The following is a 247,607-nucleotide window of genomic DNA, read 5'->3' as shown; positions in this document are numbered from 1 at the left end:
ACTTTCCTTCCATTTTATTTCATTGCTCATGATGGCAACGTCTTTGCATTAGGACAACATTTCACAGCCTTAAAAAGTCTCCTGACTGGCGTTTTTTTGCCCCTTTTCATTTCACGACAATTGTTCTCCCTCCCTATCTTGGTACAAACCTCACCAGGTTTCCCCCTTCTTGCAGTCTTCATCTTCCTGCTGCAGATGCAAGCTTGGGTATTTTGCAAATTCTTCTTTTTGTTCCCCTTAATAAATGCTGAATTTGCACAATTGCACCAGCGAATGCGTAGACGGCCGATAAATTGGATGCAGCCTACCGAAAAAGATGCCCCCACCACCACAATGAGGGCGGAATTCGAGGCGGGTTCCTGGCGCTAGACAGCTTGAGCTTCTCCTTCAAGGAATTAGCGGGCAAATTAACAAGGACTCTATCTGCGGTGAACGGCTGCCATCACAATACTTCGACACATGTCGATGTCAAAGGCAGGCAGCCCACTGGTTCCTTAAGTGAGCCAGTCTCACTCCAGGAGGAGCTCCATGCCTTTGAAGCGGAGGGCAAAACCAGAAGTGATGTGAAAGGCATCTTTGCAATGAATTAAGCTGCAGAAAAATGCAAGCAGCATCCATGGGGAAGGGTGGGGGGCAGCACTGATAATGGATCAGCCTGATAATAATCAGGATCACAGTAGGCATGGATGCAGCCCTGGATTAAACTTTAAGCAATATAAACACGTGCTTAGGGCACCAAGGGAAGGGGGGGGCACCACAGAGTACCTGTACCATAGCTGTAGCCATCTAATTTTAAGGAATTCCAGATTTATAGGAAGGGTCTAGCAGCATATTCTAAGTGGCAGGTTTTTTTTATTATTATTTGTGCTTTTTATACCAAATCAATTTTATTATACCAAATTCTCCAAGCGAGGGAGACTGGAGCAGGCAGGCACCATCACAGCCTGCTTCAGTTGGACCCCCCCCCCCCCACAGGGCTAACTGCCATCTTCACCCTGTGGGGAAGAAGATGCGAGGGAGACTGGAGCAGGCAGGCACCATCGGAGCCTGCTTCAGTTGGAACCCCCCCACCCCCCAGGGCTAACATCTTCACCATGTGGGGAAGAAGTAGCTGTTGGTTTGCCCCTCCATTGGGAGATGAGAGGACGGAGCAGGGCCTTCCCACCAGCCTAAGCAGTCTCCTTAATTTCTTTTTATTTTCTCCCTCTTCCCTCCCCATACACTTTTCCTTGTGTGTCATGTCTTTTTTTTTAGAATGTAAGCCTGAGGGTAGGGACTGTCTTCTTTATTGATACATTGTAAGCCGCTCCGAGAGCCTTTTGGCTGAAGGGCGGGATAAAAATACTCTAAATAAATATAAATAAATAAACCAGCTTTAGGCTCTACGTGTTCCACGACGTCATCTGACATCTGAGATAACTTTCTGACAATCTTTGTCTCAGTATATACCTAGGGTTCAGTATGTTTGACTGTCTTACCAACGTTTTCTGCATGAATTTCAGTGTTTTTTTATAAGTATTATAAATATATACATTCCGTGTGTGTGTGTGTGTGTGTGTGTGTGTGTGTGTGTGTGTGTTTATTTTTGCTTCTTTACTTTTCAGACCCCAAGATGAAATGTGTTCAATTAAGTGGTGCACAAAAGAGAAAACTTCAGCACTTATTGAGTCTTCGGGCTCATCTACACCAAGCAGGATATTCCACTATGAAAGCGGTATGGTATATAAGATGCAGGAGCCACGTTACTGCTTTATAGTGGTATTGAAGTGCACTGACAACTGTTGGGGCCCATGACACGTACCAAATACCACCTTCATACTGCTTTCATAGTATTATATCCTGCTTGGTGTAGATGTGTCATGGGCTCCAACAGTTGTCAGTGCACTTCAGTATCACTAAAAATCAGTAGTGTATCCTGCCCTTCAGTATATCACTTTCATACCGCTTTCATATTGGAATATCCTGCTTTGTGTGGATGAGCTCTTAATGTCTTGCCGGCTGAGCAGTGTATGGGCCAAGGGGGCACCATTATTGGGCTGTGCTTAGGGCATCAGCTGGCCTTAATCCGGCCCTGCATGGATGGGGAATTTAAGCCTTGCCTCCCCTGGCTGTAGACCTGAAGGAAATCCCTCTTCTGGAATTCATATTTGCTTTATTATTGTTTTTGTTATGGTTGTTGTTGTTACTACTACTACTACCACTACTACTGCCCTTTTTCCTCTTGCAAGGCATGGCTTATTATCCTCACAACAACCCTGTGAGGTAGGTTAGGTTGAGAGTTAGTGACCGGCCTAAAGTCGCCTTGTGTGCTTCATGGCCAAGTGGGGTCTAGACCCCTCTGTCTCCCACATCCCAGACCAACAGTACACCACACTGGCTTGGTGGGGGAGGAATACACACACACACACACACAGGTGGTAGTGGAGGGATTTCCCCCACAAACACAGCAGGGGAAGAAAGGGTTAAATTTCCTATCAAAGATCATGATCATTATTAGGGGACTCACTCACTCACACACACACACACACACATCTGTGTGCTGCTCCTATTTGCATTTTAAAAACCTGTGCATTAAATCCGAAGACACATTGGACGTCAAGTCTACTTTGGCCCTGAGAGACATGCATCTCAAGGAAAGTGCTGACAGGAGCACTTAGGGGAGTGCCAGAGCTCAGTGGGAAGAGAGTGCATGGTTTGCATGCAAAAAGTTCCAGGTTCAGTCTCTGGAATCTCCAGGCAGAGCTCAAAACATTCGCCTGTCCAGATCCCTGGAGAGCCGTGGCCAGTCAGACAATATTGCACATTAAGCCTTTGCTAACCTTTGGCCGGCGGGGGATGATGGGAGTTGTCATCCAAACACTCTGGAGGGCCCCAGTTTGGGGGAGACTAGTGTAGATGTGATGTGATGGAGTGGAGGAGGAGGTGGATGCACCTTGTCTCTAGCGCATGCAGGTCAACAATAGCACATGAACACTGGGGGTGTGCGCAGCCTGCCCCTTCATGCACCACAATGATTGAGGTTTGTTTTAGAACTGTTGCTGACACATTGCATGGTGTGATGTTTTGCAAGTGTCTCTTCACCCAAAGAACCACCAGCCTCTTCTTGGCTTTTTGAACAGTTCTTTACCAGCTTGCTGCAGAGTAAATGGATGTGGCAGACCGTAGGCGGAGAAGAGTATTCATCAATGTGTTATGAAGGGAGGACAGTGTTCCTTGGCATGAGAAGGGGTGCAACAAGTACATTCCTTTTTTCATGTCCTTCTATCTGCCTGCAGAGCTGAAGCTAAATCCATCCAACCTCCAACTTGCAACCCCATCCTTTTCAGCTTCTGTTGGAGCAATTTTGATGTTGTTTGTATTTGTTGTTGTTGCTGCTGCCACCGCTGTTGTTGTTGCTGTTGTGTTCCTTGTTTGGCTTTAGTACCAATTATTATTGGATGGTTTAATTTTAGTGTGTAATTTTTAATGTGAGTTGTTTCAATGTTCCTATGCGTATGACTATTTAAATTTTGTTCTGACTTCTAGTTGTTACAGAACTATCTTGAAACTATATATTTGATTGCGTACATTTCCTGATGTTACTGTAAGCCACTTTTGAGCATGGATTTATCATGGAAAAGTGGCATATAAATAAATAAAAATGCTGATAAAAATGATAGTATAGCCATTTCTCTGCACTGATGGGCTCCCCTCTGCTGGAGGTATAGATGTGAAAAACAGGGGGGCGGAATGAGAGGGGGAACAGAAACATTTCAGGGGAAAATATTTTTTCTCAAATTTTCCAAAAAGAACTTGGGGGGGGGGGGAGGAACGGGGAGAAAACTGTTCTCCCCAGTGGATAGTTCCTTTAGAGCTGACTGAAACGCAGAGCAGATTCACCACCCCACTGACATTGGAGCCACCAACTTCCACCAGTTTCCATCTCCCCACTATTTTGTTTTGTTAGGCCTTCACATTTTTAGCTGAAAGTATTCCAACAGAGGCCGGATGGCCACCTCACAGGATGCTGTGAAGCTGCAAGGCCCGTGCATGAGGTGTGTGTGTGGGGGGGGGGGTTTGGACTAGATGACTTGAGGCCCCCTGACTTCTAAAATCCAGTAATTCCCTACCTCTGAAATGTCCGAGGGTACCCAGCCTAATTCTCTCCCCTTCTTTTCTCATCATGCTGAGGGAACGGCATTGATGTCTCTATCTTTGGGTTGTTTCCTCCTGGCTGTCTCCATGGTCCTTGATCATCCTGCCACCAGGGGGAGTTCCAGCCTCCCCTTGGCTTCAGTCGTTGCACACACAACAACTGTCTCCAGATGTTGCCCAGTATTCCCACAGCATTGCTAGAGGGCAGGCCACTAGGCAAACAGGTGCTGCTCAGAGATCCCACCTTCCTTTGCCCAGCTGCGGCTGCTGCAAAGATGTTAATTGTCTCTTCCTGGCCTCACGAAACCGTGATCTCATCAGCTTAAACAGGCAGAAAACAACAAACAGATGGAGTTTCTGAAGGTGCCACTGTGCTTACCAGAGCAGTCACTTTGCTCCAAATTTTAGAATTGCCGGATTTGGAAAGGACGGCAAAGGCTGCTGAATCTCACTTCTCATACCAAGGCAAAAGTCTACCTGGGCGCCCAAAAAATGTTTCTCTCTAATTCAACTATAGAGATGTAGGGAATAGATACATGCAGGCTATAAGCTGCAGCCAGGGACTAATAATTGCACATTCATATCAAATCAAATCACATAATTTTATTACAGTCATAGACCAGTAGATTAAAAAAAAGCTAGAAATACAGTAATTATAAAAGCAATCCAGTTAAAAACGGGAACAAGAGTCAGATATCTGAAACACATTACATCTTGTGCACATTCATATATTTACCACATTACATAGATCAGGGGTAAGGAACCTTAGGCTTGTGGGCCAAATCTAGATCTTCTGGGGTCCCAATATGGCCCTCTGGCATTCCCCAGGTGGCCACTCCTTCCCTTCTCCCTAATCACGGATATTTTCCTGGCTTTTGTGCAGCTCTTTCCCCATTCTAAAAGGTTAAAAGGCCTCTCCTATGTGACTGGTAGTAAGAATTTTAGCCTACAATAGGCTGGTATTAATTTGTTCTTGTATTTTTAGCCCTGCCCCTCATGCCTACAGTCCCGCCTACCACCTGACTGCAACGTACCCCACCCCACACCCGAGAGCTTCTCCCAAATTGAATTCTGCCCTCAAGCTGAAAGAGGTTCCTCATGGCTGGCATATTTGCTGGAATCTAGGGTGACCCTAGGGAAAGGAGGACAGGGCTCCTGTATCTTTAACAGTTGAATAGCAAAGGGAATTTCAGCAGGTGTCATTTGTATGCATGCAGCACCTGGTGAAATCTCCTCTTCATCACCACAGTTAAAGCTGCAGGAGCCCTGTCCTCTTTTGTATCTGGTCACTCTAGTATAGCTCCTGCAGGTTTAACTGTGGTGATGAAGAGGGGATTTCACCAGGTTACAGGAAGCCAGATTCCAGCTGGACATCAGGAAAAACTTCCTGACTGTTAGAGCAGTACGACAATGGAACCAGTTACTTAGGGAGGTTGTGGGCTCTCCCACACTAGAGGCATTCAAGAGGCAGCTGGACAATCATCTGTTGGGGATGCTTTAGGGTGCATTGAGCAGGGGGTTGGACTCGATGGCCTTATAGGCCCCTTCCAACTCTGCTATTCTATGATTCTATGTGGCAATAGGGCTCAACTAGTGAAATAGATCCCCATAATAAATCAAGAGATCAAAGAGTGTCAATTCCAGAGTAAATGCGTTGTGTAGAAGCACCCTAGGAGATAAACACACAGGCGCACACAATAAATCTGAAGGCTTATGTGCCAGTTGTTGTGAGACAAGGAGACTGATGACTGGGGAGGCGAAGATGAAGGGGGTCACAGGACAGACCCTTCTTGCCTTCCTAGGGATGGCTATCTAACCCATCCAGTAAATAGGCCCAATTTTGTCAGTAGCCGTGGAGGCTGGCAGCTCCGATTTCAGGGGGGCTCGAAATCCATTCTGAATTTCAGTCAGAACCAGCCAGAACTCAAGGAGCCAAAATAGGTTCAGCACATTGGAGAGCTCCTTTAGACTGCTGGCTGGTTCGGACCGAATTAAATCACAACCCTACAAAAATCAGAGCCACCAGCCTCCACTGGTCCGTAGTGGAGCCAGGAGCTCACAGGCCTGAATATTTTGATTAGCAGGGATACTGACATCAGCTGCTGCAACCCCTATCAGAACATTTGGCTTCCTCTGAGCTCAGCTGAAATCCTCAGAGTAGCTGGTGCAGGGTGACAATATATTGTCCTGAGCTATCCCTATTGCAGTAGAAAGCATTTTGAAGGGGTAATTGAGATCTTTTGGCTTTACAAAAGACCTGCTCCTGATGGAAATGCAAATTGCTAGAATTTGTGGATGTGGATCAGCCTTGCATTTTTGGACTCTCGTTGGGGGGATAGCTATAGGGACTGTGACGCTGATTGCTTGCACTTCGAAGTGTGGTGTAGTGGCTAAGGTGTTGGACTGGGAGTTGGGAGATCCGGGTTGTAGTCCCCAGTCGGCCATGGAAACCTACTGGGTGTCTTTGGGCCGGTCACATACTCTCAGTCCAACCTACCTCACAGGGTTGTTGTTGTGAGGATAACATGGAGAGGAGGAGGATTATGTACGCCATAATAATAATAATAATAATAATAATAATAATAATAATAATAATAATTTTGTTACCCACCTCTCCCTCTGGATCGAAGCGGGGTACAACACAAATAAAAACACCATAAAATACATACAACTAATCCAAACGTTTAAAACCAGTGCATCATTAAAAGCAGCACACCATTAAAAAAAGGCATCTTAAAATTCAACTGGGTTCCTTGGAGGGAAAAAGGTGGGATATAAATGTAATAAATAAATAAATAAATAAACAAACAAATAAATAAATAAAGTTTACCACTGCACCACCAGTTGTAATATAAATCTAGCTGTATTTCTTTCTGCACCAGTTATTCCATCTCTGCCCTAGCAAGAGGTGGCTGCTCTCTGTCATCTTTAAATCTTTCCCCCTTTTATTTTCTTTCTCCTTGGAGAATTTATTTATTTATTTATTTATTACATTTTTATACCGCCCAATAGCCGAAGCTCTCTGGGCGGTTCACAAAAATTAAAACCACAATAAAACACCCAACAGGTTAAAACACAATTACGAAATACAGTATAAAAAGCACAACCAGGATAAAACCACACAGCAAAGTTGATATAAGATTAAAATACAGAGTTAAAACAGTAAAATTTAAATTTAAGTTAAAATTAAGTGTTAAAATACTGAGTGAATAAAAAGGTTTTCTGCTGGCGACGAAAGCAGTACAGTGTAGGCGCCAGGCGGACCTCTCTGGGGAGCTCGTTCCACAACCGGGGTGCCACAGCGGAGAAAGCCCTCCTCCTAGTAGCCACCTGCCTCACTTCCTTTGGCAGGGGCTCACGCAGAAGGGCCCCTGTAGATGATCTTAATAACAGAGAGACCCTCTGCATTGAAGCAGAAAGACTCTCTCTCTCTCTCTCTCTCTCTCTTTTTGCCACAGCGGGTTCATATTAGAAGCAGGCTCACAGGAAGGCACCCTGGCCCAGCAGATGGAGCAGTGGCCTTTGAGCTGGGTGGCTTTAGTTCAAATCTCGGCTCACCTGTGGACTTGTTGGATGGTCTTGCATGATTCGTGCAAACTTTAGTTCCCCTGCTAAAAAAAGGAAAAGAGGACAGGGAAGGAATTGTGGACTTTGCCCATGAAAGATAACAAATCTGATATCATTTACATCACGGGTGGGAAACATGGTGCTGTCTAGACGTCTTGGGCCACAAATCTTTCATCTCTCTCTCTCTCTCTCTCTCCTATTTATTTCTAGGCCACCTTTAAGGGTGGAACCCTCTCAAGGTGGCCATCAAGCCAGCATGGCCAATGGTCATGGGTTGCAGAAGTTGAAGTCCAAAAATTCTATAGGGTGCTTGGTTACCTACCACTGGTTTCTACAGTCACCTATTCCAGGCTGAAAGGGAGATGGGTTACAGAACACATAGCTTGTAAAGAGTGGTCCATTCTCTTTTTGACTCACTTCAACTAACTGATTCGCCTGTCGAATTGAATCATCAGAGAGACGTCAAGGACTCTTATCCTAGGATAGGGGTAGGCGGACTTCAGTCTTACAGGTTCTTCTTTGTTTTTGTTTTTTACTAGCTAAAGTTCACCAACCAGAACCTAATAATAATAATAATAATAATAATAATAATAATAATAATAATAATAATGCAGCAAAATGGTGGCTCAACAAGGCAGGGCAAAATACAAAATGGTGGTTCTGGAGGCAGAGCCAATTACCAGATTCACTCCATAGGCCATATACTTGGATGGCCTGCATAATCAAGTAGAAATCTACATCTGGGTTGCTACAAATCTGGTGACTGATTCCAGATTTAGTCATACTTAGAGCAGGCCCATTGACATCAATGGGACTAACGTCATCACTCATTCATTCATAACCTGAAATGTATAAATGAATGAATGGATTAAATTCCCATTGACTTCAGTGAGTCTATAAGTATGATTACATCTGGATCTAATCTGGAGATTCTGACACAGAAGACTCAAATTGAGAGACAGTGTGGTGTAGTGGCTAGAGTGTTGAACTAGGAGTTGGGAGATACAGGTTCTAGTCCCCACACAGCCATGGAAGCTCACTGGGTGACTTTGGGCCAGTCACAGAATCTCAGCCCAGCCCACCTATCCCAACACTCAGTCCAACCCCGGGTTGTTGATGTGAGGATAAAATGGAGACAAGGAGGATTATGTACACCACCTTGGGTTCCTTAAGGAGAAAAAAGGCAGGATATAAATGAAATGGTTTTTGAAAAAATAATAGCCAGCAGAGCTGCACAGAGATCTGGTCAAAGGGAACTGATTAATACTCATATTTTACAGGTAAGAAACAACTGCGGCTGAGAGATAAGTGATTTGCACAAACCCACTCATGGCAGAGGAATTATTTTTACACCTGCAATTTTGCTTGCTACTGTGAAGCTACCGGAAGTTGGAAACCCTTGGTGACTTACACCAAATCTTCCAGAGATCTACCACCCCCTGTCCTGGGGTAGTCAATAATGAAAACAAGCCACAATTCTTTTACATTTGTGAGGAATATCCTAGGACATGGCTGCCACGACACAGGCTCTGAACACCAAGCCTGGCCGCGGCTACTCCCTGCTCAAGCCAAGCACCACCGCTTGATACGCCTGAGGCAAGGGATAAAAACCACCTTCCTCCAAATTATGTGGAGAAAGGGGTTAAATGGAGAAGGATTTCAATATATAAAATAAAACACTGTGAGTTATATGTGCTGAGGTGAATTATTGACAGAGTGGGTGTTAAATGAGTAAACTTCAGATGATAAATGCCAAACAGACACATGGGATTTTTGTGGTAGTTAAAAACAAAGTAATTAAAACTTATTTTTAAAAGTTCACAAGTTTTGTTTCAAATAAAACATTTAAAAACTTTTTTGAAACCTTTCGTCCAATCCTTCCACTCATTCACATACGCACTTTCCTTTCTCTCACACAATCACTCTTGAGCTTTCTTTATTATCTGTATTGATTAATATACATCAACTATATGCACACCACACTCCAAAGACACCACTCTCTACACTGAACCTCAAATTTCCCAGAACTTAAGTACTCTAAACACAGAGAGCACTAAAGACTCTAAGAGTACCTAAAAAGTCTTTTACAATACCCTCAGTCATTCCTTTATATATCACTCCTCCCCCTCCCAAGACATTCTAACTCCACCCACTCAGGCCAACATTCTAAACTCACCACAGACTTACAAACTGCAGACATACATTTGGGAACTGACTTGTGGGGTGTAACGCCACAATGGCCTCTCAAAATTCTTTCACTTTTTAAGTATATGTATACCACTGGATCTTTGGCCAAACTGGTAGGGGGTGATGAGAATTGTAGTCTGGAGGATACCATGTTAGGGAAGGCCAACCTAAAGGATTTATTACTAAAGCCCCACCCTTTCAAAAATAATCTGATCACAGTTTTCTATGACTGTCAAACAAACGTATTAGAATTTAAAGTCTTGGGTGGGGGGGGAGATAAATCTATTTTTCCAACAACTGAAATTTGGTTTCAAAGTAAAAAATGCTTTAAGGGAATATCGATCAAGATATGTTATAATCTGATCCCCAACATTGCCTTCCACTATTCTGTTCTCTTTTGTGGCAAGGACTTCACATCATTGGCTCCTGGCAAGACCTGAGTTACAATGTTTCCACTATGGATCAGGTTTTCCCCAAGGTCTTGAATAAGTCATGTTTCCCAGGAAGGCAGGAACCAGAGTAGAATAGGTCAGCTCTATGGAGAGCTCCAAGTGATACAGAAGCATGTCTGTATGTAGCTCCAGCAATCAGCAGATTATGACTGAGCCTTAAGTATGGGATTGGCTTCCTTTAGGCTGGTTAGCTTTGCCTCCATACTGACTAAGGATTTTTCTCTTAAAGAGGATTCATCTGTTTTAGCAGCCTCAGACTACAATGATGCAGGAGTGTCTGTAACATGACAGTATTTTCATGGCTGGAGTCTGAGGACAGCAATGAGACCTCCTGTGGATGCAGAGATGGAAGCCTCATGATGCCTTTCTGTAACCTCTCCCTGAACTATTAACTCAGGAGGTGCCTCTTCTGAGGACAATTGGTTGGGATCCTCTTAGGATGAGGGATTGGGATGCTGGACATGACATCCTCTCTCAAATCTGGCCTGGTGGGTTGGGATGAGATGCTTTCAGGTTGGAATTTCTAAGAACTAAAATGTTCAGCAAAAGTATGTTGCACAGAGTGCAGTTTTCACACCTTGCGAGCAAATATTGAACATACGCAATTACATGCATGCACTAGCAGCTATCTGTGAAATTGCATGTCTGCATTCATAGCTTGTGCTCACATTATCACGCATACACTAGGGGGATCAGATGCAAAAATGGACAGGGCTCATGCACCTTTAATATAGAATAGGGGATTTCATTAGGTGTAGCTTGCATGACAAATTCCTTTGTCTACACTACTATTAAAGATACAGGAGCCCTGCCTTCTTGGATCTGGCCACCCTAACCCATTGTCACACACAGGCAGTTTATAAACTCCCGTTCCAGTGCATCATGTTCACAAATACACATTCTAATCAAAACCACATTCACAGATGGTACTTTTTTTAGTCACTTAATTTTGTATGCGACCCTATTCTGGAGTCTTATGCTGAGTAACAACATTTTTTTAAAAAAAAAATATGCATACTGCAGTCCTAAGCATGTTTGGTTGAAAATAAGTCCCACTGAATCCAATAAACTTACTCTCTGATACATCTACTGAAGATTGCAGACATATTTTGCAATCCTACGCATATTTACTCAGAAGTAAATACCACTGTGTTCAATGGAGCAGACTTCCTAGTATGTGTGTTTAGGATTTCAGCCTACATATATGGAAGGTGATGAGCAAACAGGCCTACAATAAAATAACTCCCTTGAATGTCTCAGTCTCTTAATTAATATTTATTATGTGCAATCAACATGAGTAACTGCCAAGATGAATAATGCTCATATGCAATTGTAAATTGATCTTTAAGGTACACAGGCCTATATTTTTCTTTATGGGCACAAGATAAAAGTGTCTCCACAAACCCACACTTGGAAACTAATTGGCTCACAGCCTACATTCCATGTGCTGGTTTTTTTGTACATGTACAGGGACTTTCCAGCACTCCAAAAGCCCTCTCCAATATTACACACACACACACACACACAGAGAGAGAGAGAGAGAGAGAGCACCCCCTGAAGCATACGAGGCAGCTACTGGAAGAAAAATAAAATCCATTCACATCCCTACAAGATCAGGAATGTGCTTAAGACAGGTGCAAAGACCACGCAGGGCTGGATTAAGAAATGCCAAGGCGCTAATCCATATCAAGATTCAGAGGCCTGATACCATAAAAATAAAGGGGGGGGGGGAATGAATAACATTATAATAGAAAGTGGTTGCTTGTAGTTTCGGCTATTGGGCGGTATAAAAATGTAATAAATAAATAAATAAATAAATAAATAGTTAAACAGTGTTAAATGGCCTTCTCTAAAGATGTGTGTAAAAGCACTAATTAAGTAAATTGATTTGAACTTCTTAAGCTGGCGCTAGACTGCATTTATTGCCTCCAATACTAAATGCTGTGTTGCCACGCTTTCTCTGTCTAAGGCAACTCTGCTGAAAGTTATGCCAAACCTTCAAACATATTTGAACTAAAGGGATTTCAATTATAATGCATCTTAGTTATTGCCAACGTATTTAGAGGACCCTCATAATATGAGGCCCTAAGCCATGGCATCCTTGGCTGGTTCCTAAATTCTACACTGGAGCCATGCACACATTTTTAGACATCACATACACACAGGCGCACCAATGGCTCCAGCGGCACAGACACAGTCCATGCAGGCATGCAAAGGGATACACACTTACAGGCATGCAAAGATGGGCACACTCTTACCGTCCTATCCTATCTCTCTAGACCTATCTATCTACAGAGAAAGAGAGAGAGAGAGAGATTGACACTCAGTGCATCCAATCTGCAGGCATCCTCCCCTGCTGGTGCTCTGGACCCTGCAATCTATCCCCCTGTCATTTTCCCTTGGTGAATCTGTCCGTCTAGGCACCTGAGCATGACAACCATTTCTCCGACCCATTCCCTGGTCCCTGACTTTCTCTCTCTCTCTCTTCATCTGACAGCCCCTTCCTTTCCTCCCGCTTGCCTCCTTACACTAAGGTTGCCATGCCAGCTGGTTGCCATGGTCACACTGGCAGACAGTGAAAAGCACAGCTCCACAGCAGTGATGCGGAGGGAGGGAGGGAGGGAAGGAGGGAAGGAGGGATGCAGCAACCTGCAAAATTGTAGAGAGTCGATTCTGCCCCTCCCGCCTCCAGTTCCACCAGGTGTGGTGCCTAGTGGCAGTGTTGATAGATACCCCTCCTTCAGCCCCATGTAAAATAATTCCCTATGAGGTTCTCTGGTCAACCTAGGTATCAGGGTTGCAGGGTGTGCAGTATATATGGTGTCCATAGAACAAGATGCTTCTCAGTGTCTGTGTGTCCCTCCACCCTGCTCCATCTGACCATCACAGAGAGGCATGAGTGGATTAACAACGAGGAGCATCTGAGCCCAAAGATAGGGTGACCATATGAAAAGGAGGACAGGGCTCCTGTAGCTTTAACAGTTGCATAGAAAAGGGAATTTCAGCAGGAGTCATTTGTATATAAGGAGAACCTGGTGAAATTCCCTCTTCCTCACAACAGTTAAAGTTGCAGGAGGTATACTAGAGTGACCAGATTTAAAAGAGGGCAGGGCTCCTGCAGCTTTAACTGGCGTGATGAAGAGGAAATTTCACCAGGTTCTCCATATACACAAATGACACCTGCTGAAATTCCCTTTTCAATGCAACTGTTAAAGACACAGGAGCTCTGTCCTCCTTTTCATATGGTCACCCTACCAAAGAGCTGCCAAGTCATTTTTGTCCCATACCAGCCTTTGCTTTGCCTAATTGAAGGCCTCTTTATATTGGGATAGCAACCCCTACAGTCATGTCAAGACTTTGCAAGGGAAGAGGCTGAGTAGCAAAGTAGATGTAGTTGGCTCACCTCTGGGGACCTCTTAGCGCCACCTCTGGGGACCTCTTAGCGTCACCCCACCAGCCCAAATGGGCACCAGCCACCACTGGATCTGATTTGTTTCCACATGTGGAAAATTTCTAGGTAGAAAAAGAACATAAGAACTTAAAGAAGAGCTGTGTTGGATCAGACCAAGGGTCCAGCTAGTCCAGCATTCTGTTCACACAGTGGCAAACCAGCCACTCAAAACCACTCTAATGTAGGATGACCATATGAAAAGAAGGATAGGGCTATGGTATCTTTAACGGTTGTATAGGAAAGGAAATTTCAGCAACAGTTAAAGCTGCAGGAGCCCTGCCCTCTTTTGTATCTGATCACGCTAGGCAGGGCTCCTGCAGCTTTAACTGTTGTGAAGAAGAGGGGATTTCACCAGGTGCTGCGTGCATACAAATGACACCTGCAGAAATTCCCTTTTCTATGCAACTGTTAAATACTCAAGAGTTCTGTCCTCCTTTTCATATGGTCACCCTACCCCAATGTGGACTGGGGGTGCTGAAACAAATGGAGTCTAGAAACAAACAAACACAGTTGTTGCACACTCCTAGTAATGCCCTCATTTTCATCCAAGGATTACTTTTCAAGCCTTACTGCCTTCCACTCTTGCAACCTAGGCAAGCCTCTGTAGCACATGTAGGGCGACTATAAGGAAAGGAGGCTCCTTTATCTTTAACAGTTTTGTAGAAAAGGGAGTTTCAGCAGGTGTCATTGTTATGCATGCAGCACCTGGTGAAATCCCCTCTTCGTCACAACAGTTAAAATGGCATGAACCCTGCCTAGCATGATCAGATACAAAAGAGGGCAGGGCTCTTGCAGCTTTAACTATTGTGATGAAGAGGGGATTTCACCAGGTGCTGCATGCATACAAATGACACCTGCTGGAATTCCTTTTCAGTACCACTCTTAAAGATACAGAAGCCCTGTCCTTTTCATATGGTCACCCAAAGCACGTGGCTGTACATGCAGTGTTCATTTCTTTCCCAGTGGCCCAGTCTGCCACTGATTTAAAACACCATGAGAAGGGGTTGTTCTTTCAGAAAAAGCAACTACCCATCACAGTGTGTTTTAGCAGCCCACGACATACGGCAGCACCTGCTATGTGTGAAATGGCAGCTTGTGCACTGCATAGCGCCTTGGAGTTCATGCGCGTACATTTACCCACATGTGGGGTTGAGACGAGATGCATCAACCTGATTCCCTGCAGATATAATGCTGCTACCCTGTACCCAATTACCTGGGAGGAAACCCCACTGAACTCTATGGTGGTAACTTCTAAGCAGGCCTGTGCACTGCCCGGTTGCGGACCTAATTCCACTTACTTGGGCGTAAGCCCCGTGGAACGCGAGGGGCACTTACTCCTGAAGAGACATGTGTAAGATTGCACTGTAAGGCTGCCAGTTTGAAGACACTTACTTGGGAGTAGGCCCCATGAGACACAGTGCGGCTTACTTCTGAGTAAACATGCATAGACTCCTGCTGTTATCTTCCCTGGAGAGGGAGCTGAATGCTAAAAATGGGCAAGGCTGACAAAATGTTAACAAGGCAGCCCCCAAAGGCAAAAAATAGGGAGATCTGATTCATGAGGGGATAGTGACTTACTACTGGGACAATGGTTTACAAGGAACAGGGGTTGTCTTTTATAAACAGGGAGAGCTGTGGAGCAAATAACGGCAACAGATTTCAAGCAATATATAACATTCCATTATATGAGAGTGGGAAACTTTGGTGGGCTGGTGGTGGGCATATTGACCCCACCCTGAACCTACCATGGGCCATGCCCCTTCCCCACCAGCAGAAAGGGCTGTGCCGCTTCCAGAACTGGCCACGTAATGCCCTGTTTTTAAGCAAGATGGCCATTTCTCCAGAGCAAGAGGGCACACAAAGGCAGCCCTCCGGCAGGCTGGGGGAGTGCGATTCTTCTAGGGAAGAAGGCGTGAATTCCCCCCCACACACTCACACACACTGTGTGCCTTGTTTCCTAGCAGAATTGCTGAGAATCTGTTGGCATGGGGGTGGCAGTAGCCACAGCAGGGACAGGGGACCCAGTGGGAGCTCCCCAGGGAGGTTCGCTTGGCGCCTACAGTGTACTCCTTTCGTCGCCAGCTGAAGGCCTTTTTTATTTTCTCAGCATTTTAACACTTAATTTAACTTAAATTTAAACTTTGCTGTTTTAATCCTATAATTTAACCTATATCAATTTTTGCTGTGTGTTTTTAATCCTGGTTGTGCTTTTTATACTGTATTTTGTATTCATGCTTTTAAATTCTTTGTTGTTTTTATGCTTTTCATGGTTTTAATTTTTGTGAACTGCCCAGAGAGCTTCGGCTATTGGGCGGTATAAAAATGTAATAAATAAATAAAATAAATAAACAAATAAACATGGGAGGGCACATGTGGCCCACTGCTGCATTATACCATAGCTAGGGTGACCATACGGAAAGGAGGACAGGGCTCCTGTATCTTTAACAGTTGTATAAGAAAGGGAATTTCAGCAGGTGTCATTTGTATGCATGCAGCACCTGGTGAAATTCCATCTTCATCACAACAGTTAAAACTACAGGAGCCCTATCCTCTTGACCAGATACAAAAGAGGGTAGGGCTCCTGCAGCTTTAACTGTTGTGATGAAAAGGGTGTTTCACCAGGTGCTGCATGCACACAAATGACACCTGCGGAAATTCCCTTTTCTATACAACTGTTAATGATACAGCAGCCCTGTCCTCCTTTCCATATGGTCACCCTAACCAGAGCAAAATATTTTTCCCACAAGTGCAACAGTGCTTTCTATTGCCCATAGTCTCTCTGTAAATGTATAAACAGCTCCTCTCTCATTTCTCTCCCTCCCTTTCTCCTCTCTCTCTTCTTTTCACTCTGGGCCTCTCCTTTTTAGATCGTCCCCAGCCCTGTTTGATGTGCCCGGCCCCTTCCGAGCAGGGTGCCGTGAAACTGCAGAGCTCTGTTCATCTACCACCCTGAGTGTCACAGCCAAATTACCAGCTGCTGCTTTTTAATTACCAGGGAAGAAAGAATAAAGAACGGAGGGGCTTCTTTCTGGGAGCACGAAAACAGGCCCTGTGCCCATCGTAACCCACGGGCTGTCCGTTTGTTGTAGCACAGTGGGGCTAGAACAGCCACTGACGCATCGGCCCAAAAACAGGACAGGAAGGAGCTCAGATTCACATACAATTTGCATACGCTGCTTGGTATGCTTAGATGCCAATTTAGACATATGAAGGTCAAAATAGAAATGCAATATGTCTCACCCTAGCGGGGAAACCAGGTGACCTGTGTGCCTGCTGTCCTGGTGCTGTTGATAGGCAACATTCAGGCCTCTGAGTGCTCTTCCTTCTTAAGGTTCTTTCTCTTTAAACTGGGCTTGGACCAGACAGCCCTTCAAATAAAGGATGCCTTCAAACAGAGGACTGACAGCCCTTCATATATACAGGACTGCCCTCTGTGGAGTAGAGCACAGGGCAACCCGAATACCCAGCAGATCCAAACACCCAGCACAAGCCACTTGGATTGTAGCCCAGTGGTAGAGGCACCTGCTTTGCACGCGGAGGGTCCAAGGTTTGATCCCCGACATCTCCAGGAAGGGCTAAGAAGTTCACACAGCACATAGTTAATCTATGGACTTTGCTATTGCAAGATGTAGTGATGGCCACCAATTTGAATGGCTTTAAAAGGCGGTTGGATAAATACCTGGAGGAGAAAGCTATCAAGGGCTACTAGTCCTGATGGATTGATGCTACCTCCAGCAGCAGAGCCTATATACACCAGTTACTGGAGAACATGGGTCAGAGGGTGCTATTGCACCCATGTTCAGCTTGTGGGTTCCTGGTCGACAGCCGGTTGGCCACTGGGTGAACAGAAGGCTAGACTAGATGGACCCTTGGTCTGATCCAGCAGGGCTCTTCTTATGTTCTTATGTTCTAATCTTGCTTGAAACCCTGGGGAGCTGCAGCCAGTCCGTGTCAACCATATTGGACTAGATGGTCTGAGTCCAGTTTAAGGCATCCAGCTGTGTTCCTGAGCAGTCAGGGAAGGGTGAATGTTTGCTGGTTCTGTGCCATCCAAACGTTTTGTTACCCCATCTGCCAACACAAGTCAGAGAGAAGGCTAGACAGGGTGGCCGCTTAAGGCATCTCCAAAGAAAGAAAGAAAGAAAGAAAGAAAGAAAGAAAGAGGAAACGGATCATACAAGAAGAGGATGAAAGAGGGCTCCAGTTTACACAAACCCTTCAAACAGAGGAATGTGCTTTGTAAAGCAGGACACCAGAATGGGCCAGAGCCTGCAAAGGTGGTCTTTCTCATTTCCATTGGAACCATGAACTTTCCAATCACCACCACCACCGACCCTTTCCAGAGCTCAGGCACAGCTTTTAACTTCCAACGAAGTCCTCCCTCCTTCTTGAGGGAAACAATGGGGTGTAACGGCTTGGCTAGATCTGTCATGCTTTATGCCAATAAACTGTCCTCTCTCTGGAACTCAAGCCATGCGGTGCGCGTCTCAGTTATGAACACGACCAATTCAAGCCGAGTCTCCCGTGGGGGCACGAAGGTAGCCAGCGCATCTAGGCCCAGCAACTTTCATCCTTCAGACTCCGCTCCATTGGCACCTATGCTGTAGCAGCCAACAATGGCAAGTGCTTTCAAACCACATCTGAGGTTCCATGCACATCCTATGGCACCGTCAAAGCAAGACCTTGGGGCAGAGGGTCAGGCCCCCACTTAGAAGAATGAGCAAGAGGGCCCCCAAATGCAGCAGCTTAACACATTTTGAACTAAGTGATGCAGGAGTGTTACCAGCCAGGGCTTATGGGGCCGTGGCCCTGAATTTATTTCCCAGGGCCCGGATCTATTCCACAGAGCCTTGAGTGTCCATTGGTGCCATTTTTATCCCCAGCTTAATTGCCATGCAGGAGGCACTTTTCTAGGGGGATTGCAGAGGGGGGGGGGAATGGGTTAACACTCTCCTTCCAACATGCAACCCCTCCCACCCCAAAAAACCTTTCCCTACATGGCAATTAAGCATAGACAAACTTGCCCCATTGGTTTGGGATGATCTGGCCCAGGGTGCAAACTAATTGCAGATTTTATTTTATTTGAGAGGAATCGGATGAGAAATTAATTGGCTGGATTTGCCTCCTGTGGAATTTAAATGCACTCTAGTAGCTATTTCTAAATTTGCACCTATAGATATAAATTAGCACATGCAGATTTGTCTCCTATGGGCCTGGGGCCCGAATCTTTTAAGTGCCTAGCAATACCCTGAAGTGAAGTAATCCACATTAGCATCTAAAAAGCCCTCACCTGCACCTGGCATGACCAATATGTCCAGAATCTAAAACTGCCCAATTGCACCATTGTGCAGATCAATTCTGGAGTAGAATTAGGATTCCTTCAGGCCAAAGGAAAAACATTTATGATGATGATGACGTTTAGATTGGCCAATTTTATTTGTGTGTGTGTGTGGGGGGGGGAGGGAAACATCTAGGGGCCTCTGAACTGAAACATGCTCTTGATCTAGCAGGGAGCCCCCCCCATCCTTCACATCTGTTCCTAATGCTCCCCCTACGAAAAGTGCTATTGACTGCAAAATCGTGTTTCTGCGTGATACTGCCCCCCACCAATTTTTTTAAAGCCCATCCCTTAAGCCTCCAGAAATTTAATGGCGTGTTTCCTGTTACATCTAACTGCCCACATATCATTTTCAATTACCAGCGAACACTTTCATCAGGCAGCGAAAGAGAATGAAAGATCTGCCTCCACTTTGGATAGTGGCTGGGTGGGGGTGGGGGTGGGGGGCAATGCTGTTGCCACAGTAAGGTCTTGACCTGTTTCAGAGATTATAGCAGAATATGAAGGGAGGGAACAGCACAACATATGGATTGTGTGTGAGTGATAGACAAATCCTTATCTATCCCTTTTCCCACCTCCTCCTCCATAATTAAGACGGCTGTGGCTGTATGATCAGTCCCAGCTTCAGGATTTGGAGGTGCCTTTGTCAAGTCATCCTCAACAGGCCCCTCTTCCTTAGTGATTCTACCTGTTTATTGTTCTCAGTTGCTGCTCCTGCTCCTGTTCCTTATCATGATTGCTACTACCTGCTTCCTTGCAAAGTTATGAGTGAGTAGGCAGTAGCATCAATTGCTCCATCTTCACACCACCACTTTTGTCTGGGCCAGAGCTAGAGGTTGCAGGGCCTTTTTTCAGTGGCCCCCTACTGGGGTCGGGCCTTTGGCAGGTGCCCAACCATGCCGACTTTGGACGCCAGTCCTGTCTGCGATCCATCTGCCTGTGGCAGGACTAGTTTTCTGTTCAGCGTCTTCCAAGGTGCTATATCTTCCACCCCATTCTTCTTTGCCAAATAGCTTCGTCTGTCTTCATTACTCGTTCGTTCTCCCCCACCTCCTCACCGCCTTCACAGGAGGAGCCACCATTCCTGTCGGCTACACAACTCTCTCCTTCTGACGACAGGGTCGCTTGCTGATTACATTGTCCGCCGTACGCTGCTGCGGCAGTGAACAAAAGCTAGCAACCCACCAGCGGCATCCGGAATGACCGGCTTGCCTGAGTTGTAGCGGGGAATGCAAATTGAGATAGCCAGGAACCCCTGGGATGGGAAGGCAGAAGAAGGCGTGTTCTCTCCCTCACAGCCGATTCGGTGGCAACAAGTTTTTGAAGAGGTAATTGTAGTTTGTGCAAGCTAAAGAGAGAAGAAAAGAAAGGACAAGAAGCCTCTACTTCATAAAAATAAATAAATCTTGTTTATATGAAGATATAATAAGCACTTCGGCCTGCAAAATTTGTTCCAGAAAAGGTTATGCTTAGAAGGGGAAGCTCTCACTTTTTTTACATGCGATATGTTGCCGTTGAACTAACCAAGCGATAAAACACCGCATCACACACACACACACACACACACCCCATGATGCTAATGTTAAAAGATGTGGGTGGACTCAGGAAAGAGAGAACAGACCAAGTTGACCAGCAAAATTGGGCTAGGCCCACACATAGGAGAAGTGGTAAACACGTTCCAGATGCTAGCAGTTGAGAAGGGCTCAGATAGCCAGCCGTTCACTACTCCTGCTTCATCTCCTAGACCAGCTGTTTTTCCTGGGGCAGGGAAGAAGGAAGTCCTGATGGAGTCCCTGGCCATCCTCCCTGTGGTTACCTAGCAACCGCTAAGGTTGTGGTTCTCTCCTAGAAGCAGCGCAGTGGCCAACTTGACCCTGATGCTGGCGTGCGGGAGGTGAAGCCACAGTGCGTAGATAGATGGAAGGAAAGGGGTGAAGCAGAAAGGGGTGAAGGTGGCCAGAAGAGGAGGAATTTGCTCCTGGCACTGAGGGTGAATTCTTCCCAAGGCCGAATTTCCAAGCTGGGCTTAGGGTGACCTTGTATGAATCACCCCAAAATGCATCACCAAAAAACCAAAAAACGAGGCCACATATTTGCATAAAATTTGCATCCATTTGTTTATATGTATAACTGCAACTTGAGAAATGTATGATAATTTAAAGAGAAAGACAGTGCATCTCACTGTAGTTCAGAGGATGGCTGTGACCAGCTGACCCATGTACCTGCCTGCCTGCTCAATTTGCTCTCCAGGTGTCAATTGTTGATGGCCAACAGTTTTTACTATAATTCTTTATCTTTAAACTTGAACTAGACAGGACTGCTCTTCAAATCAAACACCCCTTCAAAAGGAGGATGGCCTTTCAAATAGAGGGCTGTCCTCTGTAAAAGAGGATGTATGGCCACCTTAGGAACTTTTCTACATGAGGCATTTGTGATGCACTTGTTATTCCCTACTCACAGGCCCTGTTCAGAAGACACCTTAAACCACAGCTTTAACCATGATGAATTAGGCTTTTTGCCTTATTAACCATGGTTAAAGCTGTGGTTTAAGGTGTTTTCTTAACAGGGCTACAGCTGTTTACAGGTTCTTTAGATGATGTTGTGACCCTCCTGTTTTCAAACAGCACTTTTGGTGAGTTCTTTTAGTACATGCAGTATTCTTTGTGAAAGAGAAAGACAAAGCTTTTCTACTCATGTAGATGTACTATTCCACTACACCACAGTGCCACCTAGAGGTTATGCAGCAGAAATGCAGAAAAGTAGAGCTCGGATCTCAATTCTGCAATGAAACTCAAAGTAGATACAGTGGATTAATAGCCTTGTGTAGAGCCTCTAGGTCAACTGTTGATGCCTGCCCTGGGCTGACCTAAATACTTTTTTCTGGCCCAGCACCAGATGGCTGAATCAAGCCACTCTTTTATTTCCCCGCAATGTTCCTGACTAGCATTGCTCTGGGGCATTGTATGAAATTTAAAAGGGACACTGCTACTGCAGCTAGGTAAGCTTATCAGGGCCTGTGGACAGAAGAGGAAGGCCCATTAGATGACACTTTACCCTGAGCCCCATCAGACGTGATGCTAACCCTATTCCCAAGGCAGGATGCAGGTGTGCCACATAGGGCAGGAATGGGGAACCCGTGGCACTATATATATTGTTGGACTCCAAGTCCCATCAGCCCCAACCAAAAGGGACCATGGTCAGGAATAACGGGAAGTGAAGTCCCATAACACCAGGAGGCCTACAGGTTCCACACCTCTAACCTGCAAGAGTATTTTGAGGAAACTCTCCAAAATTCTGCCATGGATTCTGCATACTTTGGGAGGGTCCTCAAGACCCTCCCAAAGTAAAAAAGATCACAAGGGAATGCAATAAAGGCTTCAAGGCTGCTTCAGACTGCACATTTTGAGGTACAATTAAAATGGCAAGATATCAGTTATTAATTTATTTTATTGCTTCAATATATTTGGGTCAGGGCTGGATCCAGGCCACAATATCTCAGAGCTAGTAGGCTGTAATGGGAACCCTGCTGTACCACCAACTCTGAACTCACTCACACAAGTCATTTGTACCCTCACACAACCAAAGTCAACTATGAGGGCTGGCCCAAGTTGTTTTGCTGCCTGAAGTGAAGGACAAGATGGCGTCTTCTCCCTGGTCTATGCAGAGAAGCAGACTAGACTAGCTGTTGAATCTTACTTCAACACTAGGGTGGCCACTTACACATCACCCAAAAAGAGGAATACAGAGAATACAAATTTGCATAATATTTGCATATGCAAATATATGAGCATAGGTGCAAATTTAGATAGAAATGCAAGACAGCTTAACCTAGTGGGGAACTCTGTGACCAAGTGGCTTGTGTTTCTTCTCAGTCTGCTATCTAATTGTGGTGGGTAACGTCAAAGCCCTGGGCTTCTCTCCCTATGCATGGTCCTTTGACTTTAAACCAGACTTGGGTCTTTTCTACATGCAGCTTTTAACCTGCACCTTTAGCAAGGCTTCTGCTTCCACATTCTTTGCGGGATTAAGATCTGCTCCTTTACACATGTTCCCCTTTCCCAACATTTTTTCTTTCTCTGACTTTCTAAGTATTCTATTTCACAACCACTACATGGTGCTGTGGTATAGCAGAATTGTGCAAATGCATAACGCCATGGGGGGGGGGAAATATGAGACTTTCCTCATTAGGGGTGGAGGGGGACCAATAATGGTTGCAAAACAAAGGAGAGGACCTGGAAGATGACAACATCATATAAAGGACCTGCAAACTACCATAACTGAGGCATCATGAGTACACAATAAAAGCCTTGTGTAGAAAAGCTCTTGGACTAGACAACCTATCAAAGAGAACATGCCTTCAAATAGAGGATTGTTCTCTGCTGGCCCTCCAAAATAGAGGGCTGTCCCCTGAAAAGTAGGCCACCTGTCCACCCGAGCGCAGGGTGTGAAATCAGTGCCCAAAAGGCATAACCTAAACAGAGGTAGCTTGAGAGAGGAAGAGGAGAACTGTGCATGCAGGTTAATTTCAGCTCGATCAAGTTAACTCAAGCTGCACTTTGAAGAAGAAATGGATAGAAATGTCTACTCTCATTCTCTCACTCCCTTTCCAGGCTGAAGCTGATGCTGCTCCTCATTGCCCCCTCCCGGCAAGGAGATGAGCATTTCCCATTATTAGCCTCTGGAGACCTCCTCAACTACTCCCCACTCAGCATTTATGAGCCGGAGGCTTTTACCACCATTTTAACTTTACCTCCCTGAAGCTTCCTTTACACTCAATTAAGCCATCTCTAAACAAACATTCCCAGCCCACCACAAGGTCCCATAGGAGGAAAGACCTCCTTTGAGCTCTGGGCTAGTATCTTTTGGAATGAGACAGTGGAAATCCTCCCATGTTAAAGGCTGCAGAGCCAAAGCGCTTTCAGGGCAATTCAAATCAAGAGCAGGTGATTCTTGTTCATGTAGTACTTTTACCTGGGATGACAGAGAGCAGGGTCAGTGCCAGCAACTGGAATGGCCAGGAAGGTGTCAATGCCCCCACAGGGCTCATGGCTGAAGCCTGCCTTACCCTGCCTCACCTTTTAATAGTTTTCCCCCTTATACCGGCACCAGACAGCTGGGTCTGCCCTCCATTTTAATTTCCCACAATGCCCTGAAATTAGGGTAACCATATGAAAAGGAGGCCAGGGCTCCTGTATCTTTAACAGTTGTATTGAAAAGGGAATTTCAGCAGGTGTCATTTGTATATATGGAGATCCTGGTGAAATTTCCTCTTCATCACACCAGTTAAAGCTGCAGGTGCCCTGCCCTCTTTTAAATCTGGTCACTCTAGGGGCGGATCTACACAGCGTACTGAAGGTGCTTGCGTGCGCCTCCAGTGCACCCCAAAAACGATGGTGTGGTTCCCGCCCTGGAAGAGGCGGAGGAAGAGGCGGAGGAGGAGGAGGCTGGGGAATCCGGCTGCGTCCTTGCCGCCGCCGCCCACCTCCCCGCCGGCCTCCTGCTGCCAGGGAAAGAGCCACCCGACCCGGGTGGCTCTTTCGCCGGCAGCAGGAGGCCGGCGGGGAGGTGGACGGAGGCCGCAGCGGCGGCAAGGACGTGGCCAGATTCCCCAGCCACCTCCTCCTCCGCCTCTTCCTCCGCCTCTCAGGGCAGGATCTACACCATCGTTTTCGGGGCACACTGGAGGCGCACGCAAGCGCCTTCAGTACGCTGTGTAGATCCGCCCTCGTATAGCTCCTGCACTTTAACTGTTGTGATGAAGAGGGAATTTCACCAGGTTCTCCATATATACCAATGACACCTGCTGAAATTCCCTTTTCAATACAACTGTTAAAGATACAGGAGCCCTGCCCTCCTTTTCATAGCGTCACCCTACTGAAATAGTGCTCCTTTAGGGCATGGGTGAGGCTGAATTGAATTTTTGGAGAAACTGACCCTTAGGCAGAGTGATACAGGGCTGGTGTCAAGAGTAGGCATGGTTAGGCACCTGTCAAGGGCCCACATTCCAGCAGGAGCTCATTGATCGCCGTCTGGAGTTGCTCCACTTCTTCACCATGGCAACTTGCTTGTTCACCTGCCTCTCGCTCTGGCTCAGACAACAGTGGTGGTGAGAAGGAGGAGCACAGTAGACACCACTGAGGAAGGGGGTCCATTGAGGGGGTCCTCTCTGCGAGCCCTCAAACACCTGGAGCTGGCACTGGAAGGTGACTCCTTAGGTGGCAGATGTTGGGGTCATCAGATGTTGGGGTCATCAGCAGTAGCAGCTTCACAGATGTTCCCCCTGTTGGAGGACAGAGCTGAGCATGCCATGTAGGGAGGATGTGACCTCGGCAACAGTATTGAAGTCATATTCTACTGGTAGTCGTGGTCCACTCAGCTTCTGGATGAGGAATGTACACCAGATTGGCCAGCTGGACCACACTTGGAAGGTCTTAGCGGATGCTTCCAGACAAGATGGCCCCTGGAGCTACCAATCAATAGACACTGTGCAGCTCTTGCATCTTTTCTTCCTTAACAGATTGTCTGCAGTGAAGACAAAAGATGGAAGAAGCAGGGGGATTACAAATGGGAGGTGAGGTTTGTCTGGAACACCTTTTGGAGTGTGTAATTTCCATGCCACTTTCTTTCACTTTTTATGGGCATTAAAAGTGCCCATTATCCAATCATTGCCATCCTGCATTTCCCTTATAGTTCTTCTGATATATATATATATATATATATATATATATATATATATACTGCAGAAAGTTCAACTATTTGTGTGTATGTATTGTCTCATCTACATCAAGCAAGATATTCCACTATGAAAGTGGTATTTAAAAGGCAGGAGCCACACTACTGCTTTAGAGTGGTACTGAAGTATACTGACAACTGTTGGGGACCATGACACGTACACCACGCAAGATATTCCACTATGAAAGTGTTGTGAAAGCGGTACATGGGATGTGTCAATGGGCCCCAACCATTGTCAGTGCACTTCAATACCACTCTAAAGCAGTAGTGTGGCTCCTGCCTTTTATATACCGCTTTCATAGTGCAATATCCTGCTTGGTGTAGAGGAGCCCTATGTATTAATACATTTATATCCTGCCTTTTTTTCCTATTGCAAAGAACACAAGGTGGCTTAAACGATCCTCCTCCACTCTACTTTATCCTCACGACAACCCTGTGAGGTAACTTTGGCTGAGAGCCAGTAACTGAGACCAAAGCCACCCAGTGAGCTTCATGGCTGAGTGGGAACTGGAACCCGGATCTTTCCAGTCTCAGGCCGACACTCTAACCACTGCACCACAATGACTCTTTTGCAGAAGAACGGTTGAATAGTACAATGGGTAAGTGAACCATCGCAGCAGAGCACACGTGCACTAAAACATTTGCAGTCAGTGCCATTTCATCACCCTGTTTTTTGGGGTTTTTTAATCATTCTTTTAATTTGCACTAAACTGCTTTTCTGGCTAAATTTCTTAAAATATTAAAATAATAACAACAAATCAAAGACTGTTATAGTGCTACAACACTATAATGAAAATTTAAATAATAATAATAATAAAAAAACACTTTCCAGTCACTGCCATTTTAGCAACCTGGTTAATGATGGTGACCAGAAAAGGATTTTTTCCCCTATCATTTTTTTTAAAAAAAAATTAGCACTATTATGTTTCAGTGCTATGACACTCTTTCATTTAAGTGGTACTTCACCCATATTTTAAAATTGTTTAAAAGAACCCGCATAATTACAGCCAAAAAGTGTTTTAGCACTAATTAAAAGTCCGATTAAAAATAAATAAATGAGGTGATGAAATGGTGCCCACCACAAGTGTTATAGCCGATATGTGCTGAACTTCAAATGGCTGGGTGGATTTTGCCCATCTACAGAAGCTGTGGCTCGCCTACGGCGAGGATAGAATGGAACGGGATGAAAATGCAGGGGGCAAGTGCAACATCCCCAGTAGTGTGGAAAGTCAGTTGCTATTCTTCTTGTAGCTTACAGCAGAAGAGTGATGGCTATTAGTGCTAGGAGTCACCAGGAGCGGATCTACACAGCGCCGTGAAGGCGTCCTGAAGGCGCTTGCGTGCGCCTCCAGGGCGCCCCGAAACTCTTTGTGTAGATCCTGCCTACCTGGCCAAAAGAGGAGGAGGAGGAGGAGGAGGCGGCCCCGCATCACTCCTCGCGGGGACGGGGTGAAAAGTTCCCGGGCTCGGCAGTTTCGCTGGGGAGTCCTTGCTGCTGCCGCCGATGTCGCTCACCTCCCCGCCGGCCTCCTGCTGCCGGCGAAAGAGCCACCCAGGTTGGAGAACTCGGCGGAAGAAGCAACCGTCCCGCCTTCTTCCGTCGAGCTCTCCGCCCCGGGTGGCTCTTTCGCCGGCAGCAGGAGGCTGGCAGGGCGGTGGGAGGCGGCGGCGGCAAGGACTCCCCAGTGAAGCCGCTGAGCCCGGGAACTTTTCACCCCATCCCCGCGAGGGGCGATGCGGGGCCACCTCCTCCTCCTCCTCCTCCGCCCCTTCTGACCAGGTAGGCAGGATCTACACAATGAGTTTCGGGGCGCCCTGGAGGCGCACGCAAGCACCTTCAGGACACCTTCACGACTCTGTGTAGATCCCCTCCTGGCTGGAACCAGCCTTAGATTCCAATCCCTGGTTCAAGCTCATGGAACTCATTCCCCAGACAAGTCAATGGGGAGTTCCCTCAGATACTATTTCTGCCAGATTTGGTGGCCTGGGCTTTGCAGGGGTTTGGCTGCTTTCGTGGGACCTGGAGGGGTCGGGGAGAAGAACATGAAGATGACACAGGCAGCACTCTAGGTTTTTAGGCACCTACACTGGCTTTTGGTGGCCCTGGCAGTGTCATTGGATGATGCTTGCCTGCTGCCTTGCCGTTCTTGTTTTATTTATCAGTGTTGTTTTGATTTGTACTATAATGACAGACTGTATTTTGAAGTTTGATTGTAAACTGCCTTAGGAGTCAGTAATGGTGGAGGGAGGGGAGGGAGGAAGGGAGGAAGGTGAGAGAGAATGGAAAAAAAGGGGGGGGTAAAAGGATGAAACCGAGATGAGAGAAAAGAGGATGAGGAAGAAGGAGGAGGAGGAGGAGGTGGAGGTGGAGGTAGATGAGAGAGAATGAAAAGAGGGATGAGAGGATGAGAGGGAATGAAGAGGGAGGAGGAGGAGGGGAAGGAAAATGAGAGGGAATGAAAAGAGACATGAAAGAGGATGGGATAAGAGAGAGGGGGAGGAGGAGGAGGGAGGGAGGAAGAAAGGAAGGTGAGAGAGAATGAAAAGAGAGATGAAAGGATGAGAGGGAATGAGGAGGAGGAAGAGGAAGGAGGGAATGAAGGAAGGGCCTTCCACAATCTGGTGTCTCTCTGCTATGTTGTATTATAACTCCCTTGCTGGCTGGGAATGATTGGAATTGCAGTTCGATACCGCTGGTGGGCACCGGTTTGGGGAAATCTATTCTAAACCTTGTAGGACATACACACATCCTGCCAGTCAGAAATGAGGCTGAAAGATAAAGGACTCTGATGCATGTAAGTATGAATGCTTTCAGTTCACTTCATTTTTTGTGACATCTATTTCCTGCATTTCCTCCAAGGAGCCCAAGTTGGCGCACATGATCCTTCGGCTCGCTATTTCATTCTCACAACAACCCTGTCAAGTATGTTAGGCTGAGAGTCAGTGACTAGCTGATAGCTGCTCAGTGTGTCTAGACCAGCCTTCCTCAACCTGGGGCGCTCCAGATGTGTTGGACTACAACTCCCAGAATGCCCCAGCCAGCTGGCTGGGGCATTCTGGGAGATGCAGTCCAACACATCTGGAGCGCCCCAGGTTGAAGAAGGCTGGTCTAGACTCACACGCTCCCAACATTCCCTCTTGAGGTGGAAGGGGCACATTAGGTTGGACCTGGATTTCAGTCTGGATTTCCAGCCAGACCCATTGACATCAATGGGACTTAAATTAATCCTGACTACGTCTCGTCCATTTTGAGGGGTGCATTCTAAGCAGGAGGACCAATTCTGGAGCCAACCCACCGTTTGAGCAAGGACAGGTGTCTGGAACAGGGGGCACGGCCCTCGTAAACTGGCACAGGGGGAATGTATGAGCATCTGTGCAGAGAATGTGTGCAGACGTGTTTCGATTTGCATAGCGGTGAGTGTAGAATGGAGGGATTCCTGGGGGCAGAATCTGGCACACAGCTTTTGTACAGAATGCATTCCTCTTGGGTCTCCACTGGTCTTTGCCTGCTTGGAGAGAACCTGCGGAAATGACTCGGGCTACTTTTGTCTTGCCCTGCCTTATCTAGGACTTCTGACGGATTCCTCCTCCTCGCTTTCTCCACCTTCTCTGAGGGAGATGAAAGTGTCTTCCCATCATTGTCTCCTCCTCTCCCCATCAAGCTCTGGGGACTCTGGACCAGGCCAAGACCCAGGGCCTCCATGCTTCTGCCTCTCCACTCCAGATGCTGAAGCCTGACCTAGCCCAAGGCAGGGAACCAGGTGGCTGCAGCCAGCTGAGCCATTGCCTGTGGCAAGAAGGCAGGTGTATCACATCCCCTCTCCATGGAGACCGACTAGGTTTGTGCTGACATCCGCACCAGCAGGCACTCGAGGCAAGAGGAGACGTCGGAGGTGCATAGCAGTGAGCGGGAAGAAAGCCAGGCTTGAGTTGTAGTTGGAATCCTGGTCTCTGTGCTCCAGTGATGCAGGGGGGAAAGGCAGGGAAGAGACCCTGTAATGAAACCCATAAAAGGCAACCCCATCACTGGAGGCTGGTGGTTCAGGTTTTGGCGGGGCTAGAACTCCATTCTGGGTTTTAGTCAGAACTAGCCAGAGCTCTAAAGGATCTATGTAAGGTGTTGAACCCTAGCCACAAAATGGGTCCAGCCCCTTTTGATAGTTCATTTAGACTGAAAACCAGAATGGAATCACAGGCCCCCCTTCAAAAAAAATCAGGGTCGCCAGCCTCCACTGAACCCCCTTTTTTAATTCCACAATTTTAGCCAAACCATGCCTTCTAAAAACAGGCACAAAGAGGGGTGGTGCTAAGCGTCTTCCCCTCGAACTCTGGCCACACTACTGCCTGGATTATTCACCTCTGGGGAGTGAAATTGTAGATGGGATTTCTGCAACCTGACGTCTCCCCCTGCCACTCCAGCAGTGTTGCACTACAGCTCCCCTCATCCATTGGCTTTGCTGACTGGGGAGGATGGGAGTGTAGAACAGCACAGTGGGAGGCATCAGGTTGGAAATGACTGTTGTAGATACTTAAGGCCAGGGGTATAGAACTCCAGTCTTGCGGCGGGGGGGGGGGGGGCGGAATCCAGCACTCCAGGGGCTAATCCGGCCCTCCAGGAGTCCCAATCTGGTCCTCTGTTTTTCCCCCCAGCAGACCATGCCCCCTAGCCACAGCCCCACCTCCTTTCCCCCAACCATAAAAGCTTTGGTGGATTGCTGGCATTACCCCATTTTGAAAGATGGAAGCACCTCTGCTAAAGCTCAGCTCCTGACAGTAAGAGCTTTGATGGTAAAATAGGCCAGAATTTTGGCCCTGCCCCCTTTTACCTTTGGCCACGCCCACCACTGGAATTTATCCCCCCCCCCTTTGCCCTGATCCACCCTTTAAACAAAGGAGCAAATATAGTCCTTTGCTCCCCCATTCTATGCCCCCTCTACTCTTCCAATGCATCTCCATCCATTCTTGTTACCTCTCTATGCATGGATTTGGCCCTAGGTGGGCTACATTTGGCCCGTGGGCCTGAGGTTCAACAACCCTGATTTAGAGTTTGATCCTAAAGGTGGTCAAAGACCAGTGAGGTGCTGATAGGTGGGGCATATAAGTCTTTCTCCAATTGCGGAAAGGGAGGCGCCCTGATTCCACCTGCGCAAAACCCGTGGGGATAGATAACTTGCCGAGTACCAATAGTACCGATCCACCAGTACTATGTGTGTGTGTTTTGTGATAGGGGCGGTGGTATTTCAGAGGTAGTTAAAGTTCTCCTTGTTCACTTGACATGCCCCAAAAAGGATCCCTCAACTACACTCACTTTGTGGCTGGGGTAGTTAATTCCCTGCCGTTGACTGCAAGCAGGAGAGCGAGAAAGGCAAATAAATAATGAATAAATAAGAAAACACCCCCACCTCCTTTAGAAGTCAGAACCAGTCAGAATTCTAAAGGAGCTAGAATTCTGACTGGTTCTGACTGAAACCTGGAGCGGATTCACCGCCCCCACTGAAATCAGAGCCACCAGCCTCCACTGACCCCCACTCTACTCCGGCCTTGGCAAGCAAATGGGATATAAAAAGGAGAAATAATTCCACCACGGAATTCTGCCCCTCCGCTTGCACACACTATAAGATTGCCCTTTGAGATCGTCTCAGAACAAAGATTCTCAAGCCTCATCTACACCAAGCAGGATATTGCACTATGAAAGCGGTATATAAAAGGCAGGGGCCACACCAAGCAGGATATAGTGGTATGAGTGCTATATGGTATGTGTCAATGGGACCCAACAGTTGGCAGTGCATTTCAGTACCGCTATAAAGCAGTCGTGTGGCTCCTGCCTTTTATATACCGCTTTCATACCGCTTTCATAGTGCAATATCCTGCTTGGTGTGGATTCAGCCTCAGTCTAGCTGACTTCCAATGTAGAACAAACATGAAACACCACAGGATGCCTGTATTAAGTCCTCCCCCACTTCCTCAAGTGGTGAGAAGTAAATAGCGGAGGCCCACAGACACCTACAGCAGGCATCACAGCTGTTAATCTTCCTTCCGATTCCTCAAAAGCAACCAGGCGGATCCCCATAGCCTCCAGGCTGCTTCCAGTCCAGCTAAACTCACAGCTCTCTCAGCTTCTGCACCCAAATTCAGATAGCGGCCGCCTCCACCCCTCTCTCTCTCTGTCTCTTCTGTCTCCTTTCTCAAGATCAGAGTCACAACCAGCTTTGGGTTTTCAGACATGGAACGTAAGAACATAAGAAGCACCATGCTGGATCAGACCAAGGGTCCATCTAGTCCAGCTGTTGATCAGGGACCCACAAGCAAGGCATGGTGCAACAGCACCCTCCCACCCATGTTCCCCAGCAACTGGTGTACATAGGCTTACTGCTTCTGCTACAGGAGGTAGTACATAGCCATCAGGGCTAGTAGCCATTGATAGCCTTCGCCTCCAGGATTTTATCCAACCCCCTTTTAAAGCCATCCAAATTGGTGGCCAACACCACATCTTGCGGTAGCGAATTCCATAGTTCAACTATGCACTGTGGAGTTCAGCCATTCCTTCTCTATCCCAAGAAACGTGCCCATTGCTAGGTGTAACACCTACCAGCAATAGCTGCCAGTTACCACTGACTAATTCACTCCGACTGCAAATCTCCCTTTTGAGACTGGGCCTATCTAAACGGCAGACCTTACAGCTGTAACATCTGGCCAGATGTTTGGACTTTTTTATTTGTTTGTTTCTTCTCCCCTCCCCCCCCCCCTGCTTTTTGCCCCTTCCTAGCCTGACAAAGAGTTCTGGAGAACTCAAAAGCCTGCACACTTTAGGGGGATTTGGGGGTGGGCCTAATAAAGGTATTGCCCAACTGTAAATTTTGGTGTGTGTGTGTGTGTTTTGGTGTGTGTGTCTATCTTCATCCCCTCCCCTTCAGCCACTACTGTAAGCAGAAATAGAGCCATGCAGGGAGGAAGAACAAACCAATAGGTGCGGACCGGTTTATTATTGATGAGGTTGTTTCCAAACTCTGCCAGGGGTCAGGCTGTGGGGCCCAATGGGGCCCTCCAACGTTCACCAAAAGGCCTCGCCCTTTGCCCTAGCCAGGCCCTCTGTCCCCCAATCCCTAATTGCTTGGAAGCTTCCCAGTTTTTGTGCAGTTCCCCACCCCCCATTCTCAACAGTTGAAATGTTTTTCCTAACGTTTAGTAAGAGCTTTAAGGTAAAATGTGCTGGTATTTGGGGAAGGGTGGTGATTGTCTCCCCGCCTTGTTTGCCTTTGGCTTTGCCCATCTCTGCAATGCAGCCCCCCCCCCCCCGAGAGCTTCTTCAAAATGGAACCCGGCCGTCAGATTGAGAGGGACTCTGCAGCTCAGCTTTAAACAAATGCTGCACGCAAATAAAACAAAGAAGCTCAGCCATGAAATCCCCTCGGTTCGCAGAGTCAACCATGCGCCTTGGTTCAGAGGCACGCCTGGGCCTAGTGGGAAACCGTGGCGAAGAACTGCCTGCCCACTGGGAAAGGTCTCCAATGCAGCGTCTGGGTCAGCGGCGATGTCTGGTCTTGGTACAGTTGAATTACTTTGACCTTCAAACTGCCTCAGGGCTTCTGCTGTTCTTCTGCTTGGTCTATCGAAAGAGAAAGAAAGAAAGAAAGAAAGAAAGAAAGAAAGAAAGAAAGAAAGAAAGAAAGAAAGAAAGAAAGAGAGACACAGACAGCAGCAGTTCTAAAACTTCTTCCTTCTTCCTGTGGGCCAGTTGAAAATTTGCTGGGGGCCTCGCTGGGCTACTGAATACATTTTTCTCTTTCCTTCAGTGCCAGCAACACGGCGAAAACCAGCGCTGTATGATGTCACTTGCGGGCTGCGGGCCAGGTCACTTGAACTGATCATTTGGGGTGGGAGGGAAATTTTATTTACTTTGTGTCATTTTGTTTCGTTTCTATGCCACCCAATAGCTAAGGCTCTCTGGGCTGTTCACAACAAATCACAAAAAAAAGTACAACACTGCAACATTATAAACGTCATAAAGTAACATTATAATAAAACGTGGTCTAAAAACAAAACAGAACCATTAAGGTGCAAAATTTGAAGTGGTTAAAAAGTGAAAAACAATTCCAGTACACAACTATTATGAAAACCACAGGTGCTAAGCCAGATCGTTGGTGGCCTGTTTCTTCATCAGAAAAGAAAAGGAAAAAAAAATCAAGCATGCACTGGCTAGGGTAGTCATGTGTCCTCTTTTGCAGAGGACAGTCCTTCCTTTGACGCCATCCTCCGCTTGAAGGAATGCCCTGCCCAAGTCCATTTGAAAGGAATGAGCCATAAGAGCTGCTGATGCCCATCAAACTGAACAGGCAGGTACACTGTTCACAGCCTTCCTCACAAATGGTGAGAGATGTACTGTAGCGCTATTTAAATTGTAAGCATAATTTCTACATTTGCACCTATCCCTATAAATTATTCTGCAAACTACAGCCCTTTTTTGTCCTCTTTTCTGGGGGTGGATCCATTTCCTCTCCTTCAGCACCCTACGCACAGGGCCAAGTTCAGATATTCTGGACTGTTCCACAACCTTTGTGTAGACCAACTGAATGGAGCTCATGAGGACCACCCGTGGTCAGCAGCAGACTCTCAGCTTGAGAACCTCTCAGCTCGAATTTCCTGAGGGTGGGGGAAAGGATGGGAGGAAGCTTGTGACTATGGGCTCCTCTACACCATGCAGCATATTGCACTATGAAAGTGGTGTATAAAAGGCAGGAGCCACACCAAACAGGATGTAGCGGTATGAAAGCGGTATATGGTATATGTCAATGGGCCCCAACAGTTGTCAGTGCACTTCAATACCACTATAAAGCAATGATGTAGCTCCTGCTTTTTATAAAACACTTTCATAGTGGAATATCCTGCATGGTGTAGATGAGGCCTAATACTCCATCCTAACCAAAAGGTATTAGCAGAGCAGTGGGAAATAAGAGAGGTGTGGGTAATGGGAAGAGTGGTGGGCTGGGATTGTGTGGCAGTGAATCCTTAAAAATTAGAGGGCGGGAGTGCAGTGAATCCTTAAAAATTCACTGCAAGGGGTGCAGTGAATCCTTAAAAATTAGAGGGCAGGAGGCAGTGGAGGCTGGTGGCTCTGATGTCAGTGGGGCAGTGAATCTGCTCTGGAACCAGTCAGAACTCTAAAGAAGCTCTCCAAGCTGTGTAAGCAGGCAGGAGGAGCCATTCTATCCCCACCCTGGGAGACGTCTCCATTGTAAGCATGTGGGGGACAGGTTGTAAATACACGTGCAGAGGTGCTGCATTAGTATTATTATTATCATTATTATTATTATTATTATTATTATTATTATTATTATTATTATCATCATCATCATCATCCTGCCTTTTGTTCAATGCTGGGCCTCAAGGCGGCATTACAAGATTTAAAACATATACTTTTAAAACCTATAAATAGAGATATACAAAAGTTAAACCTATGTTAAACACATTTCAATATTAAAACATTTACAATTTTAAAATGACAGTTTTAAGTTGTTGGCACAGATGGAGGTCCTGATCATTCACCAAAGGCCTGCCAGAACTAAAAGATCTTTGCCTGCCTCCTCAAGCACATCAGGGAGGGAGCCAGTCTAGCTTCCCTGGGAAGAGTTCCAGAGCACTGGAGCAGCCACCGAGAAGGCCCTCTTCTGCGTTCCCACCAGGCGTACCTGTGATAGTGGTGGGACTGAGCAAAGGGCTTCCCCTGAAGATATAAAGCACAGGCAGGCTCATATGGAAGAATACAATCTTTCAGAAAACCTGGACCCGAGCCGTATAGGGCTTCATAGGTCATAACCAGCATTTTGAATTGTGCCCAGAAACAGACTGGAAGCCAGTGCAGCTGTTTTAACAGGGGAATCGTATGCTCCCTGTAACTAGCCCCGTCAACACTCTGGCTGCAGCTCTTTGAACCAGCTGAAGTTTCCAAACACTCTTCAAAGGCAGCCCCACGTAGAGCATGTTACAGTAATCCAATCGGGATGTAACTAAGGCATGTGTTACAATGGCCAGGTTAGACATCTCCAGGAACGGGCGCAGCTGGCGCACTAGCTTTAACTGTGCAAATGCACTCCTGGTCACCACTGGCCAATCCAGAAGTACACCCAAGCTGCGAACCTGTGTCTTTAGGGGGAGTGTAACCCCATCCAGCACAAGCTGTATCCCTATTCCCTAATCTGCCTTTCGACTGACCAGGAGCACCTCTGTCTTGTCTGGATTAAGTTTCAATTTGTTTGCCCTCATCCAATCCATTACTGCCAACAGACCGGTTTAGCATAGAAGCATCCATGTTATTCCTGTATTGCAGGAGTCTGGCCTGCTCTTAAAACAGATTTTGGTTGTGATCCTCAATGGGGTTTACTTATATTGGGTTGGATCAAGAATCTGCCTTCTGGACCTTCCGTGAAAGAAAAGGCTCTTCTCGCCAAGGGTCCCTCCAACCAAATACAGCTTGTTCCATCCAGCACAATCTCCTGACTCTATGTGTAGAATTTTCGAGGAGCTGGAGAAGCTGCCGTGGGAAGGAGGGGTTGGGGGAATCCACTTCCAACAGTGCAGTTGATCCAGTTTAAATCTGGATCCAACCTGATGAATGCAGTGGTGCTGGCTTCCTTACTTACAAGTAAACATGCATCGGGTTGTCCCTTTTCCTTGGAACAGATGTGAAGGATATGGAATTGAGACTAGAAGTGAGAACTGAGCTCCAGCAGTGCTAATGTTTCTAGGAGATCAATCCAATAGTCCTGGGACAAGTGTCCCAGGGACCATAGGATGGCTTGAAAATCTCTTCTGAGGTCAGAGACAGTGCTCTAAGCTTAGAAGGGGGAGTTGGAGATCTAACCCCTGACTCCACACAGTGCAGAGAGAACAATGCTGGCTGCCTTTCCGACGTTGGAACATCAACCTCAGAGAGAGGCAAAAGGGGGTGTTCTATTGGGCAGGGAGGGGAGGAGCCTGCAGAGGCCAGGATACAATTTATCCTGAGCTTCCTCTAGCCTCCTTCCCTCCCCTTCCAAAACGCCATTGCTGGATAGGCTGAAAAGCCCTTCTAGCAAAAATAAAGGAAATCAGGGTGAGGGGAGAGGGTAAAGATCAGCTCCACTGCTCCTCCAGCCCTGCCCGGCTTCAGCCCAGCAGGGCAAAGGAATCACGGAAGCCTCTGAATTCGGGGGCTTCTGAACAGCGAGGGCACAATCCATAGGACTGTGGCCTTAGCTAGACCTAAGATTTACCCCGGGATCGCTCCGGGGTCGTCCCTGCCTGCTCCCGGGATCCCCTGTGTGTCATTTACATGAACAGGGATGACCCCAGGATGATCCCGGGATAAACCTTAGGTCTAGCTAAGGCCTGTGTCTCAAAAGAAGTTCTGGGGCTCAAACCTGGCTACAACTCATGCCCTTTACCGGGAAGATTTCCCCCCTGATCCCAAACCTATGCAGATGGTTTGGGGCTGCTCAGTGGACTGAAAAGCAACTTTCATGTGACATCCCCAAGACCTTCCAGTCTGGTATTTATTGCCACGCATGTCCCAGACCGGGGCTAAAGCCAATGGGTTTCCAGGCTTTATCCTGACGGATTCTGCGTACCCAAATTTGGCTCTCTGGCCTGTATCTCTTTTTCACACCCAGAGATGCTTTGGCAGAGGCCTCTTCCTGAGCCTCCCCTTCTCCAACCCCTCCTTCCTTCACTCCCCCTCCCTCCCTGGCTGCACTGTGCCGCCACCTGGAGCCTGCGGAGTTGCTATAGCAACTGGGAATCCACAGCGCTGGTGGAGTCACCATGGCAATGAGGGATCCACAGTGCTGCGGAGTTTCCATGGTGACTGGGTTTCAAGGGAGCCAACTGGGACCAGGGGAAGGGGGGGGGAGGTTTGAGAATTGAGCATCGGGCAAAGGTATTTTTATCATCCCAGGATTCCCATCACCTGTGCAAATCACAGGCCAATCAAGGCTTCTCCAAGCCAGACGGGCAGAACTTGCAGGGATGCACCCAGCCCACCTCAAGGGAACCGTAAGTCAAAGGCTCCATATGTGGAAATATCCTCCAAAAGGAGATGTAATGTTGTCCAGAGGACAGGTGTGGACTGTTCACTTGCTAAGAAAGGCACGGACCTCTCCTTCTGCTCAATGCATAGGCCCAGAAGGGCTCCATATACAGAAACCGGGGTCAGATTCACAATGCAGCATGGTAAGGCAACATCATTTTAAAAAGAGCTAAGTGTCTAGGCTTGATGATGCAGAGCAAAGCTTGGAAACACGCAGCCCATTCCTCATCCAGACACTGAAGCTCCAAGTCAGAGCCTTCACTGTCCTGTACAGTTTTCTGCTCCTCTCTCATGGCTGTGATATCCTGTCCCCGTGTCTCAGTTCCCCATGTCTGCCCAATATCCATGCCGTTCCCTTTATACGTGGCACTATGGTGCTATGCCAGAGGGAGGACAGGACCTTGTCAGTTTCTCCAAGGCAGATTTCCTTCACCATCAAGTACTCTTCTCTGCTCCCTGATGAAACTGGCAAGGTTCGGAGAGCCCCAGGGTCTCTGGCCTCAGTCCCCTTGCTGGCTCTGGGAAGCTCAGAGGAAGACTCAGACAGCGAGGAGGCATCATCAGGTGAGCCATCATCAGCTACTCCAGGACCTTCCAGACAGGGCTGCCCCAAGGTTTTTTGCTGCCTGAGGCAAAGGCTGAGACAGGGGGGCCCTCCCATTCCATGTACAAAAGCTGACTGGTCTAGCCAATAAATCTGTCTTCAATACTAATGATGGGTCAAAATTCTCCACTGAACTTGAAGACAACAGGCTAACATACAGAGTGTAAAGTAGGCTACATGGCACACAGTTCTCTCCTTGATCACCTTGCTGCTGCCTCCTAGCATCTGCCACCTGAGGCAGCTGCCTCACCCTGCCTAATGGTAGGGCTGGCCCTGCTGCCAGGTAAGAGGATGTGACTTTGCCAGACTTGGAGGACACCCCCCTTGATGTAATCCTCACCAACCCCACAACTTGAGAGCCAGTGGCTGCAAAATTAAGCAATGCCCCTTTAAGGAACACAAAGCAATCCTCAGAGGGTGTGGGGTTAGCATCAAGTCCAGACCAGCCATACTTAACAAGTCCTCAGGGGGCCTCTTGCACGTTGCTGAGACAACAGCGCTCCTTGGGTGAGTTCCAGACATCACCCTTGCAGTGAACTACCCCAAATGCTGCCTAATCCCACATAGCCTGACGTGACTCTGCTGTATCAGATGTGATGCTGCCCTTCCAGTAAGGGTCATGGGTTTGAATCGACCTCCACTGGGAGCCTTGAGCCAAGCTAGGTCAGGACAGCAAGCCATTTCTCTGAAGCAGATTCCTTTCATTCTACCCTAGCATGGGAATGCCTGATCAATTCCACCGATGCCCATTTTCTTCCCTACCCCACTCCCCACCCCACCCCCGAGGCTGGATACTTTTTTGTCAGTTTCTGGGACTGCTTCACCACCTGCCACCTTTCTCTGCTTCTACAGCTGCTTCTGCTCAGAAAAGGGGAGGGATATTTGTGTTGGTTTGCTTGCTTGCTTTTCCTTCACTACTTTAATTTCTATGAAAAGAAGAAACTGGCAAGGCATTGGTGCAACTGATGATGCTTTCCCTTGACCGTGTCAGTTTCACTGGAGAGCCATGGATGGTGGGGATGGTGAAGGAAATGGCAGTGGGATGGGTTTTCAAACCATTTTCCTGGGAAACCCGGGATTCTTTGGAAGCTCATCAGGTGTTCTTCAGTAAACACCCATTCCTGACCTGGCCATGGTCATGCATGAGGCTGCCTTTGAAAAGTGTACAGAATCTTCTGCTGGTCCAGAATGTTTCCGCCAGTCTGTTGACCACAGCTAGTTAGAGGGTCCTCATGATTCCCTTGTTACAACAGTTTCACTGACTACCAGTCTGTTTCCAGGCACTATTCAAAATGTGAGCTATACGGCTCGGGACCAAGCTAACTGGAAGACTACTAGTAGGTGGCTACTAGGAGGAGGGCTTTCTCCGCTGTGGCACCCCGGTTGTGGAATGAGCTCCCCAGAGAGGTCCGCCTGGCACCTACACTGTACTGTTTTCATCGCCAGCAGAAAACCTTTTTATTCTCTCAGTATTTTAATACTTAATTTTAACTTAAATTTAAATTTTACTCTTCTAACTCTGTATTTTAATCTTATATCAATTTTACTGCGTGGTTTTATCCTGGTTGTGCTTTTTATACTGTATTTTGTAAGCCTATGCGGCAGAGTCTTGCTATTTACTGTTTTACTCTGTACAGCACCATGTACATTGATGGTGCTATATAAATAAATAATAATAATAATAATAATAATAATAATAATAATAACAACCTGTTGGTTGTTTTATGATGGTTTTAATTTTTGTGAACTGCCCAGAGAGCTTCGGATATTGGGCAGTATAGAAATGTAATAAATAAATAAATAAGACCACCTTCTTCCATTACACACTGGCCCAGGCTTTAAGATCGGAGGCACATTTGATGGTGATACGAGACAGAGAGACAGAGAGAGAGACTCCTAGGTGGTGGCTCCTAGGCTCTGGAACTCCCTGCTGAGAGAGGCTAGGTTGGCTCCCTACTTCTGGCAGGCAAAGACGTTTTTATCCAGGCAGGCCTTTGGCATGCAAACTCATCTGCTACTGAAGAGGGTTTTTTTAATTGGTTGGGTGCTGTCTCTTTCTTTTATCATTGGGTTTTAAGGGAACAATCCTATGGTCCCTAGAACTATCTGACAGTCTGGTGGGGCCGTAGGATAGTCCAGATTTCTGGATCCAAGGTCAGGGTCAGCACTCTGACTTCAGATCCAGGAATCCAAGTTCCTCACCCCACCCCCACCCCCCAGCCGGCACAGAGAGAACTGCACCAGCTGCCTTTCCAAGGTCGCAAAGGCAACCTTAGAGAGGAGGAAAAGAGGGTGTGCCAGTGGGTAGGGAAGGGGAGAAACTGGGAAAGCCAGTTTACGATGTAGCCCCAGCTCTCTCCATCCTCTTGCCTCCAAGTTCAGAGATGTATGGCCATCCCAATAGGATAGCACCCAATGGTATTTTGATGGATCTATTCTAAATGTTGCATTCTAATTAAGATTTTGTTTTTAATTTGTATTTTATTATTGTTAGCTGCCTTGAGTATCATTTTTGGCAGAAAGGCTGGCGATAAATTAAACAAACAAATAAATAGGAGAACTTGTCCACTCTTACCAATTCTCTCTGAAAATGCACAGTGAATGACCTTAACGTTCAGATAGGTTCATGTGGGAGTAAGCAAATCTTTAGAAATGTTGTTCCAAGCTATATATGACTTCAAAAACAGGCACGAGAGCATTGTATTGTGTTTGGAAATAGATCAGCATTTCCTCCTATATGATGGGAAAGTGGGGCGGGGGGATTTCTGTTTGTAAAGTAGTGGTTAAAAAAAAAGAGAGCCCAGAATCCTTTGCAACATGGAGTCATATTCTTTTTATTCCCCAATGCATTTTAAGAACTGATTTTAGTGCTTTTAGTACTTCTATTCTTCTGCTGTTTTAATTTGGTTTTATGACATTGTATTGACTTTATTCTTTGATGCTGGTTTCACCTTGGTTTTCTTCTGTGCCAGTTTTGTTTTTGTTTTTAATGTTTGCAAGCTATGTTTTGAATGTATTGTATGTCACTTTAGTTATCGGGCGATTAAAAGTACAGGAAATAAATAAATAAATTCTGTGGGAGGCATGCTGGAGGGTTTTTGGTAGACAATTTTATGTAGGAAAGTTCCCCATAAATTGGAAATTACTTAAAGCCACTGTGACATACCATTGCATGTCTGCTAGCAGTACTGTCAAATACTATGCACCATTGCATGTCAGCTATAAAGTACTGCAAGCTATCAACTGCCAAATATCAAAGACTGAAATCAAACTTCACTGATTGTCAAGGGCAGATATTTGAAATTCAGACCTTCTCTGGGTGCCCCAGCCTTCAAAAATAAGGTGGAAGGTGATGGGTGAAGGTGCTGTCCTGAAGGTGATGCCCCAAATTTGGAATGCCTTTTGCAGAGAGGCTTGCTTGGTGCTTACTCTGATAACATTTCAGCGACAGATGAAGTCTCTTTCTCTCTCTCTCTCTTGCTCTTTGCTGCCTCTCTCTTTCTCACACTCACTGGACTTGTACCAACGTTTAACCCTTGTTTCATTTGATTTCTTGCTTCTTTTTTCAGCTGCTCAGTTTCTACTATTGCTGTTGTGCTGCATTTTTTAAATATGTTATTCTCTTTGTATAACTAATACAAAGTGATTTGAGTGATTTGCTCATCTAATCCTATGCAAGTTGAGTCTGAATAAAGGTCCTAGAACTCCCTGCATGCCACAGCTTTTACGAAGTTTTACAACGCATGTAATTGTGTCTGCATGACAGTAATAGAAAACACACATGGGCACTTATTGTGGCCGAAACTGTATGAGAGAAGATATTTCTACAAGCCTAATTGTACATCAACAACCACAAGTTAAAATCCAGCTGGTAGAACACACACAAAAACAATGCTCCTAATTTGTTCATTAATTGTATACAATATTGTATTCATGGCTTTATTTTGGCAGCTAGCATTTAAAAATAAAAGTCTGTCTTTGTGCCATGTGTTGACAGTGCCCTGACAAAAATAATTGACAAAATGCATTGGGCTAGTCATATGTTTTAGTAACTTGTTTTATTCCTGAGCATCAATTGAATGCTTCACTTCTCATCTTTTCTTTTTCTTTTTTGATGCTGGTGGCAGGAGGTGGAGGGAGCACACAGCTAAGGTGATTGGCAGCAGGTTCATTCTGGACTGATAAAGCCCAATGCAAATGATTAATGGATGAAATCCACAGCCGGAAGGTGTGATGAAGGCCACTTATTTTCATGGCTTTTAAAAAGGGATCGGACAAAACACGTCGAGCTTTTAGATTCATTGTCAATTACCGGCCGTAGAAGTTAAATACAAGCTCTGTGTACAAGGTTCAAGGTACTTTTGAATGCCAGCTGCTGCTGGGACAAACTTCAGGGACTGGATCATCACCTCCATGCTCTCCTAGCTCCTGGAAACAGAAACTTGATCAAGCACAGCTTTCCCCAACCGGGAGGCTGATGGCTCTGATGTTATGGGGTGGTGCATCTGTTCTGGGTTTCAGGCAGAACTCTAAAGGGACAATCCGAGACACTGAACCTGTTTTGGAGATAGGGTTCAGCACCTTGGATAGCTCCGTTAGAGTTATGACTGGCCCTCGCTGGAATTCACAGCCTCACTGACAGCGGAGCCACCAGCCTCTGGTTTTTGGACCACAATTCTCAGCATCTCTGACTATCGGCCATGTTGGCTGGGGCAGATGAGAGTTTATAATTTATTTATTTATTTATTTATTTATTACATTTTTATACCGCCCAATAGCCGAAGCTCTCTGGGCGGTTCACAAAAATTAAAACCATAATAAAACAACCAACAGGTTAAAAGCACAAATACAAAATACAGTATAAAAAGCACAACCAGGATGATGAGTTGAAGTCCAAAACATCAGGAGGGCACTAGATTGGGGGAGGCTGGTCTAGCCCTAGATCCAATCCAGCAGGGCTATTCATATTAAGTTAGAATTGCGTAGTTTGTCCTTCCAGATGGCTAGCAGTGTTGCCAAACCGCCAGAATTGTACTGCTCCAACCTGCAAAACAGTATCCTGACATGGAGCCAGTACTGGGATCAAAAAGTCGGTCAGGTCTAGAACACAACATGAAAGATTCTGCTTTCATTCTCTGGACTATCCCCCCCAGAGAGTTTCTGGCTCAGCCGCTAATCCAATAAGTAACATTTGACCTGTTTCTGCCTTTCGTGATTCCAGAAGCCTCCTGGTCCCTTACGTGGGGCAGACTTTTCATGGAGACTGTCTCTGAAAAGTGTTTAGAAACAGATGGTTTAGACTATAACTCCCATCACCACCACCATTGTCCATGCTGGCTGGGGCAGATGGGACTTGGGGTCCAAAATAAAGGTAGTAGCAGGTTGGGGAAGACTGTTATAGAATATGGTCATTGGGCTATTGGCTGGGGCTAGCTGCTTTGAGCATCACTCTAATAGCAAACCCAGGTGGTGCGTGCCAACAGGACTGGAGCCAAACTGGAGCTGCTAAGAAAGAAGAGGGGAGTATCAGCATGTCTGGTGGAATCCAGAATTGAAGCATAATCTGGGCAAGACAGAGGTGCTGCTGCTCTGGAAATAAATGGACTTGGGAACAGAGATACAACCTGTTTTGAGTGGGATAGGACTCCCTTTGGAGAATCAGGCTCACCATCTGGGGGTGCTCCTGGGTTCAACCTTACTCCTCAATGTCCAGATATATTTTTTAAAAAAAAATCACACAGAGGAGGGCCAGGATCTCTTCTCGATCAACCCAGAGTGCAGGACACGGAATAATGGGCTCAAGTTACAGGAAGCCAGATTCCAGCTGGACATCGGGGCTGGATCTACACTACTGCTTTAAAGCGCTTTATAACAATTATAAAGCACTTTAACTGCTTTAAAGCACTATAAAACTGTTATAAAGTGCTTTAAAGCAATAGTGCCCAGGAAAAACTTCCTGACTTTAGAGCAGTACAGCAATGGAACCAATTGGAGGGAACCAATGGAACCAATGGAGAGGTCATGGGCTCTCCCATACTAGAGACATTCAAGAGGCAGCTGGACAACCATATGTATGTCAGGTATGCTTTAAGGGGTTGGAATTGATGGTCTTATAGGCCCCTTCCAACTCTACTATTCTATTATTCTATGAACTAAAAATGCATTTTCACCCCATAGGCTAAAGCATGAAAGTGCATTTTAGAAGGATTTGCACATTTTTGCCAATGCGAATTTGCGTAAATTCAGGAAATTGGGAAAAACCTAGCTCTGTGAATAAGTGAACGCCAGAACAAAAGGCATTTGACAATCTGAGAAAACACAGACGGAATGGGTTTTACAAAATCTGTATATCCCTAACAGGACCACCATTTGCAGGTAGGGAAGCCTTCTTACCCAGCCACTTCCCCTCCCCATCCCCCCACCCCATAGAGTAGAAAAATGCGGGAGATCCATTGGTACCAATGGAGTTTTTCTCTCTTCTTTGTTTTGTTTAGTCCCTGTGGTGGTGGTGGAAAATTGGAGGGGGGGGGGTGCCTAGGTAGGAAAGTTTAAATGTTCCCTAGTTGCACATGGTGGTCCTTATCTAGTTTAGGGCCCTGTGCACTTACGCTATGCTGCACAAAATGGGGAGGATCAGCTGCCTGTTACATATTTAATGTAGTGTTTAGTTTAGCCCTTAGTGGCTTAAGTCACCCCACCTATATCACATAAATCTTTTCTATAAATCCTTTCTATAAATCCTTTCTATAAATCTTTATAGAAACAAACCCTGATAAAGATTTACACCCCACTTTCTGGTATGACCTAAGCCACCAAGGGCTTAAACTGCAAGCAGTCTTCCACCCACCCATCTAAAACAGCCCGGTGAGGTCTGAGCATGCTCAATAGACATGGAATGATGATGTCAGCTGGAAAAGAACACCGGGGAAAGGAGGACAGAATGGCTCTCTTGCACTTCTTTGAACAAAGTGAGCAGAAGGTAGATCTGGATCTACTGATAGATCTCTGGGTGATTTGCAGTAGATCAACAAGGATTTCTGGCTCCCAGGTGTTTAACCATAGCAGCAACAAAATGACCTTCCCACTATACGTTTTTATTCTCTCAGGATTTTTAACACTTAATTTTAACTTAAAATTAAATTTTACTGTTCTAACGCTGTATTTTAATCTTATATCAATTTCTGCTGCGTGGTTTTATCCTGGTTGTGCTTTTTATACTGTATTTTGTATTTGTGTTTTTAACCTGTTGGTTGTTTTATTATGGTTTTAATTTTTGTGAACTGCCCAGAGAGCTTCGGATATTGCGTGATATAAAAATGTAATAAATAAATAAATAAATAAGACCACCTTCTTCCATTACACGCTGGCCCAGGCTTTAAGACCGGAGGCAAATTTGATGGTGATACGAGACAGAGAGACAGAGAGAGAGACTCCTAGGTGGTGGCTCCTAGGCTCTGGAACTCCCTGCTGAGAGAGGCTAGGTTGGCTCCCTACTTCTGGCAGGCAAAGACGTTTTTATCCAGGCAGGCCTTTGGCATGCAAACTCATCTGCTACTAAAGAGGGTTTTTTTAATTGGTTGGGTGCTGTCTCTTTCTTTTATCATTGGGTTTTAAGGGAACAATCCTATGGTCCCTAGAACTATCTGACAGTAATGAATGTAATAAATAAATAAATAAATAAATAAATAAATAAATAAAATATAAATTATGCTGCTAAAATAAAAAAGAAGACGAAGACGAAGACGAAGACGAAGACGAAGACGAAGACGAAGACGAAGACGAAGAAGAAGAAGAAGAAGAAGAAGAAGAAGAAGAAGAAGAAGAAGAAGAAGAAGGTGGTGGTGAAACCAGGAGTGGATTTCCATGTGGAAGGACCCTAAAACTGGTATTCTAGTTCTGGTATTCTAAGTCAGGGGTGGGCAGAAGGTAGATAGCCAGATGTTTTGGACTAACTGCCAGAAGCCCTGCCAGCATTGGGCAATGCTCAAGAATGCTGGGAGTCATGGTCCAAAATATCAGGAGATGTACCTTCTACCCAATCCTTGCTCTAAACCAGTGGTTCCCAAACTTTTTCAGGTCACCGCCCCCTTGGTTCCACAAACTCATGCCCAGTGCCCCCTTCCCTACACTATAAAAATCGTTATTCAGAATAGTGGTTTTCAATGACCCATTAAGGAAGATAATAACAATAAAATTCAAAACAGTAACAATTAATTGAATATTTATTCAAAATCCAATTACATTTTTTTAGTTTATTCAATTAAACTTGAACCAGTGATATCTTTTCAAAGTTTAATAGTCATTTAGCAAGAATATTAGATATCACATTCAGTAACTAGGGTAGAATACCTCACTATTCTTTAAATTCTAAATGTGATGGATGGGCTTTATGAAGTGATATCAGTTTCCCAATGTCTGGTTTAAAGTCACTTAACATGAGTCTTAAATCACCACGTTTAGTAATCTGGAGTCATTTCTTTGCTTGGAGAGAAGTAGGCAGACCACACTAAAACCACATTCCACCAAATATGATGTTGGAAATGCAGCCAGGAGCTTCTGAACCACTCTCCATAGTGCAGGATAGTGGGGCACACCAAGCAGGGTATGTCTCTTCATTAGTGTTTTTGTGCTTTTGAAACATTTCAATTCACTGTTAAAAGGACTCTTCTGAAATGATATTAATACATGTGTAGATTCTTCCCCTATATGGCTTGGAACCAAGCTACCTTCTCCCATAAAAATGTCCCTGGGTTTTAAGACCTTCTGGAGAGGCGCTTCTCAGAAAAGACCACCTCTTAGCACCCCACACCCCTGGCCTCTTAACGCCCCCCTGCAATCCCACCGCCCCCAAGGGGGCAGTACCGCCCACTTTGGGAACCACTGCTCTAAACTAATTCCAAGGCTCTGAATCCCCCAATTCTAAGTGTATGCCCTTTGCACGGGGCTCTGATTTGTGGATCTTGGTGCTCTAGTAAAAAATAAACTAATCACAAAGTAGATTCCGCAAGCCTTAACTTGCCCATATAATCTAGCCCGTACAATGTAGCATATAATATCCAAAAGGAAGACCTCACTGACTGACCAGAACTTTGAACAGCACTTCTGTTTGTGAGGATGTGTATCACTCCATTTTGTTGCAAGTCTCATTTGTATTCTACCAATCCTACAACATTTGCTTGGCTCCTTAATTATTTCTGGGCTCAGTTGCAAAGTGCTGGTGCTGAGCTTTAAAGCCCAATACTCTAAAGTGCTGGTTTCTCCCATATGAACCTACCTACGTATAAGACCGACCGCATGGGTTCAAGCTTCTCAGTCATTCTGCATGCCCATCCCACCTGAAGCTTAGTGGGTGACCTTATTGAACGGGGTCTTCTCAGTGGTGGTGCTAACCTTGCGAAACCCCATCTCTAAAGATGTGCACCCTGCTTCCTCTCTGGTATCTTTTAGCTTGCCGCCCTGACAAGATTTCAGACTGGTGCAACATCTCTCCTGAATTTAAAAATACTAATGATTCAGGGCTAGTTCCAGGTTTTGAGGGCCCTGGAACAAGACACCCACAGTAGGGTGACCATATTTTGGAAACCAAAAAGTAGGACAAAATGGCCGCCCTCAGGAGGCGTGGCCACCCCAACATGCCCACCCCCAAGGCGGTGCCAACTCAACATGTCCGGCCCCCAAGGGGGCGTGGCCTCGGTCACATTTATTTATTTATTACATTTTTATACTGCCCAACAGCCGAAGCTCTCTGGGCGGTTCACAGAAAGTAAATGATAGCAACCAATGAGTAGCAAAGGCACACAACTACTATAATAATATACTAAATACTAAAAAAGGAACTTACACTTATATAAAACCATTTCTTTATTTTTTATAACATAATAAACAACCACAACAGTCATAGTACTAGGGTGACCATATTTGGGAAACCAAAAAAGAGGACACCTAGTGGGGGGGGGGAAGCAGCTTTCTGCATCCTGCAGAAAGTACGTTATTCCCCCGCCACCTTAAAGAACCCGATTGGAGTGGAGGAGGGGAAAGGATTTCATTCTGCACCACCACCATCCATTCCAGTTGGGACCTTTTCTATAATGTCCACGAATGACCCACTTTCCCCTTTAAGACCTCAATTGGAGCTTGGGGTGGGGGAACGATGTGCCTCAAGAAAGCATGTCATTCCCTCCTGCCATGCTAATGGCAGCCTTAAAGGGGAAGGTGTGTCATTCCAGGACGTTATTGAAAATTATAGAAAATCCCCCCTGACACCACAGAAAGAACAAAAACCAGGACAAATCCGGGGAAATCCTGACAGTTGGTCACCCTAACCCACAGTGAGGACTCCCTCCCTCAGTGAAACTACCTTCTTAACAGCAGTGTTGCCAGCTGCCTCTCCTTCTCCTCCTCCTCCTCCTCCTCCTCCTCCTCCTCCTCCTCCTCCTCCTCCTCCTCCTCAATGCTATCACCTGCTTGCTTGGAGGACAAGAAGCAACAAGGAAGCAGGAAATAACATCTGGGGGGGGGATCTACACTACTGCTTTAAAGTGCAGTTTTGACAACTGTTGGGGCCCAGGACACACTGCATATACAGGTTTCAAAACGTTTTCAAAAGTGTTTTAAAGCGCTTTAAAAGCAGTAGTATAGATCCCCCCCTACTGTTACTTTAAAAAACACCTGCTATACTTTGGGGGGCACATTCAACATCACATCTCGTTCAGCCCTGACTCCAGTTGCTTCCACGGTTCTACCTTTGGCATTGGTGAGGTACTGCTTAGCTGGAAATAGAGGCAAAACAGAAGCTCCACACCTCCCTCCATATAGCAATATATTATCCAGCAATGCCCTTCCGCTTGGCCAAGCCCCTTCTGTAATGTTCACTCACACATACCCTCTGTTTAGCAAAGGTCCTTTGCAATGTTAAGTTAAAAATTCCTCTTTGGGCTTCCTGTCCATTTTATTATTCCTGTTGATGGTGACTTTGGAGGGGGTTTAATCAATCATCATGGCCTTTCAATTGCCCCTTGAGCAGCCTCTCTGACATTGCAGCCCTGTACATATCTGCTCAGAAGTAAGCCCCATTAAGTTCAATGGGACTTACTCCCATAGGATTGTAGCATTAGGCCCTTTCTACACCTATGGATGTAAAGGGAGGGAGAGGGGGAGATCCCGGACTTACCTGCTTCTGGGAACGTCACCCTCCATTCACATGAGCCGTGCAACATCACGGGCATTGCACCCGTTGCAGCTGCCTTTTTTTAAAAAAAAAGGGGGGGAGAGAAAGAGCTCAGTGAAAATTAAGGTTAAAAAAAAGGCCCACCCCTTTCCCCACCCCAACCCCGAGGATCCTGGACTCCCCCCCCCCCGGCTCCTTCCCTCTGTTGATCCCCGCTACTCATGGGGAAGAGGGAACAAGCCGGAATGGGCGCCCACACTGCCCGCGGTCCTCGGGATTGTCCCAGGACCACAGGTAAAACCGGGATAACTGAGTTATCCCGGGGAAATGGAGGGATCATCCCTCCCCCCCCCTTGCTCCTGGGATATTCTGTGAGTCATTTGGACGCACAGGGATGATCCCTTGAAAAACCGGCCTTAATTGCCCCAGTGTCCATTTCCCTTCATAAGTTTTAATTAGTAGTTTCTTTGCAATTGTTGTTGCTGTTTTGTTAGTATTGCAGCAAAATAGCACCTTCTCCATGAATGAGTGCCTTCCTTTCATGAACCTTCCCCACCTCTCTAGACATACCTCCACTGCTGTGTGTAACTGGACCCTTACATCACCACCGGTACTGTATACCAGGGATGGGCTAAAGGTAGATTGGATCTAGCGTTAAGATCTGTAAGTGATCTGCAGTAGATCTGCCAGGGTTTCTGACTCCCACCTGTTCAAACAATCAAAGCAATCACATTCCCTGCCATAAATTATAATGCTGAAATGAAATCTTGGGGTAACCAGGAGTCCAGTGTGTGTGTGTGCATGTGCAAGGGATGTGAGCTCCATTCAGTTCTGGAACTCAAAAGGAATCCCTAGGCTCAGCATCCTTTTAACTCAAAGCATATCTCCTTTGCACCAGGCTCCGGTTGGTGGATCTCGGGGTGCTTTGGAGGGGAAAATAAAATAGATCATGAGGTCTGCCCATCCCTGCTCTGTACTCAAAAGGCAACAGAAAGGTGAGGCACCGGAGGGAGATACAGGGAGAGGATTCTCCATAGCAACCAAGCTCTCCACAGTAATGGTGCATTGCCGCTGCCTGGCTACAATGTACATATTATAGTGGCGGAAAGCATCACTGAGCAGCAGCGATATTTGCATCCTGGAAGTAGAAGCGACAACACGAGGCAAGGATGGATGCAGGAAGCAGACAATGAAGATAGACCAGCAGATCAGATGATAACCATGGGGTTAGAGTGACCACTTCAGAATGGCCAATAAAAGAGGACGGCGATTTGCATCAAATTTACACCCGCTAATTCCTATGTAGAGATGGAAATATAGAAATAATTACTGGAATTTAAGAAAAATACAATCCATCTCATGGTTGTGTGGAAGACTGGTTGCCTGTTCAGTACTGCTGTTCAGGTATGAACTGTTGATGGTAAACACTTATTTATCTTTAAAATGGAATTGGACTGGCCAGCCCTTCAAATAGAGGGCAGTCCTCTGGCAGTCCTTCAAATGGAGGACTGTCCTCTGTAAAAGGACAGCACCATGTACATTGATGGTGCTATATAAATAAATAATAATAATAATAATAATAATAATAAGAGGACACATGGCCACCCTACATTTCTATGTGCATCGCATGAAATGCAAAAATGTCCCATGTTTTAATTTATTTTTTGTCCTACCCAGCAAACCTTGATGACTTCCATGGTCTGTTTACAGGTTCTCCTTCTGCGGAAGCTTATATATCCCCGGTGTGAGAGACCGCAATTTGCACACACAGAGACACGTGCACCACATGCACACACTGGCTTAGTCAGGATGATAGTGTGGATACAGCGTAATAATCATCAAGTTCTCCCTTCATGCACACCAGTATCTGTTTTCACAAGTGATGCGTACATACTGTAGGTACATAGGAATCTGCTTTATATTGAGTCAGACCATTGGTCCCTCTGACCCAGTATCGTTGACACTGACTGGCAGCAATGGCTCTCCAGGGTTTCAGGGAAGAATTCTTTCAGCCTTATGTGGAGATGCCAGGGGTTGAACCTGGGACCTTCTGTATGCCAGGGACATGCTCTACCACTGAGCTACATTGACACAGTTACTGTGACATGAGCCGTTCCTACACCTGCTTTCCCCCCCAGGATCATCCTGGGATCATTCCTGTGCATCAAATGACACACGGGGGATCCCGGGGGCAGGCAGAGACGATCCCTCCATTTTCCTGGGATAATCCTTAAGTGTAGAAAGGGCCACCGACGTGAATCCACCTTCCTTTGCATCTCTCAGGCCTCGTTCAGAAGACACCTTAAGCTGCAGGTGAATAAGGCAAAAAGCCTTATTCACTGTGGTTAAAGCCATGGTTTAACATGTCTTTTGAACAGGGCCTCACTCAGCTGAATCCAAGGCCAGATCTACACCAAGCAGGATATAGCACTATGAAAGTGGTATGAAAGTCTGTTTACAGGAAGGCAGGAGCCACACTACTGCTTTATAGCAGTATTGAAGTGCACTGACAGCTGTTGGGACCCATGACACAGACCATATACTGCTTTCATAGTGTTATATCCTGCTTGGTATAGATGTGTGCTGGGCCCCAACACTTGTCAGTGCACTTCACTACCACTATAAACCAGTCGTGTAGATCCTGCCCAAAGCTGCATCCTTGTGCCGTCATCAATTTGAGCAAATTCAAGCACAAAACAAGAGCAGGGTGCATGGATGTCAAAGGCACTTTTGTTATAACGCGTGAAATTTGGTTAGCAGCTGTCCCGCCAAGTTCTTTGGAAATACAGGCCATGTCCCTAAACTGTCAGCGGCGCCTGCCCGTCTCTGCTCCGTTTTGGCCTGTCTTCTTTCCTCCTGCCTGCTGCTCGTGGTACCAGCTGCGGTTCCTCTCTACTCCCCAGTCCCCTGCCGCCTTTCGATGTCTTGAGGTGTCAGTTTGATAGGATTGTCCCTAATCGCTTTAATGTTACCCTCAGGGATCCACCAGGCCCAGAAACAGAAGACACTCTGGGAAAGACAAGGAAGTTGGGAAGGAGATTGACAAGTGAGTGGAGATGGGTGTTTGTAGCGTGGGGTGGGGGTGGGGGGGGTCAATCACAAACATCCCCCTATGGAGACACATTTCTCCCATGCGTTCCTTCTGAAGACATACAGCATTCACAGGATTTATCCCTTACAAACTGTGGGCCTTTGAAACATTACTTTCATTCCCAGCATGGGAGTCAGAATTAGTATTCTCTCTCCCCTCATCTCGTCCTAAGAGATCTTAATAATTAGGGACAACCCAAGAGATCTTAATAATTAGGGGCAGCGCAATTAGACATGTGAAGCCTTGGGGAAAATGCTAGGAGGAAAACAGAAAGTTTTTTGGAGGGGAGGGGGAGTTCTCTCCCCCCCCCAGAACTATTCAAAAAATAACAAAACCTGGAAAAAAACAGTTTTTAAAAAATCTGGATTCCTCTCCCCCCCGCCCCCCAGGACTTCACATTTCTAACCATGATGTAGAAAGGGGGAACCAAAATGTTCAGGTGGCTGTTCCTAAGATGAAAGGTTAGGTTGACCATATGAAAAGGAGGACAGGGCTGCTGTATCTTTAACAGTTGCATAGAAAATGGAATTTCAGCAGGTGTCGTTGTATATATGGAGAACCTGGTGAAATTTCCTCTCCATCACAACAGTTAAAGCAGCAGGACCTATATTAGAGTGACCATTTTAAAAAGAGGGCAGGGCACCTGCAGCTTTAACTGTTGTGATGAAGAGGAAATTTCACCAGGTTTCCCATATATACAAATGACACCTGCTGAAATTGTTTTTTCAATACAACTGTTAAAGATACAGGAGCCCTGTCCTCCTTTTCATATGGTCACCCTATATAACATTTGGTGCTTTTTCAAATGGGGATGGGGAACCTATGTGGATTGCAACTCCCAGCAGCCCCAAGCAGCATGGCCAATGGTCAGGGGACATGGGAGTTGGAGTCCAATACTGGGACGGCTGTAGGTCCCCCGCCCCTGGTTTGAAAATCAGGTGAACAAGGGGGGATATATGACAGAAGTGTATAAAATGATGCATGGTGTGGAGAAAGAGAAGTTATTTTCCTCCTTGTCTGCTAATACTTAGAACCCAGAGTCATCTGATGAAGCTGGACGGTGAGAGATTTGGGACAGAGAAAAGGAAGTACAGAGGGCAGAGTTAAACTAGGGTGACCATATGAAAAGGAGGACAGGGCAGCCTGTATCTTTAATAGTTGTATTGAAAAGGAAATTTCAGCAGGTGCCATTTGTATATACGGGGAACCTGGTGAAATTTCCTCTTCATCACAACAGTTAAAGTTGTAGTTGCCCTGCCTTCTTTTAAATCTGGTCACTGTAGTATAGCTCATGCACCTTTAACTGTTGTGGTGAAGAGGGAATTTCACCAGGTTCCCCATATATACAAATGACACCTGCTGAAATTTCCTTTTCAATACAACTGTTAAAGATACAGCAGCCCTGTCCTCCTTTTCATATGGTCACCCTAGTTAAACTATTGGCTTTGATTCCTTAAAATGCAGTGATGGCTACTGACTTAGACTAGTCAGATTCATGCTTGATAAAGGTGCAATCCTATGCATGTTTAGATGGGGGTAAAAAGCCCTACAATTCCCTGCATTCACCAGCTAGGGAATGACAGGATATTTTCCTCCTACATAGGCTTGCATCCTATCGATGGCTACTAGCTCTATATTCTGGCTATATACTACCTCCAGTGTCAGAGGCAGCATGCCTATGTAAGCCAGTTGCTGGGGAACATGGCTGGGACGGCGTTGTTGCACTCAAGTCCTACTTGTGGGCTTCCCACAGGCATCTAGGTGGCCTTTGGTTCAATCCAGTTTGACTCTTCTTACGTTCTTATGACTGGGCAGCTCTTATAACAGTCTTTTAAAGTAGCTATGACCACCCTAAATTAAAGAGAAATCACTGGATTCCCAGCTGCTACTCTTAACTTAGGGATGGGGGTGCCCACCTCAAATCACTCAGGGCCACTCTGACATTTCTATTCACACCACTCCATTAACAGTAAAAATATGTGGGGTTAGTTATATACTTTTAACTCAGTGTTTTCTTCTTAGCCCATTCTCCGCCAGCCTCCTCCTCCTCCTCCTCCTCCTCCTCCTCCTCCTCCTCCTCCTTCTTCTTCTTCTTCTCCTTCTTCTTCTTCTTCTCCTTCTTCTTCTTGCTGTACGCCCCCCCTCTCTCCAGAACCACAGATCTGCACCCCCATCTTTTAATTGGGCTGCATATAGAAACATATCTCCCTCCAGTGGGTGTGATTTTTTTTCTGTTGCAGAGCAACAGTGGCTGCTGTGTTCAGTACTGCTCAATTGCATTTTTAAGCCAATCGTAGAGCTCAGGAAGGTATAGAAGAGCGGTTCCACATGCATTTATCCTCACCACAACCCTGTGAGTTCGGTTAAGGTGAGAGGGAGCGAGTGACTGCCCCAAAGTTAGCTAGTGAGCTTCACAGCTGAGTGGGGATTTGAACCAAGGTGGCCCCAGACCTGGTCCCCAGACCTGTCCCCTAGCCCACCCCCCTGCTCACTGCTTATTTTTATTTATTTATTTAAGGGAGGGTTAAGTGAAAGACATTTGAAGAGAAACTGATTAAACATGCACACACACACAGGGAGAGAGAGAGAGAGAGAGAGAGAGAGAGAGAGAGAGAGAGAGAGAGAGAGAGAGAGAAAATGGCACCAATGGGCACATAAAGCCAAAATGGGTAGAGATAGAGATGTGGAAGGGATGCCCAATGCACCACTGCACACATCAAAACTGATGCCTCTTTAAAAAGATGTTAGAACAGCATCAGGACCGGCTCTACTGTTAGGCACTGTGAAGCAGCTGTCTCAGGCAGCAGAGGCTGGGGGTGGGGAAGTGTTGGAGGACAGAGCCGTCTGGGTCAGATGGACTTGCATGGGTCTCATTAAGCAAGCCTGTTGCCCTCAGGAGGATAGGGATTCTATGTGGTTACCAGGGCCGTGGCTCAATGGTAGAGCACCTGCTTTGCATGCAGAAGGTCCCCGGTTCAATCCCAGGTATCTCCAGGTAGGGCTGGAAAAACTTCTGCCTGAAACCCTGAAGAGCCATTGTTGCCAGTCAGTGTCAATAATACAGGACTAGATGGACCAAGGGTCTGACTCAGTATAAGGCAGCTTCCTATGTTCCCACCAGTGCTGAAATGAGATTCAAATGCCAGTCCCGTCAGCTTCTCTACATGGCAGAATGGTGGAGGACCATCTTGCCTTTCACCTCTGGAAAGTGCTACCAGAGCACCTGAGTAGTGCTACCCTGGAGCCATTCAGGTGTGTGGGATTGCAATTCCACGCATTCCTGACCACTGGCCACACACTGGATGGGGCTGATGGGAGCTGAAGACCACAACATCTGTAGGGCAACAGGTTGGGGAAGGTTGTGCTAAGACAATCTAGATTTATGGAGGTTATGCTACTGTTTGTTTTTTCCAGAAAAAGAAATAGTCAGGTTTTCTGTGGTCCGAAGAGAGGGAAGAACCACAAGGAAATAAAACAGAAGAACAATTATTTGGTGGTGATGAAGCTTTTATCCTGAAATTGCTCTGCCTTAAATATGGAATTTTATGGACTGGGTTGGGAGGTGGTCTAGACATTGCCATCTTCCATTTGTAACCTTCCTGTGTTTTTCAACTGTTTCTTCCATCTTTGAGGTTAGTTGTTTTTGTCTTTCCGCAGAACAGGGAAAGATGGAATAGTTTTACATCGCCTAGAATGGACGCCGCCACCCCCACCCCCCAAATACCACACGTTAGTGCTATATTCTTGATGTATGGAAGGGTGGACAAAGCAATCAATCCATGTAATTAGAACAAGAATGCTAAACCTGCTTCTCCCTCTTAAATCTCATTTGTATGAACTGATGTGTATCAATAAACCCATCAATGTAAGCCGACCAGAGAGCTTCGGCTATGGGGCGGTATATAAATGTAATAAATAAATAAATAAATAAATAAATAAGTTTCAGGTGCAAACCTTGTTATGCTTCCCCCCCTCCCTAACCTCACTGCATGGCAAAGGTGTGAATTTGAACTCAGATCACATCACTAGATTAACAAAAGATGCTAGCAGCACAATGATACAATGCATGTCAGAATTTACTTCCATTGGATTGGATCCAGGCTTAGTTATGCTTAGAGTAGACTTTCCTCTACACCAAGGCATTTGAGGGCACATGACAGATCTCTCCCCCCCACCCCCCCACCCCACCCCGCTTTTTTTTTTTTAGAGTTCATTGCTTTTATCAGGTCCTGGTATTTTCTAGTTAATTTTTTAAAAATTGCTTCAAATGATTTTACTTTTTGGAATGTTAAAAGATTTTATTTTATGTTCAATCATGTTGTATTTCAGGGGCTTCATTTTTGTGAACCACCTGAAGAGCTTTGGCTATTCATCGATATAGAAATGTAATGAACGAATGAAGTCCAATACATCTAGAGGGCACCAGGTTGGGGACAGCTGATTTCAAATATGCTTTGGAGCAAGTAAACCACATTATTTAGTGATCTCTATTTCTTTTGGTTTGTTTGTGGTGTTTATATTCTGCCTTTCCTGCAAGGAGCCCAAGGCAACGTACTTGGTACTCTTCCTCCTCCCTCTTCATTTTATCCTTACAACACCCCTGTGAGGTAGTTAGGCTGAGAATCAGGGACTGGTCCAAATTCACCCCAATGGTTGCAGGGCCGAGTGGGGACTAGAACCTGGATCTCTTGAGTCCCAATCCAACATTCTAACCGTTACACCACATCGGCTCTTTAGGACGAGGCCTGAAGCAAATCCCTACATCCCCTTTGAGTCTAAACAAGCACTTAATACAACAGCATAATGTGCGTGTGCTCACGCATGACGCATGTTCACGCCGCTCCGCTAGAGCGGTGATGGTCGTTCTCTTTGTGGTCCCTCTCTGCTTTGGGTGACAGGGAGGTGTCCCATCCACCTTCCCTGGCACGGAGAATTAACTTGCCTTTCGAGAGACGCCGGGGCTGCTGCGGAGTTACTGTCAACACAACCAGCACAAGTGGAAGAAGCGGGCCCCACCCTACAGCGCCACGCTCAAGGTCAGGCAACGAGCCACATGCCAATGAAGCAAATCGGAGCGGAAGGGTCTCCCTGTCTGTACGCCAGCTCCAGGAGCCGGAACAGAAAACAGCTCCGCTGCACACGACAGTCTGCCAAACCCCAGCAGTCCAAACGGGGACGATTTCCCTCTTAGTTTTCACGAAGGCGGTAAAGCAATGTTTGGCACTTCAGGCTGAGGGGGGAGGGGGCATACTTTTAATTTATTTTTTGTCCTACCCAACAAACCTTGATGACTTCCATGGTCTGTTTACAGGTTCTCCTTGTGCGGAAGCTTATATATCCCCTGTGTGAGAGAACGCAATTTGCACACACAGAGACATACAGTAGCTGCTAGGAACACATTTAAAGCCATGTCTGTTTTGGCCCTTGCATATCAGTAAGTCCAACCGTACTCAGTGGGTCGAATCAAGATTTAGTCGCGCTTTAGTCACCCTTCTCCACACATCTGCTCTCCAGTTAATTTGAACCACAATCCCCACAATCCCTGACCATTAGCCATGTTGGCTGGGGTTTACAGGAGTTGTAGTTCAAAACATCTGGGGTCCGGGAAAGAGTGGAGAAGACTGACTGAAATCAATGGGACTCGTAAGTCATGACTAACTTATGGCGCAATCCTATATGATCCACCCTGGGTACTCATAAGCCTTGGTAATTGGAATCTTACAAGTATCCCATGCAGAGCAGCAGGCACATCAGGTCACCAGCTCTGCATTTAAGCTAGATGGGCGATTTTGCCCATCTAGCAGAGGTTTTGGGGACTGGAAGGGAAGGAGGCTGGAAGAGCCATAAGATTCCTCATATGGATGATGTTCCAGTCTCCTCCCCTCCCCTGCCCTTGGTGCAGGGGAGGGGAGGGGAATTTCTGGGCTCCCAGCTCAGAGCCCTGTTTCTGATCTCATTGCCCATAGGGTGACCATATGAAAAGGATGACAGGGCTCCTGTATCTTTAACAGTTGTATTGAAAAGGGAATTTCAGCAGGTGTCCTTTGTATATATGGGAAACCTGGTGAAATTTCCTCTTCATCACACCAGTTAAAGCCACAGGTGTGCTGCCCTCTTTTAAATCTGGTCACTCTAGTATAGCTCCTGCACTTTAACTGCTCTCCATATATACAAATGACACCTGCTGCAATTCCCTTTTCTATGCAACTGTTAAAGATACAGGAGCCCTGTCCTCCTTTTCATATGGTCACCCTACATAAACCGAACAATCCTATGCCCCACCGTAGACCCTACTGTTTTCATTGTGTTGGATCCAGACTTAATCATGCTTAGAGTAAACCCATGTAAATCAATGGGGCAAGTAAATTATGACTAGAGTGTACCCAATCAAATGGGACTTACTCCTGAGTAGCCATGCATAGGATCTAGCCTCTTTTTTTAATCTGGTGGTGTGATCTGAGTTCAAATTTGCACTTGGGCCATTTCTACATCAGCCTTTTCCCCTGGGATCGTCCCGGGATCATCCCTGTACATCCAAACGACACACAGGATCATGGGAGCAGGCAGGGACGATCCCTCCATTTTCCTGGGATAATCTTTAGGTGTAGAAAGGGCCTTACACTAAAGTAAAAAAAAAATCTAGGATCATCTACATGCTATGCATTTAGCATAATGAATAGTTTATAACCAAACTTACAGTCAGAATAATCACATAATGTGACATTGTTTTATCCGTGCCTCCAGTTCTTTCCCTTTCTCTTTTGTTTCCATTTTGTAGAATTTCAGAATATATGCTACTCTTGGAACAAGAACCACACCTCTTATACTCTGTATAAAGTTCTATACATGCTAATAATAATAATAATAATATGATGATGATGATGATAGAAAGAGCCATTCATTTAGTATTCCTTCCCTAGATTTGTCTTCTAGATCCTCCCATCATTTTTGTAGCTTCCTCTAAATCCTTTTTAGTTGCCAGCTACAAATGTGTTAAGTCTGTCTCTTTACTTCCAAGGACATTTCTGCTTTCCTGCATTCCTGCCCGTGAGGGTCCAAATGATAAGTGCACATATATGATTTGAACAAATTATTCTCACCAACACCAACACCAAAAAAAAAAAAAAAAAAAAAACAGAAAGAAAAGGCAGTGACTGCAGTGGCAAAAACATGTGAATGTCCCCATCAGCTTAGAGCCACACTATGCTCCCCATCAAAGCAGAATAAAACTCATTTGGAAACATGGGCATGTATTACAAACTGAAAAATTAGTGTTGCAAGTTTATGGGAGGGGACCTGTGTCCTGCAATTTCCACCTGTTTCACACAAAGTTGCATCATCAGTCACCCACTTTTCCCAGCAACAACACTGATAGCGGTCTTGAATCTACCAAATATAAAGAGTGCTGGCCAGGGCAGGCCCTACCATGAGGCAGAGTGAGGCAGTCGCCTCAGACAGCAAATGCTGGGTGACATAAAAGGGCAGCAAATTGTTAGTTAGTTACCTTGTTGTTGCTGTATTTCTACTGGAGGGAGAGGGTTGCTTAGGGCATTTTCTGCCACATATACCAAAATAATTCAGCTAATTTGGGGGGTACTATGCACCTTGACTTGGAAGGGGCACCATTTGCTGTTCTGCATCAGGTTGCAAAATGCCTTCTGCTGGCCCTGGTGCTAGCAAGTATGTGGCATTAGATAGGATGACCATATGGAAAGGAGGACAGGGCTCCTGTATCTTTAACAGTTGTACAGAAAAGGGAATTTCAGCAGGTGTCATTTGCATGCATGCAGCACCTGGTGAAATTCCCTCTTCATCACAACAGTTGAAGCTGCAGGAGGGCAGGGCTCCTGCAGCTTCAACTGTTGTGATGAAGAGGGAATTTCACCAGTTTCCCCATATGTACAAATGACACCTGCTGAAATTCCCTTTTCTGTACAACTGTTAAAGATACAGGAGCCCTGTCCTCCTTTCCATATGGTCACCCTATATAAGAATTGGAATCAGCAGAGTACAAATATTCATCATACCCTCTAACAGCCAACACAGGTGGTGAGTGTCAACAGAAACCAACTCAAAACGTGGCCACTGTGAAACAAGAGTAAAGTATCAACATGCCTCGGGGAGCCCTGAGATTTGCAGAAGCACCAGGAATAATAATAAAATAATCTTTCTTTAAAAAAAAAAAAACTTAAAGGGGCAACCATCCCAAAACAGCCCGAGGACTGACCTAGAATATTGTGTGTCAGTTGGGAAAAAAAATACTGGCAGAAGAGAATGGAATTCCTCGCTCCAAGGGGATACTGGCTCAAACCCTGAACAGGAGTGGTCCCATTAGGCAAGAGGGACTGCACTGTCTTGCTGGCCCCACTTACAACATTGTGACGGCCAACATCTGTTTGGAAAGTTACTAGCGCCCAGAAGGGATGTCAACGCGCCAAATTCGGCCTTGCAGAATAGCACTGTGCTGCTCCTTCCCAAGGCTTGGAAAGCATGCTCCTCTTGATCCATCCCCAAATTCCATTGATCCAAAGCATTGCACTGTTGATTCATGTTCCGTTAATAGTCTCCTGGAACCTGTCAAGTTGTACCAAAAAGCTGACCCTTCGCAAGTTGTTTCATGTTGTAAATTCAACTCATTACTTTGCCAGCACAAAACAGTTTATATATAAAGAACTGAAAATACCAAGTTACCCTTCCCCTATACACATATTGACTCATCCTCCTAACCCCCAGGACTCTGGAAAGCAGAACCCAGGCACAGTCCCAAAGCACACAAGAGATACACTGTCGGTCTTTCACCCCTTGATCAGTTGTGATATCAGACAAGCATAGCTGGGATCTATAAGCAGGAAATTTGACTACAGCCATCTGGTGGTTCCTGACACTAGAAACCATGAAAAGACGACGGATGCAAACTGTGAAGTTTACCCTAGTACACTTCAGGCCAAGCCTACACGTAATGCAATCAAATTAATCTACATCACTCTTCCACAACTTGATACCCCCTCAAATGTGTAGGACTACAACTCCCATCATCCACATCCAGCATGGGAGTTGTAATCTGACACATCTGGTGGGTTTTTTTTTTTTGCCAAGTTGGCGAAGGTTGGCCTACATCTCTTTCCTAAGGCATGAAAGCAGCCACAGTCCACAACAGAGATGGACACGTATTGTGTACACTTCAGGCGGGGAGGGTTGTGTACATTCCGAGTACATTTTGTATTGTGTACATTCCAAAACATATGGAGGGCACAAAGTGGGGAAAGGCTGACTTAGAGTACCACTGTTGAGGAAGAGGGGTTTAACCTGTTTCTTAGGCACGATTGTGATTGAACCCACAGCCTCATAAGATGCTATAGCCCTTCTAGAAGGGATAAACCAGGGTGGGGAACTTCCCCTCAGTCCAAAGGTCAATTCAGTTTTGGAAAAGCTCTCAAGGTCCACATTTTAGTAGTGGGGGTGGGGCCAATGGCAAAGGGGGCTGGGCTGAAATGCCCCCAAAATTCTAGCTTATTTTAGCTTAAAACTCTTAACTATCAAGAAATAAGCTTTAGAAGAAGCATTTAGAATGGATGAGGGGGAACCATGCAAAAGGTGGGGGGGACACTTAAGGTTTGGTGGTCAGGGAAAAGGGGGCATGGCCAAGAAAGGGGAGGGGCCATCCAGGGAATCCCACAGGGCCAAATTTGGCCCACGGGCCAGAGGTTCCCCATCCCTGGGATAAAATAAAGAAATACCTGTTGGGGCTGAGGCTGATTTTGATTGGGAAAATGGGTCAGGGGTAAAGGGGCTAAACCCCTCCCTTAGCATCACTGCCCTGAGCTGAATTGGGTTCCCTGTCTGCTGCAGCTGCTTTTAAGCTTTATTTGAAAAGACATTGGGAGATCCGGTGATGGATCTTGAGTGCCACGCCTCGTTTGGCCCTTACAATGTAAGCATCAGGTGGATGGGGTCAAGCCCTGACCTGCTGCTGGAAGCTGTCTGCTATCTCCTATCCACAGTCCAATATTAGCAACCACCACTATGAGCAGCAGAGAAATTTAAGGTGATGGGATGTGGAGGTGTAGTGAATTCTTTTTCAGCTAAGGGTGTGCATAACCGAAAAACAAAACCTGTCTCCATGGAAGATTCTGCCATCTTCCCTGCTAGTTCATGCTAATCTAAATCCTCACTGGGCATGAATATATGGAAAGAAAAATGGACACATGCACCTGTTGCCATTGGACCCAAGGAGATTCCCACCTGTTCCCCCTTAGGAACTCACACCTCAGACCCCTGCAAAACCCATTGGAGAAGATGGGTGCCCTTCAAATGCAATGTGGATTGGACATGGGAAGGGTTTAACACCCTACTTTTTCAAGCTGATACACTTGATTTTACAGATCCATTTACCTTCACTACTCAGCCACCCATCCAAAACCAACAAAGCCATTGATCACCTTCAGAGAGCCCAAGAGAAAGCCGTGGCTGGTCAGCTATTGAATAAAAGGGTTCTTAATCCTAGATCCAGTAGAGCATGAGTGGGCAGGTGTGGCCCTCCAGATGTTGTTGGATTCCAACTCCTTAGCCAACATCTGGAGGGCTTCATATCTCTCACCACTACAGTAGAGTTAATCAACACATAACCTTCTGGCCAATAGCTCATTCAGGTTTTCTTGGGATTTTTTGGTGACAGGGACTAGAAAATCAGGAGTATTCAGGTTGTGGAGGATGAATTCTCCATCCATTCCCTGCAGTTCCGTCTGGGAATTTCAGCTGGTTCAAAACAGAGCAGGGAGACTGTTATCATGCTAGTAATTCTCCAGCTACATTGGTTGCCAGTCCATGTCTGGGCCTGATTCAAAGTGCTGGTATTATCATTCAAAGCCTAAACGGCTTCAGGCCAGGATGTCTGAAGGATCACCTCCTCCCATACATACCTGCCCAGATCCTCAGAACATCCTCAGAGGTCCTTCTTCTTAAGTCCCTGCCAAAGAAAGTGAAGCAGGTGGCTACCAGGAAAAGGGCCTTTTCTGCTGTAGCACCCCAGCTGTGGAATGAGTTTCCTATAGAGGTTTGCCTGGCGCCGACATTGTGCTCTTTCCAGTGCCACATGAAGACCTTTTTATTTTCCCAGCATTTTAGCGTTCTAGTCTTTCAGCTTTGCTGTTTTAAATCTGTTGCTGTATTTCTGCATTGCTGCTTGGTTGTGTGTGTTTTTCTGATTCTATTTTTATACTATAGCTTTAAACTTCTATACTGTATACTGTTTTTATGATGTACTTTTATGATGTGGTTTTAGTTTTTCTGAACTGCCCAGAGAGCTTCGGCTATTGGGTGGTATAGAAATGTAATAAATAAATACACAAACAAATGAATAAATAAATCCATGATTGCAGATTGCTGTACTGCAGAGCTCTTCTGTGTATGTACTGAATCACCTCTTCTATATGACCTGAATGGATACGGATAGATTGATGCATCTTAAACACACACACACATAAGCGATGCTTGTATATATCAATGCACTTCACCCACAAAAGTGCAAGCATGGTCACACATTGGCACACATGTTTAAGCGCACCGGAGCACAGAAATATGCATCACCCATGTGACTGTATTTCTCTCACTTTAAACCTAAAGGGAGGCTTGGAAGGTGGCAACAAGGGAGAGGGCCTTCTCGGTGGTGGCCCTCCCCCGATGAGGCCCACGGGGGACCAACATTGCTAACTTTTTGGCTCTGGGTCAAGACTTCTCTCTTTTCCCAGGCATTTGGCAGCATGGGATGAATTTCAATCGACCCTTATTTGTTTTATGGTTTGGCTGACTGCTCAAAGTTGCTTTTAGATGTATGCAGTCTTACTGTCTGTAGTGCGGGGTTTTTTATGTTTTAAAATTTTGCATATACTTTTTCATATGTTTGATCTTTGTAAACCACCCAGAGAGCTTTGGCTATGGGGCGATATAAAAATATGATAAGTAATAATAATAAATTAAAATAACAATACGTAAGATGCATGCAACCACAGGGGCTGATATATGCTTATGCATCCATTTACTCATGCATCTGCATACACACAGACACACACATATACGCTCAAGCACATACATCTGCAATACTAGGTGCTTGTGCATGTGTGCACTAACACACACACACCTTCATTTAGCTGCTGCACTACAAAGATCTTAACCATTGGCTTGTTTATTCTATCTGCTTCTGCTCTTGAGGACTACACTCAAGGCCCATTTCCCCAGAAAGCCCTTTGTTGAATTGCAGAGAAGCCATGGCCAACATGTGGCCTTCCAGATGTGGTGGGACTGCTACTCCATAGGCCTTCATCAGCAACATCTGGAGCACCACAAATTGCCTACCCCTGCCTTCACTGGAGCCTCTTATTTATTTACTATATTATATTAAACACTTGTTTATGTTTATCATCATAGCCATACTGGGAGCTTTTGTGTAAAGTGAAAACAAAGCAACCTTTCTAGGCTAAGTTTAGCATCTTACTTAAGTATATGGTAGTGTAAGGTTTATTACCTGATATCTACTAGGCCAATTTTGCTCGTTTTTGTTTTAAACTAAAGCTTGAACAGTGCAGACGTGCAGAAAATTTTGAATGTTTGAAGACGTTCAAAGCTCGAGCTTTAATTGCAATTAATTTCCTCCGCACCAAGCAGGCAGGGCAGCCACTCCACCAGTGTGATGATGGACAGCCCTGCATGGCCAGTCAGTATGGTGTGAAGGCGGGCCCCAGGCGCAGCCACGGAGTTAGGTTGTCACCACCAACAGGGAGGGGGACGGAAGTGGCTAATCGTGGTGCACGAAGGAAGGGGCGTGGCCGCACCACATGCAAATTTCAGAGGGAGGATTCACTATGCTTGAGCCACATTTGAATTATTCATGAGCCCCTCTGTTGTGAGGAGACTGAGGGGCAAAAAAGCGGGAAAGGAGGAGGACTACTAGCGCCCATGGCAACGGGGGCTTAACTAGGGTGACCATATGAAAAGGAGGACAGGGCTCCTATATCTTTAACAGCTGCATAGAAAACTGAATTTCAGCAGGTGTCATTTGTATGCCTGCAGCACCTGGTGAAATTCCCTTTTTATCACAACAGTCAAGCTGCAGGAGCCCTGCCCTCTTGACCAGATATAAAAGAGGAGCCCTGTCCTCCTTTTCATAAGGTCACCATAGCTTTACGGTAGTTCTTGTATTATACATTCTTCCCCAAGCTGGCACCGTCCAGATGTTTTGGATTTCAACTCCCATCAGCCTTGGCCAGGTGGCCAAAGAGCCACCTGGCTCTTTGGCCAAAGAAACTAAAGTTTTAATCATATCTCGAAAATTAGAAAGGCTTATAAATTTCAAATGCCCGAAGCTCGAGCTGAGAATGTATCAATGAGAGAAACTTCATTGCCAGACATAGGCATTCTTAAATCAGTCCTGATCCTCTCACCTCTGTATCCAAATTCACTGAATTCCAGGATGTTTAAGCTGCACATCTTTCTTCAATATTTAGGTCCTTTTCAGTGCATTCTAGTGTTTCTGGGGAATTCTGCACTCCAGCTGACCTGCCCCCACTGGAGAACTCCCCTTCAAAGGATGAGCTAGATAGGGTGACCCTATGAAAAGGAGGACAGGGCTCCTGTATCTTTAACAGTTGCATAGAAAAGGGAATTTCAGCAGGTGTCATTTGTATGCATGCAGCACCTGGTGAAATTACCTCTCCATCACAGCAGTTAAAGCTGCAGGAGCTATACTAGAGTGACCGGATTTAAAAGAAGGCAGGGCCCTTGCAGCTTTAACTGTTGTGATGAAGAGGAAATCTCACCAGGTTCCCCATATATACAAATGACACCTGCTGAAATTTCCTTTTCAATACAACTGTTAAAGATACAGGAGCCCTGTCCTCCTTTTCATATGGTCATCATAGCTTTACGTTAGTTCTTGTATTATACATTCTTCCCCAAGCTGGCACCCTCCAGATGTTTTGGATTTCAACTCCCATCAGCCTTGGCCAGGTGGCCAAAGAGCTCTAGTCCAAAACATCTGGAGGGCCCCAGAGTTGGGAAGGCTAAAGATGAACAAGAAGTGGTCAGTTCAGCTAGGGTGACCATATGAAAAGGAGGGCAGGGCTCCTGTATCTTTAACAGTTGCATAGAAAAGGGAATTTCAGCAGGTGTCATTTGCTTATATGGAGAAACTGTTGAATTTCCCTCTTCTTCACAACAGTTAAAGGTGCAGGTGCCCCGCCCTCTTTTAAATCTGGTCACAGTACAGCTGCAGTATAGCTCCTGCAGCTTTAACTGTTGTGATGAAGAGGAAATTTCACCAAGTGAGATATGCATACAAATGACACCTGCTGAAATTCCCTTTCTATGCAACTATTAAAGACACAGGAGCCCTGTCCTCCTTTTCATATGGTCACCCTAGGGTGACCATATGAAAAGGAGGACAGGGCTCCTGTATCTTTAACAGTTGCATAGAAAAGAGAATTTCAGCAGGTGTCATTTGTATATATGGAGAACCTGGGGAAATTCCCTCTTCATCACAACAGTTAAAGGTGCAAGAGCTACTAGAGTGACTGGATTTAAAAGAGGGCAGGGCACCTGCAGCTTTAACTGGTGTGATGAAGAGGAAATTTCACCAGGTTCTCCATATATACGAATGACACCTGCTGAAATTTCCTTTTCAATACAACTGTTAAAGATACAAGAGCCCTGTCCTCCTTTTCATATGGTCACCCTAGCTGCTCTTTGATCTGAGTCCCTGGAACACAAGCCACAATCAGCTGTTTTAGGCTGGAACAAGCGTGTGTGTGGGTGCGTAGGCATGCCTGCAGGTGTGTGTGTATGCAAGAACAAAAGGGGGAGTGGAGTTGAATAGCAGCCATTTTGATACGGAGGGCATGGCACTCACAGGTTTTTTACTTGAGGGAACCGGAATTGGAATCTATGGATGACTGGGAAGCTGGTGCCGCCCCTATTTTCTTCTCCGTGCTTCCAAACAACTCCCTCAACTTGGTATATTTCTTGGTGGGCGAGATGTATCCCATATGTTAAGATCTCCGAAAGAGAAATAATGGCATATTGCACATTAAGACTTCCATCCGAAGCAAATTATTTTTGAAATAAATGGCAGACCATTTACTTTAGACCCACAACACAGAAGAGGAAATTAATTCTGATTTTGAAAAATATATTAATTCCTGGTTAGAATTGCCTTTCTTTTCTTTACTATTAGGTACCCTGTATATAAATAATAGATTAAATTGGTTCTCTCTTCTGCATGTCAGATGATTCCCCCTTTCCCCTCGGTGGATTGTCACTGGTCTGTTGGCATCTTGAAGAAGGTGTCAGGAGCTGCACAATGTTGGCTCAAGAGCTGCAGCTGAAATGAAGAAGAGCTACAGAGATGAACAAGCTGAAGTGTGTTCAGAGGAGGGCAACCAGGATGATCAGGGGTCTGGAAACAAAGCCCTATGAGGCGAGACTGAAAGAACTGGGCATGTTTAGCCCAGAGAAGAGAAGATTGAGGGGAGACATGATAACACTCTTCAAGTACTTGAAAGGTTTTCACACAGAGGAGGGCCAGGATCTCTTCTCACTCCTCCCAGAGTGCAGGACACGGAATAACGGGCTCAAGTTACAGGAAGCCAGAATTCGGCTGGACATCAGGAAAAATGTCCTGACTGTTAGAGCAGTACGACAGTGGAACTAATTGCCTAGGGAGGTTGTGGGCTCTCCCATGCTAGAGGCATTCAAGAGGCAGCTGGTCAGCCATCTGTCAAGGATGCTTTAGGGTGGATTCCTGCATTGAGCAGGGGGTTGGACTCGATGGCCTTATAGGCCCCTTCCAACTCTGCTGTTCTATGATTCTATGATATATAAATGCACTTGTGTATGTGAAAAGTGCCTTTCCTTCAAGGAGTCCAGCAAAGGGGGATGGTGAGCTCCCTGTTAGGGGAGGCGCTTGCCCTCACCCCCACTAGAACCGCCCCTCTAGCACTGCCCCATATTTTAGAATGCGTAAGCTCCTTCGGTGCGGTAGCCTATCTTCTTATACTTGAGGAGCCTGTGGCTTTCCAGGTGTTGTTGGACTTCCATCATCCCTGACCAATGGCCCTGCTGATTGGGGCTGATGGGAATTGTAGTCCAACAACATCTGGAGGGCCACGAGTTCCCCACCCCTAGCTTATACTTTGTAAAGCACTATGCACATTGATGGCGCATACATATATATATATATATATATATATATATATATATATATATATGAAATAATAATAATATATACTGGGCTCCAAAATAAATAAATAAATAAGATGTCCAGTCCTTGGAATTCCATGGAACAAAGCAGATTCATCAGCAGAGGCCATACTCCACTCCACCTGTGTTCCTCTAAATGTTGCTGGACTACAGCTCCCATCATCCCTGGCCATTGGCCATGCTGGCTGGGACTGGTTGGAATTGTAGTCCAACAACTTCTGGAGGGGGACAGGTTCTCCCTACCACTTCCTTAGTGCAACACCATGAATGCTTTTCTCTTATGCACACACACACACACACACGCACACGCACGCAAGCACCCTGGCCTGATCCTGTAATACTGTGTAAGGTACGGACATGTGTGTGTGTCTTTTGGAAATGATGTGTTTTCCACTAAATAGGCATCTGCCTAGTGGACGTTATTCTTGCACCTTTGCGCACTCCTTGAAGCCTCTTGCGCATGTGAGAATCCACACCCGGCGAGAGCTGTACCCTCAAGGCTGCTCACACAATCCCCCCTCCCCTGCCCCAAAAGAACCACCCTAGGGAGGGTTGGAAACATCTTTATGGATTTTATTAAAATAGGAAACTCAGACCAGACCCCAAAATGCCAAGGGAATCAACAGGCCTTTTTTTCTTTTTTCTTTTTTTTTGCGGCCGGAAGTGCAGTCCCCACCAAATCCCACATCCCCACCCCCAGATTATTACAAATTAAAAAATACCTCCACGCCCCTGTGTCTCTTGGGGGGCACACCGGCCATGCCTGCCATCCCATAGTAATAATACTAGTCATAAAAAATTCCCCCGAACCCTGTGCGCCTGGCATCCCCACGTGCTCCAAAGGGGGGGGGGAACCCTGGCACCACCATGACCTTCCGTCTCTTTAATTTAATTTATTTATTTTGTATATCCTGTTTGGATGAAAATAGAATTTTGACGGAAAGCAGCTCAAAATAAGATTCCCCCCCTCCTCCTCCTCTCCCATTTCGCTTGGGTTTCTTTTTCTTCCTAAAGTTTATTCCCATGACGTCAAAAGGAAAACAAATCCGGGTGATCCTTCCTTTCTTCTTTTGTTGTTTTCTCTCTTCCTTTTCTTTCTTTCTTTCTTTCTTTTTAAAGTAATACAGCAGGTAGTTGGATACAGAAACAGCCCCATCTGTATAAAAAAAAGTCTCCAATGTAAAGGGAGAACGGTAGAAAAATAAGTAAAGAAAAAAGAGGGGAGAAAAGAAAAGAAAGGGGGGGGAAGGTCAGGCAGAGGGTGAGAGTAGTACCTTGTTCTGCAAAAGAAAAAAGAAGAGAACGTAAAAGGCTAAATTGGTGAGAACCAAAGGTGTCCGCTGGGAACTTGGCATCCAAGATCTGCCACGGTGGTGGAAAGATCTGTGTGTGTGTGTTTTTTGTGTGTGTGGGGAGGGTCAAGGAGCTGTTCCTCAACATTCTCCCCACCACATGTACGAATTCACTGCCACCCTCCCACCACGCAAGTATTTCCCGTCGCCTGGGTCTCTCGGCCGTCATATCTGTGTCTCTTGGACGTTCTCTTTCGAGCTGCTCTTGAACAAGAGAGGTTCGTGGATGGAATTGAGCATGGGGTTCTTGGAGCCACAGGTGAGCGGTCCGCCGCCGCTGTTGTTGTTGTAGTGGGCCTTGAAAGCAGCGTAGTGGTTGAGGTGGTCGTGTTCGATGGCGGGGAGCGCCAGGTGGCTGTCGCCGGGAGCCCCGGCCGCCGCGGGCAGCTCGTCTTCGACGTTGATGATCTCAATGGTACGCGTGGGGCCGTGGTGCTTGTGAAGTTGGTGTTGCTTGCGGAGCTTGTAGAAGACGATGAGCATGACGGCGGCCATGAAGGTGATGGCCACGAAGCAGCCGATGATGATCTTCGTGGTCTTCATGACGTCGTCCAGGTCCTTCATGCCACTCTCCGCTACGTCAGTGATTGGGATGGTGAATGGCTTCTCGGTGCTACGGGTGCTGCGCGGGGTCAAGGACGTGGTGGAATAAGTCATGCCCCAGCCCTGTGATGGGGTTGGCCCGGGCTCCTTCTTTGTGGGAATGGATTCCTCTTGACTTGAGTCCATGGTCTCCACAGTCACTGTCGTAAAGTAGGTGTATCCTGTGGTGGCTGGGTCCACAGCGGAGACATTGAGGGTAGCCGAAGCGGTGGTGTTGCCAGCTGAATTGGTCACCATGCAGGTGTACTGTCCTGTGTCTTGGACTGTCACATTGGTGAAATTGAGTGTGCCGTCATGGAGGACTGAGATGCGCACCCGGTAGGAACCATGTGTCATCAGTGTCCCATTGGGTGTCAGCCAGTTGACCGATGTCATGGAGGTCCCTGTCCGACATTTCAGCTCAGCCGCCATCCCCTCAGTCACATTAAGGTCAGTGGGGGGCTCCACTATAACTGGGGCATAGCAGGTGAAATGGCTTTGATCCAGTTCTCCAATATACCGGCCTTTGAGGTTCGGTGGGGCATGGCACCGGGCGCAGCAGGTTGTGTTATTGGGCACTGTCTCCTTGAGCCACCAGCTGAGCCACAACACGTCGCAATTGCAGTGCCAAGGGTTGTGGTTGAGGTGGACACGCTCCAGGCGGTGCAAGGGAGTAAAGAGATCGTGCGGCAAGGACATCAAGTTGTTGTGGGAGAGATTGAGCTCCTCCAAGGACTTGAGGTCGTCGAAGGCATTGCGTTCGATGGTGGCCACCTGGGCATGCATCAACCACAATTTGCGAAGGCTGGTCAGCCCTTGGAAGGAGCCCGGCCGGATCATGTCCAAGCGATTCCCAGATAGCTCCAGTTCCTCCAGCCGCACTAGGGCCGTCAAGTTTGGGATGTCCTTCAGGTTGCACATGCCCAGGTTCAGGTAGCGCAGGTTGACCAAGCCTTCGAAAGCCGCCTCCGAGATGTACTCTAGCTTCTTGAGCTCTCCGAGGTCCAATCGGCGCAAGGAAGGGACTCGGTTGAAGGCATAGGAAGGGATGCTCTCGATGGGGTTGTTCCTCAGCCACAGCTCCCGCAACTTGGAGAGGTACTCAAAGGCCTGCGTGGGGACAGTGGTCAGCCGGTTGTCAAAGAGCTCCAGAGTGTTGAGGTTAGGCAAGCCATTGAAGGCGCCGACCTCAATCTTACGGATGAGGTTCTTGCTGAGCTGCAGAATCTCGAGATGACGAAGGTGCTTGAAAGTGTCCGTCTTTATGACCTGGATGGTGTTCTCCTGCAAGTTGAGGTACCGCGTGTTGATCGAAATGCTCTCAGGCACTTCCACCAGCTCCCGGCGCGTACAGATGACCCGGCTGGCTTGGTTGCTGCAGGAACAAGCCGCCGGGCAGGAGGTGGGAGAGGCTCCGCCCCAAACCAGGGATGGCAGCCAGAGGAAGAAGAGGACGAGATGCTTCCACACCATTCTAGAGACTCCAGGTGCCAGCAGAGGCTTCCGAGTGCATCGGCGGGTGGCCATGTCCAATGTTCATGCTTCAGTGAATGGCAGGGTGGGTGCTCAGGTCTTTAGAAGCTGGGAACGAGAGACAGAGAAAAGGAGAAATAAGCCGGGACCTGAGACTAGATCTCTGGAGCATGATTACAGGTCAGAAGAACCACAACACCAGGGTCAGCCCAGGAAATGGATCTGCAGTCGAGTCAAGACAGCCCAAGGAAATTACTTCTTTGCCCAACATGGGTTGAAGCACCTTCGTCATTTAGAGTAGACCCACTGGAATCAATGGAGATTAAGTTAGAGCAATTTGGGGGGGGGGAGAGGCTGGTGGGGAAGGTATACCCCTCCCCATACTCATATGTGGTCATCCCCAATTTAGTTCTTTTTTTAATGTTCAATTGCTCATTTGTCTCTTATAACAACTCTTTGACTGCGCAGAAGCTAGGAAACCACTAAATGATTGGTAGTAGGGGGAAAGGGGGGAGCATGAGGAAGGGGGCGTGGCTACCTAGGGAGCCCTGGAAGAGATGGATTGGGGCTCTTAGTAGACCAGTTTTGGCCCCAAGGCCTGAGGTTCTGCAGTCCCTGCATGGAAGCTCCGCATGGAGTTTAGCATCCTGTGTGACGGTGGTACAGACCAGTGGAGGCTGGTGGCTCCGATGTCAGTGGGGTGGTGAATCCACTCCGGATTTCATTCAGAACCAGTCAGAACTCTAAAGGAGCTATCCAAGGTGCTTAGATTAGAGTTCTAACTGAAACCTGGGGAGGATTTACTGCCCCACTGACATTGGAGTCACCAGGCTCCCCTGGTACAGGATGTCTCAGGAGATGGTGGTCTGTCCTTCATTAGAATAGCTAATCAGAGGTCAGATGACTGCCTATCAGGGCTGCTGTAGCAGCAGATTTCCTGCATTGGCAGGGGGGTTGACTAGATAACCTTTGAGGACCCTTCCATGCTATGGCCCTATGATTTCAATAAATTAGTAAGTGAAGCAAAAGCATTAAGGTACACATGTACAGCATCTGGTTTAATGTGCCACCATTCATCCGTTGTTCATAACAATCCATTGAGGCACGCCATTATAATTTCCATTTTATATACGGAGAATTGAGGTTGAGAGGTGCTGACTGGCCCACAAACATAGAATCATAGAATAGTAGAGTTGGAAGGGTCCTAAAAGGCCATTGAGTCCAACCCCCTGCTCAATGCAGGAATCCATCCTACAGCATACTTGACAGAATAGAAGGCTGTGAGAGATGCGAGGTTTGAATCAGCTGCTCACATCCCACACTCTGTTCCCACTGTATTCTCATGCAGGCACTCAAATACTCACACTTACGCACACATGAACAAGTACCAAGTAACGTGACTGATCTCGGGTCCTGGGCTCCAATGCTGCAAAAGCTTACTGGCTGAGAGTATAGATGGCAACCAATATATGTTATTTAGCCCATCGATCATTGGGTTGGCACCTAATCTGTTGACCTTTAGAAGCCAAGTTAAAAAAAACAAACCATCATTTCCCCCAGGCTTTTAGAAGACTTTAACATAGTGGACTGTTTAATCTACTGATGGCTTTGAATGTTTATATTTTAACGTTGAGCATTTTGGTGCATTTTCTTGGGTAGGAGCCAGACTGTGTTAGCTGCACTTAGATCCCATGAACGTCAAAGTCACGCAGTTGCCCTGGGATTGCAAAGCAGAAGGGAAGCACACTCTGGACTCATCTACACCAAGCAGGCTATTCCACTAGGAAAGCGGGAGGAAAGTGGTATGTAAAAGGCAGGAGCCACACTACTGCTTTATAGCAGTATTGAAGTGCACTGACAACTGTTGGGGCCCATTGACACATACCATATACCACTTTCATAGTGTTATATCCTGCTTGGTGTAGATGTGTCATGGGCCCCAACAATTGTCAGTACACTTCAGTACCACTATAAAGCAGTAGTGTGGCTCCTGCCTTTTATATACCGCTTTCATAGTGCAATATCCTGCTTGGTGTAGATGAGCCCTCTGTTACAGCCAAGGACCATGTATCAAGGGCCATGGGGAAGTTGCATCCCTTGGCTCTGAGGAAGGTCATCACAGCAAGGGGAAGAACAGCTTAGCATCATCCATCAACCAGAGAAGGAACAGCTGCACCACATACAGGAAATGATGAGCTTTTAAATGTGCATATATAATTTCTTCACAACTTTATCAAAATCGGAGAACAAAATATAAGTGACAGTAATTCAGTTTAAAAACCCGTGCCTCTTTTGTTCAGACCAATTGTGTGTGCACTTTAGACATTTTCTTAACTCAGTTCCTCAGTGCTGTTCTACCGAACTACCTTATCTGTCACAGTTGCCCATAGAAAACACTTTGCCAAGCCCAATGGAGTGTCCAGATTATAGTCCCAGAACTGGGTGTCAAATACGTGAGCCACGGTTTGATCTGACTTGTGACTCCAGTGTTTGTTTGGCTTGAAAAACTTGGTGATATTCCAAGCCTACGCCACAGGTGAACAACTTGTAGTCATCTGGACATTTTGAACTACGGCTCCCATCATCCCTCACCACTGGCTTTACTGACTAGGTCTGATGGGAGTTAAAAACACAAGAACATGAGAAGAGCCATGCTGGATCAGACCAAGGTTCTGTGTAGTCCAGCACTGGGCCTGTTCAGACAACACGCCAAGCCATGGTTAAGCCACTAATCCTTTTGCAGCAAAGGTTAGTAGCCATGTTTAAACCATGGTTATGTAGCCACCATGGTTAGGAATGGTTCACATGACATGCTAAGCCATAATGTTTAGCTCAAAATGCTTAACCACCATGGCTTGGCGTGTTGTCTGAACAGGGTCATTCTGTTCGTATAGTGGCCCAGCCAGCTGTTGACCAAGAAACCACAAGCAGTCCATAAGTGCAACAGTACCTCTCACCCATGTCCCCCAGCAACTGGTGTACATAGGCTTCTTGCCTCTGATACTTGTACATAGGCTTCTTGCCTCTGATACTTGTAGGCCAAAACATTCAGATGGCCACAAATTGCTCACCCCTTCTTCACTCCTACTTTAAGTCTTTGAGATTCAGAGACCTCTGTATGTTACAGACGTCTGAATTCAAAAGAAGCAGCTTTCAAATAACTTCAAGTGCATGCAAAGTTCTTAAAGTCAATTCAGGTGCAATCCTATGCATGTTTAAACAGAAAAAAAGTCCTACAACTCCTAGCATCCCCCTGGCCAGCCATGTAGGGCTTTTTTTTCTGTTTAAACATGCATAGGATTGTGCCCTTAGAACAGCCTTCCTCAACCTGAGGCGCTCCAGATGTGTTGGACTGCATCTCCCAGAATGCCCCAGCCAGCTGGCTGGGGCATTCTGGGAGTTGTAGTCCAACACATCTGGAGCGCCCCAGGTTGAGGAAGGCTGCCTGAGAACATTCAAACAAAATCTTTTTCATAAGACTCCACCTAAAGCAATTATTAGCTAACTAAAATGGTGATAAACTGAAATTAAAATCTAAAACACTGAAATATCCGAGTCAAGTTATAATGGGGAAAATTAGAACTAGGAAGGGGGATGGCAGTGTTCAAAAGAAGGGGAATAAACAGGTGATTTCGCACATATTGGAGAAAACCAGTTAAAGCACCAAAAACCAATGTAGTGACTCCAGGCTGTTAACAAATTCGGCATGCTATCAATGCCACACCAACTCCGGGCTTTGGAGAGGCCTTGGAAAAGACACCTTCAATTAAATAACACCTCGAATTAATAGAAAAGAAAAATGACCACAAAATTGAATTAGATATCGACCAATGGTCTTTAGGAGCAATTTGAAAATGGGGAGCTAAAAGTAATGTTGAAGAAAGGCAGTGGAATGTAATGCAATGCAAAGAGTTAAAGTATGTATGAACTTTTGGAGTCTTGCAAGAGAGCAGGGCCGGTCCTTCCAAGAGACGGAGTGAATCCCCAGCCTCAGGCGGCAGATCCTGAAGGGTGGCAGATCCCATGTTCACACATTGATGCACACACATTCTTCCCACACAGATCTCAGTGCACAAAGATGGGGAGGTTTAACCTTTCCTCCATGCCTGTTGAGATCTAAGGATCCCTGGATCCTCTCCCATCTCCCAATGATCTCCATTGAAATCACTGTCTCTCCACCACTACTAGTAGCAGGGAAACAGTAATCTCAGAAACAGGGTTGCTGGAGATTGGGAGAGAACCCCAGCAAGATCCCCGCAGAAATTCCCCCCCCCCACACACAGAGACTAGCTGATCAGCTGGGCTGTGGGGAAAAGGAGGAGGGGGGTCTGCCAGCTTCACGAGCCACACCAGGAGCAGCCGAGGGGCGCATGCAGCCCGCAGGTTGTGCACTGCTGATTTAAAATGTGTGCCTTGAATAATAGCTCTCTGAGTCAAGAAACTGTATTATACTGAGTCAGACCAAGTCAGATCATCTAGCTTAGTATTGTATATGCTATGAGGGGAGAACCTGTCCCCCCCATACACATACACACCATTGGCCATACTGGCTAGGGATTATGGGAGTTGGAGTCCAATGACGTCAAGAGGGTCAAGGTTCCCAGGGCCTACACTGCCTGGCAGCGGCACTCCAAGATTTCACACAGGGATCTCACCGAGCACTACCTGGAGACGTCAGAAATCAAACTTGGGAATATTTATTTATTTATTACATTTATATCCCACTTTTTCTTCCTCCAAGGAACCCAAGGCAGCGTACATAATCCTCCTCCTCTCCATGTTATCCTCACAACAACAACCCTGTGAGGTGGGTTGGGCTGAGAGTCTGTGACTGGCCCAGAATCACCCAGTGGGATTCCATGGCCAAGTGGGGACTAGAACCTGGATCTCTCGATTCCCAGTCCGACACCTTAGCCACTACACCACACTGGCTCTCCAGTGTGCATGCAAAGTTTGCATGCAAAGTACTCACAATTACAATGGGTTGCTATCGATGCACCGGATGTTGCTTGGAAGGCACATTAAAACTGGCTGGATCGCAGGAGGAATGTGGGGAAGAGAGCGGGGTGAAAACAAGGTCACACTGCCAGCGCCAATAAGGCTGCGATCCGGCAGAAGGGCTTGCTCTGCTCAAGCAGTTACATTCCCGGACACTGCTGGGCATGGGAGAGAAGGAAGGAGAGGGAGAGGGCAAAGTTGAAACATTCAAGAGCAGAGAATGCGTCTTTTGTTAATGAGACCTAGGGCAAGGACAGGAAGCCAAGGCCGGGTCAGGATCGGCCGAAAAGTGAGTGGGATCTTTGGATGAATAAACGAGGAGGGAGGGAGAGAGGGAGGAGGGAGGGGTTGGCAGGCAACTATGTTCCTTGGGACAGGCCACTGCTAAGAATGGTGACCGGAATGCTGTTGGCCGCATACTGTAAAGGACAACGGAAGACCAGAGAGGGATCACACAGGGCTTGCTAGTGTAATGAGCCAAAAACAGAGCTGAGAACCAGTGTGGTGTAGTGGTTAGAATGTTGCTCTAGGATTCAGGAGATCCGGGTTGTGATCCTCACTCAGCCATGTAGCTCCCTGGCTGACTTTGAGCCAGTCACTGACACTCAGCCTGACCTACCTCACAGGGCTGTTGTGAGGATAAAATGGAAAGGAGGCGGACCAGGGAAGACCCCTTGCATTCCTTGCAAGAGGGAAAAAAAGGCGGGTTGTAAAATAAATAAGTAAATAAATACATTAAAAAACATTTAACTCGCTCCCCAAATTTCAACTCAAATCTGGAATATTCACAGATGTTCTCTGGTTATTCCTTTTTCTGTATTTGTCAGCCAATCGATGCTTGGCTGCAGTCTTTGATAGCTGACACAGAAACATTTGATTTCAAGTCCAGGTATCTGGCCGCCAATGTTTAGCAGGAGTTTGTTGCTGACCTGCAATGGCTCCGAGTATTTCTCAGGATTTGAGAGCTGGCATGCAATGGCATTCAGCAGCTGGAAACTTCAAAACGATGCAGAGATGCCAGGAAGTCTAAGGCTGCTGTCCTGTCTACTTTTACCTGGGAGTAAGCCCTATTGAATTGAATGGGATTTACCTCTATGTGTGGTAAGGGCACAATCCCATGCATGTTTAGAGAGAAAAAAGTCTTGCAAATCCCAGCATTCCCTTGCCAGCCATGCTGGCTGGGGAATGCTAGGAATTGTAGGACTTCTTTCTCTCTAAACATGCATGGGATCACCTCTTTACATTTGAGATAGCATCGCATATTCAGATTCTGAACTCTAATTTAACATATCTTTTGGAAAAATTGTCTAACTGGCCAAAGATTTTTTTTTCTTTTCCTTTTTCCTTGTAAATGATTTACAAGAAGGTAAATGATTTACCTTGAACTTTTGCTGTTGTCCTGGATAAAACGCAATTCAACCCTGTAATTCATCCTTGATTACCATTTGCCTCAATAGGAGTCTACCTAACAACTCTTTTGATGAAGTCCGGCTCCGTGCCGATTGAATATCATGTCCTTTTATCTTTACGGAAGCACTAGGCGTATGGTTGTTATATTATCAATGTAGTGCCATCGAGGTGCATCGATGTACAATGGTACAAGAGCACAGGACCCTGCCCCAATGAACCTACAGTGCAATTTGTCTACTCAAGTAAGTGGTTCAGATTCCTTCAGATTCTGCGCAGACCAGCTTTTTCTGAGTCATGAAGAATCTGCAAACTTGCAGTTTGTTTGTTACTTTGGGGGGAAGATTTGCACGAATTCACACTTGAGCTGAGGCACATTAGCACAAATGCCAATACAGACTTGCATAAGTGGAATGAAATTTTTGTCCATTTCCTAAAAAAAAGTCCAATTCCATCAATGAGCGGATGATGGAATAGAAGACAGATGACAATCTGCAAAACACAGACGGAATGGATTTAACAAAATATATGCATCCCTAATGAGACTGAAGCCTTGGAATCTAAAATTTAACACAGGGAGGACAAAAGGGGAAAGAGATGGAGGAAGACCTTGTGCCTCCAGATGTTTGGACTATAACTCTCATAATCCGTGGTCATTATGAGAGCTATAGTCCAAACATCTAGAGGGCACCAGGTTGCCTAATCCTAAACCGAGATGATGATGATGATGATGATGATGATGATGACACATTTGCTAACTAAAGTTTTAATCATATCTTGAAAATTAGAAAGGCTTGTAAATTTCAAATGCCCGAAGCTCGAGCTGAGAATGTATCAATGAGAGAAGCTTCACTGCCAGACATAGGCATTCTTAAATCAGTCCTGATCCGCTCACCTCTGTATCCAAATTCACTGAATTCCAGGATGTTTAAGCTGCACATCTTTCTTCAATATTTAGGTCCTTTTCAGTGCATTCTAGTGTTTCTGGGGAATTCTGCACTCCAGCTGACCTGCCCCCACTGGAGAACTCCCCTTCAAAGGATGAGCTAGATTGAGTGACCCTATGAAAAGGAGGACAGGGCTCCTGTATCTTTAACAGTTGCATAGAAAAGGGAATTTCAGCAGGTGTCATTTGTATGCATGCAGCACCTGGTGAAATTTCCTCTCCATCACAATAGTTAAAGATGTAGGAGTCCTGCCCTCTTAAACAGATACAAAAGAGGTTGTGGGTTCTCCCACACTGGAGGCCTTCAAGAGGCAGCTAGACAGCCATCTGTCAGGTATGCATTAGGGTGGATTCCTGCATTGAGCTGGGGGTTGGACTCAACGGCCTTATAGGCCCCTTCCAACTCTACTATTCTATGATTCTATGATCCTGCAGCTTTAATTGTTGTGGTGAAGGGGAATTTTACCAGGTTCTCTCTCTCTCTCATGCATAGGATTGTGTAGACCTCCTGCAGCTATAATTGTTGTGATGAAGAGGGAATTTTACCTGGTTCTTCATATATACAAATGACACCTGCTGAAATTTCATTTTCTTTGCAACTGTTAAAGATACAGGAGTCCTGTCCTCTTTTTCATATGGTCATCCTATGAGCTAGAGTCTGCCTGGGCCGAGGGACCCAGAGGCAGATCAAGGGAATCCTGGGCCTACGGGGGAGACGTCCATAATACCTTCTGCTTAAGACATACTTAGCCTTCTCCTCACCCTTGGACTTAGAGGTAGACACCAAGCAGCCACCTAGCCTCAGGAAGTGCAGGCACCTAAGGGTGCAAGCTCAACTAGCTACCAGATTCAGGAGTGTCCCTGTGAGGGATAAGGATTCCTCAGGAGTACAGGCATTCTCATGAGAAAGGCTCTACTCATGAGTAGACCATTCCTCAGGTGACCCTGATTAGGGTGACCATATGAAAAGGAGGACAGGGCTCCTGTATCTTTAACAGTTGTATTGAAAAGGGAATTTCAGCAGGTGTCATTTGTATATATGGGGAACCTGGTGAAATTTCCTCTTCATCACAGCAGTTAAAGCTGCAGGTGCCCTGCCCTCTTTTAAATCTGGTCACTCTAGCATAGCTCCTGCAGCTTTAACTGTTGTGATGAAGAGGGAATTTCACCAGGTTCTCCATATATACAAATGACACCTGCTGAAATTCCCTTTTCTGTACAACTGTTAAAGATACAGGAGCCCTGTCCTCCTTTCCATATGGTCACCCTAACCCTGATGGTTTGGATCTGTGGTCTGGGTGACGCTCTGAAGCTTCGGGTTAAAAAAGCCTTCAGTTCCAGGCACACAGGGATTATTATTTGTTTATTTATTTATTTATTTATTTATTTATTTATTTATTTATATAGCACCATCAATGTACATGGTGCTGTACAGAGTAAAACAGTAAATAGCAAGACCCTGCCGCATAGGCTTACATTCTAATAAAACCATAATAAAACAATAAGGAGGGGAAGAGAAAGCAAACATGGCTAAACGTCAGTGCCCCAGTTCCCAGATTTCTCTTGCCCCTGTCAACATTGCTCTTCCATGGACCTCCTTGTCTTTGGACTTTGGACTGCCCGTTGTCCTTGCATTTGGACCTGGCCATAGTGGAATCTCTGGAGCTCTGTCCCAGTCCCACTGTAGCCACCTGGGCATATCGTAATCAAGACCCAAGACATGCCAGACTGAGAGGTATTGTCATTCGATTGGACTTGGATCCTGCCACAATTTCAGGTCTCAAGGCAGATGCATAAGTTCACATTAGGGAGGCCTGAGGAATTTGATCTTTGTACATTCTAAAATGAAATGATCTGGGAATCATCTAACAGAAGTCCTACTTAGATTAGAATAGACCCATTGAAATGAATCTTGTCTTAAGTTAGTCATGACGAACTCTAAGTAGGACTTTAGCTGCATTCTACCCCTGATCCTCACTTCCCAGAGTAATGTGTACATTGGAAGGTAACAAACATTTCCACACTTCTCTGAATGCTGCAAGACAGTTCTCAGATCAAAGATGTATCATAACCCTTTTTTAAAATAATAATAATAATATGTATACGTATTTTTAAAGAGAAAGTGATGTTTAGAACAGGGGTGTGGAACAGTTTTGGGATGGGGCGGACAAATGACTCTCCAAGGACCTTGGCAGGCCAGATGACGTCAGAAGGCCTGGCTGCCACTGCCGGGAGCATGGCACACATCCCTGGCATCATTTGGTCCCCAGCAAAAGCACCAGCTGGAACTTGGGCTGGGGACTGGCTTTGCTGTGCATGGGCTTAGGAAAAGTTCATGTGCCATGAAGCCACTGTGACTGAGGTGGCTGGAGCAGCGCCTTCGCCACAACTTCAGTCAGGGATGCGTTGCTTGCACCACGTCCTCACTGACAGAGGAAGGCCCAGTCCCTGGCTTGGCACAACACAAGTTGTCCTCATGGGCGTGGCGCTGGATGGAGCAATTTCTCCCAGTACCAGCGGAGTCCCCCCTGCCTGCATCCCCGCTGTTTGTAATTGTAGATAATAGCTGGGAGGACCCTGCACCTTGCTGATCAACCACTATCTTCAGTGTTGTGGCAAGGTAACTTAATGGTCTTACACACACACACACACACACACACACACACACACACACAGGGGCAAGACGTTTTGCTGCTTCAGGAAAAGAACAAGATGGTGCCCCTTCCCATTTTGTGTATAAAAGTCTTCCTTCAAGACTGAACATCTTTCTTCAACACTGACGCAAGGGACAGCATCCTCCACCACACCTGAGTTAGTTAGAGGGTACAGGGAAGGCCACATGACACACAGTTTTCTCCTTCATAACCTTGCTGCTGCCTCCCAGCATTTGCCACCTGAGGCAACTGCCTCACATTGCCTAATGGTAGGGCCGTCCCTTCCCCCCTTGCTTTAGATGTCCGTGTGTACTACTTCAGTTTTGAAGCACACGATTAACATTTTTCTTCTCTAGGCTGTCGTTGCATGCTTCTGTGTTCCTGATATGTTAGAGCAAAGAACAACAACAAAACTCTCTGCCAATGCTGAATCATCATCATCATCATCATCTGAGCATGTGTGGTCCAGCATTTTTAAACTGACTTCAGGTGTAGCACCATCAGGAATAAAATTGAGTTTGCTTCTTCTGACCTGAAATGCAAGCTCAGCAAATAGAAGGTTATCAGTTCTACCCTATGCATGCCTACTCAGAAGCAAGTCCTATTTGGGTTCAATGGGACCTACTCAAAAGTAATTTTGTATAAGACTGCAGCCTAAATTACACAATACCATACTTGGGTTGGGTGGAGAGGTGCTTTAGCAGAAACTGAACACATCTTTAAAAAGAAAAGAAAAAGGGTGGGTGTGTTCTCACAACACTGAGGGATAGAAACTTGAGATGATGATGATGATGATGATGATGATGATGATGATGATGATGATGATGAATGAGAAGTTCTGATCAATCATCCAAGGCTTCCTCAATCTGGTGTCCCCCAGTTGTGTTGGACTACAACTCCCAACATTCCTGTCTATTAGCCATGCTGGCTGGGGTGATGGGAGTTGTAGTAGTCCCACACCTCTGGAGGGCACCAGGTTGAGAAAGGCTGGGATTATCCCGTATGTACATATTTCACACTTTGCAGTCATGAAACACTTTCCAACCCCTGGATAGAGAGCCAGCAGATTCATGAAAATCCTTGCATGGGACACAATCCAAAACAATGTCCATCCGTTTCCCTAGGTCATCTTTGGCAGCTGGAACAATGGAAGCATACAGCCTGGCCTGGGGAAGGAGAGGGGAACTGATGGTAGATTATTTCCTCCTTCGGCACTGATGGGATTAAAATGGTCAAAATAGGATTAAAAAATAAATAAATATGTGGTGTGTCCAGGTACTTAACAGGGATGAGCCAGGCAACAGGGATTAGGGATTAATGGGGGACAGTGTGTGTGTGTGTGTGTGTGTGTGTGTGTGTGTGTGTGTGTGTGTGTAAAAAGCAATATAGCAGCATTCTCCAACCTTCAGATCTGTTGGTCTACAACTCCCATAAGCCTGAGCCAACATGGCCAATGTCCAGGGGTGACAGAAACTGTAGTCCAACAATATCTGAAGAGCCTCAGGTTGTGGAAGACTGCAACAGAATGTCCTCATGTCAGGGCCGGCCCTACCATGAGGCAGAGTGAATCAGTCACCTTTTGCAGCAAATGCTGAGTGCCTTAAAAGGGCAGCATGTTGTTAATTGTCTACCTTGCTGCTATTGTGTTTCCACTGGAAGGGGAGAGGTGCATATGGCATTTTCTGCCACACATCAAAATAATTCAGCTAACTTTGGGGGTACTATTGCGGCCCACAAAATATCTAGGGCTGTCCCTGCCTCACATACCACAGTATGAGTCCTTGCACTGTGTCTCTAAATAGCCATGCAAGTAGCATGCTTGACTGCTAGTTGAACACTCTCATCCCCCACTGCCCACCCCACCCGCCATTGCCATGCCAAGCCATTAGCCGAGCCGCAGCCTGGAACTGATCCCACCAAGGCCTGGGCTGTCCGAGGGCAATGAAGCCAAGCATGAAGGTGGCAGAAGAGGCCAGGCTCTGGATCACATGGCTCTGAGCCTGTCTTCCCTGATCTGAAAGTGTTGGGCTGCAACTTCCGTCGTCCCTGGCCATAGTCCGTGCTGGCTGAGGCTGATGGGGGTGGTAGTCCAACACATCTGAAAAGTGCCAAGTTGGGGAAGGCTACTCTGAGGGCAAGCAGTGTGGTGGGGGTAGAATGGAAGGGGAATGATGACACGGGAATTTGGAGGAAATTGATCGAAGAAGACAAGTGATGGCAGGGCACTGAAGGCGGGAGGCTTAAAAGCAGAAGGGTGGAGGGGGCAACGGGCCAATGTGGGTGAGTAATGAAAGAAAGGGTTGGATGAGGAAATGGCATAAATCATTAGATATCTAGCTATCACCCACCTATATGTCTTCCTTAACTGATGGCTAGTCTGCTGTGATATCATGAAGTTCCCAGCAACTGAGGAAGGACGGGTCAGTCACGGAATGTTGAGAATCACTGAAGATCTTGGGAGAGACATGAAAGGCAATTCTTTCCTGTCCAAAAAAAAGGGGGGCACATGCTTAAGGATGGGAGGATCTGTGAGTTGCAGGGGAGGAAAGGGAGGAAGCGAGAATTGGGGGGGACGGGTATTGGCACAATGGGACGTGGTGCAGAGCCGTGAAAAGAGCCGGTTTTCAAGGTGCCAACTCTCCAGCCAGCCCGTTCTTGGGCTGCAAGTATCTAGTCTGCGGTTTTATTTATGTGTTCATTTTTATTTATTGCTCTGCATACCACAAGGGCTCAGGGAAGGTTAATGGCATTGATCATAAAGAGACAATGCCCCCGTCTAGAATCTAAATCAGGCACTAGGCAGTTAGAATTGTGTGGGGAGAGAGGGAAAATATGGGGAGGAAATGGAAAATGGCTAGTTTTTTAAAAAATCCCTTGACAACCCTTTTGTACTTTGCTTCTCCCAGGGGAGAGATATTACTCTTTGCTCGTACAAATCCTCCTCCTACAGTGGTTCCCTTCCTTAACAAGGGGCAAGAGGGATTTCATCATTAATCACCAATCAGCTTGAAAGTATTATATTTAGAATAACAATGAGAGTGATTGTAAAAATAAGAAGAATAATGTGCTTCTGCTTCACAATCCTCACAACCACCATCTAAGGTAGGGCAGCTGTCCCCCATTTTGCAGCTAGACTATTAATATTCCCATTTCACAGAGAAGGGACTGAGGCTGAAGACTGAGATAGTACCCAATAAGGCATCACCATCCCTTTCCCTAGTTATGATATCAACCTTTCTGAGCCCGGAAGCCTGACAGTTTGATTCTAGGGGCTCGTCTACACCAAGCAGAATATTTCACTATGAAAACAGTATATAAAAGGCAGGAGCCACACTACTGCTTTCTAGCGGTACTGAAGTGCACTGCACGATCTATACTACTGCTTTATAGTGGTACTGAAGTGCACTGATAACTGTGGGGGCCCATGACACATCTACACCAAACAGGATGTAACACTATGAAAGTGGCATGAAAGCGGTCTATGGTATGTGTCAATGGGCCCCAACAGTTGTCAGTGCATTTCAATAGTGCTATAAAGCAGTAGTGTGGCTCCTGCCTTTTACATACCACTTTCATAGCAGAATATCCTGCTTGGTGTAGATGAGCCCTACATTTTTATAGCCCTCTTCAGACATTTCCTAAATGTGTTCAATGAATGCATGGAGGGTGGGTGCAGGGCCACGCCCACTGACCCCAATGTCAATGTCACCACTGGCTCCGCCCACTAATCTCCAGGGGTTAGATCCAGATGCAGTCTTACTTAGATTTGTGGGAGGGGGGGTTTCACCCTTCTTCTATCCTGTTTTGCAATGATCTTTGGTTTTAAGCAAAGACAGATTGAACTGAACTGAACCTGGAATGGGACCCATTGAAATCAGTGGGAGTTAAGTTAGCCTTGATTTCAGTGGGTTTACTCGGTGTAGGACTAATGCTGGATCCAACCCCTGTATGTTCATCAGAGGTTTTGAAGTGGGGAACCAACACATGTACAGCTGATTTCAAAGCCAAAAGAGAGCATACATTCTTTTGGCTAAAACTGTACAATAATAATAATAATAATAATAATAATAATAATAATAATAATAATAATAATAATCCCAACCCATAATTGTCCTAGAGGATATTCTCAGAATATACTTCAGCCGCTGCAGTGCGTGAAATGGCAGGCTGCACACTGCACAGCCCCTTTGTGTGTATGTGTGTGCATTTATATGCCTTAGAGACACATCTCTAATGCATATAAATGCACTGGAGATTTATGTTCTAGAAAACAGGGGCAAGGAGTGGAATCCTAAAGCGGGGCGCAGCAGGTGATGCTGGCTCCGGGCCCGCCCGCACACACACATGCTCACACACATCACAGCGGTCAGGGAAAGAGTGGTTTACCTGGGGATCTCTGGGGGAGGGAGGGCAGAGACTACAGGCAGTGGGGAAATCGGCAGTGGGGAAATTTAGCAGTGGGAGGGCCAGGGCACTTTTTGTGCATGCAGTAAAGGCAGCAAGTTCGGTACCCCTGTCCTAGGGTGACCATATGAAAAGGAGGACAGGGCTCCTGTATCTTTAACAGTTGCATAGAAAAAGGAATTTCAGCAGGTGTCATTTGTATATATGGAGAATCTGGTGAAATCCTCTCTTCATCACCACAGTTAAAGCTGCAGGAGCTATACTAGAGTGACCGGATTTAAAAGAGGGCAGGGCACCTGCAGCTTTAACTGTTGTGATGAAGAGGGAATTTCACCAGGTTCTCCATATATACAAATGATACTTGCTGAAATTTCCTTTTCAATACAACTGTTAAAGATACAGGAGCCCTGTCCTCCTTTTCATATGGTCACCCTACCCTGTCCTAAAGGATGAAAACAGCCAGGGCAACTCAAACAAATAAGGCACCCCTACCCCCACCCCAAAAAGGCAACAACAGGAGCAGTGATTAACCAGGGACAATCGTCAGATCACGAGGGAGTAAACAGGAACAGCTGGAGCGTATGCAATGCAAGATAAAATAAATTAAAAGATCAATCCGAAAGTGGCTATCTAACACCAATCAATTGAGTGGCGCACTGGGCAAGTTAAACAAGCAGAGCCTAGCAGCAACAGCTTTAGAGTACCGGAGATCATACTATCGCTCAGTTAAAGCTCAGGAAAGAGAAGCTCGCTTGGTGCCTAAAGGTGAAAGGAGGAGATGCCCAATGGATTATTTCTGGGGAGGGCATTTCACGGTTGAGGGGCAGCAGCACTTGTTAACGCAACACCCAGAAATGGGTTGGTTTAGTCCAGTAGGGGAGGACTCTTAATTCAGGAAAGAGCAAGGAGGAACATTGAAGGAATCCGATTGGGGTGGGTGTGTCTCAATGAACTTTCATCAGCTTGGCCCCTGGGGCTTCAGTTCATCTTTACTAGCCGGCCCGACTCAGCTTGCAGTGAGTCAGACCAGCTATCGGATTTTGTGTGTTTTTTATTTTTATTTGTGCAAATTCCACAAACCATTGGCAGTAATGAACACAAATTGTGTGTGTGATTGTCGCAAGAGGACCAACACAAACGGAATATATGCAAAACGTCTCCGGAAGTTGGGGGAAACCTGCAGCAAATGCAAGCTGAGCAAGTCACACCATGGAACTCCAGCAAGCCCCAAAGGGCTGGATGTCTCAGTGAGGAGGAAGGCAGCCAGCTTGTTTGACAGGGAAGCTGAAGAATAATTATTATAGGCTCTTATCATCTCATCTAAGGCCTGTGACCTTCACGCTGCAATTTATAAGTTGCCATTTGCCACTGTTGTGCTGTTTCTTTGGGACTGAACTGATCTGCAGAGGTGAGCCAGAGGAACAAGGGCGTGCCCATCTACAAAGCAGGATTTGGACTTACATACTGTATTTCTCTTTGGACGAAGAGGGGCTCATGTTTGCATGGTTCTTGTGTTATCAGTCTACTTATGTCAGTTTTCTTCGTATGTTTAGACTACAGCTCCCATCAGCCCCTGCCAGTACGGCCGATCATCAGGGTTGATGGTAGTTGTCATCCAAAACATCTGGAGGGCCCCAGCTTGGAGACAGGCTGCTCTAAAAGATTCCGGCCAATTGCTCCAGTGTTTTATATCTAACTATGGTTCTAACTAAAGAAAGCAGGCCTGTTCAGATGACATGCTAAGCCATGGTTAGGCCACTAACCCCTTTGCAGTAAATGGTTAGTGAGCGTGTTTAAACCATGGTTATGTAGCCACCATAGTTAGGAATGGTTCGCACTACACACAAAGTCATGGTTCCCATGACGCGCTAAGCCATAATGTTTAGGTCAAAACGTTTAACTACCATGGCTTAGTGTGTCATCTGAACAGGGTTTGTGTTGAAATCAGATCTGTGCAAGTTTTATTCCAGCTCAACTCCACAGGACCCACACAGGCAGAGGTTGCACCAGCATGAGCAGAAACCGTGTTATTAGCTTGACAGATGGTGAGTCTTGTAGCTGTACCTGAGTTTCCCACCTCCAAACCCACTATCACTTAAGGCACAGGCAGCACCTTTTCCCCTTACAACAAGGGTGCGGAAGCTCAGGTCTGGAGGCCAAATCCTGCCTGTGTAGGGTCCCAATCCAGCCCATTCGGTGGCTTCATCCCACCCTCCCCATTCTAAATGGCTGAAATGCCCCTCCTGGGCCTTAGTTATTGGCAGTCAGATGTTAGAACTAAATATGCTGGCCATTTTGGCCCCATCCTCTATGGCCCCTTCCACCAATAGAGAGCTCCTCTGAAATTGTACTTGTGTACAAAGCCCTAAACAACTTGGGACCAGGATACCTGGGAGAGCGCCTTCTCCCCTACCAACCTGCCCAGTCATTGAGGTCATCCGAGGGTCTGCTCCTGGTGGTCCCACATAGATCCATCCTCCGATTGGAATCCACCAGGGGAAGAGCCTTCAACGTGGTGGCGCCCCTCCTGTGGAATTCCCTGCCTCTGGAGGTCAGGCAGGCTCCAACCTTGTACTCCTTTCGGCGCCTCCTGAAAACGTCTTTATTCCAAGAAGCCTTTCTCTAACATGCAGCCTTGGATTACTGTTATTGCGTCTTTTAAATTTGGTTTTAACTGTTTTATTCTGTTTTTATTTTCACTTTACCTTGTACACCGCTCCGAATTTTTTCAATGGGGAGCAGTATATAAATATTCTAAATAAATAAATAAATAAATAGAATCTGGCCCTCGGGCCGAAAGAGGTTCAACGCCCGTTCCAGGAGACATTCGTTATGAGTTGATGTATTTTGTCTCAGAATGTAACAGTTACATCTCTCATGGGTTTACAGCCTGCGCCATGCAGGCGTGTGTGCTTTTAATTGCGCGCTAATGGAAATGCAAGCGCCTGGCCACTTGAGACAACTGCACCCCTCGGAGGACTTTCCATCCCAAGCATGCCGCAGCGTGAGATCTTGTACAACGTTTATGGAATTATTTCCCTGAACCCACCAGGGGAGTGAGAGAGCTCTTCCTAAGACACAACCAAAATAATCCTTTCTGTACATTTTTTTTTAAAAGATAATAAAATAAAATAAAGCACGCTGGCTTCTTCTTCCTTTATCCTCGATGGTGATACGCACTGAATATCCTCCTCTTTTACACGGCTTGATGGTTGTTATCGTGCCGGCCCTCCCTGAGTGAGCCTTTCTTCCAGCGAAACCTGCCCGGTTCTTTCAATCTTTCTTCGCCGATTTTCACTCCCTAATCTTATTGTTCACCCTAAATTAATTCCCTTGCATTTCGTTTCTCCCCTCTCCAAGCTGCACTGGGGGTGGGGGGGGGGAGGCTCTCAGACTTTGTCCGTCATCCTTTGACAGGGGAGTGGAGGAAGGCCTGAGCCTCTCCGAATAACACAAGCGTAGGATCCGCCTGACATGAGCTTTATACCGGGAGCGAGGGTTGCCTGTTGGAACTTAGGAAAATGGCATGCTGCTTTACACTATGTTAGATGATTTGTCCAGACAGTGCACTGTTGTCTACTCCATTCATCTCAATCTGGTGCCCTCCAGATGCATTGGACTACAACCCCAATCATCCCCAGCCTGGCTGGGGATGATTGGGGTTGTAGTCCAACGCATCTGGAGGGCACCAGAGTGAGGAAGGTTGCTCCACTCTGAGAGGCAATCACTTTCCAGGATCACATCCCACCTGGTCATGGAACTAGACCTAGAGTGAGCAGCCTGAATCCCCATGGAGAACATGTGAACTTCAGCCTAGTTTCACGCAGCCCTCAGGTGACTTAATATACCAGAGGCACTGAACCAAGGTCTAGAGATTCAGCATAACCTGACTCACTAGACCAGGGCACTGAACCCCATGGGCTGAATTTCATTTTCAGAGAACTCTCAGGGGGGAGTTGGGTGGGACCCATCTCAAAGGGGGTGGGACCCAAATACCCCCAAATACCAGCCTATTATAGCTGTAAAGTTAGCCCTTCCGCCCCAGCTGTGACAATCCCCCCCTTCAAAAGCCCACCAAACACACTGCAACCAAGCTACTTAAAAGCTTCCCTTGCCACTCTTATCTCGGCAATTGGAGATAAGAGATTTTCAGTGGGGAAAGCCTATAATCTCCAATTGGAGATAAGAGCTTTTCCTTCCCTGCAGAGAGAGGGGTGTTGCTTCAGGGAGAAGCTGCTGGCTGGATAGGGACCTTTTGAAACTGTATCTGGCCTTAGTCGGAACCAGACAAACATGTAAAAGAGCTATCCAAGGTGCTCAACCCATTGCGAGGATAGGCTTCAGCACCTTGGATAGCTCCTACAGACGAAAACCAGGAATGGACTCTTAGCCCCAATGGAATCGGAGCTTAAGGCGCAGTGCTTTGCACTGAGGGTTCCCCATCCCTGTTATAGGTTATTTTGATCTCATATTTCCTCCCAAGAGCTCAAGGCGGCATATAAGCAAGGAATGGGCAACGCTTGGCCCTCCAGATGTCCACCAAAGGAAGAAGGAAAAGCCTGAAAATGATGCTGCAATTCAAAACAACTGATTCAAAGAACACACTTACATTATGACTCCAATTGGATTAAATCTGGATCCAACCCAATATGCCCCATGGGTTTTGGTGCCGCTGTTTGTTTGTTTTGAGAAAGGGGAAGTCCTAATTCCGGGATTCAAAGGTGTGTTTGGCATCACGTGTAGCTTGACCCTAACAGTACATCTTGAAGTTGAATCCCATCAGGTAGGGATTTACCCTGTGTACCAATACCTAGTTCTGGCAAAAGCGTAAGCAGCCAGACTAGTAAAGAAGCTCCTTGATCAGCAATAGGCTAGAGCAGGTCATGTGGTAAGGCCTGACCCATATAAATACTTCCAGGTCATGCATATTCTCTGATTTGAGCAGCACTGGTTCCATGCTCGAGAGATGCCCGCCTTCTGCGCCAGTGTCCCCAGCAGGCTCGCTCTACTGTGGCTCACCATTTAAATTCCCCACAATGCCCCAGAGTGATGCCACATCAGGTCCATCGTGGGAAATTTGGCAACGAATAGCATGGGGGGTGGGAATGAAAGAGGGGTGGGGGCAGATAGGTGTTGGTGGTTTGCCCTGGTGGACGATGTGCATGTGTGAATGTCACCAGGTCTGAGTTTCATCTGCAACAGGCCTCAGCCTTGATCCCTCAGAAAAATGGCAACTGAGGCCTTTAACAAGCGTGACCAATGAGAATCCAGAGCCATTCTTAGCCCACTCTGTGTAGAGAAAATCTCATTAAAGGCCTTTTCTCTGTTATGGAGAACTGCTTAAAGGCCTTGGTCCAAGCTCAGACTGAGCCCAGTGGAATCGATGAGACCTAATGGATCACTAAACATATGAGCTGCCCCATCGGCAAGCAGCCCATATTCTGGGCAAACGCTGCATACAGACAGCAGTGAAGGCCAGATTACTTGCCATTATCACCACCAGATTTACACACTCACAGGGAGGCACCCATGAACATGACAGCAGAAGTGCATCAGTGCTAGGGATGCATGTGTGTGACATTAGCCAATGTCAGCAGCACAGTGCAGAGAGAATATCGCCTGGCAATACCTGATCCCTCTACAACAGTTTTTAATACACTGGAGCATTTCAGTTCTTCGAGCTAACATGCTATTAGCTAACTTTAGCACATTTGTTTTCATCGACAAATTAAAAGCTGGAGCCCTGAGTTGCTGGAAAACTTTTTGCCTCTTGACTCATTCGCTGAAAAAGAGTTCCCTCACCCACTGCTGCTTTTAAGAAAATCAAATAATGAATCAAAACATTTGTTGGAACCTACACACACACACACATCCCAGGTTAAAAGTTTACCACTGATCGAGAGCAGGCAGGGGCAGACCTCACCTGTTGGAAACACAATTGTCAGGCTATGAGCTGGAGATTCCTCTCTTTAGCTTGAAATAAGACGCAGAACTGAAAGACTAGGTGACAGGAGGCCTTCCCATCCCACTACCCTGCCATTTCTAGATTCCCTTCTCCATCTGTCTCCATCACCTGCTGCATGGTACATCTTTGTGTATAATGGCAATTTGCTAAGACACAATAAAGCATTGATTATGGTAACCATATGAAAAGGAGGACAGGGCTCCTGTATCATTAACAGTTGCATAGAAAAGGGAATTTCAGTATGTGTCATTTGTATATATGGAGAACCTGGTGAAATTCCCTCTTCATTACAAAAGTTAAAGTGCAGGAGCTATACTAGAGTGACCAGATTTAAAAGAGGGAAGGGCACCTGCAGCTTTAACTGTTGTGATGAAGGGGAAATTTTACCAGGTTCCCCATATATACAAATGACACCTACTGAAATTCCCTTTTCAATACAACTGTTGAAGATACAGGAGCCCTGTCCTCCTTTTCATATGGTCACCCTACCATTGATTGATTGATTGATTGATTGCCTGCATGGCACACCTTGAATTCTGTTCATTCCAGCCGGAGGTGGAAGGGCAAACAACAGGATCAAGAGGAAAACGGGTCGGGGTACGAATGCCTCATCTCAATGCTCAGCTGCAGATCTAAAGGTAAAGGAGGAATCTCCAGGTTGCTACCACCACCACCCATCCTTAGACGTCTTTAAGGAAGGTGTTGCTATGAGCCAAGGTCAGCCCTACTATAAGGCAGAGTAATGTCACCATCTTAGGTTGCAGGTGCTGAGAAGTGGGGCGGTAGGGTGGCCACTCCTGCACTCTTCCTCCTGAGTCTCCTACATGTCTGCTGTCCTCAGGTGTGGTGGAGGATACCATCCAGTTGCGAGTGTTCAAGTAAGATTCAACTGCCAATCTGATTGGATTCTTTCTATGGAATGGGGGTGGGTGTGAGTGACATCTTCTCCTTCATCTCAGTCCACAAAGTGTCCTGGGCTGGCCCTGCTACAGATCTCACCTCTGAAAAGCTGATAGGGATCTGCCCCATCATTGGAAGGTCCCTGCATTGCTACCTACATGTGTTTCGGGAGCAAGTTCCATCCTTGTTTTAAAAGGCCTTATGTCATTGTTAAACATTGTCCTGTTTTTCAGGTCTCCCAAAGTAGTGCCTGCAGTTAAAGCTACCACACGATTGGCGGACATGGCACAAAAATGGAGACATCACCTAAAAGGTCCTGCTCCCGGCTTACGAAAGAAGACGCAAACCACACGAGGGGAGTGGAGGGATGAGGAATACCATCCATTTGCCACCTGCTGCATTACTATGGGTTAGGCAACCCCTTTGGGGCCATGGGCACATTTGGCAAATTCAGGAACTGTCATGGGTACCACCAGCAAATGTCTGCCATAGTAGGTGTGGCAAAGTAACCTGCCCAAAAGACAGAGGTGGGGTCTGACCCCACTTGTGAGAGCCAGTGTGGTGTAGTGGCTAGAGAGTTGGACTGGGAGTCGGGAGATCTGGGTTCTAGTCCCCACTTGGTCATGGAAGCTGACTGGGTGATTTGGGGCCAGTCACAGGCTCTCAACCCAACCTACCTCACAGGGTTGCTGTTGTTGTGAGGATAAAATGGAGAGGAGGAGGAGGAATATGTATACCGCCTTGGGTTCCTTGGAGGTAAAAGGCAGGATATCCGCTTTCTCCGCTGTGGCACCCCGGTTGTGGAATGAGCTCCCCAGAGAGGTCCGCCTGGCGCCTACACTGTACTCCTTTCGTTGCCAGCTGAAGACCTTTTTATTCACTCAGTATTTTAACACTTCATTTTAACTTAAATTATACTGTTTTAACTCTGTATTTTAACCTTATATCAATTTTGCTGCATGTTTTTATCCTGGTTGTGCTTTTTATATTGTATTTTGTATTTGTGTTTTTTAACTTGTTGGTTGTTTTATGATGGTTTTAATTTTTGTGAACCGCCCAGAGAGCTTCAGCTATTGAGCGGTATAAAAATGTAATAAATAAATAAATAAATAAATAAATAAAATATAAATATAATAAATAAATAACAACTACTTTTTCAGCACTAAGAGTTCACAGCGATCCCAGTCGCCGATAAGAAAAGGTATTAATTTATTTATTTGTTTTAAGTTGAAGAGGTAGGGCATCCTGGCTACGCTGACCATATGGAAAGGAGGACAGGGCTCTTGTATCTTTAACAGTTGCATAGAAAGGGGAATTTCAGCAGGTGTCATTTGTATGCATGCAGCACCTGGTGAAATTCCCTCTTCATCACAACAGTTAAAGCTGCAGGAGTCCTGCCCTCTTACATATCTGGTCACTCTAGTATAGCTCCTGCAGCTTTAACTGCTGTGATGAAGAGGGAATTTCACCAGGTGCTGCATGCCTACAAATGACACCTGCTGAAATTCCATTTTTTATGCAACTGTTAAAGGTACAGGAGCCCTGTCCTCCTTTCCATATGGCCACCCTAATCTTGGCGGGTGTCAAGAAAGGTGTCCATAAATGTACTGGAGCCAGCAGCTGCCAAGTTGCTTACTCCTCATTACCATTATGACGTCAAGAATGCCCTTGCCTTATGACAGTCTTCCCCAACCTGGTGCCGTCTAGGTGTGTTGCACTACAATTCAGTTCATACCCCACCCCACCCCGCAACCAGCGCAGCCACCAAGCATAATAGGACTTGAGGTTAGCACGTCTGGAGGGCACCAGGTTGGGGGAAGGCTGAGGTATATAAAATGCCAGGACAACCAGGCTGCTCTTGTTTGGAGTCGTCAAAGTGGTTTAATTATCGAGCCAGGCTGGCTGGGGCTCACTGGGAGTTGTAGGACTTTTTTTTCTTCTCCTGTCTAAACATGCATAGGATTTGCACTCTTAGTTGTATTGCAAATGATCTTATGGTGGTAACCTTATCCTTCTATTTTAATTTCTCATTGCGAGCTGCTTTGGGCAACACTGTCTGGAAAAGGGGCTGCTGCATTTCATTAGGGCTTTCGGGTAATTTTTTTTTTTTAAAAAAAAATCTTCATGAATTAATCATATGAGTTTCAGTCAATTAAATCTGCATACATTTGCATTCCAAATTGGGTGGGGAGCATACTTTGTAGTGAACGCATGCACACACGTGCTGCATCGTCTTAGGAGAGGCATCTCTTATAATAAGGTGGCCCTCCAGATGTTGTCAGACAACAGTTCCCATCATCCCTGATGACTAACCATACCAATTTGGGCTGATAGGAGTTGCAATCCAAGAACATGTGGAGGGCCACACATTCCCCAACCCTTTCCTTTAAGAACCTACTGCCCCTTCTTTCTCACCACCCCCTGGGCCAGAGTGAGAGGCAGGTGAACAAGCAGGTTGCCATGGCGAAGAGGAGGAGCAAGTCCGGGGTGGGGCTCTTCTCATCGGACCATTCCTGCATTGTGGGCCAGTGGCAAGTGCCCGACCATGCCTAACCCTGATACCTGCTCTGGCTCATCTTCACTGGATGACTCAGCCCCGCTTTTCTCTCACCCATAGGGGTGAATGCCTCTTCTAAGGCAGCATGCTCCATCTGCAGTTCTCATAGGTATAGAAAAGTCATGTTACGAATTTAAAAAGCTGCCACCCAATTAATCAGGACCACCTTTCAGTCCATCAAAATGTTTTTAATGAATGTATCTAGCTCGGCGGACCAACCGTGCCATCTGATGCATCTGTACTCAACAGTAAATCCCAATGGGTTCAATGGGGCTAAATCCCAAGTAATTGGCTACAGGATCTCGACCTAAATGTTGCAGCCCTAAATTATAGTATGTCTGTATGTATGTTTATTTATTTATTAAAACTTTTGTATGCCGCCCTATATCAGTGTGCCAGGGTGGTGTAGTGGCTAAAGTGTCAGACTGGGAGTTGGGAGATCTGGGTTCTAGTCCCCACTCGGCCATGGAAGCTCACTGGGTGACATTGGGCCGGTCACAGACTCTTAGCCCAACCCACCTCACAGGGTTGTTGTTGTGAGGATAAAAATGAAGAGGAGGAGGAGGATTATGTATGCCGCCTTGGGTTCCTTGGAGGAAAAAAGGTGGGATGTAAACGCAATAATAAATAAATAAATAAATAAATCTCACTGGGATCTCAGGATGGCGTACAGATAAAATCAGAACAATGTAAAACAATAATATACACAACTAGAAATGTATTAAATCGTTAACAAATTCAAACCAGTGCAATTTTTAAAAAAAGCCATAGCAACAATTAAAAACAATTAAAACTATGAGCCACCCTGGAGAATTTAGCCCTGAAAGGCCTTGGTAAATGTGTACCTATATGTATATGCCCATACATGAGAGGTTCTCCAATGTCCTCACCTAAGTAGCCACCAGAAATCAGTCCAAGATCTTTTTCATTTGTTGGCGGATGGTGGTAGCAATTCATTTAAATGAATGCATTTGATATCTCTATAGTTTAAGCACATAATCCATCAGGAAGGCCTCCCTCTGGTGCTCTTATGCAGCTCCCATTCATTTCAAAGGGACTCACGGGCAAAGACGGACCATCCCACTGGACTGCACTCAATATCTTTCGCTTTCAGTGATCGGAGCCCTGGAACAGGCTGTCTTCAGCATCCCAAACAGAGTGTTCAACCCCTGTCAAGCGATTAAGTGGTTCGAGGCAAACCTATTCCAAAGGACATTCCTGGCATTATACAAGGCCGGATTCCCAGAGAAACCCTCCTCGTACATTTACTTAATGCCCCAGTAAAGAATTAATATTTTAAAACGGCATGAAAAATTCATCTCCCAGGTTTGTTTTTCTTTTTTAATTATTATCATCAGCGAGAGTCGTGCACAGCACACTGCAAGTAGGTCCACCGGAACTTGCTTTCGGGTGAAGAAAACGCATCTAAATGTTGCTGCCTGGGCAGCTTCAGAAACCAGGTAGAATGTACTGGTCATGTGTGGCCATGGGATAAAAAGATCCCACCAAAAGTGCACAGAAGAACGGCATACACAGACACGCACCAGTAGGGTGATCATATGACTGGATTTGCCCGGGTTTTTGATGACAAATCCGGGAGGGGGAGGGGAAATCCGGATTTTCCCCAAAGAGCAGCTCTAATGGGAATTAACAAAAATGTGCATAACTCCGTCAATTTTTAAGATAAAGACATGAAACTTGGCATGATGGTAGCTCTTAGGAAGGGCTTTAGTCATACCAAATTTGAAACAGATCTGTTCATCCGTTGATTTTTTAAGGGATTTTTTAAAAATTGAGGTTTTAAAATTATTATTTTTAAAATTGTCATTTTTAAAGATAAAGAGATGAAACTTGGCATCATGATAGCTTTTAGGTAGAGCTTTAGCCATACTGAATTTGAAACAGATATGTTCATCCATTGATTTTTAGGAATTTTTTTAAATGTGAGGATTTTTTAAAAAAGTTTTAAAAATGTTATTTTTAAAGATAAAGAGATGAATCTTGGCTCTTAACAAGGACTTTAGGTATGCCTAGTTTGAAACAGATCTGTCCATCCATTGAGTTTTAGGATTTTTTAAAAAAAGTTTGAGGTTTTAAAATTATTTTTTAAAAATAATTTTAACATGGCGACCATGTTGTCCTCCTTTTTGGTTTCCAAAATATGGTCACCCTATGCACCAGTGCCAGCTCCAAGTTTGCAAGGGCACTTGGGCAAGACACCCTCAATGGCCCCTGTCCCTTAGGAGTCTACCTTCTTGCTGCCATTATCACCAGGTCCTATTGGTCTTCCACCTCATCGCTTTTACAGTTGGCTTGCTTGACAGGCAAAGAGTCAATCTGCCAATAGAGTAATTTGCAAGTGGCATCTACTACTACTCCTTCTCACCACCACCATTGTCTAAGAGGCAGGTTTCAATGCGAGGTGCACTGGGCCTTGGTCCCGAAGCCTGAATCTGAGTCAAAGCAGGCTGATAGGGCCCACCTCAACTCAAATCCAGTTCAGGACCAGATTGGGCCACCTTGGCCCGAAGCAGTCAAAGTGCTTTGGGTCGATTCGGGCTAATGGCCGGCCACTCCACGCTGCCCGCCTGCAGGACTTACCTGAAGCCTCCGTTCATGCCAGCAAGCCACCCATCCACCAGGAGAGCAGTTCTGGCCTGCTGTAGATCTACTGTTGTAATCTACAGCGGGCAGAAATGGCCAGAGCGGCTCTCCTGGAGGACGGATGGCTTGCTGTGCATGTGGAGGCTTGAGTTAAGCCCCAGGGGTGGGAGGGGGGAGCAGCTCACAAGGTTCAGGGGGTGAGTGGGAGGGGAGTCCCCTAAACTCCTGGCTAAGCTCGTGCCAGCTTTCCCGGGCACCCACACCAGCCACCCCTGCTTTGGATTCGGAACTGAATCTGAAGTGGGCCAGGGCAGTTCTGAGGCACCCCAAGTCAACTCAGGGCCAAGTTGGGAGCTCCAAATCGGCCTCCAAGGTGAATCAGGGGGTAGGGCTGTGCACAGCCCTAGTTTCAGTGCTGAAAAGGGGGAGCAACTCCAGGAGGCTCTTGTCCGTGGTCCCTGCTGGGGTATGAGCCCTTGACGGGAGCCCAGCCATACCTATCCTTGATGCTGGCCCACACACACACACAGAGCCATAGAAGATCCTTATTAGATCCCATTTTGTAACATGCAGAAAAGATGAGCTCTCCAGCTAATTTGTCCGAATCGGGTTTTTGTTTCAAGTTTTCTAACGCTACTAGCCCAGTGCAGTTAGAGAGAACATGCAAATCTGCATTACACAGAGTCAGGCCACTGGTCCATCAAGCCCAGTGCTATCTACTTCTACTGGCAGCTGCCCTCCAGAGTCTCAAGCAGAGGCTTCCCCCAGCCCTGCCCCAGAGATCCTTTAAGTGGGTTTGGAACGTACATGGATGGTGCCAACGTTCCCACTGTTTCCGACGTCCAAGCCCGAGTGCCGTTGCTTATTTGCTGAAGCAGCAGCATCCGCAAGCAAGAGGGAGGTATCAGTAGGCTCCAGGGAAGACCCAGCAGAACTGCTATGGGGAGACTGATAGTGGGGAACCCACCACCACCACCAATGAGGCCTAAACACGTTCAGTGGCTGCAAAATACTGACTGACTGGAGAATAGGAACATTCCACAGTGGAACATTTTGTTGCAGTTCCCCTTTGTGATAAACTATTGTTATTATTTATTCCACTGGTCTCCCATTTTTTTCTCCAAGGAACTTGAATTGGCATGCAGGGTTCTCTTCCACCCCAATTTTATCTTCACGACAACCCTGAGAGGTAGGTACGGCAGAGAGATCAGTTGCCCAGAGAGCCTCATAGCTGAGTGAGGAGTCGGGTCTCTCTAGTCCAGGAGTGGGCAACTTGTGGCTCTCCAGATGTTGTTGGACTACAACTCCTATCCTCCCTCAGCATGAGCTATGCTGATGGGACTTGCAGTCCACCAAAATCTGGAGGGTCCCAAGTTGACCAACACTAGTAGTCCAACACTTTAACCACTACACTACTCTACACTCTGGATGCTAGGGAACAAAACGAGGAGCGCCTGTATGCAAAATATGTGCTTTACCACTGAGCCGTGGCACTCCACCAGAGAGCTTTAAAAAAATCCCCAACACATCCAAGCAACTTCCCGCAGCATAGAGACATGCGTCTTCCGTATCTGCCTCCTGTATTTTTCCCTCAGGGTTTTCAATTCTTTTGGAATGACAAGAGTATGAAAAATGAGACTTCCACTAAATGGGGGCCCATTTCATTCATTTAGGGAGCATCTGCAGAGATGAAGAATGAAAATCACTGGGCGGAAACAGAGCACCAGTAAAGGTCGGATGGATGTCAACCTCTCACCTGCCCTGTGAGCTGCATGCAGCCAACCAGCCAAGTTATGGTGGCCCACTAGGGCTTGATAAGCATCCTGGCCTTGCTACCTGCCTGTGACTGCAAAAAGGAAGGAGGGTGGGGCGGGCAGAGGAGCCAAAGATCTAGCAGAACACAATACCTAGCTGTGGAGCTGCATTTTGGCTGGCTAGGTCTAGGGTGGCTACTTCTAGGTTGCCCCTAAAGAGAAATGCAACACCAAAAGGGGGAACAAAGGAGGGCACAGATTTGCATAACATTTGCACATATTAATTTATATTTACAGATGTAAATTTAGAAATAATAATGCTTGAAGTAGAAATACACCAGATCTCACCCTAGTGAGTAAGATGGTGACCAGGTGACCCATGTGTGGTCTGCCGTCTTGGTGTCGAGTGTTGATGGGAAATGTCAAGGTACTGGCCTGCTCTCCCTTCTTATAGGGCTCATCTAAACCAAGCAGGTTAGTCCACTACGAAAGAGGTTTATAAAAGGCAGGAGCCACACCAAGTAGCATGTAGCAGTATGAAAGCGGTATATAGTATGTCTCAATCGGCCCCAACAGTTGTCAGTGCGCTTCAATACTGCTATAAAGTAGTAGTGTGGCTTCTGCCTTTTATATACCGCTTTCATTGTGGAATATCCTGCTTGGTGTAGATGAGGCCATGGTTCTTAATCTTTAAACCACATTTGGGCCAGGCAACCCTTCTGATAGAGCAGAGTAGGCAATTTGTGGCCCTCTAGATGTTTGGGCCTACAACTCCCATCATGCCTCACTGCTGGCTATGCTGGCTAGGGGTAATGGGAGTTGTAGGCCAAAATTTATAGAATTGCTTATCCTTGAAATAGATGATGTCTTCAAATGGAGGAATATCCTCTGGGAAGTAGGACACATGGCCACCCTAGCTATGCCACAAATTGCGCAAGTCACATTTATTAAAACAGATTCAAAGGAGGGCAACTAAGATGGTCAGTGGTACAAAGAAAGGATGGAGGGGGAGAATATAGAAAATGGAGGGCGATGTGACAGCACTCTTGAAATACCTGAAGGGTATCACATAGGGTGTCCATATGAAAAGGAGGACAAGGCTCCTGTATCTTTAGCAGTTGCACAGAAAAGGGAATTTCAGCAGGTGTCATTTGTATGTGTGCAGCACCTGGTAAAATTCCCTCTTCATCACAACAGTTAAAGCTCTAGAGTGACCAGATATAGAAGAGGCCGGGCAGGGCTCCTGCAGCTTTAATTGTTACAATGAACAGGGAATTTCCCCAGGTGCTGCAAGCATACAAATGACACCTGCTGAAATACCCTTTTCTATACAACTGTTAAAGATACAGGAGCCCTGTCCTCCTTTCCATATGGTCACCCAACACACAGAAGCAGACAAAGACTTGTTCTCTGCTCCCTGAGAGGGCAGAATAAGATCTAATGGACAGAAGCTATGGGAGAATAGGTTTTGGTTGACTATTAGGAGAAACATCTTGATGGTAAGAACAGTTCGACAATGGAACAAAGGCTCCAGAGGGATGGGTGGGCTCTCCCTCAATGAAGGTCTTTGAGCAAAAGCTAAGCAGCCAAATGTTGAGAATAGGGATATACCAATTGTGTAAAAACAGTTCCGTCTGTGTTTTGCAGATTGTCAAGGCCTTTCTTTCTGCCATTCACGGACCTATAGAATCAGATTTAGTTTCTAGATTTGCACAAGTTAAAATGCGTTAAAATGCGCAAATTCCCCCAAAACACACTTTTTCATGCTTTAGCTTATATGGGAAATGTGCATTTTGGGGTGTGTATGTTTTAAATTTTGAATATTTTTTCCATGATGAAATCTGTGCAAAATTCCCAAAGATTAAAAAAATGGCCCGCAAGTCTATTCATCAAAATCTGAACTCATTCAGTCCCATTGAGGATTTCTATGATATCCCTAGTTGGAAATGCTATAGTTTTGGATTTTCCACATCAAGCAGGGGAGATGGAATTGGTGGCCTTCACACTCCCTTCCAACCCTCTGACTGAAGGATGTTGGGAGTTGTAGTCCAATACATCCAGAGATCACTGGGTTGGGGAAGAAGGCTGCTTAGGTACAACGTGAAGGAGCTCCAGTCATGTTCCTTAGATCCCAAGGAGACATTCATCCTCTCTGTCCCACCCCTGCTGGGCTTTTGGGGATACTCTCCTGTGCCTAGCTATGGGATTCCTGGCATGTTTTTGCAAGATCTGGAGTGTTTCAGAGATCTGGGATGGGGGAGGACATTGACAAGTTGAGAAGCACTCGGCAGAGCGCCACAAAATATGAGATTCGGAGAGACAAATCCTGCGAGGGAAAGGCTAAGGCAAGTGGATATGTAGCGAAAAGAAGATTAAGTGCGGATATCCTGACAGTTTTCAAATATTTAAAAGCATCTCAGATGGGAAAAGAGAATTAATCACGCTATCCACCAAGAAAAGGACAAGACGAAACGTCTTGGAACTAGAGGGAGGAGGATTTGTGCTGGTGACAAAGCTGGCCAATCGAGCAAGTGAGCTCAGGAGATGGCAGAACCGGTTTCCTCGAAGGCCTTCTAGAGGGGTATTTAGCAAGCTTCTGTAGGGAACCTTGTAAATCAGGCTCCCCATATGGCTCCGCCCCTTTCCTGGGCCCCACCCCCTTTGCCAAAACCGCCAATCATGTGGTGGCTTTCCAGCCTTTGTGCTTTTCCTAGGGTGACCCTATGAAAAGGAGGACAGGGCTCCTGTACCTTCAACAGTTGTATTGAAAAGGGAATTTCAGCAATACACCTGCAGTTCAATACCGCAGTAATATAACCTATTTCCCAAAACCCTTTACCTTGTTCCCTCACATATAGGGGAAAGGTTGTGTTGCTTTTACCCTTTCCTCAGGCTTTTCAAGAGGTGGCGCTTGGCTTGAGAAGGCTGTGCTAGGCAAGGCCTTCTGTGTGAGGTTGGTGCCGTCGCAACCCCGTATATTATTTCAGTTGTGAAGCACACCAATGACATTTCTATTCTTGGTGCACATGCACCACCATTCCATGCTTCTACATTCCTCATATGTTGGAGCAAAAACAACAACAACAACAACAACAGTATGGCCAACAACAATAGACCCTGTATTCCAACACTAACTATAAATATAAGTAATAAAATGCTCTGAGCATCTGGAGGTTCACATTTTAAACTCACTTAAAACAATGCACCATCATGCCTACAGAAATAAGATGGCGTTTTCTTCTGCTGCCCTGATGATAAACACATTACCTCAGGAATAAGCAGTGTTTTATCGCAGAAAGGGAGAATACCTTTTAAAAATAAAAGCAATAAGATGACCGTCTGTAACCATGTATGTGCCCAGTTGTCTGCTCCTTTAAAAAAAACAAGAGACAAAAAGGATGCTGTGGTGACTAGGCCCTAATGTACACCAAGCAGGCTATTGCACTATGAAAGCAGTATATAAAATGCAGGAGCCACACCAAGCAGGATATAGCGGTATGAAAGCAGTATATGGTATGTGTCAATGGGTCCCAACAGTTGTCAGTGCACTTCAATACCACTGTAAAGCAGTAGTGTAGATCCTGCAGTGCAATTCAATGCCACTACAAAGCAGTAGTGTGGCTCCTGCCTTTTATATACCGCTTTCATACTGCTTTCATAGTGCAATATCCTGCTTGGTGTAGATTAGGCCTAGTTTGAGCCCTAGAGGCCGCTAGCATTATCTTGCTGGTCAAGGTGTTGATGTCTTGGTGATCCTTTTTTTTTTGGGGGGGGGGGTGTCCTGGACATTGTCCCCAATGCAGGGTGACCATATGAAAAGGAGGACAGGGCTCCTGTATCTTTAACAGTTGCATAGAAAAGGAAATTTCAGCAGGTGTCATTTGTATATAGGGAGAACCTGATGAAATTCCCTCTTCATCGCAACAGTTAAAAGTGCAGGAGCTATATTAGAGTGACCAGATTTAAAAGAGGGCAGGGCACCTGCAGCTTTAACTGTTGTGATAAAGTGGAAATTTCACCAGGTTCTCCGTATATACAAATGACACCTGCTGAAATTTCCTTTTCAATACAACTGTTAAAGGTACAGGAGCCCTGTCCTCCTTTTCATATGATCGCCCTACCCAAGGTCCACGTCTACCTCCACTAGTGTGGATCCAAAGTGCATCCTTCCAGGCTCCAAAGTGAATTCATCCTGCGTAGAGATCCTTTGCAAGCTTGCACAAAGGTGAGGCATCGGAAACATTTGTTTGACTTCCCCAGAAAAGTGAAATTGACTACACCAGAAACCGCTTGCTGTCTGGTGTAGTTCATTCCAACTACCCTATTTGGAAGGCACTGTAATTTGGAAATTTACTTTTGGTTGGTTCTAAAAAAAAAACGGAATTCCTTAACAGTAGATCTGGGAGGGGGGATCTACACTACTGCTTTAAAGCGCTTTATTTATTTATTATTTATTTTATTACATTTATATACCGCCCCCCAGCCGAAGCTCTCTGGGCAGTTTACAACAATTTAAAATAGTAGACATTAAAAGTATACAAAAAATTTAAAAAACATAAAAACAGTATAAAAACAACAACAGTATTCATTTAAAACAACAATTCTGGGGTCCATTAAAACAAACTTAACGTTATTAAACGTTAAGCGCTTTATAACAGTTTTGACAACTGTTGGGGCCCAGGACACACTGCATATACAGTTTTCAAAACGTTTTCAAAGTGCTTTTAAAGCGCTTTAAAAGCAGTAGTGTAGATCCCCCCCCCCTCTCTCTTTCATGGAACAGCATGGCTCTCTTTGTTTTTCATGTCTGTTCTGTTATGGCTCTATCCACCCTTAATTAGGGTGACCATATGAAAAGAAGGACAGGGCTCCTGTAGCTTTAACAGTTGTAGAGAAAAGGGATTTTCAGCAGGTGTCATTTGTATGCAGACAGCATCTGGTGAAATTCCCTTTTCATAGCAATAGTTAAAGGTGCACGTGCCCTCCTCTCTTTTGTAGAGAGAGGGGCTTTAACTCTTATGATAAAGACAAAATTTCACCAGCTGCTACATGCATTCAAATGACACTTGCTGAAATTCCCTTTTCTATACAACTTTAAAGATACAGGAGCCCTGTCCTCCTTTTCATATGGTCACCCTACCTTAATACATTTTGAATTAACAGTGGGGAGAGCACTCCTTTTGCTCCATAAAAATAACAATGGCCAGTGATCAAGCTGCCAAGGCAGGAAGCTGCCATGTGTGGAGAGAATCTAACTTAACTTACCCTTCACACTGTAATCTGATGTCATGGCGCAAAGCAACTCGCCCTGGCTTTGGATAGTGCTCCGTGGCCTGAACTACTGCAGTCCTAATTTAGCACTAAAGAGGGCAGGAGACTGCAGTGTTGATGTCCATGAAGAAATAATATGTTGTCAAAAACGTTTACACACCCTGAGGTTTAAATGTGGCTGGGAGGATTTCAGACTTGACAACTGCAAACATAACAGACGTGCAAGCTGGAATCGTCTCCCTCCTCTCTCCCAGCAACCCGTACATTCTTGCCAGAGATCTCGCTTGCCGGGTTAAAGTACCTCACTAATCTTATGTGGCCTGAATAATGTCTTTGCTTCTTCGGATTTCTCCCACTGGGGAATGAGATGAGAAGGAAGAAGGGAGTGGGTACAAGAGAACAAGAAGAAATAAGGAGGGGTGGGGAGGAAATTGAAGACATTAAGGAGCTGGTACAAACGTAGCAGCTAAAAGTGATCTGAGAAGACCCTGGTTCAAATCCTACTCAAGGGCTCATTTACACCAAGCAGGATATTCCACTATGAAAGTGGTATATAAAAGGCAGGAGCCACACTACTGCTTTATAGCGGTATTGAAGTGCACTGCAGGATCTACACTACTGCTTTCTAGTGGAATTGAAATGTACTGACAACTGTTAGGGCCCAGGACACATCTACACCAAGCAGGATATAACACTATGAAAGTGATATATGGTATGTGTCCATGGACCCCAACAGTTCAGTGCACTTCAATACTGCTATAAAGCAGTAGTGTTGCTCCTGCCTTTCATATACCGCTTTCATAATGGAATATCCTGCTTGGTGTAGATGAGCCCCCAGACAGCAACTCACTGGCTACAATTTCACAAAGAGTTATGTGTTCCATTGATCGTGGCCTGAGATGGTGTTAGAGAAGCCACCAGACTACAAGACTACAACTCCCTACAAGTCTTGTACAAGACTACAAGACCACAACTCCCATCAGCCTCTGTCAATATGGCCAATGGCTGGGGATAATGGGAGTTGCAGTACAAAACATGTGAATAACGCTAGGTTAAGGAACGCTGATTGGTAGTATCGGAATTATACTATTAGGCTACCTTGCAGGACTGTTGTAAAGACTACCCAGATAATATTATAAAGTGCTTTGAGCACATAAGAAAATTGTTACAAAAGAGGGATTGAGATAGAAGGAAGCAGCTAGGAGCAGAAATATCAGAATGGGGAGAAATGATGGAAATGTAGTTAAAAATCATGCAGCAATAGAGGTTCTAGGAAAAGGAAAGGGGGAGATTAAAATGGCAGAGAAATAATCAGTGGGGTGGAAGGAAGAATAAACATGGGGGGATGAAATGTTTAAAATGTGCAGAAAAGGCATAGAACGGAAGATGTTTTTTTTAAATAAAAAAATAACAAGGCTACAAATATATACAAATATATAAAATCTAGATTAAATAATTATACAATGTCTTTTGGGGCTGACGGATAAGGAGATCCTGTAAAGGAAGGAATAGAAATGTGGAAAGAAGGTTCGAGTCTGGCCTTGATTGCTAAACAACATAATTCCAGTGAAATACGCCGAATTCTTCTCAATGCACAAGAATGCTGGCAAATGTGAAGGCCTGGTGGGAAGCGTGCCAGCCAATGGACATGGGGCAGGCACACCAGGGAAGGCGTTCCGGCCGATACTGCATGGACAGAACCAGATACTTGCAGAGTGTGGGAATGACTGGGGAGGGAGAGGAATAGGGGAGGACAAAGAGACATCTATGGGCCCGTTTCCACAGGCTCTCTTGATTTGTGGCTGAGGATACAGGGCTGACACAGAGAGCCTGGATGGAGCTAATGGCGACTTCTTTTCACTGGCCTGGCCTAGACTCATCTGCATTAAAACAGACATCAGCTCAGGCAAAACCAATAGAGTGGTGCGTTCCTAAGTCTACAAGAGCTTTAATCACACACACACATACACACTTCCCCAACCTGGCGCTCTCCAGATGTGTTGGATGACAAACGCCATGCTGGGTGCGGGGAGTTGTCACCCAACACATCAGGGAGTGTGCCAGACTGGGAGAGCTTGCTCTGTGCTGTATGAGGCCCAATTCACTCTTCGCCAGCTGCGCTTTCTGGATCCCTTTCCCATCTGATATTCAACATCCCATGGATCCTGGAAGCAACTGAACAGGCTCAGTCACCCTTGGGGGCGTTTCAGGGGGACGGGATGCCATCTTTGAGGCATTTTCTTGGAAATTAAAATTTTGCATTGTATACCTCTGAGTCCACCTCATTATGTGGGATTCCCCCCTGCCAAGGGTGACCATATAGAAAGGAGGACAAAGCTCCTGTATCTTTAACAGTTGAATAGCAAAGGGAATGTCAGCAGGTGTCATTTGTATGCATGCAGCACCTGGTGAAATCCCCTCTTCATCACAGCAGTTAAAGCTGCAAGAGCCCTCTTTAGCTAGAGTGACCAGATACAAAAGAGGGCAGGGCTCCTGAAGCTTTAACTTGCCCCCTCCATGACAGTTAAGCAGAAAGAAAAAACTTCCCATTGGCCCCAAGAGACACTCAGGGGCTTTGTGGAACCAATCTGAGGCCCAGGAAAATATATTCGGGGCCAGGGCCTGGACAACAGTTCCCTCTGCAAAATGCAGGGCCAGCCCAACCATTAGGCAGAGTGAGGCAGTTGCCTCCAACGGCAGGCACTTTGAGGAAGCGACAAGATGTGGAAGGAAAGCACTACATGCCACACAGCCTGCCTTGAACCTCCTAAATTAACCTGTGCTGCCTTCAGGTGCTGTGCAGGCCACTGTCCTGTCAAACAAAAGGAGGTAAGCATCCAAGCCAGGGGGGGATCTACGCTACTGCTTTTGAAGCACTTTAAAGCACTTTGAAAACGTTTTGAAAACTGTATATGCAGTGTGTCCTGGGCCCCAACAGTTGTCAAAACTGTTATAAAGTGCTTTAAAGCACTTTAAAGCAGTAGTGTAGATCTCCCCCCTCCCCCCCCCCCCCCGGTCCGAAAAAAGGAGAGACGGGTTCTCAGGATGCAAAATATTTATTTTCACAAAGCCCGATGCATTTCGGCCTGTAATTTATTCTAAGGCTTTCCTCGGGGGGTTGTTAGAGGGTTGTGTCTGCAGAATTTCCTCTAGCAAAATAATTGTCTCTTGTGGCAATCGATGGCGACTGACACAACCAGTGTGGAAGAAATGTTCAACTGCCACTCCTGTTAGCTTTTGTACATGGGAAGGGATACGTCTTGTTCTTTGCCTCAGGAAGCAAAATGTCCTGGGCAGGCCCTGGCAAAATGGAAGGGTCACAATTTGATGAAGAGCCCCATAGAGAGCTATAGCTCTCCCAGTAGTTCATTTGCCAAGCACAACTACGCCCGCGCTCTAGTCACAGCCTTTTCATCTGCTCCGCTGAAGGACCTCACTCCAAGCTCCTTCCTGCTGTAGTTGGCTCTTTGTTCCTCAACTGGGAAAAACTTAACAAGGCTTTATTATTTTCATTTATCCTATACCAATACCAGACTCATTCTCCGAGTGTGGATCTTTAAGTCAGGGTGACCATATGGAAAGGTGGACAGGGCTCCTATATCTTTAACAGTTGCAGAGAAACGGGAATTTCAGCAGGTTTCATTGGTATGCGTGCGGCACCTGGCGAAATTCCCTCTTCATCGCAACAGTTAAAGCTGCAGAGCTCTACCCTCTTTTGTATCTGGCCAAGAGGGCAGGGCTCTTGCAGCATTAACTGTTGTGATAAAGAGGGAATTTCACCAGGTGCTGCACGTATAACAATGACACCTGCTGAAATTCCCTTTTCTCTGCAACTGTTAAAGATACAGGAGCCCTGTCCTCCTTTCCATATGGTTGCCCTACTTAAGTAGCCAAAATGGTACTATTCAAGCACAAGAGGGAGGTTATGGCAGGCATGGAGAAAGCAACAAAGTTTTCAGAAGTACCAAAAAAATCCACACAAACAAATGAAAAGTACCAAATGGGACTGAGCGTGCTCAGTGGCTATGCAACTCTGAGTTTATTTTGGGGGTTGGGAAAGCAATATAAAATGGGGCGGGAATGGAATGAAACATCCTGGAAAAGGGCATGGTTGGAAACCTGAAGATGAGTGCTGTACGCTGCAACATTTTGTTGCAGATTCCATTGGTTGACTGGAATAAATATTCAGGACTGAAGTTCTACACAGATGGTTGAGTTGGAGGGACTTCCCATGGAAGTCAGCAAGACTTATGCCTCAGTAAACATGGAGCTAGTCTATGTCAGCAATAATAGGTAAATTATTATTATTATTATTATTATTATTATTATTATTATTATTATTATTTATTTATATAGCACCATCAATGTACATGGTGCTGTACAGAGTAAAACAGTAAATAGCAAGACTTTGCCGCATAGGCTTACAATCTAATAAAATCACTGGGCTACACCATTCAGTCAATTCATGAACTAAATCAGAAGGGGGCAATACTCCTGCATGTAGCCCACCTGTCCCATGAGAGTTTGGCACCAAATCAGCAACAATTCCAGTGGCAACAATTGCAGTGTGGCTAGGGTGACCATATGGAAACGAGGACAGGGCTCCTGTATCTTTAACAGTTGTATTGAATGGGGAATTTCAGCAGGTGTCATTTGTATGCATGCAGCACCTGGTGAAAACCCCTCTTCATCACAACAATTAAAGCTGCAGGAGCCTTGCCCTCTTTTGTATCTGGCCAAGAGGGCAGGTCTCCTGCAGCTTTAACTGTTGTGATGAAGAGGGAATTTCCTCAGGTGCTGCATGCATACAAATGACACCTGCTGAAATCCCCTTTTCAATACAACTGTTAAAGATACAGGAGCCCTGTCCTCCTTTTCATATGGTCACCTAACATGTGAGAGAGATGAGACGCCACTTCTGAGATGAACTTTATTTTCTCATATGCACATTAATGTAGATTTAATGGACCCATCAATTAATCAACTAAAACTCAGTTGAGCAACTAAGGATACCATCCTATGCATGTTTAGACTGGGGCGGGGGGAGTCTTAGAATTGTTAAGGACATAAGGGTGCAATCCTATGCAAGTCGAGAGAGAAAGAAGTCCTACAGTTCCCAGCATGACTCAACTAGCCCTGCAGGGAAATGTAGGGCCTTTTTCCTAACTAAACATGCATAGGATTGTGCTCTAAGATTTCTTCAATCAGGAAACCGCCATAGATTTAAAAAATAATCAATGGAACACAAAGAGCATAATCCATCCAGAATTGAGCACTCCACCCCGCCTAGCCTGATCATAACCATGGACTTGAAACATCTCCTCCAGCACAGGAAAAATGCAATACTTTCCACATTTTCATTTGTGCAGTGTGGTGTAGCACAATGTATCCAGTCATTACCTGTAATAGGAGAACTGCATGAACCTGTCATACATAGGCAGCGAATTTCCTACAGGTCCCTCTCACCCAAAAATAAAAAAACAACCCTCTGAACTCTCCCACCATGTGATGGCTAGTCACATAGAATAATTCCATTTAGCTATTGCCTGGAAATCTGGGCCTAATACACATTTCTTGAAAGAGAGCGCGCCTTTTCTTCAGTGGCCCCATACTTCTGGAACGAGCTATCATCAGGGGTCTGCCAGGCACCAACATTACAAGCTTTTAGGAAGGCCCTGAAAATTTACTTGCTGAGTTGGCCTTCCCCTGGTTATGTTTTATTGTACTGGGTTGTGATTGCAGTTGTATGTTGTAGGTTTTTGTCATGCTGTTTTTTGTTGTTTTGGTGGGTGGGTGGGTGGGTGAGTATGTTTGCTCTGTTTATTACTGCATCAATTGTTCAGTCTATGAATTTTATTCTTGTATGCCACCTCGGGAAGGCTCCTGTACTGAAAGGTGGCCAAGAAATATTTGGAAGGAAGGAATCAACTACAACATAATTTATTTATTTTCCCCACAAATGTCTTAACAGTACAATCCTATAAATGCCTATTCAGACGTCTCATTAAGTTCAAGGGCGCTTACTCCTAGTATAGGATTTCAGCCTACAAAAAGATGGCAATGATGTCACAGCGTGACATCTGAGCAGCTATGTGTGAACTATGACCTTATCTCCAAGAAACTATGAGGCCTGTAAATATTATATCCTCCGCTGATGTCCATGTAACTCTGCAAGTGTAGCCTCTGATCGATGCAGGCCTGGTGGTAACACAGTTTGTGCCACGGAACCACGATAGGATTCTGAGCCAGAGGTTGCCTTATGTTTGGTCATCCGAAGGAACTAATGTGGAAAGTATTGCATTTTTCCTGTATCTTTAACAGTTGTATTGAATGGGGAATTTCAGCAGGTGTCATTTGTATGCATGCAGCACCTGGTGAAAACCCCTCTTCATCACAACAATTAAAGCTGCAGGAGCCTTGCCCTCTTTTGTATCTGGCCAAGAGGGCAGGTCTCCTGCAGCTTTAACTGTTGTGATGAAGAGGGGACTAGAGTGGGTGGATACACAAGCAGCAGCTGAAGAGGCATGCACAGTCTTCCAAGATCAATTACAGAGTTGCGTAAAGCTATGAGACGAAACCCAGAAGGACAGAGGTGCACCTGACTTTAATTTTTGTGATGGTTAAAACATCGTTGAAATCTAATAAAATAGTCACAATTGTGGGGCGGTGTGTGTGTGTCATTTTTTAAACTATGATTCCATACACCCCTGAGCCCCCATTCGCACAGTCATCTCCTTAGCCTTGAAAATTCAACCCACCACCCTGTAAATTTCAATTTCAGGTGGGGTGGGGAGACACTATAATAGATCCAGTGGCATGCTCCTCCCTGGGGCCATGTCTACTCGCTAGCCTTGCTCAGTTGCCCTGAATTGACTCAGTACCACTAATAACTGGATAAACCCAATTCTCTGAAAAAAATATGGAATGAAGTATCTATTCAAATTTGATCTGGAATTGACTCAGAGAAACCTCATCTCGGTAATTCAAGACTGATGAATGTGCTACAAATTCCAATACAGTCTCAGGCAGATTAATATACAACGTTGGTGCCAGCCTGACAAAGTGAACACCGAACTAAGTCTTCCTCAATTCAATCTGGATTTATGACCCAGGTTTATCAAGGATCTGTGTGATTTAGTTTCCCTGTCCCAGTAACCCATGTGAACATTCTTGATGCAATTTAAACATGATTGATTCTACTTAGTACTAAGTCCTATTCAGAGTAAACACTGATAATAAGAGATGCCTTTGGATTGTCACCATCTGTATTTTAATTCCAAACTGGCAGAACGGTCATGGTTAAGAAGACGAAATACTTAGGAACATAGGAAGCCATCTCATACCAGATGTGGTTGGACTACAACTCCCATTATCCTTCACCATTAACTATGCTGGCTAGGTCTGATAGGAATTGCAGTCCAACAACATCTGGATGGCCACAAGTCACCCACCCTACCCAACCTACTGCCCTTCAGATGTGCTGGACTTCAACTCCGAATGCTGGCTGGGGCTGATGGGTGTTGTAGTCAGTACATCTGGAGGACAACAGCTTGGGGGAGGCTGGTCTACCCAGGCAACAGCTCTTCAGGGTTTAAGAGAAGTTCTGTCCCAACCCTGCCTGAACAAGTCAACGATTCAACCTGGGCCTTTCTATATACAAAGCAGGAGTTCTACCTCTGAGCTACAGTTCTTTGTCACTACTTTATCTGAGTAAAAATAGACAATTCCAGGCAGGTTTCCCCAACCTGGTTCCCTCCTGATGTTTTGGACTTCACCTCCCATCAGCCCCAACCATCATGGCCAGTGCTTAAGGAATGCTGGGCGTTGCCCACCTGGGAGGACTCCAGATGGGGAAAGTGGATTAAGGGACTGAAACAAACTTGAATCCCCAGGTCGTAGCAAGGGGGGAAATGTCTACTTTTTGTATGTTAAGGAACAGTTTCCTGTAGCAGAACAAATGAAGGTGCTGGGGTTTGCCACCACCATGGCATCAACGTTGGCTGAGAACCAAGAGGCATGCTGAGCAAGTGACACTTGCAGAAAATAAGCAGCATGTGAACCAGACTCACCAAATGGCTTTAAACCTCTTAAAACAGGGGCAAACAACTCCAGACGTTTTGGGGCTCATCATAGCGGAATATCCTGCTTGGTGTAGATGAGTTCTGGGTCTACAATTCCCATCAGTCCTCACCATTGGCTATGCTGGCTATGGCTGATGGCAGCTGAAGGCCAGAACATCTGGTGGGCCACCCCTGCCAGAAAGTGACAGATGCCCCGTGCAGCTCAGGATCTGTTCATCCTCTTTGTGAGTACAGGGCAGGTTTGTAAAATCCATTCCGTCCACATTTCATGAATTGTCAGGAGTTTTTCATATATATTTTTGCTAATTTCCCAAATTTGCGCCAATTTGCACTTGCAAAGAAAAATGTGCAAATCCCCTCCAAAATGCAAACTTCCCCCAAAAATGTATCAATCCACCCAAAATGCAATTTTTCATGCTTTAGCCTATAGGGGAAATGTTGCATTTTTGAAAAGTTTTTTTTTAAATTTTATGTATGTTTATATCACTAAATTTGCATAACATTCCAGAAAGTTTTCTTTAAAAAAATGGCCCATGTGAATAACGAAAAGATGATCTGTTGTGGAATCTGCAGGTCGGATTCATAGAAATCTGAGCTCATTTGATTTCATTGTATTTCTAGATATAGCCATCCCTTTTAAACTTTATTTCATTACATTCAAAAAAATCTCACCTTTTGGCCAAGCCGGGGCAGGAAGGGCAACTTGAGGCCTTCCACATGTTGCTGGACTACAAATCCCATCACCCTAGCTAGCCTAGCCAATGGCAGGGGTAGTTGCAGCCCAATAATACATGCTCAGAGGAGTTCACGGTAGGTATGTGGTCACCCCTTCCCATTTTATTCTCACATGAACCCTGTGAGAGGAATGTTCACCAGGTGGGCCACTTTTGCATTGCCAAAAAGAGGGCCAAAGAGGAGATAGATTTGCATAAAATGTACACAGTGTAATTTATGTATATAAATGCAAAAATTGAATAATAATTTCAATAGAAATGCAGTACTTGTCACCACAGTGACAGGTGACCTGTGTGCTTGCATGGTCAGTACACTGTCCAGGTGTTGTTAACCGTTGATGGGCAACTTCAAGGCCCCTGGCTGCTCACCCTACTTGGACAGGACAGCTTTTCCAATACAGGATGCTTCCAAAGAGAGGACAGATCTCTGTTAGACCTTCAAATACAGGACAGTTACTTGACAGAACTTCAAACAGAGGACTGCTCTCTGTAAAAGCAGAAGCACGGCCATCCTAAGGATTGCCCAATCAGGGCTTCATGGTTTGAGTGGGAAGTTTTGAGCCTAAGTCTCCCTGGCCTTATTCGAACCCTCTAACCACTACACTGCCTCTGTGAAGCTGCCTCGGTTCCTTTTTTAATGCAATGGAGGGGGGCAGGAATGTCACAGAGAACCATAATGGTTCCTAGCGCCATATACCCAAGGGCAGCGTAGCCAGGGGATGATGGAAGTTGTAGTCCAACTCATTGGGAGGTCAACAGGTTGGGGAAGGCGGTCTCAGTCACATGTAATTAATGGGGGGGAAAGAACAACATCAAAAGGGTTAATGAGTGAAATATATAGAATACTGTTGGAGAAAGGGTCGATGGATAGTTCAGGTAAAATGGTTTGGGAGACAGATTTGAATGTACAAATAGGACAACAGAGCTGGGAGGGACTATGGAAACAAAGAGCGTTGAGAAATATGTCAGTAAGAATAAAAGAGAATTACTTTAAAATTATATGGAGGTGGTACCTAACCCCGGTTAGATTAAATAAGATAAATAATCAGCACTCAGCAAATTGTTGGAGAGGATGTGGGGGGAAAGGAACGTATTCACATATGTGGTGGGAATGCAAATATGTACAAAAATTGTGAAAGATGGTGTTTTTGGAGATTGAAGAAATTGTGGGAATGAAGATAGAACGAACACCAAAAGTTGCATTACTGTCACTATGTGAAGATTTAAAATGTAAAAAAGAAATTAAGGAATTGATAACGAATTTGCTGACTGCAGCAAGATTGATTGTAGCTAAGAACTGGAAGATTCAAGGGGATTATTGTATTGAAGAATGGTATAAAGAAGTATGGGATATAGCTATTAATGATAAATTGACTTGTAATATTAAATTCAGAAGAGGTATAGCTAAAACAAATGATTTTGAAGGAATCTGGAAACAGTTCCTAATATTTGTGTTTTCTAAGGGAAGTGGGAAACCACCAGCAGAAGAAAGTATGAGATTTTGGAATCAGGAATGAGATCCCAAGGTGGGGGGTGCACTTATATGTTAACTTTGATTATGTTATATAGATATGATATTGATGTTCTTCAACATTTATGTAGTATGTTGTTTCTTTAATTGTAATGGTGTATGTTTAAGTATTGTAGAAAATAATAAAAAAATATTTTTAAAAAAACATGTAATTAATGGACCTTCCACTTCATCTTTTTCAACTATGTGCCAAATGATCAGGGCTGCCATCAGCATCAGACATCCTTGGGGGATTGCCAGGGCCCCACCCTCATACAGTGATGCCTAACCTGAGCATCCCCTAAAAAATATTCTGTCCCACCACTCAGCACCCACAACGCTCTCCACTTCCTACCTCTTCAAATAAAATTATTTTTTTAAAAATAGAATCATAGAATAGCAGAGTTGGAAGGGGCCTACAAGGCCATCGAGTCCAACCCCCTGCTCAATGCAGGAATCCACCCTAAAGCATCCCCGACAGATGCTTGTCCAGCTGCCTCTTGAAGGCCTCTAGTGTGGGAGAGCCCACAACCTCCCTAGGTAACTGATTCCATTGTCGCACTGCTCTAACAGTCAGGATGTTTTTCCTGATGTCCAGCTGGAATCTGGCTTCCTTTAACTTGAGCCCGTTATTCCGTGTCCTGCACTCTGGTAGGATCGAGAAGAGATCCTGGCCCTCCTCTGTGTGACAACCTTTTAAGTATTTGAAGAGTGCTATCATGTCTCCCCTCAATCTTCTCTTCTGCAGGCTAAACACGCCCAGTTCTTTCAGTCTCTCTTCATAGGGCTAAATATCTTTGAAAACGTTACCGTAGTTTCCCTCTCTTTTCCCATTTTCTAGCCTTGTTCTTTGTCTTCCCTCTACCCCCTTTCCCTTGCTGCTTCCCCATCCCTACTAGCCTTTAGCCTCATTATTTCTTAGGGCTGTGGACATCTCCTCCCCCCTTGCCTTGGAGGCTGTTTCGAAGGCTCCAAAACGGCCCAGATTTAACTCAGGCCACCTCAGGACTTGCCCACCTTGCTTCAGCACCGAAGCCGAAACAAGATTCGGGGGCCCTGAAGCAGTTTGGCCTTTGTGGGGTTCCTGGGTGCTGGCTGTGTGGCAGGCAACCCAGAAGAGCCAGGGGCAAGGTGACCAGGAGTCCATTGGACTCCAGAAGAAGAAGAATTTATTATGGTCACAAGACCAGCAAAACAGAACAGCACTGTAAACACAATGATATTCCCAGGGCCAGCCAAGTCAGATGGGGCTATAAATATACTAATATGTATAAAAATAATTAATTAAAAGTACAACTAAATAAGCAATTAATTAAATTGTACATGTCCCACTCATAATAGTATAGGATTTAAGATGGTATCATCACATTCAGATGGTATCATCCCACGCCAGCAAGCAATTGCAGCAGCACAGAATCTAGCCACCTTGGAGGTTAGCTGAGAATTCTGGTTGGCCATTAGATAATTTATATAAAACACATCAAATCTCCCAAGTATTCCTTGTAAAACAGGAGTGATAAAAAAAATATGCCTTCCCAAACCACTACCAACACCACTGGGACTTACCTTCACATGTGTCCTCTTCCGTGAGAGCTGAATCACGATTTAAGGGTAAGGTCTTGGGGTTCTCTTTTTTAATAGCTCTATGGCCAAAAACTAAAGGAAATGGCCCTTTATGGCTGCCATAGTTTGCACCCATAGAGCATTTTTTTTTAAAAAAGCCCCTGCAATCTTATCTTTAAATCGTGGCTTAGCTCTCAGGCATGTATGTGAAGTTACGTCCCAACGCTGGCAGTGGGAGGTGACCGGGGAAGGCGGGAGGTGACAGGAGAGCGTGGGGAGAGCGAGAAATGAGTCTGGTAAGTCCAATAGACTCAACCGGACTCATGGCTGGTCTTGTGCCAGCTTTCCCAGGCAGGTGGGTGGGTGAGTGGCCCAGTAATGCCCTGAATCAGCTCAAGATACCTCAAGGCTTCAGTACCAATCTGCTTTGGTCTCGGAGTGCTTTGGGCTGACCCAGTACCACCTCAGATTCGGGCCCAGGCAGGCCGAATCGGTCCAGCTCAACTTGGATTCAGGCTAACACAGCACTGCTATTTCTCCCCCTCCATCTTAACTCAGTTTTGACTAGCCAGCCACCCCCAGCCACCAAAGGGCCATTATGTGACTAGCCACATTGTTTGTGAGAGCCATTTTGTGACAGTGCCCACAGCAGTTCTCAAATTCCCAAATGGCCAAAAATGATGGGGACCCCTGCTCTGAGTCACAACCAGGGTCTGGCTCTAGCTACTGCAAACTCATGCTTCAATATCGCACAATGCCCTCAATGTAGAGGCGCTCTACAACTTCCACCCCATACCTGATGCTGCTTAGGGCACTGATACCCACTGCTACCTGCCACTGCCAAGCAACCCCTCCAGGGCACATTGACACAGGGTTCTTGATCGCTGGCATGGACATCTAGTACCAACTCCACAATGACTCCTTGACGAACCTGAGTACATGGACTTGGCAAAGGAGAGTTACAAAGAAACTCTTGCTTTGGACTATTTTTTTTTAACCACCCACCAAATCACAGAACCAATACAGAGCCCCTGTTCTTTAAACAGATCTGCTGAGCTGCATCTCTCAAACTGCTTCTAGGTACATCGGGGATAGGTCTGAAGATCATCCATTCTGGAACTACGGATTCTCACCAAGGAGGGGCAATCAGGTGGGTGGCCAATTTCTGAACCATCCCTCTCTTAAAGCAACGTTTTTTAGCCTTCCCCAACCTGAGGCCCTCCAGGCAAGTTGGTTTACAACCCCCATCGTTCCCAGCCAGAGCCAATGCACATGTGGAGGTCAAGGGTGGGGACAACAGGTCCACGATGCCACCCCACTACAAATGGTCATTGTACACCATGAGCTCCATTCAGGAGGCCTGCAGAAAGGTTGAGAAGAAGTCAAGAATATCTGTACTTGGCCTGGCACTTGATTTACTTCTCCCACCCCACACCCCACCCCACCCCACCCCAGGATGGAGAGTGAGACCATTTTGACCAGGGCCAGATTATCAAACAAACACAGCCCTGGCCTAGGGGCAGTGATTGTTTTAATACGGTGCTGGTTTTGATGATGATGCCAACAGTGAAGGAGGGGGAGTTATTTAAAAATGAGTAATGTATGTGCTTTTCTTTGTAGAACAAAAAAAGCCTATTAAGTGGTCCATTGAGACACCCAGCAATTTTCAAATGGTCCGTGGGGAGAGAAAAAAACCTTTGCAAACTGCAATTGTGCACCATTTCAGACTGTGTGAAAAGGGCCAATGTACTTTCCTTTTTATGTGTGTGGGAACGGCTAGCATGCAGGTTCCTTACAGTGCAATCCTATACATGTCTACTCAGAAATAGACTGTTCTCAATGGGGATTACTCCCAGGTAAGTGTGCGCAGGATTGCAGCCTCAATTATATATTTTTTAAAATGTAAAGATGTACAGAATTATTATATTTGTCACTTGAATATCAAAGATCAATTCTTGACAAATTTGCATATCGATCATCTTCTTCCTCTGCATCTTGTATAGCTTCAGAGTTTTGTCACTGAAACTAGATCCCACATTCTCTTAAATCAATCTTGTAGAACAGTTTCCAAATAACGATACTCATGCCAAGAAGAAGAATAGGCATCATTACATAAACCATATATTTTAAAGCCATTTTATCTCTTGGCTCTACTGGTTTTCCAGTCAACCTGTGGATGAAGGCATAGCAATGGATACAGCGTCTACTAAATGCCAATTCATGTAGACATATTTGACATTGTGTTGTCACTATGGCAGTGTGGGTTTCCTGGAGGCATCATTTAAAAAGGGTAGTGCGTGTGATTCCACCTGTAACTTCTGGACAGCTCATCGGTTGCTGGACATTGTGCAGCATCCTGAAATGGCTGCTGTCACGAACCCCAAGGCTAGACTACAGCGGCAAAACCTAGTTCTTAGATTCTTATCATAACCCAATATAAAAAATAAAACACACCCTGTCAGTGGTTTCCCTTGACAAATCATAGAAAACTGGAATCAGTCTTCCCCATCCTGGAGCTCTACAGATGCGTTGGCTACAATTGCCACAATTCCCAGGCAGAATGGCCAATGCTGGGGATTATGGGATATCTAGGGCTCATCTACACCAAGCAGCATAATCCACTATGAAAGCAGTATATAAAAGGCAGGAGCCAGACTACTGCTTTTTTGGCCATTGCTAGACCACGGGTTAGCCCGGGCTGAAACCGGGGCTCGCCCCTGTGCGTCCAGTTGATGCACAGGGGATCCCGGGGTCAGCCCGGGCTAATGCCTCCCTTGGCCCAGGATAACCAGCACTGGTTGTGGCCCGGTATTTCCACAGCCCCGGGCTGAGCCTGGGACTGCGGAAGGTCTAGCTTTTCCCAGCTACGCGGCTTATTTGCGAATAGCTGGGAGAAGCCGCACGCTGGGCACAACGCTCCATAGGAGTGCTGTGCCCATCAGGTTGGGGGGGGGGAATCGCGGGGGGGAGATGGGGGCCGGGGGGAAAGAGCAGACCCGGCGGGAAAGATGGGGGGGAAGAGCGGAGCCAGGGTGGGAAGATCGCGGACGGGGGGGGCGGAGGGGGCATCGGACATGGCGGGTGGGTGATAGGGCGGGCATTGTGGGTAGGTGGCGATCGGGTGGGGGGGCATCAGACATGGTGGACAGGGGAGAAGGAGAACGGGGCTAGGGCGGGAAGATTGCGGATGGGGGGAAGGAGAACGGGGCCAGGGTGGGGAGATCGCGGACGGGAGGGGGGAGGAGAATTTTTTTAAAAAATAAAAACCCACTTACCTTTCCTGGCTCCTGCGCTGCTGCTGCCACTTTAAAACTAAAACAAAATGGTGGCCATGATGGCTCTCCTCCAGAGCTCGTCGCGGCTCGCGTGTGAATAAGGGCAAGATCTCCCCTCCTCTCCCCTGGATTTTCCACCAGGTCTAGCAAGGCTCATAGTGGGTCTGAAGTGCACTGCAAGATCTACACTACTGCCTTATAGTGGTACTGAAGTGCACTGACAACTGTTTGGGCCCATGACACATCTACACCAAGCAGGATATAACAGTATGAAAGTGGTATGAAAGCGGTATATGGTATATAAGTCAAAGGGCCCCAACAGTTGTCAGCGCACTTCAATACCATTATAAAGCTGTAGTGTGGCTCCTGCCTTTTATATACCGCTTTCATGCCACTTTCACAGTGGAATATCCTGCTTGGTGTAGATGAGCCCCTAGTTCAATTCATTTGGAGGATGCCAGGCCATGGAGGCTGGTGGCTCTGATGTCAGTGGGGTGGTGAATCCTCTCTGGGTTTCAGTCAGAACCCTAAAGGAGCTCCACAAGGCCTTTGCACTTTGGATTGCTCCTTTACCAGGTTGGGAAGACTGATGATAGACAGACAGACAGATACACACACACACACAAATGCCTCAGCGCCATTTTATGACTCTTCTTTTATTTACACACCACATTTTGGATCCTCGGTTGCCGAAATGGGAGGACGTAACCCTCTAAGCAGCTTTTATGGACCTCGGTTTTTTTCAGATTTTATGGCAGGTTTATAGATAGATGGATAGATAGATAGATCTTTATATTTATATACACCTGCGCTTGTTTGTCATTTTGCACGGCATTCTATTCTTTTAACTGTTCAGATTCTATTTTACCCTTTTCATGGTTTGCAATTGTCCCAGAGAAATGTGGTTATTGGGTGGATTAAAATATTATTTGTAAATAAATAAATAAGCTGCAAGCCTATCCCTGAGCAGCAGTAAGGAGCAAATTCAAATCAGGATACAAGGATCCTGTACCTTTAGGTCAGGATACAGGGATCGCACCTGTACCTTTAAGAAGTCCACAGCCACAAAAAGCCCCTTTCAGTCACTCCTGTCCTGTGGATGCAGCATGAAGACCTCTGGTCCAGTGCCGGCTCCTTGGGCCAGGCACCCTCAAGGGGTCCCCTTCCTCAGCAAATCTACCTTCTCACCACCATTGCTCCTCATCCACTTTCTCATCATTGCTGCCACTTGCTTATTTGAAAGGAAGAGAGCAAATGAGCAAGGAGGCAGAAGGGCGTCTCCTGCTCTTCCTTCTCACGTCCACTGTGGTCTGGGCCAAGAGGCTGGTGAAGAAGCCGATGGGGGAAGAGGAGGAGGAGGAAAGCCAGAGAGCTCTAGTGGGGTGTGAGGCCTCGGCATCTGCCCAGTCACGCCTACCCTTGATGCCAGCCCTGCTCCTGTCCCACCACACGCCTGCTCTCCCTGCTCACTGCTGGCCAATATCTGAGTTAGCCAATCGGGCAACTTGTCTGCAGGGAGCAGTAGATCGCGTCTTCCTCTTTCACACTGAAGGTCATTAGAGGCATGCAGGGTCCAATATAGCCTGTGCTTAAAAAGGAATCCACAAATTAAAAGTTACAGACGCCGAATTTTGCTCCCAAGCAGTCCAAAGTCTGTGCCAAGGGAAGTTCCACGATGTGTATAAATCATGCAAATTGAGAAGATTTGCAAAATATATCCTGGATTTGCTAAGGTGGGGGTGGGGTGGGGACACGCGGAAGACGGATGGCGAACGAGCCACGATAGGCATGGAAGACTTGGCCCCAGCACTGAGCTTTTTATTCAGACACCCGTCCAGCAGCTGAGATTTCAGAATCACTTATGTTAAAGTATATCTTTACAACTGTATTGGGCAAAAGACGGGATACAAATAATAATAATAATAATAATAATAATAATAATAATAATAATAACAACAACAACAACTGTAAGAGCTAAAAACTGGCTTTTTCAACACAATTAAAGCTGAAATTCCTTGAAGATTATATTCTGTACCTTAGACCACCTTCTGCACTCTTTCTGCATCTCCAGAGAACCCGTGAAGCAAGTGCAGAATCTCAGGCCTCGAGGCCAAACGTGGCCCACCTGGGATTCCTCAGAAGGCCCCTCCCCTTTCCCTGGCTCCACCCCCTTTCCCACCAACCACTAATCATTCAGAAGTTTCCCAGCTTTTCTGCATTTCCCACCCTGTTCTATAAGTCTGAAATGCCATTCCTAAGTCTTAGTTCATTGGTAGTATGAGGTTTAAGATCAAAGATGTTGGTGTTTTTGCCCTACCCTGCCCATCGATGGAATGCATCCCCCCAAAAAAAAGCTTCTCTGAAATGAAATGCAGCCCTTGGGGTACAAGAGATTGTGCACACCTGCCCTCGAGGGATGTGAGGGATCGACCTTTGGGGAAGAGCTATAGGTCACTGGTGGGGCTCAAGCTTTGCAGGCAGAAGATCCCTGCTCCAACCAGCCCTCCCCAACCCTAGGGTGACCATATGAAAAGGAGGACAGGGCTCCAGTATCTTTAACAGATACCTAGAAAAGGGAATTTCAGCAGGTATCGTTTATATATATGGAGAACCTGGTGAAATTCCCTCTTCATCACACCAGTTCAAGCTGCAGGTGCCCTGCCCCCTTTTAAATCTGGTCACTCTAGTATAGCTCCTGCAGCTTTAACTGCTGTGATGAAGAGGGAATTTCAACAGGTTCCCCATATATATAAATGATACCTGCTGAAATTCCCTTTTCTAGGCATCTGTTAAAAATACAAGAGCCCTGTCCTCCTTTTCATATGGTCACCCTACCCAACCCAGATGTTTGGATTCCAACTCCCAGCATTGGCCATGGTAGAGAGGACATATGGGAGCAAAAGGTTGAGGTAGGCCAGTATAGACAAGAGTGAGCTGGATAGAGTGACTCAGTATAAAGCAGCTCCCTATGTTCTAATGAGTGGGGAAGGGCTGTAGCTCAGTGGTAGAGTACCTGCCCTAGATGCAAAAGGCCCCAGGTCCGATCCCTGGCATCTCCAGTTAGGTCTGGGAAAGTCTCTTGCCTGAAATCCTGAAGAGCTGCTCCAGCCTTCCCCAGCCCAGCGCATTCCAGATGGCCTGGAATGCAACCCCCCCATCATCCCCAGCCAGCATGGCCAAGGAAGGCTGATGGAGACAACAGTAAGCGGCATGAACCAGTGGTCCCACTCAAGGAGGACGGCCAACATTTGCGTAGAAGAGGGAACATCAGCAGGCATAGCTGATGTGGCCGCTTACGAATCGCCAAAAAGGAGGGCAGCGATCTGAATGAAATCTGCATATGCTAAGTTCTATGTATGGCTGCTGTTTTAGAAATCATTCAGATAATTTAAATAGATCTACAATACATCTCACCATAGTGGGGAAGACATAGTGGCCTGTTGAGCTGTGTACCTGCCTGTTCAGGTTGTTGATGAGCAACGGTTGTTATGAATCTTTAGCTTTAAACCAGACTTGAACAGGAGAGTCTGATGGCTTCAAATAGAGGACTGTCCTCTGTAAAAGAGGACACATGGCCACCTAAAACTCCCTCTTTTACACAATTATAAAAGGTCCAGGAGCCCCTGTCGTCTTCTGCATCTGGCCACCCTCGACTCAGTATAATTCAGCTTCCTACATAACCCAGGCGAGGTATGACGTACTTTTGCCATGCCAAGCAACACAGGGCAACTTTCACAGGGCAAATCCTCCAGATCAAAGGAACGTGCCAGATCCTTCCATTCTTCCCATGTAACATGGCATCCGCGTCCTGTACGGCATCGAGCACGCAGCTGGTGCTAAACCTCAACTGCAGACGACATGTTTCGGCTCACGTGTTCCTTGCATCGTCGAATCAACTCTCCGCAAGCAGAAAGGTGGCAGGCCGAGGAGCAGCTTTGAAAAAGAAGGCGAAAGCACCCCTCTGGCTAGCGCAGGGCTTGCAACAATATCAGGCCCGAGCGGATCATAATCGGATTTACAACCTTGTTGCTGTATCAGTTTTTAATCTCCACCAATGCTAGCGAAAGCGATGCGAGTCCCCTCCCCGCTCCTAAATGGATTGCGCCGCCACACACAGCTTTCTGACGGTTTAACGAAATCAGATTAAAGTTAAACCGAGGTAGTTGTGAATATCTGCCCGGCATCATCTGCTTCTAATGCTGCTCATTCAAAGCCAAGCCGCCGTTCTCTCTCCACCCTTCTCTGCTTTGACATGTGCCGTTTTAGAGCCACTGACTCTGGGTGTGTGGAACCCATGCTGAGCTGGAAGCTTGGCAGACAAAGAGCCACGGCAACCGGAGCCACAGTGTGACGAGCGGGCTTCAGAGACAAGTGGCCCAGCAGAGTGGCCTCTTTTGCAGTCCTCTTTTTGAAGCTGTCATCTATTTGAAGGGGGGTCCTGTCCAATTCCTCCAGTATCAGAGGCAGGAAGCCTATATACACCAGTTGCTGGTGAACATGGACAAGGGGGTGCGGTTGCTCCTGTGTCCTGCTTGGGGATTCTGGTCAACAGCTGGTTGGCCACTGTGTGAACAGATTGCTGGACTAGATGGACCCTTGGTCTGCTAAAGCATGGCTCTTCTAGGGTGACCATATGAAAAGGATGACAGGGCTCCTGTATCTTTAACAGTTGTATTGAAAAGGAAATTTCAGCAGGTGTCATTTGTATATATGGCGAACCTGGGGAAATTTCTTCTTCATCACAACAGTTAAAGCTGCAGGTGCCCTGCCCTCTTTTGTATCTGGTCACTCTAGTATAGCTCCTGCACCTTTAAGTGTTGTGATGAAGAGGGAATTTCACCAGGTTCCCCATATATACAAATAACACCTTCTGAAATTCCCTTTTCTATGCAACTGTCAAAGATACAGGAGCCCTGTCCACCTTTTCATACGGTCACCCTAGGCTCTTCTTATGTTCTTAATTCTGATTTAAAGATAAAGAACTGTAAGAACAGTTGCCCATCAACAGCACCTGAGCAGCAGACTGAACAAGCAGCCGCACAGGTCATCTGGTCTAGGGTGACCATATGAAAAGGAGGCCAGGGCTCCTGTATCTTTCACAGTTGTGTTGAAAAGGGAATTTCAGCAGGTGCCATTTGTATATATGGAGAACCTGTTGAAATTTCCTCTTCATCGCAACAGTGAAAGCTGCAGGAGCCCTGCCCTCTTTTGTATCTGGTCACTCTAGTATAGCTCCTGCACTTTAACTGTGGTGATGAAGAGGGAATTTCACCAGGTTCCCCATATATACAAATGACACCTGCTGAAATTCCCTTTTCTATGCAACTGTTAAAGATACAGGAGCCCTGTCCTCCTTTTCATATGGTCACCCTATCTGGTCACACCCTTACACCATGGTGAGATGTACTGCATTTCTATTTAAATTATAGTAACTATTTTGAGATTTGCATCTATAGCTATATATTAGCACATGCACATTTTATGCACAATGCTGTCCTCTTTTGGCCTCCTTTTCGGGTGGCCATGCTATGATCAACACTGTGACCTGGTTTGCATGCTAGTCCCCCACAGGCCAGGTTCACATGACATGACAACCCCTGGTCAAGGATCACATATTCATAGTGGCAGCTGAGACACACTGCAGCTCCTCCAGTTAATTAACTAGGGTGACCATATGAAAAGGAGGACAGGGCTCCTGTATCTTTAACAGCTGCATAGAAAAGGGAATTTCAGCAGGTGTCTTTTGTATGTATGGAGAACCTGGTGAAATTCCCTCTTCATCACAGCAGTTAAAGCTGCAGGTGCCCTGCCCTCTTTTAAATCTGGTCACTCTAGTATAGCTCCTGCACCTTTAACTGTTGTGATGAAGAGGGAATTTCACCAGGTTCCCCATATATACAAATGACACCTGCTGAAATTCCCTTTTCAATACAACTGTTAAAGATACAGGAGCCCTGTCCTCCTTTTCATATGGTCACCCTAAATAAACAGTTAAAGCTGCAGGAGCTATACTAGAGTGACCAGATTTAAAAGAGGGCAGGGCACCTGCAGCTTTAACTGCTGTGATGAAGAGGGAATTTCACCAGGTTCTCTATATGTACAAAAGACACCTGCTGAAATTCCCTTTTCAATACAACTGTTAAAGATACAGGAGCCCTGTCCTCCTTTTCATATGGTCACCCTAAATAATTAACCCATGATGGGCTGTCGTGCCATGCGACCTAGCCCTGTGAGATGCACTGGGCACTCAATTAGATGCTTATGCAAGGCCATGATTCACATCCAGCACGTTTCGGTCCAGCGCCTGGCCATCTCCACATAAACGCATCTGGGAACGTCCCTTTTCCTGGGATGTTTGAGCAGCCTTCCCCAACTGCCAACCTTTTTAATGACAACTCTGATAATTCCTGGTGCATTGGCCCTGCTGGTTGGGGTTGATAGGAACTGAAGTGCAGAACATCCTGAGGAGGAGAAGGCTGCCTTAGAGTGCCACTTCCAATCAGATGAGGCATTACTGAGCTGGATGGACCAGTGTTCTGACTGTGCATAAGGCAACTTCATAGATGTTCAACAAAGCCAGCCTTGCTGTCTACCAAACCATGTCTGCCCACATTTGCACACCTTTTCCATCATTTCAGATTTCATTATTGGGGAGGTAGCAATCTTCAGCGAGGTCCAATGCTCCTCTTGGGACATATTCGGGCTGCCTTTAAAGGCAGTTCGCAAATGCCAACTGGTGCAAAATGCAGCCACCTGAGCATCGGTGGGCCAAGGTGGTTGGAATGTGTGACACCAGTATTATACCAGTTGTACTGGTTGCTGGTGCGTTTCTGGGCCCAACTGAAATTGTGAGTCCTGACTTTTAAGACAAAAGTGGGTAAAAAAGGAGATGCCGATCTAGTGGGTGATTTGCAGTAGATCAGCAAAGATTTCTGACTTCCAATCATTTCACAAGAGCAGCCACAAAACAACTCTCCTTCCACCCCGCCAGCCCCAAATTATACTGCGAAAGTGAAGAAAGCTTGGGATAACCAGAGGTGAATTTTTCTATGGGAGGACTGTGAGGTCTGTTCAGTTCTGATATTCAAAACAATTTCCTGGGCTCAGAATTCTTCTAATTCTATATCTTTTGCACCAGGCTCCAGGTTGGCAAATCTTGGGATTTCATTTGGTGGGGGGGGGGGGACGGACAAAGTAGATCCCTCAAGTCTGAAGTCTGTCCGCTCCTGCTTTAAAGTCCTAAACAGTTTGGGACTAGATTACCTGATGGGCTGCCTTGACCTATACCAAGCTGCCCGGATTTTTAGATTAACGTCAGAGTTTGTGCTATGTGCTTTCCTGTGAGAGTAATAAGGCTGGCAGGCATAAGGGATAGGGCCTTTTCAAGTGTGGCCCCACACCTGTGCAACTCTGTTCTAATTGAAATACACAATGTCCCTTTACTGCAGGCATTCAAGAGGGCTCTAAAGACTTATGTGTTTGCAACTGCCTTCTCCTGAATGAGAATCTTATTTGGCTGCTGCATATGTGATGAAATTGTGGTTTATAATTATTTAATGGATTTTCCTGCTTTGTGGTTTGTTTAATTATTGGTTCTCATTTTTTTAGCAATCATATTTTTATTTTGTGGTTTTAGACTTGCGTTGGTCTTATATTGTGAATTTAGGCTTTGCTTGGAAGCTGCCTTAGCAGTGTTTGACTCTAAAAGCTCAAATATTTCAAATAAACAAAGATTCAAAGTCAGGGCTGGCATCAATGGTAGAAATTGCTGGGCATTTGCCAATGGTCCATGCCCCAGCAGAGGCCCACTAAAAAGAGCCCCCTGGATTAGGGTGACCATATGAAAAGGAGGACACGGCTCCTGTATCTAACAACAGCTTTAACTGTTGTGATGAAGAGGGAATTTCACCAGATGCATGCATACAAAGGACACCTGCTGAAAGATATAGGAGCCGTGTTCTCTTTTTCATACGGTCACCCCACTCTGGATTTGCCCCTACTCTTCACCATTGCAACTTGCTTGTTCACTTGTCTTTCATTCTGGACCAGACAATGTTGGTGGTGAGAAGGTGAAGCAGTAGATGCCACTGTCTAATCGCACCTTGGCTCTCTGCTTGTCAATCAAGCAAGTGGTAGCAATGATAAGAAAGAGGAGGAGCAGGTGACAATGGTGCTGAGTAGGTAGACTCCCTGAAAGAGGGGGCCCATTGAGGGCATCTTGCCCAAACACACACACACACACCCTGGAGCCAGCACTGTTCAAAGTCAAGAGATGTCAAGCTGAGAATTCCCCATTTCTAATCCCCAGTCAGCCACAACTTTGGTCCAGCCATCCTTTATCACCTTAACCTACCTCACAAGGCAGTTGTAAAATAAGCTGGTGAGAACAGTCTGAGCTCCTTAGAGGAAGGCCAGAATGCATGACATTATAAAGCTACATTCTGAAAATGCTGCTGATGTTATGAGTATTTTCTGTATAGATAGATGACAGAGAGAGAGAGAGAGAGAGAGAGAGAGAGAGATCATTAGGACTATAATCATAGCATCAGCCCAACTGAACTGTAAATGGATTTGTATCATTGACATACAGAGGTAGTACGTACATCTTTTTAAGTATTGATAACAAATAGTTCCTCAACAGCTATATCTGATTAATTAGTAAGAGGCATACAGCACAATCCTATACAGAATTAAGTCTCATTGAATTTACTCCCAGGCAAGTGGAAATAGGACTGCAATTTGAGGCAATCCTGAAGAAAAATCCTCTATGAACTAAAATCCGCTGTGAACTAAAATAGGATAGGCAACCTGTTGCCCTCCAAATGTTTGTGACTACAACTCCCATCAGCCTCAGGCGGCATAGACAATGTTCAGGGACTATGGGGTTGTAGTCCAAAACATCTGGAAGGCACTAGATGGCCTTGATCTAAAACATGGAAAGTTTGACACTATCTTCACGCACAATTGTCATGCCTGCTTTGAGTCCACGTGCAACACCCTGCGGAATCCACGTCTCCCCCCAGCTCAGAACTGTGGTTGAAGCAAGAGAGGCAGATGATGGAATGGAAGATAGGAAGTGTCTCACACTGAGTCAGCCCCTTGGTCCATCTAGCCTAGTATTGTCGGCACTGACTGGCAGAAACGGCTCTCCGGGATTTTGGGCAGGAGTTTTTCCTGCCCTACCTGGAGACACCGAGGATCGAACCTGGGACCTTCTGCGTGCAAAGCAGAGGCTCTACCACTGAGCCACAGCCCCTCCCTAAGATGTCCATGTGGGTTTTCCCTGCCATATGATTCCTGTATTGGGAATGGAGGCATGCAAGAGGACTTTGCAACCTATATACCAGTGACTTCCTACAAGCACGTGCACGGGAGGAGGTAGATGAATTGTGCTCAAAGTAATTCCAAAAACTGTTCCAGAGAGATCCAAAACAAGGGAAATTCCATTCTTCTTTTCCCCCCATAAAGACCCTACTGCACAAAATAAAGTCTCAGTTCTTATGCCTTTGTGCCCTTGAAGAAGAGGGGGGAAGCCCGCTTCTTTCTCAGATATTTCATGAAGTGATATCTTTTTCTTTTTTTTAAAAAAAATGCTCAAAAAGCCCTTTTAACCATCCTACAAGTATTTATACAGACAAATTAAATAGCTGCCATTATATTCTTCTTTCAGAACAGATCCCCAGGCCAACTGCATTTTATATATTGGGGTTTGTTTTTCTAACGCTTGATGCTGGTAAATAAATAGTCAAGTGATAAGACGTTTGTAGTCTAGATATATACCCTGAGAAAGTATAGCGCTTAACTATTTATTTACCAGCAAGTCAAAGAAGGCCTTTACTGGGTTCGTGTCTGGCTTTACGATAAACTTTGATGACATTTAGCTGCGGCTTTCTTGACACCCCATACAATGGATTGTGGGTTGGAATTGAGTGATGGTTGTCAGTTGACCTGTGGTTGTTAGCGGTCTCCGATGTCTCTTTTGACATCAATGAATTGGATCCAAAATAAGAGCAGACCTATTGAAATCAATGCAACTAGTCTAAGAATGAGTTTGGCCTCCAACCCAATGTTTTTATGGGCACGATCCTATGCACATTTAAACAAACAGACAAAAAATCTTACAACTCCCAACATGACTTTCTTTGTCTAAACATGCATAGGATTGTGCCTGTATATAATCCTTTGCACTATGAAATTTGTACGTTGTACAGTTTCTTCTTATTAGGACCCATGGCCCATACGAAATACATTCAGCTCAATGAGATCAATTCCAGACCATGGCTTCCCTTCATACAGACACCTCAAAGAATCCTGGGAAATGCAGTCTGGCAAAAAAGTGTTGAGAATTCTGTTGGAGATCCCAAGTCCCTCCTCACAAAACTACATTACCTGGAATTCCCTGAGAGAGATGTAATTAATTGTGGTGAACCACCCAGAGAGCTTCAGCTATTGGGCAGTATAGAAATGCAGTGACTATTAAACCAGTCTGTGGAGTGTGCGTGTATGCATACATATGACCTAATATATATTCATGTTTAACTTTTCATTCTTAATTAAGGATAACCAAATTCCAAATACCATGTGGCAGATCAACTGTGAATGGCACACATGTATTTGACATGGGTATCAGTACAACAGGGGTACTCCACCTCTAACACAGATGCCACAAGCAACACAGACTCCTTATTTGTAGAACCCCTGGGGAGAAGCTGGATGGCTGCTAGACTTGGCTACTATGTGAAGACTGGCCTAAACAAGTACTTGGTTGTCCCTCTAGCCAGGCTGAGTGGTAGCATCCAGCTTTCTTGCACAGCTGCCAGGGCCCATGTTCCCCAGAAGAGCCCATCAGGACTGACACCATGACTGTCTGCCCTCCCCAGAAGTGGCAGAGAACTCACCCATCATTTGAAATTTCCAGCAGTGCCCTGGAGCACCCAACCTAAGTATCTTTCTGGAACATTGCGGGGAATTAAAATGGTGGACAACTTCCCAGGTTCAGCTGCTGCCACAAAGGAAAATCTACGACCAGAGTGGGGTGGGGCAGACATTGACATTGGAAGGGCCCAAAGGAGGGTACTTTGTCAAGAAGGGTGCTCTACCCTGCCTCCAGTGCTGTGCTACATCCTTCTCCTAACTCAGTAGACTAGCAGAAACACCATCTCAAGGCGGTAGGGTAATAACTTACAAATCTCAAAAACGAAAACAAAAAAGAGGAAATGCATTATTCCAAAAGAGGGCACTGGCTTGCATACAATGTGCATATGCTTAGCACTTTTAGAAATAATTATTTTAATGTAAATAGAAATAGAGTACATCTCACGATAGTGTGGAAGTCTGTGACTGGGTGGCCTGTATGCCTTCCTGCTGTCCAGGGGCTGTTGGTGGGCAACTGCAAGGCCCAGCTCTTCCTTCTGATGAGTCTTTATTTTTAAACTTGGACCAGACAGCCTTTCAAATTGAGGATCCTTCAAAACAGACGACAGTCCTCTGGCCACCCTTGAAATAGAGGACTGTCTTCTGTAAAAGAGGACACCTGGCCACCCTACAAGGCAGTGTAATGTATGCCCCAGGGTGCTGTCTCATTTGGAGATGACTTGTACTGCACTGGCCCAAAAGAAACGCCACCACTGACTTTTCACTGCACTGTCCCATCCTTCCTCCAAAGAGTTCACAGTAGCATAAATGGGTCCCTAATTTTATCTTCATAATAATCCGGCAAGATAGGTTAACCTGACCCAAAGTCACCTTGTTTGTTTCAAGACTGTGGATCTGAATGGATCCTTTTCACAATGACCGTTCCCCATTCAGCATTTCCCGTTCATAAGGAGAACTCCACTAGATCAGACCAAAGGACTCATGAGTCATGAGAAGAGCCATAATGGACCAGCCAAAGGCTTATCTAGTCTACCATTCAGCTTTCATAACTACAGCAGAGAAAATATACAGTACCGCTTTACCTGGCCATTGTGGACATAAGAACATAAGAAGAGCCCTGCCCAATCAGCCCAAAGGCCTATCTCGTTCAGCATTCTGATCCCACAGTGTCCAACCAGCTGGGTAAGTCCACAAATAGGACATGAGTGCAGTAGGACCCTCCTGTTCATCTTCCCCAGCAAATGGTATACAGTGGAATGCTGCCTCCAATACTGGGGGTTATGCATAGCCATCCAGATAAGTAGTCATTGACAGCCTTATCCTCCATGAGTTTGGGTAATCCCCTTCTAAAGCAATCCAGGATGGCACCCATCACACCTGTACATCTTGTGACAGAAAATTCACATCTTAACGATGCACTAAAGCCAATCTATTCCAGCATCCTGTTTCCCATAGTGGCCAACCAGATATCTCCAGGAAGCCCAGAAGCAAAGCATGGAGGCTGTAGCCTGCTGCCGTTTTTCCACCTTAGCAAGTGGTCTACAGAGGCACGCCATCTCTGAACCTAGAGCAGTGTGCCTCTGTAGACCAGTTGCTCTAGATGTTGTTAGATTGCAATTCCCATCAGCCCTAGCCAACATGGCCAATGGTGAGGGTTGATGGGCACTGCAGTCCAACAATATCAGGAAGGCCATACTTGCCCCATCCCTGAAAGTTTCATAAAGCCATTGTGGCTAGTAGCCTGGTCCTCCACAAATGTCCTCCAATCTATTTTGAAAGCCATATCTGAGATAGTGGCCACCACCACCACCTCCCATGGCAACAAATTCTCTAAACAACAGGTTTTGTGAACAAGTTCTTTTTTATATTTCTGATTGACCTGGACATACCACATCTGCTCAAAAGCCATTAAGGTGCTATACAACAAGCTACAATGAAAACTCTAAAAACGCCATGAAAACAATATATTTTAACAATCTCTATGGGAAAGATGTATCTCCACGGCCTTTCTTAAAGGGCAAGCAAGTGGTGGGCACTGGTAGTTCTTGAGGGACAGTGTGGGGGCAACACAGGAGAAAGCTCTCTCACTAACAAACAGGACTTGGCAGGTAATGGAGCCCTCAAAAGGTCTTCTGCACACCTTAATACCTGAGCAGGTTCATAGTGAGATGCCCTATGATAGCCCAGTCCTAAGCCATTTGGGCTTTAAATGCAAAAACCAACACCTTGAATAGCATTTGGAAAGCAAGTGGCAACCAGAGCAGGCCTTTCAAGACAGATGTGACATGGTGCCGAAACAATACACCAATTAGCAATCTAGCTGCTGCATTTTGCACCAATTGAAGCGGCTGGACACTCTTCAGGAGCAGCCCCACACAGCCTGTATTTGTCTGCCCCCCATTTCCTATGGATTGGGTGATCCTGGGCTGTAGTATTATGAGGGAGGGAGAAATTTATCCCTGTCCACTTTCTCCATGCCCTGTATCATTTCACGAACTTTATTTCTCACTTGTGAACTAGTGTCACAACCTCCCTGCAAATTTAAGCAGCTGTTGGTTGGACAAGGGCAGGGAGAATGGTTCCAGAAAAATGGGGCCCAGGGAAGAGTACCTGATGCTCCTACACTGCTAAAGACCGGCTTGGATGGATGAATGAATGAATGATATATAATGAATGATATCACAGAGTTATAAGGAGACCAAATGCCATCTAATCCAACACACACACACACCAGCAATTCAAGGCAGCAGGGGCATCCATTCCTAGGAACACAAGAAGCTGCCCATACCGAGTCAGACCATGGGTCCATCTAACCCAGCATTGTTGACACTGACTGGCAGCAGCTCTCTAGGGTTCATCTCTTCCAGCTCTAGCTGGAGACGCCGGGGATTGAACCTGGGACCTTCTGCAATGCAAAGCAGGTGCTCTACCACTACGCTTTGGCCCTGTACAATGGGCCTGTACTGAGGACAGGGGCTGGGGTGAAAGCAATGTAGCTCTACACCTGATGATTCTTACCTATAAACATTCACGATGCAATGAACTCCTTAGTCTTTAGTATACCACTGTATGATGATTTTAATGCAGATGATAACTTGGGATTTGGGTCGAGTAAGCAAGCCAAGCTATATTCTATCAAGGAAGACTACTTCTCTCCCCTCCTCCTCCACCCCCTCCACTAGTCAGTTTGACTTGGGGAGGGAGGGAATATTCCTTACCTAGCCAAAGATGACAAGCAGCCAAGGCCTGGTTGAGAACAAAATTCATCCCTTGATTTTTATTTTTCGAATGGAAATGTGACGGAGGAGCCAGATTGCCGGAATGAGGGGCAGATGCAAAACAGGATTGGGGAGGGGGTGGGGAGGAATCACATGGCTAGGCTTGATTAAGGATTTGGAGAAACTAATAGGGAGAATATGGGGGGTGGGGGAGAGGGGTTGAGAGGAAACTAGGCCTAAGGTATGGAGGGGGGGAGGGAAGGATAAGACAGAATGTGAGAGGTTCAATGGAACAGAGAGCTGCAGATATCCACCAGACTATGGTTGGGAGTTTAGGGGGCCTGTGCTAGGGGAGGAGAATGAAATATGATCAAGAGACAGAAGAAAGAAATGTACTAACATCGTGGCGAGGAGGGAGGGTGGAATACTTAGATGCAGAAGGCAAAGAAGGCAGTGGGCAGACAAGCAATCCAATTCCTCTCTCGTTGGCCCTGGTGCATCCTTTCCATCCCCGGTCCATCCATTCCTGCATCCCTGGTACCCAACACTCCCCCCTCCTCCATCCGCGCCGCATCCCCATGGCAACCGCTCACCATCTCCTCCCTTCGCCTTTTCTCCTTCGCCACGGCTGCCGCGCTCTCCCCACCGTCTCTTTCACCGCGGCAGTGCAAAGGGGAAACGGGCGCGGGGGGCGGGGGGGTTAACGAATCAGCCTTCGGCCCCCGACGAGTGGAGCTGCGAGGGGAAGGGGTTCAGCATGCAGGAGCTGCCGCGGATGGATGGAGGCGGGGGGGGGGGGGGCGGACGGACGGAAGCTCGGCGCATCCTCCCAGCGGCAGCGCGGCCGGGGGAGGGAATATGGGGATGGGGGGGAGGGTGGGCTCCGTTTTCCTTTCCCTTCCTCCTTCCCACCTCCTCCCTTTCTCTCCTCCAATTCTCCTTCCGCCTTCCCTCCTTCCTCTCCCCCTCTCTCCTTCCTTCCCTTGTATGGCTCTCTTCCACACACCCTCAACGGCTCTTCATTCTTTCTTTCCCACCCCCCTCCCGGGTTCCTCTTTCGCCCCCCCCTCTTTCGGATCTGGGCATCCCCCCCCGGCCCGTCCATCAACGCCCCCCCCCAACCCCACCCCGCCGCCCTGCTGTACATCCCAGACGAGAAAATCCCAGCAGGAACCGATTTCCATATGGTAATACACCGTTCAGCGGATGCAGATTTTAAAATTGCCCAATGCTTAGCAGAGAGGCTGAGGTAGGACCAAAATTCAGTGCAATAGCCCTCCGCCTCCCCTCTCCCCGCCAGCATGATCTGACTTAAATCCAGCCAAATCACCTCTCATCTCTCATCACATCCTGCAGCCTTCAAACCCAAACTATACATCTTCCCCCTTCACCTGCTCTCTCGTTCTCTTACACACATACACACACACACACACACCTATTTGCACCTCCTATCATGCCCAGGGCCTCCCTTAGTCACCAGTCCAGCCTCCCCCAACTTCGTGGCTTCCAAATGCATTGGAGAGGGGTTGAACTCTGTGGGTGCTGGTGGCTGCAATTTCAGTGGGGCCGTGAATCTCTTCCAAGTTTCAGTAAGAACCAACCAGAACTCTCAAGGCGCTGGCTGTTTCCTGGTGCCAAATCTTATCCCCAAAATAAGTTCAGCACCTTAGATAGCTCCTTTAGAGTTCAGGCTGAACCCCAGAATGGATCCACAGACCCACCGAAATTGCAGCCACCACTGGTGGAACTTGTAGTCCAATGCATCCAGAAGGGCACCAGGATGGGGGAGGCCGCATATTTAAATCCGCCCCTTCCACAAGTCTGCAACCCAGCTGTTATAGCAAAAATAACAAAGAACCCTGAGTGTGGCCACTGAGGATAATCTGATTTATGGTGGCACGAGCTGTTGGAAGACAAGAGCCTACTTGGGAAGATGTGCAAAAGTGCTGGATATTTGTCTGGCCACCCACTATCAAGGCGCTTCTGATCTCGCTGCCACCCCGTATCCCTTCTCCCACCAAACAAATAAGAACTTGATGCACGCACAAGATTACAACCTTATCCCACATTACTTAATGAATTAATTAATCCAGAATAATTGCCACCTCTGCACGGTTCTCTCTCTTTCTTCTTGCAAAATATTACACTCAGTCATGCCCTGCCAAACCACAAATTATGTTGACAACAGGCTGGCTAAATCCTCATTTTGGGAGAGAAGATTACAGTGAACATCATGAATCATGCCATATTCACTCCCCCCCCCCCCAGTAAACATCCTTGCAGAGCTCTTTGGTGAGTCTTAAAAAAAAAAAAAGCTTTGAGCTCATGCATATTCAAAATAAAATCCACAAAAGTTAAAGTTTAAAATCCATCTTTCCAGCTCCAAAATATTTATCTAGATGTTACTGTAATTCAGATCTCATTGTTGTAGTCCCATTTTCTGGTTCAAGGTTCTCTCTCAATTAAAGTCAAATTGAGGCTAAAAGCTTATACTGGTCCTGTGCCAGTTTAAATATCATGGCATCCCCCCTCCCCACATCAAAGAATCCTGGGAATTGCAGTTAAGTGAAAAGGTTGAGAATTCATCTCTGTAGTCTCCCCACACACACATTAAACTACAGTTCCTAGAGTTCCCTGGGGAGATGGAATGGGAATCAAACCATTCAGTGGAATAGAACTGCACAAGTGGGGCCTGCAACAAAATGTTGCAGTATGCAAGGCCACCCCAAGACATTTTGTTGTCTGAGGCAAAGAACAAGGTGGCTCTCCATCCCTACGTAGAAGCGAACTGGATTCCCATTCCACCTACAAAAGCTGACTTAACTGACAGAATTCTCTTCAACACCAATGATGCCTTTTCTGTACCTGCAAGCAGCAGGCTAACTTAGGGGGCACAGAAGCAGCTGGTCTCTCCTCCAAGACCTTGCTGCCACCTCTTATCATCTGCCACCTGAGACAATTGCTTCATTCTGCACAATGATAGGGCTAGCCCTGGTAGTATGAACCTAAGAACCCTGCTGGATCAGACCAAATGTCTATAGAGTCCAGCATTCTGTTCATACAGTAGCCAACCAGCTGCCTGTAAGAATTCCACAAATAGCACATGAGTGCAATAACACCCTCATGTTTGTGTTCTCCAGCAACTGGTATACTGAAGCATAAGGTCTCTGATCCTGGTGGTAGCATGTAGCCATCAGGACTAGTAGTCGTTGATAGACTTATCCACCATGAAGTTATCTAATCACCTTTTAAAGCCATCCAAATTGGTGGCCATCACCACATTATGAGTCCCACTGTTTAACTGTGTGGAGAAGTACATCCTTTTATCTGTCCTGAATCTCCCACCAATCAGTTTCATGGGATGATAACAGGTGCTATTATAATGAGAGCGGGAGAAAAAGGCCTCTTTCTCCACACCATGCATAGTTTTGTACACTTCTGTCATGTCTCCTCTCACTCACCTTTTCTCTAAGTCCCGAATGTTGTAACCTTTCATCATTGGAGAGTTATTGTAGCCCCTTGATCATTTTAGTTGCTCTTTTCTGTACTTTCTCCAATTCTACAATACCCTTTTTTAGGTGCGGTGACCAGACCTGTACACAGCATTCCAAGTGTGGTCACAACATAAATTTGTATATAGGCAGCATGATATAGATAGATCCTCTCTGGCCCATGTCTCTTGAAGAAGTAAAATCTCATGTTTTTTATGAATTCTATAAAGGGGGGGATCTACCACTTTACTTAGCCAACCTGCAATATTCCAGGAAAGAAGACTTATTTGTGATACGTTACAGTGGCACTTTTTTTGTCAAACTGATGCAGACCCCCCCTTGCGGGAAGCTCTGAGTTGTTATAGTCACTCTGGGGCAAGTAGATGAAGTTACTCCCCCTATAAGTGACTGATGCTCCTTTGCAATTTCCTCAGCCCCTGATGATGGCCTCGAGTCCTCCTCCAGCTCTTCCATCAATTCCATCTGTGTCATGATCTTGCTAACGTTAGTTTTCACTGGTCCCATCACCTTTACGAGGGGGTATACAGGTTCAGCAGGCCTTTCTGGAGATCCTAGTTCCTCTTCTTCCAAATATCGCATATCAGCCCATATTGGAGATTTTAGTCTGCTGGCACCTGCAGTGATCTCTTTGGCCACTGGGTCATGTTGCGCAAGTTTATTATCCTGGCGAGTAAATTCTGCTATACCCAGACCTCTCTGTGAGCCTTTCTCCCCTCCATTGGAGCCATTTCCAACTCCCCTGCCACTGGTTTGATCGTTTTTCTGGTGGATTAGGGCACGGTCCTCTACGGACCCGGGTGCTTCTCTCTTAGCCAACAGGCTTGCACTGATTATCAAATGTTCTCTCAAAGACGTCAGACGCCTCAGGATATCTTTCTGTGCTTCTAGGTCCAACGCACAGAAAGAGTCCAAAAGGGCTATCTCCTCATTAGTCTAGGGTTCATCATCCTTATAGCATCTGTGCCACTGATCCCATGCTGTTTTTTGGTCAGCTTGGCCTTTAAGAGTCGGAGCCCTTTCGTGGACCATGTGAAAAATGGGAATTCCACAGGCCGCCACTGGATCTGTGGAGTTATTCAAGCTTTCTGAGTTGTCGGCCTGCTTCTTTCCCCAGTGCTCCGGGTGTTTTATATTATATCCTCTTGAGTCCAGCAGTGATTCTTGGTTTTCAGGAGACACCCTTATACTGCTGTAAATAGGACTTTCATTACTATCTGGGAACTACATTGTGTTTATACCTCTATGGCTAAAGAGAGTTCCGTCTGTGGTATCAAAGTCAATTAAATTTGTGGTGACACATTTCTCCTTCTCACAGGTGTTTTTTGGGTATAAAGAACTGGAGGGACCTAAAGCCAGAGGAGGTGTCAGGTTTTCCAAAGATCTTGAGAAAAAAATACCCCTGCCAGCAAAAGCTTCTCTGCTGTCATATACAGTTTTGGCCTTGCCCCACTCATTGAAGGTAACCACAGCACGAGCATGTGTATAATTATAGTATAAGTATTCCACGTGGGCAATATTATTTAAAGTAACCAGCCCTGGGAGAACTGCACCCAAGATTATTTTTAAGTGCCGTTTGCGTTCATGCTGGGTTAAAAAACCTGCAGGCTTAGGATAATTCACTAATACCAACTTTTGGCGATTCAATATTAAGGTCCAACTGGAATATTTTACGTTCTTCGTCTGGTGGAGCTTCTTTCTCCGTGGGGCTAGTGTCCAAGGATCCTGCATATCAGAAGCTTGGATCTGATCCTGTACTGATGTTAGTGAGGTGGGCTGTAGGGGGGTATCAGATATAATTTCAGATTGGTGTTTGCCAGTATCACCAATAGTTTCCTTGTTCTTGGTTTCCTTAACTTTTGAATCTGCTTTCTGCTTGGGACTTTTGTCAAGCAGTTTAAAAAGTTTCTTAAATTCCATTTTCTTGTATCTTACAGAGTTAGCATTTTTCACATTTTTTGGTCTTTTTAAAATTACTGCCCCCTTTCTTCTTAGACAATCTCCTGCCCACCTTCCTATTTGGCATAGTAGAATTGTTTGTTTGTGCTTCAGTTTTACGCATCTCCATTTCTGAAACCACTCCTCCAAGCTCAGGGGCATCTTTTGTGTATACTTCAGCCAGTGTGGTTAGAAGGTTGGAATTTGGCATCGGTTTTTGCTCAGATGTCTTAGTTTCAATTTCACTTGTGTTGCCTTGGATTCCTTCCTTAGATCTGCCTAGTGCAAAAACTGTTAATGTAGTCAGAAGCTCCTTGCATTCTGAGAGAAACTTCTTTATCAGAGATATATCATCTGCCCAGCTCGTAAACAGTCTCTTGGTCAGCTCATGTTGGCTGCTAAGCAGATTGGCTACCACATGGGGATCTTTGTCGTCAGAGAAAATAGAGCGAATGTTTCGATATGGGGGTAGAGAATCGAAATTCTTGCCCGAAAATGCATCCGGGCAGGTTGGTATGACAGGACTTTTTGAGCTGCCTTGTGGAGTTTCAGACGAGCAAATCGGACGTCCAGTCTCTGCAAGGGGGACCCCCCACAGATGCGAATTCTGCAGCTAAACTGCATCTGCGTTCCTCTGGGTTTTCCCAGTCCATGACCCTCATTATACTCTGAGGTCCCAGGGACCAGTCTAGAACCTCCTTATCAGGAGTCTTTGTCTCAAGTGTTAGATTGAGAAGTTCGTCAGAGTTGATGGGGAAAAAGTTAGTGATTTTTAATTGTTTTGGGGCCTTGGTATAGGAGATCACATCTTCAGTGACTGGAACCAGACCTTGTTGTTTATATCCGCCCCTGGTGAGGACCATTGTGTTCTTTATGATGTTACACACTATTAACCAGAAAGCAGGAATAAGCCCAGCGAGGCACAGGAAGTGGTATCCAATAATCAATGGCCAATGTCTTTCTGGTAATTCCTTTTGCTGTTACATCTGAATGGCCGTGGTTCTTTTGATTCCTGGTTCCCTTAGTTCTTGTTTGGTTCTTCCCCCTCCTCCGTACACCCTGAGAGGTTTGATATGTGGGGGAGCTTCTCTAGCAGCATCCAAAGAACACTGAATCTCCAGGTGTCTGAGTATTGTGGATTGTTACTTCAACTGTCTGTAGACCTCTAGGTAGCGGCTTCTTGCCCACAGCGGAGAGCCACAGGCTCGCGCCTACAGGATGTTGAAGGCTTTAGTACCTGGGGAAAGAGCACAGGTTGCTTGCAGCTGCTTGGGAGGGAGGGAGGGCAACAGCAAACATTCACAGGACTCCTCCAATGCAAACCCAACCCTCTCCTGGCCAAGGTGTCTCTAGTAGCCTCGTTTTAAATACCTGGGGAAAGAGCACAGGTTGCTTGCAGCTGCTTGGGAGGGAGGGCAACAGCAAACACTCACAGGACTCCTCCAATGCAAACCCAACCCTCTCCTGGCCCATGATATAGTCAATTCCTTTCCTAAGTTTTGTCAGTTGCTAATTACACTTATCCTGGAATTTGCCCTTCTCACGGCAGCACACTGGGTTGGCATTCTCATCAAGCTGTCCATCACATCTCCAGGATCTTTTTCTTAGATGGTCACTATAGCTCAGATCCCAACAATGCGTAAGTGAAGTTTGGGGTGGGTGGGGGTTGCCCCAGCATGCATTCTTTCACATTTGTGTACTATGAAGCGTGTTTGCCATTTTGTTGCCCATTCTCCCAATTTGGAGAGGTCCTTTTGAAGGTCTTTCCAATCCCTTTTTATTTGAACCATCCTAAATAATTTTGTGTCATCAGCAAATGTGGCCACCTCAATGCTCGCTCTAAATTCCAGATCACTTATAAACAAGTTGAAAAGTGCTCTTTGGAGGGCTCCTGTTCAGGGTTCCAGCCAGCCAGCCAAGCTCAGGCTACTCCATTCCAACCCACCCAAGCTTTTTGTGCACCCCCTTCCCTCCCACACCATTCCATGCTCACTAAGCATATCCCAGTCCCCATTTGGCTGTTTTGGCATCCCCTTCTCCCTTTAAGGTCCCCCCAACCAAAGATATTTTTGTACTTCTGCAAGCCTCAGCAATCTCCCAAGCCTGCTGATACTGAGTTTAATCTTGTGGCTAGTGCTGTTTTGGTTGCATAACGAACCAAACTTGGACAATGAGTTTGCTATTCCTATATATAGGGTACCTCTTTTATTCTTTTATAGGGTAGCTCTTTTATTTATTTATATGATGGAGTTAACCGATCCAGATAATAAGAGCTACCCAGAATAAAAGAGCTGTGCTATCCACACAAATTATATTCAAATTATTTAAATACTGGGTAAGCTTTGAACACAGCGCAGATTAAACTCGGTGGCTAAAAGGAGAGCTGCTGGATGTGACATCCACCATCTTATCCTTAATCCCAGAAGTGTAACTATGTTCCTATCTTACCAGCAGCCACGTAGGAGAGACTCCAAATAACATTTGAAAGAAGCAACAGCAACCAAATGTCAGAGGGAAGCAGTCACATTGACTGTCCCACCCACATAATTGGTTTCCTTCAAATTTTAATGGGAGCAGCTAGGAAGCGCTCCAGGTTGGAGAGGGCCCTGGGCAACGTGTCCACTGGTGAGGGTCGGCCATTGGGCCTTGGGAGACTCCCTTGGCTGCAGTGGCAACTCTCAGAGCAATGCTGGGAGGCTGTGTCTGTAGCCACCCTTTTAGTTACCCACAATGCCTCAGTGATGCTATGTCAAGGGCATTGTGGGAAATTTAAAGGGGAGGTAGATGCAGCTCAGAGTGCCTAGTCGGGCCCAAATAAATAACAAGGGCAGGCCTCAACAGCTTCCTAAGGATGCCCTCTCTTGATGCCAGCCTGGGATTGGCCGTGGTGCAGAGCCTCCCCTGTCACTACTGATAAAGTATATCCATGGTTAAGTGATTGCTTCACCCCAAACCCAGTGTGTAATTAAGCCCAATCAAGGCACTTTTAGGTGCTTTGCTCTGTAATGCCACATCCAGTGTGTGTGTGGGGGGGCACACATTGCATTTGGGTGATGCCATGATCACCGTTAGGGTGGCCATTTCTGCCCCACCTTAAAAAGTGGACACTGATTTGTGTAACATTTATGCGTGCTGCTTTATATCCATGGATGCAAATTTGGGGATCATTACTAGAACAGAAAAGAAAGGCTACGCATCTCGCCCTAGTGGGGAAGTCTGTGGCCAGATGACCTACATAATGTGTCTGCTCTGCCTGCTGCCCAGATGCTAAGTGCTGGTGGGCAGCTTCAAGACCCCCGGCTACTCTCCCACCTTAAGGATCTGGAAACAACTGGCATGTCTACACCATGCCTTATCGTGGGGATCACCCTGGGATCGTCCCTGTGCATCCACATGACACACAGGGGATCCTGGGGGCAGGGAGGGATGATCCCTCCATTTCCCCAGGATAACCGGGACAGCTTTAATCCAGACTTTTCCCATGGTCTCGGGATCGTCCCAAGCCTGCGGGAATGGGTGGGCAGCCATCCTGGTGTCATCCCAGCTACTCGCGAGTAAATGCGAGGAGCCAGGAACCAGGCATGGGGCATGGAGCTCTTCAGGAGCTCTGTGCCCATTGGGGGTGGGGAGGGGAGCAGGGTCAGGTTGTGTGTTTTTTTTTAAAAAAAAATACTTTTGTAATTTTTGCTGGGGCACTCGTGCTCTCCAGCTCTTCTGTCTGAAAAAAATGGCCATCGCAACAGGCTCAATGCCCAGTATGTCACGTGGCCCATGTGGACTAAGGAAGAGGATTTCGTGAGCAGAATACCACGAGATCCTCCCCGCTCCCTCCCAGAACACCGGGAGGTCTAGACATGCCCAACCTTTCAAAGACAGGACTGATCTCTATCACCCCTTCAAACAGAGGACGGTCCTCTGTAAAGTAGGCCACCCCGATCACTGTGGTTCCTGTGATTACACTACGCTCCTGGAGAAGGATTCTCTCTTTGGTCCTAAGTGGCAACGCAACCCGAGTGGAGGTCAAAAATTCGATGATGGATTCATGGTTTTGTTACGCAGCCTGAACAGGAGGGATGGAGGAGTCCTGGGAGAACTGTCCATCCGCCTAGTCACGGTTGCATACCTCCTTCAGGAGGCTCACATCATGGTGGAAACATCCACACAGGCAACTCCTAGCCCTACACATCAAAGCACATTGTGCAGCGATTCTGTCTTTTCCTCTTTATTGGGTGGTGGTGGTGGTTTTTTCTTGGTGTGAAAAGAAAATGCAGAAGCAGCAGTGGGAAAGCATGGGGAGGTGTCAAATGGACATCTTCCCACCACCACCCCGTGCCCCTGGCCCGCCATAAAATTATGTGAATGAGCCAAGGCAATTGCGGGATAAAAGCATCCAGGATAAGAAACAGATCCTTAGAGTAATATATTCACACAAATCCCAACAGAAATAGAGAAAATGCACAAATATAAAATGAGCCAGAGGGCTCTAAAACAAGCTCAGTGAATAGCAACCGCAGGATGCTAAGAGAAGTACAAGGCATGTCTAGTACAGAGAGTGATGTCCAAAAATAAAGGAGTTCCAGGTTCAAAACCTCGTGTATGATGGCTCCAGCTATACTACCATGGATCAATTCAGTGGTGTGTTGATCACTTCTCCACTGAATTGCCAGTGTGGTGTACCAGTTAGAGTGTTGGATTGGGACTTGGGAGATCCAGGTTCTAGCCCCCAGTCTGCTCTGAAGCTCACTGGGTGACTTTGGGCCATTCACAGACTCTCAGCCTAACCTACCTCACAGGGTTGTTGTGAGGTTAAAAGGGTGGAGGATCATGTGGGCCACCTTAGGCTCCTTGGAGGAAAGGTAGGATATAAATGTAAGAAATACATACATTCACCATGGCTGTAGCCCACACTGCCCAGAGGTAATAGGGATGGGATGGACTTCCGCCTCAACCCTAATCCTCATGAGAGCTCTCATTGAGTCAAGTGTTTTCTGGAATGGACACAGCACTCCACCCATCACAAGGCAGCAGGTTCTAGGCCCATCCCAGAAATAGGATTAGGGGGATAGGCTAGCACTGGAATACACCGGCCCACATTAGGCTATAGGGTGACCATATGAAAAGGAGGACAGGGCTGCTGTATCTTTAACAGTTGTATTGAAAAGGGAATTTCAGCAGGTGTCATTTGTGTATATGGAGAACTTGCTGAAATTCCCTCTTCATCACAACAGTTAACGCTGCAGGGGCTATATTAGAGTGACCAGATTTAAAAGAGGGCAGGGCACCTGCAGCTTTAACTGTTGTGATGAAGAGGAAATTTCACCAGGTTCTCCATACATACAAACGACACCTACTGAAATTCCCTTTTCTATGCAACTGTTAAAGATACAGCAGCTCTGTCCTCCTTTTCATATGGTCACCCTACATTAGGCCCCTAATTCAAAGTAATCTGATGTAGTTATGTTGGAGTAGCACCATGGCCTACTCACCGTACTTGACATCCCTGGGCCATATTAGCCTCTGTCTCAAATTCGTGGAGGTTTTTATGCTAGGAGGGGCGAATTCCATTTCAGAGAGGCTCTGAGGACCGCTCAGTGGGAGAAGCCAAAAGTAAAATGGGCGGGGCTGAGAATACAAGAAATCCGCTCATATTTTACCTGAAAGCTCTTCCTGCCAGTATAACCTTTAGGAGAAGCAGTCCAACCTTTTAGAAATGGGAGCAGGGAAAGGTGCAAATGCCAGGAAATGACTGCAAAAATGGATTAGGTGTCAGGGGAAAGGGGCACGGCCTTCTGGGAAATCTTGGTGGGCAGACTGGGACTCCAGCAGGGCCAGATTTGCCGGAGGTTCTGCACCCATACTCTAGGGCAGCCTTCCTCAACCTGGGGCGCTCCAGATGTGTTGGACTAGAACTCCCAGAATGCCCCAGCAGCTGGCTGGGGCATTCTGGGAGATGCAGTCCAACACATCTGGAGCGCCCCAGGTTGAGGAAGGCTGCTCTAGGGGCATATGAGATTTATATGTGTGTGTTGTAGGGGGAACCCATATCTACAGCCAGAATTACGTAGTCCCTCTTTACAGCCGTATCAGAGCACAGTGTGAGCGAGGAACAAGAAGCAGTGGCCACGCCACCATTCCAGTAACCAAGGAATCACCTCCCAAATTTTCAGCGCAACGTACAGCACAAATTTTCATGGGTTTGGCAGGGAGACCATTTTCTAATTATTACAATTTTTAGCACCAAAAATTGCCACAGAAATTGAACCATGCAAAAAACACAACGTGGGCCAATGTCTAGACAGGAAGTCTCCAATGGGATCGGATGACGGACAGCAAAGGGGCGAAAGTTGGAAAGAGGTTAATATTCCGAGGTTAAAACCTTGCACTAATTTGTCTGTGAGTTTCCATTCCCAAACCAGATGATTCCCTTCCTTGATAGGATTAATCAAATATGAGAGGCGGGGAGGGGGGAAAAGGAGGAAGTGTGATGATGAAGATGATGAAGATGATGATGTTGATTTGTTGCATTTTTATACCGCCCAATAGCAGAAGCTCCCTGGGCGGTTCACAAAAAATAAGGCCATAGCTAGAACTAAGGTTTATCCCTGGATCGTCCAGGGGTCAAACCTGTTCATCTAGGTGACACACAGGGGATCCAGTGCTCAGGCAGGAGCGAACCCTGGATGATCCCAGGATAAACCTTAGGTCTAGCTGTGGCCTAAAACCATTCAAAGTATAAAACAAACAGTATAAAAACATGATATAAAATACACATTGAAAACTGATTAAAAACATACCATACATGATTAAAACATCTTTAAAACATCCTAAAAACATCCTAAAAACATTCTAAAATTTCACTGGACAGGCCTGCCGGAATAGATCAGTCTTTATTGCTTTTTTAAATTCCAAAAGACTGTCAAGTTGACGAATCTCCTCTTGCAGGCCATTCCACAGTCTGGGAGCAGCAGAAAAGAAGGTCCTCTGGGTGACAGTTGTTAATCTAGTTTGTGCTAGCTGAAGTAGATTCTTCCTAGAGGACCTGAGTGCGCGGGGCGGATAGTACGGGAGAAGGTGATCCCGCAGGTAGCCTGGACCCAAACCGTGTAGGGCAGTGGTTCCCAAACTTTTTCAGGTCACCGCCCCCTTGGTTCCACAAACTCATGCCCAGCGCCCCCTTCCCTACACTAGAAAAATCATTATTCAGAATAGTGGTTTTCAACAACCCATTAAGGAAGATTATAACAATAAAATTCAAAACAGTAACAATTAATTGAACATTTATTCAAAATCCAATTATATTTTTTAGTTTATTCAATTAAAATTGATCCAGTGATATCATCTTTTCAAAGTTTGATAGTCATTTAGCAAGAATATTAGATATCACATTTAGTAACTAGGGTAGAGTACCTCACTATTCTTTAAATTCTTAATGTGATGGATGGACTTTATGAAGTGATACCAGTTTCCAAATGTCTGGTTTAAAGTCACTTAACATGAGTCTTAAATCACCACGTTTAGTAATCTGGAGTCGATTTCTTTGCTTGGAGAGAAGTAGGCAGACCACACTAAAACCACATTCCACCAAATATGATGTTGGAAATGCAGTCAGGAGCTTCTGAACCACTCTCCATAGTGCAGGATAGCGGGGCACACCAAGTAGGGTATGTCTCTTCATTAGTGTTTTTGTGCTTTTGAAACATTTCAATTCACTGTTAAAAGGACTCTTCTGAAACGATATTAATACATGTGTGGATTCTTCCCCTATATGGCTTGGAACCAAGCTACCTTCTCCCATAAAAATGTCCCTGGGTTTTAAGACCTTCTGGAGTGGAGCTTCTTGGAAAAGACCACCTTGAGCGCCCCCCTTTGCCTCTTAGCGCCCCCTGCTGCCCCCTTGCCTCTTAACACCCCCTATGCAATCCCACTACCCCCAAGGGGGCAGTACCACCCACTTTGGGAACCACTGATGTAGGGCTTTAAAGGTAATAACCAACACTTTGTACTTCGCTTGGAAACTAATCGGCAGCCAGTGAAGAGTTTTTAAAACTATAAACTAAAGCACCCCCCTTACCTGCTTAATTTCTACCAGAGTTTGGTAGCTGGAGAGGTACAAAAAGAAGTATTAAGTTCAAGTGGCGATGCCCTCGTGACGGTCCTGCATTACCTGGAGTTTGCTGTGCAGCAACCTGAGAGCGGGCAAAATTCATACAAGCAGCCCGACTGTGTGGAAATCCGTCCCCCGCTCCTATGCAGGTGGCACCAAGCCTTACAAGCTTTCGACACGAGCTAAAGACCTATTTGTTTATTCATGCAATCTTCCTCTCTTTACTTTTTCTCCATTGTGTCCCCTGCAGGGACCACCAACAGGGACCACAGACCTCTCCATTGCCTGCCCCTTTCCAAAAAAATATTTTTAATAAAAGTCTTGGGAAATGTTAGGGTAGTCTTCTTTCCCTCTCTTTCTAGCCTCTAGCCTTGCTCTTTCTCTCTCCTCTTCCCCTTTGTCTTGCTATTTCCCCCCTCCCTCTCAACCTGACTATTTCTCTCCCTCCCACCACCTCTGTAGCTCCCTTTTGACTAGCTACACCCCATGACAGCCACCTCTCCACCGTGCCTGGGTCCAGCTCCAGCTGAGAGCCCCCTCACTCCTGCTGTCAACTGTAACTGCTGAACTTTACAACTAAGATTGTAGTGCCTGAGTTTGCTTTCCTTTCCCCCCTCCTGCTCCTCCCTCCCAGTCCCCTTTCCTTTTGTGTCATGTCTTTTAGATTGTAAGCCTGTGGGCAGGGACTGTCAAGAAATACTTTTGTAAGCCGCCGTGAGAGCCTTTTTTGGCTGAATAAAAATCCTTAAATAAGTAAATAAATAAATGAATTATGTGACTAGCCACGTTCTCCATAGGAGCCATTTTGAGGTGGTGTCCACAGCAGTATCTCAGATTCCCAAATGTGCCCACAAGTCCAAAAATTTGGGGCCCCCTGGTGTTAACTGTTGCTGTTCTCCCATTAGATTATTGGGGGGACAGACAATGTTGTATTATTTTACTGTGTTATATTACTTATACTCCACTTTGGAGTTGTTTTATAATGAAAAGTGGGTAAAAAAAAAATCTGAAAAATACATACATACCAGCCTAAGATATTATGGGCAGTGGAGGTGGGAAATTCATTTATTTGTTTTGTTTGAAGTATTTTTATACTGCCTTATTGTAAAAAGCACCAAAGCAGTGCACCACATCTCAGCACAATAAGAACAAGATAAGCATTCTTCAACTAACAAGAAAGCACCTCATTAAAACCTTAAAAGGGTTTTACCCTCAAGAGATGACCCCAGAACAATTTCAAATAAGTAAACAAAAGTGACCATAAAAAACACTCAAAAATTAAAAGGGCTCGCTTAAAAGATGTGCCTTGATACCTTTTCTAAAAAAGAAAAAAGAGGGGGGGCCTGATTGTAATTCTGAGCAGAACCAATCCAAATGGTGCCTCCCTGATTAAAGCAAAAAAACAAACATCAGTGGAACAGCTAACAATTCAAAATGATCTGCATCTGACAAAGTGGAGAGCGTCCATGAACATTTAGGCTAAATAAATGTGTTAAGTCTTTTATGATATTTGCAGCAGCAGACTAGCACAGCTAGCCCTCTGGAAAATGTAACCATTTAATAGTCCTTCAGATCTGAACTCTGAAGAAGACAGTTCACTGTCGTGATAGAAGTGACACAGGACCAGGCCGAAATGTGTACTTAGCCCATCTGCCGGCCTTGAACAAGTCTTTGCTTTTTTCAGCCTTTCCAATTCAGTTCGAGGATAAGTAGGTCTGACAAAACAGGCATACATTCAAAAGAAAGCCCCCTTAGAGATGTTTGGAGAAATTTAAAAGAGTGCGGTGTAGTGGTTAGAGCGCTGAACTAAGACTGGGGAAACCCATGTTTAAATCCCCACTCATCCATTGAAGCTCACTGGATGACTGTGGACTAGTCACCCGCTTTCAGCCTAACTGACCTACTCCACAGGGTTGTTGTGATTGGGGAGAACCACATTCACTGGGCTCAAGCAGGATATTGCACTATGAAAGCAGTATGGAAGCTGTATATAAAAGGCAGGAGCCACGCTACTGCTTTATAGCAGTATTGAAGTACACTGACAACTGCTGGGAATCATTGATACATGCCATATACTGCTTTTATACCTCTTTCATAGTGTTATATCCTGCTTGGTGTAGATGTGTTATGGGCCCCAACACTTGTCAGTGCACTTCAGTACCACTATAAAGCAGTAGCATAGATCCTGCAGTGCGCTTCAATGCCGCTATAAAGCAGCAGTGTGGCTCCTGCCTTTTATATACTGCTTTCATACCGCTTTCATAGTGGAATATCCTGCTGGTGTAGATGAACCCACTGTCTTCAGCTCCTTGGAGAAAAGGCAGGATTAAAATACAATGAGTAATGGGGTCTAGTTTGGCACAACACTATTCCCCTGCCACTTATGTTAGTCATTCCCCCATTTGAGCATCCGTAATGGGTTTATTCCTCATGATAAGCAGGGATACAGTTCTGAACACCGAAGTACCACCCCCATCTTTAATTCTTACTTGAAATCGAGTCCAGAGGGATTCTCCGTGACCAGAATCTGCTTTGTTTCGCTTTTACTAGCTACAAAGAAAAACTGAGGGTAAGACCTAGAAGGCAAACTCCTATCAAAACATTTTATTTTATTTTTAAAAGCTACTAAATCCCCAATACCAACATGCTCCGGTGAACCAGCCAGTGTGCAATTGAAAAATAAAAACGAATTCCTATTTGGAAGTAGCTGGTATTGACGAGGCCTTAACTTCGTCAAAGTCCAAACCGGGGATAGCTGAAGGGCTCCCTGGTCTACTTTTCCCCTCTCCACCTTGTGCGCACTAACAGTTTTGGATGCCTTTGGGGCATGTTATTAGGACATTGCAAATATGGTGTTTCCCCAGTTCCCCCAGTTTGCAAGCCTCTATTGTCATGGCTCCCAGCCAAGGAATCCTGAGAACTATAGTTCTTGGTAAACGCAAGGAATTCCTCTAAAAGGAAAAAGAAACGAAAAGTAACACTCAAGGGATTCCTTCAGGACATGTCTACACCTACGTGTGTAAAGGGCTGGAGAGGGGGCAATCCCAGATTTCCGGGATTGTTGCCCTCTGTCTACATGGCTGCGTGACGTCTTGAATGGGAGGAGGGATGTTGCGCACGTTGAGGGTGTCATTGTTTTTTTAAAGGAGAAGGAGCTGGAACGCACTCGCGCCCCAGTGAAAACTAAAGAAAAAAGGGAAAAAACATCTCATGCTCCCCCCCTTGATGGGCATGGATCTCCCACTCACCCGCCCCCGATGGTGCCTGGTTTCCGGCTCCTTGTGGTTACTCGCGAGGAGCTGAGATGAATATGGGATGCCCAGCCTCACCTCCCAAGGTCTCGGGATCATCCCAAAACAGCGGGGGGGGGGGGGGAATGGGATTAAAGTGTAGGGCCAAATCCCAGGGCAAGGGAGGGATCATCCCTCCCTGCCCCCAGGATCCTCTATGCGTCATGTGGACCCACAGGGATGATCCCGGGATATCACTCCGTCTAGCCATGCCCTCAGAGGGTTGTCTGGACAGCAATGCATTGGCGCTGCAAGCCTACAAAAACTCACGCTTGCGCTCCTGCAGGGTTGTCCCCACACCAAGGAGCGAGCGTGGGGTTTGCATCAGAGGAGATGGAGCCGCCACTGCTCCACGCCACTGTGTGTCGGCGCACGAGCACCGCTGCGTGTCCATGGGTCCCTCCCATTTTTTAAAACATTTCCCCCCCACATTGGCTTTCCACACCAAGCGTTTCCACTCCCCACACCGGAAGAAGCGTGGAGGCGTTCCAGCAGCCAATCGGCTTGCTGGCCCGCCCCCTCCCCCTCCCCCTGTCTGGGCAGATGGCGACCAATTTGGGGTTGCCATCTGCCTGGCCATGCCTCTGCCGGGGCTCCGGAGCAGAGATGGATGGCAGAGATGCGCCGTCGTGGCCTCACTCCAGAGAAAGAAGTCGGCGTAAGTCCCGCCTTTTTTATTTTGGAACTTCATGGAAAGCCCTGGGATGGATCTGCTGTGGCTTCTGTGTAATATAAACAACAGAGCACGACTGTGGAGTCATCCCAGGGCTTTCCCCACATATAGACAACTCCCAGGAAAGCTATAGCAGATTTATTTATTGATTACATTTAGATCCTGCCTTTTTTTCCTCTTTAAAAAACTTAAGGTGGCATACATAATCCTCCTCCTCTCCATTTTATCCTCATAGCAACAACCGTGTGAGGGAGGCTGGACTGAGAGTCTGTGACTGGCCCAAATTCACCCAATGACTGAGTGGAGATTAGAACCTAGATCTCCCAAATCCCAGTCCAACACTCTAACCACTACACCACACTAGCTACACCACAGTTAAGGCAGTTAGCAACAGATTTTATCACAGTTTGGATTTGCTTAGAGCAGATCTAGACAGACTTTAGGCTTGTGGGATCTACTCTTCTTTCATTTTGTTTGTTACAAGAACCCTGAGATCCACTAACCAGAGCTTGGTGCAAAAGACATGCATGTAAAAGAATTACCGAATTCTGAGTCCAAGAATTTTTAGGTACCAGAACTGAAGAGGCCTCACAGATTTTCCACACAAAACTCTACTGCTTCCTCCAAGTGCTCTTCATTTCAACTGTATAATTTAGGGCATGGGTGGGCAGAAAGTAGATCTCCACCAGATGTTTTGGACTTCAGCGCCCAGCATTCCTGACCATTAGCCATGCTGGCAGGAGCTTCTGGGAGTTTGTCCCAAACATCTGGAAATCTACCTTCTGTACAATTAGGGCAATTTGCAGAGGGGGTATCGTTAAATGATCTGCAGTTGGAAATCCTTACCAATCTACTGCAAATCAACCAGTGATCCACCAGTGGTTCCAGATCTACCTTCTGCACCTGCTTGGCTTAGAGGGTTGGATTGTTCTAAATGGTTGTTGACTCCCAAATCCTACCCCAAGGTGAAGGGTAGGATATCACTCTTCACTTGTTAGGGCTCATGCATTCATTAAATGTGTGAATAGAGGAGGAGACAGAGCTAGCTAGTCCCCACCCACCCTGATATGCACACATCAATGCAAATGTCTGCAAAGAGGAACATCCACTTTGCACACAGAAGGCCTTTGCAGATAAGAACAGGGGTCCATCCAGTCCAGCAATCTGCTCACATAGTGGCCAACCAACTGCCCATGGGAATCCCACAAGCAGGGCATGAGTACAACAGCACTCTCCTGCCCATCTTCCCCAGCAAGGGGTATATAGTTATACTGCCTCCGATACCGGAGGAGGTAGCACATAGGCATCAGGACTAGTAGCCATTGATAGCTTTACACTCCAGGAATTTGTCTAATGCCCTTTTTAAAGCCATCCAATTTGGTGGCCATCACTACGTCTTCCAGTAGGGAATTCCATAGTTTAACTATGTGCTGCGGACAATTGGGGCCAGATCAATTTATTTATTTATTTATTTATTTATTACATTTTTATACCGCCCAATAGCCGAAGCTCTCTGGGCGGTTCACAAATTTGAAAATAATGTAACGTTTTAAATAGAAATACAGTGCATCTCACCTTAGTGCGAAGACTGTAAAAGAGAGGTCACGGTCACCCTGCCAGCCACTGTGGGTCTCTTATTCTGCCTCAAATTCTGAACATCTGCAGGCAGACACTTCCTTTACGCACCTTTGATTTAGCTCTAAACATTTTTATTTTATTTTATTTTTTAAAAGCCCAGGATACTTCACATTTATCTTGCACTCCAGCGTGCTCCAAACACTTCATGTAGATTAACTCGATAATTCTTAAAACAACCTGGGTGAGAGAGGCCAGTGCTAATTATCGCTAAATTTCAGTCAGGAGACTGAGGAATGGTGGTGGTTTGCCTCACACACCTCCTCGTAAGTGTGACCGAAGTCGAGGTTTCAACGAAGGGCCGACAGGCTCACAACTCACACGCTCTGACGGTGAAACTATACACATTGTAGTCAGCCAATAGTTCCCCAAACTCATGTTTGCTGGGGTGTGGCGGCTGGTGGGAGAGATGTGGATCCCCGGGATTGTGGGTGGGGGTGGAAAAAATGAGGGGCAAACAGGTGTTGTTGTTGTTTTAAGTGTGTTGTCTCCCACCCACCCCCTTTCTCCTCAGGGATTTTTGGGAAGGACATTTTCCTCTTTTCTCTCTCTTTTTCTCTTACTTTTTCATGTGTTTCAGGTTTTTCACATCTCTAGGGAGGGTCCTTTATAGGGGAAAAGTGATGAGTAAGATAGGGTAACCATATGAAAAGGAGGACAGGGCTCCTGTATGTTTAACAGTTGCATAGAAAAGGGAATTTCAGCAGGTGTCATTTGTATATATGGAGAAGGAAAGGAAAGGAACCTCTCATGCAAGCACTGAGTCATTACTGATTCTTGGAGGGACGCCAGCTTTCGCTGACGTTTTCTTGGCAGGCCTTACAGCGGGGTGATTTGCCGTTGCCTTCCCCGGTCATTATTACCTTTCCCCCAGCTAACTGGGTACTCATTTTACCGACCTCGGGAGGATGGAAGGCTGAGTCGACCCGAGCCGGCTGCCTGAAACCAGCTTCTGCTGGGATCGAACTCAGGCCGTGGGGAGAGTTTCAGCTGCAGAAACTGCTGCTTTACTGCTCTGCGCCACACAAGGTGAAATTTCCTCTTCATCACACAGTTAAAGCTGCAGGTGCCCTGCCCTCTTTTAAATCTGGTCACTCTAGTATAGTTCCTGCAGCTTTAACTGTTGTCATGAAGAGGGAATTTCACCAGGTTCTCCATATATACAAATCACACCTGCTGAAATTCCCCTTTCAATACAACTGTCAAAGATACAGGAGCCCTGTCCTCCTTTTCATATGGTCACCCTAAGTAAGAGGGGGAGGTTAACTCTATCTTTCATGACACTTTCCCCCAGAACTTCTCCTGCCCAGCTATTTTGCCCTTGTTTTCTCTCAGCCCATCTCCAAGATCAAATGATGAACTTAGCTGGGGGGTGGGGGGAAACATGCGCAGGGTTTTGTGTGCTAGTTGTAGGGTAGGGTGACCAACTGTCAGGATTTCCCCGGATTTGTCCTGGTTTTTGTTCTTTCCATGGTGTCAGGGGGGATTTTCTATAATTTTCAATAATGTCCTAGAATGACACACCTTCCTCTTTAAGGCTGCCATTAGCATGGCAGGAGAGAATGACATGCTTTCTTGAGGTACATCATTCCCCCACCCTGAGCTCCAATTGAGGTCTTAAAGGGGAAAGTGGGTCATTCGTGGACGTTATAGAAAAGGCCCCAATTGGAGTGGATGGTGGTGGTGCAGAATGAAATCCTTTCCCCTCCTCCACTCCAATCGGGTTCTTTAAGGTGGCAGGGAAATAACGTACTTTCCGCAGGACTCAGAAAGGTGTTTCCCCACACATACACTAGGTGTCCTCTTTTTTGGTTTCCCAAATATGGTCACCCTATTGTAGGGGAGTGACAGGAAGTGGAAGGGTTAAGTGCCCAGTTCCTGCCTAATTCTGCCCCACTGAAAATGCCAGAACCTCCAGTCCCATTATTCAGCAAACACAAGATTGAATGCAACCAACAGGGCTTTCCTGTGTTGTGGTGCCCATTCTGCGGAACTCCATTCCTTTGGAAACTCCTCAGGTTTGCTCCCTTCCTGTTTTTATGAGAGCAGTCAAGGCCTCTTTATTCCCACAGGGCATTTGGAGCTGGTTAAAGGTTCTTGTTGAATTTCTATCTGCTTGCTTTTAATGTTGGCTGTTTTGTTGTTACCAGTTGGTTCTCTGCTAATACAGTTTTTATGGAGAAAAATCCAATCTAACAAAAGCTTTAACTTAACTGAAGGTGTACAGAGACTTTTAAATGGTATTTTGTCAAATTTAACAGCTCGAGACTTCCTTTCTGAGCACTAACTAAACTTTGACTAGGTTACTTTTAACTATAGGTGTCTCTTAACCCCTTCGTGATTTGTTTACAGGACATATGTTACTGGTATCTCATTGTACTTTGGCCTGCACCTGTTTTTTTAAGGGTGTACAGAGACTTTTTTGTGTTCATATTTCAGTTTGCTCCAGTTTGCAATTAATTATATTTGTTTAATTTTTGATACACTATTATAGAAGATTAACCTAAAAAAAATTTTTTTAAAAAAAGTTTTTATGGACATAAATAAACACCTTTCTTTGAAGTATAGTGAAAACCGACATTATTTGTGGAATTTGTATGTCAAGAGTTTTCCAATTCATGAGAATTGATGGGAAGGCAGTCAAAAAGGGATGGCCAACCAACTCCCAATTTTGTGTGTAATTATTATTATTATTACATTGACCTTGTCTGCTGCTGATCCCTATTTTTGTGCTCTTGTATCACAGAGCAGTGTTATTTTTAATAAATGCTGCATGTCTTCCCTATCTGAATTTGTGAACTGCCTTGAGATTCCTGATAGGGCAGAAAGATGATTGATACATTTAATTCATAAACATCCAAAGAATAAAAGTCATGCTTCTTTAATTAATAGGAAGTAAGGCGGGGGTGCGGCCAAATTGTGTCTCATGTTTGGAATGCAGCTTTGGCACAAGCAAGCACAGTCTACGACAACAAGACAGAGAAAATAATTATTATGGGATGTGTAACGCACTGGTGAATCAATTGACAGCCTATTATTTGACAGGCGAAGTATTGCCAAATATTTCATGGTGCCAAGAATGGCCATTGTGTAGGTGGCGGCTTACTTGTTTATTCGATGATGGTGCCGTTTGTTAGCAAGGGCAGCAGAGCGGCCTGCTTTGCCTCCTTAGCCCTGCAGCAGCCAGGGTAAAGCTAGCAGAATGGCAAAGCGCCTCCTTCCAGCCACTTGCTGTCACGGAAGGCCTCTCCAAACAGGAAGACACGGAGCCACCAGGGACAAGATGTTTCTCCCCATATTCTTAGTATTTGTGGTAGAACTGGCCAGTCCACTAACTCAGTATTGCCTGGCAATCACAGGGCTCAGACGTCGCAAAGCTTAGTTTTTTGGGTGCCTGACCCCCTAGAGGGGAAAAGACCCACTACATTCTGTGAACATATGATAGGTGATGGGAATTAGGGTGGCCAGGTGTTCTACTTTGCAGAGAGCAGCCCTTTATTTGAAGGAGCCCTCTATTTGATGGGCTGTCCAATCCAAGTCTACATTAAACTCAAAGAACCATCTGGAGGGAGAGCAGCCGGGAGCCTTGAAGTTATCCATCAACAGTTAGCACCTAGACAGCAGACTGAGCAAGAACACAGATCACCTGGCCAGTCTCCTCCACTCTGGGGAAGTGTATAGTATTTCTATTTAAATTACAGTCTTTATTTCTAAATTTGCACCTCTGCGTATAAATTTGAATCTGCAAATGTTATGCAAATGGTCCTCTCTCTCTCTCTCTCTCTCTCTCTCTCTCTCTCTCTCTCTCTCAATAATACATTTTCTCTCTTTTGGCAAGGCCTAGGATGTCTCCCTGCGTACAAATGTATTTTTATGTATCAAATGAATTGAGCTCCTGCCCTTCAAGAGGTCTTTCCAGGATGGTTCACATAAAAAAAAAAAAGAACAATAAATGTGCAATAATACAACAAGCAACAAAGGAGCATAAGGGAAAGTAGGCTAAAATCAAGGTTTGCACTCGCATTCACACCAAAGGCACGGGGGTGTGGCTAGGAGGTGTGTCAGCATCACGATGTGTGACTAGCAGGTTCTACTCTCTCTCTCTCTCTCTCTCTCTCTCTCTCTCTCTCACTGGGTGTGTAGCAGAGAGTATCCCTTCACTTGGAAAGCAATGGATTAGATTTTGCATCGAAAGGGTGACGGGTGTGTGTGGAACCTAGTTTCTCTAGAGACACTCTGGCTGTTGAAGCAGTGAAAGGGCATTTAGGGGTGACTTCTCCTGCGTCAAGTGATCGCGAAAGCCTGCATCCCGACTGAAACTCAAACACATGACCCTCTCACCTCTTGACAACTGCCCTGAGGTGTCCTGGGTGATGAATCCTTCCCTAACCACAAAAGCTGATGATGACCGTAGTTGTGAAATTCTAAGTTGATGACACAGGCAAAATCCAAGGCTAGGTCTGTGCGAGGGTTGCCAATTGTCTTGATTTTGTCAAGGGAGTCCAAAAAACAAAACACAAACAAACAAAAAAACCAACAACAACGTTCTTTGGTTCATTAGTGAATTCTATCCTCACCCTCTCCCACAAATTCAAGGGACTGTCTGGTATTATTAAGGCCTGTACAGAAAAGAAAAGGGCAGGACTGGGGATAAAAATGAATGTACAAAATGGCGCATGCACACACACATATGACTCATGATCTGTTTCTGCCAGGGCTGACTCCAGGTTTGAGGGGGGCCTGAGGCAAATTACAATCTGGTTCCCTTCCCCCCACACACTCCAGTGGGTTTGCTAGCTGCAGTGGTGGCAACGCCATAATTTGCAGCAGATAACTGAGAGCCACCCACCATTTTAAATGTCCCCACAGTACCTTGAGATAGCCTCACTCCAGGGCATTGTGGGAAATGAAAAGTGGCTGCTAGTGTAGGGTGACCAACTGTCAGGATTTCCCCGGATTTGTCCTGGTTTTTGTTCTTTCCATGGTGTCAGGGGGGATTTTCTATAATTTTCAATAATGTCCTGGAATGACACACCTTCCTCTTTAAGGCTGCCATTAGCATGGCAGGAGGGAATGACATGCTTTCTTGAGGCACATCATTCCCCTACCCCGAGCTCCAATTGAGGTCTTAAAGGGGAAAGTGGGTCATTCGTGGACATTACAGAAAAGGCCCCAATTGGAGTGGATGGTGGTGGTGCAGAATGAAATCCTTTCCCCTCCTCCACTCCAATCGGGTTCTTTAAGGTGGCGGGGGAATAACGTACTTTCTGCAGGACTCAGAAAGCTGCTTCCCCACACACACACTAGGTGTCCTCTTTTTTGGTTTCCCAAATATGGTCACCCTATGCTAGTGGATGCAGCCCCCTGCCAGCAGGTAAAGCAAAGCCAAAGGCATCAGGCAAGTGGGAGAACCCGATCCAGAGCAGGCGTCAGCACTGGTTGGAGCTCAGCAGCTACCCAGGAATGCAAGGTGCTGAGGCCAAACCTGATGTCACACCATTATCTATTATGTTTAGAGACTCACAAACAGGAAAGTAGTGGTACATTTTCATGTGCAGGCATTCATCAGCAGTCCCCATAGCTATGCCCCCAAGGAGAGTCCGAAAATCCAGGCCACTGTGATCATCCATATCAACAACCCAGTTCTAGCCATTTTCACCCTCACCAGGAGCTGGTGGTTTGTAAAGATAAAGACCCCGTTCAGACGACATGCTAAGCTACTGAGATTAAGCATTTTGAGTTAAACATTATGGTTTAGTGTATCTTGTGAACCATTCCTAACCATGGTGGCTACATAACCATGGTTTAAACACACTCACTAACCACTCGCTGTGAAAAGGTTAGCAGTCTAACCATGGCTTAGGATGTTGTCTGAACAGGCCCATTGGGTCTTAGTTGCCCATTCGAGAACAAACCACCCCAAAATTCTTTGCATTGCAACAGGGGTAGCCAGGGGTATAGTGTTAAATTTTGAAGTGCAGGCGATCGTCATGACAATCCCCATAGCCATGTCCCCAAGGAGAGTCCAAAAATTGAGGCAAGCCATCTCAACAATACAGTTCGAGCAGTCTTCATCTCCACCAGGAGCAGGCCGATAATAATAATAATAATAATAATAATAATAATAATAATAATAATATATTTATTTATTTATTACCCGCCTCTCCCCTTGGATCGAGGTGGGGAACAACATTAGAGCAGAAATCAATACATCTTAAAAAATCATGATTTAACATTGATCTGGATAGGCCTGCCGGAAAAGGCTAGTCTTTAAAGCTGCCTTAAAATCACACAGAGAGTTAATTTTACGAATCTCCCCCAGAAGGCCGTTCCACAATCTGGGGGCGACAGAAGAAAAGGTCCTCTGGGAAACTGATGTCAGCCTAGTTTTAGCTGACTGAAGTAAGTTCACCCCAGAGGACCTGAGTGTGCAGGGTGGACTATATGGGAGACGGCGATCCTGCAGGTAACCTGGACCCAAACCATTTAGGGCTTTAAAGGTAATGACCAACACTTTGTACTTTGCCCGGAAACTAATTGGCAGCCAGTGGAGTGATTTTAATGTTGGGGTAATATGCTCACCCCTAGACGTACAGGTGACCAACCTGGCTGCCATATTTTGAACTACCGTATTTCTTCGATTCTAAGACGCCATCGATTGTAAGACGCACACTAATTTCAGTACAACCAACGGGAAAAAAGCTTTGATTCTAAGAAGTAATAAATGACCCACGATTCTAAGACGCACCCCGTTTTTAGAGATGTTTATATAGGGGGAAAAGTGCGTCTTAGAATCGAAGAAATACGGTAGTTGAAGTTTCCGAACTAGATACAATGGTAGCCCTATGTAGAGCGCATTGCAGAAGTCAAGCCTTGAGGTTACCAGCGCATGCACTACTGTTATGAAGCTAATGGGTCTTAGTGGGCTATTCAAGACTGTTTATTTATTTATTTATTTATTTATTTCATTTCTATACCGCCCAATAGACGGAGCTCTCTGGGCGGCTAAGCCACCTTGCAATACTTTGCATTACAACAGGGAACAATATATTAGGCCTGAGCACCGCTTCTGTTCCAAATCTGAATCCCAAACCAAAGTGGGCTGTTTTGTTCTGCTTCAGTCTGAATCCAGATGGGTACTGGATTGGGCAGCTCTTGGCAGGCAAAAAAAAATCCAGTGGCTTCAATTTCTGCCTTTCTGTAAATCCATTCTGGGTTTCAGTCAGAAGCACTCAGTTCTCTAAAGGAGCTATCCAAGGTGCTGAAAACACACACACACCAAAATAAGTTCAACACCTTGGATAGTTCCTTTAGAGCCAATACTCTAAAGTGGCACACCTCAGATTATATATCTGTTTCAGCCTGGAGAGGCCACATTAAATTTCAGAGAAGCTCTTGGAGGCTGCATTCCAGCTGAAGATGAAATTTCGGGCTGGGTCCACAAATATCCTCCATACCAAAAGCACCTGCATATTTTAGCATACAGCTCTTAGGCCTATGGGCCTAAGGTTGAACATCCCTGCCACAAGCTCTCTTGCTTCCATGTGTTTCACTGAGACAAGGAGTGATCGAAGCAGTTGTTCTCACAATGCATTTTGTACCTTGAGGCTCAGTACGGCCGCCTTGAAGCCCAGTATTAGGCAAAAGGCGGGATACAAATAATAATAATAATAATAATAATAATAATAATAACAACAACAACAACAACAACAACAACAACAACTCCTGTGTGTGTTTCCCAGGTACAAAATGTGATGCAGGCAGCAATTTCCAGAACTCATTAGGAAAAAAAAATGTTTAAAAAATTAACAGGAGGTACCGGGGATTAAATCTGGGTCCTCCTACATGCAAAGACTGTTCTCTGCAACCAAGAACAGCCCCCTCCCTAACGCACCTCTCACACATGGAGATAATTGCATATGCTGTCTGTTCCGACAAGAGGCTTTTAGGTACAGAAGAGACTTGTGGGAAGAACCTAGTGTCTTAAGCTTGTTACTTCGGAAGCACGGCTCGCCACTGCCCAGGTTGACACATTTTTATTCTCTTCCCCCCCACCCCCGCACCCTCAGATCCACACTTCCTGGAGTTATCCATCTTAAGAACAGAAGAAGTGCCATGCTGGATCAGACCAAGGGTCCAGCTAGTCCAGCACTCTGTTCACACAGTGGCCAACCAGCCGTCAGCCAGGGATGAACAAGCAGGACATGGTGCAACAGCAGCCTCCCTTCCATGTTTCCCAGCAACTGGTGCACACAGGCTTACTGCCTCGAATACTGGAGATCGCACACAACCATCAGGGCTAGTAGACATTGATAACCTCCTCCTGCAGAAATTTATCCAACCCACTTTTAAAGCCATCCAAATTGGTGGCCATCACCACATCTTGTGGTAGTGAGTTCCATAATTTAACTATGTGCTGTGTGAAGAAGTTCTTCCTTTTATTTGTCCTGAATCCCCCACCAATCAGCAACATGGGATGACCCCCATTGGCTTCTAGGATTTTGAGAGAGGGGGAGGAAAAGGTCTCCCTGTCCACATTCTCCACACCATGCATCTTTCTGTACACCTCTATCAGGTCTCCCCCTGGCATCCTTTTCCCCACACGATCTATCATCTTCTCTCATCTGAAAGGAAAGGGATTGTCTAATCTGCGTGCCCGCAGGGGGAAACATAACCACCCTTGGATATGAACATAAAGAACGCCAAAGGGACAGCCTCGCTTTGAAACAGCTAAGTGGCAAGGTGCCTCCTTGCTTTATATGCAAACGGCCCCGGGACCAAACCCCTGCACTTCAAGTTAAGAGGGTCAGATCAGATCAGCTTGATATCAGTCAAAATAAATAACTGTAGGCTACATGGACAATCTGAGCTGGTGCAAGGCATATTCCTAAAAATAGTGACTTGGATAAGCTGTCCTCAACCTGGTGCCCCCAGATGCTTTGGACTACAACTCCCATCACCTCTGGTCCCCCCCCCCGCCCATTCTAAAAAGTTAAAATGTCTCTCTTAAAGCTTAGTGACTGGTAGAAAGAGCTTTAAGCCCAAACGATGCTGAATGGTGGGAGATTCAGGACAGATTGGAGTATGCGGGGTTTGGGGGCCCTGCCTTTTGCTTTCTGCCGATTTTGCCCACCGCTAGAATGTAGCCCTCAAGAGGACCCCCAAAATCGAAATTTGGCCTCCAGGTTGAAAAAGGTTTGATTCCTCCATGGTAAAGGACAACGAGGGAGGAAGAAAGAAGCAAAAGTGTGCGTGCGTATCACCATCCAAATCTGTCACATTTGCGGCATGCTACAGGTGGGCTAGGCACTGGCTATGCACCCATGCACAGCTGAGGCATGGAGCCCAAACAGTGAAGCAGCGCAAGCCCTGGTGCCGTTGTGGGGCTTCCGTCTGCACAGGGCGTGGAGTGCGGCGTGGAGCATCCCGCTGTTCCACACTTTGCAGCTTGGCCTCCCGCCTTCGACGACATCAGAGCAGGAGACGCAGGCACAAATTCACGCAATCGGGTTCCGGAGTCACAGCCTGGCTGGGTCCCCCGAGGGCAAGGCATGAGACAGACGCTTGTGAAGGACCGTGGGAGCGGGCGAAGGAGGAAAGGGGTGTGTGAATGCAGAATTGGCAACTCCAAAGCTCTCGGTATTAAATGCCTGTAGCCAAGAGTTGGGAATATGATTCTCAAGCTTGTGTGGGCAGACGGACAATCGGGGCATCTCATCTCAAAGTGAGTTAATTAAGCAGCAAATTAATTATCCAGCCAATCGGCTCTGTTTAGAGCTAAATAACCAGGGTGGGTGGGGGAGAGAAATTAGCCGGTGGGTGTGATCAATACTGAGCAAAGAGATGGTTGGGAAGAAAGCCAAGAGACAGCATGTCCACATGGAGGCAGAAAGGAGAAAGGGGATATCGAGGGTGAGGAAGGGCCACGTTGTATGTGGAAGGTGTGTTTTGAGTGGGACCTCCTTGGATGCTTCCCCTCCCATGCACAAGAGGTCTAAGACTCTGCTTGGCTATAGTCATGCTGCAAAAGGGGTTCCTCAATTAATTTAGGGTCCCGCAGGCTTGCCATCCCAGGGCTATCCCCTGCCCCAGCCATCTCCTGTCAAAACCCCATCTCCAGACATCACATCTCCTTATGGCCTTAGGCACACTCATGCATATATATGCCAAAGGCAAAGCAGAAGATACCTTCCTACTATGCATTAAGGAAAGCCAAGGAGGAAGTCAAGGGAGGAAACAGGATGCCCCCCCCACACCCTCTTTAACCATCTTCAAATGTTGATTCAGGATTTTTCATCTTGCACTGTCATCCCAGAGTGCAGGGCACAGAATAATGGGCTCAAGTTAGAGGAAGCCAGATTCCAGCTGGACATCAGGAAAAGCTTCCTGACTGTTCGAGCAGTACAACAATGGAACCAATGACCTAGGGAGGTAGTGGGCTCTCCCATCTTAGAAGCATTCAAGAGGCAGCTGGACAGCCATCAGTCAAGGATGCTTTAATGTGGATTCCTGCATTGAGCTTGATGCAGGGGTTGGACTTGATGGCCTTATAGGCCCCTTCCAACTCGACTCTTCGATGATTTGATGAAATTATCTAGCAATGGGATTCAGCCTAGTTTGTCACAACCCGGGATGCTGCCTAGTTGATGTTGGCCCATCTGTGGTATCGGTAGCAAATGAGAAGAGCCAGCTCAATGGCCAGAATCCTTGAGCAGGAATGGAATCCTTAAGTACAGGGTGATACTTCTCAACCAGCCTTGTATTTAAGCACTAGCCTGGTCTAATCCCATTCTCAAGTCATCCAACTTGGTGGCCATCACTACGTCTTCTGGCAGCGAATTTCATAATTTAACTATTCATTGTATGAAGAAGTACTTTCTTGTATCTGTCCTGAATCTCCCGCCAATCAGCGTCATGGGATGATCCCACTGGGTTCCAGGATTATGGGAGAGGGAGAAAAATGTCACCCTATCCACATTCGCCACCCCATGCATAAATTTGTACACCTCTATCATATCTCCCCCCAGCCTATTTTTTCCAAGCTGCACCTCAAGCATTTTAAACACCAAAACTGTTCCTTGACGTTGCAGGTGGGGGATTTCATGATTCAATGCTAACCCATGTCAGTGGGAGGGCAAAGGGGGAAGCCAACGCATAGAAAATTAGCGTGACAGGTAGAAGATTAGTCTAGAATGTTTCTCCCTAGTGTTTCCACTTACTCATCCCCCACCCTCAAACTAAAGAAGAGGAACGAGACATCCTGAAAAGAGGATTCAGGATTGCATAAAATGTGCATACACTAATGTGTACATATAGATGCCAATTTAGACATGATTCCTATCATCTAAATTAAAATACAATCTCACCAGACCAGGTAAGTGTGACCTGATGCCTGCTCCATATGCGGTCAAGGTGATAACTGCTATTGGACAACTTCAAGGCTCCTGGCTGCTCTTCCTTCTGATGCTTTTTTATCTTTAAATCAGACTTGGACTGGACAGCTGTTCACACAGAGGATGCCTTCGAATATGGGACTGTCCTCTGACAACCCTTCAAACAGAGGACTGGCCTCTGTAAGTTGGGCACACAGTCAACCTATTTCTCCCTCACATTAATTTTTCTCTGGGCAGGTAGCTGTTGTTGCATCATCATCATTATGATTATGATGATTATTATGATGATTATTATGATGATGATTATTCACCAGCAACTGGCCATCAAATTCAACCTCATCAAACAACCCACCATACTATACATACTCACCCAAAACAATCTTGAAAAATGCAATCATAACATATACCGGGACAGAACAATTTATAAAGAGAAATACACCTACCTCATCAACATAGCAATACTAAATGACAAAAATGTTGTAGAAAAGGAAGAGGAAAAGAGAGAAAAATATACACCACTAGCTATGGAAGTTAAAGAACTATGGCAACATAAAAAACTTACAATTATTCCGCTAGCCACATCAGTCACCGACATCACATCAATTTTTTTTCCCCAGAAAACCTTCAGAAATTAGGTCAGAATACATCCATACCAACATCTAGAAAGCAGTCATACTTAAAACATGTTCAGTAGTCAGGAATAGAGATGTAAAATTTCTGGAAATTTTGACGCCATGGAAAAAAACTGGTTTTTTTCCGGGGGGGGGGGGGGTTGGAAAAAACTGAAAATTTTCGGAAAAATTGAAATAATGCAATATTAGCACTTTTTACAGATTGAAAGTCACTTTGTTACTTTAGGAACATAAAATGTAATTATGTCCAAGTTGGTTTGGCATAAAATTATTACATTTGGTATATTAAAACTAGTGTATTCAAACAATTATTACAAATTTAATTTACTTTTTTTTTTTTTTTTTTGTAACAAATGGAACTACAAGCTCCTGAACTGTTAGGAACACCTGAACTGTAAGGAACCTCTTTGGTTCTGCCAGTTTACGAGCGGGGGGGGGGGGGGGGGATTAAAAAAAAAAACTGAAGAAACCACCAACATTAGTAACAAAGAAAATTATTTATGTCTCCGCTAATCCTCCAGTGTCAAGACATACAGCCCCCATTCCCATAAAAAGAACTGAAAAAAATGGGGGGGGACACACCAAGATTCAATGAATATGCATGAAATTTAATCAGACTCATTTTCTGACCTATAGCTATCAGTATTAGTTTCAGTCTCTGCTTCCATGGCAGTGCTGCCCCCTAGAGGCAGAAATGCATCTTCCTCTTGCATTTGAGAGTTGTAGTCTCAGTTTGCAATGTACAACTTGCTTGTCCTTGGTGCACAGACATTGTAATAATCTGATATTGTACAGTTTTTAGAAATCATTTGGAGAACTAAATATCTGAACACCTTGTCTTAAACATTTTATTCATCATGCTAAAATAAAACATCCCGTAATCCGTTTTTTCTTCATTTTTTTCAATTTTTCCAATTTTTCAGGAAAACAAAACAAAAAAGGCTTCAGGAAAAAATGGGGGGGAACCGGATTTTTTTCTGAATTTTTCTGGGGTTTTTTCCGGGCCTTCACATCTCTAGTCAGGAAATTTCTGAGTCAGTAAAAGACAGCATGACTTGGCAAAGCCTGTCATGTTCATCTAGAAAAAATGCCAGGAGCAAGAAAAGAGAGATGATAATAATAATTAATATGGAGACGTAGAGCTCCATTAGATGGGGGAAGTCACGCTTCCCCGCCATCACTTCCCCAGCCCTGTTCCCGTTGCTTAGTACTTCTACTTTTGAAAGACGAAGCGAGCAAAGTGCACGAGGCCCAGTCAGCCGGCTGTTCTAATTGTGCCGCTTCTCCTGCACACAGTGGGAGAAAGTGGCAACTTCCGGGTTTAAAAATGTTTCGGACTTTCGGGGGGGGGGAGTTGTCATGCGAGGAAGGGCGGATAGGGCGGGAGGCACATGGGAGGCAGATGACATCATGAGAGGGACCCGCGAAAATCCGTGAGTGCCCAGCAATGAGCGTGCAATAAAACACTTGTCTGATGGAGCTTGTATGCAATCATCCAGTGTTCCCACCCACCCCAATCTGAAATAGTACAGTCCAGGAACAGTTCTGCCACATGATAAGGTCTTGTTTAGAGCGCCCGCCCCCCACCTGCTGCACTTGCTATAGGATTCCCTCTTTACCCCGCTGCACAGCCTCTCTATATGCATCCTGTCTTCCCTGGCCTGAAGGCACTGCCCATGTTTGCCTGTTGTAGAGTGTCTCTTGGGATGCATAGCTCTGAGCTGGCCTTCCTGTCCATGGTATCTGGCAAAGCCCACACCAGCAGATGATGGAATGAACCATGCCAAGCCAACGAGGAATCCAGCCAGAGATCAACGCCTGGCTATGTTTGTGCCTGATAGCTCAGTTGCTCAGAGCTGAAGTATTTAGCCAGGAATGTGGGTTCTATATCAGGTCTGGCCACTGAGGCGTCAAGGATACCCTGTCCATTCTGGAAAGGAACAGATCTGGTTTTAAAATGCCATTATCCTACCCGCAGAAGAAAATCCACCAGGTTTAGCATCTGAGCAGGCAAAACAAAACCAAAAAGAAAAGAAAAAAGCAGCATTTCTCCGGGGAACGTGATCACTGTGTCAATTCCACCAAAAGCCATTATTCTAATTGTGGGTGGTGCCTTTCTACCTGTGATTATCCATAATTACAGTGATCCCTGTTTTAATTTCCTGATGATATTAAAAGAGAAAATTGACAGCATCTTCACCGCAGGTGGGTTACTAAAAGCCCTCTGGCTTTATGTAGCCCTGAGGCAGCTCTCTGCAAACTCCCACAAGAATCCCAGCTTTCATTTTAAGAAGGCTAAGTTTTTAGTCCCTGGTGTTGCACAGATAAGCTTGAAAATGTATTGGCAATACACACTGAAGGCTTAGAAATCAGACAGCAAGTGAGAAGAAACAAATTCAGTTTTATCTCACCTCAAACTCATGATCACTGTCATATATATATATATATATATATATATATATATATATATCTCTTCATGTTTTTGGAGACAAAAAAAAGAGCATTTCAACTTAAGGGGGTTCAGTCAACCACGTTGTCATCTCCCTAAAGATCCTGCATGCCCATGTAACAGAGTAAATGCTTCCACAGTGCCATTTGGCTTATGGTAGAATTCTTCAAAGTTAGCTAGGCAATACTTCTGGTTCTGGAGAGGCGAAGGAGCACTTTGTTGAGGGCTGTGCACCCCAGGGTGTGCTCCTCCACCACACTTAGAAGCTAGGGGTTTGCAAAGTGATTCCAGCAAAAATAACAGTTGGGCAATAGAATTAATCATCTTTTCCAAAATGTGACAGTGAGCAGGTAACTTTCAAATTAAGGCAAGGGGCAGGCAACTCTAGCCTCCTAAGGCAGTTTCCCCACCCCCAGATTCCCAAGATCACTGAGAATGATGGGAGCTGTAGTCCAGCACATCTGGAGTGGTCATGCATCCATGGCTATTCCTGTTGACCAAGGCCATAGCTAGACCCAAGGTTTATCCCTGGATCATCCAGGGGTCAAACCTGTTCATCTAGGTGACACACAGGGGATCCAGTGCTCAGGCAGGGGCGAACCCTGGATGATCCCAGGATAAACCTTAGGTCTAGCTGTGGCCCAAGCTGCAAAATTATGCCCAATTGAGGAACTCAAATATACCAGTGATGGCACTAAAAGTGCAGGCCCAGAGTTTTTATTGGAAGTCGTGGGGACTAGGGAACGCTTTGGTTGGGTTTGGAGAGAACGTTGCAGTTGGCCATTCTCTCTCTCACTGGGGCTGTTCACATGGCATGCTAACCCACACAGTGATTGAGTGTGGGTTGTTGTTGAACTATGGATTGTTTGTTGAACCATGGGTTAGCATGTTGTTTGAACCCAGGACATTTTCCACAGGGTGGCTTGTTAACCACCCTGAACAACCCAACAACAAACCATGGGTTCTCAAGGTGTCTTGTTCAAGAAAAATAAGTCATGGTTAACAAGTCACCTTGTTAATGTCCTGGGCTCAGACAACATGCCAATCCACAGTTCAACATACAACCTATGGTCAAAAACAACCCACAGTCATCTACTCACTCACTCTCTCTCTCACTCTCTCCTCGTTCCTCTCTAGACATAAAGAAGCCAGGATTGAAGAGCACAAGATCCTGTGAACTGCATCAGGAAAGGGAAGACTTCAAGCTTGTGGGATCTACTTTTTTTTAAAAAAACTAGAACCCTGAGGTTCACCAACTGGAGCCTGGTGAAGAGGCACTTATGACTGAGGAATTCTGAGCCCAGGAATTTGTTTTAGAATACCAGAATGGAGCTCACCCACCTTCTACGCAAAAATCCACTTCTGGTTCCCCCACGTTTTCTTCCTTTTCAACAGTAAGCTGTTGCTACTATTGTGAAACCATCGGGAGTCAGAAATCTTTCCTGATCACCCAGAGATCTGCCAGTAGATCTAAATCTAGCTTCTGCCCACCCCTGGACAACAGGACGTGCAATGAAGGGAGCTAGCTACAAATCTGTGTTGTTTGATATCTCTTTCTCACATGTTGCAGTCCATAGGCACGGCTTCAGTCAAATGCACTGACTAATCTGTTGGGGAAAGTCATGTATCTAAGCTAACATCACAGGACAGGGAGGTTCTGCCTGTGGTGTTCATGCATCATCATCGTTAGATGATGCATACTGGCTAGTGTGTAGGCTAAGAAAGAGACTGAATAACGGGGGTGACGTCCCAGCGCACCTTTGCAACTGAGGGTGTTGCACCACCACCGCAATGTGTGATGTTGCTGCTGGGCTGGCAAGAGCTTGCCCATTTGGGAAAACCTGAAAGAGAGAGACATAGAGCTTGACGTTCTCACCTCTGCCACCTGATCCAGAATAAAAGAAGAACCAGGAGAGAACCTATATTACCAGGGGTGTCGGACCTTTTTCAGCACACGGACCAAATTCCATTTCGGTGAAGCTCTTGGAGGGCTGCGTTCCAGTGGTGGGGCAGGGCTGAAGGGAAAAGATAGGGTGACCATATGGAAAGGAGGACAGGGCACCTGTATCTTTAACAGTTGTATAGCAAAGGGAATTTCAGCAGGTGTCATTGGTATGCATGCAGCACCTGGTGAAACCCCCTCATCATCACAACAGTTAAAGCTCTAGAGTGACCAGATACAAAAGAGGGCAGCTTTAACTGTTGTGATGAGGACGGGGTTTCACCAGGTGCTGCATGCATTCCAATGACACCTGCTGAAATTCCCTTTTCCGCATAACTGTTAAAGCTACAAGAGCCCTGTCCTCCTTTCCATATGGTCACCCTAGAAAAGGGGCAGGGCCAAAGGCAAAAGGGGGCAGAGCAAAATTCCACATGGAACCTGAAGTTCCAGCCCGTTCTAGCTTAAAGCCGTTACTGCCAGTAACTAAGCCTTAGGAGAGGTATTACAATGTTATAGAATCTGGAGGGCAAGGGGGATACAAAATATAGGAAAGCACCAAACAATCAGGGGGAAGGGGGTGGAGCCATTGGGGAACCTCGGAGGGCCAGATTTGGCCCACAGGCCTGACGTTCAACACCTCTGCCAGTTACTAATAGCGAGCTTCATTCTCCAGGTGTAAAACTGGATGTAGCCAAACCAGTGCAACCCAACCCATCCAGAATGCATAAGAAGATATTTAAAGGAGAGGGGACCCTAAGAGGAAGGGGACCCCAAAACACCCCTATGAGGATGGATGATGCTTAGCAGGCATGGAATGTTGACCAGCAGGTGGGGGCAAAATTACATGGCAAGGGGATGGAATGGCATATCTTGCAAAAGGGCATGGCTGGCACAGCAGCCTGAATCACAGCACCCCATACTGCAAGACTTTGTATCAACTCCCACCTGTATTTTAATATTTGCCTTCATTCCTAACTATACGTTCAGAGCAAATGCATTAAGAGGGTTCATATTACTCTCCAATATGACTAAATTGAAGTGAAAGCCTATTACTATTACGCTCTGCTTGGGAATTCTGATTTAAGCATCACCCACTTAACTTGCCCGCAAAGGAGTTATGGTCTGCTTGTCGTTATGTCATCGTTCTGAGATATCCAGCAAAGGGTATCTTAGGGCGCAATGCTAGGCATGTTCAGACAGGGGCGGGGTGGGGAGAGTCCTGTCCTACAACTCCCAGCCATGAGGCAACTTGCAAAGGAGCCAATGCCTTGTACGGAGCTCCTTTTATATTAATGACTTTGCCAAAGAGCTCACTTGGATCTTGACGGTGCTTCCCCTGGACAACTCCCCTTAAAACCGCCAAGAAAATCCTTTTGACATCCTTGCTAGTCCTTGGAATCGTGACAGTAAAAGCTTTCAAAATGCAGCGCAAAAGCCTGCAATGGGCACGGTCGAGACACCGCACGGTGGCATTACAGGAAATCATTATTCTGCATGGAGATGGATGGACACCAAATCGCAAGAGGACTTGTGTGGATAAGGCTGGAGATCACTCACTTATGTGCCGCTCTGGCTTACCACGCAGCAGCTGCTCTGGCACCCCTGGCTGTAGGGTTGCTGGATTGCTACCTGTAAGCCCAATTTGCACTGCTAAGCTTGCCCAGGGAGCAAGAGATAAGTTTGCCTTGGCATTTCAAGCTCCATGTTTTGGGGACTCATGGGTCATACGCCTTCAAGGTAATACAACCTCAGTGGCGCGCTCTCCACCATCACCACCGCCGCCAATACCAGCTGACGCTCTTCCTCCTCCTTGCCATTGCAAGCACCCATTTGGTTGCCAGACAGGGAGCACGCAGAGGGCTCCTGGTCCCCAAAACTATCACTCATTTGGCTTCTCCCCACACCAGTCCACTCCCAGGCCAAAATGGAGAGTGGGTGAGCGAGCTGGCAACAATGGTGTGAAGAAGGAAGAGGAGGTGTAGATCCAGGAAGCTCTTGACCAGGGGTGCTCAACATCTGGTCTGTGGGCAAAATCTGGCAATGCCCTCCTTCTCCTGACCCCACTCCCTTTCCCCTGACAGCCGGACATTTCAGGGTTGCCCAGATTTTGCATGTCGTCCCCCCCGATCCTATTTTAAATGGTCAAAATGTCTTCTCCTACGACTTAGTTACTGGCACGATGAGTTTTACGCTAAAAGATGCTGACATGTCAGCCCTGCCCCTTTTGCCCCACCCCTTTTGTCTTCAGACCCACCCACTAGGGTGACCATATGGAAAGGAGGACAGGGCTCCCACATCTTTAACAGTGGCATAGAAAAGGGAATTTCAGCAGGTGTCATCACAACAGTTAAAACTGCAGGAGCCCTGCCCTCTTTTGTATCTGGTCAAGATGGCAGGGCTCCTGCAGCTTTAACTGTTGTGATGAAGAGGGGATTTCACCAAGTGCTGCATGCCTGCAACTGACACCTGCTGAAATTCCCCTTTCTATGCAACTGTTAAAGATACAGGAGCCCTGTTCTCCTTTTCATAGGGTCACCCTACCACATACCGTCAGCAATAAATTTGGCCCTCGGACTGAAAGAGGTTGAACACACCTGCTTTTGACAGTAGGCCCCTATAGGGGACATGGACATTGGGAAGTGCCCTCCGAACATACCAAATTGTAATGCTGGCCTTGCATCTTGTGCCTGTCCTTTCCCCATCACTGACAGCTGATCTCTTCTCCCACCTGCCGTGTAGTGTCTTGCTCACCTCAGCAGGCAAGGGAAGATGGTAAAGAACTGAATCGACGGAACGCCTCTCCAGACCTGAACATACCCAGACACTATTTTCAACATGGGCCCCCTCCCCTGAGTGCCATCTCCAAGCGAGATTTGGAAGGTGGCAACAAGGGAGATGGCCTCCTTAGCTGTGGCTCCCCAGCTGTGGAATATGCTCCCTGCTGAGGCCTGCCTGGCGCTGACGTTGTCATCTTTTCGGTGCCAGGTAAAGACCACCCTCTACTCCCAGGTATTTAATGGTCTATGATAAGGCATCTAGCTCATCTACAACAAGCAGGATATTCCACTATGAAAGCGGTATATAAAAGGCAGGAGCCACACTGTTGCTTTATAGCAGTATTGAAGTGCACTGACAACTGTTGGGGCCCATTAACACATACCATAGACAGCTTTCATACCACTATATGCTGCTTGGTGTGGCTCGTGCCTTTTATATACCGCTTTCATAGTGGAATATCCTGCTTGGTGTAGAGGAGCCCTGTGTCTGCTGTTTTAGAACAGGTTCTCTTAAGGAAAACATTGGGTTTTTTACATTGTTTTTAGCTGTTTACGTTGTTTGGATTTTTTGATGTAGGCTATTTTTATTGTGTTGTATTTAGTATTTTTAGGAATCGTTGTAAACCACCCAGAGAGCTTCAGCTTTAGGGCAGTATAGAAATAAAATAAATAAAATAATAATAACAATAATAACAAACACCCAGAGAAGAAAAGGCATGAGAAGGTGTGGCTTGCTTTTAATGAACTGGTGTAGTGCAGTGGCGAAGAGACTGAGCTAGAAATCAGGAAGTTCCAAGTTCAAATCTCACCTCTGTTGTTATCTAACTAGGATGGCAGCCTTAATGGGCAAACCACTCTCTCACTCTCAGCCTCAGTCTCCCAATCTGCAACATAAGGCATAGTACTACTGATCTACCTTGCAGGGTTGTTGTAAGCATTATGACTAGAGAACGCAAGTCAAAAGGTCAGGACACTTGAAAGTAGGGGTGTGCACGGACCCCCCACTCCGCTTCACTTTAAGATCTGCCATTTTCGGATCGGCCCGCTCCGCCCCGCCCCCACTCCGCCTGTGCCCACTCCGCTCCGCTCGGAGCTCCGGATCCGGATCGGAACTCCGGTCCCCCCCCATAGGGGGGGTTACCGGGCCCTGCCGCCATCGCCACCCATGCGGCGACGGCGGCAGAGCCCGGTAAGGAGGAGGGGGGCCTTACCTGCCTCCGTCCGTGGTCCGTCGCCGTCTTCAATTGAGCCCGTGGTTCCACCAGGAAGTCTGGGCCGCAAGTGCGGCCCAGACTTCCTGCTGGAACCACGGGCTCAATTGGAGACGCTGACGGACCGCGGACGGAGGCAGGTAAGGGAGAGGAGGGCGGGAGGCGTTACCGGGCCCTGCTGCTGTCGCCGCATGGGCGACAGCGACAGCGGCAGGGCCCGGTAACCCCCACTTACCTTTCCGGCGGAGCTCCGGATCGAGGCGAAGGATCCGCCTTCACCTCGATCCTCTTCGCCATGCTCCGCCGGCCCCCCAATCCTCTTCGCCTCCGCCTTAAGGGCAGGCGAAGCCCCCCGCTCCACTACTGCTTCTCCGGTCCGATTAGAAGCGGAGCACATCCCTACTTGAAAGAGCTATGCAAATGTTGAGTATCGCTGGGAACTAGATTGCTGTGGTCAGTCATCCGAGCGGGCAGGGCTCTCTTCCCACAAACTTTCACATTGACTGTGTTAGCCAAGGCTGCTGTGCATCTCCACTGTGGCTCCAGGGAACTGTAAGCCAACCCAGAACTCTTTTCCTACTGTGACCCTATTTTGAGACATAAACTGTACAGCAGTGACCTCAAAGACCAAGAAAGATGCGCAAAGTATATCAACTATCAAGGAGGTCACAACCTCACCACCACCCTGCCGGGGTTCACAACCTCAACACATGCAGGAGTACCATCCTCTGGCAGGGAGACGTGGGAAGAGAAAATAGCAGCAGTGGTGGCTAATGTTCAGGGCAGAAGGGAAGAGATATTCGTACAAGCTATCCAGAATTGACTCTGGTTTGGGGGGTGCTTTCAACGAGGGCCACCACATGTAAAGGCAGATAAGGCTCTTGCATCTTGAACATGGGCAACATTTCAGCAGATGCTCCCCTGGCTGAAAGTGTGTCTACTCAAAGTCGCACCAGAGCCCGATCCTCCTTTGCCGGCGTCCCGCTTTCTAGGCCGTTTGGGCAAATCAGGTTATGCTGTCCCCGCATACATAAAATTGCCGGCTGCAAACACGTTAATTGCAGGAACCCACGGAACGGCGATCGCACCCTCGAAAACATGCCTTCAGCATCGCAGTCTCTCTGTGGCGACATGCCAGCCTCTGGCGGCAAGTATTTTGTCCACATGGAATGGATAAAAATCCAGGTGGCCGCGTCCTTTGAAACCCCCTCACTCTCCGCCCCCACACCCCACCGAGCAAAAGCATAAAAATGTGCGCATGTTCTGCACGCCCGCGAACTTGTTGCAGAAATGGGGGACCCTGCCATCTGCTTTAGGCTTTGCCATGCTAAGAGCCACAGCTGTATTTAAAAAAAGAAAAGGGGAAGGGGGAAAAAACTAGTTTCTAGAATTTGCAGTTGCTGGGAAAACGACCATAATTTGCATAGCTTAATTAATCTGCCAAGCTTTATTTCCAGTTGTCTTCCCGGGGCGTGTATGCCCTGAGACTCAAGTCCCAAAGAACGGTTTTGCCTCCTTGCTGGATTAGGCCAAAAAAACCACCTCCTCCAGCATTTTGTCACCAGCAATAGATGACCAAAAGAAAGAGGGTGAGGGGAGGAAACCCACAATTTCAAATGCTGAATCTTCGGCTATTGGACGGTATAAAAATGTAATAAATAAATAAATAAATAAATCTCATGGTTCACTACAGTGAGCCCAAATAGAGTTGCCACCATTTTTTCTGACAGCGCTCCTGTGCCTTCAATCGCTGCACAGCAGGCAGAAAATCAGTTTATGGCTGCCCCCACCATACACACACCACTAGGAAAAACTGTACCTGTTGGATTTCAGCCGTTCATGCCTCTCTCTCGTTTCGCTCATAACACTCTTCTAGGGCTCTCATGTTACATCGTGTTATGGGAGGAGCTTCCTGCTGAGCCCTACCCACTTTTAACTATAAGCTCCTCCCACATCCCTGTTTGGCCTAGGGTGGCCACGTGTCCTCTTTTACAGAGGACAATCCTCTATTTCAAGGACCGCCAGAGGACTCTCCTCTATTTAAAGTTGTCCTTGCTTTGAAAGTATGTCCTGTCCAATTCCAGTTTAAAGATAAAGACCCATAAGAGCCTGCTGTTGCCCATCAAACAGCAAGGGCCTGGTCAGCAAACTGAAAAGGCAGGTCTACAAATTACCTGGTCACAGTCTTCGATATTATGGTGAGATATACTATAGTTCTATTTAAATTATAATAATCATTTCTAAAGTCGCATCTACACATGTAAATTAGCATATATTAATTAATTAATACATTTATAACCCACCTTTTTTCCTCTTGCAATGAACCCAAGGCAACTTACATGGCCCACCTCCACTCCGTTTTCTCCTCACAATAACCCTGTGAGGTAAATTAGGCTGAAAGTCAGTGACTGGCCCAAAGTCACCCAGTGAGCTTCGTGGCCAAGTTCCAGTCCGACACTCTAACCACTACACCACACTGGCTCCCATATGCAATTTTTATGCAAAACAGTGCCCTGCTTTTGGGGCGATGGGTGTCCTCTTTTTTTACCAATTCACGAACAACCACCCTAATCACACAGTTGGAGTTTCCATCTCAATTCCTGCCAGCCCTCCGCACCTTCGAATGATGGTTGACCGGGGGAATCCGCACGTAGTTCTCAGGGCGCTTCCATCCGCCATCCGCCCCCAGTGCACCCCGAAAACGAGCGTGTAACTTGCCTGTAAAAGAGCCGTGGAAGTTACACGCTCGTTTTCGTGGTGCACTGGGGGCGGATGGAAGCACCCTGAGAACTACGTGCGGATTCCCCCTTGCAACAACCAGAAGTATTAGATTTATTTTTTAAAAAAATTAAAAATTGGACCCATGTTGTGGATGTAGGAGTCCGAAAATTGGGGATGCAGGAGGGACACTGTGGGATCGAGTCCTACGAACAGGAGAGGTCAGTGGGGAAAGCCTCTTTGTGAATGTTCCAATGTTGGTAGGTACAGGAAGCGTGCCAAGCGTTGTTTCCTTTGACAAGTGGAAGTCCTCCACCCCACTCTCTGGTTTCAGAGCTGGTAGCAGCAGCAGCAGCAGCAGCAGCGACTGCCAACACATTTGCAAGGTTTTCGACTGCTACCGTCAGTGCAAGACAGTTGGGTTGTGACATTCGGAGGGGGGAGGGGGTGGAGAGAAACAAAAGCGCCGATTTTTTTAGGTGATTCAGAAACGCTGTACCATTCTGTGCTGAGGAGTGAAAATGCATACTCCCTCACAGTACACACGCAGCTCCGGCAACCTAGACCCACCCTCAGCAGCAGAAACATCTTGTCCAGGACCAGCTGCCAGGCGCCGTGCCCCACACCTTGGCAGGACCCACACCTGTGCTGGGTGACTGGGTTCGGGAGCCACCATTTCATTTCCCCATAATGCCCCAGAGCAAAGCTAGGGTGACCATATGAAAAGGAGGACAGGTCTCCTGTATCTTTAATAGTTGTATAGTAAAGGGGATTTCAGCAGGTGTCCTTTGTAGGCATGCAGCACCTGGTGAAATTCCCTCCTCATCACAACAGTTAAAGCTGCAGGAGCCCTGCCCTCTTTTGTATCTGGTCACTCTAGTATAGCTCCCGCAGCTTTAACTGTTGTGATAAAGAGGGAATTTTACCAGCTGCTGCATGCATACAAAGGACACCTGATGAAATTCCCCTCTTAAAGATACAGGAGCCCTGTCCTCCTTTTCATATGGTCACCCTAAGCAAAGCTGCATTGGGAGAAATTTATATGGTGGCTCCCAGATTTAGCAGCTCAGCCAGGGGTTGAGAGCAGAGAACTGAACCTGGAGAGGTTCAGCCATGAGGAGAAACTGTGGCTGCCATATCTCCTACTGTATAGGGAAACATAGAAGTAGAATCCTGATCTCCGGGTTGTAGGAGTCACTTGATTTTAATGAGCTGGTGTAGTGTAGGGTGACCATATGGAAAGGAGGACAGGGCTCCTGTATCTTTAACAGTTGCATAGAAAAGGGAATTTCAGCAGGTATCATTGGTATGCATGCAGCACCTGGGGAAATTCCCTCTTCATCACAATGGTTAAAGCTGCAGGAGTTATACTAGAGTGACCAGATACAAAAGAAGGCAGAGCTCCTGCAGTTTTAACTGTTATGATGAAGTGGGGATTTCACCAGGTACGACATGCATACAAATGACACCTGCAGAAATTCCCTTTTCTATGCAACTGTTAAAGATACAGGAGCCGTGTCCTCCTTTTTATATGGTCACCCTAGCTGCAGTGGCTAAGAGAGTGAGCTACAAATCCAAAAGTCCGAATTCAAATTTCACCTCTTCCGTGGTCTAATGAGGATGGCCACCTTAGCCATACTACATCAAGCAGGATATGACACTTCGAAAACACTTTGAAAACTGTATATGGCGTGTGTCCTGGGCCCCAACAGTTGTCACTACTGTTATAAACCATTTTAAAGCAGTAGTGTAGATACTGCCTCTGTCTGTCTATCACACACTGTCTCAATCTCCCCATCTGAAATATAGGGCACAATAATACTAACTTGCTGGGCCCACACCAGTGCTTATCCATGTGTTGGATGGCTGAGTCTGGAAGCCACCATTTTAATTTCCCACAATACCATAATGCTATATCAGAGGCATTGTGGGAAATTGAAATGGCAGTTCAGACCCAGCAGCCTGGCACTGATCATAGCCTTGCTGTTGCCAGTCTGGTCCCAGCTAAACCTTCCAGAACACACTGGCATAGGAGGGGGCCTTTCAGAGGGCACTTTCACAAGGACCCCCATAAACCTGGAGCTGGCCCTTCTGTTGTCAATCCCCTGGCAGGCTGTAATGCAGGTGTGTCTAGGGTGGCCATGTACACATCACCAAACAATGCATCATCACCAAAGAGAGAGGGGGGGACACAAAATGGGCTGCCAATTTTCATAATATTTACATATGTCAATTTTCATGGATAGAAATGTGTACTGTTTGCTGTCTAGGAGTTAAGCGTTGGGCTGACCCAAAAGTCTCTGGGTGCTCTCCCTTATTAGGGTGCTTGATCTTTATACCGGACTTGGACTGCACAGCCCATCAAATAGAAGACTGTCCTCTGCCAACACTGCAAAGCAAAGGACTCTCTCCTGAAAAGTAGGACACCTGGCCACCCTTGGTTTGCTGCTAAGAAATGTGTGACAAGTAGGGGTGTGCTCTCCGCCCTGGAATTATCTGGTAACCACAAATATCCGCGGAGCATTCGATCTTCCAGAGCAGAGATCGGCTACTTCCAAATCCATCAATTAATATCAGAGTGGAGACGTGCCCAATTTGAGCTTTTTAAAGTCTCCGAAATTATCTGACTGTTCTTCAGGTGCCAATGGTGTGTGTGTGTGTGTGTGTGTGTGTGTGTGTGTGTGTGTGTGTGTGTGTGTATTGAATATCTCCATATTTGGAAGACACTGAGTGGGGTGAAGGGTAGCGTTGATACTGACAGCTGTGACTAACCAATTAGGAATTGCCACAGCACTGTCCGTGCCCGTGTTCTCCAAACGCAGTGTTTGGGGGAGTGGGAAACAACCACTGGCTGCCAGTACTGGCCATGGAGTGGGTGGGAGGGTGCACATTTCTGCTCAGACTCATAGAAATCAATCATCCACAGTGAAAGTGCTGCTAAGCTGGCTGGCATCATGGGTGAGTAAGCTTCTATACCGGAGTCAGGCAGGCGCTTAATTTCAGTTAAACTATTACTCCTATTGGCTGGCTGGGCTTCCAGTGCAGGCAGGGGTGCGGGTGGGGGTGGGGGTGGGGGTGCTCCATCCAATGGAACTGGAGGGCACCAGGTTGGAGAAGGCTGGAGTAGAAATTTCCACCACCAGCAGTGCAGCTCTGCATCAGCAAAGTAAAGGATAAAAGCTCCCTCCATAAATGTGCAGGGACGGATTAACGTGTGTGTGTGTGTGTGTGTGTGTGTGTGTGTGTGTGTGTGTGTGTTTAAGAGCGATAATGGTTTGAGGGGGAATTTAAAAATTCCTTAAAAATCAAGGCATGAATGGATCTGCTACAAAGTTGCCATGCCTAAAGCCCTACTTAAGAGCTATCATTGTGCCAAGTTTCATCTCTTTAACTGTAAAAATGAGGGAACTGTAAGCATTTGATTGATTTCCTTTGTCCAGAGCCGTTATCCGATAACAGGCAGTTCTCCTACGAGTAATCCAATGGGGCGGAGTATGGGGAGCCACTCCGAAATCAGGGCAGAGCATCACTTCAGCAGAGCTCTGTCTTGAATTTTGAGGTGGAGAAGACCCACTTTGCACACCTCTGGTGACAAGGGGAATAAAAGGGAATAATAACTAATGATGAACTACTATAACCAAAATATAAGTAGCCTAATATTTTTTACAAGGCATATGTTTTGACAATAATTACATTTATACACACACGCACACGCACACACACACACACACACACACGAGACTAGCACTTGTGCGCTCTTCATTGCTCTGGCACTCACTGGCCAAAAACAGAAACATGTGCATGTCCTATTGAGCAATCGTATTGTATCCACACACTTACTTATATCTACTGCACATAGCTGAAATCATTAGAGACCCACTCCTTTTTTTTTCTTTTCTTTTTTTTAAGTTCAAAGCTGAAACCTCAAAGAAAGGGCCTGGAGTCTCCAGGACGAACAAGCCGCTGCCCCTCCCACGCCATGAATCACAAGTGTTGCGAGCCTTATTTACAGAAAGGAATAAGGATTGATCAGCAGCAGGGTACAGGTGGATTGTGGCATAGTATTCCCCTCCCATTAAATTTAATGGGAGGGTTAGGGAAAGAATTGTTGGGAGAAAATGGGATGGCGGAGATGCTTCATGCCTTCTGCCTGACTTGTGTGAACCAACTGTGGCTCCAAGAGGGATCCCTGCTCTTGATACATCAGATCCCTCTGCGACTCTCTTACAGCACAACTCTCGGCACAGTCACTCAGGAACTACGCCCCACTATATTCAACGGGGTCATTCCCTACTATCTGTATTCAGATTACAGCCTCAGCCCCTCCACCACACCCTACACTATATGCTGCAGGCAGCTGTTCTAACTCTCTTTTTTCCTTTCCCCTCCCCATCCATTATTCCTTGCATGTTGTGCCTTGAGATTCTCTTCATTTACTGATTGGTTGTAAGCCTCCCCGGGAGCCTTTTTTGTTTTGGGAGCTGAGGAGCGGCATACAAACACTTTAAATAAATAAATAAAATAATCAATAAATTCGCTCCTCCCTTTCCGCAGCACAGTCAATGGATTTTTTTATTATTATTTTTTTGGAAGTCCGTCAGGATCCAGAAGTCAAGGCACGGAATAAAATTCCCTTTGGTTATGACTGGATTGATTACCCGAGCACACACACACCTGCACACATCACTTTTCCGAAGGACAGCCTGCCTTTCTCAGCTATTCTGACTTGACGGTTAATCACCTTGTCCCGTTTGCAAAATTTATGCATTATACAAATTGCAATTTGGCCAGCCTTCACATCCAGCTGTCGATCCATACGAGACTTTGCAAGGGATGGAGGGGAGGGAGTGGGCAAAAAACCCTCCAGTGGAGCGGCCCCCAAATAAGAATGTAAGAAGGGGCATGCTGGATCAGAACACAGGTCTATCTAGTCCTGCATGCTTCTACTTCCGACAGGGGGCAACTAGTGCACATAAGCAGGGCATGGAGGCCTCAGCCAGTGGAGGCTGGTGGCTCCGATGTCCATGGGGCAGTGAATCTGCTCCAGCTTTCAGTCAGAACTCTAAAGGAGCTATCCAAGGTGCTAAACCACATCCCCAAATGGGTACAACACCTTGGGTAGCTCCTTTAGAGTTCTGACTGGTTCTGACCAAAACCCAGAGCGGATTCACAACCCCACAGACATCGAAGCCACCAGCCTCCACTGCCCCAAGCAACTAGGGAGACAGATCTACTGCCTCTGATCATGGAGTTTCCATTTTGCTGCCATAGCGAGTAGCTGTTGATAGATGTATCTTCCAAGAATGTGTCCAGGCATGATGCCTCCCTTGGTGCACCTCCTGTTTTTTTATTTTATTTATTAATATTTTAAATTAATTCTTTTTAATTAATGGGAGGCTGCCTTGCTGCAGAACAAAGTGCTGTGTCCTTTTGAGTTTTAGGCCTCAGACCCCACGTTGGTCTGGAACTTAAGGTTTGGGGGCAGGTTACTTTTCTTTTATACTCACCAGTTTGGCTTCTGGGAAATGAATGTTCTGTGGCTGCTCATGCCCACCATAGCAGCCATTTTATGAATGGGCAAGGTGCCCATGGCAGCCATTTTGTGAGCGCTCCCTCGACATGCACTCAAAATTCCAAATGTGCCTATCGACCCAAAACGGTGGAGAAGTTGGGTGACCATATAGAAAGGAGGACAGGGCTCCTGTATCTTGAACAGTTGACTGGAAAAGTTAATTTCAGCAGGTGTCATTTGTATATATGGAGAACCTGGTGAAATTCCCTCTTCATCACAATAGTTAAAGCTGCAGGAACTATATTAGAGTGACTAGATACAAAACAGGGCAGGGCTCCTGCAGCTTTAACTGTTGTGATGAAGAGGGAATTTCACCAGGTGCTGCCTGCATACAGATGAACTGCTGAAATTCGCTTTTCTACACAACTGCTAAAGATACAGGAGCCCTGTCCTCCTTTTCATATGGCCACCCTAGGGGAAGCCCTCTGATGCATCTAAGCCAGTGGCCATCACAGCATCCCTTTGGCCTTGGATGGCCATGTGACCACTTTTACAGAGGACACTCCTCCATTTGAAGGGCTGTTTGAAGGGCTGTCCCATCCAATCCTGGAGGGAATCTACACGTCATTGTGAGGGCGCTTGCATGCGCCCCCAGTGTGCCCCCAAAGCAACTGTGTAGATCGTGCCCTGAAGAGACGGAGGAAGAGGCGGAGGAGGAGGAGGCTGGGGAATCCGGCCGCGTCCTTGCCCCGCTAGACTCCTGCTGCCGGCGAAAGAGCCAGCCGGGTCAGAGAGCTTCTTCCGCTCTCCGCCCGCCTTCTTCCGCCGAGCTCTCCGACCTGGCCGGCGGGGAGGTGGGCGGCGGCGGCAACAAGGACGCGGCCGGATTCCCCAGCCACCTCCTCCTCCGCCTCTTCCTCCGTCTCTTCAGGGCACGATCTACACAGTCGCTTTGGGGGCGCACTGGGGGCGCATGCAAGCGCCCTCACAATGACGTGTAGATTCCCTCCTGGTTTAACGCTCAAGGACCATAAATACTGTGGTCCATTAATAGCAAACACCTGGACAGCAGACTGAACAGTAGGCATACAGTTCAGTTCTTCTACGCTATGGCGAGATGTAGTATTGTTCTATTTAAACTATCATAATTAATGTCTAAAGTGGCATCTATACATTAGCATATGCAAATTTTATGCAAATCGGCACCCTCTTTTGTCTTCCTTTTTGGCAAGCCACTCCACTTTGGTGGCCACTCTACTTTGGCTGCAAAATCCATACGGATGTGTTGTGTTGAAGCAGGCCTCTGTTTGCCTGTCCTCAGCCTCCCTGCCCATCCATTTTCTGGCTGGTTCTCCATGTAAGGTAAAGACAGATGAGTCGAGAGCTTCTTTTCTCAGTATCAAAGCACCACGACCATTGATTTTGGCTGAAGATTCTGCTTTTCAGTACGCTTCCCATCCCACACACTCCAAAGCCATGATGTTAAATCTGCGAAAGGGATGTAATTAAATGGAGCGAGGCCTGGTCTGCACATGCAGCAGAATGTGGCATCAAATGCTGGAGGATTTCGTTCACTCCACATTTCTCAGCGAACTCACCTGATCTGCAGATCAGAATGCAGTTAAACCTTGGGCAAGGCAGGGTGGGTGCGTTTGCACTTCTCTGAATTTTGAGATACAATTCTCAGCTCAAAGAAATGTAGACAAAAATTGCCCATTTTAGACTGACATTTCCAGAAGGGTAGCTGTGTTCACCTGTTGCAGAGAAATCGACAAAAGGTCTTGTGGCACTTTATAGATAACAGCAAGGACGTGGGATAGGTGGCCCTCTGAGTGTCGTTGGACTGCAATTATAAATAAGTCTGCATTCACACAACCTGTCATTTAGGGAATTCATTGCCACGAGGGGTGGAGGTGGCCAGTATCTCAGAGATGGATGTCAGAGGAGGGTTTGGAGGATCGGGCTACTAGTCACAATGGCTCTATGGCCCTTTCTACACCTAAGGATTATCCCAGGCAAATGAAGGGGTCGTCCCTGCCTGCTCCCGGGATCCCCTGTGTTTCATTTGGATGCACAGGGATGATCCCGGGATGATCCCGGAATATAGGCCTGGTGTAGATACTCCCTCAGAAACCTCTAGGTAAGAGATGGGGAAAGTGTGGCCTTCCAGGTGTTGTTGCATGGCAACACCCATCATCCCTCACCTTTCGCTATGCTGGCTGGGGCGAATGGGAGTTGCAGCCCAAGAACATCAGGAGGGCCACACGTTCCCTATCCCTGAGATACACTAAGGCCTCGTCTACACCAAGCAGGATATTCCACTATGAAAGCAGTATGAAAAGGCAGGAGCCACACAACTGGTTTATAGCGGTATTGAGGTACAATGACAACTGTTGGGGCCCATTGACATATACCTTAAAACGCTTTCATACCACTTTCATAGTATTATACCCTGCTTGGTGCAGATGTGGCATGGGTCCCAACCGTTGTCAGTGCACTTCAACACCGCTATAAAGCAGTAGTGTGGCTCCTGCCTTTTATGTACTGCTTTCATAGTGCAATATCCTGCTTGGTGTAGATGAGCCCTAAGAAATTGATCATGCTGTATGGACTAGGTCCAGGAAAGCCTAGGCCATAATACATTTGTTTGGCTGTAACAGAGGTCAGAACCTCAGGCCCAACTCTAGTCTCAATCTGACCATCCAGGGCTCCTCAGATGCCCACTTCCCATTCTCTGGCCCCATCCTGTTTCCCCTGACTGCCAATCGTTTGGGAGTTTCCCAGGTATTGGTTTTTTTCCCATTCTAAAAGGTTGAAATGCCTCCCCTAAGGCTTAGTTACTGCAGTAAGAGCATCAGCAGCAGCAATAATAATAATAATAATAATAATAATTCAATATACCCCACCCATCTACAAAATAAGCTAGGTGGCATACAAAGCTGAAGTTACCCTAATAATATGCCGGTATTTTTGCAAAGTTTGGCCTTTGCCTTTTTGCCTTTGCTCCCGCCCACTTTTACCTTTGGCTCCACCCACCACTGGAATGTGCCCACGCACCCACCCCCAAGAGCCTCTCAGAAATTGTATTTCGCCCTCCGGCTGAAAGAGGTTTGACACCCCTGCTTTGTAAAGTGCTGCAAGATTCTTTCTTGCTTTGGATTTCATGTACAAAAATGCAAGTTTTTGTGAGGAAGAAAAATGTACATAATGTACATTTTCATGTTTTGTTTTTTATTAGCAAAAGATTTGCAGATTGAGGCGGAAACACGATGGAACAGATTTTTAATCACATGCAAAACTTAGATTGGCCAGAAATAGACTGATCTATTGCACTTCAGACTAATTGGGTGGGGGCATGTCATTTTTGAACGCTGCCCTGTGTGTGTGGGTGTTTAAACTTTTTAAATTTATTTAATTTTATTTATTTATTTATTTATTTATTTATTTATTTATTTTTAAAAAAGGCTTATCAGGGGGAAAGAGTCTAGCCTGGTCAGTTGTGTTTCCTGATCGCAGGGCCGGCCCTACCATAAAGCAGAGTGAGGCAACTGCCCTCAAGCAGCTTGTTTGGGTTGTCTTGAAAGGGCAGCAAATTGTTAGCAATTTCATTAATTATTATTGTATTTTTATGGCAAAGGATGGGGAAAGGCATTTGCTGCAGGTGCCAAAATAACTTGACAAGGTTACAATGTACCTTGACTTGCGGGGGGGAGGGGTTTGTGACATTTGCTGCACTGCCCTAGCCAGCCAAATGTCTTGGGCTGCCCCCTCCCCTACTTTCGGGGAGTGTGTTTACAGAGAAGACTGATAAAATTTAAATTTAGAAGTGGTATGGTTCATCCCCCCCACCCACGCCCGGGCTTCTCCAACCTCATTCCATGACACATGTAGTCCAGGTCTAAGTTCACCACCAAAACCACTACTACTCCTGTGGGTATTTTGGTAGACAAATCGAAACATGTAGGAGCAGGTAGTAAGAATCGGGGAGTTTTCTATGTTAGAGTGGGCGGGCGGGGGGAGACGTCCCTCACTTGAGAAGTGTTATGTCCATTGCATTGTCAAACGGGGCCTGGGGGCCAAGATGTCTGGGGCAGGATCTACATTACTGCTTTAAAGCACTTTATAACAGTTTTGACAACTGTTGAGGCCCAGGACACACTCCATATATACAGTTATCAAAACTGTTATAAAGTGCTTTAAAGTGCTTTAAAGCAGTAGTGTAGGTATTAAGAAGAAAGGATGGCTTGCCATGTTAGAGTTGGGATAATGAAAGCTAAGGTTCACTAGAGGAGATGGAAGAGTGAAAGCCTACCTTGCACAAGAGGGATAAACAGAGGAGCAAAGCAGAGTAAACTCTGGTGAGAGAGGCCTAGGAGGGAAGGAAGTCCAGATGCAGAGTGTGGACACAGCCTCTTGCAAACAGCCACTGGCCTGGTCACCTGTGACATTCCTCAAATCACCTCCAGCTAACCCATGATAATACTTCACTTTCCAATCCTGGATCTTGCCGTAATTCTCACAGCAACCCTGCAAGTCAGTTCCGTATTATGATTCCAATGTTGCAGATAGAAGACCAGGGGGATTGCTGGGTACTTTAATAAAAACCGGGGCACGGACTCCATATGTCCACTCCTAACAATGTCCCTCGGGGTGAGGCTAAGCAAGAGTGGCTTGCCTAAGGCCACCTATGGAGTTCCTGGCAGGCACAAGGTTCAATGTGAGGTCTTCTTGAGTCACGGCTTAGTCTTTTAGCTACGACACTACTACACCGGCTCAGCATCAGCACTTTTGCTTTCAGGCCACTAGCAGAAGGGTGTCCTTGGGCTGCTAAGAACTTCATGGCCCGGTAACATTTGTGAACTTAAAACTTGCACGGCTAAACTAAGGCACAAGCAGACAGTATGGCAGCACTGGAAACGAAGCCTGCTGACAACAAGGCTTTCAGTCCTTGAAATGTGAACTGCAGAAGAGAGAGATTTCAGCAACTAGTATTTCATGGTCCTTGCAGGCAAAAGGAATCCAGAAGTGGACCAGCCCAGGGGCTGCATCATCCTGCGGTTGATCCAGGAGGAATATTCTCTGCCATTCTCCAGGACACATTGCAATTCCCAACCAATATAGTAAGAATAAGTCAAAGGACTAAAGGCACACTCCTATGCATGTTTAGACAAAAAGAAAAGTCCTACAACATCCAGCATGCCCCAGCTCCATTCAGGTGGTCCACAGAAAAGTCTACACCAGCCTTCCCCAACTTGGTGCCTTCCAGATGTTTTGGACTTCATGTCCCAGCATTCTTGATCTTTGGCCATGCTGGCTGGGGCTAATGGGGGTTGAAGTCCAAAAGATCTGGAAGGCACCACATAGGTACGGCTGGCCAAAACTATATGCACTTATCCCCGCACTGGATTAACACCCCCACCGAATATGAATTATCGAACAGGCTAACAAGGCCCTGGCCTAAGAGGCTGCAATTTCCATAATATGGTGCTGGTTTTGACGATTTCGCTGAAGGGTTCCCCCCTGCTTAAAAATAGGAGCAATGCCGGATTTGTAGGACAACACAATGTTGATGAAGTGGTCCGCCAAGACGCTCCAGCAATTTTCAAGTGGTCTGCTGAGCAGGGGGGAATTTGAGAGCTGCTGCACTTACCAATCTGGGGGGTGGGGGCAACTTTAGCTTCCCGGTATCTCGGTTTCCCCTTTGCACAAGAAAGCGCTTGTGCTATTGGAGAGCCTGGGCACTGCAGAAGGTGGGATCGGGGAGGGTGTGCGGAAGGGGGGGGGTCTTTTTACTGCATCCCTCATCTCCTTCAGGCAAAAGATTCCGAGGGAGACAGGAAGGGCACGGGGGTGACAGGCCATCGATAGGGGTCGGGGAAAGAAGATGAATCCAGCCCCAGGAATCAATTTCCAATCTTGCCTTCTCGTCAGCACTAATTCCTGCCAAAGGCAGAGCAACACCTCTGGGAGGAAGATGCAGGGAAGGTTGAGGGGGGGTGTCTTTCATCGTGGATGGGGTGCAAAGGCAGACTCAGCACTCAGCAATGTCACTTCTTCCCAAGGAGCAACTGCCCCACCCCCTTGTAGAAGACTCCTGATCATCCCACTCTCAAAGAATCCGCCGTCATGGCTCCTTGACAATCATTAGGGAACTCTCTCCTCTGCCCCACTGGTTTGCAAGCAGCGGCTTGCCTGTTTGCATATTAAACTCACCACGCAAAACAAAAGGTTGGGCAGACAGGCAGGATCTACTTCGGGGTTTGTTGATTTGTTTGTTTTTTACAAAAACTTTGAGATCCACCCAATGCAACTTGGTGCAAAAGACATACAATTAGATGAAAGAAATCTGAACCCAAGGGATTTTTTTATTATTATTATTATTATTTTATTTTTATTTTTGAGTTCCAGAACTGAACACGGCTCACACACAAATCCACTCTTGGGCCTCATCTACACCAAGTGGGATATTGCACTATGAAAGCGGTACATAAAAGGCAGGAGCCACACCAAGCAGGATATAGCAGTATGAAAGCGGTCTATGGTATGTGTCAATGGGCCCCAACAGTTGTCAGTGCACTACAATACCGCTATAAAGCAGTAGTGTGGCTCCTGCCTTTTATATACCACTTTCACAGTGCAATATCCTGCTTGGTGTAGATGAGGCCTTGGTTACCCCAAGCTTTCTTCATTTCAGCAGCAACGTTTGGGGTGGGGGTGGGGGGGTTAAGAATCATTTTGTTGATGCTAATGCTAAATGATCCAGAGCTCAAAATTCTTGATGATCTACTACTGATCACCCAGAGATATACCAGAAGATCCAGATCTACCATCTGCCCCTGGCTGATGTAAAGATCCCAGTTGTTCTGGCTTCCACCACCCCACATAATTCATTTCAGGTCCAGTCCCTCCCCTAAAAGATCTTGCTTTACTATCCTCCTCCAGCCCAGGTTCTTCTTCCCACCCACCCCCATCTTGCAGATAGAAGGCCAGAGGCATTGCTAGGTGCTTTAATAAAATCAGGGCAGGGACCCCATATGCCCACTTCTCACTATGCCCCTAGGCCTGAGGCTAAGCAAGAGTGGCTTGCCTAAGGCCAGTAGGGAGTTCCTGGCAGGCACAAGAGTCAAACTGAGTTCTTTTAGATTCCCTGCTTAGTCTCTTAGCTACTATACAACACCAGCTCAACAGCTGCAATTTTGCTTTAAGGCCACTGGTGACTAGCAAAAAAAGCATGCCTGAAAGATTTTGCTTTACTATCCTCCTCCAGCCCAGGTTTTATTCCCATCCCCACCTCCGTTCCTCACAATCTGCTAAAATTTGGATGCTTCCAGGCTGAGCTTTTATCCTGCAATCACCCAGCCTTGTTCACAGAATTTTACGGGGGTGTCCAGACGTCTTACATCTGTCCTTCCCGTGCTTTCTCACTGCTTCTTCAGCCCTTTTTTCTTACCATAAAAAAAAAAATCCTTTAAGAAGGGAAAGACTGAACAGCCCCACAATAAGGCTGTCCGCTTTTCATCACCCCAAAAAGAGGGCAGCGATTTTCATAAAATTTGCATGTGCTAATTGATACATATAGATGGCAATATAGGAATAATTGTTATAATTTCAACAGATATATAGTACATCTCACCATAGCACGGAACAGTGCAGTCTCGGATGACCCTATGAAAAGGAGGACAGGGCTCCTGTATCTTTAAGAGTTGTATCGAAGAGGGAATTTCAGCAGTTGTCATTTGTATGCATATGGCACCTGAGGAAATTCCCTCTTCATCACAACAGTTAAAGCTGCTCCTGCAGCTTTAACTGTTGTGATGAAGAGGAAATTTTACCAGGTGCTGCATGCATACGAATGACACCTGCTGAAATTCCCTTTTCTATACAACTGTTAAAGATACAGGGGCCCTGTCCAACTTTTCATAGGGTCACCCTAGCTGCAGTCTGCTATACAAGTGCATATTTTGTGAACCGCCCAGAGAGCTTCGGCTATTGGGCGGTATAAAAATGTAATAAATAAATAAAATAAATAAGTGCTGTGGATGGGCAAATTCAAGGACCAGCTCCTCATCTCATGGTTCTTTATCTTTCTTTCATGGTTCTTTATCTTTATCTTTCCACCAGACTTGGATTGGATGCCCCTTCAAATAGAAGACTGTCCTCTGTCAGTTCTTCAATTAGAGGACTAACCACTGTAAAAGAGGGCATATGGTCACCCAACCACAATGGGTTCTGATTGGACATGCCAGGAGTCATCCATCTGGAAGCACCCCAGGTTGACCAGCTTCCAGCCCCTGCCAACCCATAGGTGCCAATCCTCTTACTGTAAACTACAGGACCTTACAGGGGCCCTCCTTCTCTCCGGGGGATCCCTCTAAGCTCTTGCAGTTTACTGTAAGCAGATTGGTGCCTCCAGGGTTGGAGGGGCCAAAATCTACACATTACGCAGGAAGAGGTGGGGGTGAAGTCCCACATTTTAGGAGGGAAATCCCCATAGCAAAGCAGCACGTTAGGGAGAATGCTTTTGCATAGCCATCTCCCTGGTGGGCTTGTTTACTACATACAAGGAGCTTTTTTTATGTGGAGGAGGGGGCATTCAAAGGTAGGGCTTCCCACCTGCTCTCTGTAGTGGTGCAATGTGGAATTCCACCACTTCGTTTTGCCTGTGTAATAGGTTGCCCCTTACTGTCCTCGCTGCAAAAATAGGGTTGCCAGCTTTGGGAAAGACCCTTGGGTCACTGTCCCCTTAGCCTGTGCCGTAGTGTCGGTCAGAGCTGTGAAAAGCTGCATATATAGGGTGACCATATGGAAAGGAGGACAGGGCTCCTGTATCTTTCACAGTTGTATTGAAAAGGGAATTTCAGCAGGTGTCATTTGTATATATGGAGAACCTGGTGAAATTCCCTCTTCATCACAACAGTTAAAGCTGCAGGAGCCCTGCCCTCTTTTGTATCTGGTCACTCTGGTATAGCTCCTGCAGCTTTAACTGTTGTGATGAAGAGGGAATTTCCCCAGGTGCTGCATGCATACAAATGACCCCTGCTGAAATTCCCTTTTTTATACAACTGTTAAAGATACAGGAGCCCTGTCCTCCTTTCCATAAGGCCACTGTACTTTATTATTCTAACCTCCCTCCTCCATTTGATTCACACAACAACCCTGTGAGGTGGGGTAGGCAGAGAGGGAGGGGGGTGATTGACCCAAGATCCCCTAGTGAGCTTCATGGCCAAGCAAAGTTTTGAATCTCATGCCTAGACCAGATGTACACCTTATGTCAAATCATTACAATCCCATCATAGTGATGCTATATCCTTCTGCCACATTTATACCTCCAAGGACACACAGTGGCAATTGTTATAGTACTTTTGGAATTAAAGGCAGGAAATAACCCTATGAAACAGTATATGGAGTGTGATTGTGCCCCAGCAGTTATTGGTACATTTCAATACTACTTATAAAGCAATAGTGTAATTCTAGCCCTAGCCTGGATCTCTGACCACTACACTGCATGGGTCTCTTAAACATATATGCTAGGCTGACCCTATGAAAAGGAGGATGGGGCCCTGTATCTTTAACAGTTGTATAAAAAAGGGAATTCCCTCTTTTACACAATAATTTATTCAAGGTGCAGGAGCCCAGACCTTATCTTGACATATGGCTACCTTAGTTAGATTGCACCAGCCTTTGGGACTTTTAAACATAGGCTCACTTCAGGCCAGGTTTGCCAGAAAGGCACACCTGCAAATTAATTTTACAATTTATAAATGACCAAATAAGAAATGGCTTCTGGATATGCTCCTGGTCTTTCAGCCCAAGGGCAGCACATCCAGCAAGGGATCAGTTTTCAATGCTGGGACTTAATCCTGGAACATGGGAAAATAAGACTGACTCCAAACATGTGCGGAGGACCTACTGAGTAACAGTAACCCGCCAGGGTGCCATTTTGTATTTTGGGCTGTGGGGATGTGTTTATGAGATGCGAGCAGGGAAAATAGTATAGCTAGAGTGACCAGATACAAAAGCGGAAAGGATTCCTGCAGCTTTAACTGTTATCATGAAGGGGGAATTTCACCAGGTGCTGCATGCATACAAATAACTAGGGCTGTGCACCACTTCAGGCTAAGGCCCCGAATCCGAGTTAATGCAGGCTGATTGGGCCCGCCTCGCCTCGGTTCCAAGGTGGTTCTGGCTCACCCCAAAGCTGATCAGCTCTGAAGCTTCGCGGTGCCTCGGGCCACTTTGGAGCGGCACAGCCCTAGGCCTTACCTGCTGCCCTCACCACTGCCACCAACGCCTCCTCCGACCCATGTAAGAAAGAATAACCAGGCCGCACATGATTTTAAGGTGTCGCGGGGGCTCTGAGTGGTTAGTACCTCTATGGTCAGGTACTAATCACTCAGAGCCCCCGCGATACCTTAAAATTGCGTGCAGCCTGGTTCTTCTTAGATGCGTCGGCTGAGGCGTTGGTGGCATTGGCGGCAGCAGGTAAGCGTGGAGAGGGGGAAAGGGAGGCTTTTTCTGGGTGCTGACTGAGCAGCCGCCACCTAGAAAATGCCGAGTCGCCTCAGAGGGCTCGAATCTCACCTCAGCTCCGGCACCGAGGCAGGCAACCCCCAAGCACCCCAAGGTGAATCGGGGGTTCCCTGCACAGCCCTACAAATGACACCTGCTGAAATTCTCGTTTCTATAGAACTGTTAAAGATACAGGACCTGTGTCCTCCTTTCCACATGGTCACCCTAAATAAAAGCACTACAGTGGGATAGCCCAACTTTCTTTGTTTGCTGCTTGTGTGTTGTCTTTTGTCAGTTTGCAATCCTACGAAGAAAATGCTGCAAAGAAACTGGGAATCCCATCTTATCTCCTTCCTGTTCTTACCTTCTTACTAAAGTGGCCACGTGACCTTTTTACAGAGGACATTCCTCTACATGAAGGCATCATCTATTTCAACATTTATTTAAAAAGAAAGAACCATCAGATGGGAGAATGAAAGCAGGGTCTTGAAGTTACACTTCGCACCAACTCTGAGCACTTGAACAGCACACTGAGGCGGCTGGTGCAAAGGTCACCTACCCAGTCTTCCATAGTGTGGTGAGATATATTGCATTTCTACTTAAATTATAGTTGCTATTTCCAAATAAATTACCATATGCACATTTTATGAAAATTGGTGTGCTCTTTTGTCCTTTGGGGGAGGGGGGTGATGCGTTTTCTTCTCTCTGGTGCCCACTCCAGCTGCTTCCAACTCCAGGGATTCATATTTCTCATCCTAACCCCCCCCCCCGCCACACTCCCTTCCTAGAGACCCAGGAGTCCTGCCCTGCAGCTCTGTCCCCTCCCAGCCCCTGCCCCCCAGCCATGCCCCCAAAGTTCATTCCTTCAGAAGCAAGGGCTGATCACCCTCTTCCAAGTCGCACTCTTTGACCTTGAAGCATTCCTTTCGAACCCCAGATGTTTGTGGCAAGGGAAAGGGCTGGGGAAAGAGGGAAGGCACTCTGCACCTGCTCAGAGACACTTCCATTTAGAAAGAAAGAGATTCACACGCAGGGTCAATTCTTCCCAAAAAAACCCAACATGTTCCTAGAAAGCTCCAGAGGTCTGCTACACCCATTTCCAGAGAGCCCAAGGAGTTATAGCCTCTCCCTCCCCAGGTCTTTGACTAGCCCCTGCTGCCTTTTCAGAGAAGCGAGGCGTCCTGACGTCAAGCTCTCCCCCCCTCCCCCGGATCCCCACCAGCTGCAATCCTGCCTGCCTTGTTTCAATGTCAGTGGCTAGAGGCCTCCAACGGCTGGCGGCTGTGAGCTGGGCTGGGCCGGGCCGGGCAAGCCGGGATGTGAGGTGCATGGCAATGAACTGATGCAAAGGAGGAGCTCACCGCAGAGGTCTGCCCAGTCCCCTCCAGCTGAGCAGAGAGGCGGGGGGAGGAGGAGGAGGAGGAGGCTGAGGCTGAGGCTGGAGCTGCCAGCTAGGAAACACTCTTCCCTGCTGATATTCTCCCCACGTTCCTCGGCCCCCACAACGAGAGAGGGAGAGAGAGGGAGAGCAGAGAGGGAGGGGCTGTGGTGGCAAGGGACTGCGCTTCTCCCCGCAGGACAAGGACACCGGAACCATCTGACTGGGGGGTGGGGGGTGGATAAGGGATTTGTGGGTATTAATTACCCCCTACCGGGGCGTGGAGGAACCATCCTGGTGAAAGGAATATCTGGAACGGGGCTTGATACGTTTCTACACACACACACACACACACACATAATTGGTGCCCACCATCACATGGGCTCATCTCCTCCTCTCCCACCCGGCCGCCTCCCAAATTTGAACTTTTGTCTTGGCCACAAAATGAATAGAAATCCTGTTGTTCTTCCAACGTCTTTAGCAAGGTTCCGAACACAGCATGAAAGCGAGGCCAGGAGCAGCTGCCTCCTCCTCTCTGGTTGGCAAGCGGCGCCCCTCTCTGTTCCAACCCAGCGTCTTCCGAAAGCCCTTCCCTGGACCATCAAAATCGCTCCTTTATGGTATTTTTCTTCCCTTTATTCCCACAACGCCCCCCCCATCTATCCCAGTCTTTGTCCCCAACCTGGTGCCCTCCAAAGTGGATGGACTACAAGTCCCATCATCCCTAGCTGGGGATGATGGGAGTTGCCATCCTCCAGCCCCTCTGCAGGGCACCAGGTTGGGGAGAAGGCTGCTCTATCAAGCCCCATGGGTGCGCCCTGCCCCTCTCGAAGGCCAACACTCACAGCGAAGATGCGGGTGAGTCTGGCCTCCAGGACAAAAACATCTCACAGCTTGCAAGCTCTTTCGGACCAGGGAATTTCCAGTCTGGTTTAAACAGGGTTATTTAGACAGAAGACAGCCCCGGGGGGTGGGGGGGTGGAGAGGTGATCATCATTATTGGTATATTATTCTCCATAGCAGACTTCCCCCTCCCCTTTGGCACCCACCAGATTTGTTGGACTACAACTTCCATCATTCCCAGGCTCGGGAAGGCTGAGCTGGAACGACTTTACCCTGCAACCAAGACCTCTGAGCGTGTGACGACTGCCGCTCCCTCCACACCAGGAGCGCATTAGCAGTTCTCAAAGGGGCGCAACCAGAGGCACGGAGTGTCATAATCCCTGGGAAAGGTGGAAGGCGTGCTGATGCTCTCGACACCTGTGGATGTTGCTCAGCAATCGTTCACCCAGTCACTGAATTTGAAAACTGCCCAGACCAGACGTATCCTAAACCTCCACCAGCCTGGCTTCTGACAAGGCTTCAGCTGCAGCTTCATGTTTCAACAACAGCAAAAGCTGTTCCTCAAAGATGTGGTGTGTGAAGGCACATGATGCAGCAGCAGCAGCTGTGCTGCAGCTAAGCCGGTCTGGATGCGGGCAGTGCTTTGGATGGGAGATTACCTGGGAATCCTAGGTCCTTGAGAGTGCCATGGGAGGAAGGTGGAGTGATATACATAATGAATGTCTAGAAGGACTGCAGGGCTATAGCTCAGCATGATAACACACCTGCTTTGCATGCCAAAAGCCTGAAGTTCAGCTCCTGCGGTCTCTCTCCAGCAACAGTGTGTGGCTGGACCCCAGCCTGTAAGCTGGGAGAGTGGAGTAAATTGTCCCGGCTTTCATTGATTCATCTTTTATTTTTTTTAAAAAAAATGTAAGCAATGGACCTGACTCTGAAAACATAGGGAGCTGCCTGAATCATACCATAGCTCCATCTTACTGTTTCTGACTTGACAGCGGCTCTCTCGAAGTTTCAGACAGGGCGCTTTCGCGGCCCTACTTGGAGAAGCCAGGATTTGAACCTGGGACCTTCTGCGTGCAAAGCAGGTGCTGTGCCTCAGAGCCATGGCCCCTGCCCTTCTCCCCAGCCCAGACAAGACTGGCCACTGCAGGCTGCACGCAAAGCCAGAGATGCCCCTGAACATCTGCAGGAGATCCATCACTGCCTGTCCAGCTCCCTGAACATCTCTAAAGATGCTGCTGCCTGCCCCATGGAATCACTTGGGTTGCTTGGGCCAAGGGTCCTGCAGTCAGATGATTTCCTAAGGCAGCTGATCGTGTAGCTTCCACTTTTCTGGCAGCTGGCCATTTACCTCCCTCCACCCACCCACACTGAACACCCAGCCTAAGTCTATCTTCATGGCATTTCAGTACCATTTCTCATTGTCACTTCCTCAGTGGAAATGAACCCTCTACTGGCTGTCATCCTCTTAAATATCTTCAAACCACCCCCATCCTTAACCTTAGGCTTCTTTTGTCTAGACTAGATCATCCATCTTTAGCTATAGCTCAATGGCAGAGCACTCACTCTGTATGCAGAAGGTCGCAGGTTCAATTTCTAGCATCTCCAGGTAGGTCCTGAAAATATTCCTGTCTAAAACCCTTGACCGGCATTGGCTGGCAGTACAGACCAGCCTTCCCTGACCTGGCACACTCTGGATGTGTTGGATTGCAATTCCCACCACCACCACCCAGCCTGTATGTAGTCAAAGAATCATAAAATCATAGAATAGTAGAGTTGGAAGGGACCTCTAAGGCCATCAAGTCCAACCCCCTGCTCAACTCCGGCTCATGCACTGAGCAGACACTTTGCACGCCTCTAAACATACAGAGCACACCAGGTCAGGGAAGGCCAGTCCGCCTTCCTGGAGGAAAGAGAAGCCCTGCTAAGTTTTCTTCTCTTTCCAAATCGCAGCAGCATCTAGTCCCAGGGAAATCAAAGGGGTGGTGAAACTGACTAGAATACGGGGTGGGATGGTGAGATTGCTTCAGACCTTGTCAATTTCACTCTTAAAGCCAGTGGCTTCTTCTGTTTTAGTGGGGCTGCAAATCTCCAATTTGGCGCCCTCCAGATATTTTGGATGACCACTCCCAAGATTCCTGACCATTGACCATGCTGCTTGGGGATGACAGGAGTTGTAATCCAACACATCCAGAGAGCACCAGTTTGGGGAATGGCTTGTGTAGATCAGGGGTGGGCAGGAAGCTGATTGCCAGGTGTTTTGCACTTCAACTCCCAGCACTCCTGACAACTGGCCATGCTGGCAGGGGCATCTGGGAGTTGAAATCCAAAAATGTCATGAGATCTACCCCTGGTGTAAACAATGCTAAGTCAGATGGACTGATGATCTCATTCAGTATGAGCTTCCTCCCTAGTGCTGAGTTGAAATGCCCTTCCCACTTGGCACGGGGCAGGGGAGAGTGGATTTTGGCAATTTGAGGCACAGGGGCAAAGTATGGGATAAGCTTACCAGCACCAGCAATCATGCTCGTGGTTGCTGGTGATGGCTCCATGAAGCATCACTCCCTCTCCAATGGCTTCCTAACAATGCCAGCAGCCTGGACTCTGAGGAGCAGGATCACAGCATGAAACAGGCAGCAGCAGCAGCAGCAGCAGCAGCAGCAGCTGAAACGGTGTGGAGGGGGGGCGGTTTGGGGAATCCTTGGCCTCCTCCCATGCAGCCCAGCTTGTGAGCAAGAACCATTCTGCTTGGAACTTGTCAGCTTGGCACTAAGTGCCGCCCACAATTGGGTCACATGCCCTGAGTGAAAGTGAGCCTTCCGAGTGGTAAGACGGCAATTTTCTTTTTGTTTGGATTTCTTTTTAAAGAGAAAATTACAAGCAACAGGACAGAGGGGTGGTGGGGAGAGAAAGAAAGGGTGACACATGGGAAGCAGCACAGAGTTCCTTTTTGGGCAGTGTTTGCATTGAACAGCCTTCCCCAGATGTGTGGGACTACAAAACTCAGTATCCTCAGCTGGCTATAGACAACAGCATTTGTAGTCCAGAAGACCCAGAGGGCATCAGTTTGGGAAAGACTGGTGTCAAAAATAATACATCCATATCCAAAAAAATTGCCCCTTTTCTGTGTAACTATATCTGGTCACCCTAAGGCAGGGTGCCCTTCAGGTGTTTTGGACTACAACTCCCAGAATGCCTGATGCTGGTTGGCACTTCTGGGAGTTGCCATCCAAAACATCTGGAGGTCACTGGAGGGGGATCTGCACTGAATGCAATGTATTAAGTGTGTCATTACTGTACTGGCTTATCCATCCATCTTGTGCATTCCCTATTCGTAGCACACAGATGAAGACCTTTCACAGAATATGTAATGGGTTCATTCCGTTTGCCCATATCACACCGAGCCTCGTGCTGTGTCCATCATGCTAAAAATGGGTGGTGCTAGCTTGACAGATTGCATGAGTGGTATTTAGAATATTACGGTTTGCATTGTCACACAAACCTGCAATGTGTGACAGGAGAGGTATTATTAATTTTTAGAGCATCTTGTACCTACGCGCTTGCGCAGGAGCGAACGAACGCAGCAGGCAGGTATTTCTCCAGTTTTTGTGCTTTCTTCAACGACGAATGCCACCAGCATTGCTAATGAAATGTTGCCTTACGTCCATGCCATTGCTGTTGCAGTAAATTTATTTATTTCGGTGTACAAGCATATTTACAGCTCGAGGCCGAAGTAGCGGTAAGGCGGAGGTGCCGTATATTTGCCATTCAATGCTTCTGTTGTAGGCATTCAACTCTATTTTGTGCAGGTCTTTGTGACTGCGAAGGTGCACAGAGAAGTAATTTTCATTGGGGGTAGATACACAGAGGGCAACAACAGCTGTGGAACGAAACGACGAGTAAAAACTGGCAAAGAATGTCTTGACCAACCCAAGGTTCCACTCCCTAGTACCGAAAACATATCCCCCCCCCCACTGCCATCCCCACCCCAGCAAAAGAATTGTGTTCTGAAACTTTTGGGCATTCCTCAGGACAGGTAATGACGAGGTGATCTTAGTGCACTCATGACCACATATTCCACAAGGGAATCACAATCAGGAGAAAAACTGTTATTAAAGCTGTTAAGGAAATTCCGGAATTAAACACTCCAAGAAGAACCATGACGTAAATGGAATACAGAGCACGAGACAATGCCAAAACAAGGGTGTAGATTAGCACCAAGCGGCTTATTCCTGCCCTAAGGAGAGAAGGAGAAAAACAGCCACTGATGATTTCAAAACAAAATAAAATGAGAAGGGATTCGCAAGGAATCATGTTGCAGTTGAGGATTCAAGCCGGGTCCTCCTGAACCCACAAAGGTTGAAGAGTACTAGACAAGACAATGCCCAGGGGGCTGTCTTGACATCTTCTTTGCCCCAGGGTGGCTCTGAATCTGCACGGCGTCAGTTATACGATGCAGCTGCAGATTTGAAGCCACCCTGGGGCAAAGAGGTGAAGATGCGCGGGTGAAAAGTCGGGGACGTACCCAACTTTTCCAGCCAGAGTGAAGCCAGACCAGCTCTTCCGCTGGTCTGCCCTTGCTCAGAGCCACTCCAGGGGCGTTCCCTGGTGGACCAGTGTGCACCAGTTGCAGGGGAACATGGGTGGGAGGGTGCTGTAGCACCATGTCCTGCTTGTTCATCCCTGGCCGATGGCTGGTTGGCCACTGTGTGAACAGAGTGCTGGACTAGATGGACCCTTGGTCCGATCCAGCCTGGTGCTTCTTAAGTTCTTATGTTCTTAAGGCGACCTCCTATTGGTTTCTGGAAGCTGCGGGATGGTGAGGGGCAGGCCAGCAAGCTGAATGGCCGCCAGAAGGCCCACGCATGGGCAGAAACGTTTCCCTCTTGAAGTGGAGCCTTTTGTGTTTTACAGGGAGGAAGGGGGGAAGCCAGGGAGGGACGGTGGTGGCCATAAACCCCACGCTAGCTCTTTGGCTTGGGGATTACCCAGCACAACCCTGAAGGAGTGGAAGCGTGTTGTTTGGGGAAGACGCGGCACCAATGCGATGCCATCAAGGCAGCCTCCGGGTTCTGCAAGCTTTCCTCCCGAGGCTGGGCTTCCACGCTGTTTCTCATCCTTGTAACTCTCCTCCGGATTCATGGGCCACATTTATCATCATCCTGTTAGGGATCAGACTCGACCTCTGTCCGTCACTCACTCGTGGCAGCCATGCCTGACTTGTCTGGCTCAACTCTGAACTCCAGGGTGCCCGGGGGGGGGGGGGAGGAAGTGGGCCTGGACTCATGCGCCTCCTGCTGCCGCACTTGAGCTCCCCTTCGCCTCTGTCCGGCACTCTGCTGCCAAAAGCATCCACCGCTTCCAGACGCACCTCTCAGCATGCAATTGGCCTGCCGCGTCCATGGAATTTTACGGGCAGTTCAGCCCAAATGACATCATCTAGCACTTGTAACCCTCTCGCATTTTCCCATTGCTGCTTCCATCTTTTTTCTTGCCGGGAGGAAAAGATGGGATAGCTGCATAACGCTAGGAGCCCTCCATCTGGAACACCTCTTGTTGCTCCAGTGTCCTTAAATTCATACACCGGCTTCCTGTCTGCTCCTGGATCCTGTACAACCTTCTCCACCGTCCTATCCCCCCCCCCCCCATCCCTACATTCCAACATATCCTTTTGCCAAATCAGCTCCGCCAGCCTCAGCCACCTAAAGGCCTCCTGGATGCTGCCAGATAGACATCTCCTAGCGCTAACAATCAAAAAACACTGAGGGCCTGTTCAGTCATGCACAGAGGGGTGCGCGGGTAGGGGACCTACAGAGGAGGGAGGGGTAACAGAACCATGACAAGAGGGCCCACCACATGCTCACGGAACCATGATGCACGCCCATGGTTCTGCCATGTACAATCCCTCCATAGGTAGATTGCTGACCTCCACGCAGTTTAATCATGCATCCTGCCATCCTCTGTGCACTGAATGGCTGCCCGATAGCCGCATCATTGCAAAAGAGGGGGGAAATGGCCGCCGACCATGGAGAATGGCGGTGGTGGCAAGAGCATCGCTGGAAGGGGTGGTTGCTCTTGCCACTGACTCTATGGTCACCGCCATTCATTTATTTTTCCAGCGAAATGAGCATCACCCATCATCATTATTATTATTAACAATATTTATATACTGCTGACTGTGCAAAAGATTTCAAAGTGGTGAACAACAAACAGAATAAAAGAATATAAGCACCATCTTAAAAATTACTATTTTTAAAAGAACAAAGTTCCGATAAAACCCGAGTTCTGGTAAAACCATAGCCGGTCATTCAAAGAAAATACTCACAGAGTTCCTGCCAGACAACACAGGAACCTCCGTGGATGTCCACTAATCACCTTGCAGCAGGTGGGCATCGGATGTGGGTTCTCTGCCCACTGTGGAAAGGAAATTATTCACACACACACAACACCCTCTTCCCCTGTGCATTGCTTTTTCAGTGATCCACAGTGGATTAGCATGACGTCTGAACTAGCCCTGATTGGTTTCACACAACATGCTAACCCACATTCAGTGGCTGAGTGTGGGTTATTGTTGAACTGTGGTTGCTTTGTTGAACCATGGGTTAGCATGTTGTCTGAATCCAGGGCATTTTCCACAAGGTGGCTTGTTAACTATGCAGTGTGGCTTATTTTTCTGAACCCATGGTTTGTTGTTGGGTTGTTCAAGATGGTTAACAAGCTACACGGCATGGTTAACAAGGCATCCTGTGGAAATTGACTTGGGTCCAGACAACACGCTAACCCTGGATTCAACAAACAATCCACCCCCGTGGTTGTGTGAACAGCTCCATTGGGGAGCTATTCCGTCTTTAATGGATTTCCTTTGTAAGGAAAAAGATGGAAGAAGCAGTGGGAAAACACATGAAGGTTACAACTGAAACTAGTGTCATTGGGAATCTCCATAAAATTCCATGAATGAGGCATGGCAATTGCACCATAAAAGCCTCATCTGGAAGCACCCTTGGTCTTTCAAATCACTTCACCCTTTCATCCTCACTCTCCCTTATGCTTGGAACTGCCTCCCAAAATGCCTTCATGAGGACATCTCAGCTCCCTTCTCAAAATATACCTTTTCTGTTAAGCTAACACTACCCCTTACTGCAGTGCCTACTGCTACTAAGCCTATAAGCCTGGAATTGCAATAACCTCATATTCTTCCCATGTTTATCTCTTCTCCTCTTGTTTGTAAAAAGAAAGAAAAAATCAGAAGGAGTCATACTGCTAGACTCATAGGACAGTTCTCTGTCTTAGTTCATTAGTTCCTAAACTATAAAAATGGAATTGTACCTCCTAGGGCTGCTGGTGCAGGATGAATGCAATAAGGATAGAGTGAATTGGTTGGGAGTCATGATGCTCCATCTGATATGATAATTTCACTGGACACCAGCAAATAAAATCAACAACCAATCCTGCCTTGGCTACGTGGTTTTGACACCAAAGGCAATTGAGAGGAAGGGCAAGTAAGGGCAACCAAAATTAACAAATGAACCTTTTTGGCAAGGAATGCCAAAAGAAATGGCTGGAAAAGGAAGATAATTGTTCAGGACGGTAACCAATTATCCTGGGTGGGGTGGGGGTGGGCAACCAGTGAATAATTTTAGCTGACTGTCAAGGGGCTCATCTACACCAAGCAGGATATTCCACTATGAAACTGATATGAAAGCGGTATATAAAAGGAAAGAGCCACACTACTGCTTTATAGCAGTATTTAAGTGCACTGACAACTGTTGGGGGCCACTGACACGTATCATATACTGCTTTCATACCACTTTCATAGTGTTATGTCTTGCTTGGTGTAGATGTGTAATGGGCCCCAGCAGTTGTCAGTGCACTTCAGTACCACTATAAAGCAGTAGTGTAGATCCTGAAGTGCACTTCAATACCACAATAGTGTGGCTCCTGCCTTTTATATACTGCTTTCATACCACTTTCTAGGGCTGTGCTTCACTCCATTTTGGGTCACAGAAGAGGTAGTGGAGTGGCCTGCTTTGCCTCCGCCCAAGGTGAATTCGAATCAGGTTGGGTGGCCAATGGAGCATTGCGGAGCGGTTCTCTCATTTGCGGAGCGATCTACTTGTTTTCGGGGCTCTGCCCGCCATTTTGGAATTTTCCCCCTATAGGATTGCATTGGGCAAAGAAACACCTATAACTTTTTTGTTTTTAAAGCTCCATCCTTGAAACTTACTGTGCTTAGAGACTGATGATTGGGGGTTATTTTGTGTCAATTTTCAGAACTTTTCATTGTGCAGTTTGTTTGCAATTAATTTTTATTGAATGGGTAAAGCGGGAGGGGGGAACCTATTTTTTTAACGTTGACAGGTTCATCTCCCAATCATGATAAGTGATCAGCCTATGTGAAGCATCCTCCAATCTCAATGTTGGAGGGGAGGGGACTAAGCCAGAGGCATACAGAGACACTTTTCTCCCTGTGTTCATTTTTGAAGTGTTTAACCAGAGAGAAAGATTCTTATTTAGGTTTATCTTTAAATATTCCCCAATAATCAGGGCATGATCGGATTTCCTTCAAATTCGGCATGAGTAAGGATCTATGTGAAAGCTCTCATGGTGGCTACTTAGATGTGTGTATCTGGAAAAATGACAGAGATACATGCATTTCTGTAAAGGGGGGAATCTTTTAAATATTCCCCAAAAATCAGGGCATGCTCGGATTTCCTTCAAAAGGGGCATGAATCTGGATACATTCAGAAGCTCTCATGGTGCCTATTTTGATATTTCTAACTTGAAAAGTGATGGAGATGTATGCAGTTTTGTTTTGGGGGGTTATGGTTGAGGGTTAAAACGTTAAAAAAAATTAAAATTCCCCAAAATTAGAGCATTATCCGATTTCCTTTGAAACGGGCATGAATAAGGATCTATGAGAAAGCTCTCATGGTGCCCATTTTCATGTTTCTAACTTGAAAACTAAAAAGTTATAGGCATTTTACATTTGCAATTCAAGTCTAGGGGGGGGGGAAGCAGAGCTCCGATCCAGATCCGGAGCTCCGCCACAGAGCAGAGCAGAGGTGGATCACCCCAAAGCAGAGCAGACCTGATCTGAAAGTTGCAGATTGGGATCCGGAGCGGATCGGGGGGGGGGGGTGTCCGTGCACAGCCCTACCACTTTCATAGTGGAATATCCTGCTTGGTGTATATGAGCCCAGGGTTGCAGCCAAAAGGTTAGGATACGTGATAAAACTGGAACAAATATTGAATCTTATTTGGTAGCCGTTACAAATGAAATCACTCATTTAAAATGCCATCATTTGCCCTCATTCTCTGTTGTCCTCACTGGCCGTGTTCAGTAGACACCTTAAACCACAGCTTTAACTATGGTGAATAAGGCTTTTTGCTTTATTCACCATGGTTAAAGATTCCTCACATCGGAACCTGAGATTCCACACACAGCTCAATGCTCATTGGTTGTGATTATTATTTTTTATGGATGGCTGGGGAAAGAGTCACATCAAATGCAACATCATGGCTTCATCCTATTTAATATAGCCGGATGCGAGCATTCAGCCTACACACATGAAGGTTAAAAGGGTGTTGGGGACATGCACTGAAGCCTCCCCACAATCAGGAACTCTGCTAGGGTGACCATATGAAAAGGAGGACAGGGCTTCTGTAACTTTTGTACAACTTTTCACAGTTGTAGTGAAAAGGGCATTTCAGCAGGTGTCATTTCTATGCATGTCCCACCTGGTGAAATGTCCTCTTCATCACAACAGTTAAAGCTGGTCACAGTATAGCAGCAGTATAGTTCCTCCAGCTTTAACTGTTGTGATGAAGAGGAAATTTCACCAGGTGGGACATGCATACAAATGACACCTGCTGAAATGCCCTTTTCACTACAAGGGCATTTTCACTACTATGCAACTGTTAAAGAGACAGGAGCCCTGTCGTCCTTTTCATATGGTCACCCTAACTCTGCCTCATCAAGATTCCTGACTGCAGGGAAGTTTGTAATCATGTTCAACTGAACCGCCCAGACAGCTTCAGCTATTGGGCCGTATAAAAATGTAATAAATAAATAAATAGTTACATCATCCCCCCATCCACAGACCTTCATGCTCAATGTGCAAAAAGCTGAATACTCTAGGATGTTGAGGGTGCTGCTTGAGTGCATGCCTTCACCCCCACACACACACTTTCCACCCTTGCACATGCCAGCTGAACGCATGAACTGGGCTTATGTGATCCCTGATTGGGTAGGATTACCCATATGACTAATTCAGGAAAGTGGAAGCAGAAGGAGCCAAGGGAAACAATGATGCTGAATATGATCGAGGAAAATAGATCATTTCCCCCCACCACCACCACTACAACCCCACGCAATCTATGCCTTTGGCTCATTTATTTTCGAGGAGAAATTTTCACTCTATTGAAACCACCAGTTTTGACTCCAAACAGACTATTTGACACAACCCTAACCACAGTTATCATTGCAAAATATGCAGGAATAGGGAAGTCCAATGGAGCAGGGTCAGCTTCTGGGGCCCCTCTGGGAGCTCACCTTCCTTACAGGAAAGGCAAGGAAATAATCTATGGCTCAGTTGTCTTCATGCCATCAACTTTAGTGCAACCTTTTCTCTCCTTTGACCCCAAGATTCATCAGTGAGTTGCTTCTCCCCTGTGAAATACACGGCCCTTTCTCTGTTCTCCCCTGGTGGTGGTGGGGAACAGGTTCACCCCCTGGATGTCTCCTGCCTTGACTACTGCAGCATTTTCCTTTCGGGTCATCCCTTGTCCCAACTTGGCCACTTCGCTGACAATCCAGCACTCTGCTCTCCAAACCATCCATTGCCCTCATTGCTCTGATCATGTGACATCCACACCTTTAATCCCTATACTGGCTTCCTGTCCGCTGCTGGATTAAGTTCTTCAACCTTACCCTACAAGACCTCTCCATTCTCATATCCAGATACATCCCTGCCTGTGACATTGACTCCTGCAGTGGCATCACCCTTGGCCATCCAAGGGTCTCCTACTCCCTCAACAATAAGAACAGCCCTGCCGGATCAGAACATAAGGACATCAGACCAAAGGCCTATCAGGACCAGCATCCTGTTTCTCACATTGGTCAACCAGATGCTTGAGGGGGAAAGTCCACAAGTAGGACATGACTCTCTTGGGGTTGTTCCCCAGCAACTGGTATTCAGAAGCATACTGCCTCTGATTTTGGAAGCAGTATATAGCCATCATCACTTGTAGCCATTGATACCTTAACCTCCATAAATTAGTCTGATCTCCTTTTAAAACCACCCAATTTGGTGGTCAATCCTGAACCTCCTTGCATCCAGCTTCATTGGATGGCCCTGGGTTCTAAACCATGCATTATTTTATAAACCTCTAGCATGCCCCAGCCCCTGCGCCCCCCCCCCCCGGACACACACACACACACAACTAATTGCATTTTGTCTAAGCTAAACATCCCTTTCTTCTTTGCTGCCTCTGATTCCTGGAACTGCCTCATGCAACACCCTTGTGATTGCACCTCTACTTCCTTCAAATCCCTCCTCAAAGTGCACCTTTTGGGCACAAATCTTAATTCCCTATTCATTCCCACTGTGACTAGTCTAAGTCCAAGTACATGTCATGAAAATCTGTGTATACTCTTCTCCTATGTGCTCCTGCTCCCCATCTTCCTCTGTTGTCTCCTTTCTGTTGAATGTTAGATTGCAAGCTCCTTAAGGGAGAGGTTTCTGTCCTCATGGACAGAGCTAGAAAAATAAATATTGTCTGTTAGTAGAGTGTGAGGGGCAGGAAGCCAAGTGGAGATATATTACAGAGTGCAGATTACAACCCCATGAAGTACTAAAGACTTTTGGGGACATCCCCCACTTCGGTGATCACAATCCCTTTGCCATCTATCCACATCCACATTGTTCCAATCTGTGGTCCCATGAAACTCATAGAGGAAGTTGCTAACAAGATAACAGCAAGAAGGCAGAGCAAGGCAGGAAGAAAGTAGGACCTTGGAAAGCTCCAAGTGAGTCTTGCTGGCTGGAGCTCTCTCCCACTAGGACAATAGGAGGATGTTGTCTCAGCAGGGAGCTAAAGCCACTTGAATCCTTATGTAGGCTGACAGGACCTGTCATGTGTTCAGTTCCACCCTTCCTGGAGGAGCTGACCAGACCTCTTCACCTAGCACCTACTTTGTGCTCTTTCTGGCACCAGATGAAGACCTTTTTTTATTTTCCCAAGCATTTTTTTTAGCATTTTAGCATTCCAGTTTTTAGCTCTGCTGTTTTAAACCTGCTGTTGCATTTTAAATCTCTGCACTGCTGTTAGATTTTTACTCTGATTGCACTTTTGTACTGCAGTTTTAAGTCATTATATTTTTTATTTTATTTACAGCTGTATGTTGTGGTTTTAATTTTTTGTGTTCCACTCAGAGAGCTTCGGATATTGTGTGCTATAGAATTGATATATATATATATATATATATATATATATATATATATATATATATATATCTCCTAACCTGATTTTGTAATCTGAGGCTTCAGTGAGGCTGGGGAGATGGAGGTTCTGCCAGGGACTCATTCTCTGAGCCAGAGGACAATGGCAAGGCTGTATCCGCTGGGGGGGGGGCTGAAGAAGGCATTGACTGTCCTATGCCCAAGAAAGTGGCCCACGCCTCATCCTCATCAGACTCCTCTGCTTTGCACAGGATGGTCCGAGGTGCCGGGGCGGGGGGGAGAGTCATGACATTCCTTCCATAACTGGGGGAAACCTGCTGTAGCTTTACACAGTCCATTAACACAAGGTAGTCTGCCAGAGCGATAGCCCAGGGCAGCAATCTCTTGCCACTCAGGCTATTGCAAGCTTTGATTTGTATTGCCCCCAATTCTCTGTCTATAGCTCGCCTTTTAATTTGTCTGCCAAGCAATTTGGACTTCAGTTATGGTTTCGATGATTGCTCTGCTTGGTTAGGGGTTCCTTTACCCCTGTAGAGATATAGATTGTATTTGCAAGCATTTCAGATAATGGCGACTAATGGAGCTAACTTATATAACCGTGACTAATGTTGCTTTTCTTTTTTCGTTTTTGCAATGAAGTAGAACTGCCAAATACTAGTTCATCCTACCACTTCAAGGCAGGACCCTCACCCATCAGCCCCATCACAGAACACGTCCCATACCTCAGGATCCATAAACAAGGAATAGTAATCAGTCAGGTACACAGCACCTGAAAAACTCATATTAAGCAAATTAAGCACTATAAAGCAGACTTCCCCAAGCCAGCGCCCTCCAGGGGGGACTGCAATTCCCATCATTCCCATCCAGCTTGTCGGGGGCTGGTGGGAGGTATAGTCCAGCACCTCTGGAGTTCACCCTGTTGCTCAAAAGAGGGGCAAGAATGCCTACAGTCAGTAGCAAGCAATTTTTGACTAAGTGGAAAATTCCTTCCTAATCCCAAATCCAGTAATAGTCAAGAAGACCCTGAGTAAGCATGAAGCACCACAGATTAAATGCATAGGCTTTTGTGGCAGTGAGTTGCACAGGGTGATTATGCTTTGGCTCCTCAAAAATCAGGATTTCTAAACCTTTTGCATTCCTAACCTCCTTAGAATGATATGCTTACCCACTGCCCGATACGTACACAGTTCTAGAACATGCAAAGAATATGGCTTGCCGCAGATGTCAATTTCCCCTTTTAAATACACGTGTTTCTAGTCCTCATGGCTGCATAGAAAAGACTGAGGAAAGTGCAGGCTGTCTCTGCTGCAGGTTGGCTTTCCAGTGGTCTTCGAGCAGAGCTTCCCTTCTGGGGGGTTCCCAATCCCCGCCCCACACCATCCCATGCACCCACTCACTTCTTCATTCCTGATCTTCCCTGCCAAATATTTCAAATCCTGCCAAAGCCAATCAATCAAAATAAATTATGCAGCTGACGTCATATCAATACGCTTCATTGAACCAGCACAGGGAGTTTAGGGTAAAATAATGTGATGTTGTTTCCTGGCATCAAATCCCAACCAAGCCTTCTCTAGCATCATTCCCCTCTCTCATTACCCTTCCCTGGTGAGAACCCCTGACCTTTAATGCTTTGGCTGCTGCAGAAACCATCAGAGATCCCTTCCCCCCCCCCCCCCGGTATTTTGTTTTGTTTTGGAATGGAGGGTTGTTGTTGTTGTTTCGCCCTTGTCTGTGTTCATTTTGCAGGGCTGCTGCACTCTCTTGCAATCCTCAGGAGAGCATACATTTTCAACGCTGGCCAAACTCACTCAAATATATATTCCATCACCCACTGTCTTTTTCACAGGCACTTCACTCCTGACCCCTTTTCACACCTCCTCCTTCTTTTCTTTTCTTTTTTTAAAAAGCATGGTCTCCCATCCAGTAGCCCAAAGGGAGAAAGCAACCTTTTGATCGTCGCGTATAAATAAGATTGCCTCCCCCCCCCCCTGCAGTAGCTCTTCAGTGGGCAGAACGGCATCGCAAATGCTTCTCTTTCATGCCAAAATTGCTGCTTGTAATTAACACTCTAGAATCCTTAACCTGGCAGTGAAAACTATCAGCATCTATGGAAATTACTCGCTGATAGAATCTGGTGTTCAACTAACAATCAAACATATCCGCCCAGAGATTTAGAAGAAGAAGAAGGAGAAGGAGAAGGAGAAGGAGAAGGAGAAGGAGAAGGAGAAGGAGAAGGAGAAGGAGAAGGAGAAGAAGAAGAAGAAGAAGAAGAAGAAGAAGAAGAAGAAGAAGAAGAAGAAGAAGAAGAAGAAGCCAGCTGTTTTAACCAGCTGGCTGGGGATGGTGGAAGTTGTAGTCCAACCACAGCTGCAGGGTACCAGGTTGGGGAAGGCTGTTTTAAAGAGACAACTACACAGGGCATACGGACAACCTCAGTCAACACTACCCACTGCCATGGTCACTGCACCCCAGGGGTGTCAGAGAAGTGTGCAACACAATCAAATGAGTTTGGATTTTTATGATTCTGGCCTGCAGATTGCACAGCAGAACGGCTTTTCCTGAGTCACAGAGATTCCATGGACAAGCGGAGGAACAGGTTCTTGTTTTGTTTTTACTTTCCAGAATTTTAGCCAAACTCAGTTGTAGAAGAATACATAAAAAAAAAAAACCAGCCAAAAAATATGCATTTCCCCCATTGGATAAAGCATGAAAATGTGCATGGGGTTGGGAATTTGAGCATTTTCATGAGTGCAAATTTGTGGAAGTGCAGATTTGCACAAATTGGGGAGAATCCAGTTCTGCCAATGAGTGGACTACAGAATGAAAGGCACCTGACAATCCACAAAATGCAGATGGACCGGATTTAACAAAATCCGAACATCCCTACTACAGCCATTCACAGCCTGGACAAACCATAGGTTCCTGCTCCCGGTGGGTGCGAGAGACCTAATTCTCATTTTACCTTTGTAAACAGGGCTTGTCAATTCACGTTACACAACCGTCCCCTGCAGAGCCAGGAGCACTCTTTCTCAGCCCAAATCATACTGGCCTCATAGTAAGCGGACCTCGCTTTGTTCACTGGCAGCAGAAATTACAGGAGCGTAGATAGAAAGAAATTGATCTCCCACTCTCAGACGAGCACATGTCACCCTCTAAAATTGACTGGTAATCGTTTTAGGACAGGCCAAAAGGATGCAGTTGGAATTTGTATTATTGTACACCTGGGACTTTTTTCTTTTTCTTTTTTTGTAATTGTTGATTGATTTAAACTGTTTTAGCATGTGAATGGTTTTTGTCTGATGTTTTCTACTGAATTTTTAAGGTTATACCACACCAACCAGGATATTGTACTACGAAAGTTGTATGAAAGCAGTATATAAAAGGCAGGAGCCACACCAAGCAGGATATAGCAGTATGAAAGCGGTATATGGTATGTGTCAATGGGCCCCAACAGTTGTCAGTGCACTTCAATACCGCTATAAAGCAGTAGTGTGACTCTTATATACTTCTATATACCGCCTCTTATATACTGCTTTCACATACCGCTTTCATAGTGCAATATCCTGCTTGGTATAGATTAGGGCCCAGAGTTTTGGCTATTTGGCAGTTATAGAAGTGTAATAAATAAATAAATACTTTATCACACACTACATAACTAATCTATGGGATTCATGTCCCAAGATGTGCTGATGGTAGCTAGATGATGGCTTTATTTTTAAATTATTTTTAAGGATTAGAGAAATCCATGGAAGACAGCTCTATCAACAGTGGTAGTGGAGTGGAGCCAGGGTTCACAGTGATGTTGCAGCGCTGTGACAATCATCTGCCACCTCCAAAGACATCTCTGTTCCCTTTCAGTTTAGATGCAATCCTCACAAAAGCTGGAAATGAGGCAGGGGGAAATTAAATTTCCCAGCAACAATGACCCTGTTCAGATGCCATGCTAAGCCATGGTGGTTAAGCATTTTGAGCAGTGTGTCATGTGACCCATGACTTAGTGAGTTGTGTGAACCACTCATAACCATCGTGGCTACATAACAACAGTTTAAACATGCTCACTAATCATTTGCTGCAAAACGGTTAGCAGCCTAACCCTAGCTTAGTGTGTGGTCCGACTAGGCCCAATATGTTGCTCCTTTGGTACTGCCAAGTATTTTGAGATGACCTGGGCCAGTTCTCCACCAAGCAGGATATAGCACCATGAAAGTGGTATGAAAGTGGAATATGGAGGCAGGATCTACACTACTGCTTTATATAGGGTGACCATATGAAAAGGAGGACAGGGATCCTGAAATTTAACAGTTGCATAGAAAAGGGAATTTCAGCAGGTGTCATTTGTATATATGGGGAACCTGGTGAAATTCCCTCTTCATCACAACAGTTAAAGCTGCAGGAGCTATACTAGAGTGACCAGATTTAAAAGAGGGCAGGGCATCTGCACCTTTAACTGTTGTGATGAAGAGGAAATTTCACCAGGTTCCCCATATATACAAATGACACCTGCTGAAATTCCCTTTTCAATACAACTGTTAAAGATACAGGAGCCCTGTCCTCCTTTTCATATAAGCCTACTTTATAGCAGTATTGGAGTGCACTGACAACTGTTGGGGTTCATGCCACATGCCATATGCCACTTTCATACTGCTTTCATAGTGTTATATCCTGCTTGGTGGAGATGTGTCATGGGCCCCAACAGTTGTCAGTGCACTTCACTACCACTGTAAAGCAGTACTGTAGATCCTGCCTTGGTCATGAATAAGCAAATCATACCCATTCGCTTTACAAACCACCTGCCCCAGGTGGGGATGAAAAGTGCTAAAACTGCTTTGTTGATATGGATCACCAACATAGCTGCCTGAATGTTTGGACTCACTTTGGGGCATGGTTGTGCAGGACCGTCATGCTGTGAGCCTGCATTTCAAAAATATGCCACTTCACCACTGTCTATCAACAGTTATTGAGAACTACAACTAAATGGAACCTCCATTTTCAGGTGCAGTGTAGCTTTGAAATGGGGTGGCTGTGTATCCTCTTTTATGGACAACAGTCCTCTCTTGGAAGGGTTGCCAGAGGGCAGCCCTCTGCTTTATTTACTTATTACATTTCTCTACTGCCCAATAGGCGAAGCTGTTTTGGGTGATTTGCAATCATTAAAACCACAGAATACAGAGAAAGAGAGAGAGAGAGAGAGAGAGAGAGAGAGAGTGAGTGAGTGAGTGTAAAAGCTTAAAACAACAAAACAAAATCTAGCAGCAATGCAGAGATTTAAAATACAATAACAGGTTTAAAATAAGAGCTAAAAGGCTAAAAGGCCAGCGAAAATAAAAAGTTCCTCACCTGGTGCTGAAAAGAGCACAATGTAGGCGCCAAGTGAGCCTCTCTGGGAAGCTCATTCCACAACCGGGGTGCCACAGCAGAAAAGGCCCTCTTCTTGGAAGCCCCCCACCCTCACTTCTTTTGTCAGCCACACACACACACACCAGAGTCTTTTGTCAGGGCCTCCCAGAGAAGGCATCCTCTATTTGAAGAGATGTCCCATCCAAGTCCAGTTTAAAGATAAAGAACCACAAGAAGGGAGAACAGGTTTTTTGAAGTCGCCCCTCCATAGTTAGCACCTGGGCAGCAAGATGGAGCAGGCACATGGGTTACTGGTCCCGGCTTTCCCCACCATGCTGAGGTACACTGTATTTCTATTGAAATTACAATAATTCTTTCTAAATCTGCATCCCTATCTAAGGAGCAGCCCCATGTAAAAGTTAGCCAGATCTGTGTCCTCTCCTGTCCCCTTTCTGGGCGATGCATCAGTGGCCTCCCTCCTTCAAATGCCAGGTGCTGGTGGGGGTGGGGGAAACAGCAGGAGGGTGGGGACTTTCACTGCTCTGCCCTCTTTGCAGTCTTCCCACACAGTAGCATTTGGCTGGCCACTGTAAGCCGCGGGGAGCTGGACCAGTGGGATCAGCAGCGCGTATGGCTGACCATTCAGACCCCCACACACACCGCTGCGCCATGAGCATGAGAAAAGGCCACATCACTCAGCGGCAGAGCACATGATTTGCACGCAGAAGGTCCCAGCTTCACGCCTGGGCATCGCCATCTTTGTTCGCTTTTTAGGCTCCAGTAGCTGTTGATGGGGAAAGGCCTCTCTTTGGCTGGAGAGCCACTGCCTGGCCAGGGAATCAACGCTGGGCTCAACAGGAAAACGGCTTCTGAGGTTCCTACTCCAGGTGGTGGGAGAAAATACCCTGTTTTAACCTCTGCTCCATACAGTGGAAGCTGGTGGCTCTGTTTTTGGTGGGGCTGCAGCTCCCTTCTAGGTTTCATTCCGAAACCGCCAGAACTCTAAAAAAAAGCTATCCAAGGTTCTGGACCTTGTTTGGAGATGGGCTTCCGCACTTTAGATAGCTCCTTTACAGGTCTGGCTGGTACAGAATGAAACGCAGAATGGATTCACAGCCTCACCGAAATCGGAGCCACCAACTTCCATGGGCTGGATATATGTTTTTTCCTAGTCTCAGCAAAGAGCCATTTTGGTGAAGAGCAGTTCATCAGGAAAATGGCTCAAAGGACAAAAGGGTGAATCCAGACTTCCTCCAACCTAGTGTCCTCCAGGTGTAGTTGGACCACAAATCTCATCAGCCCCCACCAGTATGACCAATGGTCATGGATGCTGGGAGTTGTAGTCCAAAACATGGAGGCCACCAGATGGGGGAAGGCTGTGTCACACCTTCTCCCAACGTTCCCAGTGCAGTTCAGACTCACCCACTGCACTGTGCCTCTTCTAGTCAGAAAACTTTAAAAAGAGAAGAAGAACATCCATCACATTTGACCCTGAAACAGGACTAAAACCTGAATGGTCAGTAGAAATTTAATTTTGGGAAGAGAGGGCATTTGACGTTCTTTTAATGTGGAATTTGGGAGGGTTCCACCCATAAAAGAGGCTTACAATTCTTACAATTCTTTTAAATAGATGATGATGATGATGATGATGATGATGATGATGATGATGATGATGATGGCAGAGTAAAGTTCAAAATACAGGCAATGAAAAGACTACCACAATGCAACAAAATCACACACAAAAGGAAACACTCCAATTACAATCCATGGTCCATCATGGCCCAGCTTGTTGGACGTATAAAGTAACAAAGTCTAAGGATTTATTTATTTTTAAAGAATTTATTTATTGCTCAAATATAGATAGCGCACACTACAGAGGTATCAAAGTGAATATATAATCAAAACAAGAGTTAAGTGTAAAAATAAAGCAACAACATAATAAAAATCTTGATCAGCAGCAAAATGGCTCACTCAATGTTTCTACCACACAGAAACATGCCCCCTGGAACCTAATGACCCAAACACTGATGGGCAAAGTGCCAAGGTGTTAATGAATGCATTGTTGGATGGCCATAGGACAGCCTTCGAAAACCTGGTGCCGTCCAGATGTTTTGGATTACCATCCTCAGCATTCCTGACTTGAGGTCATCCTGGCTGGGGCTGATGGGAGTTGAAGTCCAACACATCTCGAAGGCACCAGGTTGGGGAAAGTGTGCCCTAGAACATGTATAGGTCCTGTAATGCTCATCCCTGCTCTCCATTCCACCTTTCTCTGCCCCATACCTCCAAACCTGCCATTCTCCTGTCTGCCATTCAGTCTGCATAATCCCAGATTTATAAATAGTAAATTAAGGGGGCAGAAGAGGGTCATCTAGGTATAGAAGCCTTTGTAAATGGAGAAAGAGAGTTGATTCCTTTTCTCCATTTCTGCCAATGTGCCCCAAATGACTGAGTGTGCTTCCAGACAAGGCTTTTACCATGCAATTCTACAGAATTTTACTGGGGGCGGGGTTGTCCAAATATTGCCATCTTGAATTTGTAGCCCTCCCGTGTTTTCCCGTTACTTCTTCCACCATTTTTTCTTACCAGAAAAAAAAAAAACATTAAGGAGGAAAAGACGAAATAGCTACACAATGCCTTTGGAATGGCAGCACTAGGAAAGCTTGGTCTGGATGTATTCTCAGACCGGGGTCCCGTGCTCAGTTACTTGGGAGCAAATTTTGCACAAATTTGCACCAATGAAAAGTTGCAAATCCTCCTGCCAAAAAATGTGCAACGCCCCTAATGCCCCTTTCCAGGTTTTAGTTTGTGGGGGAAATGCACATTTTTGACCAGCATTTTTTTATTTTTTTATTTTACATATTTTTCTATGACTAAATTCACGTAAAATTTTGGGAAGTAAAAAAGAATGGTCCACAAGTCTGCAGAATCTGTGTGATTCGAAAAAGGCATTCCACTGCTGAATCCATGGGTCAGAGGCATAGAAATTCAAACTCATTTTCTCTGCCAACCCTAGAGTAAAGCCCACCAAACTCACTGGGATTTACTTTTGAGTAAACATGCCTGCCTAGGATCAGTCTTATTCAAAGGCATTTATGAACCAGAGCGCACATCTCAAAAACAGTTTGAGGGGACTTTTTTGTCCACCCCCTCCATATTCTACCTTTTCCCATCATAAACTAACCCTCCTCTCCAGCTTTACTACTCTAATTCTCCATCAGTCACATATTTACATTATTCTCACATTCAGGGCCAGCCCAAGACATTTTGCTGCCTGAGGCGAAGGACAAGACGGTGCCCCTCTCCATTCCATGTGCCCACTGGACTGGCCGTTGAATCTTCCTTCAGTACTGCCAATGTGACAAGCTCCTTCTGTACACCTGAAGACAGCAGGCTAACTTAGGGGACACCCTATAGGTCATGTGGCACACACCTTGCTGCCACTTCTCAGTATCTGCTGCCTGAGGCAAGCAGCTCACCCTGCCTAAAGGTAGGGCCGACCCTGTCCACCTTATTGCCACATCCAGCTTCCTTCAGCTTTTCTCCTCCACCCACCACCCCACATGCCTATACATCTGCTTCCTCTTTTTGTCATCTAGCTCCCCCTCCCATTTAACTCTCAGATTCACCATATGCAGACATCTAGCTCACCCCTACCCTTCTCCTCTAGAGCCAGAACACTTCTTTTGTGGGGAGAAGAGATATTTTCTTAACTTAAATTTGCTTGCAAGAATACAAATTGATGCTCTCTAATTCAAATAGTTTTCGCAACACTCCCAATTATGGATGTTTTGGGGATTAGGCTGTTCGAGTGATACAAACGCCAACATTCTCCAAATACTCAGTTGGTTTGGACTTTAATTCTAAGAATCTATCTTTTTCATATGCACCTTGGATGGCCATTTATGAAACACCAAAAAAGGGTCTCTCTCTCTCTCTCTCTCTCTCTCTCTCTCACACACACACACACACACACACCAATCGGTACATAGAATCATAGAATAGTAGAGTTGGAAGGGGTCTATAAGGTCATCAAGTCCAACCCCCTGCTCAATGCAGGAATCCACCCTAAAGCCTACCTGACAGATGGCTGTCCAGCTGCCTCTTGAATACCTCTAGTGTGGGAGAGCCCACAACCTCCCTAGGTAACTGGTTCCATTGTCGTACTGCTCTAACAGTCAGGAAGTTTTTCCTGATGTCCAGCCGGAATCTGGCTTCCTGTAACTTGAGCCCGTTATTACATGTCCTGCACTCTGAGATGATTGAGAAAAGATCCTGGCCCTCCTCTGTGTGACAACCTTTTAAGTATTTGAAGAGTGCTATCATGTCTTCCCAGATGCAAATTTAGAAATAGTGATTATAATTTACATAGGAATACAGTACATCTCATCTCGCTATAGTGTGGAAGATTGTAGCCATGTGATCAGTGTGCCTACATGTTCCATTTTCTGTTCAGGAACTAACTACTGATGGGTAACAGTTCTTGTGGTGGAACTGGGCTGGAAAGGCTTTCAAATAGCAACCCTTCAAATAGAGGACTGTCCTCTGTGACCTGCCTACCAGTGATGCGTACAACATGTCCCAATCCTTCCTGCCATTCCCACGCTTACACCCATCTCTGCCCTACCTTTCTGCTCCCTATAGGACTTCCTGCAAATGACATTGTCACCCAGTACAAAACTCAGCTGTTTTCCATTCTGCCCCAGACAGCTGGGGAACCCATGTTACAAAAAGGCAACTGAGGTCAAGATTTGATTGAAGCCAGACTATGACATGCCCAAGCTAGGGTTTGAGTTCAAGTTCATGGAGGCTCTCAGCTAAACTATCAGTTTTCACATATACTGCTAACCCATCATTTGTTGTTCTACCCAGAATTTGTCTGGCAGACAACTGAATGATCTGTGGTTTGTTTTCTCAATTTCTGGGTTGTTTGTTTCCATCCATGTTTGCTCACTCCCTCCCTGTATCACCTTTTCAGCACTGTAGTGCTGGCATGTAGACAACCTGAGTGTTGTTGTTTTTTACCACTTTTGCATGCCACATCTGTAGCGGGCAAAACAACCCACGAACAACCCACAGTCCTGGGTTCATATGTAATGACAACCCATGGTTAAACAACACAGAGTTCACAATCCAACAACAAAAAACGAATGTGTTGACACATCATGACAACCCATGGATTCAATAAACCATGGGTTGTTACTATTATGTGCAAATCAGATCCATAACTCATGCTGATATGACCATCTCCACACTTATCCTCTAGTTTACCTACTGCCATTCACGATAGGAATTTTAACCCAGGAGGAAGGTACCCCTGAAGAATATAAAGTTCTTCCCTTGCCTTTAAACAATTGGCTTGCCCACTCTTCATCAAAGTGGACAGACTGCCAATTCAGGAATGTAACCCAACGCATTACGTCAAATTGTGGCTCCTCGCAGGTCATTATTCAACACCGAAGAGCCAAGCCAAGAGGCGAGCCAAGCAAACAGACAACAAAAACATCTGCGGGGTTTTGGATCCCGTGATCATCTATTTAATGGTGTGTGGATATAGACAGACAGACAGACAGACAGATAGTCCGTTGGTTAAAACTATGTTTTAAAATTAACGGAAATTTCATTTTCTAAATATTTTTATTGTTTTCTGTTAACCTAACACAAGTAAGTGTGTAAATACTGAGACTGTAAGAAGGTAGGGGGGCTTAATGAAATCCCCAGATCCCAGCCTCTAACTTCACCGACTGTAGTCAACTCATGGCATTCTGCCCCCTTTGTAGCTTAAGGGCCAAAGGACTACAATTAATTCTCACCCTGGGGAGCCATCACCCCTACACTCCCCTTCTTCGAAGTTCACCCCTCTCCCCCCTCCTTTTACACCTAGGAGCTCAGGATGTCTTACATAGCTCTACCCCCCTCCCTCCATTCCCGTTTTAACTTCACAACAACCTTATATGACATAGGGCTAGGCTGAGAGGTGGTGATGGTCCCAGAGTCACCCTGTGAGCTTCATCATGGGTGAGTGGTAGGGTGACCATATGAAAAGGAGGACAGGGCTCCTGTATCTTTAACAGTAATATAGAAAAGGGAATTTCAGCAGGTGTCAATTGAAGAGGGTGAAATTCCCTCTTCATCACAACAGTTAAAGCTGCAGAAGCCCTGCCCTCTTTTGTATCTGGCCACTCTACTATAGCTAGTGTAGCTTTAACTGTTGTGATGAAGAGGGAATTTCACCTTCTTTAATTGACACCTGCTGAAATTCCTTTTTCTACATTACTGTTAAAGATACAGGAGCCCTGTCCTCCTTTTCATATGGTCATCCTAGTGAGTGGGGAATTGAGAGGGGGGGGTAAGTGGGGTTTATGAGCGGGGCTTATGAAACAAGCCATACTCAAGAGTGAGAGGGAGTTACGAAACAAGGGCCCAAGCCGGCACCCTCCATTTCAAAGCCCTAGGCCTGAAACTTGAAACAGCGGCAATTAGCAAGAGGAAAGCAGCTCTGGGCGTAATACCAAGGCCATTTGGAATAAAGCAGAAGACACTTTCAATTACGATAGGTGATAAGTTTATTTACAAAAAGGGGAAAGGGAATAGCACACAAAAGGACAGAGCAGGGCCGGTGCTACCATAGAGGCCACTCAGGCGGCCACCTAGGGCGCCAAGCTAAGAGGGGCGCCGGGCACAGCGCAGCACTCACGCATGTTGGCTGTGAGCTGGCCCGGCCCGAGGATTCAGCTGGGCCTGGGCGGGCGAGATGGCGCCCTGCGCCTGCCCAGCCGAAGCGAAGCCAAGGATGCTGGGGTAGGGGTGGGGCGGCTCCACGTTTGTACTTCCGGAATGCGCCCGGAAGAGAGAGAGAGAGAGAGAGAGAGAGAATGTATGGGTGAATGGGGTCTTTGAGTGAATGCATGTGTTTATGCGTGTGTTTCTTTGGAGTGAGTGATGCTGAGTGTGTGTGTGTACGTGCGTGTGAGTTGGGGGGGATTATTTGGAGGTAATATTCCTATTAAATAATGCATTTTAGACCCATAGATGTTCCTTTCCAATTTGTTTGCTATAAATGGCACGATGTATTTCTTGCACTTTAAAATAAATTTAGCAGTTTCAAGTTTTGTGCTTCTTATTTTTTCCAGGAAACATATGTTCTTAAAAATCAAAGTTGGCATTTTTTTGGGCGGGGTGGGGGTGAAAGTAGCTCACCTTGCCTAGGGCGCAAAATAGTCTGGCACCGGCCCTGGGACAGAGCCATGTTTGGGAACAATACTCACACAAGGCAAAACAACAAAACTGACTCAACCGGTCCATGCGTACCAGTGGTACAGGTCTGCAATGGAACAGGACTTCAGAAAGCAAACCCTCCCAAGCAAACATTGGACCAAGCAAAACAAAAGCCAGTGAAGACAACGTCATCTTTTCTCCCCTTGGTTCTATGCCCAAAAGCCTTTAGCAAATCTGAAGTGATCCCTATTAGCCAGTCACAAGCCAGCCGGCAGAAATGATCTGCCCAGGCTTTCTAGGGGGCAGAAGGTTCTCGTGAATTCTCTGCAGAACTCATTCAGCCCAATTTGTGAGGGTTTTTCTGCTCTGGCCTCAAGGCCAGGGGAAGCAGGAGATAACACATCCAGGTGGCCTAATGGGTACGTACAGTTTCAGCCTTATGGAATGGAACTTTACAGGCTGCTGAAACACAGGCCATAGCTAGACCTAAGGTTTATCCCTGGATCGTCCAGGGGACAAACCTGTTCATCTAGGTGACACATAGGGGATCCAGTGCTCAGGCAGGGGCGAACCCTGGATGATCCCAGGATAAACCTTAGGTCTAGCTGTGGCCACAGAAGGAAATTGGATTTCTTGACAAGGAGGTTCAGTGGTTCACCCCGTTACAGGTCATGGGGCTCCTGGTGTCCCCTAAAGGCAATTGTGCAGGGTGCATTTCCTTGGCCGTTCAGAAGGGCAACTAATTTCTGGATGTCCATTTGGAGAGACTCCCTCAGTAGTCAACTGATTGCTTTTGGTTTAATGCATTCCAAAGAACAAACCAATGAATTCAATGATCGTGTGCAGTAACTGGCACATAAATAAAAATAAATACATGCACGCGCACACACACACATACACATCCCAAAAGCCAATGCTACAAAATGATGACACACACACACACACACGTAAGAAAGGCAGGAGATCTGGGACACTCCGAAATTCCTCTCCTCTGCTCTTGGCAGATCGAAGTGGGAGTGGCATGGTAAACTTGAAGGAAAGTTGGTTCACAACTTTGCCCTGCCCATGCTCCCAGGGAGAATAATAATTTATAATTGATTATAAATGCCCATTTATAATTACTTACCTGACAATTTTGCTGTAAAAAGGACCAGTTTATTTCATCTATTACTTTTCTATACCACCCAATAGCCAAAGCTCTCTGGATGGTTTACAAAAATTAAACCCCTAGAAATATTATGATAACATCACACAAAACTGTTTGCATACAGAAACAGAAAACATTTTTTTCACAATCAACAACAAAAGCCCAGGAGCAGTTAAAAAGTTTAGAATGTGCTTAGAAATGCCTTGCAGTAGAAGAAACTCTTAACCTTGCAGCAGAAACACAACCATGTTGATGAACCTCACTAGGGAGAGTGTTCCTCAGTTTGGGGGCCACCACTGGAAAGGGACTTTTCCTTCTTGCCACCCTCCGAACCTCCCTTGGAGGAGGGAGTTGAACCAGAAGAAGGAGTGTAATTATAATCAGACCTGGAAAGAAATGTTTCAAAATTCCCAGGAGCCCCTGCTCTGCCCAGACCAAGGAAAACAAAAGATGCCACATATTTAGCCCCCTGGAGGTTCCATTCTTTGGGTGCCTGGTAATGATCCAGTCATTTCAATCTGAATTGATCTCAAGGATATAGTGGCTCCCTTCTCTGTCCCAATGAGACATACATCTGGGAAGAGAACCATGCCTGAGGGCAGCTTCAACTGCTTAGGTGACTCGTGATATAGGGGGTGGTGACTAGACAACACCCCTAGAATTCCACACACTTGCTATCTACTACAATGGCCTTCTACAACCTGGCTCCCTCCAGATGTGTCAGACTCCAGCACACATCATCCCGAGCAAGGAAGTGAGGATGATGGGGTTGTAGTCTGCCGCATCTGGAGAACCCCAGGGTGGGGAAGGCTGTAGTACTGCCAGACCTGACGTCTTGGTGAAGGACCCATAGCCCATTGTAGAGCATAGGCTTTGAATGTAGGACATAGCATGGCCAGATGTCCTACATTGCAGAGGACAGTCCTCTATTTTGGAGAGCTGGCAGAGGACAGTCCTCTCATTATTATTATTATTATTATTATTATTATTATTATTTATTTATATAGCACCATTAATGTACATGGTGCTGTACAGAGTAAAATGTCTCTCACCTGCCCAAGGGTCTCTACTTCCCTTGCTCGGCTTCGTCCATTTTCTTCTGCTGCCCCTTATGCCTGGAACGCTCTTCCAGAACATTTGAGAACTACAAGTTCAATCGCAGCTATTAAAGCTCAGCTAAAAACTTTTCTTTTTCCTAAAGCTTTTAAAACTTGATTTTGCTCTTTGAAGCCATGCTCTATTGGATGGGTTGTTCCAGTCCAAATCCAGTTTAAAGATAGGAAATAAGAAGAGAGAGTTCCATGGGGACTTGTTGCCCATCAACAGTCAGCAGCACCTGGACCGACAGATTTAAATCTCAGATTTACAAGAAGGATCTGGTAGCATGTGATTGGAGTTTCTGCCCTGGGCTCTGTTGCTTTGCTGCCAGTCAGAGCAGTCAACACTGGGGTAAATGGGCAAATATTCTGACTAGGTTTAAAGGCAGCTTCTGATGCTCCTACATGGCTGCCACTCCACCTCACTCCATCCTTGATGGATGCCACACCACCTATCAAACAAGCACTGCCAAACATGCCACCATGGCTTAAATAAGCAATGGTGGCTTGTTTTAATCCTCCAGCATGCTGGGTGCCATTTCCCTAATTACCCACCAAGGCACAGCTTGTGCCATCTGGCTTCCAATTCACTTCAGAATCCAATATAAACTTCTCCTGTTGACCTACAAAGCTTTTCACGGTCTAGCTCCTTCCTATCTCTCCTCTCTCATCTCACACTATTGCCCCGCTCGTGCTCTTCGCTCCTCTAATGCCATGTCTCTCACCTGCCCAAGGGTCTCTACTTCCCTTGCTCGGCTTCGTCCATTTTCTTCTGCTGCCCCTTACGCCTGGAACGCTCTTCCAGAACATTTGAGAACTACAAGTTCAATCGCAGCTTTTAAAGCTCAGCTAAAAACTTTTCTTTTTCTTAAAGCTTTTAAAACTTGATTTTGCTCTGACTTTATACTGCTAGTTTTACCCTACCCTGTGCCTGTTTGGTGCATTCTCTTCCCCTCCTTATTGTTTTATTATGATTTTATTAGAATGTAAGCCTATGCGGCAGGGTTTTGCTATTTACTGTTTTACTCTGTACAGCACCATGTATATTGATGGTGCTATATAAATAAATAAATAAATAATAATGAAACCAGGTGGTATGACTTGTTTTTTATTTTCATTTATTTTCATTTATCTCCCACCTGTTTTCTTCTTGCAAGGAACCCAAGGCGGCTTACGTGCGCCTCCTCTCCACTTTATCCTCACAGCAGTCTTGTGAGGTAGGTTAGGCTAAAAGTCAGTGACTGGCCCAAAGTCACCCAGTGAGCTTCTATGGCCAGATGGGAAATAGAACCTGGATCTCTTGAGTCCCAATTCAACACTTTAACCACTACACTGCACTGGATTAGGTTGGCTTGTTTGAGGGTTGAGGGAGAAACAGCCCTCAAATAACCATGCAGCAGGCCATGCATTATTTGAGGGTTGTTTCTCCCTCAAACAAGCCATGTTGCCTGGATTCAGGTGGTTAATTAGGAAATGGCACCCTATATGCAGTGGGGGATTAAAACAAGTCACTCTGGCCATTGCTAGACGAGGAGTTATCCCGATGTGAGGTCCGGGCTCCCTGCTGTGCATCCAGATGATGGACAGGGGATCCCGGGGTCAGGCCGGGCTAATTCCTCCCTTGACCCGGGATAACCAGATCCGCTTATGGCCCGGCTTTTGTCTAGCTACTTCCATGGCTTTTCCCAGCTGCTCGCTTACTCACGAGTAGCCGGGAGAAGCCACGCACTGGGCACAGCACTCCATTGGAGCACTGTGCCCATCGGGCCGGGGGGGGGAATCACAGGGGGGGGAGATGGGGGCCGGGGCAAAGAGCAGACCCGGCAGGAGAGATGGGGGGGAAGAGCGGAGCCAGGGTGGGGAGATCACGGACGGGGGGGCACGGAGGGGGCATCGGACATGGCAGGCGGGTGATTGGGTGGGCATGGCGAGCGGGGATGGGCAAGCAGGCAGGGGGCGGACATGGTGAGCAGGGATGGGCGAGCGAGGGGGGCGGATATGGCGAACAGGGGGAGGATGGGCGAGCGAGTGGGCAGGGGGGCATCAGACATTGTGGGGGGAAATCAGGGGCAGGGGGAGCAGGGAACCCTTTATTTTTTAAAAAAAAAACAGACTTACTTTTCCATTGGTGCGCTCCTGCGCACATGGCCCTTTAAGTCCAAAAAAAATTGGAGGACGCGACGAGGCTTTCCCTTACCCCGTCGCGTGTTACGTGTAGAAAAGGGCGACGGCCCACGCTAGCTGTAGCGCGGCGTCGCCCCTACTCCCCACTGGATTATCAGGTAGGTCTAGCAAGGCCCTCTGTCTATTTATTTATGCTACAGTGGTTTGTTTTGCTTGTTCAAACCTGGTCTCTGTTTCTGCACCCAATACAAGATAAGTTCTTCCACATCCATCCTGTTCACACATACACAGAGACAGTTTCCTACACACGTACATGCACACAGAGCAAGAAATCCAGATACCCCTCCTTATCTGCCTAAATCAGGTAACTGTTAACTATGTGGTATATTTGGGACAAGATGTTGGGAAATTGGGTGGCAAAAGCAGCACACATATGGGTTAGAATAGAAACTAAAAGAGGCCTACTTAGTCCTTTCTTTTCATCCCCATTCCTCTGGTTGCCATTGCCATGGTAACTGTTTCTAGCACATCCTCACGGCCACCTTTTCAGGCAGCTGTAGCCACATACAATGTGTGTGTGTGTGTGTGTGTGTGTGTGTGAATTATTTTTTATATTAACACTCAAGCTAAGAGATGTAGCCCAATTTACATATAGAGGCCTAAGACCCTTGTACAAATTGACAGTTAACGACAGCTGTTTTCACTACAAATTACTTCCCAAATCTTCATGCCACGTCCCCAAATGGATGTCTCTAACATTCTCTTCTTAACAATGAATGACCCAAAATTATCTGCCTTGGACTCCCCCCCCCCCCGCCCAATTTCAGCAGTAGAGCTCCCTGCAGTTAATGCATGTGCCACCTGAATGCCCATGCGCCACTGCCTTCGCCCTCAACGTGGCCCCTTGGTACTCAATCATCATAACCCACCACCGCAATATACAAACACTCAAGAACACATCTGTTCTACTTGTCTCGGGGCTCTTTGTCACTCATATTCTGCTAGGGGAGGGGGAAAGGTAGGGTGACCCAATGAAAAGGAGGGCAGGGATCCTGTATTTTTAACAGTTGTATTGAAAAGGGAATTTCAGCAGGTGTCCTTTGTATGCATGCAGCACCTGGTGAAATTCCCTCTCCATCACAATGGTTAAAGCTGCAGATGCCCTGCCCTCCTGACCAGATACAAGAGTGGAGGGCTCCTGCAGCTTTAACTGTTGTGATGGAGAGGGACTTTCACCAGGTGCTGCAGCATGCATAACAATGACACCTGCTGACATTCCCTTTCCTATACAACTGTTAAAGATACAGGAGCCCTGCCCTCCTTTCCATATGGCCACCCTAGGAAAAGGTGTGTTGCTTAGTCCAGTCGCAACCCCTTTCCACCACCACCCAAAAGAAAAACAAATAAATCCCAGGGAGCAAGAGAAAGACTCTAGCCCTTATGCCAGTCAGACCAGACAGTAGATGACTAGAGACAGCAATTGCCTGATTCATTACTAGCCCAAATCTTCTTCCCTTCTTCCCCAAGTGACCCCATTCTTTGTGTTCCCCCTCTTTCAGCCAACCCACCCACATAGAACATTTCTCACCCCATCCTGCCCTTGCAAAACACACACCCCCAACAGCATTTCTAGCTCCATTCTGGGAATGCATTCCCACCCCTTCACTCCCACATACACCTGCAGGACCTGGACCCTCATTTCCTCTTCTCGGCCCTCACGATCTCATGTTCCATTTATTTCGTGCATCTGTCGGCCTGCCTTTCTTTCCATCATGGAAGCCAAAGTGGCGGAGGTGGGGTTCCCATGCGGTCCCCCATCCAGGTCTTGGCCGGTCCTGGACGTGCTTAGCTTAGCAAGTTGGCAGCATGGCGCATCCTGAGATCAGGCTGTTCCCCTGTTGCTCTAACGTGGCATCTCCTCTGTGTTTGTGGCTTCGCACCAGCACATGTCAATCAACACCCCAGGCCCAGATCCCAGGCCATTCCTTTGGGGGTGGGAATGGAAGCAATTGCCCCAGGCCTCGCGAATGAGGGGGTCAACACTGGCAAGCAGAGCAGAGTAACAGAGAAAAGGAAGCAAGGGAAGCAAGGCCTTGAATTAGTGCTTTGCCCACAGGGCCTGTCTCAGAGTTTTAAGAAGGTGCTGATATTCCCTCAAAGGAACCCCACAAATCCACAGCCCCAATAACTGCTCCCAAGCCAGAACAGCCCCAGAAATGCCTCTAAATCACACACCCCCACCCATGAGCCTTCCCAGTCCAAGAGTTTCCAGATACCTCAAAAACCCTGTAACCATTTCTGCAGACATGCCCCCCTCATTCCCCCCCCTGCCAGTTTTCTGGCAGAAATGTGTCAATCCAATGTCTCCAGTCCCCCTGAAATGCCATCACACCAGCAGCCCACCTTCAATCAGTCTAGAAAGTAACCATGATAGCATGCAGCTTGTGCAGTGACATCTCGGCACGCCGTCTTCTTACAAACACCCAACGAGGAGGTAAGCCTGTGTCTTGACCGTACCACTTCAGGTGGCAGGTGTGGGCCCCCATCATAAAATGCTCCCCTCCCCATAGGATGTTTTTAAGTTCCCTGCATATGGAAAAATAGTATGTCAGGGAGAAAGCACAGTTTTAGCCCAGCTTTCTCCATGACATCTGGTTTTACATACAGAGAAACTCCCCCCTCCTTTTTTTTCTTTTTTCTTTTTTTGTTTACGTACAGAGGACCGTTCAGTCGGCTGAGACCCTAATTGCAGTCTGAAGTGGTACAGTCCAGACACAGGTTGTCTTCCTTATCTGCTGTTTCAGGGAATTAAGCATCACTGAGGGGTGCTTTTGTCGCGCATAATGCACCACGTGTGAGAAAGATTAAATGGTTAGAAGTGAAGGCAGTGGGGCAGTTAGAGATTTAGTTAGGGGTGGACTTTCGGACTAAAGTGTAGGGCCCCTGCAAGCCAGCCACCCCCATGACTACTCAGAGAACGGAGGAGGCTGGTGGCTCCAATATCAGTGGGGTGATGAATCCACTCCGGGTTTCAGTCAGAACCAGTTAGAAATCCAAAGGAGCTACCCAAGGTGCTTGGCTGAAAGGGAGCTGTGCTTCACACCTTGGACAGCTGCTCCTTTAGAGTCCTGACTGGTTCTGACTGAACCCCATAGCAGATTCATTGCCCCACTGACATCAAAGCCACCAGCCTCCACTGCCAAAGCATGGGAGATGTTGAAGGCATTGGGGCAGCAGAGGCAAACTCCATTTTATGCCTGAAGTCATGATGGTGCGAAGATTTAAGTGAGCTTTAAATGCATAACTGCACATGCTCAGGAGATATATATATATATATTTGACCCATGTTCTAACGTAGCAGAACTGCAGAAGCAGTTGTAAAAGCATGGAAGTGGGGGGAGAAAAATGTTAGTTGTGCACTTCGGGGGGCATAATAAGACCATTAAATCCAGGATCTAAAATTACCTAACTGCATAAAGGGTGAATTGGTAAGAGTGTGAAAGCAGAACACAACCTGGTTCTGCTTGTGGGGTACTGGAGTAGAAGAGGAATTGTGGTGATTGCTAATGGGATGGGGGAGCAGAAAGCCAAGTTGGACTCAAGGTGAGTGACTGGGATGAGGTTAAAAGAAACGAGGGAAATCCATGGGGCCACGGGCTAAATGGGACATTACTATTATTAATAATAATATTAATAAATATTTCTTGTCCGCCTTTCAGGGCAGGAGCCCTTCCAAAGCAGCATCGGACAATAAAATAGATATGGCTTATGGGCCAATATGTCCCAAATCATGGGGGGGGGGGGGTTGGAAAAGGTTCCCTAGGGCCAAACGGAGAGGGGCTTAGGAGCCCCCTTCAGTGAGATGAGTACAAATAGGGGGGAGAGTGGGAGGGTACTGGGAGCCAGTGGGGAGAGCCTTGTGGGAGCCGGGAGGGGGAAGCCAAAGGGCCCGTGCGTTAATTATGAGAGAGAAGATGGGGCAGGCCGTAAGTATCACGACGAATGAAAGGGGAGAGGAGGGGGCGTCTCAGGGTCGGCAGATCAGACAGTGGCGAGAAGCCAGGCTGTGTTGAGGAGAGGGGACGCTTAGCCCCCTTGGGGAACTGAGTAGGCCGTCTTTGGGGTATCTGCAGCCAGGTTGGGGAGAGACACAAGCAGCTAGACCTCATGATGGGAGTGGAGAAGGCCGCGTCAGCTGAGAAGGCGGGAGAGCTTCGTTAAGGAGGTGGCGACTTCTTAGGAGGAAGGGCATTCCTTGGTGGGCTCGGAGGGCTTCCTGATGGATTTAATCCTTGCGGGAAGGAACGGGGAAACCGGAGGCAGGCGGCAGCGGCTGCCTGATCCACTGTGAGTTTCTGGCGGCCAAGAGAGGTTTTGATGGGAGAGAGGAGGATGGAGGGGTAGAATCGGGTCCATGGGCAACGGAGAGGGAGTCGGAGGCCGAGAGAGGGCTGGGGGGCCTCAAAATGAAGCGGGGCGGTGGCGGCGCGAGGGAAGAAACCCCGGGGTGCGTTGGAGAGACGCATTTTCTCGGAGCCCGGGGGGGGGGGACTTGGGGTGCCCATAGAGCAGCCCCTCCTCCTCCTCCCATTGTGGGGGTGTGGCATCGGACCTGAGTAATAAGCAGCGGCTGGATGGAGAAGCACAGTGTGTTGCTATGGGAGCAGGCAATGAAGGGGGGGCGAGCATTTTAGATGGGGGGGGCGCTCCTCAGAGGACATAGTAAATGGATGCTGGTGGGAGAGATCTGTTCTGGCGGTAGCGGGTGTTAGATTAAACGAAGACCAGTTGAACCTGCAGAGCTTTATACAGGGGGAGGAAGGTCAGAAGGAGGGGGGCGGGATACCAGGCCCATTGGGTGGGGGGAGGAGGTGGCAGGGCAGCATCTTTCACCCAGCGAGAGGGGGGGTTGATGGTGCCATTTCCATAGCAACGTCCACCCATCACCCCTCCCATTTCTCGACTCCTATCAGTCCCCCTCTGCCCCCCCCCCGCACGAATCACTGTCCCAGTCTAACCTCTTCAACCCCCACCCCCATCCCAATCCTCCATCCATCACAGGGTATTCATCCTCCTATAGATCATTTCTGCGCCCTTTTCCTCGGGCTGGATTCATACACACACACACACACACACACACACACACACACACCTTTAAAAGTAAGTGGGGGCTCTCCAGCACCCCTTTGTCCCCACACTCACCAAAGTGGGGGTCGTCGTGGTCGTCGCATCCCCTGCCCCCCTTTTCCTGGCGACGATGGCGCAGCTGGCTGCTCTCCTCCTCCTCCTCCTCCTCCTCCGCGTGCCCAGTTGGGGGGCAAAGAGGTGGGGGGAGGCTGCGGGCTCCCTGGTCCCCCTTTAACGTTGGGGCTCCATACAGATCCCGATCAGAGCCTCTGTGGGGCCTTGGGAAGTGGGCGAAGAACAAGAAGATGAGGAAGACGATGGTGATGAAGCAGCAGCAGCAGCTAAGCAAGCGAAGACCTAGAACCGCTCGTCCTGGCTCCGACCCGACCCGGCTGCCAAGGAAGAAGGCGACCCGACCAGCCAGCCAGCCAACCAACCAACCCACGACGTCGAGAGCGCTGCAGCAAAAGCGCTCCTGCGAGCAACACGGACGGGAGTGGAATACTAATAGTGGCGGGTGGGGGTGGGAGGGAGCGGGGAGAGGGAGGGGGAGGGGAGAGCGAGTGAGGAGGGGGAGAGAAGGAGGGTAAAGCGGGGTGGGGGGAGCGCGCGCGCGGCTGAGCAAAGAAGCGAGAGCGATGGACCAAGAGAGCGCCAGAGAGCGCAAGTAGGGGAGCGGGTGGGCAAGGCGCGCGGCGAGGAAGAGTGCAGCCGCGGAGGGAGGGCAGCTGGGAGGACGAGGCGTGGTGTGGGCAGGAGTGTGTCGGCGCGTGGGCGGGAGGGGGAGAGGGGGGTCCCGGAAATGGGTCCCCCTCTACCTAGAGGAAGCAGGTTGCTTCGTCCCTGATTGGTTTGACCCAAATGGAGGAATCTGCTGGTCGCGTTATTGGGAGGGGGGCGAGGAGCGGCGGGGACGGAGGGAAGGGGGAGAGAGAGAGAGAGAATCCCCGCAAATCGCCACCATGCGCGCCGGCCGATTGACTGGCGGTCATTACGGGGAGGAAAGCGAATTGGCTGCCCGGTAGCTTGTGGTTTGGCTCGGCCCGTCCGCTTCAGGCCCTCTTCGCCTAGCTCGCTTTCTCCCGCCGTCCTATTATGGAGATTACAAGTCTCTCTCGCTCTCTTCTGGGGATCAGGATGTCAGGCTGTGTGACCACAGAACCTCCGATGAAAAGAAGCATTGGGGGAAATAATAGAATGATCAGATATGCGAAGAAGCCCGAATCTTCTGTAGGGTTTTCATCATTGCGTAGATAGGGTTGGCATTATTATTGTTATTATTAATATTCATCATCATCATAATCTCAGCTCAGATTTTTTTAATGCTGCTCCAGGGTAATTTGCTTTAGGAGTGAAATTGACTAGGTCAGAAGCGGTCTCCGTCGCATTCCATGTATTCTAGTCAATTTCACACACACCCCTCTTTGGACTTCCCTGGGACTAGATGTGGCTGCGATTTGGAATGAGGAAAACAAAGCTTAACAGTTTCCCTTTCCTCCATGAAGCTAGAACAGCCTTCCTTGACTTGGGCCCTCCGGATGTGTTGGATCACAACTCCCATCATTCCCAGCCAGCATCCCTAGTGGCGATGGTGAGTTGTAGTCCAACACAACTTGAGGGTGTCTGCTTGGAGAATGATTAAGGTTTCCAAAAAGTAATGTCTGGAACAAGGCTCTGGGGAGACGGAGATTCTGGGATAAGAGGAAGAAGCCTGGTTCATCAGAAAATGAAGAGGATGAAATGGGAACTCATCTAGCTACAAAACCGTTGAATCTCGTTTCTGCAATATAATTGTAATATTAACCCATGCCTTTGTTTTCTTTGTTGTTAAGAGCTCCCTGAAAAATAACCAAGAAATCAAAAGTTAAACAACTTTGTTCATCCAACAAAGTTGGCCAAGCTCATGCCACAATAACTCTGCCAAGGGCTGCAATTCTCTACCCACTTCCCTGGGAGTGAGTGGGACGTACTTCTGAGTAGCCATGAATCAGGATGGTTTCCGGGTCAGGATCTGCCTTCCATGAAAGGCAGGGCTCTGTTTGTGGAACACCCCTTCACCTGATTTTGGGGGATGCCCCTGACTCTTCAGGGGGATGGATGGGGCTGTGGTGGGAAGGAGGGGGCAGGAAACTCCACTTCCTTCAGCACCGGTGATCCAGCTAAAAAACTGGATCCAACCCATAGGCGTTAAGCTGCCGCAGGACTCGGTTCTTTTTACAGATATCATGTCTCTGAGGCTGAATCCATGGTAATGACACAGCAGTGGTCAGGGAGACATCACTCCTGTTGCCCCATGGCAAATAATCAGCTCTTTGGAGCTCTAAGAGAGTCCTGCCTTCACCGCAGCAGCTGTTAACGTGCCCCTGAGATGAGCCCTCAGGACCCCTGTGGCCTCGAGGGGTTCAGCGGGATCAGCAGTCCTAGGAACAGAAGAAACTGCTCTATAATGAGTCAGACCACTGGCCGATCTAGCTCACAGTGGTATACACCAGCCTTCCCCAACCTGGGTCCCTCCAGATGTGTTGGATGACAACTCCCATTATCCCCATCCTTTGGCCACGCTGGCCAGCACATCTGGAAGGCACTAGGTGAGCGGAGGCTGGCCTTCACTGCCTGGCAGCAACTCTCCAAGAGGTTTCAGGCAGGATTGTTTCCCAGCCCTACCTGGAGATACTGGGGATTGAACCAGGGACCTTCCGCATGCCAGGCAGGGGCTCTACCACTGAGCTACAGCCCTTCCCTAAGAGAACTCGGCTCTTTGGGAGCCACACCCTTAACCTCAATCCACAGAACTGGCCCCACTTTTAATTCTGGGATGATGCTAATAGTATCTGACATTTATGTAGTGCTTTCACTGTTCTCTTAGCTGCTAAGAGAATGCTGTATCTGCTTCGCTTTCCTCCTTGTTTTTAAGAGTCAGGAGGAGAGGGATCCCATGTACCTTAATAGCTGTGCAAAAGAGGTATTCTGTGCAAAAGAAGTATTCTGGCACATGCAGCTTGTCGGGAAATGATGAGACATTGCACCTGCTGAATTCTCCCTTTTCTTCACAACTATTAACAGTAAAGGAACTCTGTCCTCCTTTGCACTTGGTCACTCTGTCTGATTTGCTTTGCTTTGCTTTCAATCTTTTTACTCTTACAAAATCGGTTTTTAAATGGTGGCGGTGGCATCACTGCTGTGAGCCACCTTAGGTATGACCTCCCTGTGCATCCCAACCCTCCAATCAAAGACCATGGTCCCAGGGCTTTCTCCAACCTGGTGGCCTCCAGATATGTTGGACAAACAGCTCCCATAAGCCCCAGCCAGCATGACCAATGCCCGGGGATTATGGGAGTTGCAGTACAAATCATCTGGAGGGTACCAAGTTGCCATCTTTAGGGCCATCACAATCCAGAGCAGTGGGACTACAGCTCCCATCATTCCCAGCTGGGAATAATGGGAGTTCTAGCTGTAAACATCCAAATGGCACCAGGGTGGAGAAGGCCTGAGATCCATGATGGGAACTTACAGCGTTTTTTTTGGGGGGGGGGGTTCAATCATAGGGACTTTTTTCACACCTTCTGGGCCCAGAGAATTCTAAGCATACATGGTCTCAGAAAACAGCTACATTTTAGCTTCAGGAGACAAGATTCCTGGTTTTTATTTATTTGTATTTATTTGTTCCATTTGTATCCCACCTTTTATTCGAAGGCAGCGTGCACAATAATCTTCCTCTCCGTTTCATCTTCCTTTCCACTTTATCCTCACAACGACCCTGTTAGGTAGGATAAACTGAGAGCCAAGAACTGGCCCAAAGCCATCTTGTGAGTTTTATGTCAGAGAGTGGACTAGAACTCAGGTCTTCTGAGTCCCAGTCCAGCACTCTAAACACTACACTACACTACACTACACTACACTGGTTCCAGCCCTGAAGCCCCTGCCAAGGGGTAATTATGAAGCTGTCCAGTTATTAAGATCTGCAGGAGAGGCCTTCTTAAGGGCACCACCTACCGCAGAGGCACATTTGCCAGGCATGTGGGAAAGGACTTTCTCCTGCATTGCTTCAAACTGTGTAATGCACTTCTCCAAGAGCTACAATCATCCCCTGCTTTCTTGGCTTTTAGAAAGGGTATGAAGTCACATCTTTTTAATCTAGCCTTTTAAATGATGTGGTCATAATATTTCAATCTTAGTACACCATCTTGATATAGAAAGCTCAATAATCAAAGAATTGAGCTACATTAAATTACCTTCTCTGTCCTAAAAACATCTATCTTAGTGAATTAATATGCTGTCTGATTCCAGCATCCAATTTGATTCCTTGACCCCTGAACTCTGCGCACTGTGTCCACCACACCAAGCGTTGGTTTTTTGGGGTCAACCCTCCCCTGGCTGTTCTCAATATAACCACCTCCACACACCAGCTGTAAAAACTGGAACCCACGCAGAGCGAGGTGTGAGCAGCAACTGCTGTTGCTTACGCATGGCATAAATTAGCACCCTGTGCTAAGGCTGGGCAGAAATGGGTCAGAAGCCCAAACAATCCGAGGCTCTCTGGTGCTGATTGCCAATGAAATATTTCAGGCCTCCCAACATTTCATTTCCACTAGGAAGTTCCACTTGCACCTGCATGCACATTTTTGTTGTGATTTTTGAGCTGGCCTAATAATGCCATTACATTCTCTGGGTTTGGGCATTTTTCTTATGGCTAGCACATCTGCCCTTGTTTTTAGTATGACTTACAGAATACCCAATTTAGCCATTCAATAGCAAGGCCCGTCACTGGAGGAGTAGGATTTCATGTCACCTGAGACAGGGACTCTATTTTCTTAGGGTTCATCACCTCCAACTACTAGGTAAAAGTACCCAATTTGACTTCTACTGGCTTTTTCCCCCTTTCTTATTTTCTGTGCATCTATTTTTCTCTCTCCAGCTTTGTTAATATAAAGACTGCTTAGTTGATCTCTGCTTCTGTTTTCCTTCAGCCAAGGAATGTGTCTGGTTCACTCACGGTGGAGTTTTGGGTAAGCAGATGGATTGTATATTTTCAAAAATGGAAGATCAACCATAGCTTGCTGCTTTCTTGTCCCCAGTGGTCCTAAGGGCACTGAAACCAACCAGAAAACATCACATCATCTGGCAGAGTCCAATTTGAATGCCTGCAAATCCTCCTCCTTCATAGCATCTTGAGTCTCTGACTATGCAGACACCCTGATGCCAACATCCAGCCCTTTCGCCGTTTGCCTCCTATACACACACACACTGCTTTATGTAAAATCTTGCCTGACGAAGAGATCTGGGGATTGCAAAAGCTTGCACATTTTTTTGTGATCTTCAGAATGACCTGATAAAAGTATTACACACATTTTCCCATGTATCCATAATTTGCAAGAATTGTACATCTCTTAAGTAGTGAAAAATATTATTCGTTTGAGGGACTCTGTTGCATTTTTGGAGGAGCATATAAAGTTATGGGTCATCAGAAGAGATACCAAGTTCCCTGCTATGAGGTGCTGAAAGATGCAACAATGGGTGTTGGGAAAGGTTTAACCGGCGGCATTACCATGTGGGGTTTGGAAAGATCCAGTCCAAAAACATGGAAGCTGCTACTGGTGGACAATATTGAGCTAGATGGACCTAGGGATGTCAGGAAAATCCGCAGCGGATTGAAATGACTTTGGATTTCTATGAAATCGACCTGTGGATTTCACAGGGGGATGGCTTTTTCCGAGTCACAGGGATTCCACAAACCTACGGACCGGTGGCATTTGTGTAAATTATCACTAATGCACATTGGCCCTAATTTGGAGTGAAGCAGCCAAGTTTGCCGATGACACCAAATCATTTCGGGTAGTTAAAACAAAAAGCAATTGTGAGGAGTTGCAAAAGGATCTCTCCAGTATGGAAGAATGGACATGTACATGGTAAAATGTGGTTCAATGTAAGCAAGGGTAAAATGCACATTGGGGCCAGTGTGGTGTAGTGGCAAGGCTAAGGTGTTGCACTAGGATTCAGGAGATCCAGGTTCTAGCCTCCACTCAGCCATGGAAACCCACTGGGTGACTTTGGGCCAGTCACATACTCTCAGCCCAACCTACCTCACAGGGTTGTTATTTTGAGGATAACATGAAGAGGAGGAGGAGGACTATGTACACCGGCTTGGGTTCCTTGGAGGAAAAAGGCAGGATATAAATGTAATAAATAAATAAATAACCCAAATTCAGGTATAACCTGATGGGATTTGAGCTAGGAGTGACTGACTTTAGAAAAGAGATCTTGGGGTTGTGGTGGACAGCTCCATGAAAATGTCTACCCAGTGTGCAGCTGCTGTAAAAAAAAAAAAGGCAAACCATGTTAGGCATAATTAGGAAAGGAACTGAGGATAAAACTGCCAATGCCATACTGCCCTTATACAAACCTATACTGCAACTACACTTAGAATGTTATGTACAGTTCTAGTCACCGCACATAAAAATGGCTATTGTAGAGCTGGAAAAAGTGCAGAAATGGGCAACTAAAATGATCAAAGGGCCGGAGCAACGTCCCCTTTGAGGGAAGGTTACAACAGCTGGGATTGTTTATCTTGGTGGGGAAAAGGACAAGCAACGGGAGACATAGGTGTACAAAACTATGCATTGTGTAGGGAATGTGGATAGGGAGACCTTTTCTTCGCTCTCTCATAATACTAGAATCCGGGGTCATCCCATTAAATTGATTGGTGGGAGATTCAGGAGAGATCAAAGGCAAGGCTTCTTCACACAGCACGTAGTTAAAGTATGAAATTCTCTACCGCAAGCCCTAGTAAAGGCCACCAATTTGGATGGCTTTAAAAGGGAGGTAGATAAATTCATGTAGGAGAAGTCTATCTATGGCTACTGGTCCTGTTGACTATATGGTACCTCCAGTATCAGAGGCAGTAAGCCTATATACACCACTTGCTGGGGAACATGGGTGGGAGGGTGCTGTAGCACTCAAGTCCTGCTGGTGGGTTTCCTGTAGAGACCTGGTTGGCCACTGTGTACCTTGGTCTGATACAGCGTGGCTCTTATTATGTTTTTAACTAATGCACATTAGTGCATTTGCACCAGTGCACATTACCACAAGTAGAACAACATTCTGTGTGTTTTTTTTTTTTTTAAAAAAAAGGTTCTGTCAATGAGCAGACAACAGAATGAAGGACACCTTAGATTCCTCAAAACATAAATAGAATTGATTTAAGCAAATTCGTACATCCCTAGATGGACCAATGATCTGATAAGGCAGCTGCTTATGTCAGGCAAAGAGAGTTCATGTTGACATCCTGCAAATGTAGTCGGGGACTCTCCTCGAGTGATAGGCAGATGATGCACATGACTTCCAGCAAACCCTTGCAATGAAACCTTTTTCAGGTGTATTGGGGGGGGTACTTTTCTCTTCCTGGTTTCAGCCCCCTTAAATCCACAGGACGAGTCAGACGCTGTGCGAGTTCAGCAGTCTCCAAATCACAGGCCAGACCATCATCTCGAGCTCTGTGCTCTGACTGTCACTCCAACCCCAGGCCAGCCATTCCAGTCTCTCAAGTGCTATGTCCCATCATTTCTCTCTGCCAGTCTCATTAATGTGGTGACCCAGTCCACTCCCTTCGAGGATCCATTCCTCACATTATTTGTAGCCTGCACTGAATTCCAGGGGAGCCCAGTACTATCCACTGCAACCCATAGCTTTCATCATTGCCAGTGTGGTGTAGTGGCTAAAGTGTTGGACTGGGAGTCCGGAGAGCCGAGTTCTAGTCCCCACTTGGCAATGGAAACCCACTGGGTGACTTTGGGCCAGTCACAGACTCTCAGCCCAACCTACCTCACAGAATTGTTGTTGTGAGGATAAAATGAAGAGGAGGAGGATTATGTACACCACCTTGGGTTCCTTAGAGGAAAAAAGGTGGGATATAAGTGAAATAAATAAATTAAATAAATAAAATATATGGGGTTTCAGATAGTTCCCATACTTTCCGGTGGGCATTCTTGTCCGGTTTAGTACAGGGGTGTTGAACTTCTTTCAGCCCGAGGGTGATATTCCATTTTGGAGGACCTCATGGGGGTGGGGGTGGGGGTCATAGCATCAGTGGTCAAGATTAAAGGTAAAAGTGGCAGAGCCAAAAGACCAGCATATTGCAGCCTATATTTCTTACTGCCAGTAAATAAGCCTTAGGACAGGCATTCCAACATTTTAGAAAAGGGGGGAAACTGCGCAAAAGCTAGGAAACCAACAAATAATTGGTGGTCAGGAAAAGGGGGTGGGGCCAAGACAAAGAGAGCATGGCCTTCTGGGAAATCTCAGAGGGCTGCATGTGGCCCGCAGGCCTGAGGCTCTTCACCTCTGGCTCCTGGCCTTTGTGTGTTCACCTGAATGGCCTGAATAGAATCTCTGCCTGTACAAGTTGCATGTACATAGGCTCTCAGTCTGGAAATCCTGCAAAAGACAGGTTCCTGTCCTGCCCTGTCCCCCCATTCATGCACATAGAGCCTTTCCACATATGGTTGTACATGTGCAGTCTTTCTTCAGGTTTTTGATGAAAGAGGTTGGGAACCAATCCCCCACCTTTAGGTATTCACTGGACATCTGCACAGCTCTTCCATTTTAACCCCAAATAACCACTGTAAATCCACGAAGACAGGCAGTTGGCCAAGCCCAGTTTTCTGTATGCATCTGAACCATTCCCAAAGAGTGAGTCAGTCTTCCATGGGAGGCATGAGTAGGGTTGTCGGAGAAATCCACATTGGAATCGAATGAGTTTGATTATTATTTTTTATGAATCTGACCTGCCAATTCTGCAGGGGACCATTTTTTCCTGAGTTGCATGGGTTCTGAGGACTTGTGGACCATTTTTTACTCTCAGGAATTTTATGCAAATTTCTTCATAGAATAATATGTAAAATAAAGAAAAACACAGGACGACAATGCACATTTATAATTTATTATTATTTATTATGTATTTATCATGCCCAACAGCCAAGGCTCTCTGGGCAGTTCACAAATAAAACAGTTAAAACCACAATATACCAAGTCAGAATTTAAAACTTTTTTTAAAAAAAATTAAAATTAAAAATGTCACATGAGACCAGGAAAAGTTACAATCCAGGGAAGGCTTGTCTAAAGAGATGTGTTTTCAGGAGGCGTTTGAAAGATCTTATCTTTTCCACCTCCTGAACCGCATGTTGGAGGGTTTTCCAGAGGGTGGGTGCAGCTACAGAGAAGGCCTACCTTCGAGGTTCCTCATGACAGCATTCTATTCATTAAGGCTGTGCACGGACACACACACCCATCTGCTCTGGATTGCAACTTTCGGATTGGGTCCACTCCGCTTTGGGATGATCCGCCTCCGGATCCAGAGCTCCGCGTTTTCCCCCCATAGATTTGAATTGAAAATGTAAAATGCCTATAACTTTTTTAGTGTTCAAGTTAGAATCAAGAAAATGGGCAGCAGGGGAGCTTCTAAATAGATCCTTAGGCATGGCCACTTCGAAGGAAATCGTATCATCCCCTGATTTTTGGTGTATTGTTAAAAGATTCCCACCCCCCATTTACAGAAATGCATGTATCTCCATTATTTTGTAAGCTGCACACATCTAACTGGCCACCATGATAGCTTATAAATACATCCTTATTCATGCCAATTTTGAAGGACATCGGATCATCCCCTGATTTTGGGGGGAAATTTAAAAGATTCCCCCCCCCATTCTACAACCCGAAACGGAGCAGAGCACAACCCTACTATTCATCTTGAAATGATGAGCAGAATCTCGTAAATGTCATCTGGGCGTGTATAAGGGAAGGTGGTTTGCCAGGTATCCTGGTCCCAAGTTGTTTAGGGCTTCATAGGATAATAACATAACCTTGTATATGTCTCAGTAGCTAAAGGCAGCCACTTCCGCTCTTTTAGTACAGGTTTTATGTGGGCACTGAGCACCCTAGCTGCTGCGTCCTGCACAAGCTGCAGCTTCTGAACCACACACATGGGTAGCCCCACATAGAGCACATTACAGTAATCTAACTGTGAGGTTACCAGTGCATGAATGACTGTGGCAAGGCTATCCCTATCCAGGGATGGGTGTAGCTGGCATACCAACCTAAGTTGATAGTGGGCACTCCAAGCCACTGAGGCCTCCAGTGACAGATGGATCCAGGAGCCCCACCCCACCCCCAAACCATGGACTTGCTCCTTTAGAGGGAGTGCAACCCCATCCAAAACAAACACCCCAATTCTCAGACCTGGGAACCACCAACCCGCAAGGCCTCTGTCTTATCAGGATTCAGCTTCAGTTTATTGGCCCTCATCCAAGCCATAACCAAATCCAGGCACTGGTTCAGAATGTTCACGGCCTCTCCTCATTTAGAAGTTACAGAGAGCTAGAGCTGGGTGTTATCAGCATACTGGTGACACTTTGCCCCAAATCTCCTGATGACTGCTCCCAACGGCTTCATATAGATATTGAATAACATTGGGGAGAAGATAGTGCCCTTTGGCTTGCCACAGTTCAGCTGCCATGAGGCTGAAGTGCAGTCACCCAATGCTGGAACTGACCCTGCACGTAGGAGTTGAACCACTGTAGAACAGTGCCTCCAACTCCCAATGCATGAAGGCGGCCCAGGAGGATACCATGGTCAATGGTATCGAAAACTGTTGAGAGATAAGAAGAAGTAACAGGGTCACACTCCCCCTGTCTCTCTCTCAAAGAAGGTCATCCATCGGGGCGACCAAGGCCAATTCCGTCCTGAAACCAGGCCTGAACCCAGACTGGAATGGATCCAAATAATCAGTTTCATCCAAGAGTGCCTGCAATTGGGACACCATCACTCTCTAGAGCACCTTGCTCAAGAACAGGGTATTTGCAACCAGACAATAGTTAGCATAAATCTCTGGGTCACGGGAGGTATTTTTTAGGAGTGGTCTCACCCCATCACGCAGTGTTGCGTTCACCACTCCCCTGATTCGTCCAGTCAGCCCCCAATGGCTAGCTCAAATAAGCCAAGATGGGCAAGGGTCTAGAGAGCATGTGGTGGGTCGAACAGATGAAAGTGTCTTGTCCACATCCTCATGCTCCAAAAACTGAAACTGATCCCACAAAACAAGATAAGACGATGCACTAGACACCCCATCAGACTCTGAGTCAATAGCAGCGTTCAAGACAGCATGAAGGTGAGTGATTTTACCCTTGTGCTAAAGCACAAAGATGTGCATTGGGGGGGGGTTTTGCCAATTTGAGGGAGGATTTGCACCTGGGGGTTGTGCATTTGCACAAATTTAGGAAATTGTGTGTGTGGGAATCTGATTCAGCGAATGAGTGGATGACTGAACAAAAGGCACTGGACAATCTGTGAAAGAGAGACGGAACAGAATTTACAAAATCCATACATCCTTAGGCATGAGTAATTCCTAGGGCAGATCGTGGGTGGCTGGTTGGGGATGATGGGAGGTGTAGCTGGACACATCTGGAGGACAACAGGTTGAGGAAGGCTGTCTTCTGAGATCACCTCCATGAAGCCCTTTCATTCTTGCCCGAGACCTCTCAGCTGGCCCAGTAGTTGCACGTGTCTTGATCAGCAGGAGGCACAACAGCGACCTTCCACCTCCTTGTCTTCGCTGTGTAACTGCATGTGGCACGTTGCCGTAACCAATGATATTAAAAGCCGCCGGAGCAGCTCTGTTTGATGCCGGCCTCTGGGCCCGTCTGACCCACCCCTGTTCTCTTGCGCTTTCACATTGATCTGCCTTCTTTGAAACCCACAAAAGCAGGGCAAGCGAAGTGTGAAATCAAAATCTGAAAATGTCATATGTGAAATTATTCGGCTTTTAACTAAAATATGTATCGTCGCCAAAATCAAACTCCCCTTTTTTGACCAGAGAATTGGGCATTAGCCAATGCAATAAGTGTTAGAGAGGGAGAGGGAAGTAAGTGTGTGTGTGTGTGTGTGTGTGTGTGTGAATAGGGAGATCAGCTCCAGAGAGGAGAAGAGAAATTACAAAGCCATCAGCCTAGTCCTGGGAAAACAGGATGAAAGTGTTCTTAAGGCTACAAATTGCTCAATATGTAGAAGAAAAAGCCTTGCAGAGAAAGAACCAGCATGGCTTCTGCACAAGGGAAGATTTTTCAGCAATGTTTTTGAGCACCCTGAATCAACTCTCCACTCCTTTTGTTTCATGTTTTGTTTTGTGTTTTTCCACTGTGAGCCTCCAGGCAAGGACTCAATACTGCTATTATTGTTTCTGTGTTACACCAAGCACACATTAGGTGCTGATAAATTAGAAACAATGATGTGGCATCCCACTGCCTTCTGAGTTATGGCTGGTGAAAACACATCAGAGGGTCTTTTTTTCCCCCTATGGCACCTGGTATGTGGGTCTTCTTGCCCCCAGGAGATAGGTTGTCTCCCACTCTGCCCGTGTTCCATTACTGCTTGAAGATCTTTAATTAATGGATGAATCCTATACCGCTTTCCTTAGAAATAAGTGCCTTTATGTCCAATAGGGCTTACTACTCCCAGATAGGTATATATAGGACTAAAGCCTTAGTTTCTGTATAGCGGTAGCAGCAAGAGTTTTACTTAGTTTAAGCTCTTTCTGAGTATTTCATTTTTAATTTCACTGCTGCGCTTGTATTTTGTTTATTGCTTTATTTGATTGCTTGATATTGCTTTATTGGTTGTTGCTGTAAGCCCTTCAGGGTTCCTTCATGTTGGAAGGAGGAAAGCGAGCTACAAGTTTTAGTATAAACAAACAAACACATGATAATGACCTGGTAGACATCTTATACTTGATCTTTCAAAATGCTGCAACTAAGTTGCTCACCTCCAAGCCAGGCCAGGGAAGTGGGTAACCTTACCTAAATCCAGGCATTGTAGACCAGGGCAGTGGAGTCTGGTGGCTTCAATTTCAGTGGGGCTGTGAATCCATTCTGGATTTCAGTCAGAACCAGCAGGAATCCTAAAGGAGCAGTCCAAAGGAGCTACTCGGGGGAGGGGAGGAGAGGGTTCAGCACTTTGGATAGAACCTTCAGAGTTTCAGATGGTTCTGACTGAAACCCAAAATGGATTCACAACCCCACCGAAGTCGGAGCCACCAGACTCCATTGAACTGGAAGTAGACAACCAGGTGCCCTACATATGTTTTGGACTACAAGTCCCATCAGCCCCAGCCAGCATGGCCAATGGTCAAGAAATAGGAACGTAGTAGTCTATAACATCTGGCAATCACCAGGTTGTGCATCCCTAGATCAGAGATGGAGAACTAAGGCACGTCTACACCTCCTGGCATTCCGAGAGGGAGGGGGGAGGATCTCACAATTTTCTGATCGCAAGATCCTCCCCTTTGTGCAGACGGTGTGCGTGACATCCCAGGGGGAATGAGGGATGTCATGCCAGCCATTTTTTCTTCTTTTTCTTTTTCTTTTTTTACAGAAGTTGAGTGCTCATGCGCTCCATCGAAAAATGTAAGGTTTTTTTAATTAAAAAACCCGCTCACACTCCCCCCCACCCCACCCCCGATGGGCACGGAGCACCTGAAGAGCTCTGTGCCCTGTGTCCAGTTCCCACTTCCTCAAGTTTACCCGTGAGAACCGGGACGAAGCTGGGACGGCTGCCTACACCTCCCACGGTCTCGGGAACTCAGGCTAAAAGCCGTCCCAGTTATCCTGGGGAAATGGAGGGATCATCCCTCCCTGCCCCCGGGATCCCCTGTGCATCATGTGGACACACAGGGATGATCCCCGGGATAAGGCATGGTGTTAAAGGTGGTGGTGCAGTGGGTAGATTTCCCCCAACAGGCCCTCTGTGGGCTGGCAGGGCCTCCCACTGCTTGCATTATTACCTGTGATTGGAGATAACAGCAGAGATTCCTCCACCAGGGATTCCTCTAGGCGGCAGGGCTTGTAGGGCAAGCACCACCTTATGGAGGAATCCAAGGAGGCTCCCTGGGCCAGATACAGAATTTCTGCAGGCCAGACTAGGCCTGCAGGTTGCAGGTTCCACATCCCTGCCTTTGATGAAGAAAATGGTCTCACCTGGTCTAAGGCATCGTGTTCCTATGTTCCCACAAGACCAAGATAGTAGCCTCTGCAGAACTATATTTTTCAGTCATCAGCCCCAAGCTCTAGAATCAGTTGCCAATGTTGGTGCAACAGCTCCTGGATGCTGGCCTTTTTTAAGGTACACCCAGGCCAGCCTTTTATAACAAAGATACTGTTTAAATGCCAACTCCCTGCTTTAATGTAGCCCTGTTTTAATCTGTCTGGATATTTTGATTATTGTCTCTGTACTTTTATTAGTCATTTGATTTACTTGAATTGTAACCTGCTCTCAGGACAGTTGTATGAAAAGTGGGGTACAAATCTGGCACATAAATAAACAAGCCAGCAAGCAAGCAAACATGAGACTCTGTCGGGACACCCATCATATGCTATGCAGCATGGAATGGCCCAGACTCAGAGGCAAAATCTATTACCAGCTGATAATTAAGTTTTCATCGTTTTATGCATGTGCTTAAAACAAGAGAAGCAAGTTCCTAGTCCTTAGTGTTGCAGTGAAAAAAAAAAGTGAAAATCTTTGTAGAACCATATTCATATTCTCTATAGATGGTGGTCTTGTGCTAAAATTAGAGCACATTGGGAAGGAGTAGTAAAGGTAATCAAAGAGACAGTACAATGTTTAATTTCCCCAGACCCTTGAATAATTCTATTAGGCTAGTTGAAAAGGCAGAGTGAGAAAGACAGGATATGGAATTAATTTCAAATCCATTGACAGCAGCTCGAACTCACGCTGCTCACAAGCGGAAAAGATTTGAACTGATGAATCAGTTGATGAATAGCCAAAAAGTCTTGGAATGATAAAGTTAACATACAAAGTCATGGTTCATAAAGCAAAGTGGAAGATGAATAATTTCTGGGGAAATGATCATGATTAGGGCTTTGGAGCTGTTAAGGGTAAACAAAATATGAATTTTAATGTTTTAGTGGCATCTATTTGTGCATGCTGAGTGCACTGGGTGACTTATGTAATTGTGAGTGTGTGTATCCATATATATATATATATATATATATATATATATGGGGTAGGCAGAAGGTCTGGCTGATTTGGTATAGATTGGCAAGGATTTCTGACTCCTAACCTTTTAGCAATAGCAGCAACAAAATAACTCCACGTTGCCTTAAATTATACTGTGGAAATGAAGAAAGCTTGGGGTAACCAGGAGTGGAATTTTGTGCAGAAGTATAATGAGCTTCATTCCATTTTGGTACTCAGAACAAATTCCTGGGCTCAGAATCTGATTCTCACTGTTTTTTCTTATTCACCAGGCTTTGGTTAGTCAATCTCAGAGTTTCTAGTAAAATACAACAATGAAGTAGATCCCACAAAGCCTGACATCTGCCCACCACTGCATGTAATGAATGGACTAGAATGCTTCATGGAGAATAAAGTTATGTCAATCAATGGCTATGCAACATCATGCCTATATAGAGATTTCAGGGTCAGAGGCAGGAAGCCACTGAATACCAGTTTCTGAAAGCAATGGTGCAGTGGTACATTGTGAAGTGCAGGTCCTCATCACAACAGTCCCCATGGCTAGGCCCCCCAGGGGAAGTCCCAAAATGCAGGCAGCTGCCTTGATGCATATCAACAAACCAGTTCTGGCAGTTCTTGACCTGGTTTGCACATCACAGTAGCAAATCATGGGTTATTTAATCCACAATTCACAGGGGTGTGTGAGCCACCTGTGAACTGATTCTGGTTTCAGTAAATAATGTCTGATTCACACAATCAGAGGTTCTCAGCATGATGTGTGAATCTAGATTGAGGGGTTCTTTAACAAATAAAGAACAACCCATGGTTTGGACAAGCCATGGTTTGTTGTTGGGTTAACCATGGGGCTGTTTAGCCCTTAAACAATCCATTGGTCCAGGTCCATATGGCACACTCACAACCTCCAATCACTCTGATTGGAGATTGTTTAGAGAAAATAGAAACAGCTCACGCATGGTGCACAACCCCACAAATTGTGGGTTGCATAACCATAATTTGCCACGGCGAAGTGTGAACAGGCTCTTCATCTCCACAAGGAGCGGGTCTTTCCTAAAGCTAATATTTCTTCATTCCCCATTCAGAAATAAGACATCCTAAAATATATTGCTGCTGGGGAAATTCCTTTTCACTGTGTGGATTGCACCTAAGCTCAGAGGAAACAGGGGATTCTTACGGGGGAGGGGGCAGATGAGATCAGCATCCCTGCTAATTTAAAAGTATCGGTCTTGTGTCCCTGCGAGCCCTGGTGCCACTACACCACAGATGAGGTGCAATGATGGGAAAGGGCTATAAGCTTTGTGCTCCTCCTTAGGGGCTTCCCAGAGACAGCTGGTTGGCCAATACAGGAAGTAAGATGCTGGACTAGAAGGACCCCATTGGTCTGATCGAGTGGGGCTCTTCTTACCTTTGTACTCATTGGCATATGGCATAGCACGAATTGGTGAGTTGCATAGTATTCCCTTGCTTCCTCCGTTCTTTTTCCTTTCTTTCTTTACCAGCCCTGCATATGTGCCTTTCACCACATCCCCGCCTGCAGAAATGCAGCAGGGCAAGCTTTCTCTGTCTAAGGTGGCCACCCATGGATCCCCCCCAAAAAAAGATGACACCGAAAAAGAGGAGACCAGTTTGCATAACTTTTACCTACACCAATTTATAGACATACAGGCAATTTTAAGAAATAATTGTTATAATTCCCATAGAAATATGATAATATTTTCTCATAGTGCAGAAATATATTATCATACTGCAGCCAAGACTGTGACCAGGGGATCCATGTGCCAGTCTGCCATTCAGGGGATAATTCTTGATGGGCAACCATCAGCCGTTCTTGTGGTTCTTTTATCTTTGAACCGGAATTGGACTAGACAGCCCTTCGAATAGAGGACGGTCCTCTGTAAAAGAGGCCACCAGGCCACCCAGGATCCAGTGATAGGGAGAAGCTTTCCCTGCTTGATTTCTGCCTGCCAGGCTGCTATTGTAAGATAAATGTTCTTCACCCAGGGAGGAGATCCAATCCTGTGCCTATGAAAGGCACATGATGAAGGACATGCAAAGGAGCACAATTGCTCAAGGATTGGCTGAGCTATGCCAGATTGACTGGGGGGGGGGGAGAGAGAGAGAGAGAGAGACAGAGACAGAGACAGAGACAGAGACAGAGACAGAGAGAGAGAGACAGAGAGAGAGAGAGACAGAGACAGAGACAGAGACAGAGAGAGCACAGCCAGGCAAATTAGGGCCCCTGCTGTGGAATAATTATCTGGGAGTGTCTCGGTGTAAGAAATTGGCCTCCCTACTCCAAGCTCCTTCACTTTCCAAGCAGTTACTTGGTGCTGGCCAATTCCCTTCCCAGGGACCTCCTTCCTCCCAGCTGCAGCAACACAAAAAAGTGGGCAAG

General features: G+C 46.4%; 1 protein-coding gene across 1 annotated transcript; it reads right to left on the bottom strand.

Moving 5' to 3' along the window:
* Positions 1 to 69,603: 69,603 nt before the first annotated feature.
* LRRC4B (leucine rich repeat containing 4B) lies at positions 69,604 to 230,626 on the bottom strand. Its single transcript, XM_063137999.1, has 2 exons — positions 230,255 to 230,626; positions 69,604 to 72,547 (listed from the first exon to the last, which is right to left on the bottom strand). The coding sequence occupies exon 2, from the start codon at positions 72,491 to 72,493 to the stop codon at positions 70,550 to 70,552; it is 1,944 nt and encodes a 647-aa protein (XP_062994069.1). The 5' UTR covers positions 72,494 to 72,547; positions 230,255 to 230,626; the 3' UTR covers positions 69,604 to 70,549.
* Positions 230,627 to 247,607: the final 16,981 nt, after the last annotated feature.

This window comes from Elgaria multicarinata, chromosome 11, assembly GCF_023053635.1.
Source record: "Elgaria multicarinata webbii isolate HBS135686 ecotype San Diego chromosome 11, rElgMul1.1.pri, whole genome shotgun sequence".
NCBI lineage: Eukaryota > Metazoa > Chordata > Lepidosauria > Squamata > Anguidae > Elgaria > Elgaria multicarinata.
This window is presented reverse-complemented; position numbering and strand designations above follow the sequence as displayed.

Excerpts from the sequence above, each read along its gene's own strand:
- LRRC4B (XM_063137999.1), bottom strand. The coding sequence starts at position 72,493 with ATGGCCACCCGCCGATGCACTCGGAAGCCTCTGCTGGCACCTGGAGTC.